At 42.4% G+C, this 235,358-nt stretch overlaps 1 protein-coding gene and 1 long non-coding RNA gene across 3 annotated transcripts; one reads left to right on the top strand and one right to left on the bottom strand.

Annotated features, from left to right (window-relative positions):
- Positions 1 to 4,071: 4,071 nt before the first annotated feature.
- On the bottom strand, positions 4,072 to 16,219 carry LOC139165223 (uncharacterized). The gene is made up of 5 exons (XR_011558763.1): positions 15,815 to 16,219; positions 14,799 to 14,854; positions 12,902 to 13,122; positions 8,721 to 8,869; positions 4,072 to 6,239 (listed from the first exon to the last, which is right to left on the bottom strand). It is a non-coding gene; the product is annotated as an uncharacterized lncRNA (long non-coding RNA).
- On the top strand, positions 16,128 to 228,974 carry KCNQ3 (potassium voltage-gated channel subfamily Q member 3). Of its 2 annotated transcripts, XM_070748310.1 has the most exons (15): positions 16,128 to 16,752; positions 188,742 to 188,832; positions 195,684 to 195,810; positions 198,683 to 198,855; positions 201,749 to 201,901; positions 205,362 to 205,472; positions 206,856 to 206,951; positions 209,193 to 209,287; positions 211,538 to 211,561; positions 212,096 to 212,283; positions 216,258 to 216,360; positions 221,542 to 221,673; positions 222,865 to 222,963; positions 225,665 to 225,749; positions 227,556 to 228,974. In XM_070748310.1, the coding sequence occupies exons 1-15, from the start codon at positions 16,385 to 16,387 to the stop codon at positions 228,273 to 228,275; spliced, it is 2,565 nt and encodes an 854-aa protein (XP_070604411.1). In that variant the 5' UTR covers positions 16,128 to 16,384; the 3' UTR covers positions 228,276 to 228,974. The 2 variants fall into 2 exon arrangements, with proteins under 2 accessions (XP_070604411.1, XP_070604410.1); XM_070748309.1 differs by lacking the exon at positions 211,538 to 211,561 and having other exon boundaries at positions 16,303 to 16,752.
- The last annotated feature ends 6,384 nt before the right edge of the window (positions 228,975 to 235,358 follow it).

Here is a 235,358-nt window from a genome sequence, read left to right as displayed (position 1 = left end):
GGTTAAAAATTCAAATGGTTGCTAAGAGACCAATCATCAGTTGAGAACTATCTGTAACCAGTTACATGGAAAGGGAAAGATAATTACGTACATTACATAAATCTTTTGCAACTAGGTATGTTTTACTTTAGCATCCAATTTAATTCTGCGTTTGCTAGACCGGAGTGGTTTCAATCCTCTTCATAATTGCCTATTGATGCCGATAACTCTCCTTTTTACCAAAAGGGACGAATGGACAGACGTCTTGCACAGGCAATGCTTTGCAAATTCTCTTTGGTGGGTTTTGCAAAGTTCATTACAGGAACCTGAACGTAGTTTAGTTTTGCTTTATAGTTGTTTTAATAATGTTAATTTGTTTATTATTTTTACTTTTTAAAATACTTTGAAGTATGTAATAAATAAAATCTAGATTTTACAATTTGGGGTGTGTGTGTGTGAATATGGCCTGCATGATAAAACATTAAAGTATATATGAAATTAATTTGTTAATGGAAAAAAACATGTACTAACTTATATACTTGAGACAAATTATAGTTTAGTGTGTAATTAATATAATATAAATATAGTGACCTTAATGCTAAATGCAGCATCTTCGGAGAGGGGCGGCATGCAAATCTAAATAATAATAATAATAATAATAATAATAATAATAATAATAATATAATGCTAATATCTGTATATGCTACTATTAGTAAAATTTTCTTTGATTTTCTTCTATACTTACTATTGCATTCTCTTTTTTAAAAGTGGAAGATTAATAAAAAAAATATTTAAAAAGAAAAGGAACCTAAACGGTGGCTGTTTACTGTATTTTTCAGAGTATAAGACACACCTTAGTTAGGGGGAGGAAAAGAAGGGGGGAATCTGCCTCTGCCTCCCAGCAAATAGCAAATAGGACAGATGATATGATGTATTTCTGAACATGTGTGCCGTACCCATAGAAACGCATAGACACAAAGAATTGGAGAAATGTACACTGCTCAAAAAAAAAAAAGGGAACACTGAAACAACACAATATAACTCTAAGTAAATCAAACTACTGTCCACTTAGGAAGCAACACTGATTGACAGTCAATTTCACATGCTGTTGTGCACATTCAACTTTGTACAGAACAAAGTGGTGTTTTTTTTGAGCAGTATACATTATGGCAGTACATTGATGCCAGGAAGTTTGCTTAAATGTAGTCATACTAACTCCTCCCAATTATTTAAATAGATCTACTCCAAACATGACTAAGTTAAAGGTTTAAACTCAGCTGTGGCAGCGTCAAATGAGCTGAGGGTCGGGAAGCTGAAAATGGGTTGCTTGGTTTAACAGGCTCTGTTCTGTTTGCTGCAAGGAGGTAAATTGCTGGGAGGCAGATGCCAAAGGGTGAGGGTGGGCCTGCCTTTGGTGTATAAGATGCACCCAAATTTTCTCCCTCTTTTTGGGGTAAAAAGGTGTGTCTTATAGTCTGAAAAACACGGTATTTTGGCCCTTGGTTAGTTGGGAACTAAAGCCAGGGAACAGACCCAATATTTCCTTAATTTGGTCCAAAACAACATGTACAGCCTTGCTGTCATGGTGGACAAGATCTCAGCAATTAGAGGAGGCCAGTTTTATTCATTTGTTATATATTTATTTGATTTATATGCAGCCAGACTCCCTAAGGCAGTGATGGTAAACCTATGGCACCGGTGCCACAGGTGGCACGCCGAGCCATATCTGCTGGCAAGGAAGCTGTTGCTCTAGCTCAGCTCCAACGTGCATGTGTGTGCTGGCCAGCTGATTTTTGGCTTGCACCGAGGCTCTAGGAGGGTGTTTTTGGCTTCCAGAGAGCCTACGCTGGGAAGAGGGAGGGAATTTTTACCCTCCCCTGGCTCCAAGGAAGCCTCTGGAGACTGGGGAGGGTGAAACACGAGCTTACTGGGCCCATCAGAAGTTGGGAAACAGGCCATTTCTGGCCTCCAGAGGGCCTCTGGGGGATGGGAGAAGCTGTTTTTGACCTCCCCAGGCCAGTGTTCCCTCTAATTTTTTGGGGGGGTGGGCGGAAAAGTATAGTGTCTGAGCGGTAGTGCCTTCGGGACTGGGCGGCACAGAAATATTAATTAAATAAATAAATAAATAAATAAATAAATAAATGAATGAATGAATGAACGAACGAACGAACGAACGAACGAACAAACAAACAAACAAACAAACAAACAAACAAACAAACAAACAAACAAAAAACCCACCCTGTTTTGCCTCAGAGAATTTCAAAATAAAATACTGTACTGTGTGTCTATAACAGTGAGCTCATAATAGGGCAACTCTATCAATATCAAAATGCCACTTAAATAGTTGAGCTAGTTTCAAACTAGATTTTGATTTTCTTTCTCTCTTCCTTACTCCCATTCTTTTTCTTTTTCTTTTCCTTCCTCTCTTTTTTCTATCTGTTTCTCTCTCTTCCTCTCTCTCTCCTTCCCTCTCACTCTTTCCCTCTCGGCTTCTGGGTAGGTTTGAAAAACTCTGAGTTGATGATGATTTTTAAGTGAGCGATTGCTCACTGCTCAGCTTAGAGGGAACTATGCCCCAGGCATTGAATTATGGGCGTGGGCACTCACGCATACGCAATAGTGCATGCACATGCTCTTTCGGCACTCAAGGGAAAAAAGGTTTCCCATCGTTGCCCTAAGGCGGCTTACAACAATAAGAACAATATCTAAACAACAGTTTAAAAGATAATATAAAAGCCATTAAGAAGAAACCATACAAATCTCTTATGGCTGGATTTAGATAATACCTCATTTAATCAAGGGCCACATGTTAGCAGGGTGGGGGCACTATGGGTCTCCGGGGGTAGCTGGTTTTAATTTATGCCCCCTTGGCAGTGAAGGGCTGCAAAAAAATTTGACTACTACACTGTGGATGTGGATCATTTTGTGGGTGTGGCTTGCTGGCCATGTGACCAGGTGGGAGTGGCTTGACAATCATGTGACCGGGCATGGCTTAAAGGTCATGTGACTGGCTTAAAGGTGGCCAACTTGACATCACTCACGTCAAGGGTTTGGGTTAGGGTGCCTGGCCTCTCCTCGCCCCCAAAAGATACAATTTTCCTACATATTTACTATTACTGAACATCCAAAATATACGCTTTAATTCTATGTATATATGCCATATGTGTACATACATATTACATACAAGCACAGAAAAATGTACATTATCTACTATATAAACTATATGTGTATGTACACACACAGCTCTTCTAAAATTATACCCATTCAACCTCATTTACTGCAATAGGAAAAACATACCCAGAGCCCAGAAGGAGGGAAAAAGAAAAAAAATTAAAAAATTTCTACCGGTTCTGACCATACCCATAGGAGCCCATCCCTGTCCCATGGTCTTCTAGAGTGGGCAACCGTGAAATTTTTCCATTTGGCTAAGCTTGAACGTAGAACGAGGGCCCTTTGTTCTGTTGTCACATTCTAATCTAATCATTCTGCTTGTTTAGAAATGTCATAACTTCAGAGTATTCTGATTAATAGCCTTAATGTATTCCACTCACTTCTATTCTCAGTTGTTATTTCCAATCCTTAAACTTTGTGGGAGATATAATCATTGCTATCTTCTTATTAAACAAGACCTTTTTATTTATTTTGTTTTGTCACGTACGTATTGGTGGTATAGAGAGATATAATAATATTTATATACATGATACTAGTAAGAGAGAAACATTAGTACAGGGGACGGAAGGCACTCTGGTGCACTTATGCACAACCCTTACTGACCTCTTAGGAATCACGTGAAGTGGATAGTCTAAGGGTATAGTTCTGGAGGTTAGGTGATGATACTACAGAGTCAGGTAGTGAGTTGCATGCATCAACTACTCGGTTACTAAAGTTGTATTTGCTGCAGTCGAGTTTGGAGTGGTTTACTTTAAGTTTGTATCTGTTGTGTGCTCGTGTACTGTTGTGGTGGAAGCTGAAGTAGTCGTTGACAGGAAGGACATTGTAGCAGATGATTTTAGGTTGTGTTTTTTTGTGTCAGGGTTCTAAGTTTATTCTGCAGAAAAAAAGAGGAAAGAAAGAAAGAAGGAAAGAAAGAGATTTTTTTGAAAAAAAATTATTTTTATTGATTTTTTAGAATTTTACACAAAACAAACAGAAAGCATAAAGTGTACCATCACCATACAGAAAAAAATCCCTTCACCAGGGAAAGAGATTTGAGTGCATCTTATTAATTCATTCAGTCATTTCCTTGTTTGTTTGTTTTATATGCTCCCCCTCTCCAAGGACTTGGAGTGTCTTATAGTCCGAAAATATGGTACATTTTCAAATGGAGATCCTTAAATGATGTTCCTGAAACCAGGGGATAGAGGTATTGCCTCCAGTAATGGGCAGCCAAAATTTTTACTGCCACACTGTGGATGTGGCTTATTTTGTGGGTGTGGCTTAATGGTCATGTGATTGGGAAGGGGTGGCTTACCGGTCATGAGATCAGGTGGGAGTGGCTTGAACGATCGCCATCATTCAAGTGAACTGTTAAGTCCTTGACTTACAACCTTACAAGTGTCGCTCTCTGGGGTGATAATTTGCTTCGCGTTTCCCACGCTCTCCCCCCCACCTCAGGCTCCATAACTAGGCGAACGGGTTCTGCCAGAAGCATAAATGCTGCCAGCGCTGCTTCCACCCACGCCTTCTGCTTGCACCTCAGGCGGGAGGTGGCCGCATGAGGCTGGAGGGGATCCTGGCAGGAGAGAGGGAAGCTCATCCGAGGGCAGGAAGGAGGAAAGAGGAAAAAAGCAAGGAGGGCAGATGCAGCAGCAGGGGAAAAAAAGGAGGGCCAAGCCAAGACCCCTAATCCAGGAAATGATAGTCACCGATCAGCTGGAGCTGTGCACGCATCTTCATTTCGGCCGGTGGAACTGTGTTCCACCCCGTCCTGCCTGCTGCCCACCCCTGGTCCCCCATGTTCTTGAAAAAGAGGTACCAATCAAAAGGAAAGGACTGTCGGAAACACTAAATTGGCCAAAAGAAAGCCAGGCTAAAGGTCCCTTCATAAAAATGCAACAGGGCTTCTCTCATGTTTTTAATAGGCAGAATCTGCCCCCCAGAAATGTATTCCCCATTTATATAAAGCATTTTGCATTCTGATGATTTAGATGGCAGTTCTTCCTGAACAGCTTGGAGAAACACAGCACAGTTCCTGAATTCGGGCGGCTGTTCTAAAAAAAGGCATGGCACAAGAAGTGGGGGGGGGGGGAGAAACCAAGAAATTAAAAATATTGTGCATAATAACACAAAAATTTCAGAGTTGCTGGGCCACCCATTTGCGCCCACTGGATACCCAAAGCTGAGCGAGCAAACTCAACTTTTACTACTGGTGCAGCGTCCTTATATGTACCAGTAGGAACCCACTACTGGTTGAGCTCCCCTGTGGTCGTACGTCCAGGACTACTTGTAGTTTCAAAATCCTTGAAAGCCCAATAATATTTATCTTCCCTCCATTCTTCTTTGTACCAATGTGGAGTCTTGTTAAAATTTCTTTCTGCTGCTCCTGCATTCCTGCTCCAAGGTCACGTCTGGCCTCCTCTGTATCACAGCTGCTATGCTCTACGGTGTGGTTTGTTCTTATTTTGGTAAGATGATACACAGAGTCAGCTAATGCTATTCCCTCCCCGGCACTAAACACGGAGCGTTGATAGAAGCGATACCGCTGGCTGGCGGATGGACGGACGCAAGAGTTTTATTGCGGCCTCAACCCAGTTCATTATTTTCAACGGCTTTATTTTGTTTGCAGCCCAGTGTTCCTCTTGGGCTGACGGACAGCAGTATGCATTTTTTTAATAAATAAATCAATAAAGCTTGTGTTTTGTGAATTTCGCAGCCGCCTATGAAAGCAAGAGCCTTCTGGAACCGGAGATAGAGTGGAAAGCTATCTTTGCCCAGGCCTGAATATAAACATAAATATCCCCCCACCTTTGTTCTACTATCGGGAATTGTTCTTATCTTAGTAACAGCCGTGAAAACAGAAAAAGCACAAATCCATCAAGATAAACGAGGTGGCCATCTTAGGCCTTCTGAGATTACACAAAGAAATGGAACCAATAAATTGGCCGATCCGTGAAACAGCTGCCAAAGATCAATACCCACCGCAGCTGTAAATTGTTGAGAACAGATTCTTAATCAATCGAGGAGAGGGGCCGGGGTCTCACAAATGTAGGATAATAACCTCTTGCACTGCAATCAAACAGGCTTTTCTTCATTTTGAAGGCCTGAGAAAATAAACACAGCTGCTTTTTAAGTATTTCTGATGGTGATATATGTTAATCTAATAACATAGAAATTTAAATAAATAAGTAAGTAAGTAAGTAAATAAATAAATATAGCCAATCAGGCCATAAAATATGGTTGTTTTTTTTTACAAAAAAATAATAATAATGGGCTTCACAGAATGTTACGTCACCCTTGAGCAGAGACCAGGAGAGTGATCTGGCCTAATGTTTGGATCCACCTTTTATTAAATCTTTTATTCAAATGCACAGGTACAAGTGTGGTACATTGCTCAACAGTAGTGTTGGGCGAATCGAACTTGCATAGTTCGGGTCCGCGCTGAACTTTGTGGGGTTCGGCATACCGAACCTGAACCTGGACTTTTCCAGAAGTCTGTGTTCAGGTTCGGCGATCGCTTGAACACCGCGGTGGGCGGGAGGGGGAGGCGGGGAGGGCTCTGAGGCTGAAGCCGCCCAGTCGGCTTGGGGGGCAGGAGGGGCGACTCCAGACCCGGAGCCTGACCTGCCGCCCAGCGCTTCGCCTCCCGCCAGGTCAGAGGTGTTGGGGTTCGGGTTCGGCGAACCTACCCGAACTCCGACATCAAGTTCATCCGAACCCGTCGTACCCGAACTTCAATGGGTTCGCCCAACACTAATCAACAGTAGTAACTCTGACTGGGATCTTGGAGTCCTAGTGGACAATCATTTAAATATGAGCCAGCAATATGCAGCAGCTGCCAAAAAAGCCAACACAGTTCTAGGCTGCATTAACAGAGGGATAGAATCCTCTTGTTTATAGAAGACCAGTCTGGTTGCCAGCTGCCTCAGAGAGTGAAGCTAAATCACAAGCAGAGGAAGGCAGTGAGGAGGAAGAGACAGACAGGGGAATGTGTGCAGCCAGCCCACCAGCTAGTCCCCCAGCTAGAGGGTCCGCGGACTCAGAAGGGGAAGACGTCATGAATAACCCTATCTTGAATCCCCGCTTGCGCAGGATTTTGGGAATGCAGGAACAGCTGCGCAGGCATAAAAATAGATAATGGAGTGCAGCTGTTCTGAGTTTAATTATGCTGCTGAAACCCTGATAAATAAGGGAGGGTTGGAGTGCTGGGTGTGGGTATTTATCGTTAATGTTTTGGAAGAAGAAAGAAAATTGAGCAGCGTGGTTTGCTTTCTGTTTTGGGATTTCTGTGAACTCTGTGACATTCAAGCCAAAAAAGGCTGTGCGGAATTGGAGTGTGGAACTCTGACTTCATTGATAAATAAATCACTCCTCTGCTCTGGCACTAGCCTCAGCATGTCAAGTGAACTTTTGGTGTGAGTAACTGTAACCTTTTGGGACTTGTAAAACAGTAATTGGTTTTGCATTTTAAGCAGGTGTTTTAGCCTCTGTACATAAAAGAGACTTTCTTGATTCAATTGCCGTGTGTTTGATTTAATTCTGGACTTGTGGGTGGCTAACTGCCATTAGCCACGCAGAACAGATGATAGCATCTCTGTCAGTCTATATTCCCTTGTGGTCTTTAATGCAATGGATTGGAAATATAACCAGACCCCAGGGATTTACTATGTGATGGACAGCAAGAAAATCTTGAAAGAAAATATATACAGTGTTCCCTTGATTTTCGCGGGTTCGAACTTCGCGGAAAGTCTATACCACGGTTTTTCAAAAATATTAATTAAAAATACTTTGCGGGTTTTTTTCCTATACCATGATTTTCCCCACCCGATGACGTCATATGTCATCGCCAAACTTTTGTCTGCCTTTAATAAATATTTTTTTTAATAAACTTTAATAAATAAACATGGTGAGTAATAATCTGAATGGTTGCTAAGGGAATGGAAAATTGCAATTTAGGGGTTTAAAGTGCTATGGGAAGGCTTGTGATACTGTTCATAGCCAAAAATAATGCATTTACTTCTGCATCTCTACTTTGTGGAAATTCGACTTTCGCGGGCGGTTTCGGAACGCATTCCCCGCGAAAAGCGAGGGAACACTGTACTGTACTTGGTTGGAAAAGAGGATTAAGCAATGTATACACTTGAAACCAGAAATATGTTTGTTGGGTATTATCCCAAAGGGTTATGATAACGGAACTACATATTTAGTTTTGTATGTACTGACAGCAGCAAGGATTTGAAAAATGAGTCCCTCCATCAGATGAGGATGTAATTCAGAAAATCTTAGATTGTGCTGCGATGGACAGACTGACTTTAAAAATAAAAGGCAAAGATGACACAGAATATTAATTGATATGAAATAGATTTTATGAGTGGTTAGAGTTTAATGAATGTACCTTATCTTTTTATGTACACTGACAGCATATGCACCAAAGACAAATTCCTTGCGTGTGCAATTACACTTGGCCAATAAAGAATTATATTCTATTCTATTTCGATATACCCTGACAATACACTGTATTCAAAATGAATAAAAAGAAGAAAAAAGAAAGAAAGAAGAAAAATTCTATGGATTGACCTACGTACCAATCCGGTCCTGGTTTTGGTAGCTTTGATAGTCATTTCTCTATGCCAGTGTTTTTCAACCAGTGTGCCGTGGCACACTAGTGTGCCGCGAGACATAGTCAGGTGTGCCGCAAAGAAGGAAGCTCAGGTTCCGGTCCCACAACTTTTTGCTAAGAGCAAGAGAGAGAGAGAAGGTGAAAGAGAGAGAGAAAGAGAGTGAGAGAGAAATAAATCAAGAGAGAGAGAAAGAAGGAAAGCAAGAGAGAGAGAAAGCAAGAGAGAAAGAAAAAGAGAGAGAGAAATAAAGCAAGAGAGAGAGAGAGAATGAGAGGAAGGGAGAGAGAGAGAGAGGAGCAAAAAGGGGAGAAAAAAAGAGAAATGAGAAAATGATTGAGACAGAGAATGAGAGGAAAGAGAGAGAAACGAGAGAGAGAGAGAAGTGACTTAATTTAAAGCATATATAAAAATCACCCAAAGAATAAGAGAGAGAAAAACCCACCCCTCACCTGTTTTTGGAAATGGTTCAAGAGTGTGTATACACACACACACACACACCAGGGGGGGGGGAGGAGACAGGGATGGAAAAAGAGAGGAGAGTGTCTTAGAGTGTCATTTTGTGTCATTTCGGTTGGTGATGTGCCCACGGATTTTGTAAATGTAAAAAATGTGCCGCGGCTCAAAAAAGGTTGAAAATCACTGCTCTATGCTGCACAATTCTCAGATTCAGTATTTTTTAAAAAGGGGGGGGGGATGGGGCAAGCAAGGGAATTTCATAGTGGCAAAGTCTTAATAATAATAATCACTTTGAGAGAAATCAACCTTGCGCCCTTCATCTCCCCCAACCAAACCTAAGTTCATCATTTTGGCGTGGGATGGCCATCTGTTATTTCGAAACAGGAAAAACCAAAAAGATGAAAGTCAATTAAGACTTGGCTGAGAGCACGGGGGAAAGCCTACATCATGCTCCAATTTTCTTTGCCATCTGGCAGCCATGAGAAGTTGGCAGGAGACCATCTATTGATCTTGAGGAGAGCAACAGTTCTTGTTCGCTTCTCTTTTCTCATCTCTGCTTCATCCTCTGAGCTATTTGATAGCACCACTTAGACACGAGCATAGAAGCTGCGGTCCAAGGAATTGCGTGATTTCCTGACTGTCCAAGAAATGTATCCAGCTTGCATAATGCATATCTAGCTTACACAGATTTAAGTATTTTAGGGGGAAAGAGCTAGTGGATCATAGATCTTGATTTCAGCCCTGAGTCCTTGTTAGACAGTGCAGTACACAGCTGCGAGAGCAATCATGGGCTTCCCCAAATATGCCCATGTTACACCAACACTCCGCAGTCTGCATTGGTTGCCGATCAGTTTCCGGTCACAATTCAAAGTGTTGGTTATGATCTATAAAGCCCTTCATGGCACCGGACCAGATTATCTCAGGGACCGCCTTCTGCTGCACGAATCCCAGCGACCAGTTAGGTCCCACAGGGTGGATCTTCTCCGGGTCGCGTCAACTAAAGAATGTCGCTTGGCGGGACCCAGGGGAAGAACCTTCTCTGTGGCGGCCCCGGCCCTCTGGAACCAACTCCCCCCAAAGATTAGAATTTCCCCCACCCTCCTTGCCTTTCGTAAGCTGCTTAAAACCCACCTCTGCCGTCAGGCATGGGGGAATTGAGACCCTCTTCCCCCTAGGCCTTTACAATTCTATGCATGGTGTGTATGTTGCTGTTAGCCGCCCCGAGTCTCCGGAGAGGGGCGGCATACAAATCCAATAAATAGATAGATAGATAGATAGATAGATAGATAGATAGATAGATAGACACATCAAATAGAAAAAGTTTGAGATACTTAGGATCCATTGTAGTGCTGCATAGGTGAGCTAATGATCCAGCTCAGTGACCACTTTCACACACTTGGCTAAACCATAATATGGATTATGGTTTAACACAAATCCAGGTTTATCATAGAACTGGAAGAGAACTTTGAGGTCAACAAGTCCAAGCCCCTGCATGCTGCGAGATTCATGATGCTATCCCTAGTAGATTACTATCCAACTTCTGTTTGAAGTCCTCCAGTGAAGATCAAGTAGCCCTTCTATGCACTAACCTCTTCAACTCACTTGACTGCTCTTCAAAATGTTCTTCCTAATCCATGTCCCTTAACCCATTAATTTTAATCTTACTATCTGGAACAAACAAAGGGGGGCTGCTATGGTGGAACTGTGACATTTGCTCGCTCCCATGGCTCTGAGTGCTAGCGGATTCCAGCGCAATTATGCTACTGCACCTGGGCAGGTAGCAAAACTGCACATGGACATGCAAGTGCACCCATGTTTCTGTGCACGTGGAAGCAAAAAACCATGCTGAAACATGGGCGCACCTGCCTGTCCGTGGGCAATCTTGCTACCTGCCCAGGTGCAGTAGCATAATTGCGCTGGAGTCCACCAGCACTCAGAACCACAGGGGTGAACACACATCACCATTCCACCTTAGCAGCCCACCTCTGGGAACAAGTCCAATCCCAATGCAACATGACATGACATGTCTTCAGGTACTTGAGGACAACTATTAGGTCTTCCCTCTACCTTCTTTTCTGGAAGCTTAACCTATCTAGGTTTTTGAATTACTATCCATGTTACCCAGGCTTCATGCTCTGGGGAATCTGCACCAAGACAAATTCCTTGTGTGTCCAATCACACTTGGCCAATAAAATTCTATTCTATTCTATTCTATTCTAATAATAATAATAATAATAATAATAATAATAATAATAATAATTATTATTATTATTTTAAAAAACCCCAATAGGCCTAGTTTGTTCACCAAACACTGAGGAATGATTGTGTGGAATGCCAAATTAAAAACCAACAAAACAGCATTTGCACATGACTATTATTCTCCTCCAGGTGTGTGCCAAGCTAAGATGAAACCATTTTGACTTTGCTTATCAGAAACTCGCTGGGAAGGTTACAAATGGCGATCATGTGACCTCATGCAACTGTCATAAACACATGCCAGTTTCCATCACCTGAATTTTGAACATGTGACCATGGGGGATGTGGTAACGGTCGCAAGATGAGAGAACCATTCATAAGTCACTTTTTTTCTGTGCCGTTGTAACTTTGAACAGTTAAAAAATGAAATGGCTGTAAATCCAGGACTATCAGTGATTCTCAATCTTTTTAATGCCGCGATCCCTTAATACAGTTCCTCATGTTGTGGTGACCCCTAACCATAAGTCTTGTGCCAATTCTCCCAACAGAGCTTCAAGCTGATTGGCAGGAAGGTCAGAGGGACACTCCCACTGTAAATGCCTGATTGGTCAGATTGTAAAAATACGTTCCAAGGAGCCAGAATAGAAGCTTTAGTTCCTAACACCAAGGGAAATTCGTCTTTTCCCATGGTCTTAGATGACCCCTGTGAAACGGCCGTTCGAACTCCAAAGGGTTTCCGACCCCCAGGTTGAGAACTAGACCCATCTGGCTCAGAAAACAGCAGGATGCGTCCATGTGGTCAGCAGGACCTATCTCACTCCAAGGAGACTTAATTTTTTGACTTCCCCTAAAAATCCCACCTTCCAAGAAGGGGGGGAGCCACTTTTGACCCCAGGAAGCCCAAACAGATGCAGTAGGTGGTATACATAGTCCTCAACTTACAACAGTTCATGAGCCGAGGTGGCGCAGTGAGTAGAGTGCAGTACTGCAGGCCACTAAAACTGACTGCTAAATTTGCAGGTCAGTGGTTCAAATCTCATCATCGTCTCAAGGTCGACTCAGCCTTCCATCCTTCCGAGGTGGGTAAAATGAGGACCCGGATTGTGGGGGCGATAGCCTGGCTCTGTTTAAAAGTGCTATTGCTGGCATGCTGTAAGCCGCCCAAGTCTAAGGAGAAGGGTGGCATAATAAAAATTGAATAAATAAAAAAAAATAAAATAAAAAAAATAATGACTATTCAAAATGTTTTATTTATTTATTTATTAGATTTGTATGCTGCCCCTCTCTGTGGACTCGGGGCGGCTAACAACAGTGATAAAAAACAGCATGTAACAATCCAATACCAAAACAACTAAAAAACCTTATTATAAAACCAAACAGGCATAAATTGTAGAAGCCTAGGGGGAAAGAATATCTCAGTTCCCCCATGCCTGACGGCAGAGGTGGGTTTTAAGGAGCTTAGGAAAGGCAAGAAGAGTAAGTTTCATACTTACTACGGCTGCAGCATCTTCGTGGTCAAGCAATCCAAATTTAGACACTTTGGCAAGCAGTTCCTATTTAGGACGGTTGGAGCGCCCTATGGGTGATGGTGGTAGTCATGGCATCATGAGGGCAACATGAGAAAATATTATTTTACTGAAAGAGTAGTAGATCCTTGGAACAAACTTCCAGCAGACGTGGTCGGTAAATCCACAGTAACCGAATTTAAATATGCCTGGGATAAACATATATCCATTGTAAGATAAAATACAGGAAATAGTATAAGGGCAGACTAGATGGACCATGAGGTCTTTTTCTGCCGTCAGTCTTCTATGTTTCTATGTTTCTATGTTTCTATGTTTCTATGGCATCAGTTTTTGAGACCTTCCGACAATCAATGGGGAATTAAACCACCGTGTGACTCACGTAACAACAGCAGCGATTCACCTAACGGGCGAGAAAGTGGCAAGAAAAATCGCCCAGTGGGGCAAACCGGCTTAGCAAATGTTTTGCTCCTTAGCAACATTAATTTCGGGCTGGTTGGTGATTGTAACTCGAGGACTACCTCCTAATGTCGAGGTTCCAAGTAGAGTCTGAGTCAAAGTACAGTGGTACCTCTACCTATGAACTTAATTCGTTCCGTGACCGGGTTCTTAAGTAGAAACATTCTTAAGAAAAAGCAATTTTTCCCACAAGAATCAATGTAAAAGCAAATTATTATTATTATTATTATTATTATTATTATTATTATTATTATTATTATTAATAATAATTAGATTTGTATGCCGCCCCTCTCCGCAGACTTGGGGCGGCTCACAACAGTGATAAAAAACAATCTATAATGACAAATCTAATATCAAAGTCTAAAATAACAATTTTACATTAAAAAACCTAAAAACCCCATTATATAAAAAGCATACATACAAACATACCATACATAAAACTACATAGGCAAGGGGGGATGTTTCAGTTCCCCCATGCCTGACGGCAGAGGTGGGTTTTAAGAAGTTTACGAAAGGCAAGGAGAGTGGGGGCAGTCCTAATCGCTGGGGGGAGCTGGTTCCAGAGGGTCGGGGCCACCACAGAGAAGGCCCTTCCCCTGGGTCCCGCCAACCGGTATTGTTTAGTTGACGGGACCGGAGAAGGCCAACTCTGTGGGACCTAATGCATGCAAACCCATTAGGAAAGAAATAAAAGCTCGGAATTTGGGTGGGAGGAGGAGGAAGAAGAGGAGGAGGAGAGTCGCTGCCGAAGGAAGAAGGTGAGGAGAGGTGAATTAAAAAAATCCAAAATTTAAGGCTTTTTTTTTTAAAAAAAGAGGGACTCTGAGGTGGCGACGAGGAGCATGCGCCTCCCATACACCATACACCCAACACGAGGCTGCCTCTCATACACTGCACCAGAGAGAGAAACCCAGGGGGAATGGCATGAAACTGGCAGGGCCTTTGTGCCTCTCTCAAATTTCCTGGGAAATTTTTCCGGGCTCAGGTTCTTAAGTAGAAAATGGTTCTTAAGAAGAGGCAAAAAAAATCTTGAACACCTGGTTCTTATCTAGAAAAGTTCTTAAGTAGAGGCGTTCTTAGGTAGAGGTACCACTCCAATTTATTTCTGGAGCCATTCTGGCCCCCACAGTGGGAAACCTGAATCTCAGTTTCCCACCCATTTAAAAGTTCACATCCCTTGCCCCCTCCCTCCACCCGCAAACTTGTCACGTTGCCCATTCAGATTATGCCAGCGTGTCACGTCCTTCCTCTGCTTCCGCCCAGGTGGGTGGGCATAGGATGGCCTTGAACCCCTCGAAAGAATGCTTTGTGGGTGCGTCTGTCCCCTCATGAAAAACACCCCTCCCAAGTTCCCATAAACATCAGGCCTTCTTTAGAGAGTATGGCAAGCTATTAATTTATCACCAACCTCTTCACAGGTGTGACACCTTCCATGCTTCCAACTAGGGCCGCCACCTGGAAAACCTGTAATTTGGGAAAGCATTTATCTACAGGTTATCTCCCACCGCCAGCCACCTGAGAAGAGTGAGGGACCAAACGCCCATCCCAGAAGCCCCGAGTGGCGGCAGGGGTGGTGGTCTTCCCTTGCCTAAATGGGGCAAAGGGGGTTTCTCCCCTGCTCCCCGTCTCCTCCCGACAACCTCCATTCACACGACCTGCTCTTCCGCGTCCCCCCTCCCATCGGTTTTCTCCGCCTGTCTGGTGCTTCCCTTCGCCGGCCGGCTCTTTTTTTTTCTTTCCTCACCGCCCCCCCCCGCCTTTCTCGCAACCAGCTGGTCGGCAGACGGCTGACAAGGAATCCCCTCACCGCCAAACCTGCCGGAGGGGGGGGGGGGGCTTTCCTCGGGCCAGCCTTAGACCTGAGGGGACGTTCCCTGAGGGGACGAAAAGGGGGACGGGGGATAACCGTGCGCGTGCCTCTCTCTCTCTCTCTCTCTGTGTATGTGTGTAGGCGGTGGGGAAACCCCACGCCCCCCCCACCCCAGTTCCCTCGCTCGCCCTCCCCCCCCACCTGAGGGAAACGGCGAAGGAGGAAAAGGGATGGAATTTTTTTTTGGCGGCGGGGTGGGGGTGGGCGTCCGCTGCCCGCAAAAAAGACCCTCCGGATGGTGAGGCGGAGCTGAGAGAGGAACCTCTCGCGCCCCCCACCTCAGTTCCCCCTCCCCCACTCCCCCGATAGTGAGGGAAGCGGTGAAGGAGGGAAAGGGATGGGATTTTTTTTTTGGCGGGGGTGGGCGTCCGCTGCCCGCATAAAAGACCCCCCGGGACGGTGAGGCTGAGCTGAGAGGGAAACCCACGACCCCCTTCAGTTGACCCCGACCCTGAGGGAAGCGGCGAAGGGAGGAAAGGGGATGAATTTTTTTTTTGGCGGGAGGGGTTGGGGAGGTCCGTCGCGCGCAAAAAAGACCCTCCCCACACACATACAGATGCGATTCAGCGCGCGGCCACGCCCGACGGCGAGGCGGAGCTGAGGGGGGACGTCGTCGTTGTCATCGTTGTCGATTGTGGTGAGGAAGGTTTTGGGAGGGGGGGGGAGAGACACGGCTGGCGGCCGCGGGCGGGGTGAGGGACGAGACACCGGTTTGGTCCCGGAGCCCGCGATGCTGCCGCCGCCTTCCTCGCCTCCTCCTCCTTCCTCCTCCTCCTCGGTGAGAGCCAGGCCGCTCGTCCAGGTGTGGCTGATGGTGATGCCGCCGCCGCTGTCCCCCTCCTGCTTCTCCTCCTGCCGCCGGAGCTGATGCTCCCCTCAGGCGAGGCGGGAGCCCTGAGGCAGGGGGAGCGCGGCTTCCCTCTCCCCCCCGGGCCCCGCCCTGCCGCCGGGGACCCCCCGCCGCCCCGGCGGAGGAGGCGGGAGGAGGGAAGCTCGGACCATGGCCTGGGGCTCCCCCCCGCGGCCGCTCCTCCTCCTCCTCTTCCTCCTCCTCCTCGCCTTCCCGCTCTCTCTCACCCCGAAGGAGCCGGGCAGAAACGGGCCGAGACGCCGAGGGCCGTAAGATGGGCGTGAAGTCCCGCAAGGCAACTCCGGCCGCGGAAAACCGGCCGGCCGTATCCGGCGGCGTGTTGGTTAGCAAAGCGGCCGGAGGGGAGCTGGCTTCGGCCGGCGACTTGGAGCAAGGCACGTTGGCTCTGGGAGCCGCCGGGGCGGACCGGGACGGAGCCCTGCTGTTGGAAGGGACAGGCAGGGAAGGCGGCGGCGGCGGTGGCGGCGGGAGGCGCTCGACGCCGGCCATCGGCTTGCTGGCTAAGACGCCCCTGAGCCGGCCGGTCAAGAGGAACAACGTCAAGTACCGGCGGATCCAGACTCTGATCTACGACGCGCTGGAGCGGCCGCGGGGCTGGGCGCTGCTCTACCACGCCTTCGTGTGAGTGTGAATCGGGCGGGAGGGGGGTGCCGAGGACCTGACCCGAACCCCGGAAAGTGGGGAGGGAGAGCGGCGTGTGGGACAGCTTTGGCTACGGGGCGCAGGGCTGTTCGCGGGTTGCGGGGAGCGGGGAGGCAAGGAGCACGAGTTAGCCACCGAGGTCCGACAGGGGAGCTGAGAGGTGTAGCCCCGGCTCTTGTGGGGTTGGAATCCTCCTTTAGGAAAAGCCCCGTCGCTGATGGACGTCTGCATTCAGGCGTGTTTCTGATTGACAAGTGCATTCTCTCTCTCTAATTCTCTTATTCTCTCTATCTAATTCTCTCGATCGCTCTCATTCTCGCTCTCATTCTATCATTCTTTCACTCTCTCTCTCTCTCATTTTATCATTCTCATTCTTTCTCTCCATCTCATTTCTCTCTCTCTCTCTCATCCTCTCATTATTATTCTCTAGGTCTCCCATTCTCTCTCTCATTCTCATTCCCCCCTCTCATTTTCTCTCATTCTCTCTCTCATTCTTTCTCTCTATTTCACTCTCTCTATCTCATTCTCATTTTCTCACTTTCTCATTCTCTCTCTCATTCTCATTCCCCCATCTCATTCTCTCTTTCTCTCCCATTCTCTCTCCCCCATTCTCTTTCTCTCATTCTCTCTTCCATTCGCCCTTTTTCTCTCATTTTCTTTTTTTCTCTCTCATTCTCATTCTTTCTCTCATTCGTTCTCTCTATCTCATTCTCTCTCCCTCATCCTCTCTCATTCTCATTCTCTCTCTCTCTCTCATTCTCATTCTCCCTCTCATTCTCTTTCTCTCATTCATTCATTCTCTCTCTCATTCTCTCTCTCTCTCTCATTCTCCCACTCATTCTCTTTCTCTCATTCATTCATTCTCTCTCTCATTCTCTCTCTCTCTCTCATTCTCATTCTCCCTCTCATTCTCTTTCTCTCATTCATTCATTCTCTCTCTCATTCTCTCTCTCTCTCTCTCATTCTCCCTCTCATTCTCTTTCTGTCATTCATTCATTCTCTCTCTCATTCTCATTCTCTCTGTCTCTCACCCTCTCATTCTCACCCTCATTCTCTCTCTCCCCCCCCCTTTCTTGTCTTCTCTGAGTAAGGCTGTGTTTACATCTCTGTAGGCTAAAACGTGGTAGCCAGGGAGTCATTTGGCTTTTGGACTCATCCCACAAGAAAAGCTCCCCATCGTATACCCTGGTGCACATCTGCATTCATATATGCTTCTGATTGACAAGTGCATTCTCCCTCTCACCTTTTCCCTCTCCTCTTCCTCTTCTCTCCCTTTCTCTCTCCCCTCCTTATCTTTCTGAGTTTACACCACTCTGGGTTAAAACATGGTAGCTATAGACTCCATTGCTCTTCTGAAGACTGCAGTCATCCTTCAAGAAAAATGCGATCACAAACCCCATCGGAAACCACCTTTCAAGAAAAGCCCCATCTGCATTCAGACATGCTTCTGATTGACAAGTGAATTTTCTCCCCCCCTCCTCTGAGTAAGGCTGTGTTTACACTGCTCTAGATAAAAACATGGTTGAACACACTATGGACTCTGTTTTCTGAAGACTACAATCATCATTCAAGAAAAGCCCCATCATGTCCTCTGGTGCACATCTGCATTCAGACATACTTCAGACTGATGAGTGCATGCTCCCCCTCCACCTTTCTCCTCTGAGTAAGGCTGTGTTTACACCCCTCTAGATTAAAACGTGGTTGAACAGGTTATGGATTCTGCATGTCTTGTGAAAACTACTATTTTCTTTAATTTATGGTTCAGTGCTTAGATATTGGGTTAGTTCAGGAAACCATGATGTCCATTTCGAGCATTTAGGGTATTTTCAGAACAGGATCTGGGTAGGGGGAAGATTGCATGTTCTCAAATGGATATGCGGAGAGGGGCGGCATACAAATCTAAATAATAAATAAATAAAATAAATAAATATGGCAGAACAACATCACTGAAATTTTTTGGGCAAAGATTGCTGGGATCTAAACTAGGAATAATCATTCTACATACTTGGAACCTTCAAAAAAACCCCACAACCTACCCTTATTACTGCATTCAGATTGCAAATCATTACGCTGTATCCCAATGGATGAAATGCTAATTCAATATGTCTAAGAAATGACTTCACCGCCCCTCCCTTCCTCAAACAACAGAAATCTTTCCTTTGGCCACAGGAGCACATGGTTTTTATTTGCTTCTTAAAAGTGGAATGCTCGAGGAAAGTACCAGGTGTGAAAGGCAAAGGTTATGACAATGCCCTGTTGCTGTGGTCGCATGGCAATGAGCATGTTTTCGTGAAAGTCTGAAGCACACAAGGTGATGGGAGGGATTTGCCATAGAAACCGGGGCGTCCAATAACGGAGCCTGTGTTGCTTTATCACTCCGTTTGAGCCCCTGGGCAACTTGTCAACAACAAAAACGAAAAAGAAACACACTGGGAGTTTCCTAAGGAGCCAACCCATACTGCTATGAATGAAAAATAATAATTACAATAGCTTTCCATCATTTAAATCCAAAACAGTCTGTTCTTTTCATTTTCTCTTAGTCTCTAACTGTGAAGGTACAAATCTGTGCAGATTGTCAGGTTCCAGAGACAAATTTTATCTTGTTCCAGAGTAAAAATATAATTGAAGAAGGTACCTATTAGGTTTATATTGTAGGAATTGGCATCCACGGAAAGCTACACAGTCCACATATAAATGTGCAGGCAAAGCATGAAAATGTTACTTGTGATAGAAACATAGAAACATAGAAGTCTGACGGCAGAAAAAGACCTCATGGTCCATCTAGTCTGCCCTTATACTATTTTCTGTATTTTATCTTAGGATGGATATATGTTTATCCCAGGCATGTTTAAATTCAGTTACTGTGGATTTATCTACCACATCTGCTGGAAGTTTGTTCCAAGGATCTACTACTCTTTCAGTAAAATAATATTTTCTGAAGATAATAATATAATAATCAGAAAATAATATTTTCTGATCTGAAGTCTGCTCAGGGAAGCTGTTCTGTTTGTAATTTTATCTTGTCTAGGTATGTTGCTATTGTATATGGAGGCTGTCTGTAATAGCATGGCTAATTAGAAATGATTTAAACTGGGGTCCAGTTTGGGGAACTCCATAGGAAATATTTCTGTCTCATTTGTGCTTTAGAATGGGGCATAGTGTAGGACAGTGATGGCAAACCTTTTTTCCCTCGGGTGCTGAAAAAGCATGGGCATGTGCTATTGTGCATGCGCGAGTGCCCACACCCATAATTCAGTGCCTTTGGAGGGTGAAAACAGGTTCCCCCACCCCCTGGAGAACCTCTGGAGGCCGGAAACAGACTGTTTTCCAACTTCTGGTGGCCCCAGTAGGCTCGTATTTTGCCCTCCCCAGACTCCAAAGGCTTCACTGCAGCTGGGACAGGGTAAAAACGTCCTCCCCCATCCCCCTGGAGGCTCTCTGGAAGCCAAAAACACCCTCCCAGAGCCTCTGTGCCAGCCAAAAATCAGCTAGCCAGCACACACATGGACACTGGAGCTGTGTTAGGGCAACTAACACATGGCAACTCCAAATCTCAATCAGCAAATACTCTGTCCTTCACATTGCCAAAAAGAATCAGAACTCCAAATACAAACCAAATAAACAAATTATCACAGATAATCCCCACTTGGTCAAGGACCTCGGAGTACTAATAACTAACGACTTAAGTGCTAAAGCCCATTGCCACGACATCGCCAAGAAGGCTTTAAGAGTTGTTAATCTAATCCTATGTAGTTTCCGCTCTGGCAATCTCACACTACTTACCAGAGCTTATAAAACTTTCGCCAGACCCATCCTAGAATATATCTCATCTGTTTGGAACCCATATCGCATTTCTGACATTAATACTCTTGAAAATGTCCAGAGATACTTCACCAGAAGAGTCCTTCACTCCACCACTCGAAACAGAACACCCTACGAAACTAGACTTGCAATCCTGGGTCTTGAAATCTTAGAACTAAGACGCCTCAAACATGATCTAAGTATTGCCCACAAGATCATATGCTGCAATGTCCTGCCTGTCAAAGACTACTTCAGCTTCAACCACAACAACACATGAGCCCACAACAGATTCAAGCTTAATATTAACCACTCCAAACTTGACTGTAAAAAATATGACTTTAGTAATTGAGTTGTCGAAGCGTGGAATTCACTACCGGACTCTGTAGTATCATCCTCTAACCCCCAACACTTTACCCTTAGAATATCCACGGTTGACCTCAACAGGTTCCTAAGAGGTCAGTATGGGGCGTACATAAGTGCACCAGAGTTCCTACCATCCCCTGTCCTATAGTCTCTCCCATATCTCATATATCTTCTCTTCTATAGCTATATCTTTTTCTGCTATTTTCTCATAGTTATATTTTACTCCTTTATTTTCTCCTCTATTCCCCCTTTAATACATTATACCTGATTATATCCTCTATAACCCTCATTGTGTATTATTGTGTATTGGACAAAACAAAACAAATAAAATAAATAAATAAATGGCTTGCGTACCAGCTGATATGGTTCTGCATGGCACCCGTGCCACAGGTTCGCCATCACTGGTGTAGTATTTGGGAGTAAGGAAGACTAAAATTAAGTCTGCTGGTTAGGCCAGTGTTTCTCAATCTTTGACAACACAGATTCTTTAGTTCTATAACATTCTTCATCCCCACAATGTATACAAAGATGGAAACAGTTTTGGTCCAGGGGTGTTTGGAAATCCACGTCTTCAATTATATTGTTCCAGATTTTCTTTTTGTGCATGATAATTTTGTATCAACGAAGTGTTGTTTTACTTCTGCAAGAAATAAGATTAGCAGATTAAAATTTGTTTTTGTCAAACTATTTATCTCGGCCCATTCAGGCGGGTTGCAGTTTTGGAAAATTGTCATTCCAACATTACCAGAGAGCATAGTTTTGGGAGATTGATGAACTCAATCTGTATTTAATGAACTCAATCTGTAGAGTCTGGAGGACAGAAGGGAAAGGGGGAACATGATCGAAACATTTAAATATGTTAAAGGGTTAAATAAGGTCCAGGAGGGAAGTGTTTTTAATAGGAAAGTGAACACAAGAACAAGGGGACACAATCTGAGGTTAGTTGGGGGAAAGATCAAAAGCAACGTGAGAAAATATTATTTCACTGAAAGAATAGTAGATCCTTTGAACAAACTTCCAGCAGACATGGTTGGTAAATCCACAGTAACTGAATTTAAACATGCCTGGGATAAACATATGTCCATCCTAAGATAAAACACAGGAAATAGTATAAGGGCAGACTAGATGGACCATGAGGTCTTTTTCTGCCGTCAGTCTTCTATGTTTCTATGTTTCTATTGGTTGGGGTTTAGACAGTGAAGGGCTATCAACATTTTTACTTCACACTGTGGCCGTGGCTTATACAGGACGCCCTGCATTTTCTTTCAACATCTTTCAGTGCAAATCGGGTGCTCTGGGGTGGAGCTCCATTTTCGCTACCTCACTGCGTTCCCCTGCATCTGGGCAGTAGCCCATCCCTGGGTTTAGACATTGTGCTACAGCAAGAATTGTTTTAATTGAGAAGTGTGCCACTGCAGATTAACCTCTGTAGTAACACTGGCATAGTGTAAAACAGATAGTAATAATAATAATAATAATAATAATAATAATAATAATAATAATAATTTATTGGATTTGTATGCCGCCCTCTCCGCAGACTCGGGGCGGCTAACAACAATAATAAACACAACATGTACAATCCAATAATAAAAACAACTAAAAACCCTTATTATAAAACCAAACATACACACAAACATACCATGCATAACTTGTAATGGCCTAGGGGGAAGAGCTATCTCAACTCCCCCATGCCTGGTGGTATAAATGAGTCTTGAATAGTTTATGAAAGACAGGGAGGGTGGGGGCAATTCTAATCTCCGGGGGGGAGTTGGTTCCAGAGGGCCGGGGCCGCCACAGAGAAGGCTCTTCCCCTGGGGCCAGCCAAACACAGAGAGAAGCAGAGCGATCATGAAGAGGATTGGCTATCTCAAGTTTTTTTAAAAAAATAGTAAAAATAAAGTATAGCTCTGCTGTGTTTGTCATATTGAAAAGAATGATTGTTTGATCACGACTATAAATATTCATGATTTATTATTTGTAAATACCATACTTTGCACAAATTGTAGCAATTTATGTGCGATCCTTTATAGATCCAGTTATCTTTGTTCAAATCAATGCTGCAGACTTCTTCAACCAGTATAGATAGTTCTCAACTTATGACCATAATGGAGCCTAAAATTTTGGTTGTGAAGTGAGAAGTTTTTAAATTGATTTTTGGACCCATTTTAAAACTTTCCTTGCTGCATTTGTTAAGTGAATCACTGTAGTTGTCCAATTAGTAGTATTTAATTAGACTTCCCTGCCGCCGTTCTCATCCAACTCAGTTGTAGTAACCAGGTTGTTGATTGAATCTGGCTTCCCTGTTTGCTTGTCAGAAGGTTGCAAAAGGGGATCACAAGATCACATTATTTGAACAGCCACAAAAAGGACAAATGATAGACAGCATTATTTGTTGAGGAACACAGTAACATTTTAAGATCGCTTCCACGTTTTATGCCAAGGTTACTACATGGTGTCAGAAATAAGTTTATTTCTTGAGGTAATATTACAATGCAAGAAAATGGTCTGTAACCATAGGAAATGCTGATTAAGCCATAATCACTATGTAATCACGGATTTGCTAATCGTGCTGCAACCTGATTGGCTGTAACCTATATATAATGAGTAACACCCTTGCATGGCTGTGGTTTGTGCTGGGTGGTTTGTTATAGTGATTTGGTGGTTTAGTGCTTAGTGGTTTGTGGGTAGTTGTAGTGGTGGATGTAATAGTAGTGTATGATAGTATTGTGATAGTTTATTTAGAGAAACATTTTGCTAAGAAGAAAAGTAAAATACATTTTTACAAGAAAGCCTGCTGCAGTGTTTTTTCATTGAAGACTTCAATTAGGTATACAGTGATCCCCCGATTATCGCGAGGGTTCCGTTCCAAGACCCCTCGCGATAATCGATTTTTCGGGATGTAGTGGTGCGGAAGTAAAAACACCATCTGCGCATGCGCGCCCCTTTTTCCATGGCCGCGCATGCGCAGATGGTGTTTTTACTTCCGCACCTGGGAAGACCCAGCAGCTGAGGAGCCGCCTGCCTGCCCGCTTGTCCGCCGCTTTTCCGCTTGTCCGCCGCTTGTCCGCTTTTCCGGCTGCCGCTTTTCCGGCTGCCGCTTTTCCGCCCGCCGCTTGTCCGCTTGTCCGGCCGCTTGTCCGCCCGCCGCTTGTCCGCCCGCCGCTTTTCCGCCGCTTGTCCGCTTGTCCGTCCGCTTGTCCGCTTGTCCGCCCGCCGCTTGTCCGCCGCTCTGGGAGTTGAAGACCCAGGGAAGGTTCCTTCGGCTGCCCACCAGCTGATCTGCTCGGCAGCGCAGTAGCAGCGAGGAGCCGAAGATGGGGTTTCCCCGTTGCCCACGCAAAGGGAAAACCCCATCTTCGGCTCCTCGCTGCTACTGCGCTGCCGAGCAGATCAGCTGATGGGCGGCCGAAGGAACCTTCCCTGGGTGCCGCCCGCCGCTCGAGAGCAAGAGGGGGAGAGATAGAGAAAGAGAGAGAAGGAAAGAAAGAGATGAGAGAGGGAGGAAGAGAGTGTGAGAGAGGAAGAAGCAAGATAGAGAAAGAGAGAGAGAAAGAAAGATGAGAAAGGAAGGAAGAGAGTGACGTCATCGGGTGGAAAAATCGCGATATAGCGTTTCGCAATGATCGAGATCGCGAAACTCGAGGGATCACTGTAGTGGTGAACTGTGGCTAAAAAACTCTCCCCCAACACATGGATGTGTCCACGAAGCCACCTCAGCTTGGAGAAGACTTTACCTTTTAGGACAGTGGACCATATCCAAGCAGTGATGCTCACAAACAAGGCAAGACTAGATATATTTTCTTCCACTTTCCTTTACACAGCTTTATTCACACTAGCAATTTTAAGTGAGAAGACATCTTTGCAAGAAGGCTTGCATTTCTAATAAGCTAAAGGTAACTAAAGGTTGAGTTGCAAGGGAACTTAACTGTGAAACAGTCTTAATGGATTGTTTTGGAAATCTTTGTTTTATGATTGAGCTTTTAAACCAGAGAATTAGCATCTTTATAGGGGGTGGGGGGGAATATATGCTCTTCCATTTTTTTAACCACCTACTGATTAGCAGCACTTTTTCTATGAAAGTAATTAAGTTTGTTTATTAAATGATTATGTAATTGTATAAATGTGTACTCAAAAATAGAGTAAGTCTGCTTCGTTCTTCTTTCCCCATATGCTGCTGTTTTAATATATGTCTCTGTAATATCCAAAGGAAGGTGGAAGGTTATTAAAGTCTAGAATGAAGGAGACATTTCCAGACAGAACAATTAATCAGTGGAATGCCTTGCCACCAGAAGTTGTGGGTGCTCCATCATGGGTGGTTTTAAAAAAGACATCGAACAATTATTTGCCCAGAATAGAATAGGGTCTCTCCACCCGCTGGAGCAGAAGTTGGGCTAGAATAGCAGTCACCAACTGGTGGTGCAGGAGAGAATTTTAGTGGTATGCAGAAAAAAAAATGTGAATTTTTTATATTGCACTAAATCAGGGGTCCTCAAACTACGGCCCCTGAGTCGGATATGTGCAATGAAAGTTTGTATTGCTGAAGAGAGTGTCTCCCGTCAGGGCAGTAATGGGCTGCTGCCTCCATAAGGGGGATACAGTGGGGTTAGTAAGTTTATGCACTATTTATTGAATATTTAATAGTTTTTTGTTGTCTTTCCTTCTCTAGTACCTTAGTATGATCCTTAATTACTTTAAAATAGGAAATAATTAAATAGTATGTCTTTCCCATAAACGCTTTAATCATTTTAATCATTAACTAGAACTGAAACTTTTATAGCAATTAAAGAAAGTTGGGCTACTTGCCTAATCTGTTCTCATACTGAACCTTGTGGGTTCAGTACAAACCCTTAAAACGTTACTGCGCTCCTCAACAAATAATGCCGTCTATCATTTGTCCTTTTTGTGGCTGTTCAACTGAAAAAGAGTCCAAGCACCTATCTGAAAACTTACCTTTGTCGGTAAGCCACTCCCACCCAGTTCACATGATCTTTAAGCCATCCTGGTCACTTGATTATCAAGCCACTCCCACCTGCTCACATGGCCAGCAAGCCACTCCTACCCGGTCACATGACCATCATGCCACACCCGTATAATAAGCCATGCCCACAGTGTGGTAGTAAAATCTTTTGCAACCCTTCACTGCCTCAGGGTCTTTTTGTTTGGGGCAGAGGGGGGCAGAAATTCCGACTTGGGGTCTACTTCAGCCCCCTGGTGCAGGGCTTTGGGCGAAAGAAAGAGCCGCTGGCGGTGAATATGTTGTTGCAGTGGGAATGCATCATGGCTTGGAATTGGCTGACCATCTTAGCCTGCTGAGCTTCCTGACCCTGCAGGTCTTCCCTCTGCTTGGAAAGCCTATGTTCATAGTCCTCAGTGAGGTGCTTCTGCTGAGCCTCCTTCTCGGTCAGACTCAATTTGAACTGAGCCAGCTGTTTTGTCAATTATTTCTTGTGGTGGCTGCTTAGTTCCAACAAGTGCCTGTTGGGGCCCTAAGAAGTCTGGACGGGCAGGCCAGGAATGGCTGGGGAGGGAGGAACGAGTAGAGGTTTTCCAGACACCCCTCAATATGAGTGACACCAAGTTGGCCACACCCACCCAGTCTTGTGACCAACTAGCCATGTTGGGAGATTTCTGCGCATGCAGAAGGTAACCCACCAAGTAGCCACATTTAACCACTATACCTGATTGAAGTCTTCAATGAAAAACACTGCAGCAGGCTTTCTTGTAAAAATATATTTTATTTTCTTCTTATCAAACTGCTTCTCTAAATTATCACTTTTACATTTACCAACTGTTGTGGTTAGCTCTGTCCCAGCTCCTGCTCCAAGGAATGTGCAGGTGGATGTGTGGGAAACATCCACATGCCGCAGGCCTATTTTGCTCCCAATGGAATCTGCTGACAAAGCCTCCTCTGACCAAGGAAGTGTGAGTGACAGGGAAGAGGGGAGTTTGGCAGACAGCCCAGGAGGAGATCAATCATCTGTATCATCCTTGGATTCTGAACAAGAATTAATGACACATCCATGCATGCGTAGAGTGATGCATAGGAGACAACAACTGAAGGATTATTACAAGAGAAAATGAGGCCACCTGTGGTTGGGTGGGGCTGCTGTAATTAGTGCTACAGATAAAAGTGCAAACTGGTGTTTTAGCTTCATGGCAGTTTATCTGATTCATTGTTTCGTCAAGATCGTGGTTTTTGTGCTGTTCAAGATTGTGTGTGGACTCTCCGGACTTCAGAATTGGACTCAATTTCCCAGTTATTGGGTGAGCAATTGGATTGCATTTAACCTGTGCCTTGTGTCTACCAGACAATCCCTTTGACATTTAAAAAGGGAGCTGTTTCTGTTTTTCTGTTTATAAAAACTTTTGGGTTTTCCCTTTTATCGTGTGGTGTGTGTCTTCCTGGACTAATTACCCTGTAATTACAGGCGGTTGAAACACGCCGGCAGAACACCAACTATAATAAACTATCCACAATACTGCTGTATAACTCTTATTACATCCACCACTGCAACCACTAATCACTAACCACTAACTACAAATCACCCAGCGCAAACCACTCTATAACAAACCACACCCATGCAAGGGTGTTACTCCTATTATACAGGTTACAGCCAATCCGGTTGCAGCACAATTAGTAAACCCATCGTTACATACTGATTATGGCTTACATCAGCCTTTCCTATGGTTACAAACCATTTACTTGCATTGTAATATTACCTCCAGAAATAAACTTATTTCTGACTAGCCGTGCCCACCCAGCTGGTTATTAGGCAGATCATTACAGGTTCACGGGATTTAAAATTATGAATTTTGTGGTCCCTGAGGTTGGAAAGGTTGGTGACCCCGGGCTACAAGGTCCCTTCCAGCTCTGTTATTCTAAACCCGATATAAATGGCCTGTGGGAATGACTTTGAGGGATGGAAGGAAGAGATCTGAGTAGGGAACAATCAGATAAAAGGAGGAGGAGCCCACAAAAGCTTATTGAGCAAAGAAAGAAACTTAAGAAAGATCTGCCCTTATTCACCTGGGATATTTGTAGTCTCAGACTTGCAGAATTCTTTAAATATAGTCTGGCAATAAAGTAGATTTAAGTCATTTGGTTTTGTTTCCCATCTGGTTTATTAGGGAAGGTGGACATCAAATCACCAAACTCAAGGAAATGCAAAAGTTGAGGATCTGGATAAAAAAATTGGGAATGTAGGTTTTAATAAATCAACCCAAAGACAACGTTTTAAGTCAAAATTCTATATTTCTTATTAAACCCATATTTTAGAAACTATATTGCAGTTTTGCCTCTGAAGAGATTTAGTTGCCCTGAAAACAAACAAAAACAAAAAATAACACCATAAATAGTCGTTGATTTACGACCACAATTGAACTCCAAATAGTTGTTGCTAAGTAAAACATTCATTAAGTGAATTTTGCTTCAGTTTACAACCTTTCCTGTCACGGTTGTTAAGTGAATCACTGCTGTTGTTAAATGAGTAGCATGATTGTTAAGTGAATCTGTTGTCTTTGCTTGTCAGAAGGTCGCGAAAGAGGATCACATGACCACAGGATACTGCAACCGTCATAAGGATGAGTCAGTTGCCAAGCATCTGAATTTTGATCATGTGACTACAAAGATACTGTAATGGATCCAAAGTGTGCAAAATTGGCATAAGTCATTTTCTTCAGCACCGTCGTAACTTTGAACAGTAACTGAATGAATAGAATAGAATATAATTTTATTGGCCAAGTGTGATTGGACAAACAAGGAATTTGTCTTGGTGCATATGCTCTCAGTGTACATAAAATAAAATATATATTTGTCAAGAATCATGTGGTATGACACTTAATGATTGTCATAGAGGTCAAATAAGCAATAAAGAAGCAATATTAATAAAAATCTTAGGATATAAGCAACAAGCTACAGTCATACAGTCAACATGGGAGGAAACGGGTGATAGGAATGATGAGAAAAACTAGTAGAATAGAAGTGCAGATTTAGTAGAAAGTCTGACAGTGTTGAGGGAATTACGGTATTTGTTTAGTAGAGTGATGGCGTTCGGAAAAAAACTGCTCTTGTGTCTAGTTGTCTTGGTGTGCAGTGCTCTGTAGCGACGTTTTGAGGGTAGGAGTTGAAACAGTTTGTGTCCAGGATGTGAGGGGTCAGTAAATATTTTCCCCGCCCTCTTTTTGACTCATGCAGTATACAGGTCCTCAATGGAAGGTAGGTTGGCAGCAATTGTTTTTTTTTTGCAGTTCTGATTATCCTCTGAAGTCTGTGTCGGTCCTGTTGGGTTGCAGCACCAAACCAGACAGTTGTAGAGGTGCAGATGACAGACTCAATGATTGCTCTGTAGAACTGTATCAGCAGCTCCTTGGGCAGTTTGAGCTTCCTGAGCTGGCGCAGAAAGAACATTCTTTGTTGTGCTTTTTTGATGATGTTTTTGATGTTAGGTGACCATTTTAGGTCTTGAGATAGGATAGAACCTAGAAATTTGAAGGTCTCTAATGTTGATACTGTGTTGTCTAGTATTGTGAGAGGTGGGAGGGTGGACGGGTTTCTCCTAAAGTCTACCACCATTTCTACGGTTTTGAGTGTGTTCAGTTCTAGATTGTTCTGGTCACACCACAAGGATAGTTGTTCAACTTCCCGTCTGTATGCGGATTCATCATTGTTGTTGTAAGTTGAGGACTATATGTATTACATCACTACTACTATGCTAAAAATTGGAATTTCTGTTGTCGGATTTCAAAAATTCCCAAATGAAACAAAAATCCCATTCTGTCGTTTGACCTTGTGTCTCCTCGCTGCCCTAGTATCAGTAGCGGATTGCAGGCAATACGGTCAAATATGGCGTCTGTTCTGTCTGGGTCCCCCCAGACGCCAACACCAACCAAAAGGAGTATCCAGACACACTGGTAAAAAGCAAAGGCAGTTTATATAATTCAAAGCAAACACAGGTAACAAAAACTGTTCTTACAGACAGGAACACTATGAAGCTTCACAGAGGTTTCACGAAGGCCAGGCAATAAAACAGGATTCTTGCTGGCAAAAACAATGCTGGAGATAATAAAACCCACGCCTCCCCCAAGTCTTCCAGACTTCTAGGCCACAAGCCAAGATCAGAGATGCCGAGAATCGAAGCAAGGTCACAGGACTCCCAATTGATAACTCTCCACAAGACTGTAAGGGCGGGCCTGCTTTTTCAACCCTGCTGAGGAGAACCACACCCAAACCCAGCTGTTGCCAATTCAGGGATGGAAATACCTTTCTAATTGGCCCCGTCTTTGAGCTGCTCGTCACTGCCTCATGTCTATTATAGCCTGTGCGTCTTCATCCAATGAATCCAGGCTACTAGCTGGTGAGAGCCCCCCCCCGGGGGTCTCAGGCTGCTCTCCCTACTCCTCTTCCTGACGTTCCTCTTCCCCATCTGCCTGGTCCTCCCCCTCCTGTTCACTGTCCTCCTCCTCTGGGCATGGATCCGGCAGAGATCCAGCCGGTCCCTGAGGAGCCTCAGGCTGAATCACAACAGCGTCCATGTAGCGAAAATGGAGCTGCGCGCACACCTCCAGCTGACTGGCGAGAGGGGGGGGCACATGCATCAGCATGAAATTTGGCTTCTACACATGTTCCAGAAGCCAAATCTTGCACGAGGATGTGCGCGCACGAGATTTTGGCAATTTTCACTGATTTTTTTGCTTCCTCACATTTTTTGCTTTGGCGAAAACCGCCAAAATCTTGGAACAGACCATTGATTTATTAACATTAAATTTCTTCCGCTACCACCTTATCTTATACCTTTTTGGCCTCTTCCACTTAAAATAAAACAACAGAACAAATTAGGATTCTTCCTCTGCATGATTTATTTGCATCAACATGTTCTTCTTGCTGGCACTATAACTATTTGTCCTCTTGTTTCCTGCATTCCCCTGGTACTATATTGTCACTAGAGGAAGAAAAAAAAGGCTTATGTGTTGAAAACGCTACCCTGGGGATTAAACTCTACAGATCACAGCCAGAGGTGGAGAGAACCTACTCCTGGTGTAAGTTTAATCATCTTAAAGCAAGATGAGGTCATGTCTGTTTTGCAACCCAAGGAAAACAATGAGAGAGTCCTCCAGACAGCAGCCACCAATTACATCACAAGTAGGAGAAGAATACCAGACATCCAAGTTTGTTTGTTTATTGTTCTAAGAAGAATCACAATTAAAATAAAGCCTACATTTAAAATATAGAAACATAGAAGACTGACAGCAGAAAAAGACCTCATGGTCCATCTAGTCTGCCCTTATACTATTTTTTGTATTTTATTTTAGGATGGATCTATGTTTATCCCAGGCATGTTTAACTTCAGTTACTGTAGAGTTGCCAACCACGTCTGCTGGAAGTTTGTTCCAAGCATCTACTACTCTTTCAGTGAAATAATATTTTCTCACGTTGCTTTTGGTCTTTCCCCCAACTAACTTCAGATTGTGTCCCCTTGTTCTTGTCTTCACTTTCCTATGGAAAACACTTCCCTCCTGAACCTTATTTAACCCTTTTACATATTTAAATGTTTCCATCATGTCCCCCCTTTTCCTTCTGTCCTCCAGACTATACAGATTGAGTTCATGAAGTCTTTCCTGATACGTTTTATGCTTAAGACCTTCCACCATTCTTGTAGCCCGTCTTTGGACCCGTTCAATTTTGTCAATATCTTTTTGTAGGTGAGGTCTCCAGAACTGGACACATTATTCCACATGTGGTCTCACCAGCGCTCTATATAGCAGGATCACAATCTCCCTCTTCCTGCTTGTTATACCTCTAGCTATGCAGCCAAGCATCCTACTTGCTTTTCCTACCGCCCGACCACACTGCTCACCCATTTTGAGAGTGTCATATAAAATACAAGATTTAAATAGGTACGGAATAAAAGGATTTCCCCTAGAAACTAGTGTAGAAAGTTAGCACCCACCCATCTCCTTGAAGAATGAAATATTTTAAGAAATATGAAAAAAGGCAGAATATTACATTTCCCTGGATTAAAAATTGAGAAACATTCTCTTGGAGACAGAAAGTCAGCCCCAGCTTCCTGCCCCCAGCAGATACTTTAGTGCCAGCAAGACAAAAGACCTTCAGCTCCAGGAAGATGGAATTATCCTTTGGGACGAACAATAGGAATTGCCCTTCATTGCACAGGTTGGTTATTTCCAGTTCGGACCAGTTTTATAGAACCAGTAGTAACTTGGTGGCCTGGGGCTGCCACATCTCCAAGCGGTTCTTTCAGCGGTGAAGCTGTGGTTTTAGTATTGTGCATCCCTGAGCAAACCATCAGTAAGGAAAACCAGAACCCACTCCTGCTTCATTGCCTCACCCAGCAAGATTCAACCAAGCCTGAGCCACAGACAACTTCAGCTATGACCTCTGCCTAGCCCCCTGGGAGTCTGATAGCCAAGAGAATATCTGCTATTGCCACAGGAACAGGAAGCTCAAGGGCAAGGCCCAAGAGAGGGTATAAATACCTCTCACTCTCCATTCCATGTGTTCAGTTGCCCAGGACCTTCTAAATTAAGCATAGACTAGCATCAATTTTTGTCCATCCTGAGCCTTATATCTTCCTTTTATATCTTCTTTGGGAGATCCTTTTAAAGTCTTGTGACACGGAGAACTATAGATTTTATTGACCTTTCTATTGATGTTTTGCTTGTGACTACTTATAGCAATCAAGGGATTTTAACACTCACTCTGTCTCTCTAAAATAATTTTTTTTATGTTACTTACTTCATTTTAGATTGTTTCAGTTTCCCAAAATAGAGAGGGGGGGGGGAGAGGGAGTAGAGTTCCCAAGCCATAATGTCTCAATGCTACAGGGTCAAGGGTGACATTACAAAATCTTTTTTCCCCCACTTTTAATTTACCAGAAATGGAGAATCTTGTCTCTCACTGGGTCTGGTGGAGAGGACACCAAAATAGGGGCTCCGTTGAAGATGGACAACATAGCAAAAACTCTACAGAGGAATTACTGAATTCTATGGATAGTTATTGAGTTTTACAGATGAATTACTTTTTCCGTCATTTTTACCTCTGTAACTATTTTGTTTAGCATAGCAACCAAATAGAACAGGTACAGAAAATTAGGATTGCAATGGACAGGATTGCAGAAAAACAATTGCAACCACCCTGCCTTCTATTGAGGATCTTTATACTGTGCAAACCAAGAAAGAGGGCTGAGAAAATATCTACAGACTCTTCACATCCTTGGTATAAACTGTTCCAATATCGCCCCTCAAGAAGCCACTATAGGGCATTTTATGCCAAAACAAGTAGACATAAAGATAGTTTCTACCCATCCACCAGTGCCCTCACTCTGCTAAACACCTAACTCCTATAGCAGTCTTCTGCCTAAAGATATTTACCTATGTTTTACTATTATCTTTCTTATCATTCTCACCTCTCATCTTTCCCACTATCTTTTCCTATTGGAATATTATGAATTTTCAATTGTACCTTATGATTTATGAATGTATGTTATGAGCATGATCTGTGATTTAACACTTTGTTGTTTGTATGTACATTGAAAGCTTATGTACCGGAGGCAAATTCTTTGTGTGTCCAATCACACTTGGCCAATAAAGAATTCTGTTCTGTTGTGTCCTGCCATGTCATGTCCTGTCCTGTCCTGCCCTGTCGTGTCCTATCTTATCCTACCCTATCCTAAAAGAGGGCTGTGAAAATATTTACTGACCCCTCACATCCCGGACATAAACTATTTCAACTCCTACCCTCAAAACGTCAATACACAGTGACGTTTTTCCAGTTCTGTGCGAAGATCAGTCGGGCTGCAGTTAATACATCTAGTATCAAATAACAGTTGGCCTTTTCATGTTGTCCTCTGATTATTCCTAATAAAAATATTTCAGATTTAAATTCTAATTCAAACTTTAATATTTCTTTTAGCATATTTTGAACTATATTTTCTCCTATAATCTCTTCTATATCTCATATATCTTCTCTACTATATCCTCTATAACCTTCATTGTTCATTATTGTCTATTGGACAAAATAAATAAATAAATAAAAATAAATAAATTTCCTTGTTTCTGGGCATAACCACCACATATGGTGTAAGTACCATGCATTGATTTACATTTCCAACAATCGCTTTTCAGGTTTGGGTAAATTTTTGCTAACCTTGCTGGGGGCATAGTGCCACCGATAAAACATCTTATATTGATTATCTCTGTACGGAACCGAGATTGTTAATTTATTTATTTTATTTATTTATTTTGTCCAATACACAATGAGGGTTTTAGTGGATATATATCTACATACACGTAGTAAAATACATGATGAAAGTTATAGAGGAGATACTCATAATAAAATATATCTAAGAAATAATAGAAAAGAAGGTATAGTAATAGAACATATCAATGAAAGAATAGAAGAAGAGATATAGGAATAGAAGAAAGGTATAGGAGATATAGGAGAGCAATAGGACAGGGGACAGAAGGCACTCTTGTGCACTTGTACTCGCCCCTTACTGACCTCTTAGGAATCTGGATAGGTCAACCGTAGATAATCTAAGGGTAAAGTGTTGGGGGTTTGGGGATGACACTATTGAGTCTGGTAATGAGTTCCATGCTTTGACAACTCGGTTACTGAAGTCATATTTTTTACAGTCAAGTTTGGAGCAGTTAATATTAAGTTTAAATCAATTTGTAATTGACTTTCCAGATCTTCCCCCATTCTTCTATTTGAATTGTGTAGCCAAAGTAATAGAAACATAGAAACATAGAAGACTGACGGCAGAAAAAGACCTCATGGTCCATCTAGTCTGCCCTTATACTATTTCCTGTATTTTATCTTACAATGGATATATGCTTATCCCGGGCATGTTTAAATTCGGTTACTGTGGATTTACCAACCACGTCTGCTGGAAGTTTGTTCCAAGGATCTACTACTCTTTCAGTAAAATAATATTTTCTCATGTTGCCTTTGATCTTTCCCCCAACTAACTTCAGATTGTGTCCCCTTGTTCTTGTGTTCACTTTCCTGTTAAAAACACTTCCCTCCTGAACCCTATTTAACCCTTTAACATATTTAAATGTTTCGATCATGTCCCCCCTTTTCCTTCTGTCCTCCAGACTATACAGATTGAGTTCATTAAGTCTTTCCTGATACGTTTTATACTTAAGACCTTCCACCATTCTTGTAGCCCGTCTTTGGACCCGTTCAATTTTGTCAATATCTTTTTGTAGGTGAGGTCTCCAGAACTGAACACAGTATTCCAAATGTGGTCTCACCAGCGCTCTATATAAGGGGATCACAATCTCCCTCTTCCTGCTTGTTATACCTCTAGCTATGCAGCCAAGCATCCTACTTGCCTTTCCTACCGCCCGACCACACTGCTCACCCATTTTGAGACTGTCAGAAATCACTACCCCTAAATCCTTCTCTTCTGAAGTTTTTGCTAACACAGAACTGCCAATGCAATACTCAGATTGAGGATTCCTTTTCCCCAAGTGCATTATTTTACATTTGGAAACATTAAACTGCAGTTTCCATTGCTTTGACCATTTATCTAGTAAAGCTAAATCATTTACCATATTACAGACTCCTCCAGGAATATCAACCCTATTGCACACTTTAGAGTCATCGGCAAATAGGCAAACCTTCCCTACCAAGTAGCTCTTTCTTATATCCCTCCAAGAGTTTTCTTTTACCAATTAGACGCTTTTGCAAAATCTTCAATGCTCTAGGAATTGTCTTCCTATTCTGACACATTCTTGGCACAGCCTGCCTCTTGCCTTTGCCTAACAGAGCAGTTGATACATCGGTAGAGACCATCCATCCATCTTCTGTTCGGTTCTCAGAGTGAGCCAAGGTTAGGCTCCATAACCCGTGCCGCTTCTTCTTGCGCTGTCATTCTTGGAGTCATTTCTGCGAATCGTTTATGCTTTCCTGGGTCAGCCTAGCTTTCATGGAAACCGGAGGGTTATTGGCTATTAACTGTCCTTCGCTTCAAGGCACATTGCCTTAAGCCGCCTAAATTGATCTCGCTTCCTGCCGAAATACTTGGGGGTTATGAATTGCAGAGCTCCGCTGCCAAGTCATAATTATGTACCTTCTGATGGAATTGTGATCGTTGCTGTTGGCTGTGTCTATAAATATAATATTTACTGCTTTGCAAAAATGTACATATAGAGAGGTCTGTTGACCGGATAATAAATTAATTCTCTGCTGAAGTATTTTTACCTTTTTTTTAATAAACTGCGGTGGTGGGTTGCAATGGGGAGAAAAGAGGTAAATATTTCCAAAATGACAAGGAAGAGTTGCTTAGCTTTGGCAGATAGTGTCCTCCATCCAAAGGGAGAAAATTGGGGTTCATTTTCTAGTTGTGATATATATGAGATGGAATAGTATGTATGAATATTTTGATATAAAGTTTTTGTGTGTGTGCTTTCTCTAGTCTTCAGCTTTCAGCCACAGTTGACCCTAAAATTTGACAGTCCACTTTATGATCTTTCTTGCTACAATTATTACATGAATCATTGCAGTTCTTCAGTTTATAACCAGGTTCCCCCATTTATTTGTCAGAAGGTCACAAAAACTATTACATGATTCTGGGACCCTACAATCCACATTGATACAATAACAAAGATGATTAGAGAATCGGAGGCTAAAACATATGAAAAACAGTTGCAAGAACAGGGTATGTCTAGTTTAATGAAAAGAAGGATTAGGGGAGACATGATAGCAGTGTCCAAATATCTGAGGGGCTACTACAAAGAACAGGGAGTCAAATTATTCTCTAAAGTGAATCCCAGCGCCCCGTTAGGTCCTACAGAGTCGGCCTTCTCCAGGTTTTTCCCCCCGATATTTGTTTTTCAATTTTTTTGCTTGTTTTTGCTTCTGCACATGCAAACTTTTGGCACTGGTTAGGTCCCACAGAGTCGGCCTTCTCCAGGTCCCGTCAACTAAACAGTGTCATTTGGCAGGTCCTAGGGGAAGAGCCTTCTCTGTGGGGGCCCCGGCCCTCTGGAATCAACTCCCCCCCAGAGATTCGCACTGCCCGCACCCTCCTTGCCTTTCGTAAGAACTTGAAAACTCACCTATGTCGGCAGGCTCGGGGTCACTAGATCCCATCCTCTACCCAGTAAATGTATTGAATGTGACAGTATGGATGTGATTGTTCGTTTTTTAATATGACTAGTTTTAAGATAATTTTTAAAGTAATTATTCGATTAATTGGCTTAGAAAAGTTTTATATTGTATCTTTTTGTTTGTTGTGAGCCTCCCCGAGTCAATGTATAGGGGCGGCATATAATCCAATAAATAAATAATAAATAAATATAATAAAGCACCTGAGGGTAGAACAAGAAGCAATGGGTGGAAACTAAACAAGAAGAGAAGCAAATTTCCTGACAGTTAGAACAATTAATCAGTGGAACAGCTTGCCTCCAGAATGAATGTTGTGAATGCTCCAACACTGGAAGTCTTTAAGAAGATGTTGGATAACCATTTGTCTGAAGTAGTGTAGGGTTTTCTGCCTAGGCAGGGGGTTGGACTAGAAGACCTCCAAGGTCCCTTCCAACTCTGTTACTCTATTATGTTAAAGATGCCAGTTGTCCAAATTTTGATCAGGTGATCATGAGATGTTGCATCAGTTGTGTGAATACCAGTCCAAAGTCAATTTTTTAAAGTGTCGTCGTAACTTTGGTCACCAAATGAATGGTTGCGACTCGAGGATTTCCGGTAGTTTCTGAGTCAAAAGCTTCATCCAGAGGTCTTCAAATTTGGCAACTTTTAAGACTTGCGGACTTCAATTCCCAGAATAGCTGTCTGGAGAATTCTGGGAGTTGAAGATTGCAAGTTGCCAAGTTTGGGAACCTCTGGCTTAAACATTCAGAGTTATCCACCTTCCCTGAGTGTATCAGCCCTGCAAAAATATCTGGATTAATGGATTGATTGACAGTGACAAGTTGATGTCAACTCTTAGCAAATAGATCAATAGATCTTCTCCAGATATCCTGTTTCTAACCTGACCCAGTGGTCTTCCAATGCTGTAATTACAGCTATTCACTTTACTTCGGTTCAACCTTTTCTTTCCCCCCCCCCCCGCCATTTATTTAGTTTGTCAAACATGTACAAGATAGGTATAAGTATAAACGTAAGTATGAACATAGTACATGGGGACAAATAAATGGGGACAGTAGGACAGGTATGATAGGCATAATGGTGCGCTTATGCACTCCCCTTACAGAACTCTTATGATGTCACAATGACATCACAAAACCGGTTCGGTCAGTGCTGGTCCATGGGCGCCGCCATATTTGTTTTCCGATATTTTTTTCCATTTTTTTTGCTTGTTTTTGCTTCTGCACATGCAAGCTTTTGGCACTGGTTAGGTCCCACAGAGTCAGCCTTCTCCAGGTCCCATCAGCTAGACAATGTTCGCTTGGTGGGGCCTAGGGGAAGAGCCTTCTCTGTGGGGGCCCTGGCCCTCTGGAATCAGCTCCCCATGGAGAGTCGTACTGCCCCCACGTCCTCGCCTTCTGCAAGAGTCTTAAGACTCATTTATGCCGCCAGGCTTGGGCCGTTCAGACCTTAGCCCCAGGTCAACGAATGATTGTATGGTTGCTGTATGAATGGGTGTGATTGATTTTAATACAGTGTTTCTCAATCTTGGCTGTTTGAAGATGTGCGGACTTCAACTCCCAGCTGGGGAATTCTGGGAGTTGAAGTCCACACATCTTCAAATGGTCAAGGTTGAGAAACACTGTTAATATAACTAGGGATTTTAGATAGTTAGGTGTTGTGGTTGGCTCTGGCCCAGCTCCTGCCTCAAGGAATGTGGAGGTGGATGCAGGGGAAACATCAACATGTCATAGGCCTGTTTTATTGCCGAAAGAGTCAGGTAGTGCAGTTTCCTCAGACGAAGAAGAAGGTGGGGGTGACTTGGAAGAGGGGGGCTTGGCGCACAGCCCATGAAGCCAATCTCCATTATCTTCGGTTGATTCGGTTGAGGAAGTGTTAGACCCACGCAGGCGCAGACTTATGCATAGAAGAGACCAATTGAGGAAATATTACAGGAGATAAGAGAGGCCACCTGTGTTTGGGTGGGGCTCCAGTAATTAGAGCTGCTGATATAAATAGCAGCATGCTGGCTTGGGCCGTTGTGGATGATGATCTGATCATTGTTCTTCAGGACTGTACCTTACTGTTTGTTGATTTTTCACGACTTTGAAACCAAAGCAGAGCAAAGTGTGTGTGTCTCACTTCGTGGAAGAAGGAGGGCTGTGACGTTTCTTCACAGCTGCTAGCTAAGTACTTAAGGACTGATTAAGGGGATTGTACAGACTACCAGGTTGTTTTGGGACGAGTGCTCTTTGCAATACAAAAAGGGTGCTTTGCTTCTTTTGAATTTTTGTGATAAAGAACATTGTTTTTGAACTTTCAAGTGTGTGTGTGTGTGTCTGAAATTTGTACCCTTGAATTTTCGGGAGACTCATACCATAGAGCCCGGCAGAACAGTTATGTAATTTTTAATTTAATTGGATTTAATTTTATTATAACCTCCTGTTTTTTATATGTTGTAAGCCACCCCGAATCTAATAACAAACAAACAAATGTGTGCCCGCAAAAAACATGCGCAGCCACACAGTGTGGGAAGAAGCGACGACAAGGTAAGTCCGGCCGCCCCTCCACCTGCCACTGCCTAGACCTCCCCTTTCACCCACTGCCATCTCCCTGCCACCTGGAGCTCCCCTTCCACCCCTCCTGTCAGGCTAGCGTCTCCCGAAGCCGCTGGCATCGCAGGGGCTGATCCATGCATTTGTCTTTCCCCATGGTCTATTAAATTTTTTTTTTAAAGAAAGTTTATTAAATTTAAATCATTAAAAAGGGTGGGGAGGGTCATTGGGAAAAAGGGGAAGAGGGAAGAAAGGCATTACATAGTAATAAAGCAGGTCTTAAACTATACGTAAGGTGTTCTGTCGGGCTCTCTGGTAGAATCGTCCCGAAAATTCACAGGTACACATTTCAGACACACACACGTTTGAAAATTCAAAGCAATGTTCTTTATACTGAAAATTCAAATAAACTAAGCCCTCTTTTGGTATAGCAAAGAGCACTCGTCTCCAAACAAACTGGTAATTTGTACAAGTCCCTTATCAGTTCTGTGATACTTAGCTTGCAGCTGTGAGGTAATTCACAGTCCTTCTTCTTTCACAAAGTGAAACACACTTTGCTCTGGTTTAGTTTCAAAGTGGAGAAAAATCAGCACACAAAGGTCAAAGTCAGCAAGGCAGGCACGAAACACAACAATCAGATAATCTTCCACAATGGCCAAACCCACAGGCTGCTATTTATAGCAGCCTCACTAATTACCACAGCCCCACCCAACCACAGGTGGCCTCATTTTCTTTGATAATAATATCTCAGTTGTTGCTGCCTATGCATCGCTCTCCGCATGCGTGGCTGTATCATTAACTCTTGTTCCGAATCCAAGGAGGAGCTAGATAATTGATCTCTTTCTGAACTGTCTGCCACACTCTCCTCCTCCCTGTCACTCATGTCTTCTTGGTCAGAGGAGCCTTCATCAGCAGAGTCCACCGGGAGCAAAACAGGTCTGCGGCATGTGGATGTCTCCCCCACATCCACAGTCCTTTGGACAGGAGCTGAGCCAGAGCTAACCACAACAATAAGGTAATCTATATCACTCTATTATAACCACAATAACACATCATAACAAGAGATATAAAATACATGTACATAATGTAAAATAGAGTAGTGAATCTATAAGGTACGAAAAGACATAGAGCTTTCCCCATGGTCTTAGGCGACCCCTGTGAAATGGTCGTTCGACCTTAAAGGGGTCACACACCCTAGGTTGGGCACCACTGCACTAAATGAACTGTTGTAAGTTGAGGGCTACCTCTCCCAATTGCTGTAGCAAAACCATCAAAGACAGAGTAACCACCTTTTCTGACCCACCAGCTGGCGGAGAAGCCAGATCGAGAAAAAACCTTCCAGAAAGCAAGGAGGATGGAGACAATCAAGACCCAATCCAGAGCAGATTATCTGCTGTTCGAGGCGAAGGGATCTGAGGTTGGCGAGGCCGCTGGTTGAGAAGGAAGAATGAATGCTGCTCAGAAAAGCAAAAGTCAAGTGCACCATAAATAAGTAAAACATTGATTTTCAATGGGAAAGGAGACTCACCTGTGCAGCATTACTGTTAAAGGATATGATTGAGGATAGAACAAGAAGCAATGGGTGGAAACTGAACAAGGAGAGAAGCAACTTAGAACTAAGGAAAAATTTCCTGACAGTTAGAACAATTAACCAGTGGAACAGCTTGCCTCCAACACTGGAAGTTTTTAAGACGATGTTGGATAACCATTTGTCTGAAGTAGTGTAGGGTTCGCTGCCTAAGCAGGAGGTTGGACTAGAAGATCTCCAAGGTCCCTTCCAACTCTGTTTTTGTTGTTGTTGTTGTTGTTGTTGTTGTTGTTGTTGTCGATCAGTTTCTGGTCACAATTCAAAATGTTGGTAATGACCTTTAAAGCCCTTCATGGCATTGGACCAGAATACCTCCGGAACCGCCTTCTACCGCACAAATCCCAGCGGCCGATAAGGTCCCACAGAGTTGGCCTTCTCCGGGTCCCGTTGACCAAACAATGTCGTTTGGTGGGCCCCAGGGGAAGAGCCTTCTCTGTGGCAGCCCCAGCCCTCTGGAATCAACTTCCCCCGGAGATTAGAACAGCCCCCACCCTCCTTGTCTTTCGCAAGTTACTTAAGACCCACCTATATCGCCAGGCATGAGGGAACTAGGACATCTCCCCCAAGCTTATTATATTTCATGTTTGATGTGTATGTGCTGTATGGTTTTTAATTGTTGAGTTTTTTAATATATTTTATTATTAGATTTGTTCCATTGTTATACTGTTTTTATTACTGTTGTGAGCCGCCCCGAGTCTTTTGAGAGGGGCGGCATACAAATCTAATAAATTGAATTGAATAAATTGAATTGTTGTTTATTATTATTATTATTGTTGTTGTTGTTGTTACATGTTGCTGGCAGGACTAATACTTTTGGAAAATGGAATGCTCGGCCCCTTCAAAAATGTTGTAATGTCATTATTATATGCAAAATTCCACGCCAAGTTTGACAATGATGGGAATGACAAAGATGTACTGGCTGGTCTCTAGAACAGGACTAGATGACCTCTGGGCCCTCTAGATATTGATATAAGCCAGTGTTTATGAGCATCATTGATTGGAGAAGATGGAAATGGAATTTTTCCCTGTCTAGAACACCGTCCTGTCTCCTGTTTCCTTTGCTAATTTATTATTGCTTATTATTTATGCATTTATTTATGCATTCATCTAAATTTGTTTCTAAATGTATTTATAAGTATCAAATGTTTGGTGGAACTTAGGGAACTTGAGAATAGACTGAACAGGATTCTAGTGGGTTTATTCTTCTGCCTGGTTCTTGACTTTCTTAACTGGACACAGAGACGTAGATGCTTATAGGGAGAATGTGATGTCATTGCTCAATTTCTATTACTATAACTTTCATTATACATGATATATACTACAGACACACACACACACACACACACACACACAGATCTTATTTCCACACCCCCTTTTTTTATCCTTGTAACCAATCTTTTTATTGAATCCACATTTCTATCTTTTTTTTTGGACTATATCTCTTTATGCTTTTCTTTTCTTCACCCAAGAATAAAAACTGTTCCAACGTTCACAATACTCTGATTCCTCTTTATTTCTCATTTCCATAGTTAGTTTATCCCTTTCTGTACATGTCGTTATTTTTTTCCCATTATGTCTTCTTCCGTGGGTATATTTTCGCTTAAGGTGTCCTTGAACCACTCGAAAGAATGCTTTGTGCCTATATCTGTTCCATCCTGAAATCCTCCCTCCCAGGTTCCCGTAAACATCAGGTCTTCTCTAGATAATGTGGCAAGACGTTAATTTATCAACAACCTCTGCCCTGGCTTGACATCCTGATTGATAAGTTAGCATATGTTGCGACTTTAATGTAACTATAGTTAAACTATGGCATGGTGAATTCAAACTAAGTAACATCATGATCACTAGCACTGATGATGTTTCCAATAGTGGCGGATATATGTCGCTCAGATGTGGGATGAAGGTGAAGATAGGTAGCAATTTAAGGTGTTGTTTATTACCTATAAAGCCCTATATGACTCAGGGCCAGGCTATTTATGCGACCGCATCTTGCCGCATACCTCCCTGAGACCAACAAGAGATCACAGAGTTAGCCTCTATTCTTTATGGATTGGAATGGAGTCAAATGGAATTGAAGAGAATAGAATTCAATGGAATGGAATAGAATTAGAATAGAACAGAACAGAATAGAATTCAATGGATTAGAATAGAATGGAATGGAATGGAACGGAACGGAACGGAATGGAATGGAATTCAATAGAATGGAATGGAATGGAATGGACCAGAACATAACAGAACTGGAACGGAATGGAATAGAAATGGAATGGAATTCAATAGAATGGAATGGAATGGAATAGAATAGAATAGAATAGATTGGAAGGGACCTTGGATCAGTGAAGGTCTGCAAAATTTTTTAACTGCCACCCTGGGCAGGGCTCACTGGGCGTGGCTTACTTTGTGGTCATGGCTTGCTGGCCATGTGACCAAGTGGGAGTGGCTTGCTGGCAATGTGACCAGGTGGGAGTGGCTTGCTGGCCATGTGACCAAGTGGAAGTGGCTTGATAGTCATGTGACTAGGTGGGAGTGGCTTACAAATAGGTGCTTAGACTCTTTTCCCGTTGATTAAGTCACATTTGAATAATCACAAAAAGGACAAATGATAGACATCATTATTTGTTGAGGAGCACAGTAACATTTTCAGGTTTTGTACTGAACCCACACGGTTCAGTATGATAACAGATTAGGCAAGTAGCTCAATTTTCTTTAATTGCCATAAAAGTTCCTTTCTAGATAATGGTTAAAATGATTAAAGCATTTATGGGTAAAAACATACTATTTAATTATTTCCAATTTTAAAAGCTATTAAGGATCATACTAAGATACTAGATAAGGAAGGACAATAAAAAACCTATTAAGTATTCAATAAATAGTGCATAAACTTACTACCCCCACTGTGCCCCCTACCCACCCTCATGGGGGCAGCAGCCCATCATTGCCTTGGAGGTCTTCTACAGTAGTCCAACCCCCTGCTTATTGATCTGGCAAAGTGCAATTATCAATACTGTGCTAGGTTTTTTGAAGGAAAGCTTGTCTGTCATGGATTTGTACGCTTAAAGTATTTTTTCTCAACTTTTCCAGATGTTTTGAAGTTAACATCTGATGAAACTTTGGGAAATCATGAGCCAAACAGTCAAGAACCACACAGCCTTGGGAATCTCTAAGAGTCACGTAAATCCTGCAGGTTGTGACTGGATGCCTCTCTTTTAGATCTGAATACTGAATATACACTGCTCAAAAAAAAAAAAGGGAACACTTAAACAACACAATATAACTCCAAGTAAATCAAACTTCTGTGAAATCCAACTGTCCACTTAGGAAGCAACACTGATTGACAATCAATTTCTCATGCTGTTGTGCACATTCAACTTTGTACAGAGCAAAGTATTCAATGAGAATATTTCATTCATTCAGATCTAGGATGTGTTATCTGAGTGTTCCCTTTATTTATTTTTTTGAGCAGTATATATAAAGAGCGCTGTATAGAGCGTTGGCGAGACCACATTTGGAGTACTGTGTTCAGTTCTGGAAACCTCACCTACAAAAAGATATTGATAAAATTGAACGGGTCCAAAGACGGGCTACAAAAGTGGTGGAAGGTCTTAAGCATAAAACCTATCAGGAAAGATTTAATGAACTCAATATGTACTGTCTGGAGGACAGAAGGTAAAGGGGGGACATGATCAAAACATTTAAATATGTTAAAGCATTAAATAAAGTTCAGGAGGGAAGTGTTTTTAATAGGAAAGTGAACACAAGAACAAGGGGGCACAATCTTATTTATTTATTTATTGATTGATTGATTGAATTTGTATGCCGCCCCTCTCCGCAGACTCGGGGCAGCTAACAACAATGATAAAAAACAACATGTAACAATCCAATTTAATAAGACAACTAAAAACCCTTATTATAAAAACCAAACATACACACAAACATACAATACATAACTTGTAATGGCTTAGGCCAGGGAAGGAATATTATTATATTAGTGATAAGAAGAAGAAAAACTGCGGCATCAGGAAGCTTAGTACTGTACCAGGAATAATACATGCATTAATGGGAATAAGGAGATCGCTGACCATTTCAATAGCTACTTCTGTTCAGTTTTCTCAAAAGACACCTTACAAAATAATACTATAGAGGGATATAGCATTGCTTCCAGCTGTACGGATTCAGCTCCAGTGATCTTAGAAGCCGATGTCTTAGAAGAACTTGAACGATTAAAGATAAATAAGGCAATGGGTCCAGATGGCATCCACCCCAGAGTTCTTAAAGAACTCAGATCTGTCATTGCTACCCCCCTGACTGATTTGTTTAACCAATCCTTGTTAACAGGAGAAGTTCCTGAGGATTGGAGAATGGCCAGTGTTGTGCCTATTCACAAGAAGGGCAGTAGAGAAGAAGCTGGTAACTACAGGCCAGTTAGCTTGACATCAGTTGTAGTTAAAATGATGGAGACTCTACTCAAAAAGAGGATAAATCAGCACCTAAAAAACAATAACTTATTAGACCCAAATCAGCATGGCTTTACTGAAGGCAAATCATGTCAGACTAATCTCATTGATTTCTTTGACTATGTCAAAAAGGTGTTGGATGAAGGTGGTGCCGTGGATATTGCCTACCTGGACTTCAGCAAAGCCTTTGATACGGTTCCACATAAAGAGCTGATAGATAAATTAGTGAAGATTGGACTTAATCCCTGGATAGTTCAATGGATTTGCAGCTGGCTGAAGCGTAGACATCAGAGAGTTATTGTTAACGGCGAGTATTCTGAGCAGAGTCAGGTTGCAAGCGGTGTGCCACAAGGGTCTGTTCTGGGTCCTATTCTTTTTAATATGTTTGTAAGTGACATAGGGGAAGGTTTGGTAGGGAAGGTTTGCCTATTTGCCGATGACTCTAAAGTGTGCAATAGGGTTGATATTCCTGGAGGGGTCTGTAATATGGTAAATGATTTAGCTTTACTAGATAAATGGTCAAAGCAATGGAAACTGCAGTTTAATGTTTCCAAATGTAAAATAATGCACTTGGGGAAAAGGAATCCTCAATCTGAGTATTGTATTGGCAGTTCTGTGTTAGCAAATACTTCAGAAGAAAAGGATTTAGGGGTAGTGATTTCTGACAGTCTCAAAATGGGTGAACAGTACAGTCAGGCGGTAGGGAAAGCAAGTAGGATGCTTGGCTGCATAGCTAGAGGTATAACAAGCAGGAAGAGGGAGATTATGATCCCGCTATATAGAATGCTGGTGAGACCACATCTGGAATACTGTGTTCAGTTCTGGAGACCTCACCTACAAAAAGATATTGACAAAATTGAACAGGTCCAAAGACGGGCTACAAGAATGGTGGAAGGTCTTAAGCATAAAACGTATCAGGAAAGACTTAATGAACTCAATCTGTATAGTCTGGAGGACAGAAGGAAAAGGGGGGACATGATCGAAACATTTAAATATATTAAAGGGTTAAATAAGGTCCAGGAGGGAAGTGTTTTTAAAAGGAAAGTGAACACAAGAACAAGGGGACACAATCTGAAGTTAGTTGGGGGAAAGATCAAAAGCAACATGAGAAAATATTATTTTACTGAAAGAGTAGTAGATCCTTGGAACAAACTTCCAGCAGACGTAGTAGATAAATCCACAGTAACTGAATTTAAACATGCCTGGGATAAACATATATCCATCCTGAGATAAAATACAGAAAATAGTATAAGGGCAGGCTAGATGGACCAGGGGGTCTTTTTCTGCCGTCAGACTTCTATGTTTCTATGTTTCTATATCCTAACTCCCCCATGCCTGGCGACAAAGGTGGGTCTTGAGTAATTTGCGAAAGACAAGGAGGGTGGGGGCCGTTCTAATCTCTGGGGGGAGTTGATCTGAGGTTAGTTGGGGGAAAGGTTAGAATTAATGTGAGAAAATATTATTTTACTGAAAGAGTAGTAGATGCTTGGAACAAACTTCCAGCAGACGTGGTTGGTAAATCCACAGTAACTGAATTTAAACATGCCTTGGTTAAACATATAGCCATCCTAAGATAAAATATGGGAAATAGTATCAGGGCGGACGAGATGACCCATGAGATCTTGTTTTGGCATCAAATCTTCTATGTTTCTGTGTATACAGTATATATATATATAGTATATATAAAAGCGCAATGGGATGATTCTTATGTAATGGTATTTGTCCATGGCAATGGGGGCCTGTGGAAAAGCAGCGAAGGGAGCTTTTTATTAGGGGTGAGCAATGGAATGGCCTGAGCTGCAAACTAATGGGAATTTAGTTAGGCTTCTGGCATTCTGGCAGTGTGGATACATTAGCAAAAAGACCTTTGCGCTGGGTTCCTGTAGCTGTTTTTTAATTATTGATGGTGGTGTACTTCAGGCAGCCTGGATAAATATTCGGCAATAGGCTTTGTAAAAGTAATGAACTCTCAGCAATCGAAGGCCACACCGCAGTCCTTGTGCTGGGAAAACCTTTCTGCAAGGTTGTGTGTGTGTGTGTGCTAGTAGTGGTTTCTAAAACCCTTTACTACCGCATGCGCAGAAGTGTCCTGGTGCTACCGGTTCTTAGAAACTGGGAGCAACCCATCTCTGGTGTGTGTGCGTGTGTGTGTGTGCACATTCATGTTCTGTACAGAGCACAAAATGTTTTGATTGCTGCTGTTTTCCTTGTTTGTTTATTTCTGCCTCCATCCTCACTTCTTCCCCCTCCTCCTCTTCCTTCTTCCCTCCTCTCCTCTTCCTCTTCTCCTCCTTATCATTATTATTATTATTATTATTATTATTATTATTATTATTATTATTATTATCCTCTTCCTCCTCCTCCCCCTCCTCCTCTTCTTCTGCTCCTCCTCCTCCTCCTTGTCATTACTATTACTATGTATTACTATTACTATTACATAGAAACATAGAAGACTGACGGCAGAAAAAGACCTCATGATCCATCTAGTCAATGACTACTTCAGCTTCAACCGCAATAACACAAGAGCACGCAACAGATTCAAGCTTAATACGAATCACACCAAACCTGACTGTAAAAAATATGATTTCAAAAATCGAGTTATCGAAGCTTGGAACTCACTACTGGATTCAATTGTGTCAACCCCTAACCCCCAACACTTCTCCCTTAGACTCTCCACGAATGACCTCTCCAGGTTCCTAAGAGGCCAGTAAGGGGCATACATAAGTGCACTGGTGTGCCTTTCGTCCCCTGTCCAATTGTCTTTCCTTTTTTTCACCTATCTTATATATTCTCTTCCTTTCATATATCCTCTCCTCTTTTTATATTATCACATGTCTATTTTCTTCCTATGTATTTATGTATTGGACAAATGAATAAATAAAATAAAATAAATAAATAGTCTGCCAGTTTAGTGTTGTCTGCAAATTTGATGAATTCCCCTTCTAGTCCCCCATCTAAATCATTTATAAAGATATTGAAGAGTCCTGAGCCTCAAATGGAACATTGGGGTATCCCATTGCATGCTTCTTTCCATGTGGACATAGTTCCATTGAGGAATACATGTTGAATATGGTTTGTCAGCCAGTTACAAATCCATCTGGCGGTGATTTTTGTTGCACAGATTCGATTTTCCCACACCTGGTCTGAACTAATCCCATAATTCCAAATATCTTTTTCCTCTATGTGTCAGGCACTGATAGAGCATACCTTATTCTGCACCTGCCTGTATTTAGCTGATATAATGCTTTTGGCTAAAAGTACTGTTCACTGGTGTGAGAAGGAATGATGTATTTAGCTTCTTACTACTAATAGCATTGCATGAAGCTTTCCCAGCTCTCCAGATAGTTGGCCTTTTATACTAGCTACCGTGAGGATTTGGGAAAGGGAGAGGCTTAAAATCCACGTTGTGCTGGCCTTGGTATTATCTGCAATGTCTAAAGGGACATTTCTATCTTAAACCGGTTGTTATTATCAGTTTAGCGAACTGCCCAGCTTCAATTCCCCTGAAGCAATCTATGCATGGCTGCAAATGCTATCTAAAACTGTGATGGTGAACCTATGGCACTTGTGCACGATGTGGCAGATGGAGCCATGTCACCAGGCACATGTGGCATCGCCTGTTCCTCTTCCAGGTTTCTGGCATGCATATGTGCACAACGATCAGCTCGCCTTCCTTCCTTCCTTCCTTCCTTCCTTCATTCATTCATTCATTCATTTATTAATTAGATTTGTATGCCGCCTCTCTCCGTAGACTCAGGGCGGCTCACAGCATTGAAAAAAACAATATATAATAACAAATCTAATATAAAAGTCTAAAATAGCAACTACTGTATATATTAAAAGCCTAAAAACCCCATTATATAAAAAGCATACATACAACATACCATACATAAAACAGCATAGGCAAGGGGAGATATTGACAAAATTGAACGGGTCCAAAGACGGGCTACAAGAATGGTGGAAGGTCTTAAGCATAAAACGTATCAGGAAAGACTTCATGAACTCAATCTGTATAGTCTGGAGGACAGAAGGAAAAGGGGGGACATGATCGAAACATTTAAATATGTTAAAGGGTTAAATAAGGTCCAGGAGGGAAGTGTTTTTAATAGGAAAGTGAACACAAGAACAAGGGGACACAATCTGAAGTTAGTTGGGGGAAAGATCAAAAGCAACGTGAGAAAATATTATTTCACTGAAAGAGTAGTAGATCCTTGGAACAAACTTCCAGCAGACGTGGTTGGTAAATCCACAGTAACTGAATTTAAACATGCCTGGGATAAACATAAATCCATTGTAAGATGAAATACAGGAAATAGTATAAGGGCAGACTAGATGGACCATGAGGTCTTTTTCTGCCGTCAGTCTTCTATGTTTCTATGTTTCTATGAGATGTCTCAGGTCCCCCATGCCTGACGGCAGAGATGGATTTTAAGAAGTTTACGAAAGGCAAGGAGGGTGGGGGCAGTCCTAATCTCCGGGGGGAGCTGGTTCCAGAGGGTCGGGGCTGCCACAGAGAAGGCTCTTCCCGTGGGTCCCGCCAGCCGACATTGTTTAGTCGACGGGACCCGGAGATGCGTGTGGCAATACTGGAAACCGATGAAGGATCTCGGCAAACTTGAACAATGGGCGCTGTTTAACAAAATGAAATTCAATGGTGATAAAAAGTAAAGGTTCTACATTTAGGCAAGAAAAACAAAATGCACAGGTACAGTATATGTGGTGCATTGCTCAACAGTTGTAACTGTGAGAGGGATCTTGGAGTCCTAGTGGACAACCATTTAAATATGAGCCAGCAGTGTGCAGCAGCTGCCAAAAAAGACCACACTGCATTAACAGAGGGTCAGAATCAAGATCATGCGAAGTGTTAATACCACTTTATAAGGCCTTGGTAAGGCCACACTTGGAATACTGCATTCAGTTTTGGTCGCCACGATGCAAAAAGGATATTGAGACTCTAGAAAAAGAGCAGAGCAGAGCAACAAAGATGATTAGGGGACTGGAGACTAAAATATATGAAGAACAGTTGCAGGAACTGGGCATGGCTAGTTTAATGAAGAGAAGGACCAGGGGAGACATGATAGCAGTGTTCCAATATCTCAGGGGTTGCCACAAAGAAGAAGGAGTCAAACTATTGTGCAAAGCACCTGAGGGTGCAACAAGAAACAATTGGTGGAATAAACAAGGAAAGAATTAACTTAGAGCTAAGGAGAAATTTCCTCACAGAACAATTAACCAGTGGAACAGCTTGCCTCCAGAAGTTGTGAATGCTCCTGCACTGGAAGTTTGTAAGAAGATGTTGGATAACCATCTGTCTGAAGTAGTGTAGGGTTTCTTGCCTAAGCAGGAGATTGGACCAGAAGACTCCCAAGGTCCCTTCCAATTCTGTTGTTGTTGTTGTTGTTGTTGTTGTTGTTGTTGTTGTTGTTGTTATTACAAACTGGAAGAGCTGGTCTTCCATTTTCAGGCATGAGTATACAGGCTGGCCAGCTGATTGGCTCCTGGCTCCATTTCTGATGTGCTGCTACAGAAGTAAAGTGGAAGAATTTATAATGTGTTTAGTTTGAAGCTGATGCTGTTCTTCCCATAACTTACAGTGGTGCAGGGCCAGCTAGCAAGCTTGCAAGAAATTATACGGACTGTTAATGCATTGTTGCTGCCTTTGGTTTATTAAATTCTGAAAACATAAATCCCGTCGGAACTGAACTCTTTGCTACAAGCAAGTCTTTTTCCTTCGTGCATTAGAGCCTCTATTGCTATGGCTGTCTTCCATGTTCGGCAATGGAAAGTGTCATACTCTTCATCATGTAATCCCATTAATAGTACATTAGTAAAATACTACCGTGGTAATCCCAAATGGTTGGAAATGAATAAGGCTGCTCTATTTGCAGATTGTGTTTTGGACGTGTCATGCCCCCAAAAGAATTGGTTTACTGACATTGGAACATCATCTTTCGGCTGTGGCGAGGAGGGCGTTTGCCCAGGTTCGACCTGGTGCACCAGTTGCGGCCCTATTTGGACAGGGAGTCACTGCTCACAGTCACTCATGCTCTCATCACCTCGAGGTTCGATTACTGCAAGGCTCTCTACATGGGGCTTCCTTTGAAAAGTGTTCGGAAACTCCAGATCGTGCAGAACGCGGCTGCGAGAGCCATCGTGGGGCTTCCCAGATTCGCCCACATATCTACAACACTCCGTGGCCTGCATTGGCTGCCGATCAGTTTCCGGTCACAATTCAAAGTGTTGGTCACGACCTTTAAAGCCCTACATGGCATTGGACCAGAGTACCTCCAGAACCGCCTGCTACCGCATGAATCCCAGCGGCCGATAAGGTCCCACAGAGTTGGCCTTCTCTGGGTCCCGTTGACTAAACAATGTCATCTGGTGGGCCCCAGGGGAAGAGCCTTCTCTGTGGGGGCCCCGGCCCTCTGGAATCAACTCCCCCCGGAGATTAGAACTGCTCCCACCCTCCTTGTCTTCCGTAAACTACTTAAGACCCACCTATACCGCCAGGCATTGGGGATTGAGACATCTTTCCCCCAGGCTTATTATAATTTATGATTGGTATGTATGTGCTGTTTGGTTTTTAATTATGATAGGGTTTTTAGTTTTTTTTAATATTAGATTTGTGCCATTATAATATTTTTTTTTAATCATTGTTGTGAGCCGCCCCGAGTCTTCGGAGAGGGGCGGCATACAAATCTAATAAATTATTATTATTATTATTATTTATTATTATTATTATTAAAATTCCCTGGCTAGTCTCTGATCCCGGGATCTCCTAGTGGTCTCCTATCCAAGTTCTCCAGCCTGTATAGTGTTTTAAGTGCCACAATGATTTTGAGATGCTGACATCTGCTTGGATTTTGCATGGCCACCATGCAAATTTCCAACAGATACCACAAGCTGCTTTCTTTTAATCTCTTGAAATCTACCTGCAAACTTACAAATCAAAAGACAACCTGTAGTAATGTAGTTTAAATAATTGGACCACTGGTTGTTGGTTGTCACAATCCACAGAATGGGCCAAAACAGTGAATTATGAACAACATGGATCGCTGGTCTCTTTAATACCCGTTTTGGACATGATCTTGGCAGCTCTATTAGGAGTTGGTTTACTGTTTGTTACCTGATTATGTGTATCTCAGTTTCAATGTAATCTACTGGTTGCAATGTAATCTATTCCAAGCTGTTTAGGGCAAATTTTCAGAAAGTACAACTAGTTCAGAATACAGTGTGAAGAATTCTTTCTTTCTTTCTTTCTTTCTTTCTTTCTTTCTTTCTTTCTTTCTTTCTTTCTTTCTCTCTTTCTCTCTCTCTCTCTCTCTCTCTCTTTCTCTCTTTCTCTCTCTCTCTCTCTTTCTCTCTTTCTCTTTCTTTCTTTCTCTCTCCCTCCCCCTCTCTCCTTTCTGTTTCTCTCTTCCACTTTCTCTCTCTCTCTCACTTCTTCCCTTTCCTTCTTCCCCTTTTTCCTCTTTTCTTTCTTTCCATATTCAAAAACAGACCATGTAAGATTTAAACGATGCAAGTTTGCAGCCTCCCTGATTTATCATTTGTATTAGGCATTTTTATAATTGTTTCATAATCGTATTTATAAGTTCTTTGCAAGTGTTCCGGCACTGTCTTGTGAGCATGGAACATTTTGTACTATTCTGAAATACGGTAAGCTCCTTAGAGTGATGCATGTATTAGAAGAAATCTCTAAATAAATAAATAAAGTACATACATAAGTCACGGTGTTTTATTCCAGCAATCTGAAGTGTCTGAATAAACAGTTTAAACCCAGCTGCATTAAAAATAACATCCAGCATCTTTCTATATAGCAACAATAGCATAGCATTTAGAATTACTGTATATACTGCTTCATAGTGGCTTTACAGCCCTCTCTAAGCAGTTTACAGAATCAGCATATTGCCTCCAACGATCTACAAGATAACAAGATAAAATACAGGAAATAGTATAAAGGCAGACTAGATGGACCATGAGGTCTTTTTCTGCCATCAATCTTCTATGTTTCTATGTTTCTAATCTGGGTCTTCATTTTACCTACCTCAGAAGGGTGGAAGGTTGAGTCAACCTTGAGCTGGTGGTGAGATTTGAACTGCTGAACTACAGCTAGCAGTTAGCTGAAGTACCCTGCAGTGCTGCACTCTAACCGCTGCACCACCTCGGCACTTAGAAAAGTGGTTTATAATGTTAATTTAATTTGCTGTCTCTTTGCCTCCCGTTTATACTTATATTTAATAAATATTTATTAAAATATTTATATGCACGCTAACCACTGCACCACCCCAGCTCTTAAACACTTTGAGTTCAAGAGTTGTCATGGACCCAAAGTGGTTTATGATGTTAATTTAATTTACTGTCTCTTTGCCTCCCATTTATATTTAAGTTAAGCTCTCTTTTAATGTCTTAAACTTCATTGCTTCCTGCTTTGTTTACTTTTTAAAAGCAGGATGTTTAATAAATTTAAAAAAAGTTTAGTAAGTAGAAATAAATTAAGGCAAGGATGACAAAGTGTTTTGGGGGAAGTTTTATGACTGGATGGGACATTAAAAGATAAAATAAATATTAATACTTAGTTATGTTGGGGAAAGATGAAATAGATAGATAGATGATAGATAGATAGATAGATTTTTTTATTGCCCAAGGGTGATTGGACACACAAGGAATTTGTCTTGGTGCATATGCTCTCAGCGTACATAAAATAAAATATACATTTGTCAAGAATCATATGGTACGACACTTAATGATTGTCATAGGGGTCAAATAAGCAATGAAGAAGCAATATTAATAAAAATCTTAGGATATAAGGAACAAGTTACAGTCATACAGTCAACATGGGAGGAAATGGGTGATAGGAATGATGAGAAAAAAAAGTAGAATAGAAGTGCAGATTTAGTAGAAAGTCTGACAGTGCTGAGGGAATTATTTGTTTAGTAGAGTGATGGTGTTCGGAAAAAAAACTGTTCTTGTGTCTAGTTGTCTTGGTGTGCAGTGCTCTGTAGCGACGTTTTTAGGATAGGAGTTGAAACAATTTGTGTCCAGGATGTGAGGGGTCAGTAAATATTTTCCCCACCCTCTTTTTGACTTGTGCAGTATACAGGCCCTCAATGGAAGGCAGGTTGGCAGCAATTGTTTTTTCTGCAGTTCTGATTATCCTCTGAAGTCTGTGTCGGTCTTGTTGGGTTGCAGCACCAAACCAGACGGTTATAGAGGTGCAGATGACAGACTCAATGATTCCTCTGTAGAACTGTATCAGCAGCTCCTTGGGTAGTTTGAGCTTCCTGAGCTGGCACAGAAAGAACATTCTTTGTTGTGCTTTTTTGATGAAAATTGTTAGCCAAATGGTAAGATAAGAATTGGTGGTAGCACTATATAATGATATGACACAGATTTACTTATTAATAAGAATGTAAACATATAAAATTTTCTAATATAGTTTATGTGATATATGATAACAAGTATTTTTTTAAATTTCAGATATACAGTATATAGAACCCCTAGTAATTAAAGGATAAACTGATAGTGGATTAATTAATCTAATGTAGAAATGAAAGTTTGAATTAAGATGGGCATAATAGAGAGTTGATATTGTTTATACTGATGTAATGTAATTTTTTTAGTGTAAGGTGGGAAAAAGATGGGGTTTTTTTGAGGTTTTTTCATTTGATAATATTCTATATTATTCTGTAGAATGTTTTTTAATGGAAGAAAGATAAGCCTCCATTGAATGATTAATAGAAAAAAAAATTTTTTATATATGTTTTATTTTAAGCATGGTTTTAGTGTTTATACTTATGTATTGTTTTTTTAATTTTATGTTGGAGAAAAATAAAAATTGTATTTGGGAAAAAAAAGGAAGTGTTTCATAAGACTGCAAATTCTCTAATGAAGTGGATTAGAAATTCATGAACGTATTAAAAATGAATCATTAGCCTTATATTTGAACTGCAAAATTTCAGATGGTTACTAGATGGGTGACTGTGAGATAGTGAAAGCACTTTGCTGATGTTTAGTGATCATTTAAATTGTTGCAACCCTGTGCACGCAAGATAAAGCCCAAGTCTTTAAGCCGGGGAGGGGGTCAAACTCACAGCCCATGGGCCAGATGTATCATGTGCTGGTCCCACCACAGCCCACCGTCACAATGCTGGTATGATGACGGATGGAGGAAGGAAGGAGGAAGGGAAGGGAGGAAGGAGGGATGGGAATGGAATGGAATGGAATAGAATGGAATGGAATGGAAGGGAGGAAGGAAGGAAGGAAGGAAGGAAGGAAGGAGGGAGGGAGGGAGGAAGGAAAGAACGAAGGAAGGAAGGAAGGAAGGAAGGGAGGAAGGTAAGAAGTAAGGAAGGAAGGGAGGAAGGGAGGAAGGAAGGATGGGAGGAAGGAACGAAGGAACGAAGGAAAGGAAGGAACGAAGGAATGAAGGAACGAATGAAGGAACGAAGGAACGAAGGAATGAAGGAACGAAGGAAGGAGGGAGGGAGGTAGAGGGAGGGAATGGAAGGAAAGGAAGGAAGGAAGGGGTGGGAAGAAAGTTAGGAAGGAAGGAGGGAGAGAAAGGGAAGGAAAAGAACGGGAAAGAAGAAAAGGAAGGAAGGAGAAAGGAAAAAATGAAGATAAGTAAGATATGGTACATCTTTCTCATGATTGCTGTGATAATTCAGGCCCTCACTTGCTTCATAATCTAATTTCAGTTCTTTCCCTGGTTTTTTTAAAAAACCTGTGTATCTTTCTTTTCCCAGATGTTCCCACCTCCTCTTTGTTTCTAGATCACCTACAATCACGACAAGGGGGACATGGATTCACAGTCCTGGCAAGAAGACAGTAAATCAGTCAAAGGGACAGGACCATATGTGTTTATTTTTTTCTCAAAGCTTTCCCCCTCCAAACTGCTCTCAGCCTGGATGGGCCCTCCAATGGAAACATCTGGCCAGAGAGGAGGCAGTGCTACATTCATCCAACTCCTTGGCATGTGACACAACAGTTTGGCTTTAGTGAACCTCTCCTCTTCCCCAACTATATTACGCTGTCACATTGCATTAGGCAGCTGCCTTTGCTTTGTCCTGATGCTTGCTAACTTTCGAGTGGGTTGCTTCTCTGTGGATGTTGTTTCCTGCTGTTGCATTTTTCAAGGTCAAGAACTTCGCTTCGCCCGTGTGTGTGTTTGTGGAGGGGGGGACTCTTTGTGACTGGATCCCAGTGAATTTCCTTATTTAGTGCTGCCACCGTAGCACAGGAGAAAGACAATAAAATCCCCTGTGGTCAAAGCTGCCACAACACATTCGGATAATCGGCACATTTGGACCACATTTGGAATACTGTGTTCAGTTCTGGACACCTCACCTACAAAAAGATATTGACAAAATTGAACGGGTCCAAAGACGGGCTACAAGAATGGTGGAAGGTCTTAACCTTTTTACCGTCCCCTGGCTCCAGGGAAGCCTTTTGAGCCCGGGGAGGGTGAAACACAAACCTACTGGGCCCACCAGAATTTGGGAAACAAGCCACTTCCAGCCTCCAGAGGGCCTCCGGAAGGCGGGGAAAACTGTTTTGAATTATGGGTGTGGACTCTTGTGCATGTGTGATAGCGCCTGCACACCGTTTTTTCGGCACCCAAGGAAAAAAGCTTCACCATCACTGCTATAGGTGATAACCAACACCTTAAACTGCATTCAGATAGAAAGCCAGTGTAGCTCACGGTGTGATGGAGTTATGTGGGTGTACTTGGGCATATGGAAACTGCAGTTTAATGTTTCCAAATGTAAAATAATGCACTTGGGGAAAAGGAATCCTCAATCTGAGTATTGCATTGGCAGTTCTGTGTTAGCAAAAACTTCAGAAGAGAAGGATTTAGGGGTAGTGATTTCTGACAGTCTCAAAATGGGTGAGCAGTGTGGTCGGGCAGTAGGAAAAGCAAGTAGGATGCTTGGCTGCATAGCTAGAGGTATAACAAGCAGGAAGAGGGAGATTATGATCCCGCTGTATAGAGCGCTGGTGAGACCACATTTGGAATACTGTGTTCAGTTCTGGAGACCTCACATATTGACAAAATTGAACGGGTCCAAAGACGGGCTACAAGAATGGTGGAAGATCTTAAGTATAAAACGTATCAGGAAAGACTTCATGAACTCAATCTGTATAGTCTGGAGCAGTGTTTCCCAACCTTGGCAACTTGAAAATATCTGGACTTCAACTCCCAGAATTCCCCAGCCAGCATTCCCTGGCTGAGGAATGCTGGGAGTTGAAGTCCAAATATCTTCAAGATGCCAAGGTTGGGAAACACTGGTCTGGAGGACAGAAGGAAAAGGGGAGGACATGATCGAAACATTTAAATATGTTAAAGGGTTGAATAAGGTCCAGGAGGGAAGTGTTTTTAATAGGAAAGTGAGCACAAGAACAAGGGGACACAATCTGAAGTTAGCTGGGGGAAAGATCAAAAGCAACATGAGAAAATATTATTTTACTGAAAGAGTAGTAGATGCTTGGAACAAACTTCCAGCAGACGTGGTAGATAAATCCTCAGTAACTGAATTTAAACATGCCTGGGATAAACATATATCCATTGTAAGATAAAAATACAGGAAATAGTATAAGGGCAGACTAGATGGACCATGAGGTCTTTTTCTGCCGTCAATCTTCTATGTCTCTATGTTTCTATTTCCCCACTCCCCCAGCTGCTGCAAAAATGTCATTTCAAGTTGGCCCTTCGAAGATGGAGCAGCAGCTTATGAGGTAGCTTTCAACGGGGCAAATAATGGGGACACTCTGGAATGAGCTCCCTCCGGAGATATGTGCTGCCCCCTCCCTCCTGGTCTTTCATAAAGCTTTGAAGACCTACCCCTGCTGGTGGGCATGGGGATCGTGAGTTATGAGATTGTCCCCGGCTGATATGAATGATTGAATTGGATGAAGGTGAATGATTGCATAAGGGCTTTTAGTTTTAGTTTTTTTTCCTAACTTAATAGGAAAGTGAACACAAGAACAAGGGGACACAATCTGAAGTTAGTTGGGGGAAAGATCAAAAGCAACATGAGAAAATATTATTTTACTGAAAGAGTAGTAGATCCTTGGAACAAACTTCCAGCAGACGTGGTTGGTAAATCCACAGTAACTGAATTTAAACGTGCCTGGGATAAACATAGATCCATCCTAAGATAAAATACAAAAAATAGTATAAGGGCAGACTAGATGGACCATGAGGTCTTTTTGTGCTGTCAGTCTTCTATGTTTCTATGTTTGCATATGTCTTTTAAAACAATGAGTTTGTTTTTTCTGCAGTTCTGATTGTCCTCTGAAGTGTGTGTCGGTCTTGTTGGGTTGCAGAAACAAACCAGACAGTTATAGAGGTGCAGATGACAGACTCAATGATTCCTCTTTAGAACTCTATCAGCAGCTCCTTGGGCAGTTTGAGCTCCCTGAGCTGGCGCAGAAAGAACATTCTTTGTTGTGCTTTTTTGATGATGTTTTTGATGTTAGGTGACTATTTTAGGTCTTGAGATACGATAGAACCTAGAAATTTGAAGGTCTCTATTGTTGATACCGTGTTGTGTAGTATTGTGAGAGATGGAAGGATGGAAAGGTTTCTCCTAAAGACTACCATCATTTCTACGATTTTGAGTGTGTTCAGTTCTAGATTGTTCTGGTCACACCACAAGGATAGTTGTTCAACCTCCCATCTGCATGCAGACTCATCATTGTCTCAAATGAGTCCGATCACTGTTGTATTGTCTGCAAACTTCAGCAGTTTAACAAATGGATCATTTGAGATGCAGCCATTGGTGTATAGAGAGAAGAGAAGTGGTGAGAATACCCAGCCTTGGGGGGCCCCTGTGCTAATTATACATGTGCCTGATAATAGTGAAATAATTGCTATATAGCAGGTATGTCCAGGTTCATAAAAATAATTATGTTTATTTACAATGTTGTACACAGCCCTGAGTCGCTTTGAGAAGGGAGGCATAGAAATCAAATAAATAGATAGATAGATAGATAGATAGATAGATAGATAGATAGATAGATTAGATAGATAGATAGATAGATAGATAGATGGATAGATAAGATAGATGGATGGATGGATGGATGGATGGATAGGATAGATAGATAGATAGATTAGATAGATAGATAGATAGAGATAGATAGAAAGAGAAAGAAAGATAGATAGATAGATAGATAGATAGATAAGATAGATAGATAGATAGATAGATAGATAGATAATATTAAGAAGGAAATGATGAGCACTGGTATCTATAATCCCTCCCTCTCTCCCCTGTCCCTCACAGATGAAAGATTGAAGCTACGACACTCCAGCTTCTCATGGAGTGGGAGTGTGACATCATCTTGTGTGATTTAAGCGCCTATAGCTACCAGTTAAGTGGGCTGAGTTGTCCATTGTGTAGATATCAGCAATCGCTTGAGGTCCTGAAGCACATAGCAAAGATCCTGGATATGAAGAAAAGGCCGCGTGCGCTTCAGACAGAAGGCAATCAATTGTGACTTCACGCCTCCGTGCAATAAAGATTCTCATCTAGCCATATCTTGTAAATCTGTCAGAAAGCTTAGTTTACCAACTGAAGCTGGACTGAGTCGGGCATCTGGACATTTCTGCCAGTGAGATGCCTGACGCAGCTCCATTATGGAATTGGCTCCCCTCCCCGGAGATTCGTACTGCCCCCACCCTCCTTGCCTTCCGCAAGAGTCTTAAGACTCATTTATGCCACCAGGCTTGTTGGGGCTATTAGATCCTTATCCCCTGGCCGATGAATGTGTTGGTAAATCCACAGTAACTGAATTTAGAAACATAGAAACATTCAATTCAATTTCAATTCATTAGATTTGTATGCCGCCCCTCTCCAAAGACTCGGGGCGGCTCACAACAACATAGAAACATAGAAACATAGAAACATAGAAACATAGAAACATAGAAACATAGAAACATAGAAACATAGAAACATAGAAACATAGAAACATAGAAGTCTGACGGCAGAAAAAGACCTCATGGTCCATCTAGTCTGCACTTATACTATTTTCTGTATTTTATCTTAGGATGGATATATTCAACATGCCTGATATAGACTGGAATATCCCCAGTGCCCTTACATGCAAAAGTAAGAATATAGTAGAGGCCTTTACAGGAGCAGCTCTGGCACAGCTGGTTAAGACACCAACTAGAGGGGAGAATATTCTAGATTTAGTTTTTACGAATGGGAATTGGGTTTCAGATGTCAAGGTGGGAGAAAATTTAGGTTGCAGTGACCATCTATGTTTGTGGTTTGATGTAAAAACTCATTGTGAGCAATCCTATAATGCAACCAAAGTATTGGATTTCAGAAAAACAAATTTTAATGCAATGGGAGAATATTTAGATAATGAATTAAAGGGGAGGGATAAAATGGCAGGAGCGAGCATCCAGTGGACTGTATTAAAAAAGGCCATCTTAAAAGCCACTGGACTGTATGTAAGACAAATAACTAAAGGTAAAAGGAAGAAGAAACCGCTATGGTTTAGCAATGATGTAAGGGCTATAGTCAATGAAAAAAAGGCTACCTATAGGAGGTATAAAGAGTCTGGAAGTATAGCTGATAAGGAGGTATATAAAATGAGACAGAAGGAGGCGAAACAGATAATATATGCTGCTAAAGCCTCAAAAGAGGAAGAAATTGCCAAATCTGTAAAGAAGGGGGATAAAACCTTCTTCAGGTATATTAATGATAAGAAGAAGAAAAACTGCGGCATCACGAAGCTTAGTACCGGGAATAATACATGCATTAATGGGAATAAGGAGATCGCTGACCATTTCAATAGCTACTTCTGTTCAGTTTTCTCAAAAGACACCTTACAAAATAATACTATAGAGGGATATAGCATTGCTTCCAGCTGTACGGATTCAGCTCCAGTGATCTTAGAAGCCGATGTCTTAGAAGAACTTGAATGATTAAAGATATATAAGGCAATGGGTCCAGATGGCATCCACCCCAGAGTTCTTAAAGAACTCAGATCTGTCATTGCTACCCCCCTGACTTCAAGTTGCCAAGGTTGGGAAACACTGGTCTGGAGGACAGAATGGAAAGGGGGACATGATCGAAACATTTAAATATGTGAAAGGGTTAAATAAGGTTCAGGAGGGAAGTGTTTTTAATAGGAAAGTGAACACAAGAACAAGGGGGGGCAATCTGAGGTGAGTTGGGGGAAACATCAGAAGCAACATGAGAAAATATTATTTTACTGAAAGAGTAATAGATTCTTGGAACAAACTTCCAGCAGACGTGGTTGGTAAATCCCCAGTAACTGAATTTAAACATGCCTGGGATAAACATATATCCATTGTAAGATAAAATACAGGAAATAGTATAAGGGCAGACTAGATGGACCACGAGGTCTTTTTCTGCCGTCAATCTTCTATGTTTCTATGTTTCTATTGGCTGACCTTGTTAACATGGCTCTCCCAGTTTTTTAATATTTAAACATGCCTGGGAGAAACATATATCTACACCATCACTGGTGTAGAATCATGCTGGCCATAGGACGCAGAAGCATCTTTGCACAACACTAGCTTCCTCAGCTAGAATACGGAGATGGGCATCATCGCATAGAGATGGGCACAGCTGTAACAAAGGAAACCTGAACCTCCTTCTAAGCCTTACAATAAAATAGAATTTCGTCAAACTAATCGTGTTTCCTGTCTGGTTTAGTTGGGAGAGGTCATCGGGTTCATGGAAGTAGTATCATGTAAACCGAATATCTGATGAGTCTTTTAGCCATTCTGCTAACATGTGGTAGAATAAATAGATAACATCAAAGTGCTCCCCTGAGACATGATTTATAAGTGTGTGAAAAGCATTTGCTCTCTTTGGATTCTCTGAACGTTGGCATATTATTGCCATTGAAAGTTTTGAGTGCATCATCGTTATTATTATTTGGATTTACATGCCACCCCTCTCCGAGGCCTTGGGGCAGCTCGCAACATATAAAAGCAACAGAATGCAATAGCTGAATGCAATTAATTAAAACTAAACAAACAATCTAAAATCCCCAATTATATTTAAAAATCAGTCCTACCCATTCAAAAAACAGCCATACCAACATTCAGTATTCTGCTGCACGAATCCCAGCGACCGATTAGGTCCCACAGAGTGGGGCCTTCTCTGGGTCCCGTCAACTAAACCATGTCGTTTGGCGGGCCCCAGGGGAAGAGCCTTCTCTGTGGCGGCCCCGACTCTCTGGAACCAGCTCCCCCCAGAGATTAGAACTGCCCCCACCCTCCTTGCCTTTCGCAAACTCCTTAAAACCCACCTTTGTCGTCAGGCATGGGGGAACTGAGATATCTCCCCCGGGCCTATATAATTTATGTATGGTATGTTTGTAGGTATGTCTGCTTAAAAATGGGGTTTTTTAACTATTTTAAATTGTAAATTATTAGATTTGTCAGGAATTGTTTTTATTGTATTGTGAGCCGCCCCGAGTCTACGGAGAGGGGCGGCATACAAATCAATCAATCAATCAATCAATCAAATAAACAAACAAACAAACAAACAAACAAACAAACAAACAAACCAGGCAGTAGGGAAAGCAAGTCAGGCAGTAGGGAAAGCAAGTAGGATGCTTGGCTGCATAGCTAGAGGTATAACAAGCAGGAAGAGGGAGATTATGATCCCGCTATATAGAATGCTGGTGAGACCACATTTGGAATACTGTGTTCAGTTCTGGAGACCTCACCTACAAAAAGATATTGACAAAATTGAACGGGTCCAAAGACGGGCTACAAGAATGGTGGAAGGTCTTAAGTATAAAACGTATCAGGAAAGACTTAATGAACTCAATCTGTATAGTCTGGAGGACAGAAGGAAAAGGGGGGACATGATCGAAACATTTAAATATATTAAAGGGTTAAATAAGGTCCAGGAGGGAAGTGTTTTTAATAGGAAAGTGAACACAAGAACAAGGGGACACAATCTGAGGTTAGTTGGGGGAAAGATCAGAAGCAACATGAGAAAATATTATTTTACTGAAAGAGTAATAGATTCTTGGAACAAACTTCCAGCAGACGTGGTTGGTAAATCCCCAGTAACTGAATTTAAACATGCCTGGGATAAACATATATCCATTGTAAGATAAAATACAGGAAATAGTATAAGGGCAGACTAGATGGACCACGAGGTCTTTTTCTGCCGTCAATCTTCTATGTTTCTATGTTTCTATTGGCTGACCTTGTTAACATGGCTCTCCCAGTTTTTTAATATTTAAACATGCCTGGGAGAAACATATATCTACACCATCACTGGTGTAGAATCATGCTGGCCATAGGACGCAAAGCATCTTTGCACAACACTAGCTTCCTCAGCTAGAATACGGAGATGGGCATCATCGCATAGAGATGGGCACAGCTGTAACAAAGGAAACCTGAACCTCCTTCTAAGCCTTACAATAAAATAGAATTTCGTCAAACTAATCGTGTTTCCTGTCTGGTTTAGTTGGGAGAGGTCATCGGGTTCATGGAAGTAGTATCATGTAAACCGAATATCTGATGAGTCTTTTAGCCATTCTGCTAACATGTGGTAGAATAAATAGATAACATCAAAGTGCTCCCCTGAGACATGATTTATAAGTGTGTGAAAAGCATTTGCTCTCTTTGGATTCTCTGAACGTTGGCATATTATTGCCATTGAAAGTTTTGAGTGCATCATCGTTATTATTATTTGGATTTACATGCCACCCCTCTCCGAGGCCTTGGGGCAGCTCGCAACATATAAAAGCAACAGAATGCAATAGCTGAATGCAATTAATTAAAACTAAACAAACAATCTAAAACCCCCAATTATATTTAAAAATCAGTCCTACCCATTCAAAAAACAGCCATACCAACATTCAGTATTCTGCTGCACGAATCCCAGCGACCGATTAGGTCCCACAGAGTGGGCCTTCTCTGGGTCCCGTCAACTAAACCATGTCGGTTGGTGGGGCCCAGGGGAAGAGCCTTCTCTGTGGCGGCCCCGACTCTCTGGAACCAGCTCCCCCCAGAGATTAGAACTGCCCCCACCCTCCTTGCCTTTTGCAAACTCCTTAAAACCCACCTTTGTCGTCAGGCATGGGGGAACTGAGATATCTCCCCCGGGCCTATATAATTTATGTATGGTATGTTTGTAAGTATGTCTGCTTAAAAATGGGTTTTTTTTAACTATTTTAAATTGTAAATTATTAGATTTGTCAGGAATTGTTTTTATTGTGTTGTGAGCCGCCCCGAGTCTACGGAGAGGGGCGGCATACAAATCAATCAATCAATCAATCAATCAATCAATCAAATAAACAAACAAACAAACAATTCGTCAACCAGGAGGCTGAGATCTAATTGCCCCAAGCCTGGTGGCATAAATGAGTCTTGAGACTCTTGTGGAAGGTGAGGAGGGTGGGGACAGTGTGAATTTCTGGGGCAGTTGATTCCAGAGGGCTGGGGCCCCCACAGAGAAGGCTCTTCCCCTAGGCCCCGCCGAGCGACATTGTCTATCTGACAGGATCTGGAGGAGGCTGACTATGTGGGACCTCACCAGTTGCTGGTACTCATATGGCAGAAGGCGGTCCCGGAGGTAATCTGGCCCGATGCCAGGTAGGTCTTTATAGGTCATAACCAATACTTTGAATTGTGCCCTTATGAGGGTCTTACTAATATAAAAGAGGTCTGGGCAAACAAATAAACCCAATGTTTGTTCCGCCATGTATAGGAGATAAAAAAACAATATTGCAAGCTACATTCTTCACTTTTCAGAAATGTGCCTTGTGGCTTTTGGCTATGTGCTTATTGGTGAAAAAAAAATGATTTTGGTCAGTTCTATCCAGTGATGGGCTACCAAAATTTTCACTACCACACTGTGGGCGTGGCTTATGCATTTTGTTTCAACATCTTTCAGTGCAAATTGGGTGCTCTGGAGTGGAGATCCATTTTCGCTACCCCACTGCGTTGCCCCCTATCTGGGCATTAGCCCACCCCTGAATAACTACTATATAAAGTATATGTAAACACACACACACACACACAACTCTCCTAAAATTATACACATTCAACCTCATTTACTGTGATAGGAAAAATATACCCAGAGTCCAGAAGGGAAAAAAAGAAAAAAAATCAAAGTTTTGCTACCAGTACAGTGTTCCCTCGATTTTCGCGGGTTCGAACTTCGTGAAAAGTCTATACCACGGTTTTTCAAAAATATTAATTAAAAAAATACTTCGCGGGTTTTTTCCCTATACCACGGTTTTTCACACCCGATGACGTCATATGTCATCGCCGAACTTTCGTCTGTCTTTAATAAATATTTTTTAAATAAACTTTAATAAATAAACATGGTGAATAATAATCTGAATGGTTGTTAAGGGAATGGGAAATTGCAAGCCGCCCCGAGTCTTCGGAGAGGGGCGGCATACAAATCTAAATAATAAATAAAATAAATAAATAAATAAATAAATTTAGGGGTTTAAAATGTTAAGGGAAGGCTTGTGATACTGTTCATAGCCAAAAAGAGTGTATTTACTTCTGCATCTATACTTTGCGGAAATTCGACTTTTGCGGGCGGTCTTGGAACACATCCCCCGCGAAAAGCGAGGGAACACTGTACTGTGTACCTGACCATAGCTGTGGGAGCCTACCACTGGTTCTACCATACACAGACATAACTAAGAGGAATAGAGAAGGTCCCTCATCCCAGTTGAATTCACACACCACACTAAACTATAATGATGCGAGCTTGTAAATCTTGGATTATGCTATATAATGTCTCATGTGAACAAAGCCAATCATGACTTCAATAACAAGCAGTGATGAAAAACATCATGAGACAATTTGATAATCCACTTAACCCAGAGTTCATAACTGTTGCTGGCTTCTGGGTCACATCAGATTTTCCAAAGCATGCTTCAAAAGTGTGTACAGCCAGGAGAAGGGATTTAAGGGGATACAAGGCTTAAAGTCTTCCATTCCCTGTTCCAATCCCAAACTAGAAAACTGGAGTGGATAAGGATTCTGGAAACTCGGAAATAATTGCTGATGGACCATATGGTTTGCATTTGTTCCCTAATTTCAGTATTTTTTTTTTAACCAATTTAGCATTTAGACTTATATACCGCTTCACAGTGCTTTACACCTCTGTAAGCGGTTTACAGAGAATAAGCATATTGTCCCCAACAATCAACAAAGGATATGTATGGTTATTGTTCTGATCTCCGGCTAAGGCCAATGGTAATTGGAATAAAGGATTGCTAAATGCATGTATTTGTAAAACACCACATCACCTTTATTTTTCTTTCCTTTGTTCCACACTGAATCATCTCAGCACGCAGCGCTAATCTCTTATCTTAAACTCCGGTATGCAAGGCAACATCAAAATCATTAAAACATTCCACAAGTCATTCTAAGATTTATTGCTAGTCAGAGTTAGCCCAGAGTCATAAAAACTGCAATTAAAAGCACACAAGAGCTGCTTGAAAAAACCTCCATATTTCTTAATGCAGATTGACGACCCAACTCTTCTCTTCCTCTGATACCCGGACGTGACAAATTAATTACTTAATTAATTAAACCGTTCCTCTCCTTAATATTTCTTCCCTGACACATGCTCTCTTCGCCTCTGCAAGCATCTGAAATAAGGATGTATCCATCTAGCATCTGCTTCTCCGTACTGAAGGAGCGGGTCCAGCAGTCACATGGGTTGCTCATGTCCAATCCGGTGGAACTGAGCCTAGTGTTAAAAAAGCTTGCCGGATCCGCCCCTTCCCCAGAATTCGCTCAGTTCGCATATCCTGCGGTTGTATTGTGATAGCTCGTTCAACATTCTAACACCTTCCCTTCGACCTTTCCCTTCAAAAAGTAGTAAGATTTATTGTCTTTATTTAATTACTTGCACTAATTGCGCCAGCCGTTTGCGGCTCGGCTTTTTTCTCTGGGAGAAGTTGCGGTTTCGTTTTCCCCCGGCTGTTTTGCCGTTTACGATCCCCGCTGCCGCTTGTGGATTCTTTTAATCCTTTTGGTCTGGAGGTTTGGGTGCAAGTATTGATTCATTGATTCATTATTCTATTATTGTATTACTGTAAAGGGCTAATAAATACCTCCTGCGGAGTGAGACGCTTGTTTTAGTCTCCTGGACTTAGTCGATCGCTTCCACTTTAACATTTCTTCTACGGAGCGATTTTTTCGGCGCGAAGGCCTTCGCGCCCTTTTTAAATTTAGGCCTCTCGTGTTGGCCTCCTGCCAGCCGCGTAGGCCTCAGTCCACCGCGTGGATCCCGGAGTGGGCTTTGGGACGCTCAGGCTTAATTCTCCACCGGCTAAGCCTCCAACCAGAGTGCCTTGGTTACTTTAATTAAAGTTTAGGGAGGCTGGGCCACGCTGTATTTGGGGGCACGAACTCTGGGTTTGCCCAGATTGTCCTCAAGTCTCAGCAGCTCCGAGGCCTCGGAGCAGGATCCATTCCTCTTGGGAAAGCTTTAAAATCTTCTCCCTAATTATTCTGTGATTTGGCTCAGCCTGGTCTTCTGTAAATTGTTCAGACTATGGCTACTTTTCCCAAGAGAGGCACAACTAAAGGTCCCAGAGAGGCCAGGCCTACAGGCGATGAGATTACCAGTATCCCCCAGGCCTCGTCCTCCTCTTCTCCAGGGGCCCGTCCCTCGACCAAGGTCACCAGGGCTGAGAAGAGAAGGGACCTAGCCCTACAAAGAATCCATGACAAATCAGCAAAACGTTTGAAAGTACAGGCCCAAGTACTTAGTAGTCAAGACCCCCCAGAGGCTTCTAATTTGCCTCCTTCTGGGGTCCCTGTGTTATCTCTGGATGAGCCAAACCTAGACAGACCCCAACCTAACCTATGGGGAATAGGTCCAGAGGAACCAGATATTATTGAAGATTCTCCCCAGCCAGGACCCTCCCAGGCCTTCAGAGATTCTTCTGCCATTCCTGCTGATATTTCCAATTTACCTCCTGAATTCCAATCTATTTTTTCTGTGTTGTCCAAGGCCATTGATGCTAAATTCTCTACCATCAATGAGCTCCCTTTACCTCCTCCCCCTCTTCGTCCCTCTCGCCCCTTGGGTTCTTCCCCAGCGGTTAGAGCTCCTATTCAGGATGATTCAGACTCTTCTCAAGACGAATATGAGGACATGGAGGAGGATGAGGATCCTTTTCAAGGCCTCTCAGATGATGAGGAATCCCAAATAAAGGTTCCTTCTCCAATTACTATTTTTCCCTCTCAATTGTTCAAATCTCTCCTCCTCAAAGCTAGGATTTCTACGGGATTGGCGGCCCAGGAGAAACAGGCCTCCTCATCCACTGATCCCCCGGAGGAGAATTTACCTTACTTCACAGAGGAACAGGAGGATAATGAGGTAATCCCTATGCCTAAATTGTTTAAAGATGCCTTACTTAAGCAGTGGGACTTCCCAGCTTCTGGGCTCAATCCCTCTACTAAGGATAAAAAATTATACAAACTTTCCTCTTCCTATGAGGAGCTCCTATCCTTTCCCAAACCGGATGAACCTGTCAAGATCCTTCACTCGGCGGCTGCTGTGCCAGGCGAAGCAGAGGAAGTCCTCCGCCCAGAGGACAAGCGGATTGAACAAATGCTCAAAAGAGGGTTCACCGCAGATTCCTGGGCCATTAAAAGTTCTGCAGCGGCTTCCTTTTTCTCCAGAGCCATGCTTCTGTGGCTTCGTCAACTTCAACAGCATATTCCTCCTGATGACTTGAGAGGCCAACAGGACTTCAACAAGGTCTTTGCAGCTGCTCAATACGTGGCTGATGCCACTTTACAATCTACTAGATTTTCTGCTAAGTCTATTGCAGCTTCTACCACGGCAAGAAGACTCCTATGGATTCGTCCTTGGCAAGCGGGAGTACGCCAGAAGTGGCAGTTATCCCTGGGGCCTTTAAAACGCGACCTTCTTTTCGGTGATCTTCTGGATCCACTCCTCACGGAAACTACGGACAAGAAGAAAGTTTTAGGTCCAACCATCAAAAAGGCATCCAAAACGCAGTCCTTTCGTCGCCCAGGGCGCCAGCAAGATCAAACGGCTTCCTATCAGAGATCTCCAGGTCAGTATTCCCCCCGTTTTCGTTCCCAAAGTAGGAACTCCAGGGGCAGAGGCTTTCGCTTCCAAAGGGGAGCTTCCTCTAACAGGGCTTCAAAGAAACCTAGATGGTAATTTTTCCTCAATTCCCATAGGAGGTCGCCTAGCCCATTTCGCCTCTAATTGGCGCCTCACCTCCAAGGACCCTTGGGTCATTGACACTGTTCAAACAGGCCTTCTTTTAGAATTTATTTCTCCCCCCCCGAAACGTTTTATTTCCTGTCCTTCTCCCAGGTCATCCTCAGATTGTAACCGTATGGAGGAGGCCATTTCCCACTTATTGTCCATCAGAGCCATTCAACCGGTTCCCTCCAGTCAGAGGGGTCTAGGGTTTTATTCCATTCTATTTATGGTCCCAAAATCCTCTGGAGGTTGGAGAGCTATTTTGGATTTAAAGAGGCTGAACCTGTTCATCAAATATAGGAAGTTTAAGATGCACTCCTTGTCATCTATTTTGGCCGCCATCCACACGGGAGATTTCATGGTCTCTTTAGACCTCACTGAGGCTTACCTCCACATTCCTATAGCCAAATGCCACAGAAAATGTTTACGTTTCTCCTTTCAAGGTAGACATTTCCAGTATAGGGCGATGCCATTTGGCCTTTCCTCGGCCCCTCGAGTCTTTACAAAGCTCTTGGGGTCCCTGGCGGCCTATATCCGGGTGTCTCCCATCCACATTTTATGTTATCTTGATGATATTTTGATTCATGGGAACTCCCTAGAGAAAGTGAAAACAGACCTTTCTATCACCATGTCAGTCCTTCAGGACCATGGATTTTCCATCAACTTTGATAAAAGCCATCTCCAACCTTCCACATCCATATTACACCTGGGATCCATTATTGATTCAGAATCTTCCCAGGTTTTTCTCTCCCCCGAGAGAAAACTCAGTATAGGGGAGTTAGTTTCTTGTATATTATCAAAACCTTCAGTATCCATAGTATCCCTCTCTTCCCTTTTGGGGAAGATGGTGTCATGCATAGGCATCATTCCCTGGGCTCGCCTTCATGCTAGGGAACTTCAGTGGCTTCTATTACCCTTTCAGAGATCGGGGCACAGCAACTCAAATCGTCGCATTGTCATCCCACCAGTTGTTCGCAGATCCTTCAAGTGGTGGAAATCTCCGGCCATGGACAAAGGATCCCCGTTCAGGTGCCCGGATCAATTTGTCATCACCACAGATGCCAGTCTATCGGGATGGGGCGCCCACGCCCAGGGGATGATAGCCCAGGGCACGTGGTCCCCGGAAGAAGCTTCCAAGCCAATCAATTGGCTAGAGTTAAGAGCCGTTTCCCTGGCTCTGAAGCACTTCTCTCCTCGCATTCCCAACCGGCACGTTCTCATTCTGACCGACAACATTGCCACAAAAAGCCACATCTGCAGACAGGGAGGCACGAGGTCCAAGGCCCTCATGAGGGAGGCTCTCAAGTTAGGCCTTTGGGCGGAAAAACATCTTCGGTCGCTCCTAGCCGACCACATCTCGGGGAGCCTAAACGTCCAGGCGGATTGGCTATCTCGAGCAACGATAGACCCGGGAGAGTGGAACCTCCATCACGACCTGTTCCATCAAATCAGTCTCAGATTCGGCCTACCAGTTCTGGACCTCTTCGCGACCAATGCGAACTCCCAACTCCCTCGCTTCTTTTCCAGATTTCCATCCCCGGGAGCGGAAGCAATCAATGCCCTCCGGAGTCCATGGCCTCCAGGCCTACTCTACGCATTCCCGCCAATTCCAATTCTCCCGGACGTGATTCACAAGGTCCTCACCGAGAGGGCCCGAGTAATCTTAATCGCCCCTCATTGGCCCCGCCGGCCCTGGTTCGCGGATCTCCAACAGTTGTCCGTCCAGGACCCCTGGCGACTCCCCGTTTCGGGGGATATGCTGCGGCAGGGGGCCTCATTCCATCCAGACCCGGAGTGGTTCCACCTCACCGCCTGGCTGTTATCAGGAGAGATTTAGAGCTGCGTGGTCTCGAACCCGATACTGTGGAGGTCATTTTAAAGGCCAGAAGGGGCTCGACCAATCGAATATACGACCACACATGGTCCAAGTTTCACCAGTGGTGTCTACAGGAAGGCCTTTCTCCCCTGTGCATTCCCATTCACAGAATCATTTCCTTCCTTATGCAAGGTTTCCATAAAGGACTCTCCACCAGCACTCTCCGGCGCCATCTGGCAGCCATTTCATCTGTCTTGGGGGGCCCCCGCAGACAGCCTCTCAGGTCCTTCCCAGAAGTTCAGGAATTCCTCAAGGGCATAGCCAACCTCAGACCTTCCAGGGTCCACAGGTATCCATCCTGGGATTTGCCACGGGTTCTCCATTCCCTCACGCAGGCACCATACGAACCCCTAAAATCGGCGTCCCTCAGGTATCTATCCTTTAAGGTAGCATTCCTGGTGGCTATTACCTCTGCCCGACGCATTTCGGAGCTGGCTGCCCTTTCTATCAGGCAGGACCTTTGTCAATTTCATCAGGACAAGGTAGTTTTGCGACTGGACCCCACCTTCTTACCCAAGGTCAGTTCCATGTTCCACAGAACTCAGGATATTGTCCTACCTTCCTTCTGCCTCCAACGAGACCATCCCTTGGCAATTAGATGGCACACCCTGGATCTCATTAGAGCGCTGAGAATCTATATCCAACGCACAGGACCCTTTCGGAGGTCAGAAGCACTTTTTATAGCCTATCACCCCAGAGTCATGGGTGCCAAAGTGTCTTCAACAGTTATAGGTCGTTGGATCAGAGGGACTATATCTAAGGCCTATGAGTCGGCCTCCCTCTCAGTTCCAAGGAACATCACAGCGCATTCCACCAGGAGCGCAGCCACTTCGGCCGCTTGGGCGACTCAAGCCCCGTTGGAGGAGGTCTGCAAAGCAGCCACTTGGGCCTCACCAAATTCCTTCATCAGGCACTACAAGATTGATTCTTACGCTTCAGCGGATGCTGCCTTCGGCAGAAGGGTACTCCAATCCGTTATCTCACACGATAGCAATTTAATCCCACCCTAGGGACCATCTATTGGGTATGTCCCATGTGACTGCTGGACCCGCTCCTTCAGTACGGAGAATAGGCGTTGATTGCTTACCTGAACGCCTCTTCTCGTACGGTGAGCGGGTACAGCAGTCACTTCCCGCCCTTGTATGTGTCTTCTTTATTTTTCTATAACCTTTCTTCCTCTAACAATAAGAGTTGAACACTACAGAGCTTCACAGCTGAGCCTAGTCTATGGATTCGCGAATTCTGGGGAAGGGGCGGATCCGGCAAGCTTTTTTAACACTAGGCTCAGTTCCACCGGATTGGACATGAGCAACCCATGTGACTGCTGTACCCGCTCACCGTACGAGAAGAGGCGTTCAGGTAAGCAATCAACGCCTATTCTCCTTCACTTGAATCTGAACCCATAGAAACGTCCTGTGGTTGGTCTCCTCCTCCTTCTGCCTCTAAATCAGGCCCTACCACTAATTCATAACCACTTTCTGAATCAGAATCTGAAAAATCCCCAAACTGAACAGGAGTATACACAACAGTTATTAATAGATAAATGTATGAATATGTAAAGATATCTAAAGACTTATAATAATCTATGTAAATATATACATATTTACCAATAGAGAAATAGAGAAAAGCTCTAAAAGAAGTTCTACAGTTTAAGTTAATAACATATAAATGAAAATCTAACTTTAAGGCAATTCACCATGGAATCGTTAAAGAGGTTGTTGTGTGTATTTGTGTATATGTTGTGTATATGTGTTGTTTTGTATTTATATATTTGCTTTTATTTTTAATGTTTTTAATGTTTATACTCAATACAAATTATTTTTTAAAACAGAAACTGACCTGGAATAAGGTAACCGCAACAACTTTGAAGCTGAGCTGCTTTCAAATGAGAGTTTATCTTTCTTCTTTTATTTGTCAGTCTTATAAACTTGATAGATGCCTTTGGCAGAATCTGCTCTGTTTTTATGCCGGTACTTGTTATTCCCAAATGCAAAAATGCTTTTACAAGCACATCTGTTCTCTCACCTGCTGTCATTTTCCCTTCTCCACCCCAGTACTTTGCTAATCCAGTTAGTCGGTTTCTCTTTCAGTCCTCTTACTGATATCCTTCAACTCATTTATTTCCTGTCCAATTTTTAAATAAATATACTGTACTTTGCTAGATATCCTCTGTTTCTTCTCTTCCACCTCCTTCTCTGATATCAGAAACCCAAGCTCAGCCATAAAGAAGATCTGATTTCTTCTTGAGTTATATACCTTCACTCTAATGATGCAGCTAACTGCATTTGCTGCAAATTAATCCAATTTGTAGAGATGTGTTTTATACGGCACAATATGAAGTTTCATCTTAACCTTGCTGAAATGAAGTCCTTGTTTAAGTGTAGCGGGCTATACTGGCAATAAGCAGGAATGGGGGAAATATGGTGTTAGGAGAAACAGCAAACCCCTTTGAGATGCTGGAGTTGACTGTATTGCTCAGCAAAATTTATTAGAAGGGTTAGACGGGATCTTGAACCCCTTGCTCACGCAGGAAACCCTAAAACATTTCAGATAAATGATTGTCCAATCTCTTTTTTAAAAAGTTTCAGCATCCACAACTTCTGGAGGCAAGTCGTTCCACTGATAATCGTTCTACATGTCAGGATAGTTTTCCTTAATTCTAGGTTGTTTCTCTAGCTCACTGATGGCGAACCTGTGGCATGGTGATGAGATTTGAATTGCTGAAATAGAATAGAATAGAATAGAATTCTTTATTGGCCAAGTGTGATTGCACACACAAGGAATTTGTCTTTGGTGCACATGCTCTCAGTGGACATAAAAATTGTATAGAATAGAATAGAGTAGAGTAAAGTACAGCAGAATAGAATAGAATAGAATAGAATTCTTTATTGGCCAAATGTGATTGCACACACAAGGAATTTGTCTTTGGTGCAGGTGCTCTCAGTGGACATAAAAAATGTAGAATAGAGTAGAGTAGAGTAGAGTAGAGTAGAGTAGAGCAGAGCAGAGCAGAGCAGAGCAGAGCAGAATAGAATAGAATAGAATTCTTTATTGGCCAAGTGTGATTGCACACACAAGGAATTTGTCTTTGGTGCACATGCTCTCCATACATAAAAGAAAAAGATACATTTGTCAAGAATCATGAGGTGCAATCATGAGGAACTACAGCTAGCACTTAGCTGATGTAGCCTGCAGTGCTGCACTCTAACCACTGCACCACCTTGGCTCAATTGAGCGAACTACCGTAGGTGTGTCTAGTTTTAAGAACTAGGCATGACATGACAGCTGTCTTCTAGTGCTGGAGAGGCTATCAGAGACAAGAGAGGTCAAACTACTCTTCAAAGCACATGAGGGTAGGACAAGAAGTTACAGATAACAGGTCATTAAAGAGAGATTCAATCTAGAATTAAGGAGAAATTTCCTGTTAGTTAGGACAATTAATGTGCAGTTGGCCAACAGTTGAGACAGACCAGCAGGTAGAAAGCACATAGCTTTTCTTGCCACGTTTGCCTTTTAGCAGGAAGTGTGATATAGAAGCCTGCTCAGACTATTGTGATATAAAAACCTAGGCCCTGAAGGGCATATCAAATGCTTCACCAGGCCTTCCATGTCATTACGTTTGGAGAATGCACTGATTTCTGCGTAGAAAAGATGACACATGAAGCTTTTTCCCTGCAGTGAACAAAAACTACAGCGCATGATAGTGAGATAGAGGGAGGAGGGGGAAGAGGAAGAATTCACTGAGCATAAGAAGGGAGCACTTAGTTCCAGTGTTTCTCAATTATTTTCTGTTCCGCCCCCCCCCCTCCCTAGGAAGAAATAAACATTTCACACACACCCAACTCAATATTCAGCACATTTTTACTGAAAAAACTCAAGGGCCTTATCAGCGTAATTGGGTTATAATGTGTTTAAGTGATGCCTTAATTTATTGGGCTTCATACTGTCCACTGCCAACATTTTTAGACTCAGTAAACATACTGTTCTTTCCTTGTCTCTCACCATAGTGAATCCAAGCTTTCCTCATCTTAACTTTCAGGGGATTTATTGTTTGTCTCATTATCTCCGTCCCTCTCTTTTCTTTTCATCCCTGTTAAATATTTTTCCATGGTGTCTCTCAAGGGTTTGCGATATGCACTTCATATCTCCTACTCTGTGCTGTGTGGGCATAAGAACATAAGAAGAGCCATGCTGAATCGGGCCAAAGCCCATTGATTCCAGCATTCTGTGTCATACAGTGGCCCACCAATTGTCCATGGGGATCTTGAGCAGAAAGAGAAGGCAAGACCCTCCATTTCCCTTGATCTCCAACCAATGGTACCCAAGAGAACCCTGCCTGCCTCAACCAACATAGAGGTGGTACTTGGACATCCATTTCAATAACCACAGATACACTTGGCATCCATGAATCTGTCTAATCCTGGCTTGTTTTATGCAAAAAACACCTAATCCTTGTGGCAAAAAAGAGAAAGTTCCCCAGGGTCATATCCCCCCCCCCCCGCATCACTCCATGCCCCCGCACTATTTGAGAAACACTGGCTTAGTCCCAGGTGGGGGCCATGGAAGGAAATATTTAAGAGATTCAGCCTTAATTGGCTTGTTAAAAGCTGTCCTGGGAACTTCTACAGTTTTGAAGTTTCTACAGGATTATGTTTTTACCCCTGACTAGGATTAAAGATGAACTTCAAAATCTGTTAAGGCCTCCTTTCTTGAGTTTGCCAGCTAAATGAACCATAATAGGCATAAAGGACATGTGCTTTTAGGATGTTAGAGAAATTAGTTCACTTAAACAAAGCAACTTATCAAAAGAACGTCAGTCAAGATGTCGTGACCTTGCTTCTGAAATCCGTGATGTTTTGTCTCAGTCTGGTTTGAAAGCCTTTTCCCATACAGTTTGTCCTATGAAAGAAGGCTAAGTTGAGTCTTCTCCTGTCGTGTTGGGTAAAACCTCTCCCAGGCTACGTATATCCATGCAAGCCATGGAAAGTCCTTTAGTTCTTTAGACACATCATGAAAAAAAGACATGTTGCTCATTAAGAGCCAAGGAGGTGCAGTGGGTAGAGGACGGTATTGCAGGCCACTAAAGCTGACTGCTAGATCTGCAGGTCAGCGGTTCAAATCTCATTGCTGGCTCAAGGTTGACTTAGCCATCTATCCTTCCGAGGTGGGTAAAATGAGGACCTGGATTGTGGGGGCAATATGCTGGCTCTGTTAAAAAGTGCTATTGCTAACATGTTGTAAGTAGTGATGGGTGAACCGAACCTGCACAATTCGGCTCCATACCGAATTTTGCGGTGTTCGGTACGCCGAACACGAACCCGAAATTTTTCCAAAGTTTGGGCAAAGTTCGGGGTCGTGTTCGGTGTTAGGAGCTTTGACATCACCGGCAGTTTGCTAAGGACGTCAAGGTGATCACTTCCTGGATTCCATGGAATCCAGGAAGTGATCACCTTGGTGTCCTTAGCAACCTGCCAGTGACGTCAAAGCTCCGCTCCCAGAATCTCTTCATGGGAGGGATTCCCCGTTCGGGTTCGAGTTCGGGTTCGGCCGAATTTTGCGTAAAGTTCGGCCGAACATGCCAAACCCGAACACCGTTGGGTTCGCCCATCACTTGTAAGCCACCCTGAGTCTAAGAAGAAGGGCGGCATAAAAAAATCAAATAAATAAATAAATAAAATTAAGATATTCATAAACTGGGAGAGCCATGTTAACAGGGTCAGCCAATAGAAACATACAAACATAGAAGATTGACGGCAGAAAAAGACCTCATGGTCCATCTAGTCTGCCCGTATATCATTTCCTGTATTTTATTTTAGGATGGATATATGTTTATCCCAGGCATGTTTAAATTCAGTTACTGAAGATTAAAACTCATCAGGAAAGACTTAATGAACTCAATCTGTATAGTCTGGAGGACAGATGGGAAAGGGGGGACATGATCGAAACATTTAAATATGTGAAGGGGTTAAATAAGGTTCAGGAGGGAAGTGTTTTTAATAGGAAAGTGAACACAAGAACAAGGGGGCGCAATCTGAGCTGAGTTGTTGGAAGGATCAGAAGCAACGTGAGAAAATATTATTCTACTGAAAGAGGAGTAGATGCTTGGAACAATCTTCCAGCAGACGTGGTCGGTAAATCCACAGGAACTGAATTGAAACAAGCCTGGGATAAACACAGATCCATCCTAAGATAAAATACAGGAAACAGTATAAGGACAGACTAGATGGACCATGAGGTCTTTTTCTGCCGTCAATCTTCTTTGTTTCTATGTTTCTATCTGGCTCTACGGGTTCCAAAATAACACCAGCCTTTTTATTCTGCCCTTTCCGCAAAGAGCGCTAAACATCCATCTTGGGGGAACGCAGGCTATAATTGAGCTGTCATTTCTGTCACTGGCCTAAATCAGGTTCTTGCATGCTTCCTGTTCACAATTCAAGGCCATTTTTAACGGCGGCTGTCAGCTCGTGACCTTTCTGATTACAGCCCCCTTTTTGATGGACTGTCCACTTCTCCACACTTCCCTTTCTATTACAGGAATGGCCCCTCCAGTAGACATCAGTGGTGGGTCTTCCCCCCGTCCCCCTCCCCAAAATCTTATTTTTGCCCCAGTGCAAATGCAAACTGAAAATCACCACCACCTGCGGCTTTTAAAGAATGAGAACAGGGACATTTCCCACTGGAAGCCTGGAGGAACTCAATTAACGCCACGCATGGTTTAGCAACGGTTCAAGTAAACACCGATTTTAAGAGTGATGTGGCAGCTGACCCTTTTCTCCCCGTGGGGCCCATCAAAGAAAATCCATGGCATTTTCTCTACGGGTATCAACCTATACTTTTGAGCCGAGGCATCTAAATATATCTGAATGGATCTAATACTGCTCCGCCTACAGGAACAGAAAACAGGAAAGTTTTGCATCATCTGATTTCAAAGGGGCATAAATGAGACTTTTGTTTGGTCAAATAGGAGATGGGCAGGCCCCAGTGATGGGCTCCTACAGGGTACAGTCAGGTACGCAGGACCGGTAGAAAAAAATTGATTTCCCCCCCCTTTTTTCCCCTTCTGGGCTCTGGGTATGTTTTTCCTATCTCAGTAAATGAGGTTGAATGTGGATAATTTTAGAAGAGCTGTGTGTGCGTGTGTGGGTGTGTACATACACATACAGTTTATATAGGGGATGGCCTTCTGCTGCACGAATCCCAGCGGCCGATTAGGTCCCACAGAGTTGGCCTTCTCCGGGTCCTGTCGATTAAACAATGTCATCTGGTGGGACCTAGGGGAAGAGCCTTCTCTGCGGCAGCCCCGGCCCTCTGGAATCAACTCCCCCTGGAGATTCGAATTACCCCCACCCTCCTTGCCTTCTGCAAGATGTTGAAGACCCATTTATGTCACCAGGCATGTGGGGGGATTGATGCCCCCCCTTCTGACTAATAGGACTTGAGTGTGGTGTGATTGTGTAGCATTGATTGTTTTTAATGATAGTGGGTTTTTTAACTTAGTTTTTTCTTAACATTAGATTTGTACTGCATTGTTATTGCTGTTGTGAGTCGCCCCGAGTCCTTGGAGAGGGGTGGCACACAAATCTAATAAATATTATTATTATTATTATTATTATTATTATTATTATTATTATTATTATTGATAATGTATATTTTTGTGTGCCTGTGTGTACACAAACGGCATATATACATAGAATTGAATAGTATATTTTGGATGTTCAGTAATAGTAAATAGATAGAGAAATTGTATCTCTTTGAGGTGAGGAGAGGCCAGGCACCCAAACCCTAACCCTTGACGTGAGTGATGTCAAGTTGTCACTCTTAAGCCAGTCACATGACCTTTAAGCCACCCCCAATCACATGATCGTCAAGCCACTCCCTCCTGGTCACATGGCCAACAAGCCACACACCCAAAATAAGCCACGCCCCCAGCGTGGTAGTAAAAAATTTTGCAGCGCTTCACTAGGTGGGCCCCAGCTAATTTGTTAGAAATATAGAAACATAGAAGATTGATGGCATAAAAAGACCTTGTGGTCCATCTAGTCTGCCCTTATACAATTTCCTGTATTTTATCTTAGGATGGATATAAGTTTATCCCAGGCATGTTTAAATTCAGTTACTGTCGATTTACCAACCACGTCTGCAGGAAGTTTGTTCCAAGCATCTACTACCCTTTCAGTGAAATAATATTTTCTCACGTTACTTCTAATCTTTCCAACAACTAACCTCAGATTGTGCCCCCTTGTTCTTGGGTTCCCTTTCCTATTAAAAACACTTCTCTCCTGAACCTTATTTAACCCTTTAACATATTTAAATGTTTCGATCATGTCCCCCCTTTCCATTCTGTCCTCCAGACCAGTGTTTCCCAACCTTGGCAACTTGAAAAGATCTGGACTTCAACTCCCAGAATTCCCCAGACAGTGAATGCTGGCTGGGGAGTTCTGGGAGTTGAAGTCCAGATCTCTTCAAGTTGCCAAGGTTGGGAAACACTGCTCCAGACTATACAGGTTGAGTTTTATTTATTCATTTTATTTATTCAGTTGTCCAATGCACAAATACATAGGAAGAAAAATAGACATGTAGTAATATATCTAAGGGTAAAAGTGAACTTAGAGGAGAGGATATATGAAAGAAAGAGTATATATATGATAAATGAGAGAAAGGAAAGACAATTGGACAGGGGACGAAAGGCACACCAGTGCACTTATGTACGCCCCTTACTGGCCTCTTAGCAACCTGGAGAGGTCAATCGTGGAGAGTCTAAGGGAGAAGTGTTGGGGGTTAGGGGTTGACACAATTGAGTCCTGTAATGAGTTCCACGCTTCGATAACTCGATTGTTGAAATCATATTTTTTACAGTCAAGTTTGCAGCGGTTCGTATTAAGTTTGAATCTGTTGCGTGCTCTTGTGTTGTTGCGGTTGAAGCTGAAGTAGTCATTGACTGGTAGGACGTTGCAGCATATGATCTTGTGGGCAATACTCAAATCGTGTTTTAGGCGCCGTAGTTCTAGGCTTTCTAGGCCCAGGATTGTTAGTCTATTTTCGTAGGATATTCGTAGGGTATAAATGAAGAACAAGAGTTCATTAAGTCTTTCCTTGCTGCTTGCAATGAAGGATGAGAGTTGGAAGGGACCTTGGAGGTCTTCTAGTTCAACCTCGAGAGGGGCAGTCTGTACCATTTCAGACAAATGGCTGCCCAGTCTCTTCTTAAAAACCTCCAATGTTGCAGCACCCACAACATCTGTAAGCAAGCTGTTCCACTGGTTGATTGTTCTCATCATTAGGACATTTCTCTTTAATTCTAGGTTGCTTCTCTCCTTGATTAGATCCTATCAGTTTCTACTTGTCCTCCCTTCAGGTACTTTGGGAAATAGATTGGCATGCTCTTTTTTGGTGACAGCCTCTTAGATATTGGAACACTGCTATCATGGCATCACCTTCTCTTTGCTGGATTAGTTACATTCAGTTCCTGCAACTGTTTTTCATATATTTTAGCCTCCAGTCCCTTAATTATCACCAACATCTCCTCCCACTTATGACTGTAACTTGTTACTTGTATCCTTATGATTTATATTAATATTGTTTCTTAAATTGCTTTTTTGACCCCTATGACAATCATTAAGTGTGGTACCTCATGATTTTTGACAAATATGTATTTTCTTTTATGTATACTGAGAGCATCTGCACCAAAGACAAATTCCTTGTCTGTCCAATCACACTTGGCCCATAAATAATTCTATTCTATTCCATTCCATTCCATTCCATTCCATTCCACTCCACTCCACTCCATTCTACTCTATTCTATTTTTTTAATTGTTAGAGTTGAAAGGGACCATGCAGGTCATCAAGTCCAACCCCCTGCCTGAGCAGGAATCCTATAGCATCCCAGCCAATTGGCAGTCAAATCTCCTTTTGAAAGTGTCCAGAGTTGGGGAGTTCACAACCTCCGCAGGCAGATTGTTCCACTGGTTGATCGCTCTGACTGTCAGGAAGTTCTTCCTTATTTTTAGGTTGAATCTCTCCTTGGTCAGTTTCCAGCCGTTGTTCCTCATCCGGCCCTCTGGTGCTCTGGAGAATAGAGTGACCTCCTCCTCTCTGTGGCAACCCCTCATATACCTGTATACAGCTATCATGTCCCCCCTGGCCCTCCTTTTCTCTAGGCTATCCATGCCCAGTTCCCGCAGTCTCTCTTCGTAAGTCTTGGTTTCAAGTCCCCTAATCATTTTGGTTGCTCTTTTCTGCACCTTCTCCAGAGTTTCAATGTCTCTTTTGAAGTGTGGTGACCAGAATTGGATACAGTACTCCAGATGTGGTCTGACCAGGGCGTAATAGAGTGGTATTAATACTTCCCTGATCTTGGAGTGTATCCCCCTATTGATGCAGTTTAGGATTGTGTTGGCTTTTTTGGCCGCTGCTGCACAATTCTATTCTATTCTATTCTATTCTATTCTTCTATTCTATTCTATTCCATCCCATCCCATCCCATCCCATCCCATCCCAGTCCAGTCCAGTCCAGTCCAGTCCAGTCCAGTCAATACATAAGCTAGATGTAGCCTCATTTGAACTAAAGTTGTGCATCAACCTGTCTCTAGGTCCATCTATGCACACACTCACATATCTATCTGTATGTATCTCTATTTCTACCTCTGATTATGATGTTCATCCCTCATGTTCGAAGAGGACCTTGACATCTAAACAGTTGTAGGCTGTTCACGATGTGTCCGCAGGTGGCTGGTAAGACCTATATGGGCATGAAATGTTCTAACACAGGTTGGGCTGACATGTGTGGGCACCATTGTCACAGCATTTGGAATTCTGGCTTTGCGGAGTGGTTATTCTTTTCTGCTATGGTTGTTCTTCTGTCCTCTGATGTCCAGCAACCTTGGCACTATGTTGGTCAATCTTGTGCCAGGGTCTCCCAGGAGACGGTGTCGATATTGAGGGACTTGAAGAAGGATTTAAATGTGTATTTGTATTGCTTCCTTTGTCCCCCATGCAACCACTTTCCTTTAGGCAGCTCACCCTAGAGGAGCTGTTTAGGGATGCAATGGTCTGCCGCACGAATCCAAGCGACCGGTTAGGTCCCACAGAGTTGGCCTTCTCCGGGTCCCGTCGACTAAACAATGTCATTTAGCGGGACCCAGGAGAAGAGCCTTCTCTGTGGCGGCCCCGACCCTCTGGAACCAGCTCCCCCCAGAGATTAGAACTGCCCCCACCCTCCTTGCCTTTCGTAAAGTTCTTAAGACCCATCTCTGCCGTCAGGCATGGGGGAATTGACACATCTTCCCCTGGCCTATACAGTTTATACATGGAATGTTTGTGTGTGTGTTTGCTTTTAATAATGGGGTTTTTAGTGTTTTTTTAATTATTAGATTTCTTTTTTACATTGTTCTTGTTATTGTTGTGAGCCGCCCCGAGTCTACGGAGAGGGGCGGCATACAAACAAACAAACAAACAAACAAACAAACCAATCAATCAATCAATCAATCAATCAATCCATCAATCAATCAATCCTAGCAACCTGGCCTGGCCAGCATGTCTGGCCTTTCACCAGCAGGGTGGCAATTAATGGCAAGCCTGCTAGGGAGAGGACCTCAGTGTCTGGCACCTTATCCTGCCTTATCTCTAACTCTAGTCTGTGCAAGAAGGGTGAGTTTTTGTGGGGCATCTGTACATTATAACTCTCCCCACCCCACAAAACCTTGGTGAAGGAGCCATTGGTGTTCTCTTGAGTTTGGCTGTCTTCTTGCAAACGTTTCATTAGCCAAACTGGGTATCATCATCAGTCGATAATGAGGTTCCTTAGTTTGAGTAATGAAACATCTACAAGTAAACAATCAAGCTCAGAAAGCACCAATGAAAACTCATATAAACTCTGAGCTACAAATATTCTCCTTTATTAAAAACCTAGATTTTGCCATAATAGTATATAGTCTTATTAGACTAGACTAGGCTAGACTAGACTAGACTAGACTAGACTAGACTTGACTTGACTTGATTTGACTAGACTTGACTTGACTTGACTTTGACTAGACTAGACTAGACTAGACTAGACTAGACTAGACTAGACTAGACTAGACTAGACTAGACTAGACTAGAACAGAACAGAACAGAACAGAATAGAAAAGAACAGAACAGAATAGAATTCTTTATTGGCCAAGTGTGATTGGACACACAAGGAATTTGTCTTTGGTGCATATTGGTGTGTGTGTGTGTGTGTTGGGATTAAAATACCTTGTTTATCTTTGCAAACAGCATGATTCATGATCCAGATATTATATTTATGGAATGAAAAGACCTCGGAATAAAGGGGAGTTGCTTGCAAGTGGCCGTGAGAGTGCTTCTACTCACGATGCTCATAGAAAGGGATGAATCAAGAATTTATATAAAGTGCAAAGCCGTTGTGTACTGCCTAGCTTGTCATGTCTCACAAAGGAAACCAAAATGGATTCTTTGATACATGGCTTGCACAACAAACCACAGTTTCCCCCCCCCCCCCAAAAAAAAACATGTAGCTTATTTTTGATTTAGACTTGAGGCTTAACCAGTTGAATACGTAATAATAATAATAATAATAATAATAATAATAATAATAATAATAACAACAACAACAACAACAACAACAACAACAGACTTGGAAGGAACCTTGGAGGTCTTCTAGTCTAATCCCACTGCCCATGGCAAGAGATCCTGTACTATCAATGGCTAATCTTTTTGTAGTCATGTGCCAAAATGCAATGCACATGCAACACCCCCTGCGCACCCTGGTCCCACACATGTGCACATGATTCTTGCCCTATGCATGCATGTGTGGTCCCCATACTTCCCTGCCAACCCCCATGCATACATGACCCCCATGCTCCCCTCACCCACATGCATGCACATATGACCCTGTGTGTGCACCCTGCCCTAATACATGTGCACACAACCTCACGCATGCACACCATCTCCCGCATGTGCCCACCTCCCGTGTATATGCAGCAGAGACCCGAAAACCAGCAGGCCGGAGGGAGCTGCATGCATATGCGCGGTGTAGCTGAGCTGAGCTTGGGTGACAGCTCGTGGGCCCACAGAGAGGGTTCCAGCGATGCAGCATCCACAACTTCTTGAGTCCAACCAAAACAGCACATATAGAATGGGAGGAATAGGTCTGAGCAGCAGCACAGGTGAGAAGGACCAGGGTGTATTGGTAGATCAGAGATTAAACATGAGTCAACAGCGTGAAGCAGCTGCAAAAAAGGCAAACACAATCCTGGGATGCATCAAGAGGAGCATAGAATCTCACTCACATAAAGTAATTATTCCTCTCTACAGTACTTGGGTATGAACACACTTGGAATACTGTGTTCAGTTCTGGGGGGCCCAATTTAAAAAGGACATTGATAAACTAGAGCAAGTTCAAAGGAGAGTTACAAGCATGGTGAATGGTCTGGAAACCATGTCCCATAAGGAACGGATAAAGGATCTAGGGATGTTTAGTCTGCAAAGGAGAAGACTGAGAGGAGACTTGATAGCTGTCTACAAAAACCTGAAGGGCTGTCACAGAGCAGAGGGATCAGCATTGTTCTCATTAACACATGGCAGGACTAGAAACAATGGAATGAAACCGCAAGGGAGTAGATTTAGATTAGATATCAGAAAAAAAAGGTTCTAATGGTAAGGAACCGGTGGAACAGTTTGCCACAGGAAACGATGGGCTCGCCTTCACTGGAGGTCTTCAAACAGAGACTGGACAGTCATCTTTCTGGGATGGTTTAATGTATCCTGCATTGAGCAGGGGGATGGACCTGATGACTCTGGAGGTCCCTTCCAACTCTGTGATTCTATGATTCCACTGGTTGTTTGTTCTCAGTGTCAGGAAATTCTCCCTAATTTTAGGTTGGATTCTTCCTCCTCCCTCCTCAATGAGGAGTAGCTTATTTTTGGCAGGGGAAATACTCCATAAAATAGCTAAAGGATGCCACATCTCAATCTAGCTTGGCAGTTGCTCACCCTGACGCGAATCTTATTTTTCGGAATGATGGCTCACTGCTACCGAAATACAACTTTCCGCCTACGTCCCTATCACTGGCTTCCTTTTGTGCGGTTTAAGCGTGTTTGTTTTCCTCCGTTTGTGTGCAGTTTTTTGTTTGCTATTGACTCATGCCCAGGTTCCACCTCTGACTCATCCATGGTCCTCTTGCACTTGTCTCCCGAACAAATTTTAGAACAAAACGAAGCTTGTTAACATCTGCAAAACTCAAAACACAACCCCAATCTCAGTTGCGTAATGGTGCTGTGAGCTGTTGTAGCAGTGGAATAATGTTTTCACAACTGCCTCTCTAGAACCAAATGAAAAGAGAGCAGAAAGATATGAAAGGAAAAAATAGCCAGCCACACAACTCAGCTTGAGAAATGATGGCCTTGCTGCTGCGTGGCATAACCTGCATAATACAGTGATACCTCGTCTCACAAACCCCTCGTCATACAAACCTTTCGAGATACAAACCCGGGGTTTAAGATTTTTTTGCCTCTTCTTCCAAACTATTTTCACCTTACAAACCCAAGCTGCCACCACTGGGGATGCCCCGCCTCCGGACTTCTGTTGCCAGCGAAGCACCCGTTTTTGCGCTGCTGGGATTCCCCTGAGGCTCCTCGCCACAGGAAACACCACCTCAGACTTCCGTGTTTTTGCGATGCTGCAGGGGAATCCCAGCAGTGCAAAAATGGGTGCTTCGCTGGCAACGGAAGTCCGGAGGTGGGGTTACCCAGCGAGGGGAGCCTCAGCAAAATCGCAGCATCACAAAAACACGGAAATCTGGAGCTGGGTTTCGAGGACTTCTGTGTTTTTGCAATGCTGCAATTTCGCTGAGGCTCCCCTCGATGGGAAACCCCACCTCTGGACTTCCGTTGCCAGCTAAGCACCCGTTTTTGCACTGCTGGGATTCCCCTGCTGGGATTCCCTGCAGCATCACAAAAACACAGAAGTCCGGAGGTGGGGTTTCCCATGGTGGGGAGCCTCAGGAGAATCCCAGCAGGGCAAAAACGGGCGCTTCAGCTGGCAAAAGGGGTGAGTTTTGGGCTTGCACACATTAATCGCTTTTCCATTAATTCCTATGAGAAACATTGTTTCATCTTACAAACTTTTCACCTTACAAACCTCGTCCCAGAACCAATTAAGTTCGTAAGACGAGGTATCACTGTATTATGAATTGTTTCTAAAGTTGGCAAAACTAGATGAAGAGTTAGAATTATTCTAACCCCTTCCCTTTGATGGGTGGGGGGAATAATAATGAATCCTGCATGACAGTTTTTGTACATTTGAATTCAACCTGGCTAGGTTGTTTTTTTTAAAAAAAAAATTCTACTTGTGTATCACAATGTTGAGGGAAAAAAGTGGGCATTCTATTGAATGGAATCAGAAGAGAACAGAATAGCTTAATTGGCCATGGTATGATTAAACATTGTCTGATGGAGAAGTTCTCAGAATAAGAAGTTCTCCGGAAGAGATAAGAAATATAGAAATAAATAAATATGGAAATATACTTCTATATTATGTGTTAATAAATATATAAACATTGATATAAAATAAGGAAATATACTTGAGAAATGGCATGTTCCTATAAACAGTTCAAATTAATACACATAATAGTCAGAATAACAATTCAAATATTATCCAAATTGTATCCAAATACAATCTTTCTTACTAGTTGTCGTTGTCATAATCAGCAAACAAAGTTATCAAGTTATAAACACATTTCAGCTATAATACATAACAACAAATACAGAGAGATTGCAGAGCTAATCTAACAGTGAGTAGCCATTAACAGTGAGTAGCCAGACAAAAAGAATCAAAGAGAGACTCCAGAGAAATAAGCTGTGAACTCTAGCTCCCTCTTGGGGCAGTCTGCAACAACTCAGCTAAATAGGCATAGCTCAGTTATATCACATATTGTTGGTTTATACATATTGCCAACCCAACCGTTATGGACAGAGTCCTAACAGTAACCATGGGTTACATGTTGGGATGATCACAAGTAAAAGAACCAATCATATGGCATATCTTCCAAGGCTATTGTTAACTTTGAACAGTCAGTAAATGAATGGTTAAGGACTATCTGTACTCATTACATTTCATTAACTCAGATATTAAATATGCTAATATCACAGAAGGAGCTACAGAAGATGTCCGTCCTTTACCCTGGGGGGGGGGAATTACTGACCCCCTCAGAGAGGGTCCGCAACTTGGGCGTCCTCCTCGATCCACAGCTCACATTAGAGAAACATCTTTCAACTGTGGCGAGGGAGGCGTTTGCCCAGGTTCGCCTGGTGCACCAGTTGCGGCCCTATCTGGACCGGGACTCACTGCTCACAGTCACTCATGCCCTCATCACCTCGAGGCTCGACTACTGTAACACTCTCTACATGGGGCTAACTCTGAAAAGTGTTCGGAAACTTCAGATTGTGCAGAATGCAGCTGCGAGAGCAATCATGGGCTTTCCCAAGTATGCCCATGTTTCACCAACACTCCGCAGTCTGCATTGGTTGCTGATCAGTTTCCGGTCACAATTCAAAGTGTTGGTTATGACCTATAAAGCCCTTCATGGCATCGGACCAGAATATCTCCGGCACCACCTTCTGCTGCACGAATCCCAGCGACCGGTTAGGTCCCACAGAGTTGGCCTTCTCCAGATCCCGTTGATTAAACAATGTCATTTGGCGGGACCCAGGGGAAGAGCCTTCTCTGTGGCGGCCCCGGCCCTCTGGAACCAACTCCCCCCAGAGATCAGAATTGCCCCCACCCTCCTTGCCTTTCGTAAACTTCTCAAAACCCACCTCTGTTCTCAGGCATGGGGGAATTGAAATATGTTCCCCAGGCCTATATAATTTATGTATGGTGTGTTGTGTGCATGTTTTTTAAATTATGGGTTTTTAACTTATTATTAGATTTGTATTCTACATTGTTTCTATCACTGCTGTGAGCCACCCCGAGTCTATGGAGAGGGGCGGCATACAAATTTAATAAGTAAGTAAGTAAGTAAGTAAGTAAGTAAGTAAGTAAGTAAGTAAGTAAGTAAGTTGTTGAATTAATTATTCTGCTCAGGGCTGGCATCTAAATGAAGGCATCTCTAATAGTTATCTCTCCAGGGTCATTTGAACACTTCCCGAGTCTCCTTTGGGAATTGACTACTATGTTGAAGTAGTCTCTTATTGTCCCAGTGGAACATTCTGAGCAGAACTGCTCCGTCGCTACATTGGGAATAAGGAAATAAGGAATCACCTCTCCTCAGAACCTATAATCACTGACTTGTTTTCAACATACGGAACTCAGGAGTCGCTTTCGTGGTAACCTAGTTACTTAAATTAGCCAATTTCCTAGGCCAGTGATTGTTAACCTATGGCATTTAGTGTGATAGGAAAAACATACCCAGAACCCAGAAGGGAAAAAAAAGAAAAAAAATCATTTTTTTCCTACCGGTTCTGCATACCTGACTGTACCCATAGGACCCATCACTGAGGGAGAGGATAGTGGTGGTGGTGGTGGCAGCTCTTTATATTCTAATTTTAATATCCCAAGTCTATGCGATCCCCTTACATAGAGCGCTGGTGAGACCACATTTGGAAGACTGTGTCCAGTTCTGGAGACCTCACCTACAAAAAGATATTGACAAAATTGAACAGGTCCAAAGACGGGCTACAAGAATGGTGGAAGGTCTTAAGCACAAAACGTATCAGGAAAGACTTCATGAACTCAATCTGTATAGTCTGGAGGACAGAAGGAAAAGGGGGGACATGATCGAAACATTTAAATATGTTAAAGGGTTAAATAAGGTCCAGGAGGGAAGTGTTTTTAATAGGAAAGTGAACACAAGAACAAGGGGGCACAATCTGAAGTTAGTTGGGGGAAAGATCAAAAGCAACGTGAGAAAATATTATTTTACTGAAAGAGTAGTAGATCCTTGGAACAAACTTCCAGCAGACGTGGTTGGTAAATCCACAGTAACTGAATTTAAACAGGCCTGAGATAAACATAGATCCATTGTAAGATAAAATACAGGAAATAGTATATGGGCAGACTAGATGGACCATGAGGTCTTTTTCTGCTGTCGGTCTTCTATGTTTCTATGCCAAAACCTTTTGTGGTGACCGTAACTGAATCGAAAGAAATATGTGAAACTTTTTCTGAAATTTCATAATGTTCCTGATCTATGCAGAAACATGCCAGTTCCGATTGCATTTAACAGGAGCGTGGTTTTATGATAATTTGCCTAGACCTTAGTGTTGACTTGAGTCCTGTTGGCGTGTAAATGTAACCCAGTGAGAATATTGATTTAAAGATATGGAAAGTTTCTTTTCCCTCATTGCTTCCCAAGCATTATAGCGTGGCCTCGGTGGCACAGTGGTTAGAGTGCAGTACTACAAGCTACTTCTCTTGATCACGGGCTGCCAGCCGTTTGGCAGTTCGAATCTCAGTAGGCTCAGGGCTGACTTAGCCTTCCACCCTCCCAAGGTTGGTAAAATGAGGACCCAGATTGTTGGGGTGGGGGGAGGCACGAGCTGCCTCTGTAAACTGCTCAGAAAGGGTTGTAAAGCACTGTGAAGCAGTATATGAATGAAAATGCTATTGCTATTGATATAGCAATGATGTAGCATAAATTAAGCAAGTCACATAATTTTAGAAAGGGAGGGAGGGGGAAGAGAAAGAGAGTGAGAGGAGGGGAAAGGAGAGAGAGAAAGAGGGAGAAGGAGAGAGGGAAGGAGGGGAGAGGAGAGGAGAGAAGGAGGGAGGGGAGAGGAGATGGAGAGAGGGGGAAGAGCATGGGAGGGAGGGGAGAGGAGTGAGAGGGAGGGGAGGAGAGAGAGAGTGGGAGTGGAGAGGAAAGGAAAGAGGGAGAGGGAGAGGGAGGGGAGAGGAGAGAGGGGGGCAGGGGGAGGGGAGGGGGCGAGAGAGGGGGAGGGGAGAGGAGAGGAGAGAGAGGGGGAGGGAGAAGAGAGAGGGTGGAGGTAGGGGAAGAGAGTGGGATGGAGGGGAAAGGAGAGAGAGGGGACAGGGGGAGGAGAGAGTCAGGGGGAGGGAGGGGAGAGGAGAGAGAGGAGGAAGGGAGGGGAGAGGAGAGAGGGGGCAGAGGAAGGAGAGCGAGAGAGGGAGGAGAGAGGAGAGGAAAGAAAAAGGGGAGAGGGAGAAGAGAGAGGGAGGGTAGAGGAGAGAGAGATTGGGAGCAGGGGGAGTAGAGAGATAGGCAGGGGAGAGGAGAGGAGAGAGGGAGGAAGGGGAGAGGAGAGGAAAGGGGGGGCAGAGGAAGGGTGAGAAGGGGGGTTGGGGGAGGAAAAAGAGAGAGAGAGGGAGGGGAGGGGAGAGAGAGATTGGGAGCAGGGGGAGTAGAGAGATAGGCAGGGGAGAGGAGAGGAGAGAGGGAGGAAGGGGAGAGGACAGAGGGGCAGGGGGAGGACAGCGAGAGGAAGGGAGGGGAGAGGAGAGGAAAGAGGGGGCAGAGGAAGGGTGAGAAGGGGGGTTGGGGGAGGAAAAAGAGAGAGAGAGGGAGGGGAGGGGAGAGGAGATAAAGGGGGTGAGGGAGAGATGGTATTTTTCACGTAGACAAAATCTGTCCATGCTGTATTCTTCTATGCAGGCGTAAAATCTCGTGTGCTATTTTAGGCCTGCATGTTATGTTTATTTTACACATGCATAAAATATATAAAATGCAAACCTTTTCGAGATTATCCAAAAGATGTGCCCCCCCTTTCCAATTCCTCTACATTTGACCACTATATTCTCATTCAAATATACACACAGTGACTGTGCATAAGCAAGGTTTAATTTTAAAAAAGCATTATACTAAAGAGAGAATAGAACTTTTTTTCCCCTCCTCCTCCTCCAAACAGAGATGATATGGATTCCGTGGAAAGAAACCAAGGTGGTTAAGAAAACACAATTGAATTCACATTGTACCCAAATCATATGATCGTTTAGCATTGTCAGCCTGCTAATGGGTGGATTCCCACAACACAACTACAACCAATATCATTTTATCCCTAAGAAAAGACACTATATACATACATACATACATCATCATTTAACAACCCATAATAACTTGCGGGGTGAAGTCTGGGCAACTGAATGGAGGTAGTAGAGTGTTTTAATGGACAGATGGCCTTCCTGTTCGCTAATGCAGAGAGCTCGTTGTGTCCAGAGAGAAATATCTGCCTCTACCTAGGATTGAACTCACAAAAAAGACTCTACATACATGCTTTCAATATTTTATCATGGTTTGGAATTCTGGATTTTGAATTGAATATTTGATACTGTCAAGGATTAGCTCAATCTTAGGTGATATTTCATTTGTGTTACCATATAAGGTAAAAAAAAAAAGGATATAAGCATATTAAATGCTGAGTCATAGGGTGTAACCTGCAACCTGATTGGGCCAGAGCACTATAAAATGCAAAGCACCTTTACAATGGGTGCGGTATGGTTTGTTGCTGGTGATTTGGTTGGTGGTTGTTAGTTGGCTGGCTGGAGCAGTTTGAGCGTGAATTAAGTATTGAGTTAGAGCTGTAGTGTTGATATAGAGAAACCTGGATTGTTTTACTATCTAGGTGTAAGTAAGCTTTACTGCTTATAGTTAAAGTAAGGTTTGTTCCTGTAAATAGAAGACCAAGACAGAAGATATTTTGTTTGCACTGAAAAGTAAAACTGTTTGCTACTATTTTCCTACAAAAGTGTCTTCGTCATTTATCTGCACTGGTTCCTTAATTGCCACAATATAAATTCTGGTATCTTGACAAGTCCTGCTGCGTATCTCAGTATCTCGACATAGGGCTACCTTTGAAAAGTGTTTGGAAACTTCAGATCGTGCAGAATGCAGCTGCGAGAGCAATCATGGGCTTTCCCAAATATTCCCATGTTACACCAAAACTCCGCAGTCTGCATTAGTTGCTGATCAGTTTCCGGTCACAATTCAAAGTGTTGGTCATCACCTATAAAGCCCTTCATGGCACCGGACCAGATTATCTCAGGGACCGCCTTCTGCTGCACGAATCCCAGCGACCAGTTAGGTTCCACAGAGTGGGTCTTCTCCGGGTCCCGTCAACTAAACAATGTCACTTGGCGGGACCCAGGGGAAGAGCCTTCTCTGTGGCGGCCCCGGCCCTCTGGAACCAACTCCCCACAGAGATTAGAATTGCCCCCACCCTCCTTGCCTTTCGTAAGCTGCTTAAAACCCACCTCTGCCGCCAGGCATGGGGGAATTGAGATACTCTTTCCCCCTAGGCCTTTACAATTTCATGCATGGTATGTCTGTATGTATGTGTGGTTTTTTATAATAATGGGTTTTTAACTGTTTTTAGTATTGGATTATTATTATATGCTGTTTTATTATTGCTGTTAGCCGCCCTGAGTCTCTGGAGAGGGGCGGCATACAAATCCAATAAATAAATAAAAATAAATAAATATCCGGAAACACACACACACACACACACACACACACACAATAAAGATTGATGTAATACAGGCAGTCTTCAACTTACGACCACAATGGATCCCAATGTTGCTAAGCAAGACAGTGAAGTGTATTTCACCTCATTTTACAACCTTTCTTGCCACACTGCAGTTGTTAAGTTAGCAACACAGTTGCTAAGCGAATCTGACTTTGCCATTGACTTTGCTTGTCAGAAGGTCGGAAAAGAAAAATCACATGATCCTGGGACATTGCAACAGCCATAAGTACAAGTCAGTTGCCGAGATTCTGAACTTAGATCAAATGACCATGGCCATATACGTGTGAAAAATGTTCATAACTTAGCAACTCTGAACTGTCACCAAATGAACAGTTGAGGATTACCCGTACTGCAGATTTAGAACTTTAGGATAGCATTAATTATTTCTAAATTATGTTTTTCTAAAACAATCAATTTCCCTATACATAAAAAAATACCTCCATCCCCTGTTTTCCATAATAGGAGCAGCTGCTGTTTTATTGCAGGTGTCATCTTTTCTTGTGAGCTTTCTTTTCCCCACTGGATAAATTTTTGTGCCTCCTGAAAAAATCAGGATTAGATATGTCAACATCCATCTAGAAGTATTTCCCAGGCTGATAACAGGAAATGAGCCTGTAGCCCAGAGAGGCAGAGCCCCAGGTTCAAATCCCAGTAAGGGTGTGGCTACCTGATGAAAGCAAATAAGCCTAAAATCTATAGTAGTTTCCCTTCCTTTTCATTATCAGCAAAAATATGTTACACTTATAGATTATAGTTGTCGGCTATAAAAAGCTTATCTGCCTTGGAATATGGCCCCTAGTGGGGCCGAGAGGCAAAAAGGAAGCTGTGATGCTCCTTCAATATACCAGGGCGACTCGACAAAAAAATCACACTCACACACACACGTGTGTGTGTGTGTGTGTGTGTATGTAATATATTTTTGCTGAATTTGAAAATGAAGGGAGACTAGTATAGATCTATTTTGGCCTTGCTGTGACCTCATCAGCTACACACACACACACACACACACACACACACACACACACACATGTTCTGTTGGGGTCTCTGGTAGAATCCTCCCAAAAATTCACAGGTACAAATTTCAGACACCCACATGTTTGAAAATTCAAAACAATGTTCTTTATAATGAAAATTCACTTAAACCAAGCCCTCTTTTGGTATAGCAAAGAGCACTCGTCTCCAAACAAACTGGTAATTTGTACAAGTCCCTTATCAGTTCTGTGATACTTAGCTTGCAGCTGTGAGGCAATTCACAGTCCTTCTTCTTTCACAAAGTGAAACACACTTTGCTCTGGTTTAGTTTCAAAGCGGGGAAAATCAGCACACAAAAAGTCAAAGTCAGTAAAGCAGTCACGAAACACAAAGATCAGTTAATCCTCCACAATGGCCAAACCCACAGGCTGCTATTTATAGCAGCCTCACTAATTACCACAGCCCCACCCAACCCCAGGTGGCCTCATTTTCTTTGATAATAATCTCTCAGTTATTGTTGCCTATGCATCGCTCTCCGCATGCGTGGCTGTATCATTAACTCTTGTTCTGAATCCAAGGAGGAGCTAGATAATTGATCTCCTTCTGAGCTGTCTGCCACACTCTCCTCCTCCCTGTCACTCATGTCTTCTTGGTCAGAGGAGCCTTCATCAGCAGATTCCACTGGGGGCAAAACAGGCTTGCAGCATGTGGATGTCTCCCCCACATCCTCACTCCTTGGGGCAGGAGCTGGGCCAGAGCTAACCACAACATCTATACATATATAGAAGGGAAAAATCTCCCTTTCTTATAAAGGAGTGGATTCATGTTTCTTCTGAAATAATCCATACGGAAGGCGAGAACGTTGCAGAAATCGCTCCATGTGCTGATTCTCCCTGCTGATGAGTCATGTTTAATTACATAACCATACTGTAAGTGAATCAAATTAGGGGAGGAAAAAAAAATCTTCAGCACAAAAACAACCAATTTTCTGAACTGAAATTTCACGGGTGGTTTTAATAATGTAGCTTGGACCGTCTTTAAGCATTAATAGCAATAGCACTTAGACTTATATACCACTTTACAGTGCTTTCTAACCCCTTTCTAAGTGGTTTGCAGAGTCAGCATATGGCCCCTCCAACAATCTGGGTCCTCATTTTACCCTCCATGGAAGGATGGAAGGCTGAATCAATCTTGAGCCTGGTGAAATTCAAACTGCCCAATTACAGTCAATCAGCAGAAGTAGCCTGCAGTACTGCACTGTAACCACTGTGCCACTGGGGCTCATTAATCCACATATGTCGCACGTAAAGTGGCAAGCAGGTTTGGGGACAGTGTTGCTTTATCCTGTAAATCAGGGGTCCCCAACTTCTGATCTGTGGACTGGCCCTGGGATGTGGCATTTCAGAAACCATGTTGCTCAAAGAAGTGAAGTCCCATTTGCGGGATGCAGGGTTCCGAGCCTCGAGTCAGTTTTCAAAAGAAATTCAGTTATTCATTAGGAGCAACATGTCGGCATCTGCCCAATTGAAGTCTACTCTGCCGCACTTAATTTACGGCTCAACTCTGACTCTGTTTTCCCTCTCCTCTCAGGCTCTGTCATAAATCACATTCTCCAATGAGGTACTTTTGTGGGTTGTAGAAAACAGGCCTTACGCGGCGGCTCTGGTAATCTGAGATACAACCTCTACAGGGGGCTACCCTTAAAGAGTATTCAGAGACTACAATTAATCCAGAATGCAGCTGCATGAGCTATTATGGATATGCCCAAGTACACCCACTTAACTCCATCACGCCGTGAGCTACACTGGCTTTCTATCTGAATTTATTTATTTATTTATTTATTTATTTATTTGTTTGTTTATTTGTTTATTTATTGGATTCGTATACCGCCCCTCTCCGTAGACTCGGGGCGGCTAACAACAGTAATAAAAAACAACATGTAAATCCAATACTAAAACAACTAAAAAAACCTTATTGTAAAACCAAACATACATACAAACAAACATACCATGCATAAATTGCAAAGGCCTAGGGGAAAAGAATATCTCAGTTCCCCCATGCTTGACGGCAGAGGTGGGTTTTAAGGAGCTCACGAAAGGTGAGGAGGGTGGGGGCAATTCTAATCTCTGGTGGGAGTTGGTTCCAGAAGGCTGGGGCCGCCACAGAGAAGGCTCTTCCCCTGGGCCCCGCCAAATGCAATTTAAGGTGTTGGTTATCACCTATAACAGTGATGGTGAAGCTTTTTTCCTTGGGTGCCAAAAAAACGTGCACACATGCACAAGAGCCCACACCCATAACTCAAAACAGTTTCCCTCGCCTTCCGGAGGCCCTCTGGAGGCTGGAAGTGGCTTGTTTCCCAAATTCTGGTGGGCCCAGTAGGTTTGTGTTTCACCCTCCCCAGGCTCAAAAGGCTTCCCTGGAGCCAGAGGATGGTAAAAACGTTCTCTCCCATCCCCCCCGATGCTCTTTGGAAGCCAAAAATGCCCTTCCAGAGCCATTGTGTGAGCCAAAAATCAGCTGGCCAGCACACACATGCACGTTGGAGCTGAGCTACGGCAACAGCTCATGTACAAGCAGATATGGCTCTGCGTGCCACTTGTGGCACCCATGCCATAGGTTCGCCATCACTGACATATAAAGCCCTACATGGCTTAGGACCAGATTACTTATGGAACCGTCTTCTGCCTCACACTCCCCAGAGGCTGGTTAGAGCCCACAAGTTTGGTCAGGTCCCATCGGCCGAACAGTGTCAACTGATGGGACCACGAGGGAGGGACTTCTCTGTGGCGGCACCGGCTCTCTGGAATCAGCTATCCCCACTGAGATCTGCACTGCCCCCACCCTCCTGGCCTTCTGGAAGGCCTTAAAAACATGGTTTGGCCAGGAGGTCTGGGGCCGTTGAGCTATAACATTCTCCTCTGGTCTTGAAATGATGGATGTTTTTGAATTGGCTTTTTAAAAACAAATTGTCATATATGGCTTTATTGTTTAAGCTGCCCTGAGTCCGTCAGGAATTGGCAGCCTATAAATCCAATAAAATAAATAAAAATAAATCTTGAAGAAGAGTGCGTGTGTGTGTGCCTCCGTCAGTTCCTCCCCACACCTTCCTAACCATGACAACTCGAGAGTCGCCCACAAATGCTTTGCGAGTTGAGAGCAGGCAGAGCCACACCCCTCTCTGGTCCGTGGAAAAACCTCTCTCTGTGAAACCGGTCCCTTGTGTTCAAAGGTTTAGGGGCCACTTCTGTAGATCATATGCTTGCCTTGTCTCTTCACAGCTCAGAAGGGAAGTAAAGGACATAAACAGACCTTGGAAGGGAATACAGTGATCCCTCGATTATCGCAAGGGTTCCGTTCCAAGACCCCTCACGATAATCGATTTTTCGCGATGTAGGGTTGCGGAAGTAAAAACACCATCTGCGCTTGCGTGCCCTTTTTTTCATGGCCGCGCATGCGCAGATGGTGGAGTTTGCGTGGGCGGTGGGGAAGACCCAGGGAAGGTTCCTTCGGCCGCCCAGCAGCTGATTTGCTCGGCAGCGCAGCAGCAGCGAGCAGACGAAGATCGGGGTTTCCCGGCCGCCCACGCAAAGGGGAAACCCCGATTCGGCTCCTCGCTGCGCTGCCGAGCAGATCAGCTGCTGGGCGGCCGAAGGAACCTTCCCTGGGTCTTCCTCGCTGATGCCCCCGCTCGCCCGCCCGCCGCCCGCCAGCAAGAGGGGGAGAGATAGAGAAAGAGAGAGAAGGAAAGAAAGAGATGAGAGAGGGAGGAAGAGAGTGTGAGAGAGGAAGAAGCAAGATAGAGAAAGAGAGAGAGAAAGAAAGATGAGAAAGGAAGGAAGAGAGTGATGTCATCGGGTGGGAAAAATCGCGATATAGCGTTTCGCGAAGAACGAGATCGCGAAAATCGAGGGATCACTGTAATCATATTAAGGCTGAAAGTTTCAGGACCTTGGACAGTGCATGTTGTAGGGAGAAACTGCATACTTCCTTTAATGACTTGATTTGAGCAAATTCCTTTTCTTTTTTAAACTTTTATATATACTTTTTTTTCTTTAATACACGTAAGTGCTTCGTCAACAGTGTATTGTCTGAGTCCATTTACATATACAAATATAGGAGCAAATTTCTGATTAAGGCTGGGTTTCTGAACCTGGTTTTCATGTCAAATGACCAAATTAAATCAAGATAGTAGCAATTTGGTTCCCTTCAGAAAAATTGTCTTTGTTTTCTGTATGTCAATATTAGTTTAGTTAGTTTAGGTTTTTTGGATTTATATGCCACCCCTCTCCGAAAACTCGGGGCGGCTAACAGCAATCATAAACAATATACAGTAATAATCCAATACTAAAAGCGAATTAAAAAACCCCTTAATTTAAAAAACCAAACATACATACAATTGTAAAGGCCTAGGGGGAGAAGGAATCTTAATTCCCCCATGCCTGGCGGCAGAGGTGGGTTTTAAGTAGCTTGCGAAAGGCAAGGAGGGTGGGGGCAATTCTAATCTCTGGGGGGAGTTGGTTCCAGAGGGCCGGGGCCGCCACAGAGAAGGCTCTTCTCCTGGGTCCTGCCAAGTGGCACTGTTTAGTTGACGGGACCTGGAGAAGACCCACTCTGTGGGACCTAACTGGTTGCTGGGATTTGTGCGGCAGAAGACGGTCCCTGAGATAATCTGATCCGGTGCCATGAAGGGCTTTGTAGGTCATAACCAACACTTTGAATATTCCTGAATGAAATCACTTATTGACCCAAAGTTTTCTGGACTATATATATTTGTCATTCCTTTTCATTCCCTTCCTTTTCATTTTCTGCAAAATATGTTATATTTATACATACATACATATGTCGCATGTTTTTGCTGAATTTGAAAATTAAGGGAGAATGGGATAGATCTATTTCGGCCTTGTTCTGGCCTCATCAGCTAGCCATACCCTCACTGGGATTTGAACTTGCAGCCTTTGCCTTGTAAGGCAGCGAATTAACCTCTAGGCTACAGGATCTTATCCCTACAGCTTTGTACTAGGGAAGGGTTATATGTTTTTCTTTCGAATCCCTCTGGTATACCCATATATGGGAGGATCACAATGCTTCCTTTTGCCTTTTGGCTGGGCTGAGAAGCACTGAATTCCTCCCATATTTGGGTATACCAGAGGGATTCGACAGAAACACACACAGAAACACACACACACACACAATGTTTATAAAGAAGTTATCGAATCCAGCTGAATCAGTCATCTGTGTGTGCTTCTGGAAATTTATTTTTTTAATAAGCTTTAATAAGAAAAGGGTCCATGCATAAAACATTTGTAAACTTTACAAGCCAGGCCATAGTGGCTAAGTTCAAAGTTCTCCTTTTCCACAAGATCCCAGCATTGGGAATCAAGAGTTACCAAGTCCGCTAAGTAAATTCCAGGGCGAAGTTGCTAGAGAAACAAGGACAGCCGAACGAAGCTCTTCAAAAGTGGAGAAGAAGTCATTTCTTGCAGTAATTACATCTCTCTGGGCCTGCTCTAAATCAGGACTGGGTTAGGAGGCTCTTGGGAATAATTCCCAGACAGGCTTTCTCTAAATAATTGGAGCCATGATAGCTGGAAGCCTTGCACACAAATGAAATGCGCAACTAGGCTTCTGACTTGCCTGCTCTTGACGAGAGGTGGCAAGCCATGAAGGAGAACAGACAGCAAAATCAAATTAGTCCCCTGTGCCCTGGATAAGGAAAATGTATTATCACTGAAATACGATTGTTTTACAGAAAATTTATCTTACCCGGGAAAAGCCAATTACGCCCAATGCTTCATTGGCTGAGATTAGAATGGCTGATGGAGATGACCTGATTTGGTGAGTCTGATCATTGCCAGGAGAATTTGTAAAAAGGGTGTTCAGGGAATTTTTCTGAAGAATCTTTTGATGAGAAGACGGATCGTCCTTAGGGTATCTATTCTGTCCCTTGGTGAATAGAAGTAGGTCCCATTTTCCAATTTTAATTTTTTTTAAATAAACTTTATTGATTTTCTTAAAATTGACAAACATATAAACACACATTTAACATAAAATTGGGGTTGCAAAAATCCCGCTTGTTCGAGAAATCAAATTGCAATACAGAAAAGAGAATACGTTATTAATATGTAAAGTCAACCTATTACTTTAAGTGAAAAGAAGAGATTTTATGTTACCTTATTATAAAAGAAACCATAAACTTCATATCTAAGCAAAATACAAACACAAAAATTAAATCCTAACCATACTACTATTGTGCATTTTTAATTCTTCTTTTTGTCTATCCATGTATACACTTTATTCCAAATCACATAAAATTCAGATTCTTCTTGGTTATTTAACCGTCTTGTCATCATATCCATTTCAGCGCAGTCTAATATTTTCTTAATAACCTCCTCCTCTTTGGGAATATCTTCCCCCTTCCAATTTTGCGCATATACTATCCTGGCCACTGTCGTTATGTGAATAACTAGATATAAAATATCTTATATTTCTGTTTGGTTATACCTAATAAGTAAAATTCCGGAGTTTTTTCCATCTCTTGCTTTATTATTTCTTTTATTATTCTTTCTATCATTTTCCAATATGTCTTAACTTTGCTACAACTCCACCATTGATGATAATATGAACCTATTTCTTTTTTACACTTCCAGGAAAATGGAGACATATTAGGGAACATTTTTGCAATTCTACTTGGTGGAAGATGCCACCTTCCATTTTCCAATTTTAAAAAGGAACATTTGCTGTGTTCTCTTTGTGATTAAGAAGTATTGTTTTCAATTGGCCTTCTGGGCTATTCTGCTCCTTGGGCTCTCCTCGTGCGAGCCTGTTGGGCTATTCTACTCTCCTCATTTTGTTGAGATGCTGACAAATGCATCTCAACAAAACCTGCAAATTGCCTACTATAAATAAATCGATAATCAGTAAAGTAAAACAAAGGGTGGGATACTACTGAGTGGAGGCAGCATCCTGCTGCTGGGCTGGGACGAGCAACAGAATTAAATTCTGCTGAGAGAAATATTTCAAGTCTTAGATGACTGGCCACCCATAGGCCTTTGTGAAGCTAAATAAATATTTGCAGTTCAGGGTGGAAATAATAGAATAGAATAGAATAGAATTTTGTTGGCCAAGTGTGATTGGACACACAAGGAATATGTCTTGGTGCATATGCTCTCAGCGTACATAAAATAAAATATACATTTGTCAAGAATCATGTGGTATGACACTTAATGATTGTCATAGGGGTCAAGTAAGCAATGAAGAAGCAATATTAATAAAAATCTTAGGATATAAGTAACAAGTTACAGTCATACAGTCAACATGGGAGGAAACGAGTGATAGGAATGATGAGAAAAACTAGTAGAATAGAAGTGCAGATTTAGTAGAAAGTCTGACAGTGTTGAGGGAATTATTTGTTTAGTAGAGTGATGGCGTTTGGAAAAAAACTGTTCTTGTGTCTAGTTGTCTTGGTGTGCAGTGCTCTGTAGTGACGTTTTGAGGGTAGGAGTTGAAACAGTTTGTGTCCAGGATGTGAGGGGTCAGCAAATATTTTCCCCGCCCTCTTTTGACTCGTGCAGTATACAGGTCCTCAATGGAAGGCAGGTTGGCAGCAATTGCTTTTTATGTAGTTCTGATTATCCTCTGAAGTCTGTGTTGGTCCTGTTGGGTTGCAGCACCAAACCAGACAGTTATAGAGGTGCAGATGACAGACTCAATGATTCCTCTGTAGCACTGTATCAGCAGCTCCTTGGGCAGTTTGAGCTTCCTGAGCTGGCGCAGAAAGAACATTCTTTGTTGTGCTTTTTTTGATGATGTTTTTGATGTTAGGTGACCATTTTAGGTCTTGAGATATGATAGAACCTAGAAATTTGAAGGTCTCTACCATTGATAATGAGACATCCTTGGTGCACTGTGAGCTTGGTTACTTTCTTGCAGACGTTTCATTGCCCAAATTAGGTAACATTATCAGGGCAGCTTGGCCATCATTTGAGGGAGATTGCTCACAGTCAACTCATGCCCTCACCACCTCAAGGTTCGACTACTGCAACACTCTCTACATGGGTTTACCTTTGAAAAGTGTTCGGAAACTTCAGATCGTGCAGAATGCAGCTGCGAGAGCAATCATGGGCTTTCCCAGATATGCCCATGTCTCGTCAACACTTTGTGGCCTGCACTGGCTGCCGATCAGTTTCCGGTCACAATTTAAAGTGTTGGTTATGATCTATAAAGCCCTACATGGCATCCAACCAGAATACCTCTGGGACCGCCTTCTGCCGCACGAATCCCAGCGACCGATTAGGTCCCACAGAGTTGGCCTTCTTTGGGTCCCATCAACTAAACAATGCCGTCTGGCAGGCCCCAGGAGAAGAGCCTTCTCTGTGGCAGCCCCGACCCTCTGGAACCAGCTCCCCCCAGAGATTAGGATTGCCCCTACCCTCCTTGCCTTTGGTAAACTTCTTAAGACCTACCTCTGCCGTCAGGCATGGGGGAATTGAGACATATTCCCCAGGCCTATATAATTTGTGTATGGTATGTTGTGGGTATGTTTTTTAATTATGGGTTTTTTAGTTTTTAAATATTAGATTTATATTTTACATTGTGTTCACTATTGCTGTGAGCCGCCCCGAGCCTTCGGAGAGGGGCGGCATACAAATTTAATAAATACGTTTCTTTAATTCACATGTTCTTGGATTGGAAGTTCAATGATGTTTAGATATTGTTATGTAATTTTGTTTCTGGAGGGATATTTTTATACTGTGGAGTTGCCGTTTCAGGCATGAGCGCTTGGCTCGGGGCTTGGAGTCACTGATGTGAGATGAGTGACTATATTAATTATTCTAATTAATTAATTGAGAGGAAGTCTGGTGTAATGGTGAAGGCACCAGGCTAGAACTGGGTGAGTTGTACTCCCACACCCTAAGCGTGAAAGCAGCTGGGAGCCCTTGGGCCAAAAAAATCTCTCTCAAAATTGTTCTCCTTTTTTTAATGGTTTTTTTCCTTATTTTTAAAGGGCATTTATTATAGAAGAAGGTTAAAAATATATGTATGAAAATTGATATGGAGGAGATTTGGAGAAAATGGAAGCACTATGGTTTAATTAATTAGATGAGATTAAGATTAGGAACAGCCTAAAATGTGTATTGGCTAACAGCTTTTAAAAAAAATATTATATAAGAAATTTAGGTAATTATTTTTGTTCAGATGTCAAATGTAAAGGAGGTAGGATTGGTTAAATCAGTGTTTCCCAACCTTGGCAACTTGAAGATCTCTGGACTTCAACTCCCAGAATTCCCCAGCCAGAATTCGCTGGCTGGGGAATTCTGTATCTTCAAGTTGGGAAACACTGGGTTAAATTATGTAGACCGAAATTGTAAAAATGATTCATTGTAATATAATTTAATATCAATGGTATTTTTGTGTGTGTGCACGTGATTGGGGAGAAAAATACCTGAAATTGCCTGAACGGTGCACCATTCTCTGACATACAGGTAGCAACCCACTCCTGGAACCCACCCCTGTCAAGCTGTGGACCTGGGTGCGTATCCACAGCCCCATTTGTGAGTGTCACAGAGGCTTTGTGGCCCCACTCGCACAGGCAACAGGTGTTCACACATGTGCGAGTACATGTACCTGTCACTAAACCATCACCTCTTTCCCCCTTCCCCTCACTCCAGACCGTCAAATGAGAAAGTTTTGGAAACTTTGTCCTAGCCCAGTGATGGCAAACCTATGGCACGGGTGCCACAAGTGGCACGCGGAACCATATCTGGTGGCACGTGAGCTGTTACCCTAGCTCAGCTCCAGTGCGCATGGGTGTGCCAGCCAGCTCATGTTTGGCTCACACAACGGATCTCAGAGGGCGTTTTTGGCTTCCAGAGAGCCTCCAGAAGGATGGGGAGAGGAAATAATAATAATAATAATAATAATAATAATAATAATAATAATAATTAGATTTGTATGCTGCCCCTCTCCGAAGACTCGGGGCGGCTCACAACAACAACAATACAATATAATACAAATCTAATATTAAAAAGAACAAGTTAAAACCCATTATTACTAAAAACAATCAATGCTACACAACCATACCACACTCAAATGCTACAAGTCAGAAGGGGGGGATTAGCCCCCCATGCTTGGTGACATAAATGGGTCTTCAACATCTTGCAGAAGGCAAGGAAGGTGGGGGCAGTTCGAATCTCCAGGGGGGAGTTGATTCCAGAGGGCTGGGGCCACCGCAGAGAAGGCTCTTCCCCTGGGTCCCGCCAGATGATATTGTTTAGTCGACGGGACCTGGAGAAGGCCAACCCTGTGGGACTTAATCGGCCACTGGGATGCCTTTGGAGCCTGGGGAAGGCAAAACATGAGCCTATTGGGCCCACCAGAAGTTGGGAAACAGGTCATTTCCAGCCTCCAGAGGGCTTCTGGGGGCTGGGGGAAACTGTTTTTGCCCTCCCCAGGCATTGAATTTATTTGTTTGTTTGTTTGTTTGTTTGTTTATTTATTTATTTATCAGATTTGTATGCCGCCCCTCTCCGTAGACTCGGGGTGGCTCACAGCAATAATAATACAATGTAAACAAATTAATATTTAAGTTAATTTAAAAACCCCAATTTAGAAACCAATCATACATACTAGCATACCATGCATAAATTTTATAAGCCTAGGGGGAGAGAAAGTATCAATTCCCCCATGCCTGACGACAGAGGTGGGTTTTAAGGAGCTTGCGAAAGGCTAGGAGGGTGGGGGTAACTCTGATATCCGGGGGCAGTTGGTTTCAAAGGGTCGGGGCCGCCACAGAGAAGGCTCTTCCCCTGGGTCCCGCCAAACGACATTGTTTAGTTGACGGGACCTGGAGAAGGCCAACTCTGTGGGACCTAACCGGTCGCTGGGATTCGTGCGGCAGAAGGCGGTCCCGGATATATTCTGGTCCGGTGCCATGAAGGGCTTTATAGGTCATAACCAACACTTTGAATTGTGACCGGAAACTGATCGGCAACCAATGCAGACTGCGGAGTGTTGGTGTAACATGGGCATACCTTGGAAAGCCCATGATAGCTCTCGCAGCTGCATTCTGCACAATCTGAAGTTTCCGAACACTTTTCAAAGGTAGCCCCATGTAGAGAGCATTACAGTAGTCGAGCCTCGAGGTGATGAGGGCATGAGTGACTGTGAGCAGTGAGTCCCGGTCCAGATAGGGCCGCAACTTGTGCACCAGTTTATGGGTGTGGGCACTCGTGCATGCGCGATAGGGCATACACATGCTCTTTTGGCACCTGGGGAGGAAAAGGTTCGCCATCACTGTTCTTCTAGCCCATTAGACTGACTGACTGATGAATGGGATCCAAAAAATGTTCCCCACAGCTAATCGCCCCAATGGCATCCTCAAGAACCACACAAACCCTTCGCGCTACAAGCTGCATCTCATTCAACTGGTTTCTCGAAGAAGAAGGTGGGTTCTGAATTACGGCATACCTGCGCTCTGCTTTTTAGAATAAGCTCACTTTTGGCCTTACTGGAAAATACTCCAATTATGTCTAAGCTTCGTGACATTACTGATTCATTTCCATTTGTCTCCTACTCAAAACATCGAAATTGGTTTTTACATTCAATTAAATCAAAGATGATAATCAGTTGCAAAATAACAGCCAGGCTAATTGGATTAGGTTGTGCCTTCTCCATGCCCTCCCATCTGCTGTTACAATTTAATTTTGAGTTTAGTTTTCTTCACAATTTGTAAAGGCCAAAAAAAAAAACCCCTTCCAAGATCTCCTGGAAATGAACAGAAACAAAGTACGTACTGAAAAGATTTCAGCTGTAGAAAGATGACTACATTGTTATCTAAAGTTAAAGGTTTCCCTTGTCCAGCCATGTCTGATTCTCGGGGTGATGCTAATCTCTGTGTCTTAGCCAAGGGAGGCTGTGCTGTCTGAAGACATTTTCCATGTCTCCAGCTTCTTCACCCAGAGGTCCTTGGTTTACGGAATTCACTTCCAGAAGAGGTCGTGACAGCTGTCAGCCTTGATAGTTTCAAAGTAGGATAGAAACATAGAAGACTGACGGCAGAAAAAGACCTCATGGTCCATCTAGTCTGCCCTTATACTATTTCCTGTATTTTATCTTACAATGGATATATGTTTATCCCAGGCATGTTTAAATTCAGTTACTGTGGATTTACCAACCACGTCTGCTGGAAGTTCATTCCAAGCATCTACCACTCTTTTTAAACTCTATTTTTACTACCCTTTTTACTACTATATTTAAACGCCCTCCCAGAGCCTCTGTGTGAGCCAAAAATCAGCTGGCTGGTGCGCAGAGGCATGGTGGAGCTGAGCTAGGGCAACGGCTTGCATGCCAGCAGATATGGTTCTGCGTGTCACCTGTGGCACCCGTGCCATAGGTTTGCCATCACTGTTCTATAGGATAGCGCTGTGTTGGTGGACCTATGGCACGCATACCTGAAGTGGGACACAGAGACAGGTTAAATGTGTATGATTGTATAGTTAGGGATTTTACTATGTATTAATGTTTTTAAAATTGATTTAACTTTACCAACCAACTGCTGGAAGTTTGTTCCAAGGATCTACTACTCTTTCAGTAAAATAATATTTTCTCACGTTGCTTTTGATCTTTCCCCCAACTAACTTCAGATTGTGTCCCCTTGTTCTTGTGTTCACTTTCCTATTAAAAACACTTCCCTCCTGAACCTTATTTAACCCTTTAACATATTTAAATGTTTCGATCATGTCCCCCCTTTTCCTTCTGTCCTCCAGACTATACAGATTGAGTTCATGAAGTCTTTCCTGATACGTTTTATGCTTAAGACCTTCCACCATTCTTGTAGCCCGTCTTTGGACCCGTTCAATTTTGTCAATATCTTTTTGTAGGTGAGGTCTCCAGAACTGAACACAGTATTCCAAATGTGGTCTCACCAGCACTCTGTATAGCGGGATCACAATCTCCATTAGATTAGACAGAATCATGGGTGCCAAGTGTATGGGTGGTTATTGAAATGGATGTCCATGTGCCACCTCTATGTTGGTTGAGGCAGGCAGGATTCCCTTGAGTACCATTTGTTGGGGGTCAAGGGAAAGGGAGGGTCTTGCCTTCTCTTTCTGCTCAAGATCCCCATGTACAATTGGTGGGCCGCCGTGTGACACAGAATGCTGGACTCGATGGGCTTTGGCCTGATTCAGCATGTTCTTATGTTCCATGTTCATGGGGCCAACATGACTAAGGCTCTTCCCATGGGTCCTGCCAGCCGACATTGTTTAGTCGACAGGACCTGGAGAAGGCCAACTCTGTGGGACCTATCCGGTTGCTGGGATTCATGCGGCAGAAGGTGGTCCCGGTGGTATACTGGTCCGATGCCATGAAGGTACCACTGTACTTTTCCTTCTATTTTCTCCACAACTTTCAAAACTCTGAGGTGAATTTGGCTGAGAGAGTGTTACTTGCCCAAAGTCACCCAGCTGGCTTTCATACCTAAGGCGAGACCAGAACTCTCAGTCTCCTGGAGATTGGGCCAAAGTTACCCAGCTGCCTTTCATGCATAAGGCGGGACTAGAACTCTAAATCTCCTGGTGATTGGCCCAAAGACACCCAGTTGGCTTTCATGCCTAAGGCGGGACTAAAATTCCCAGTCTCTTGGGGATTGGGCCAAAGTTACCTAGCTGCCTTTCATGCGTAAGGCGGAAATAGAACTCTAAATCCCCTGGTGATTGGCCCAGAGCTACTCAGATGGCTTTCATGCATAAGGCGGGACAAGAACTCTAAATCTCCTGGTGATTGGCCCAGAGCTACTCAGATGGCTTTCATGCATAAGGCTGGACAAGAACTCTAAATCCCCTGGTGATTGGCCAAGAGCTATTCAGATGGCTTTCATGCATAAGGCGGGACAAGAACTCTAAATCCCCTGGTGATTGGCCCAGAGCTACGCAGATGGCTTTCATGCATAAGGCGGGACAAGAACTCTAAATCCCCTGGTGATTGGCTTTCATGCATAAGGCGGGACAAGAACTCTAAATCCCCTGGTGATTGGCCCAGAGCTACACAGATGGCTTTCATGCATAAGGCTGGACAAGAACTCTAAATCCCCTGGTGATTGGCTTTCATGCATAAGGTGGGACAAGAACTCTAAATCCCCTGGTGATTGGCCAAGAGCTATTCAGATGGCTTTCATGCATAAGGCGAAACTAGAACTCTAAATCTCCTGGTGATTGGCTTTTATGCCTAAGGCGGGATTGGCTTTTATGCCTGGCGGGACTAAAATTCCCAGCCTCCTTGGGGACTGCCCCAAAGTCACCTAGCTGCCTTTCATGCATAAGGAGGGACTGGAAATCTCAAACTCCTGTTGATTGGCCCAAAGCCACTTAGCTGCCTTTCATGCATAAGGCAGGACTAAAACTCACAATCTCCTGGTTCTTAGCCTTAACCACTAAACCAAACTGGTCTAACTGCTTTTACTCTTAACTGGGAATGTACAGTAATGTGTGTTGTTGTAAACATGGTATGAATATTTACCGCAAGATATACTGTGATTTATATCTCATTGGTAAAATGCACCTCTTGAATAAGGATTTTAAATGAATAATTTCAGGCTGAGAAAAGATGAAAATATCTCCAAATATCACCTTGTCCTTCTGCTTAATTGCTGTGACATTAGAGACGGTCCAACAACCTGCTCCTCCAGTTCATTTGCATGCCAGGAGCATTCCCGTTTGATGAGCTACCATTAGGCAAATTGGAGAACTGCTGTCAATTAATTATCTGTAGATTCAACACTGTGGCTTGCTTTATGATTAGGTGATTGTATGCTTAGCATTTTTTATTAAAGAAATCCAGGCTTCCTTTAATCTCTGCTAGGCTTACTAGAAATTATTATTATTATTATTATTATTATTATTATTATTATTTATTAGATTTGTATGCCACCCCTCTCCATAGACTCCATAGAAATGTTAGTTACGAAAAATATTTAAACACCCCACTGCACCCCCGAACTTTTAAAAGGTAAGATACCTCTAACCAGTGTTCCCTCTAATTTTTTTTTTGGGGGGGCGGAAAAGTATAGTGTCTGAGCGGCAGTCCCTTTGGGACTGGGCGGCACAAGAATAATAAATAAATAAATAAATAAATAAACAAACAAACAAACAAACAAACAAACAAACAAACAAAAAACCCACCCTATTTTGCCTCAGAGAATTTCAAAATAAAATACTGTACTGTGTGTCTATAACAGTGAGCTCATAATAGGGCAACTCTATCAATATCAAAATGCCACTTAAATAGTTGAGCTAGTTTCAAACTAGATTTTGATTTTCTTTCTCTCTTCCTTACTCCCATTCTTTTTCTTTTTCTTTTCCTTCCTCTCTTTTTTCTATCTGTTTCTCTCTCTTCCTCTCTTCCTCTCTCTCTCCTTCCCTCTCACTCTTTCCCTCTCGGCTTCTGGGCAGGTTTGGAAAACTCTGAGTTGATGATGATTTTTAAGTGAGCGATTGCTCACTGCTCAGCTTAGAGGGAACTATGCCTCTAACCCGTAAAACAGAAGAACTGAAAATAAGTTTTCCATTATTCTTTTCTGAAATACAGTGGTACCTCTAACTAAGAACGCCTCTACTTACGAATCTTTCTAGATAAGAACCAGGTGTTCACGATTTTTTTGCCTCTTCTCAAGAACCATTTTCCACTTACAAACCTGACCCTCCAAAACTGTAACCAGAAAAGGCAGGGAGAAGCCTCCGTGGGGCCTCTCTAGGAATCTCCTGGGAGGAAACAGGGTCGGAAAAGGCAGGGAGAAGCCTCTGTGGGGCCTCTCTAGGAATCTCCTGGGAGGAAACAGGGACGGAAAAGACAGGGAGAAGCCTCCGCGGGGCCTCTCTAGGAATCTCCTGAGAGGAAACAGGGCTGGAAAAGGCAGGGAGAAGCCTCCATGGGGCCTCTATAGGAATCTCCTGGGAGGAAACAGGGTCTCCACCCTCCCTGTGGTTTCCCCAATCGCACACATTATTTGCTTTTACATTGATTCCTATGGGGAAAATTGCTTCTTCTTACAAAATTTTCTAGTTAAGAACATTGTCACGGAATGAATTAAGTTCGTACAGAGGTACCACTGTATAGGTGTTCCTGATTTTAATGCAGATTGAGTCTTCTTTTTTAAAAGGATGCATTGGATATGCCCTGCTGTTCTGTTCGAAAAAAGTTACAAATCTTCTGTTCGGGTCACATACGACCCAGACCGAAAACTCTTCATTTGAAGTGCTTATTTTGGTCAATTTGAAAACTTTTTTCACTTGGAAAGTAGTCTGAACATTTCTGCACACAATGATATGAAAATTGAAATGAAAAAAGTAAATCTTATTGGTTTATTTTGCGGATATAATGCACCCCCCCCCCGTTTTTGTGAATTTTTTTCAATGTATGGATAGTTTTGCTTGCAAAATCCATTCTATTTTACTAAAGTTGGTGTGGGATTGGTAGCTTGAACATTTCTGAACATAATGATATGAAAATTGAACTGGAAAAATTGATGCATATTGGTTTATTTTGCACATAAATGGGCCCCCATGCTTATACTCAAATAGGCTTATACTCGAGTAGGCTTATACTCGAGTACAAGACAATATGGTTTTATATTCAAAAATAAACCAATAAGAATCATTTTTTTCAGTTCATTTCTATTTTTCTTATGTTCAGGATTGTTTCAAAAGGATATTCCAAATATTTCTAGCCAAATATGTATAAAAAGTGACAATAATGGCACACAGCAAGGCCGAGGGGGGGGGGGGTGGCCCTTTTGTGGCAAAAATAAACCAATAAGAACCATTTTTTTCAGTTCATTTATATTTTTCTTATGTTCAGGACTGTTCAATTTAGTATATCAAACCTTTTGGGGGAAAATTCCTTAGGGATTTGTAGCCTTAAAAAATAGAAATTGACACGAAATTCAGAAAGGATGGGGGGAGGGGCTTTTTGATCAAAATAAAAATATAAGTCTCAATTTTTCCAGTTCAATTTTCATATCATTATGTTAATAAATGTTCAAACTAGTTTTCCAGTTGAAAAAGTTTTGAAAAAGATCAAATTCAAGTACCTAAAAAAAATCATTTTTGTCCGGGTCTATATGACCCGAACAGAGTAAACGTGACTTTTTTTTTGCCCAGAAAAAACATTTTCCCCCCACCCCCACAAATATTTTTTTGATGATCAGCATTGTTAAATTGAGTAAATGAATGCCTAAGATTTTAAAGAATATTTCGGATTTGGAGCATAAAAAAATAAAAAGTGAAAATGGATGCAAGCAGCCGAGGGGGGGGGGGCTTATTTCTGATGTTAAAAAACCAATAAGAATCATTTTTTTCAGTTCCTTTATATTTTTCTTATATTCAGAAATGTTCAAGCAACCAATCCCACACCAACTTTAGTAAAATAGAATGGATTTTGCAAGCAAAACTATCCATAAATTGAAAAAAATTCACAAAAACGGGGGGGTCATGCATTATATCCGCAAAATAAACCAATAAGATTTACTTTTTTCATTTCAATTTTCATATCATTGTGTGCAGAAATGTTCAGACTACTTTCCAAGTGAAAAAAGTTTTCAAATTGACCAAACATAAGCACTTCAAATGAAGAGTTTTCGGTCCGGGTCGTATGTGACCCGAACAGAAGATTTGTAACTTTTTCTGCCCAGCAAAAACTAAGCCCCCCCCCCCCCCCAAAAAAAAAAAAGAGAACCCCTGAAATGATGAAAAGTCATGAAATTTCAAGTTTCAGATATGCAGGGAAAATGTTTTACAGGGGACTCAAACTTGGTTTCGGGTCACATACGACCCGAACAGAACAGCAGTGGAGCTCAGGAAGCTCAAACTGCCCAAGGAGCTGCTGATACAGTTCTACAGAGGAATCATTGAGTCTGTCATCTGCACCTCTATAACTGTCTGGTTTGGTGCTGCAACCCTACAGGACCGACACAGACTTCAGAGGATAATCAGAACTGCAGAAAAAACAATTGCTGCCAACCTGCCTTCCATTGAGGACCTGTGTACTGCACGAGTCAAAAAGAGGGCGGGGAAAATATTTACTGACCCCTCACATCCTGGATACTAATTGTTTCAACTCTTACCCTCAAAACGTCGCTACAGAGCACTGCACACCAAGACAACTAGACACAAGAACAGTTTTTTTCCAAACACCATCACTCTACTAAACAAATAATTCCCTCAACACTGTCAGACTTTCTACTAAATCTGCACTTCTATTCTACTAGTTTTTCTCATCATTCCTATCACCAATTTCCTCCCATGTTGACTGTATGACTGTAACTTGTTGCTTATATCCTAAGATTTTTATTAATATTGCTTCTCCATTGCTTATTTGACCCCTATGACAATCATTAAGTGTTGTACCACATGATTCTTGACAAATGTATATTTTATTTTATGTACGCTGAGAGCATATGCACCAAGACAAATTCCTTGTGTGTCCAATCACACTTGGCCAATAAAAATTCTATTCTATTCTATTCTAATAAGACTCGGGGCGGCTCACAACATTTAAAGGTTGTAAACATCCCTAATACTACTCCTATTTTCTCCATAATGCCAACCCTGTGCATTGAGTTGGGCTGAGAGAAAGTTATTGGGCCAATGAACTGGCGTTCATGCCTAAGGCAAGACTAGAACTCAGGGTCTCTTGGTGATTGGACCAAAGTCATCCAGCCAGCTTTCATGCCTAAGGTAGGATTAGAACTCAGTCTCCATGGGAATCTGTGTGGAGAGAATGTCAGGAGCACCATAAACACCACAATATCATCACACAAATATGCACATTACACAATTGGTATCAGGTGTATGTCACGATGGGTAAGCTATCTTCATGGCTCATGTTAGGACTCTATCCATAACTGTTGGGTTGGCAGTATATTAGCTGCAGGTGTTGCAGACTGCCACAAGAGAGAGCTAGAGTTTATAGCTGAGTCATTCTCTCTGTTTCTCTTTGTCTGGCTACTCACTGCAAGTAGCTACTCACTGTTAGGTTTACTTTGCAATTTTCTGCATGCTCTGTATTGTAGCTATGTATTACAAATCTAATTAATAATAATAATAATAATAATAATAATAATAATAAAAATGTGTTTAGGCTTGATATCTTTTTATACTGATTATGACAAAGATAACCGGTAAGAAAGACTATGTACTTAATAATATTTGAATTGCTATTCTGACTATTATGCCTATGATTTTGGACCATTTGTAGCAGTGATGGCGAACCTTTTTTTCCTCAGGTGCCGAAAGCCTGTGTGTGTGTGTGCTATCGTGGATTTGCGAGTGCCCACATGCATAATTCAATGTGGGGACGGCGCAAATGGCCTTCCCTGCCCCTCCTGGAGGCCCTCTGGAGAAACAGCCCTTTTTCAAACTTCTGATGGGCCCGGTAGGCCCGTTTTTTGCCCTCCCCAGGGTCCAGAGGCTTCTCTGGAGCCTGGGTGGCCAAAAATGTCCCCCCTCATCCCCCCAAGACACTCTGGAAGCTGAAAACGCCCTCCCAGAGCCTTTGGGTGAGCCAAAAATCAGCTGGCTGGCCCACACATGCACATTTTTTAAAAAATTTTAAATAATTTTTTAAATTAATTTTTAACAAATTTATATTACATAGAACATAAAACAGTGCATAGTGAAATGTGCCCACCACCCAGACACACACACATACAACCACCAACAAATCGGGGGTGTTTCTTGTATAGTCCACTTGACCCAAGAGCAATATATCTATTTACATATTATAGAGTGATTCCAATTTATTTCTTGTAGCTTGGTCTTGGATTCTGCTCGTCATATATCATCTTACCTTGTCCCACCGTCCCATCAGTTGTCCCAACTCAGTTTCATTTTCCGAATTTATCCTTTTATCCATAATTTCAAATTGAATATGGTCCACCATGTACCTATACCAATTTTGCTCCCACACATGCACATTGGAGCTGAGCTAGGGCATCGGCTTGTGTGCCAGCAGATAAGGCTCCACATGCCACCTGTGGCACCCGTGCCATAGGTTCGCCATCACTGGTTTATAGGAACATGCTATTTCTAAAAGTAAACTTTAATTCAACTTACTATATCTGTGTGTGGCTGAGTAGTTATTCACAACTAGTAAGTAAGTAAAACCTTTATTACAGTCAAAGACCATCAATATAATAAAGACAGAACACCTAAGAACTGTTTCAGATTCTTAGAATCTAAGCATTTTAAAATCTCTTTGATCCTAGTAGCAGATTCTTGGGTGATAAACGAAGTCCTTGTCTTACAGCAGTTCGTTGACCATCCAAAGTTATAACCATCACCAAATTGGTCGTCACCCAAGTCAATGAAGACGTGCTAGGTGTTGAGGTTCTTGGACCTCTGGAGACAAATGACTTATAGGATTCATGACTTTTGGCTGACCAACCAAAATTGACCCATTGCAACTATACAAAAGATATACATATCTCGCTATGATGACGGCACATATTTACGATCAATCCCCACTGCTGCTGTGCAGAATCTGGCCACCTGTGCTGTAATTATGGCCTGTTCATTTTTAAGCAGCCACTGTAGATAGGTGGTGTCTGACTGGCCTTTGAAAAGTGTTTGGAAACTTCAGATCGTGCAGAATGCAGCTGCGAGAGCAGTCATGGGCTTCCCAAGGTATGCCCATGTTACTCCAACACGCTGCAGTCTGCATTGGTTTCCGATCAATTTCCGGTCACAATTCAAAGTGTTGGTTATGACCTTTAAAGCCCTTCTTGGCATTGGACCAGAATATCTCCGAGACCGCCTCCTGCCGCACGAATCCCAGCGACCGATTCGGTCCCACAGAGTGGGCCTTCTCCGGGTCCCGTCAACTAAACAATGTCAGTTGGCGGGCCCCAGGGGAAGACCCTTCTCTGTGGCGGCCCTGACTCTCTGGAACCAGCTCCCCCCAGAGATTAGAACTGCCCCTACCCTCCTTGCCTTTCGTAAACTCCTTAAAACCCACCTTTGTCGTCAGGCATGGGGGAACTGAAATATCTCCCCTGGGCCTATACAGTTTATGTATGGTATGCTTGTATGTATGTCTGCTTAATAATGGGGGTTTTTAAATATCTTAAATTGTAAATTATTAGATTTGTTATGAACTGTTTTTATTGTGTTGTGAGCCCCCCTCCCCGAGTCTACGGAAAGGGGCGGCATACAAATCTAATAATAAACATAAACATAAACAAACATAAACTAACTAATGTCAATATAAATGTTTCTGTGTGTGTACAACCTTGGTAAACAAGGATTACTCTGCTCATACATTAAAAGCTCATAATACACTTTCTCTGGATAGATTTTGAACTTGTGTTGGAAAAAGTCTGTGCTATAATTTCTTCACCAGCTTCCTCCACTTTCTGATGGATGGTTAAGCTACGGTGGCCACACCGTTGGGGATAATGAAAGATGTCCATCACATCAGGAGGATATTCGGTTGGAAAAATCTACACTGCAGAGAACCATAGTTTTCTCAGCTTGTTTTTAATGTTGGTGAAACAATTATTGCATCCTGAGGAAGCTCCAGTGTTTCAAATTAGATCATTAATCCATTTAATGACAGTAGCCTGCAAATCTGGTTCCAGTTTTTGTGGATATTCAAGAAGGGCTTTCCGCAATTGACTTGAAGGTGCTAGGAACTGAAACAAAAGAAAATATGGGCTGTAGCACGAAAAAGTAAGCTTTTGCAAATAAATACAGTGCTACCTCTACTTACAAACTTAGTTCGTTCCGTGACCGGGTTTTTAAGTAGAAAGGTTTGTAAGAAGAAGCAATTTTTTCCCATAGAAATCAATATAAAAGCAAATAATGCGTGCAACTGGGGAAACAACAGGGAGGGTAGAGGCCCTATTTCCTCCCAGGAGATTCCTAGAGAGGCCCCACGGAGGCTTCTACCCTTTTGGCCCTGTTTCCTCCCTGGAGATTCCTAGAGAGGCTTCTCTTTGCCTCTTCCGGTTATAGTTTGGGAGGCTCGGGTTTGTAAGTGGAAACAGTTTGTGAGAAGAGGTAATGATAATGATCATCATCATCATCATCATCATCATTATTATTATTTATTAGATTTGTTTGCCACCCCTCTCCCAGAACTCAGGGCAGATCTTGAACACCCGCTTTGTATCTAGAAAAGTTCGTAAGTATAGACATTCGTACATAGAGGTACCACTGTATAGGGATTTAGAAATATTTTTTGTCCATTATTGTATCTTGGTTTGATTCTAGTAGTTGGTTCTCCATATTTGCTACTTGCAGTGTCTATCACTCCAAGCTAATGGGTTGCAATCAGAGGTGGATTCTTCCAGGTTTGGACCGGTTCACTTGAACCAGTATCAACTCACTGGTGACATCATGATGACATCACAGAACTGAATCAGTCGATGCTGGTCTGAGGAGGCCGCCATCTTTTTTGAATTTTTTTTTGGGGGGGAGATTTTTTTTGTATCTTTCTTCTGCGCATGCCCAGAAGCTGAGTTTCAGGCACTCTTCATGTGTCCCTATCTTGTTTTCAGCTTTTAAAAGAAAAAAAAATGAATTTTTTGCTACTGCACATGTGTGCACCCACATGATGTACCAACGCGGAATGGGACGAAGTGAACTCGCAGTGAGGTACATTAGTGTTGTGGCCCATCCGTGTCCTGCACAGCAGGTCATGGATCCCGAGGATCAAGAAATGTTGTGGCCTTGTACCCTAGGCCCATATACCTGGCACCCGAACCTGAGAGCGAGGAGGTCGGAGAGGATGTGGTGTCAGAGGCTGAAAGCTAACTAAGGCCTTCTGTATCTCCCGAGGTGCACACAAGTGACGGAGAGGGGTGGCATACAAATCCAATCAATCAATCAATCAATCAATCAATAAACAAACAAACAAACAAACAAACAAACAAACAAACTCAGGAAAAGAGGAGGAGACTCTTCTTGATGCTAGGGTATGCAGAGTTGCCAGAAAGCATGAATGGCCAAACAAGAGGAAGTTTCTGCGTGAATAGATCTGTAGAACAATTGGCCATTCCCTTAGGCTATTTAAGGTTGAGCCATATGATGCCTTAGTGCAGAAATCAACTTTCATTATGTTCCAAATGTCCGCTCAAATTTCTCTCTTGGAATATTATTATTTCAATGATGAATTACGAACTGCGGAGTTGGGCTCATTATCTCCGGGTTTCCTGCCAACTCAGTCAGTCACTTAATGAGAGCTGTGTGATCCAAGAAAATATCTGTGAGTTTTGGTTTCTGTTTTGGACTCTAATTAGTAGCGGGAACCAAACAGATTTATTTCATGCTTAAATCTTGTAAAATTGGCGTGTGTGAGCCTATTTCTTGGGGAACTTGTCACTGGGACAGAACAGGTAGAACCCACCCCTGGTTGCAATTCACGAAAATTTGGAGATGTTCACTTGTCATCAAGAGATAAAATTTTCTCAAAGTTTTCAGACAGAAATCTTTTTCAGTTTCCATCTTGAGTGTTCCTGGGAATTGTTCTCACTAGAAGCGAGGAATCTTTTCCAAAAGGGAACTGGGCTTTCTTGCTTGAATATGTTTTGGAAACTGCAGTTTAATGTTTCCAAATGTAAAATAATGCACTTGGGGAAAAGGAATCTTCAGTCTGAGTATTGTATTGGCAGTTCTGTGTTAGCAAAAACTTCAGAAGAGAAGGATTTAGGGGTAGTGATTTCTGACAGTCTCAAAATGGGTGAGTAGTGTGGTCGGGCGGTAGGAAAAGCAAGTAGGATGCTTGGCTGCATACCTAGAGGTATAACAAGCAGGAAGAGGGAGATTGTGATCCCGCTGTATAGAGCGCTGGTGAGACCACATTTGGAATACTGTGTTCAGTTCTGGAGACCTCACCTACAAAAAGATATTGACAAAATTGAAGGGGTCCAAAGACGGGCTACAAGAACGGTGGAAGGTCTTAAGCATAAAATGTATCAGGAAAACTTAATGAACTCAATCTGTATAGTCTGGAGGACAGAAGGAAAAGGGGGGACATGATCGAAACATTTAAATATGTTAAAGGGTTAAATAAGGTTCAGGAGGGAAGTGTTTTTAATAGGAAAGTGAACACAAGAACAAGGGGACACAATCTGAAGTTAGTTGGGGGAAAGATCAAAAGCAACATGAGAAAATATTATTTTACTGAAAGAGTAGTAGATCCTTGGAACAAACTTCCAGCAGACGTGGTTGGTAAATCCACAGTAACTGAATTTAAACATGCCTGGGATAAACATATCCATTGTAAGATAAAATACAGAAAATAGTATAAGGGAAGACTAGATGGACCATGAGGTCTTTTTCTGCCGTCAGTCTTCTATGTTTCTATGTTTCTCATCTAAGAAGCTTCCTCAGTTCTGAATGAGGTAAAATGTTTTCAAAGGAAAAAATAAACCCAAGGAAGTCCAGTTGCCTGTTAGAAAAACATCTTTGGGACCACCACGACCTGGAGGATTGAGAATCTCCATAGACAGATCTATTGAACTATAGTCCTTCCTCACACTCTTGATGCGGCGTGAAGGCTGCTTTTGGAAGGTCTACAAATAATTTTGTTTGTACTCCTCCATCTGCTACTCGGAATTATACTTTCCCTAGAACTTGAAGTTTCCAGTTAGCTATTTTTGGGCTAAATAGCTGTTGGCAGAGCTCTTTTCCATGAGTCAGTCTAAGTCTTTATTTAAAAGATAACTCTAATCCGGTGGTCCTCATTGATGGAGCGGGATTTTTCTAAAAGAATTACACTTTGTGCCGTGAAGAGATTCCCAACTGTTCTTGAAGCTGTCAGTCAAAGAAACCTAATGCAATCCTAAACTTGGATTAACAAAGGGAGAGGATACAGATCATCTGAAGTGCTAATATCACTTGGTAAGACCAAATTTGGAATATTGCATTCAGTTTTGGTCGCCACAATACAGAAAGGATGTGGAGACTCTAGAAAGAGTGCAGAGAAGAGCAACAAAAATGATTAGGGGACTGGAGGTTAAACCACATGAATAGTTGCAGGAATTGGGCATGGCTAGTTTAATGAAAAGAAGGACCAGGGGAGACATGATGGAATAAACTCCTTCTGGAGATATGTACTGCCCCCTGCCTCCTGATCTTTCATAAAGCCTTAAAAACCTACCTCTGTTTGTAGGTCTGGACTGGATGAATGTATGTGAATGTACACGGGGGTTTTAAAAAATGTTTTTAAGTAAATTTGCATAATTCTTATAGTTATTTAGATTTCGTATACTGTATATTGTTATATTTAATGTTGTACGCTGCCCTGAATCGCCCCAAGAAGGGCGGCATAGAAATAAATAATAAATAAAATAATAATAAATAAATAAATAATAAATGCTATAGCACTTTTCCAATATTTCAGGGGATGCAACAAAGAAGGATTATTTTATTAAATGTATAGGGCGCCCTTCTCGAGGACTCAGGGTGGCTTACAAGAATAAAATGGAAACAATAACAATAAATAGAATTTGAAACATTATAGAAACATAGAATATTGACGGCAGAAAAAGACCTCATGGTCCATGTAGTCTGTCCTTATACTATTTCCTGTATTCTTAGGATGGACATATGTTTATCCCAGGCATGTTTAAATTCAGTTACTGAGGATTTACCAACCACATCTGCTGGAAGTTTGTTTCAAGCATCTACTACTCTTTCAGTCAAATAATATTTTCTCATATTGCTTCTGATCTTTTCCCCAACTAACCTCAAATTGTGCCCCCTTGTTCTTGTGTTCACTTTCCTATTAAAAACACTTCTCTCCTGAACCTTATTTAACCCTTTAAATTTAAATGTTTCGATCATGTCCCCCCTTTCCCTTCTGTCCTCCAGACTATACAGATGGAGTTCATGAAGTCTTTCCTGATAAGTTTTATGCTTAAGACCTTCCACCATTTTTGTAGCCCATTCAATTTTATCAACATCCTTTTGTAGGTGAGATCTCCAAAGCTGGACACAGTATTTCCAGCTGCATTGCATCAAAAGGCTAATGACCTTTTACTCGTCATAACTTGTGGTAACTACTTTCTTTTGGCTGGATTTGTTTAACTTCCCAAGGAATGTAATAATCCCACAGCAGCAACTCTGGGTGGGGCAAGTGAGGGAAGACACATAACCAAATCTGATAAAGAGCCGTACACTCACTGTGACTTCTCTTGTACATTAATGGATTATTGATTGAAATAAATCAGCTTTGGATGCAATGATACATTTTGCTGTGCTTGTGAAAACAGAACTGCTTGTGTGACTGTCAGTCTCCATAATGAATGGTTTTCCAAAAGGCATTCAAAGTCAGTTTTTTGCCCAGCTTGGCTGTCTTTTCGTGTAAATTTAATTTAAAAACAAAAACAAAGGCCATGTAGGCTAAGCCAGGGAGAGGTGTCAAACAGAGACTTAGTCTAACATCCTAGAAGAGGCAGCAGGTAGCAGCAGCCAGTATATGGGAGGCAGCCTCGCACCGAGTGTATTGGAGGCGCGTGCTCCTCCTCGCCATCTCAGAATCCCTCTTTTTTTTTAAGACGTAAAGTTTTGGGTTTTTTTCTGATTCACCTCACCTCACCTTCTTCCTTTAACAGCAACTCTCCTCCTCCTTTTCTTCCTTCTCCTCCTCCCACCCAAATTCCGAGCTTTTATTTCTTTCCTAATGGGTTTGCACGCATTATTTGCTTTTACATTGATTCCTATGGGAAAAATTGCTTCTACTTAAGAACGTTTTTACTTAAGAACCTGGTCATGGAACAAATTAAGTTCTTAAGTAGAGGTACCACTCTATTTGTTTGAGCTAATCTTGTCAACTCTTGCTTTGCCTAATTGTGTTGCTTATCTGGAGTCTCTGTTTGCTTTTGCTTAGGAATGGAGTGGCCCAATCTTTCTGAATGGATACAAAATTTGCAAAAGAATGGCTTCTTCACGTTTTTTGCTTGAGGCTGGGGCTGCTTTCCACCTTTGTTAAGATTTTTTTTTCCATTTCTCATTTAGGGGAAATATTTATCTTGCCATTTAATATCCCCCAAAATGGGAGGAGAGTGGTGCTGACTTTATTTATTTATTTATTTATTTATTTATTTATTTATTCATTCATTCATTCATTCATTCATTCATTCATTCATTCATTTATTTATTTTGTCCAATACACAATGAGGGTTTTAGTGGGTATATATCAATATACACATAGTAAAATACATGATGAAGGTTATAGAGGAGATACTCATAGTAAAATATATCTAAGAAATAATAGAAAAGAAGATAAAGTAATAGAATATATCAATGAAAGAATAGAAGAAGAGATATAGGAATAGAAGAAAGGTATAGGAGATATAGGAGAGCAATAGGACAGGGGACGGAAGGCACTCTAGTGCACTTGTACTCGCCCCTTACTGACCTCTTAGGAATCTGGATAGGTCAACCGTAGATAATCTAAGGGTAAAGTGTTGGGGGTTTGGGGATGACACTATGGAGTCCGGTAATGAGTTCCACGCTTCGACAGCTCGGTTACTGAAGTCATATTTTTTACAGTCAAGTTTGGAGCAGTTAATATTAAGTTTAAATCTGTTGTGTGCTCTTGTGTTGTTGTGGTTGAAGCTGAAGTAGTCTTTGACAGGCAGGACGTTGCAGCATATGATCTTGTGGGCAATACTTAGATCTTGTTTAAGGCGTCTTAGTTCTAAACTTTCTAGGCCCAGGATTGAAAGTCTAGTCTCGTAGGGTATTCTGTTTCGAGTGGAGGAGTGAAGGGCTCTTCTGGTGAAGTATCTTTGGACATTTTCAAGGGTGTTAATGTCTGAGATGCGATATGGGTTCCAAACAGATGAGCTGTATTCGAGGATGGGTCTGGCAAAGGGAGAAGTGTGATGCCCCTTAAATACTGTTGAGCCCTACCTAGTTTCACTCAATTGTGAATAGGCTTGAGCAAAAAAATAGCTAATTGAACTTTCCAAGTGTGCGTCTGATTGTTTGGGACTGACTAATCAACAGACATAGGGATGCTGGAGGCTCAGTGGCTAAGCTGCTGAGATTGTAGATCGGAAAGGCAGCACTTCAGCAGTTCAAATCCCGGGTGAACTCCCATTACTTGTTGCAGCTTCTGCAAACCTAGCAGTTTGAAAGCACATGAAAAAATGCAACTAGAAAAATAGGGACCTTAAAGTTATCAAGGTTCAATGTTTTACTGATCCACCCATCTGTAATATACTATTAGGTAACATGACTAGGTGAGCTAATTCTACTTCGTTACTACTTTAATAGAATCTTACAAGTTTAAAGGTACAAACTTCCCACCATCATTTTAACCACCTGATCTTCAGATTCTATTTTTTGCTTCCATAGGGTGCCCGTTGCCCACACAATCCCAGTTTTTTTGTAGGTGTAGGCACATTGTGGCATCTTTCCAAAGACATCACTGCTGTCCTGCCAAGTGCTAATCTCTGCCGTATCTCCTGATGGTTCCTTAATTGTTGACAGCCAGTCTTAAAAGGGCAGAAGCTATTTCCCATTTCAGCTCTAAAGATGATTGCTGTACCAGATAACCTTAGACCTGCTTTTCATAGAATAGAATAGAATTCTTTATTGGCCAAGTGTGATTGGACACACAAGGAATTGGTCTTGGTGCATATGCTCTCAGTGTACATAAAATAAAATATAGATTTGTCAAGAATCATGTGGTACAACACTTAATGATTGTCATAGGGGTCAAATAAGCAATGAAGAAACAATCAATATTAATAAAAATCTTAAGGATACAAGCAACAAGTTACAGTCGTACAGTCAACATGGGAGGAAAAGAATGAAAGAAATGATGAGAAAAAACTAGTAGAAATAGAAGTGCAGACTTAGTAAAAAGTTTGACAGTGTTAAGGGAACTGTTTTTTAGTAGAGTGATGGCGTTTGGGGAAAAAATGTTCTTGTGTCTAGTTGTCTTGGTGTGCAGTGCTCTGTAGCGACATTTTGAGGGTAGGAGTTGAAACAGTTTATGTCCAGGATGCATAGAAACATAGAAGACTGACGGCAAAAAAAGACCTCACGGTCCATCTAGTCTGCCCTTATACTATTTCCTGTATTTTATCTTACAATGAATATATGTTTATCCCAGCCATGTTTAAATTCAGTTACTGTGGATTTACCAACCACATCTGCTGGAAGCTTGTTCCAAGGATCTACTACTCTTTCAGTAAAATAATATTTTCTCACGTTGCTCTTGATCTTTCCCCCAACTAACCTCAGATTGTGTCCCCTTGTTCTTGTGTTCACTTTCCTATTAAAAACACTTCCCTCCTGGACCTTATTTAACCCTTTAACATAACATGCGAGGGGTCAGTAAATATTTTCACAGCCCTCTTTTTGACTCATGCAGTATACAGGTCCTCAAAGGAAGGCAAATTGGCAGCAATTGTTTTTTCTGCAGTTCAGTGCCGAAATTGTTTTTACTACCGGTTCTGTGGGTGTGACTCGGTGGGTGTGGCTTGGTGGGTGTGGCAGGGGAAGGATACTGGAAAATATCCAATCCCACTCCACACCTGGGAGAAGGATATTGTAAAATTCCCATGCCCACCCCACTCTCGGGCCAGCCAGAGGTGGTATTTGCTGGTTCTCCGAACTACTCAAAATTTCCACTACTGGCTCTCCAGAACCTATCCGAACCTGCTAGTTTTCACCCCTGCTGCAAGTAGGGATAAAGATAGTTGAGGGGTTCTTGGTGCCCTCTGGCCTATGAGGCTGAAACAACCAAGGACTGGCCCACAGTGCTTCTGCCAGCAAAAATGGGCTTTCAAGCTCCGTTTCCAGCCGCCACAGCCTCCTGCAACCCTCTACCAGTGAAGACAGAGCTGGGGAGGGCTGTGTGCGGCCCTTCCGAGCTCCATTTTCCCTGGCCTAGGTTTGCAGGAGGTCGTAGCAATCAGAAACGGAGCTCGGGAGCTCGTTTTCATTGGCAGAGCCCTTGGGCCACCATAGGTGCCCTTGACATGAGTGACTTTGAGCTGACACGCTCACTCCTGATATAAATCAGCCCTCAATGAAATCAAGTTTGACACCCCTGATCTATGCTGATCAGGGTCCTGATTACTGATGGAAAGGTGTTAGGGTTCTTTTTCTCTTTTGGGTTGGTTGATTGCCTCTTTTGCATTGTCTGTAGACAATGCAAAAGATCATACGTAGGTCGTAAGTCAAGGACTTTGCATTTCTGGTGGGGTTGTAAGTCGAGGACCGCCATAAATATCAGTCAGTTGTCATGTGTCCGAATGCAAACCACATCGACCATGAGGATGCTGCCAGTAATGGGCAGCCAATTTTTTTTACTGCGACACTGTGTGTGTGGCTTGTTTTGTGGGTGTGGCTTAATGGTCATGTGACTGGGTAGGAGTGGCTTGCTGGCCATGTAATCAGCAGTGGCTTGAACGGTCATCATCGTTCAAGTGAACTGTTAAGTCCTCGACTTACAACCTTACCAGTGTTGCTGGGGTCACAATTTGTTTCGCTTTGTGCTCAATTTGTGCTCTCCTTCCTGGGTCACACACCCCACAACCTAAGGCTGCGTAGCTATGCGAATGAGTGCTGCCAGAAGCATAAATGCTGCCAGTGCTGCTTCCACCCACGCCTTCTGCTTGCACCTCAGGTGGGAGGTGACCGCATGAGGCTGGAGGGGAGCCGGGCAGGAGAGAGGGAAGCTTGTCCGAGACCAGGAAGGAGGAAAGAGGAAAAAAGCAAGGAGCACCGACGCAGCAGCAGCAGCAGGGGAAAAAAGGAGAGCCGAGCTGAGACCAGTAATTTGATTTAATTGATTTGATTTATTGGATTTGTATGCCGCCCCTCTCTGGAGACTCAGGGTGGCTAACCACAATAATAAAACACTATACAAAATAATCCAATAGTAAAAATGATTAAAAACCCATTAATATAAAAACCAAACATACATACAGACATACCATGCATAAAATTGTAAAGGCCTAGGGGGAAAGAGTATCTCAGTTCCCCCATGCCTGACGGCAGAGGTGGGTTCTAAGTAGCTTACGAAAGGCAAGGAGGGTGGGGGCAACTCTAATCTCTGGGGGGAGTTGGTTCCAGAGGGCCGGGGCCGCCACAGAGAAGGCTCTTCCCCTGGGTCCCACCAAGCGGCATTGTTTAGTTGACGGGACCCGGAGAAGACCCACTCTGTGGGACCTAACTGGTCGCTGGGATTCGTGCAGCAGAAGGCGGTCCCTGAGATCCAGGAAGTGACAGCTGCCGATCAGCTGCAGCTGCGCACACATCTCCATTTCCGCCGGTGGAACTGTGTTCCACCTCGTCCTGCCTGCTGCCCACCCCTGGATGCTGCAATGGCCATAAGTGTGAAAAATGGTCATAAGTCACTTTTTCCAGTGTCGTCGTAACTTCGAACAATCATTCAATGAACTGTCATAAGTGTGAAGACTACCTGTCATGGACAAGCGAGGTCATTTATGTTCCAAAAAAGGTTCTAAGACGCTTTCTGGTAAGACTCAAAACTTTACACCTTTGTGAAAATTCAAATGAATTTTACTTTAGGAATAATAGCAACCACGCCGAATTTGTGCTTCTCCGCAGGTTTCATTACAGGCAAGAGGGAACACTAGAAATGCTCCGATAATGAAATATTAATGAGACCCGTTACCTAATCTCCTCCTGGGGATTTGACAGATGAATTTACTGCAGGCTGGTGTTGTGCTGTCAGCTTGGAGTTTTATAGCTCCCGGATGAACAGCTGGATTCATTTATTGGGCTCAGCTGAAATGTGGTCAGTTTGCTTTGGGCTTCAGCAAATGCAGGATGAGCCCAGGCCAAGGGGATAAATGGAAAGAAGTACCTGGGGTCAATGTAACAATTTCATATTGGTTAGAGTGCTGGGCTTGAATTGAAGGTTGAAGCGGGGTGGCGCAGTGGTTAGAGTGCAGCACTGCAGGCTACTTCAGCTAACTGTAGATCTGAAGGTCCGCGGTTCAAATCTCATCACCGGTTCAAGGTTGACTCAGCCTTCCATCCTTCCGAGGAGGGTAAAATGAGGACCCAGATTGTGGGGGCAATAGGCTGGCTCTGTTAAAAAGTGCTATTTGCTAACACGTTGTAAGCCGCCCTGAGTCTAAGGAGAAGGGCGGCATAAAAATTGAATGAATGAATGAATGAATGAATAAATAAATAAATAAACTGCTAGATGTAGTTCAGCAGTTCAAATCTCACCACTGGCTCAAGGTTGATTCAGCCTTCCGAGGTGGGTAAAATGAAGACCCAGATTGTTGGGGACAAGAGGCTGATTCTGTAAACCACTAAGAGAGGGCTGTAAAAGCACTATGAAGCAGTATATAAGTCTAAATGCTATTGCTAACAATTTCATATTAGTTAGAGTGCTGGGCTTGATCTGTATAGTCTGAAGGACAGAAGGGAAAGCGGGGACATGATCGAAACATTTAAATATGTTAAAGGGTTAAATAAGGTCCAGGAGGGAAGTATTTTTAATAGGAAAGTGAACACAAGAACAAGGGGGCACAATCTGAGGTTAGTTGGCGGAAAGATCAAAAGCAACGTGAGAAAATATTATGTTACTGAAAGAGTAGTAGATCCTTGGAACAAACTTCCAGCAGACGTGGTTGGTAAATCCACAGTAACTGAATTTAAACATGCCTGGGATAAACATATATCCATCCTAAGATAAAATACAGGAAATAGTATAAGGGCAGACTAGATGGACCATGAGGTCTTTTTCTGCCGTCAGTCTTCTATGTTTCTATGTTTCTATGAATAGTCTCATTAGCTGGATATAGCAGGGGTGTTAAACTCAAATCCCCAGGGCCAGATCTGATCCACAAAGTACTTAGATCTGGCCCACGGGGCTGCCCTGGAAACAGCGAAGGACCAGAACATTGTGTCTCTGCCAGTGAAAACAGAGCTCAGAAGAAATTGAGCTGACCACCCCCAGCCCCAGCACTTCCAAGGTCAAGCACAACCCTGATGCAGCCCTCAATGAAATCGACTTTGTAGTGGTGAAGTCCAATTTTTTTTTACTACCGGTGGGTGTGGCTTGTTGGGCGTGGCTTGTTGGGCATGGCAGGGGAAGGCTACTGCAAAATCTCCATTCCCTCCCCACTCTGGGGCCCGACCAGGTGTAGGCAAAGTGGGCTCTTCTATGACCTGTGGACTTCAACTCCCAGAACTCCTGAGCCAATCATGCTAGCTCAGGAAATCTGGGAGTTGAAGTCCACAGGTCATAGAAGAGCCAACTTTGCCTACCCCTTGTTCTGTCGGGCTCTTTGGTAAACTCCTCCCAAAAATTCACAGGTACAAATTTCAGACACACACACGTTTGAAAATTCAAAACAATGTTCTTTATAATGAAAAGTCACTTAAACCAAGCCCTCTTTTGGTATAGCAAAGAGCACTCGTCTCCAGACAAACTGGTAATTTGTACAAGTCCCTTATCAGTTCTGTGATACTTAGCTTGCAGCTGTGAGGCAATTCACAGTCCTTCTTTCACAAAGTGAAACACACTTTGCTCTGGTTTAGTTTCAAAGCGGGAAAAAATCAGCACACAAAGGTCAAAGTCAGTACAGCTGTCATGAAACACAACGATCAGATAATCCTCCACAATGGCCAAACCCACAGGCTGCTCTTTATAGCAGCCTCACTAATTACCACAGCCCCACCCAACCACAGGTGGCCTCATTTTCTTGATAATAATCTCTCAGTTGTTGTTGCCTATGCATCGCTCTCCGCATGCGTGGCTGTATCAACTCTTGTTCTGAATCCAAGGAGGAGCTAGATAATTGATCTCCTTCTGAGCTGTCTGCCCCACTCTCCTCCTCCCTGTCACTCATGTCTTCTTGGTCAGAGGAGCCTTCATCAGCAGATTCCACTGGGGGCAAAACAGGCCTGCAGCATGTGGATGTCTCCCCCACATCCACAGTCCTTGGGGCAGGAGCTGGGCCAGAGCTAACCACAACACCCCTGGGCCAGACAGATGTGGTATTCGCCAGTTCTCTGAACTACTCAAAATTTCTGCTACCGCTTATCCAGAACCAGTGGTGGGCCGCACTCGGTGTGGGGCCACATGGTAGTGTGGTAGTAAAAATCAAGATGCGCATGTAGCTTCACGTCTCCGATGAGTGCACAGGCACCCCCACATGAGATTCGGCTTCTGAGCTTGCACCACACGCAAAATCTCATGTGAGGACATTCACGTGTGCAAGGTTTTCCTTATTTGGGTGTTTTGTTGCTTCTATGCTTGCGCGGAACAAAGAGCGCAAGCACCCTCAGGCAATATTTCACTTGTGGCGCATGCATGGAAGCAGAATCTTGTGCCAATGCGTGCACGCATGCCAGACACACACACCTGTGCCAGTCTTGGAGAGCACACCAGTAGCGCCGAAGAGGAGCAGCCCTTCACTGTCCAGAACCTGTCACAACCGCCTGGATTTCACCCCTGGTATACAGTACCTCACTGGTTGACTCTGTGTAATATATATTTATTATTTATTGATTTATTAGATTTCTATGCCACCCTTCTCAAGGCGACTCAGGGAAGCGATATACTGTTGAAGACCGTTTTTAGTAAGAAGAGCAACAAAAGAACTGGGGACACTTATCCTAAAGAAGAGAAGGCTAGAGAGGAGACTTGCTAGAAGCTGCATGAACAGGGGGATACACTCCAAGACCAGAGAGGTAATAATACCACTCTATAAGGCCCTGGTCAGACCACACCTGGAGTATTGCATCCAGTTCTGGTCACCACACTTCAAAAAAGATATAGAGACTCTAGAGAGGGTGCAGAAAAGAGCAACTAAAATGATAAGGGGACTAGAGACCAGGCCATACAAGGAAAGGTTGCTGGAACTGGGCATGGATAATCTAGTAAAAAGAAGGGCTAGGGGGGGCATGATAGCTGTATACAGATACTTAAGGGGTTGCCACGGAGAGGAGGGAGCACACTATTTTCCAGGGCCCTAGAGAGTCGAACAAGAAACAATGGTTGGAAGTTGACCAAGGAAAGATTCAACCTGGAGATAAGGAAGAATTTCCTGACAGTGAGAGCAATCAACCAGTGGAACGGCCTGCAGCGGAGGTTGTGAACTCCCCAACTTTGGACATTTTCAAGAGGAGATTGGACTGCCATTTGGCTGGAGTGATGTAGGATTTCCTGCTGAAGCAGGGGGTTGAACTTGATGACCTGTAAGGTCCCTTTCAACTCTAATAATAAATAAATAAGTCTTCCAGTATCTGAAGGGATGCTACTATTGGGTAACTGACAGCTAGGCTGGAAGTGGCGTGGGTTGGAGGGTGTCAAGTGAGGACCTAGCCTGGAGTCCTTCTGCAGTTGAAAGCAGCATAAGCTAAGAGTGTTTTTGCATAGGCATAAATTCAGAATAGTTCTGTAGTCACAAGCAGCAAAAGGCAGGAATGGCTACTCAGGAGGAGGTTTCCTTGGGAGTAGACTCGAAGGTAATTGGCCATTGCCCAAGCCCACTTAAGGGATGAGGAAGGGGGGGGAACTGTGCAGGAGTTCCTCTTGTTTGGAAAACCTTTGCTGGGCTTATCTGTTTTGACTCCTGTTTTGTGGACTGATTCCAGGCATCTTGCCAACCTCCATAAGCTTCCTGCAATATCCAGGACTAATTACTTATCTTTGCTTTCTGACTTTGTGGACCTATGCCAACAGTTAATGCTATATAATTAACAGCTGCTTTTTTCAAGAAAAGAGTGATTTAATATTTATTTGGGTGCGAACACTATTAAGCCATTTTATTAGCAGTGGTTAATGAATTAAAAATAGGTTTAAACAAATTGTGTGTGTGCTATATTTTCTCTGGTCCACAGCTGGGGCAGAACACCTGTAGTGACTATTTGGATATCTGCAGTCCAGATCTTGTAGCTTTAGTTATGACTGCTAAGAAAGCTTGCAAAGATGTAGCCCCAGGAGTTGAGCTTTATTTCCAGACTTCTCTTCTCTTCTCTTTTCTCTCTTCTCTTCTCTCTTTTCTTCTCTTCCCCCACTTCCCTCTCCACTGCCACTCCTCTTCTGCTCCCTATCTCCCTTTCCTTTCCTCTTTCCCCTTTCCTCTCCTCTCTTCCTTTCCTTTCCTCTTCCTTTCCTTTCTCCTCTCTCCTCTCTCCTTTCCTTTCCTTTTTTCCTCTCTCCTTCCTTCCTTTTTCCTTTTCCTTCCCCCTTTTCTCTCTCCCCTCTCTTCTCTCTCCTTTCATTTCCTCTTTCCTTCCTTCCTTTTCTTTTTCCTTTCCCTTTTCCCTTTCCTTTCCTCTCCTCTCTCCTCTCTCCTTTCCTTTCCTTTTTTCCTCTCTCTCTCCTTCCTTCCTTTTTCCTTTTCCTTCCCCCCTTTTCTCTCTCCTCTCTCTTCTCTCTCCTTTCATTTCCTCTTTCCTCTCTCCTTCCTTCCTTCCTTCCCCTTTTCCTTTTCCCCTTTCCTTTCCTCTTTCCTTTCTTCTTTCCCCTTTCCTCTCCTCTCTTCCTTTCCTTTCCTATTTCTTTCCTTTCTCCTCTCCTCTTTCCTTTCATTTCCTCTTTCCTCTCTCCTTCCTTCCTTTTCTTTTTCCTTTCCCTTTTCCCTTTCCTTTCCTTTCCTCTCTCCTCTCTTCTCTCTTCTCTCTCCTTTCTTTTCCTTTTTTCCTCTCTCCTTTCTTCTTTCCTTTTCCTTTTCCTTCCCCCCTTTTCTTTCCCTTTCTCTCTCCTCTCTCTTCTCTCTCCTTTAATTTCCTCTTTCCTCTCTCCTTCCTTCCTTCCTTCCTTCCTTCCTTCCTTCCTTCCTTCCTTCCTTCCTTTTCCTTTCCTTTCCCTTCCCTTTTTCCTTTCCTTTCCTATCCTATCCAATCTCTTTTGTCTGGGAGTCACTCATTCTTGTGGCACTGCTTTCATGCTGCAGAAAACAATATGAAGTCATACAAGGGCGATGTCTCGTCCTTCCATCTGCTAGTAGCTTGTAGGACACGCCAGGTTCACAGCTTCATGGAAGAACATAAAAACAGGAATGACATCATTCGTGAACAGCTTCGGTATTTTAGTAATGAATGGCCCTTAATCACCACCTGCCTGTAGTACTTGATGTGTTCTGCTTATCCTTCCTTATGGAAGACAGACTTACTTATTATTATTTTTTTACCAAATCTAATGTCAGAGGTATGACCTCTCCAGCTCACAAAGCCTGCAATTTCCAGCTGTCAATCTTGCTTCAAGGTTCTTGTGTGCGAGCCACTTACTTGCAAGAAGCATGACAAGTTTACATCTGGAATGTCTGAGATGTTTTATTTGCATCCCAGATCAAAAATTATATCCGATTACCTAGTTTATCTCAAGTAGCACGCTCTCTAGGTCTTTGTGTACAAGTGGGGCAGGACGGGGTCAGACTACACTTGTTTTTTGCTTTGTCAATAAATGTAGGGCACCCTGAAACAAGGAAAATTAGCCTTGTTATGACTGTCACACTTAAAACCGCTTTCTATCTATAGTTTGGTTCTTGCATGTAGAGTAGAGTAGGATATCTCCAATGTAAATAATTAGATATCTATGTAAGCAAAAAAATATGTTGAAAACAAAATAGATGACTCAATCTATCGAAAATAGAATGATGTAATGTATTAGTGATGGTTAGTAACAAAGACAGCAGTATTGTAATTTGTAAATATTTAGGAAAATAACATGGAAAACCTGTAAAAGAGATTTGTCATTTTTATGTTTGTTTTTTGTTTTAGATGTAAGTTTTGTATGTCTATACAAAATGTAAGTTTTGTCTAGCTCTGGCCCAGCTCCTGCCCCAAGGACTGGGGATGTGGGGGAGACATCCACATGCTGCAGGCCTGTTTTGCCCCCGGTGGAATCTGCTGATGAAGGCTCCTCTGACCAAGAAGACATGAGTGACAGGGAGGAGGAGAGTGGGGCAGACAGCTCAGAAGGAGATCAATTATCTAGCTCCTCCTTGAATTCAGAACAAGAGTTAATGATACAGCCACGCATGTGGAGAGCGATGCATTGGCAACAACAACTGAGAGATTATTATCAAAGAAAATGAGGCCACCTGTAGTTGGGTGGGGCTGTGGTAATTAGTGAGGCTGCTATAAATAGCAGCCTGTGGGTTTGGCCATTGTGGAGGATTATCTGATCGTTGTGTTTCGTGACTGCTTTACTGACTTTGACCTTTTGTGTGGTGATTTCCCCCCGCTTTGAAACTAAACCAGGGCAAAGTGTGTTTCACTTTGTGAAAGAAGAAGGGCTGTGAATTGCCTCACAGCTGCAAGCTAAGTATCACAGAACTGATAAGGGACTTGTACAAATTACCAGTTTGTTTGGAGACAAGTGCTCTTTGCTATACCAAAAGAGGGCTTGGTTTAAGTGAATTTTCATTATAAAGAACATTGTTTTGAATTTTCAAATGTGTGTGTGTCTGAAATTTGAACCTGTGAATTTTTGGGAGGACTCTACCAGAGAGCCTGACAGAACAGCAGGATAGAATAGAGTGTCAGGGATTAACTGTCTCTACTCTTGATGATTCTATGGGTCTCCACATCTTCCAATCTCACGCAACTTCTTTGAGTTGATCTCTGCTCTGGCTGGGGTCAGCTTTGATGGTGTTCAACTGCCGTATTGTTTGGTGGCCTGGTTTCCTTTTTCTGCTAACTCTTCCAAGCCTACAGGTAGTCCTCAACTTACAACAGTTCGTTTAGTGAACATTCAAAGTTAAAACGGCACTGAAAAAAGGGACTTATGACCACTTTTCACATTGATGACCATTGTATCATCCCGATAGTCATGTGATTTATATTCCAACATTTGACTGACTCCTATTTATCATGGTGGTAGTGTCCCAGTCTCCTGTGATCACCTTTTGCATCCTTCTGACAAGCAAAATTAATGGGAAAGCCAGATATAGCAATAGCATAGCATTTAGACTTATATGCCGCTTCATAGTGCTTTTACAGCCCTCTCTAAGTGGTTTACAGAATGAGCGTATTACCTCTAGGAATCTAAGTCCTCATTTTACCCAGGATGGAACGCTGAATCAACCTTGAGCCGGTGGTGAGATTTGAACTGCTAAACTACAGCTAGTAGTTAGTTGAAGTAGCCTGCAGTATTGCACTCTAACCACTGTGCCACACTGGCTCAAATATTTATTTATTTATTTATTTATTGGATTTGTATGCCGCCCCTCTCCACAGACTCGGGGTGGCTAACAACAATGATAAAAACAGCATGTAGAAATCCAATTAATAAAACAACTAAAAACCCTTATGATAAAATCAAACCTACACACAAACATACCATGCATAACTTGTAATGGCCTAGGGGGGAGGAATATCTTAACTCCCCCATGCCTGGCAGCATAAATGAGTCTTGAGTAGTTTACGAAAGACAGGAAGGGTGGGGGCAGTTCTGATCTCCAGGGGGAGTTGGTTCCAGAGGGCTGGGGCCGCCACAGAGAAGGCTCTTCCCCTGGGGCCCACCAAACGACATTGTTTAGTCGACGGGACCTGGAGAAGGCCAACTCTGTGGGACCTTATCGGTCGCTGGGATTCGTGCGGTAGCGGGCGGTTCCGGGGGTAATCTGGTCCCATGCCATGTTATTGAGAAGACATTTTAGCAAATCAAGGACCCCTTTTGGACCTGTAGAGCATGAGAGGGGGGGAGGAAACTAGGTAAACTGATCATGTACAATGTGATCACATTTTGGCTCTGATCCATTTTCTCCCAGGGCTCAAGTTCCATTATTTCAGCATAATTTGTTTTAATTTCATTTAAATTTTCTCCATCCTTCTCAATACGTCAAAGCAGAAGAAAACAGATTAATACAGGTCAGGCACTACAAAATTAAGAATAATGCAACTGTTTTAAATGAGTTTAAATTCTTTAAAACCTATTTGCACAAACTGGCTGGGCTCACATACTCTTTTGCAGTGGAGTGTAATAGTTATTCCTGGACTGATAACGGTTCAGGGGATATTATGGCTCATTGCACAGCCAGCCAGATGTTCAGATTGGATTTTGCATTTTTATCCATCTCCCAAGTCCTTCCCAAAGATCTGGCATAGGCAGATGTTGCTCTTTGATGGCGTTAAAGGCATTGTCATGAAATGTAAGCTGTTCCAAGTAAACCAGACCTTTGCAGTTGTGATTTAGTCATTGCCGATGGTGCTGAAGTGGTGCTCCAGATGTTCTGGGATTGCACGCAAGGCACAAGTCAAATATCCTGAGTAATATTTACTGGTACTGGTTTACTGGTTCTGTGTAAATGCCACTGCTTCAAAAACAAGAAAAAACATGTTTTAAGATGATTCAACATCAGGATATTTAAATTGTACTGTTTGTAATTATTCACTTGTTTATTAGAAATTGGGAAGCTTTGAATTGTAGAATATTCACAGATTTGCATAATATTTTACGTTGCCAACTCCTTTATTTGCAAGGAGCTGTTTCAAGAAATTTCTAATACAGTAGTTTGTAGTTGTACAGTTGTACCTCTAGCTAAGAACGCCTCTACTTACAAACTTTTCTAGATAAGAACTGGGTGTTCCAGATTATTTTGCCTCTTCTCAAGAACCATTTTCCACTTACAAACCTGAGCCTCTGAAACTGTAACTGGAAAAGGCAGGGAGAAGCCTCGGTGGGGCCTCTCTAGTAATCTCCTGGGAGGAAAAAGTGCTGGAAAAGGTGGATAGTGTTGTGTATATTCCCATTCAGCATTTCAGAAATGCTGCAGGGGATTGTGCAATGGTGGTAGGTTAATCCTATTCAGGGGGTGGGCAGCAGGTAGGACCAGGTGGAACGCAGTTCCACCGGTGGAAATGAAGATGCTTGGCAGCTCCAGCTGATCGGCGGCTGTCACTTCCTGGCTTAGTGGTCTCAGCTCAGCTCTCCTTTTTTCCCCTGCTGCTGCTGCATCTGTGCTCCTTGCTTTTTTCCTCTTTCCTCCTTCCTGGCCTCGGACGAGCTTCCCTCTCTCCTGCCCAGCTCCCCTCCAGCCTCATGCGGCCACCTCCCGCCTGAGGTGCAGGCAGAAGGCATGGATGGAACTGGTGCTGGCAGCATTTATGCTTCTGGCAGCACCCATCTGCCTAGCTACCCAGCCTGAAGTGGGGGGAGTGACCCAGAAAGGAGAGTACGGGAAACGTGAAGCAAATTGTCACCCCAGCGAGTTACACTGGTAAGGTTGTAAGTTGAGGACTTAACAGTTCACTTGAACAATGATGATCATCCAAGCCACTCCCACCTGGTCACATGGTGGCAAGCCGCTCCTACCCAGTCACATGACCATTAAGCCGCAACCACAAAATAAGCCATACCTACAGTGTGGGGAAAATTTTGGCTGCCCATTACTGATCCTACTATATTAGGAGCATCAAATTCAAGGCTCGTGGGCCAGATCTAGCCCACGGGGTGCTTATATCTGGCCCGCAGGGCAGGCATGGAGATGGCAATTGACTGGCCTGTGGGGCCTCTGCCAGCAAAAATGGAGCTTGAGAGGGTCATGATCAGCCCTCCCTGAAGACTTCAAGCATCTGCTGAAGGCTATTAAGAAAGACTGGGGCTGCTTTCTGCCTTTAAGAACATATTTCTCCTTTGGGGAAATGTATTGTAATATTTTGTCTCTTTTAATATCCCCCCAAATATTTGTTTCTTTAGGACGAGGGTGGGGAAGGTGCGTGATTATTTATTGCAGAAGCATGAACTGAACCTGTTTCAATTGTACTGCCAATAAAAACAAGGGGTTTGGGTCTGGGGTGGGTTCTACTTACCTTCCCTACTGGTTCTGATCACAACGTAAGTGGCATTTTGCATCATGTTGCACAAAATCCCTGGAAATGGCACTCTGTGCATGCGCAGAGGGTACTTTTGCAAGCTGCAGCAACTGGAGGACCAGTTTGGGAACATGGATCGCCGGTCATCATTGCCGGTTCAGCGAGCAGTGGTAAATTTCCACTACTGGTTCTATGGTCCGAACCGGTAGCAACCCAGCACAAGTTTGGGTCCAGAAAACCTATCAGGATATGGAAAGTTCCAAGTCTAGAATTTAAATTGCTTCCTTGTCCTCCACAGCTTTGCAGAAATAAGTGATGGAGATCAATATTATTTTATCATGTCGACTAGCAAAGTTTGTAATTAGAAACATAGAAACATAGAAGACTGACAGCAGAAAAAGACCTCATGGTCCATCTAGTCTGCCCTTATACTATTTTTTCTACTTTATCTTAGGATGGATCTATGTTTATCCCAGGCATGTTTAAATTCAGTTACTGTGGATTTACCAACCACGTCTGCTGGAAGTTTGTTCCAAGGATCTACTACTCTTTCAGTAAAATAATATTTTCTCATGTTGCTTTTGATCTTTCCCCCAACTAACTTCAGATTCAATTCAATTCAATTCAATTTATTAGATTTGTATGCCGCCCCTCTCCGAAGACTCGTGTCCTCTTGTTCTTGTGTTCACTTTCCTATTAAAAACACTTCCCTCCTGGACCTTATTTAACCCTTTAACATATTTAAATGTTTCGATCATGTCCCCCCTTTTCCTTCTGTCCTCCAGACTATACAGATTGAGTTCATGAAGTCTTTCCTGATACGTTTTATGCTTAAGACCTTCCACCATTCTTGTGGCCCGTCTTTGGAATTAGCTTCAGTTTTCCAAAATTATGATTTGCTTCCTGAAAGACATTACAGTAGTGATTCAAGTACAGCCTTTCTTTCCCTTTCTGAATTTTGCAGGTATTTTTAGTCATTTCTTCAGTGTTTTCACAGTCACCAAAAACTTGTACTGATTTCAAAGTGTAAAAAGGGATAAATGTGAATAGCTTTTTAGACGATTCTTTGGGGAATCAGCAAATAAGGCAGTCCTTTGAACTAGCTCTTCATAGCCTGAAGCAACCTGTTCTTCTCTAAGCCAACAGAGGCCCGAGTCACCATTGAAATAAGCCAGGGATGGGATGCTGGTGGTTCGCATCGGTTTGGGAGAACTTTTAGCTAAGATTCTAACAAGATCATATGCTGCAACGTCCTGCCTGTCAGCGACTACTTCAGCTTCAACCACAACAACACAAGAGCACACAACAGATTTAAACTTAATATTAACCGCTCCAAACTTGACTGTAAAAAACATGACTTCAGTAACCGAGTTGTCGAAGCGTGGAACTCATTATCGGACTCCATAGTGTCATCCCCAAACCCCAAACACTTTACCCTTAGATTATCTACGGTTGACCTATCCAGATTCCTAAGAGATCAGTAAGGGGCGAGTACAAGTGCACTAGAGTGCCTTCTGTCCCCTGTCCTATTGCTCTCCTATATCTCCTATACCTTTCTTCTATTCCTATATCTCTTCTTCTATTCTTTCATTGATATATTCTATTCATATATCTTCTTTTCTATTATTTCTTAGATATATTTTACTATGAGTATCTCCTCTATAACCTTCATCATGTATTTTACTATGTGTATATAGATATATACCCACTAAAACCCTCATTGTGTATTGGACAAAATAAATAAATAAAATAAAATAATAAAGATTTTGTGCAGTGTGAAGAACCCCCAAATCCCACTCTTGGCTGGCCCCGTCCACCCCACTCATCCCAGAAGTCCCCTCACAGCCCATTTTGCATGCAGGTAAGTGTAGGGTGCCCATGGAGGCTTGGGTGGGGTGAAAAATGGGCCTATCAGAAGTACAGGAAGGCCAGAAATGGGACCATTTCCAGCCTCCAGAGGGCTTCCAGAGCCTTGTGAGGCCGTTTTAGCCTTCCCAGAGGCTCAAGGAAAGCCTCCAGAGCCCGGGGAGGGTAAAAATACCTCTCCCACCATGATGAACAGGTTGCATAGGCCTCGGCCACCATGGCCACGCCCACCCAGCAAGCCTTGCTAAAATTTGTTTATTTATTTGTTTATTTGTTTGTTTGTTTGTTTGTTTGTTTAATTTATTTAATTTATTTAATTTATTTAATTTATTTAATTTATTTAATTTATTTAATTTATTTAATTTATTTAATTTATTTAATTTATTTAATTTATTTAATTTATTTAATTTATTTAATTTATTTAATTTATTTAATTTATTTAATTTAATTAATTTAATTAATTTAATTAATTTATTCATTTGATTGATTGATTGATTGATTGATTGTTATAGTTGAAAGGGACCATGAAGGCCATCGAGTTCAACCCCCTCCCCAACCAGGAACCCTATAGTACACCAGTCAAGTGGCAGTTCAATCTTCTCTTAAAAATGTCCAGAGTGTTGGAGTTCACAATGTCCACTGGTAGGTTGTTCCATTGGTTGATCGCTCTGACCGTCAGGAAGTTCCTCCTTATCTCCATGTTGAATCTCTCCTTGGTCAGCTTCCAGCCGTTGTTCCTCGTCCGGCCCTCTGGTGCCCTGAATTTTTGAAGCCCACCCTTGAACTAAGCCATAATTTACTTAATCATGATCTAATGTATAAACCAGTGATGGTGAACATTTTTCCCCACGAGTGCTGAAAGAGCATGCATGCATGCTATTGCACGTGCACGAGCACCCACACCATAATCCAATTCCTGGGGAGGGCGAAAACAGCTTCCCCCACCCCTTGAAGGCCCTCTGGAGGAACAGCCTGTGTCCAAACCTCTGGTGGGCCCAGCAGGCTTGTGCTTCACCCTCCCCACGCTCCAAAGTCTTCCCTGGAGCTGGGGAGGGTAAAAATACATCCCCCCATCCCCCCAGAGGCTCTCTGGAAGCCAGAAAAACACCTCTCAGAACCTCGGTGTGAGCCAAAAATCAGCTGGGCGGCACACACATGCAGGTTGGAGCTGAGCTAGGGCAACAGCTCGTGTGCCAGCAAATATGACACCCGTGTCATAGGTTCGCCATCACTGGTATAAACCACACAGCTGGTTGCATTCATACCAGACGATGTCTATCACATCTTGCTAACCCAGATAATGTTTTGTTTGATTTTGGCTTCACAGTTTCTGTGAAGCCAGCCATTTCAATGTGAGGAAATCCTGATTTCTGACTAAGCAATTAGATTTAGATTAGATTAGATTTATTGGATTTATATGTCGCCCCTCTCCGCAAACTCGGGGCGGCTCACAACAAAGTAAAAACAATACATAATAGCAAATCCAATACCCACCAATCCAATTACAATTTTAAGCTAAAAAATACATAAAAAAACAACCCCAGAATATTCAAAAAACAAGCACACAATCAATCTAACACCAAAACAACATGGGCAAGGGGGAGATGTTTCAGTTCCCCCAAGCCTGACGGCAGAGGTGGGTTTTAATGAGTTTACGAAAGGCAAGGAGGGTGGGGGCAATCCTAATCTCATGGGGGAGCTGGTTCCAGAGGGTCGGAGCCGCCACAGAGAAGGCTCTTCCCCTGGGTCCCGCCAGACGACATTGTTTAGTCGACGGGACCCGGAGAAGGCCAACTCTGGATTGCAAACATCTGAAGAACCACAAATTGGCAACAAAGGGATAATGACAGTGCTAATTCTTAGCTGCCACCTACAGTTTATCTGGAGTTCTGCAGCCGAGATAGAGCCCTAACTATTTCTACTTTCTATAAAGGGGGCGAAGATTCAATTTTTTTGGGTGACATGGGACACCAGTAGTAGCAAAGCTGTAAATTAAGTGGCAACTAACAGAACAGGGTTGAATCTGCTGGGATTTGCAATAGGAGACATTAACTGAGCATTAAGAGACTGCTGACTTTCTAGAAATTTGGCTTGCTCAGCTTCAATTGAATGAAATAGTCTGTCTTGCAGGAGCACGGATACAGTTCTGCAGAAACTTCCAATGTAGGTTTAGTGAAGCTTCTCAGGGTTCACTTTTTTCTCGCCCTCAGCTTGATTAAGAAGTTAATATTTCCCTCTGTCTTTCCATTTTCATATCTGCATTTATTTATTTATTTTTATTTATTTTATTTAATAGATTTGTATTTATCATACTTGTATTAGATTTAGATACGAATTATCACTGAATTATCTTACATTCAGTGGTGGTATTCAAATTATTTTTACTACCGTGTTTCCCCGATAGTAAGGCAGTGTCTTACTTTATTTTTACCCCCAAAAGCCCCCCTATGTCTTACTTTCGGGGTATGTCTTATATTGGAAAAAATAAGACACACCCCGCCAACCCACCTACCCGAACCCGCAACACCCGTGTCCGGTAAAAAGTAGTAGCACCCTCCCCCCCCACACACACACACAAACACACGGAGACACATCCGCATCCCCGCCTGCCCGCCCCGTCCGGAGCTGCCGGAAAGGAGGCGGGCGAAGGAGGGCGCAGCTCCGGCTGCTCGCCTCGCCCGCCCACCCGGCGTCTCTGAAGTTTACCGGTCTCTGGCGGGCGCCTTTCGGCAGGAGAAGCCTTCGCCGGGCTGCTTCGCTGCTTGTTGCTGTTCCTGATGCTCCCGCCGTGTTGCCCGTCCCGGCCGGTAAGCTTCGGAGACGCCGGGTGGGCGGGCGAGGTGAGCAGCCGGAGCTGCGCCCTCCTTCGCCCGCCTCCTTTCCGGCAGCTCCCCGCGCGCCCTTCGCCTCGCCGCGGCGAAGGGGATGGGCGCGTGGGGAGCTGAGAGAAAGGAGGCGGCCGAAGCGGCGGCCCTGGCCGAAGCGGCGGACCAGTTCGCGGCGCTGGCGAGGGAGCTGCGCGCCCAGGAGAATCTCCCCTACGCAGCCTGGTGCCAGCTGGCGGTGGCGTGCTGCGTAAGGGAGACTCTCCTGGGCGCGCAGCTCCCTCGCCAGCGCCGCGAACTGCTCCGCCACTTCGGCCAGGGCCGCTGCTTCGCCCGCCTCCTTTCTGGCAGCTCCCCACGCACCCATCCCCTTTGCCTCGCCGCGGCGAGGCGAAGGGCGCGCGGGGAGCTGCCGGAAAGGAGGCGGGCAAAGGAGGGCGCAGCTCCAGCCGAACAAAGTGCAGCCGAGCAAAGTGCAGCAGGTCAAGCAGGCCACCAGGACAGGCCACTGCCGGCCGCTCGGAGCTCTCCACAAGGCTCGGCGTACGCGCGGCTGCTCCTCCGAAGCCGGCTCGGGGATTTCCATGAAGAGGCGGTGCCTGCGAACTCTTTGCAAATCGAAGGACGGCGCTGGGGCCGAGGGAACCGCCGCCAGGGCTGCTGCCGCGCTGCCTGGGTCTTCCCGAAGTCATCGGGCTCCCCCCCGCAATACCCCCGTGTTTCCCCGAAAGTAAGACATATGTCTTACTTTCGGGGTATGGCTTATATTAGCCAACCCCCCTGAAAACCCCCATATGTCTTACAATCGGGGGGGTCTTACTATCGGGGAAACACGGTACCAGTTCTGTGGGTGTGGCTGGTGGGCATGGCATGGGAAGGATACTGCAAAATCTCCATTCCCTCCCCACTTCAGGGGAAGGATATTGCAAAAATCTCCATTTCCTTCCCACTCTGGGGTAAGGATACTGCAGAAATCTCCATTCCCTTCCCACTCTGGGGTAAGGATACTGCAGAAATCTCCCTTCCCTTCCCACTCAGGGATAAGGATACTGCAAAATCTCCATTCCCTCCCCACTTCAGGGGAAGGATACTGCAAAATCTCCATTCCCTCCCCACTCCAAGGGAAGGATATTGCAAAAATCTCCATTTCCTTCCCACTCAGGGATAAGGATATTGCAAAAATCTCAATTTCCTTCCCACTCCAAGGGAAGGATACTGCAGAAATCTCCATTCCCTCCCCACTCCGGGGTAAGGATACTGCAAAATCTCCATTTCCTCCCTACGCTAGGGTAAGGATACTGCAAAATCTCCATTCCCTCCCCACTCCGGGGTAAGGATACTGAAAAATCTCCATTCCCTCCCCATTCTAGGGTAAGGATAGTACAAAATCTCCATTCCCTCCCCACTCTGGGGTAAGGATAGTACAAAATCTCCATTCCCTCCCCACTCCGGGGTAAGGATACTGCAGAAATCTTCATTCCCTCCCCGCTCCGGGGTAAGGATACTGAAAAATCCCTATTGCCTCTCAATCAGCTTGGACTCGGGAGATAGATAATAGATGGGAGTGAGGCCAGTCATAGGTGGTATTTACCAGTTTAGATCAGCCCATTGCTGATCAAAATCATGTTTTCATCTTTTGGGACGTGTTTTTTAAAAAAATTGCAATGCACATGCATGCAAAGCATGCACACAACCAACCATGTATCATGGCCCCTTGGCGCAGGAGGAAGTAAACTGGTAGTGAGATAAGTTAGAACCCACCCCTGCCACTGAGCAATGGAATCCTTGGAACATCGCCCTGAAGTTCAGACTTATCAGCACGTCACACTAGTTATAAGTTACACTTATGAATGGGCTTTCATGGATATAATGTCCTGGAAAGAACCACAACATTATTCTGCACACCGCTTTCCTGCAGACTTGATTCATTTCACACTTGGGGTGCCAGTCATCAAGCAAATTAAGTAGTGTGGCATGTAAATTTGTGACTCAGCCCTTAGCAATAAAGAACAGTAATAAATTATTAGTTTTGCAAAGCTTACCTTCATTAGAGACCTTGTACTCAGAGCAATCTGAAAATGACTCCCTTAGTTTAGCCTTAATTAGTTCCTTGGTCTTGTTTTTCTGGTCTTGTCTTTTATCTATTTATTTTCAAAAAATCATGGGATTTATTTGTTTATTTATTTATTTATTTATTGATTGATTGATTGATTGGATTTGTATGCCGCCCCTCTCCGTAGACTCGGGGCGGCTAACAACAGTAATAAAAACAGCATGTAACAATCCAATACTAAAACAACTTAAAAAAACGTTATTGTAAAACCAAACATACATACAAACATACCATGCATAAATTCTAAGGGCCCAGGGGGAAAGAATATCTCAGTTCCCCCATGCCTGACAGCAGAGGTGGGTTTTAAGGAGCTTACGAAAGGCGGGGAGAGTGGGGGCAATTCTAATCTCCGGGGGGAGTTGGTTCCAGAGGGCCAGGGACGCCACAGAGAAGGCTCTTCCCCTGGGCACTGCCAAACGACATTGTTTAGTTGACAGGACCTGGAGAAGGTCCACTCTGTGGGACCTAACTGGTCGCTGGGATTCATGCAGCAGGGTTCCTCTTCCACAAAACAACAACAACAAAAAAACCCCTACTGTCTTACCTGTTTGTTTGCTTAGGCAGGTTACTTCATGCTGCTGTCCATACAGGTACAAATTAAAGTGATTGTTAATGAAAAGCAATAGCAGTAGCATTTAAACACACACACACACACACACACACACACACACACACTGTATATGTGTTTGTGTGAATTTGAAAATTAAGGCTGAATTTGAAAATTAAGGGAGACTAGGATAGATCTATTTCAGCCTTATTTTGGCCTCATCAGCTAGCCATACCCTCACTGGCTTGAACCTGCAACCTTTGCCTTGTAAGGCAGAGAATTAACCTCTAGGCTACAGTATCCAATCCCTTCAGCTCTGTGCCCGGGAAGGGTTACATATTTCTGTGTCGAATCACCCTGGTATATGGAAGGAACATCACAGCTCCGTTTTTGCCTCTTGTCAACAGAAGTAGCCTGCAGTACTGCATTCTAACCACCTCAGCTCTGTCTTGAAATACCATCATAAAGATTATATAAAACAATTATAAAGACAATATACATACATCCAACTGGCCTGCCCTTGTTTTTCTAGAGAAAGGAAAGGAGACTATAACTCAAAAGAGAAACATTCACAACCATAGTGGAAAAGCCTTAAAAGTGACAATTGTAGGGGTTTTCCATCCAGTAGTGCTTGAGCTACAACCATAACGGAGCCTGATTGTCATGCTCCAAAGTCAAGATGGCTTAGTAAAATGAGTAAAAGGGCTTGATCACATGATTTTATGTTGCTTTTTTTGCTCTTTGACGTGTGAGTTTTGGAGGATCCACAAATTGCACACCCAAATACTCAGGGGAGATGCAATCTCATTAAATGAGGTACATTCTCAAATCCTCACACTTTGGAATAATTCATGCACAATATCTCTGTTATGCCAGGAACCTCTTTGCGTATTTCAAAGCAGAACCCCAAATCCAAATCTAGAGACAATAAACTTAATTAATATCAACAAATATTAACAAATTATAGCACCATTATACCATTGAAGAAAAAAAAAGATATATGATTGATATAATAACAAGGAAATTATAAGATTGTATTTATGTATTAAATATATAACAATTGTTAAAAGGAAGATTTTCCTTTGTAAACTAGACGTAAGCTGCATGTAAATTACACTACTCTTTGGGTAGCGCAAATCGTAAATAATGATACCAAATATGTTATGTATAAATCAGGATGCTTTATTTCTTTTCCCCCCTATCTTCTTCTTCTTTCTTTTTCTTTTCCCTTTTTTCATTTCTTTCTTATGTGTACATATTGTCATCATGTTGTTTCTTGTTGTGTATTTTTAATGTAGATATTTAATAAAATTTAAAAAAAAAAAGCAGAACACACTTTCTTTTTGAGCTTGTCATCCCCTAAAATAACACGTGATATTTCATAGCATGTGTATTCCATAGCATGTATGTATTGTCGGGTCTTTTAAAAATTGCAAGCCATGGTGCAACATTCTGAGGTTTTGATGTTTAAACGAGTTCCAGTTTGTGGACAACTAATTTGATGCTCAAGTGATTTTTTGATGCTCAAGTGAGGCAATATTTTTTTTTTAATGCTCCAGTGATGAATTTCAGTTATGCTTTTGATGCTCAGATGATTTCCAGTTTGGGGACAGGCATAAAAAGTACAAATTAATGGAGAGGCAGTGTTGTCATTGAGATGATAGACTAGGACTAAGCAAACTCAGAACAAACTCACAACTTTTTTTTCTTTTGTTTTACCTTTTCTTGAATAAGGAATCATGGAAGAAGAGCAATATGTCTTTCTAAGCCAGGGGTGTCAACCTCAATTTCATCGAGGGTCACATTACGATTCTGTTTGACCTCGGGGGCCCAGGGTGGGCATGGTCAGTTCAATGCCACTTCTGTGGTGGTCCAAGTGCTTTGCCAGCAAAAACAGGCTCCCCAGCTCTGTTTTTGGCTGCCATGGCCTCTTGCAACCCTCTGCCAGTGAAAACAGACCTTGGGAGGCCTCCTGAGCTGGTAGAGGCTTGTAGAAGGCTGTGGCAGTTGAAAACTGAGCTTGGGAAACTATTAAAGTTTGTTGCAAAATCAAAACCAGAAGCACACACGGATGACTGAATCAGTTGGATTCAATAACGTCTTTACAAACATTATTACTGTATTTGTGTTTGTGTGTGTGTGTGTATGTGTGTATGTGTTTATATGTATATTACCACAAGTAGAATTCTTCTTCAATCGGTTACAGGTAAACAAAAGCAGGAGAGTTTATTATTTATTTGATTTATTTGATTTTTATGCTGCCCTTCTTCTTAGACTCAGGGTGGCTTACAACATGTTTAGCAATAGCACTTTTTAACAGAGCCAGCATATTGCCCCCACAATCCCGGTCCTCATTTTACCCACCTGGGAAGGATGGAAGGCTGAGCCAACCTTGTTAGTTTCATTTCAGCAAAGCAGACAAGCACAGAGTGGAGAGTGCAGAGTGGAGACCTGGAGCCATGCCCAGCCTTAAGCTTAAGTATTCAGTTTTGATTCTCTGCACAGACTCAGAAGTAGTTAGCTCCTATTGGCTGACTTAGTTGCTATGCATATTCATTGGCTGACCTTGTTACCATTGGCTCATGAATGTCTTAACAGAAGCACCATGGGCCAATCTCTTGGATGAGAGCCAGAATATAAATCTAAGTAGTGAATATATAAGGTAATAGGAAAAAATGGGCCATTAAAATGTGTCTTCTATTCCTACTAAATGTAATGTGTTGAGCCCTTGCATCCTGGACATAAATTGTTTCAACTCCAGTTCCATAGAGAACTGCACACCAAGACAACTAGAGACACTCTGCTAAACAAATAATTCCCTCACCGTTGTCAAACTATTCACTAAGACTGCATTACTATTACTATTAGTCTTCTCATCATTCCTATTACTCATCTCCTCCCATTTATGACCATGTGACTGTAGCTCATTGCTTGCATCATTACGATCTATATTAATATTGATTGTTTCCTGATTGCTTATTTGTACTCTATGACAATCATTAAGTGTTGTACCTCATGATTCTTGACAAATGTATCTTTTATTTTATATACACTGAGAGCATATGCATCAAAGACAAATTTCTTGGGTGTCCAATCACACTTGGCCAATAAAGAATAATATTATTATTATTATTATTAATAATAATAATAATAATAATAATAATAATAATTATTATTATTATTATTATTATTATTTATTAGATTTGTATGCCGCCCCTCTCCGGAGACTCGGAGTGGCTCACAACAATAATAAACAGTGTACAAATCCAATACTTAAAAAACAATTTGTCATTAAAATAGTCACATTTTATCTATTCTATTCTATTCTATTCTATTCTATTCTATTCTATTCTATTCTACTCTACTCTACTCTACTCTACTCTACTTTATTCTACTCATGACTAATTTGTCAGATTGCCAGACTTCTGGAAATTCTCTAGCTTTTTGGACTTGGGTCTAGGATGGTCCTAGTTTCCCAATTGAAACTATGGTTAAGTCTGTCCAAATGTTTTGAAATTAAAGTTATCATTACTTCTCACTGCTAATTGGTTTTCCTGGGTGCGTTTTTTCTGCCTGTCAGTCTTACATAGTGGCTATGCAATCATTCTACTGTATGCTATGTAGACCACTCCTGTTCTTCTTTTTCTAGTGCTGCAGGATATTTTGGTTTAGTTAGGATGCTTTGGAGGGTTTTAATTGGCTTGTGTGCTACACTGATGCCATGAGAAGTAAAAGAATTAAATCTTTCTGGGTGGTTTAAAAAAAAAATGATTCAAATGAGCTTAGTTCCCCTACTGAACTTTTAAGATTTTGTCAAACAATTCCAGTTGCTGAACTTCCCTACGAAAAGAAATAATTTGGGAAAATGTCCTGCGGCTTTGAACATACAATGATGGCCACCTTCCCCTCACCTCACCTGCCAGCAGTGAATTGTTCCTTGCAACGCAGGAAGGAATCAAGGCAGCAATTAAGGTGTCTGAACAAGTCACAAAATTGCTGGGACTGAAGATTTCAATTTTTTGGAGGCAAATTCTTTTCTCTGCTATTGCTCCAAGCAGGGGACCGTCTGTGTTCTATTTTCACAAGCTTTTTTCGATTAGCCATGGTACATTTCCCCACTAAATGTCCATTGCTTCTTCCTTCTGGGAAGGATTAGAATCAGGGGGGAAAAAAGAAAGAAAGAAGAAGCAAAAATGACAACCCTTTCCTCCTTCTGTTTCCTCCATTTTGGTCAATTAACACTGATTTATTGATTTATTGCAGACGTCCTCAAACGTGGCAACTTTAAGACTTGTGGACATCAACTCCTAGAATTTTACAGTCCACAAGTCTTAAAGTTGCCAAGTTTGAAGACCTCTGATTTACTGAATGGATATGCTGTGCACAAGTATTTTTATTTATTTATTTTGTCCAATATACAATAAGGGTTTTAGTGGGTATATATCTATATACACATAGTAAAATACATGATGAAGGTTATAGAGGAGATACTCGTAGTAAAATATATCTAAGAAATAATAGAAAAGAAGGTATAGTAATAGAACATATCAATGAAAGAATAGAAGAAGAGATATAGGAATAGAAGAAAGGTATAGGTGATATAGGAGAGTAATAGGACAGGGGACGGAAGGCACTCTAGTGCACTTGTACTCGCCCCTTACTGACCTCTTAGGAATCTGGATAGGTCAACCGTAGATAATCTAAGGGTAAAGTGTTTGGGGTTTGGGGATGACACTATGGAGTCCGGTAATGAGTTCCACGCTTCGACAACTCGGTTACTGAAGTCATATTTTTTACAGTCAGGTTTGGAGCAGTTAATATTAAGTTTAAATCTGTTGTGTGCTCTTGTGTTGTTGTGGTTGAAGCTGAAGTTGTCGCCGACAGGCAGGACGTTGCAGCATATCTTGTGGGCAATACTTAGATCTTGTTTAAGGCATCTTAGTTCTAAACTTTCTAGGCCCAGGATTGAAAGTCTAGTCTCATAGGGGAATTCTGTTTCGAGTGGAGGAGTGAAGGGCTCTTCTGGTGAAGCATCTTTGGACTTTGGACTTTGCTTGTCAAAAGGTCAAAAAATGGGGAATGACATGAGCTTGGGACACAGTCATAGCAATAGCAATAATTTTTGCAATAGATAAAGTCACTGAGATCTGGACAGAACTTGACTCCGACTGGAAGAGACTGTTGCCTGACAACTGTCAACAGTGTCCCGAGGATGTTTACATGCGGGAGAGTTTGGCAAAATTTTAAACAATTTCTTTGCACAGGGGTGTGCGGGGGCATGCATGTGTGTGGCAGGGAGGCGCAGATGTTCACGCATTGCCATTTCAGCTATTGGATCGGTGATCCCAGGCATACCGTGGAGGGGGGGGGGCAGCCCAGTACTGGAACAGAAGTTGCAAAATCCAAAATTGTGGGAAACATAGAAACATAGAAGTCTGACGGCAGAAAAAGACCTCATGGTCCATCTAGTCTGCCCTTATACTATTTCCTGTATTTTATCTTACAATGGATATATGTTTATCCCAGGCATGTTTAAATTCAATTACTGTGGATTTATCAACCACGTCTGCTGGAAGTTTGTTTCAAGGATCTACTACTCTTTCAGTAAAATAATATTTTCTCACGTTGCTTTTGATCTTTCCCCCAATTAACTTCAGATTGTGTCCCCTTGTTCTTGTGTTCACTTTCCTATTAAAAACACTTCCCTCCTGAACCTTATTTAACCCTTTAATATATTTAAATGTTTCGATCATGTCCCCCCTTTTCCTTCTGTCCTCCAGACTATACAGATTGAGTTCATGAAGTCTTTCCTGATACGTTTTATGCTTAAGACCTTCCAGCATTCTTGTAGCCCGTCTTTGGACCCGTTCAATTTTGTCAATATCTTTTTGTAGGTGAGGTCTCCAGAACTGAACACAGTATTCCAAATGTGGTCTCACCAGCGCTCTATATAAGGGGATCACAATCTCCCCCTTCCTGCTTGTTATACCTCTAGCTATGCAGCCAAGCATCCTACTTGCTTTTCCTACCGCCCGACCACACTGCTCACTACCCCTAAATCCTTCTCTTCTGAAGTTTTTGCTAACACAGAACTGCCAATGCAATACTGAGATTGAGGATTCCTTTTCCCCAAGTGCATTATTTTACATTTGGAAACATTAAACTGCAGTTTCCATTGCTTTGACCATTTATCTAGTAAAGCAAAATCATTTACCATATTACAGACCCCTCCAGGAATATCGACCCTATTGCACACTTTAGAGTCATCGGCAAATAGGCAAACCTTCCCTACCAAACCTTCCCCTATGTCACTCACAAACATATTAAAAAGAATAGGACCCAGAACAGACCCTTGTGGCACACCGCTTGTAACCTGTCTCTGCTCAGAATACTCGCCATTAACAATAACTCTCTGATGTCTATGCTTCAGCCAGCTTGAAATCCACTGAACTATCCAGGGATTAAGTCCAATCTTCACTAATTTATCTATCAGCTCTTTATGTGGAACAGTATCAAAGGCTTTGGGAGCTTCATTACTGGAAGATTTCAAGAAGAGATTGGACTGCCCTTTGTTAGAAATGGTGTAAGGTCTCCTGCTTGAGTTGGGGAGGGTTGGACTAGATGACCTATAAGTCCCCTTCTAACCCGGTCCAAGCAGTTGCATTTTGTGCCAGCTGTTACTTCCAAATAGCATCTTTTCTTTTATGTACACTTTTATAAGGGAAGTATTTTTAATAGGAAAGTGAACACAAGAACAAGGGGACACAATCTGAGCGTAGTTGGGGGAAAGATCAGAAGCAACGTGAGAAAATATTATTTTACTGAAAGAGTAGTAGATGCTTGGAACAAACTTCCAGCAGACGTGGTAGATAAATCCACAGTAACTGAATTTAAACATGCCTGGGATAAACATATATCCATCCTAAGATAAAATACAGGAAGTAGTATCAGGGCCGACTAGATGGACCATGAGGTCTTTTTCTGCCATCAGTCTTCTATGTTTCTATGTACACTGAGAGCATGAGCCGCCCCGAGTCTACAGAAAGGGGCAGCATACAAATCTAATAAATAAAATAAATAAATCTAATAAATAAAAATCTGCACCAAGATGAATTCCTTGTGTGTCCAATCACACTTGGCCAATAAAAAATTCTATCCTATCCTATCCTATCCTATCCAAGAGAATTCAGTAGAAGAAGAAACCAGTGTTTTTCAGAGGTTGATTTCACACAACCGGCAAAGTTATTTGGTCATTGGGTTTGTTTTATTTTGGATTAGCCCGTCCGGTGTACCCAGCCACCATGGTTTGTAAATGACGGTTTACACTTGACATATCATGCATACCTAATCTGTTGCATATTTAGGAAATTGCTATTAGCAGTGTGGTTTTGCAGCTCCTTTCCTGGAACAATAGCTTGTTTGCTCATGTATATGTTACTGCTTTTCACCAAATTATTCTGAAATGATTCACAGCAGTTCTAAGCTAAAAACAGGTTAATGGCTCTGGAAAATCAAGAGAAGAAATGGATTGTTAAAACTGTCTGAAACATAGCAGACCAGACATGATTATATAGGAGAGGTGCCATAATTGATTTCCTGCTTGGCTATTCTATAAAACCACTTAAGAATACTGTACTTATTTTTAAATTCCTATCTGCTTTCAAAACTCAGTGCCGGTCTAGAATTGTATACTTTATTCTTCCTGCTGATAAAAATTGAGATACTTTTTTCCCCTTCAAGTGGCTTGGTTTCCTGCATTTTACTTAATTTTATGAGGTTGGTGCGTTCGTTTGTTCTAAAGTGTATTGATATGGCCTTGTGGTAGATTAATTAACTGACTAATTAATCAATAGCTTAATGCATGCCCAGGTTACTTTTCGGCCCAAATAATAAAGCTAGTCCTTGAGTTATAACCATAATAGTCATAAAGTGGGCCAGCCAAATGATGAAGTCAATTTTACCTTTTTTTGTTGTGAATAAGTGAACTCAAGGTCCACTATGGGACTGTTGTCAGGGGGGGGGGGGAAATAGAAGTAAATGGCTATCGGGGGAATTCTGGACATTGAAGTCTTTGGGTCTTAAAGTTGGCAAGGTTGGATACTCCTGTTTTAAGTGGACACTTCTGTTTTTAATGGGTTTTATCCAGTGAAGGGCTTCAAAAAGATTTACTACCACACTATGGCCATGGTTTATTTTATGGGTGTGGCTTGCTGGCCATGTGACCAGGTGGGAGTAGCTTGACAATAATGTGACTGGAAGGGGTTGACTTAAAGGTCATGTGACTGGCTTAAAGGTGGCCAACTTGGCGCCATTCACATCAAGAGTTTGGGTTAAGGTTAGGGTGCCTGGTCTCTCCTTGCCTCAAAGAGATACAATTTCCCTATCTAGTTACTATTACTGAACATCCAAAATATACTATTTAATTCTATGTATATATGCCATATCTGTACATACATATAACACACGGGCACACAAAAATATACATTATTTACTATATCAAGTGTATGTATACACACACGAACGCATGCACGGCTCTTCTAAAATCAGGGGTGGGCAATTAATTTTGCCATGGGGCTGTATGAGAAATTGGGGTGGTTTTAGAGGGCCGGACCCTGGCCTGACCTAAACACGCAGATCCACTCTACAGATTGATTGATTGATTTTTTTTATTTTTTTTAAAAAAAAATTTATTTATTTATTTATTTATTTATTTATTTATTCATCCATCCATCCATCCATCCATCCATCCATCCATCCATCCATCCATCCATCTATCTATCTATCTATCTATCTATCTATCTATTTATTGGCATGCTGCCCCTTTCCGAAGACTCGGGCCGGCTAACAGCAATAATAAGACAGCATATAATAATAATCCAATACTAAAAACAATTAAAAACCCATTATAATAAAACCCAAACAGACATACAGACATACCATGCATAAAATTGTAACGGCCTAGGGGGAAAGAGTATCTCAGTTCCCCCATGCCTGGCGGCAGAGATGGGTTTTAAGTAGCTTACGAAAGGCAAGGAGGGTGGGGCAATTCTAATCTCTGGGGGGAGTTGGTTCCAGAGGGCCGGGGCCGCCACAGCGAAGGCTCTTCCCCTGGGTCCCTCCAAGCAGCATTGTTTAGTTGACGGGACCCGGAGAAGACCCACTCTGTGGGACCTAACTGGTCGCTGGGATTCGTGCGGCAGAAGGCGGTCCCTGAGATATTCTGGTCCGGTGCCATGAAGGGATTTATAGGTCATAACCAACACTTTGAATTGTGACTGGAAACTGATCGGCAACCAATGCCGACTGCGGAGTGTTGGTGTAACATGGGCATATTTGGAAAAGCCCATGATTGCTCTCGCAGCTGCATTGTTTGCTTTACGGCAACACTGTGCACCACAGTCACTGCACTGGAGTGTTTGCAGGGTTTCTGTGCTCGACCGCTCTCAGTAGGAGGTCGGGGTCCGCTCCAGTGCGAGGATGAAAGAGCTCACTGCGTCTGCCGGGACTCCTCCGGTTCCTGCTTTCCTCATGATTCATCAGGAAAGCAGGAACTGGAGAAGTCCCGGCAGACACGGTGAGCTCTTTCATCTTCGCAGTGGAGCGAACCCTGACCTCCGCAGACAGGTCACAGATAGCGGGCAGGCCGGATGTGGCCTGCGAGCTGCCCCTTGCCCAGGTCTGTCTAAAATTATACACATTCAACCTCATTTACTGAGATAGGAAAAACATACCTAGTGCACAGAAGGGGGGGGAAAGGAAAAAAATCAAAACTTTCTACAGGTTCTACGTACCTGACCATACCCGTAGGAACCCATCACTGGTTTTACCTCTATGTGCCTTTTGACGGCCAGCCTTCCAGAAACAAACAAGCATTTTTTTAAAAAAATAGACTTAATTCAAAATGTCAGTAGTTTGCTAATTGAAATTAGGGTTGAATTTGTCTTGCCTGTTTTTAATAATAATAATAATAATAATAATAATAATAATAATAATAATAATTGTTTCAAATTGTTTCAACTCCTATCCTCAAAACGTCGCTACAGAGCACTGCACACCAAGACAACTAGACACAAGAACAGTTTTTTCCCGAACGCCATCACTCTACTAAACAAATAATTCCCTCAACACTGTCAGACTTTCTACTAAATCTGCACTTCTATTCTACTAGTTTTTCTCATCATTCCTATCACCCGTTTCCTCCCATGTTGACTGTATGACTATAACTTGTTGCGTATATCCTAAGATTTTTATTAATATTGCTTCTTCATTGCTTATTTGACCCCTATGACAATCATTAAGTGTTGTACCACATGATTCTTGACAAATGTATATTTTATGTTATGTACGTTGAGAGCATATGCACCAAGACAAATTCCTTGTGTGTCCAATCACACTTGGCCAATAAAATTCTATTCTATTCTATTCTATTATTATTATTATTATTATTATTATTATTATTATTATTATTATTATTTATTTATTAGATTTGTATGCCGTCTCCCTCCGAAGACTCTCTTTTAACTCTCTATTCCAGTGATGGCGAACTTTTTCGGCATTGAGTGCCTAAAAGGCAACATGCATACGCACTCAATTTACAGCTACAGCGCCTCCGAACTGATTTAACTGTTGTTCATAAAATCATACATTACAATGTACTCCCTGTTAGCGACTACTTCACCTTTAACAACAACAACACAAGAGCATGCAATAGATACAAACTAAATGTAAATCGCTCCAAACTAGACTGCAGAAAATACGATTTCAGCAATAGAGTGGTCAACGCCTGGAATTCACTACCGAACTCTGTTGTTTCCTCCCCCAGTCCCAAAATCTTCAACCTTACATTATCTACAATAGACCTCTCCCCTTTTGTAAGAGCTCTGTAAGGGGGGCGCATAAGTGCACCTTTGTGCCTACCTTCCTGTCCAAATATCTTTTTTTAATCTTTTCTATCTCTGCTTTATACTTATATTATCTTAAACATACTACAGTACAATACAGTACTACATTTGTATGACAAATAAATAAAAATGAGGAAAGCTGTTCCATCAAATGAACAAAATGAAACAGCTTCCCCCCCCCTTCATCCTGTGACACATTTTGAAACAAACGGAACAGCCCCTGAAGGACCTGCTTACTGGGGAGACCAAATGGCCACGTTGAGAGACAGCTGGCCTCTATTTAAACAGTTGTCAGAGGGCATCATCTTTGAAAGGAAAATGTCATTTAAAAGCAACGTGATCTAAGGAAGAGCAGGGAAGTCTGTTGCCCATCAAGGCAGGAAAACAGATGAAGTAGAGGAGACTTAAAAATCACCACTATAATGATATGTGTCACATTAAATGAGGACTCAGATTGTTTGAGGGGGCGATATGCTGCTTAGAGAGGCCTGTAAAACTCTGTGGAGCGGTATATCTGGAAATATTTAAACTGCAAACCAGAGCATACAAAACATTTGCCAGACCAATCCTCAAATAGAGCTCATCCGTCAGGAACCCGCACTGCATACCGGACATTAATACAATTGAGAGAGCCCAGAAATATTTCACAAGAAGAGTCCTCCACGCCTCTGCTTGCAACAGAGTGAGGTTGACTGTAGACAGTCTAAGGTTAAAGATTTTTGGGGTTTGGGGAAGAAACCACCGAGTCAGGTAGTGCATTCCAGGCATTGATCACTCTGTTGCTGAAGTCATATTTTCTCCAGTCGAGTTTTGAGCTGTTTACATTGTGTTTGAATCTATTTTGTGCCCATGTGTTGTTGCAATTGAAGTTGAAGTATTCATTGACCAGTAGGACATTGTGGTAGATGATTCTATGAACTACATTTAGATTAGATCGAAGGCGACGTAGCTCTAGGTTTTCTAAGCCCAAAATTGTGTCTAGTTGTCTTGGTGTGCAGTGCTCTGTAGCGACGTTTTGAGGGTAGGAGTTGAAAGAATTTATATAAAGCAGAGGTGAAAAAACAGACCTCCAGATGTATTGAACTCCCATCTTATTTGCCCATTAGCCATGGTGGAGAATAGCCCGCTAGAAGTGATAATCATCCCATTCAATTAGAGTTTAGCCTTTTAGACTTACTGTATATACCGCTTCATAGAGCTTTTACAGCCCTCTCTAAGTGGTTTACAGAATCAGCCCATTGCCCCCAACAATCTGGGGCCCCATTTTACCCACCTAGGAAGGATGGAAGGCTGAGTCAACCTTGAGCCAGTGGTGAGATTTGAACTGCTGAACTACAGCTAGCAGTTAGCTGAAGTAGCCTGCAGTGCTGCACTCTTAACCACTGTGCCACCCTGGCTCAGTAGGGCTATTGCTTCCAATCCCTGCATAACTCCTTCTAAAATAAACGCAATTTCAGTTCTTGATGGCCTGGCTGATGGCGCACATCATCCGTGTATCAATGCTGGGATTTTTGGGTTTTTTTGCACACAAGGGAAGAAACAGATGTCCTTTGACGCAATGAGAAAATTAAAAAGGGTTTTCTCGGGTTCTCAGTGTTGCAAGTGAAGCTACAGCGGATCTGTTTATATCTCTGGGAAACACTGCATTTCATAAAATGCAAAAATAATTGGCAATTTATAAACGAGGACTCAATAATATAATAATAACAACTATGTCCTGCTCTCACATTACCATAACTGGAGAGAACAGGTCTGGTAGCATAATACCAATGCTTTGGTTCCTGAGTTGACTATCAGTTTGCTTTCAAGTCAGTTTTAAAAAAACGCCTTTTGGATACCTGCAGGATTATTTTGCTTGGCCCATCTTGATCTATCCGGGGAGAGGATATCCAGGCTCTTATTCTATGGAAGTTGTAGGAAATGGAGACCCAACCACAAGCCTTCTTTTACTTCTCCCATGCTTTAGAGCAGTGTTTCCCAACCTTGGCAATTTGAAGACATCGGGACTTCAACTCCCAGAATTCCCCAGCCAGCATTCGCTGGCTGGGGAATTCTGGGAGTTAAAGTCCAGATATCTTCAAGTTACCAAGGTTTGAAATTGCTGGCATGGTTGCCAAATAAAAGGAGTTTTTATGCATATGCTCTGGGAATGTGTTGAAGTTCAAACATTTTGGAAGGAAGTACAGAATGAAATAAATAATATGCTAAACATTAATTGGATAATTACAAAAGAATTAGCAATACTAGTTAAATATGGGGAAATACAAGAATGTAAAGAAATCAAAACAGCAGCTTTGGAAAGCGCTCAAGCAGTAGTGGTATTAGGGTGGAAAGATAGCAATAAATGGACAATCCAGAATTGGTACTGGTACATGGTGGACCACATCCACTTTGAAATTATGGAAATAAGCTTAAATAACTTTGATGAAAATAAATTGGAGAAGCTGATGGCACGATGGAATAAGGTGAAAAATTATATCTTAAGTAGAATTTATGACGACAATGTGAAAAATAAATTCCAATCACTTTTTGTATGTAAAGAAATGTAAACTGGAGCTAAGGAAGAAATGGAAACTTATTGTAAATAATATAACCCCCTAAATGGTGGTGGGGTTTTTATTGGTGTTGGGCATGTTTTCTTTTATGTATTTTTTGTTTGTTGTTAATTTAGTAAATAAACCAATATATATATTTTAAAGTTACCAAGGTTTGGAAACACTGCTTTAGAGCACAGGTCACCAATCTGTGGTGCATAGGCCATTGGTGGTCTATGAGAAAATTTTGGTGGTCCGTGGAGAAATAGTCTATATAATAGCCTCTTTAAGGGGCATGCATCAGCACACTACTATCTCTCTCATCCCTGTCCTACTGTCCAATTGTCTAAATTTACCCCCTATTTTAGTATGTTTTTAATTGTAATTTCTATTTGTTGTGTATTCACTTTTGTTGTGAGCCGCCCTATGTCTGAGGAATACAGCGGCAAAAAAAATCTAATAAATAAATAAGTAAGTAAATATATTTATTTACCTATTTACCTATTTACCTATTTACTTATTTACTGACTGACTGATTGACAGACAGACTGACTTCTTTATTTAAATTAAGGAATGGGTAAACATGACGCATCTCCGGAGAGGGGTGGCATACAAATCTAATAAGAAATAATAATAATCTTTTTAAATATGCAAAACACAATGCACAATTGTGAGATTGAATTTAAAAATGAGATCACATCATTGAGACTAAAAACCTATATTAAACTAGAGAGCCATCCAAACCAGCTCCCTATACCCTTAAACACATGTGCCTATCAAATCTAGATTTTTTTTAAAGCAACCTAAGATTTCAGAGAAATCAGAACAATTATCCCAGACCACCATTTCAGTGATCTGATATATGTAAATTCTGTGGTTAAGTCTTAACGATTGATTGCTTAACATGAGTCAGCAAAATGCCTTTCTTTTAAAGCTGCCTGATAAATTCATATTTTCAAAATTTTGGAACCAGATTTATTTTTCCCTTTAAACTAGGTAGTTTCAGATGCGGGCAAAATGTTGTTTCCCACTCAAGTGGCATTTCCCTTGGGAAGAATGGTTATGAAAAAAAAAAAGCAGGAAATCTTTGGTGAATATCCATTTTGTAATTGATTCAAGAATAGAATAGAATAGAATAGAATAGAATAACAGTTGGAAGAGACCCTGTTGTTGTTTTATTTTTTTTAATTAATTTATTTATTTTGTCCAATACACAATACACATTGAAGAGGATAGACAAGTAGTAATACAGTAATACCTCATGATACGAACTTAATTGGTGCAAGGAGGAGGTTCGTAAGACGAAAGGTTCGTAAGACGAAACATTGTTTCCCATAGGAAACAATGTAAAGTCAATTAATCCGTGCAACCAAAAAACCCCCCGCAAAAAAAATGGCTTTCGGCGACTGCTGGGAAGCCGCATGGCTGTTTTAAAAGGTGACAGCCGGCCTGGGGGGCTTCCCAGCACCTCCGAACCCTGAACCCGGGTTCGGGGGGGTGCTGGGAAGCCCCCCAGGCCGGCTGTGACCTTTTAAAATAGCCGCGCGGCTTCCCAGCTGTCTCCCGAAGCCAAACGCGGAAGTTTGCCTTTGGCGTTCGGCTTCGGGAGACAGCTGGGAAGCCGCGCAGCTGTTTTAAAAGGTCGCAGCCGGCCTGGGGGGCTTCCCAGCAACCTCCCAAACCGAACCCGGGGTTCAGCAAAATTTTGCCTCTTCTTACGAACTTTGTTCGAGTTACGAACCGGCGTTCGGGAGGCTTCTGGGAAGCCCCGCCACCCGGCTGTCACCTTTTAAAACAGCCGCGCGGCTTCCCAGCAGTCTCCGAACGCCGGTTCGTAACTCGAAAAAAGTTCGTAAGAAGAGGCAAAATTTTGCTGAACCCCGGGTTCGTATCACGAGTTGTTCGTAAGACGAGGGGTTCGTATCTTGAGGTACCACTGTATATATAAAGAAAAGGATAGAAGAAAAGATATAAAAATAGAGGAGAATATATATGAAAAGAAGAAAAGATAAGTGAGATCAAGGAGAGACAATTGGACAGGGGACGGAAGGCACACTAGTGCACTTATGCACGCCCCTTACTGACCTCTTAAGAACCTGGAGAGGTCAATCATGGATAGTCTAAGGGGAAAATGTTGGGGTTTAGGGGTTGACACTACGTGGCTGTTGTTTTATTCACAAAAAACAGTAACACACAGCAAAAAAGATTTATATGCTGCATTTTGTATCACAAGTCGAACACTTCCCAAGCATTTAGGACTGTGTGATGTATTTTGGTATGATGCATGCAGATCCTAGTATGGTAGCCTTTTGCAAATCATCATCATCGTCATAGAAACATAGAAACATAGAAGACTGACGGCAGAAAAAGGCCTCATGGTCCATCTAGTCTGCCCTTATACTATTTCCTGTATTTTATCTTACAATGGATATATGTTTATCCCAGGCATGTTTCAATTCAGTTACTGTGGATTTACTAACCACGTCTGCTGGAAGTTTGTTCCAAGGATCTACTACTCTTTCAGTGAAATAATATTTTCTCATGTTGCTTTTGATCTTTCCCCCAACTAACTTCAGATTGTGTCCCCTTGTTCTTGTGTTCACTTTCCTATTAAAAACACTTCCCTCCTGAAACTTATTTAACCCTTTAACATGTTTAAATGTTTCGATCATGTCCCCCCTTTTCCTTCTGTCCTCCAGACTATACAGATTGAGTTCATGAAGTCTTTCCTGTTAAGTTTTATGCTTAAGACCTTCCACCATTCTTGTAGCCCGTCTTTGGACCCGTTCAATTTTGTCAATATCTTTTTGTAGGTGAGGTCTCCAGAACTGAACACAGTATTCCAAATGTGGTCTCACCAGCGCTCTAAATAAGGGGATCACAATCTCCCTCTTCCTGCTTGTTATACCTCTAGGTATGCAGCCAAGCATCCTACTTGCTTTTCCTACCGCCCGACCACACTGCTCACCCATTTTGAGACTGTCAGAAATCACTACCCCTAAATCCTTCTCTTCTGAAGTTTTTGCTAACACAGAACTGTCAATGCAATACTCAGATTGAGGATTCCTTTTCCCCAAGTGCATTATTTTACATTTGGAAACATTAAACTGCAGTTTCCATTGCTTCGACCATTTATCTAGTAAAGCTAAATCATTTACCATATTACAGACCCCTCCAGGAATATCAACCCTATTGCACACTTTAGAGTCATCGGCAAATAGGCAAACCTTCCCTACCAAACCTTCTCCTATGTCACTCACTATGCCTTCCCCTATGTCATCATCTTAATCATCTTCAGGAATAAGATACAACAAAAGTCTCAATCTTTGGCAGCTCAGTGACTCAGTGATGGGCATCTATGGGGGCTGTGGCTCAGGAAGGTTGTCCTCTACATCATGTTATGGTGCAATAATGGGAATCAGAAATTTATGTGTTAGTTATTATTTGCATATAAGTAGGATGTCACCTATGGCTTCTACTGAATGCCAATCCATGGATCTTTGCATGAAACTAAACAGAAGCTTAGTTTTGGGCAATGCGAGTATGCTCACACAGCATGGGAGGAAGCGAACCAGTGGCGAAATAAGTTATGATCTGACCCTTATACAGTAATTCCTTATAGCCTTCCTTTGGTGGGATAGCTCATTTAGTAAATTAATATTGCTAACAACTTTCTTTAACAGAGAATATAGGGGAAATTCTCAGCAGAGCTGGGTTCTGGTTTTGTGTTCTTATCCTAATTTAACCCCTAAAGCAAAGGACACCAACCAGCATCTTCTGTATTTAAATAATGGAGAATGTGTTTAGCCTCAATTGGCCTATTGCAATGACCCTTCAGATTCACTGCTCACTGGATCTTTTGGGCTGTAGCCACAACTGTTTCCATTCTCGGCTGTTCCAGGCCCGGAGGACAAGATGTTTGTGCTCCTGGCTCTTGACAACAAGAGCTCTTCAGTTGTGTCAGACCACAACTTGCTTCTCTCGTTGATTGCAGGAGCTGCAATCTAAAACCTTGGTAAGGTACCAGGTTACAGAAAATAGGGAAATCTGAAAAGGAAGCTATTTCACACACACTGTGATGTTCTTGGTACAGTGGTACCTCTACCTACAAATGCCTCTACTTACGAACTTTTCTAGATAAGAACCAGGTGTTCAAGATTTTTTTTTGCCTCTTCTCAAGAACCATTTTCCACTTATAAACCCGATGCTCCCAAACTGTAACCGGAAAAGACAGGGAGAAGCCTCGGTGGGGCCTCTCTAGGAATCTCCTAGGAGGAAACAGGGCCAGAAAAGGTGGGGAGAAGCCTCCATGGGGCCTCTTTAGAAATCTTCTGGGAGGAAACAGGGCCAGAAAAGGCGGGGAGAAGCCTCTATGGGGCCTCTCTAGGCATCTGCTAGGAGGAAACAAGGCCCGAAAAAGGTGGGGAGAAGCCTCCATTTGGCCTCTCTAGGAATCTCCTGGGAGGAAACAGGGCTTGAAAAAGTGGGGAGACGCCTCCGTGGGGTCTCTCTAGGAATCTCCTGGGAGGAAACAGGGCTGAAAAAAGTGGGGAGACGCCTCCGTGGGGCCTCTCTAGGAATCTCCTGGGAGGAAACAGGGCCGGAAAAAGTGGGGAGACGCCTCCGTGGGGTCTCTCTAGGAATCTCCTGGGAGGAAACAGGGCTGAAAAAAGTGGGGAGATGCCTCCGTGGGGCCTCTCTAGGAATCTCCTGGGAGGAAACAGGGCCTCCACCCTCCCTGTAGTTTCCCCAATCGCATGCATTATTTGCTTTTACATTGATTCCTATGGGAAAAATTGCTTCTTCTTAAAATAATTTCTACTTAAGGACCTTAATCTTTGACCAAGCGAAGGACCGAAGTGTCAATATATCTTCTGTGGTTTCTGCTAGGCTGCGTGATGAAATCAAAACAGACATCGTTGCCCCCAGTGAATCCTCTGGAGAAGCTCAGCAGTTGGCCAAAACAAATAACCTCTAGAACTGTTGTCCTTAAATCTTTTCCATAGCTGTAGGGAAAGATCATGAGTTCGCATAGTTCTTTGCAGTTCATGAGAATTAATTGGTATGGATAGAACAATTGGCAACCGAATGCTGAGAAAATGTCTTAAGGTCAGTGGTCCCCTGGCAAGGCTGGGCAGCCGTGGACTACTCAGCACCGAGGGAAGGTTTTGCAAGACGAAGGGACCTAAGGTCCCAATTAAAGCTCAACATTGTGGCCTCCCAATAAGGCGGCTTGATTTGACACTAATAGGGCAAATAAGAAGGCTAAATGGACATTGGGGGAGACAATCTGCCTCTAATGAAAAGAGGGAATTACTGCAGGCGAAAGGCTGTTGGTTCAGGGCATAGGATGCTCTGCAGACAAGTCTCCTGCATGTGTGAAATTGATCCATTAATCACTCTTGGCTGAAGGGCATCTTTGAGCAATTGCACCCATTTGCTAGCAGAACTTCTCCAGATCCTGGTCAGCTTTTGTTCCATTTCCTCCGTAATGGGAGGGTCAAACTTAGGGCTGGGAAATGTTTCTATCATCAACTTGGAAAAAGGAAAGAAGGGAAGGAAGGAAAGATTGGCAAGTGATGGAAATGAGAAGGAAGGAAGGAAGGAAGGAGGGAAATATTGGTTAAGTGATGGGAATGAGAAGGAAGGAAGGAAGGAAGGAAGGAAGGAAGGAAGGAAGGAAGGAAGGAAGGAAGGAAAGGCGGTGGTGGTGGTGGGAATAAGAAGAAAGGAAGGTGAATAGGAAGGAAGGGAAAGAAGCAGGGGTGGGCTGCTGCCCGGACCGGAGGGGGGAATGCAGTGGGGTAGTGAAAATGGAGCTCCACCCCAGAGCACCCAACTTGCACTGAAAAATGTTGAAAGAAAATGCAGGGCATCCTGCATAAGCCACACCCACAGTGTGGTAGTAAAAAGTATGGTAGCTCTTCACTGGAAAGAAGAGGGGTAATGGATTGAGAAGGAAAGAAGGAAGGAGGGAAATATTGGTTAAGTGATGGGAATGAGAAGGAAGGGAGGAAGGGAGGAAGGAAGGAAGGAAGGAAATATTGGTTAAGTGATGGGAATGAGAAGGAAGGAAGGAAGGAAGGAAGGAAATATTGGTTAAGTGATAGGAATGAGAAGGAAGGAAGGAAGGAAATATTGGTTAAGTGATGGGAATGAGAAGGAAGGAAATCAAACTAACTTAGGAAGCAACACTGATTGACAGTCAATTTCACATGCTGTTGTACACATTCAACTTTGAACGGAAGAAAGTATTCAATGAGCATATTTCATTCATTCAGATCTAGGATGTATTGTTTGAATGTTCCCTTTATTTTTTGGAGCAGTATATATAAAGATCTGAAGAATTTTATCTCTTAGTAAGCCTATGATATGGAGATGCCAAACAATAAACCTAATCTGCACGATTTACCAATTTGCGTGGAGTTTTATCTGACTGAGAAAAGCATTTCTATGCGTGGATCAGAACAATCATTCTTTTTGCAAACAGCTTTGGAGGCACAATCTCTGCTTTCATGAATTTATATAACGTTAGTATTGCATTTTCTTCATAAGAGCGTCCTCTTCCAAATTTCCATGCAAAGTACTGTACATTTCTCAAAGCTGCTTCACAGTTTCCTCAATGGGACAGGGATGAATGTTTAAGCTTTTAAAGAGGAACGCACAGGAACAGTGATCAATCAGAAAACATTTGCAAAATGGAAACAAGAACTGACTTCCTGTATTTCATTACAGTGGTACCTCTACCTACAAACTTCTAGATAAGAACCGGGTGTTCAAGACTTTTTTGCCTCTTCTCAAGAACTATTTTCCACTTACAAACCCGAGCCTCTGAAACTGTAACCGGAAAAAGCGGGGAGAAGTCTCCCTGGAGCCTCTCTAGGATTAACCTGGGAGGAAACAGGGCCGGAAAAGACAGGGAGAAGCCTCTGTGGGGCATCTCTAGGAATCTCTTGGCAGGAAACAGGGCCAGAAAAAGCAAGGAGAAGCCTCTATGGAGCCTCTCTAGGAATCTCCTGGGAGGAAACAGGGCCTCCGCCCTCCCTGTGGTTTCCCCCAATCGCACACATTATTTGCTTTTACATTGCTTCCTATGGGAAAAATTGCTTCTTCTTACAAAGTTTTCTACTTAAGAACCTGGTCACTGAACGAAATAAGTTTGTAAGTAGAGGTACCATTATACTTTAAAAACAAAACTCTCCACCCTGGATCTACATTTTGCATGAAATAAATTTCCCGATCTTTCTCAAAAGTATGAAAGTACATTTCAGCTTGGCTGAGAAACAGCTACATCTGACCCATTTAAGACTGCTAAATGAGGGAGAAGTGAACTCCTCTTTGTATATGTTAACTTTGCTTCAATGGATGCAGATTTTAAGAAGCTGAAATGCAATTATTATTATTATTATTATTATTATTATTATTATTATTATTATTATTATTATTATTATTATTATGTCAGTGCAACACAGCAAACGAGATCACTATGCTGAATTTCATATTTCATCACCAGTCGGGCGCTTTCCAAGCACCTAGGACTGCGTGATGTAGCAGCGAATTATGTTTGGCGATCCCAGTAAAGCGGCCTTTTGCAATTGGTAGATGGAGATTTTGTCAATTCTGATGGTTTTCAAATGTCCGCTGAGATCCTTTGGTACTGCGCCCAGCATGCCAAGTACCACTGGGACCACTTTCACTGGCTTATGCTAGAGTTGTTGCAGCTCGATTTTTAGATCTTGGTATTTCACCAATTTCTCTAGCTGCTTCTCCTCAATTCTGCTGTCTCCTGGGATTGCGATGTCGATGATCCATACTTTCTTTTTCTCCACAATCAGGATGTCTGGTGTGTTATGCTTCAGAATTCGGTCAGTCGGAAGTCGGAAGTGCCACAGTAGTTTTGCTTGCTCATTTTTGACCACTTTTCCAGGCTTATGATCCCACCAGTTCTTTGCCACTGGTAAATGGTAGTTCCGGCACAAGTTCCAGTGGATCATGTCTATGCTTGTAGTCAGTCTGTGCAATCTTTTTGCAGCAGCTGTGTATGTGATTGATTGTTTCATCTGTTTCTTTACAGAGTTGTTGTTGTTGTTGTTGTTGTTATTATTATTATTATTATTATTATTATTATTATTTGGTTCATGAATCTGGAAATCTCTTCAGTCTTCCACCTGCTGTGGAAAGGAAGCAGTACCATCTCCAAAAAAAAATCTTCCATGAAAATAGCCCCCAATGCCAAACAACTGCGAGATCTTTAATTTGCTCATCCATCTTATTTTTATTTGGCATTGAATCACAAAGATATCATGCTGAACTAAAATAGTCACAGGAAACTAGAAAAAGTTGGCTTCTCTCTCTCTCTTTTTCAGACTTGCTTTCATAGAAAATAGAACAGTGGAGTTGTCCATCCCTCCTGCTTGAACAGGAGACCCTATATTATTTCAGACAAATGGTCCGTTCTCTTTTTCAAAACCTCTCTCCATTGCAGGGTACGCTTTTTTTTTTGAGGGGAGGCTGCCTGTCAAGTCGGTGCAGAAGTTGGTGATAAATCAATGGCGTGCCACACGATCTGTAGAAAGCCTGGTGTTTATGGGAACTTGGGAGGGGTGATTTCACGAGGGAGCAGATGCAGCCACAAAGCATTCTTTCGAGAAGTTCAAGGCCATCATATGTCCACCACCTGGGTGGAAGCGGAAGGAGGAGTTGCCAGGCTGGCACAACCTAAGTGGGCAATGTGACAACTTTTTGGGTGAGGGGCAAGACATGTGAACTTTCAACTGGGTGGGAAGCTCAGATTCAGCTTGTAAAGAGTAGCTGCTAGGACTTAGCTTTAGGATGGATCTCTCCTTGATCAGTTTCCAACCGAGTCTTTGGAGAGGGGCAGCATACAAATAGTGATGGGCGAACCCAACGGTGTTCGGGTTCGGCAAGTTCGAACAAACTTTAGGCAAAATTTGGCTGAACCCGAACCGAACCCGAACGGGGCATCCCACCAAGAGATTCTGGGGGTGGAGCTTTGACATCACGTATACTGGCAGGTTGCTAAGGATGCCAAGGTGATCACTTCCTGGATTCCATGGAATCCAGGAAGTGATCACCTTGGCGCCCTTAGCAACCTGCTGGTGACGTCAAAGCTCCGAACGCCGAACACGACCCCGAACTTTGCCCAAAGTTTCAAATAATTTCGGGTTCGTATTCAGCATACTGAACACCGCAAAATTCGGTATGGACCCGAATTTTGTGAGTTCGGTTCGCCCATCACTACATACAAATCCAATAAATAATAATAATAATAATAATAATAATAATAATTATTATTATTATTATTATTATTATTATTATTATTATTGTCCTGCCTTCAGGTGCCTTGGAGAATATGTTGACTCCTTCTTCTTCGTTGCAATCCCTGAGATATTGGAACACTGCTCTCATGTCCCCCATTTTCATTAAACTATTCTGGTTAACTGTCCTTTACACATTTTAGCCTCTAGTCCCCAAATGATCTTTGTTCCTCTTCTCTGCCCACTTTCCAGAGTCTCAAACATCTTTTAAAAATTGTGGTGACCAGAACTGGATGCAGCATTCCAAGTGCGGTCTTACTAAAGCTTTGCAAAGTGGTACTAGAACTTCATGTAATTTTGATTTTATCCAGGAGTGGGCTTCAAAAATTTTAGCAATGGTTCTCTGTCCTTTTGCTGGATGGGCATGGCCATGGTGGGTGTCTATGGTCTAGTCAGCCTCCTGCAATACTATTACTACTAATTTTTTCTCATCATTCCTATCACCCATCTCCTCTGACATATACTATAACTTGTTGCTTGTATCCTTACGATTTATATTAATATTGATTGTTTCCAGATTGCTTATTTGTACCCTATGACAATCATTAAGTGTTGCACCTCATGACTCTTGACAAATTTATCTTTTCTTTTATGTACACTGAGAACATAGGCACCAAAGATAAATTCCTTGTGTGTCCAATCACACTTGGCCAATAAAGAATTCTATTCTATTCTATTCTATTCTATTCTATTCTATACCCCTCAGCTATTATAATTTATGTATGGTTTATGTGGGTTGTATGATTGTTTTTTACTATAAGGGTTTTAAATACTGTTTTTAATATTGGATTTGTACTCTGTATATTGCAGGTTGTGAGCCGCTCCGAGTCTTTGGAGAGGGGTGGCATACAAATCTAATTAATAATAATAATAATAATAATAATAATAATAATAATAATAATAATAAATCCAAATATATATATTCCCTGGTACACAGCTGAAGGGATTGGATACTGTAGCTTAGAGGTTAATTCTCTACCTTACAAGGCCAAGGTTGCAAGTTCAAGTCCCAGTGAGGGTATGGCTAGCTGATGAGGCCAGCTAGCCATGCGTACTCTACTACTGTACTCTACTCTACTTCTACTCTAGTCTAGTCTACTTTGTTTCTCTCTTCTCTTCTCTTCTCTTCTCTTCTATTCTATTCTATTCTATTGTGAGATAAGCACACTTTGGCAAATCGAGCAAAACCTTATGAAATACGGAGGAGATTGTCTTGCCTCAGTGGATGCATAGGAGATGATTGACATGTCATGCCAGCATGGGACATATGCAGGCTGGCTGAGTAACTGGCATGAATCATGTGCCTGGTGTTGTTGTTTTGCTCTGGTGCATTTAAAAAAAGAAGAGCAATTGTTTTTGGAATCAAGCTATCCCAGGAAAAAAAACAACCCAAAATTTATGGCCTTGTTTATTCATCCACTAAAAATTTCAGGGTGAGTTTAATTGGACAAGTTCTGCAGGCCAATTTCTTAATGATGTACCAGGAGTGCTTTGCCTTCCTTATGAGTTATCTATTGCAGTCTGAAATAATGAGGTGAGTGAAGCACTCAAATGGCAAAACATACAGGTAATTGAGGGGTGGGGAGAGAGAAGCCGCAAATCCCTTTTTTAAGGTCCTAAATAGCAACTGGAAAAAGATCGGTTTTTCCCAGCAGTCTCCAAGCAGTGGAATTTCACAGGTAAAGCTGAGATCTCTAGCTTAAGTCACTCCATTATTGAAGTTCTCAAGGAATTCTCCTTTGGCTCTCTGTCCAGAAATGGTTCAGCAAAGGACTGGAGGTATTGAGTATGTCTCATGTTGACCTTGGAGGTCTTCTAGTCTAACCCAGTAATGGGCTGCTGGCCCCACGAGGCGGGGGGGGGGGGGGGGACACGCAGTGGTGATAGTAGGTTTTATGCACTATTTATTGAATATGTAATGGTTTTTTTATTGTCCTTCTCTAGTATTTTAGTATGATCCTTAATTACTGTTAAAATAGTAAATAATTAAATACAGTGGTACCTCATCTTACGAACGCCTCTTCTAACGAACTTTTCAAGATACGAACCCGGTGTTTAAGATTTTTTTTGCCTCTTCTTCCAAACTATGTTCACCTTACGAACCCAAGCAGCTGCTGCTGGGATGAAGGGGTTTCTTTTCCCCCCCCTTTTTTGAAGAAAAAAAAGGGAGGGGCAGCTTGGAGGAGTAAAGATTTTGCATGCTTGCAAAAGCACTGAAACGGTGTCTTTTTAAGAAAGAAAAGGGAGGGGCAGCTTGGAGGAGTAAGGATTTTGCATGCTTGCAAAAGCACTGAAACGGTGTCTTTTTAAGAAAGAAAAGGGAGGGGCAGCTTGGAGGAGTAAAGATTTTGCATGCTTGCAAAAGCACTGAAACGGTGTCTTTTTAAGAAAGAAAAGGGAGGGGCAGCTTGGAGGAGTAAGGATTTTGCATGCTTGCAAAAGCACTGAAACGGTGTCTTTTTAAGAAAGAAAAGGGAGGGGCAGCTTGGAGGAGTAAAGATTTTGCATGCTTGCAAAAGCACTGAAACGGTGTCTTTTTAAGAAAGAAAAGGGAGGGGCGCCCCCTTGCCTTTCTTCCTTCCCGCTCACCCTTTAGCCTAGCCTTGCTTCTTCCACCCGCCCCCTTTAGCTGCCCCTCCCTGCCCTCTGTTCGCCTCCCTTCTAAAGTTTGGGATTTTCCTGAAGGATTTGCACGCATTATTTGCTTTTACATTGATTCCTATGGGAAACATTGTTTCATCTTACGAACTTTTCACCTTATGAACTTCCTCCTGGAACCAATTAAGTTCGTATGATGAGGTACCACTGTAGTATGTTTTTACCCATAAATGCTTTAATCATTTTAATCATTATCTAGAACTTAACTTTTATAGCAATTAAAGAAAATTAAGCTACTCACCTAATCAATTATCATATTGAATCTTGTGGGTTCAGTACAAAACCTTAAAATGTTACTGTGCTCCTCAACAAATAATGCTGTCTATCACTTGTCCCTTTGGTGCCTACTCAAATAATGTGACTTAATCCACTGAAAAAGAGTCCACGCCCCTATTTGAAAACTTACCTTGGTCAATAAGCCACTCCCATCCAGTCACATGACCTTTAAGCCCTACCCCATGGTCACATGATTGTCAAGCCACTCCCACCTGGTCACATGGCTGGCAAACCACTCCTACCCAGTTACATGACCATCAAGCCACATCCAAACAATAAGCCACACCCACAGCGTGGGAGTAAAAATTTTGGCAGCCCATCACTGGACTGTAACCCCCTGTTCAAGCAGGAGACCCCACAGCATTGGTTAATTGTTCTCACCATTACCCCAATCCTCTTCTTGTCTGTCTGATTGCAACTGATGAGCCAAGGTGGCACAGTGGGTAGAGTGCAGTAGTGCAGGCCACTAAAGCTGACTGTGGATCTGTAGGTCACTGGTTCAAATTTCATTACCGGCTCAAAGTTGACTCAATCTTCCATCCTTCCGAGGTGGGTAAAATGAGGACCCGGATTGTGGGGGCTCTGTTCAAAAGTGCTATTGCTAACATGTTGGAAGCCGTCCTGAGTCTAAGGAGAAGGGCAGCATAGCATTGATTGTTTTTAGTAATAATGAGTTTTAACTTGTTCTTTTTAATATTATATTTGTATTATATTGTATTGTTATTGTTGTTGTGAGCCGCCTTGAGTCTTCGGAGAGGGGCGGCATACAAATCTAAATAATAATAATAATAATAATAATAATAGATGAAACAATCGATCACAAGATGAAACAATCGATCACATACTCAGCTGCTGCAAAAAGATCGCACAGACTGACTACAAGCATAGACATGATGCTGTGGCACAGATGATCCACTGGAACTTGTGCTGGAACTACCATTTACCAGTGGTAAAGAACTGGTGGGATCATAATCCCGAAAAAGTGGTCGAAAATGAGCAAGCAAAACTACTGTGGGACTTCTGACTTCAGACTGACTGAATTCTGAAGCATAACACACCAGACATTGTGATTGTGGAGGAAAAAAAAGTATGGATCATTGACATCGCAATCCCAGGAGACATAGTGATCTCGTTTGCTGTCTTGTACTGACATAACAACAACAACAACAACAACAACAACAACAACAACAACAATAATTATTATTATAAAAAATCAAATAAATAAACGGGTGCAGGATTGAAAGGTAAACCATTTTTATTCGGTATTTTTAAACTTGGAACTTGACTTGTTCCAAGGAGCTAGGATGCTAGGTGGAACGCATTCCCGAAAACAAACAAACAATACAATATTTAAACTTTTAAAATGTCCCTGACATGTTTGGATGCTCGGCGTGACGTCTTCCGCTTTGGTACACTCTGTTCTGGAAGAGCTGTCATCCATTTCCTAAGAGTTCATAGTCTGTGACTGATTTCCAGCAAGAAGAGGCTGCTGAATGGCCTGTCTTCGGCATAAATAAGTCAGAGCAGAGATTGGATGCTTTTGAAATAACAACACGGGCAAGTCCTTGATTTGCGGACATAATTGAGCCTGGCGATTATAATCGTAAGTGAAGATTTATTTTATTTATTTATTTATTCGACGTCTATGCCGCCCAACCCCGAAGGACTCAGGAAGGCTTACAAAATGATATAATAAAACTACAAAAAGATACATAGCAATAAGAAGTCGAATATAATATCGAAACTAAAACCTTGTAATAAAACGCCATTTGTTATAAAAAAAAACCCAATCATAATCATATGCACACACACCATTCATACAGTTGGGCCATGAAAAATGTACAATTCATGGCCCCCAGGCCTGCCGGCAAAGCCAGGTCTTTGTGGTATTACAGAGAGCCGGGGCAACCACAGAGAAGGCCCTCCTAAATGGTCCCGCCAACATGCATTGCTTAGTTGACAGGACCTGGAAGAAGCCGACTCTGTGTGCTCTTATTGGTCTCTGGGAGGTATGTGGCAAGAGGCTGTGGCTGTAAATAGATCATCACGTGACATTTATTGAGGCAGTCATTAGCCTCCCTCATAAAGCAAATACAATGGTGCTTCTACTTACGAACTTAATTCGTTCCGTGACCAGGTTCTTAAGTAGAAAGGTTTGTAAGAAGAAGCAATTTTTCCCATAGGAATCAATGTAAAAGCAAATAATGTGTGTGATTGGGGAAACCACAGGAAGGGTGGAGGCCCTGTTTCCTCCCAGGAGATTCCTAGAAAGGCCCCACGGAGGCTTCTCCCCACCTTTTCCGGCCCTGTTTCCTCCCAGGAGATTCTTAGAGAGGCCCCATGGAGACTTCTCCCCGCCTTTCTAGGAATTTCCTGGGTGGAAACAGGGTTGGAAAAGGTGGGGAGAAGCTTCTGTGGGGCCTCTCTAGGAATCTCCTGGGAGGAAACAGGACTGGAAAAGACAGGGAGGAACCTCTCTAGGAATCTCCTGGGAGGAAACAGGAGATTCCATCCTCCCTGTGGTTTCCCGAATCGCACGCATCATTTGCTTTTACATTGATTCCTATGGGAAAAATTGCTTCTTCTTACAAACTTTTCTACTTAAGAACCTGGTCACGGAACGAATTAAGTTCGTAAGTAGAGGTATCACTGTATAAATCTAGCTGATATTGCTACATAGGATTCAAGGAGAAATGTTTTCTTTCTAGATGATTCTCTCCACCAATTAAATAATTTTTGGAGCTTTATTTTTAAAGTCCCTGTGAAATCTTTGATTTCATTTCCCAAGGACTTGTCTCCAACCTGTGTATGACTTAGAAGCAGAATGTAGGTATCATTTGTACCCATCAGTGTTTAGCAGACAATTAGGAGGAAGATGTGAGATATCTAAGGCCGATGCGGAGTCTACAGCCAATATATCACAGATTTAGAGCGTTGCTTTGTTTTTATCTCTGAAATATTGTGTGAGCTTACTTTTGACTCATATGGATGACAAATGCGTCCCATAGCATTCCTTGACTGATGGAGCAAAATGAAGCTTTGCTTGGACCACGTATCTAGCTGAGTCATCCCTCCCTAGACAACCAACTCTGTCTCCCTCAATGATCTAACCAGTCATTCATTTTTACGTCCTTCCATCCATTCTAAATGAGGCTGCAAGCAGTCACTTCCTGTTCTTTTCCTGTTGCTGCTCTTCTGGTTATGAATGGGAATAAGAATCTATGATGCCACATGGGTGTGACATCATGCCTGACAAGTTATTAAGGTAGTTGAGCTATTCGATCACTTTCCAAATTTTCCCCACATATTTGTGGAGATTGATTGTGTGCAATCAAGTCATGGTTATCTTTTTTATGACATTGTATATAAAGTTTTATTGATAGATTGCAGCATATTTCCATATTTGTTACAGAGCTAAATTGTTTTAACATTAACACAGTTAGAATAGAATAGAATAGAATAGAATGGAGCAGAGTGGAGTCGAATGGAATGGAATGGAATAGAATAGAATAGAATAGAATTCTTTATTGGCCAAGTGTGATTGGACACACAAGGGATTTGTCTTTGGTGCATATGCTCTCAGTGTACATAAAATAAAATATACATTTGTGAAGAATCATTAATCATGATTAATGATTGCTATAGGGGTCAATGAGCAAACAATCAATATTAATAAAAAGGATAAAAGCAACAAGTTATAGTCATAAGTCGGAGGAGATGGGTGATAGGAATGATGAGAAGAAACTAGTAGTAATAGTAGTGCAGACTTAGTAAATAGTTTAATAGTGTTGAGGGGATTATTTGTTTAGCAAAGTGATGGCATTTGGAAAAAAACTGTTCTTGTGTCTAGTTGTCGTGGTGTGCAGTGCTCTGTGGTGACGTTTAAAACAGTTTAACACAGTTCGAGACAAATGGCTTGTTTCCTCATATTATAAAATGTTATTTATTTATTTTATTTGTCATACAAATATAGTATTGTATTGTAGAAAAGGGGAGAGGTCTATTGTAGACAACCTAAGGTTGAAGATTTTGGGACTGGGGGAAGAAACAACAGAGTCCGGTAGTGAATTCCAGGCGCTGACCACTCTATTGCTGAAATCGTATTTTCTGCAGTCTAGTTTGGAGCGATTTACATTTAGTTTGTATCTATTGCGTGCTCTTGTGTTGTTGTTGTTAAAGGTGAAGTAGTCGCTAACAGGGAGTACATTGCGATGTATGATTTTATGAACAACAGTTAAATCAGTTCGGAGGCGGCGTAGCTGTAAATTTTCTAAACATAGTATTTGTAAATCTATACTTTTTTCAAAAGGAATATTTAATACAGTATTTGCTTAGTCTTAAACTTTGTATAATTTTTGAAGAGTGGCTAACTAATAAATTAATAAAACAAGCCCACAACTAGTGACAGGGTTGAGACTGATGTAGATTGGTATAGTTCATACTGATAAACAAGCTGCCTTGCAAACATAAGGGACAAAACTGATTTCCAAACTGGGTCTAGGGACAAAATAATGATTTGTGTAAATCGGGTGCCTTGGGTGATAACTGATTTGTTCAGCGTTCCACTTGTTTGATTCCTTGGCTGTCCAGTGGCATTCGCAGGCATCTTCTCCAACAACATATTTTAAAAGTGTAAAGACGTGGAGAGAGAAAACACAGAGACGTGAATGCAGCTAGTGGCCTGTCTTAAGAATATGAAAAACCATTGGCAAGTACTTTGGCATCTACCTAAAGCTGAAAGCGATTATTTCCAAAGCACAGTTCTCTTTAGCAAGATTTATTGAGAAGAAATGGCTGGGGTTACAAGAATACTGGCAACTCAACTATTTTCTTTTCCTTGAGGACCAATATATCTGAAAGTATGCTGAAATAGTCATTTCCTTCCTTCCTTCCTTCCTTCCCCTACCCTTCCTTTCCTTCCTTTCTTCCCTTACTTCATCCATCTGTCTCTCTTCTCTTATCCCTCCCTCCCATCTATCTTTTTCCTTCCTTCCTTCCTTCTCCTACCCTTCCTTTCCTTCCTTTCTTCCCTTACTTCATCCATCTGTCTCTCTTCTCTTATCCCTCCCTCCCATCTATCTTTTTCCTTCCTTCCTTCCTTCCTTCCTTCCTTCTCCTACCCTTCCTTTCCTTCCTTTCTTCCCTTACTTCATCCATCTGTCTCTCTTCTCTTATCCCTCCCTCCCATCTATCTTTTTCCTTCCTTCCTTTCTTCCCTTACTTCATCCATCTGTCTCTCTTCTCTTATCCCTCCCTCTCATCTATCTTTTTCCTTCCTTCCTTCCTTCCTTCCTTCCCCTACCCTTCCTTTCTTTCCTTTCTTCCCTTACTTCATCCATCTGTCTCTCTTCTCTTATCCCTCCCTCCCATCTATCTTTTTCCTTCCTTCCTTCCTTCTCCTACCCTTTCTTTCCTTCCTTTCTTCCCTTACTTCATCCATCTGTCTCTCTTCTCTTATCCCTCCCTCCCATCTATCTTTTTCCTTCCTTCCTTCCTTCCTTCCTTCCTTCCCCTACCCTTCCTTTCTTTCCTTTCTTCCCTTACTTCATCCATCTGTCTCTCTTCTCTTATCCCTCCCTCCCATCTATCTTTTTCCTTCCTTCCTTCTCCTACCCTTTCTTTCCTTCCTTTCTTCCCTTACTTCATCCATCTGTCTCTCTTCTCTTATCCCTCCCTCCCATCTATCTTTTTCCTTCCTTCCTTCTCCTACCCTTCCTTTCCTTCCTTTCTTCCCTTACTTCATCCATCTGTCTCTCTTCTCTTATCCCTCCCTCCCATCTATCTTTTTCCTTCCTTCCTTCCTTCCTTCCTTCCTTCCTTCCTTTTATTGCCTTTCTGTGAACTAGCAAATCCTTTCAAGGATTATATAATTATTCCTTGAATCCTTATCAGTCTAGGAATAATCTATTATAAGTACACCAATTTCTCTGTGCAAGTCTGTAGCATACTTTGATTTTAAAATACTGTATATGGTTGGGGAGAATAGATTTGTTCTGCACTAGGTTAAATTTCCCTTCACAGGTTTCTTCTCATTCTTGGTAAAATCACCTTTGCTGCTTAGCAAAACCCTTTTGTGGCCATCATAATTTTGAAAACGGTTGATGTAATTACCATATTTTTCACAGTATAAGATGCACCAGAATATAAGATGCATCTTAGTTTTGAAAACAGGGGGGGGGGGATCTACCTACCAGGTATTCATCTGGCTAAAATCTTTAGTCTGGTCAGCTTCAGCACATTATTTGATCCGCTGGTTAGGGATGAAAAGAAATCTTCTTTGGAGGGAGTAGCAGTGAAAACAATCCTGCAAAGACTTAGGGTTGGAAAAAACCTTCTTCAGAGGAGTAATGAAATAATCTTGTAAGTTAGGAAGATCATTAGGAAGCCTGCAAGCTGGGAAGAGCTGCCTCGATAGAGCTGGAAAAAAACCCTGCAGAAAAGCTATATTCGGGGTATAAGACGCACCCAAATTTTTGGCCTCTATTATTATTATTATTATTATTATTATTATTATTATTATTATTATTATGTCAATACAACACAGCAAACGAGATCATAATGCTGGATTTCGTATTTCATCACCAGTCGGGCGCTTCCCAAGCACCTAGGACTGTGTGATGTAGCGGCAAATTATGTTTGCCGATCCCAGTAAAGCGGCCTTTTGCAATTGACAGATGGAGATTTTGTCAATTCCGATGGTTTTCAAATGTCTGCTGAGATCCTTTGGCACTGCACCCAGCGTGCCAAGTACCACTGGGACCACTTTCACTGGCTTATGCCAGAGTCGTTGCAGCTCGATTTTTAGATCTTTTATTTCATTAATTTCTCTAGCTGCTTCTCCTCAATTCTGCTGTCCCCTGGGATTGCGATGTCGATGATCCATACTTTCTTTTTCTCCACAATCACAATGTCTGGTATGTTATGCTTCAGAATTTGGTCAGTCTGAAGTGGGAAGTCCCACAGTAGTTTTGCTTGCTCATTTTCGACCACTTTTTCAGGCTTATGATCCCACCAATTATCTGCCACTGGTAAATGGTAGTTCTGGCACAAGTTCCAGTGGATCATCTGTGCCACAGCACCATGTTTATGCTTGTAGTCAGTCTGTGCGATCCTTTTGCAGCAGCTGAGTATGTGATCGATTGTTTCATCTGTTTCTTTACAGAGTCTGCACTTTGGATCGTCTGTTGATTTTTCAATTCTGGCTTTGACAGCATTTGTTCTAATGGCCTGTTCTTGTGCTGCCAGTATTAGTCCTTCTGTCTCCTTTTTGAGTGTTCCACTTGTAAGCCATGGCCAGGTCTTTTCTTTATCCACTTTGCCTTCAATCTTCTCCAAGAACTGGCCATGCAATGCTTTGTTCTGCCAACTGTCCATGTGACATTGAGTTACAGTTTTTCTGTACTGGTCCTTAGTTTGCTTCACCTTGAGAAGCTTCCTATTGTTGACCTCCATCAACACTGACTCTTTGCTCTCCTTCACATAGTCAGCTAATGCATGCTTCTCTTCTTCCACTGTCTGCTTCACTTGCAAAAGTCTTCTGCCGCCTATTTTCCTTGGTAAATAAAGCCTGTCAATGTCACTGTGGGGGTGTATTATTATTATTGTTATTGTTGTTGTTATTATTATTATTGTTTCTCTGATTTTACTTTTTTCCCCCTTTTCTCCATGCAGTGATAAAACCTACTCCGACAGTTAATGTACTCTTACTCATCTATATTTTTAATGTCTTTGGTTAACCTATCCATTTCTGCACACAATGTGATTTTTTTTCAATTATGTCTTCCTCAATAGGCAACTTTTCACCAAATTTTGCCCTTTTTTTTTTTTGCTTCTGAGCATTCATGGAACCAAAGAAATTGCCAAAAATTGGTGAAATCTCTCTCGCGCATGCATCCTCGCGTGAGATTTCACTTCCGGGACATGCAAAGAAGTCGAATCTTGTGCCAATGCCCCCGTATTAGTATTAGTATTTATTGGATTTGTATGCCGCCCCTCTTGGCAGACAAGGGGCGGCTAACAACAGTAACAAAACAGTATAATCCAATATTAAAAAACAGTTAAAACCCATTACAGTATATAAAAAACCAATCATACATACAGACATACCATGCATAAAATTTTAAAGGCCTAGGGGGAAAGTGTATCTCAATTCCCCCATGCCTGGCGGCAGAGGTGCGCAGCACCCACTCCAGTTTCCAGTAGCACACCAATAGTGCCAGAGATGAGGAACCCTTGCCTGGGCTCCAAAGGAAAACACTTTTTAGGAGAAGGAACGGGAGGGGGGAAGTGTGGTGTTCGTGGGAAGGAAACCCCAGTCATACTTTTAGCAGATTTTATGAACCAGGCAACCCTGCAGAAATGTCATATAACTTTACTTGCTTGGACATCTGTCTGGAACCCATACCACATCTCAGACATTAACACCCTTGAAAATGTCCAAAGATATTTCACCAGAAGAGACCTTCACTCCTCCACTCGAAACAGAATACCCTACGAAAATAGACTAACAATCCTGGGTCTAGAAAGCCTAGAACTACGACGCCTAAAACACGATTTAAGTATTGCCCACAAGATCATATGCTGCAACGTCCTACCGGTCAATGAATACTTCAGCTTCAACCCCAACAACACAAGTGCACGCAACAGATTCAAACTTAATACGCTCCAAACTTGACTGTAAAAAATATGACTTTAACAATCGAGTTATCGAAGCGTGGAACTCATTACCGGACTCAATAGTGTCAACCCCTAACCCCAACATTTCTCCCTTAGACTATCCACGATTGACCTCTCCAGGTTCCTAAGAGGCCAGTAAGGGGCTTACATAAGTGCACTAGTGTGCCTTTCGTCCCCTGTCCAATTGTCTTTCCTTTATCTCATATATCATATATATTTTCTTCCTTTCATATATCTTCTCTTCTATTTTCACTTTTATCCTTAAATATATTACTTCATGTTTATTTTCTTCCTATGTATTTGTGTATTGGACAAATGAATAAATAAATAAAATAAATAAAAATAGCACAATAATCACATACTGTATATGCACACAAGAACTCAATTGTGTTAACCTTGATTTCAGTAGTTTGGATAAGCTCTACAATTAAGTGAAATATAGTACACTTTTGCAAACACTATTTATTTACAAATACATTATTTACAGTGTATTTATAGTCTGGAGGACAGAAGGGAAACGGGGGGACATGATTGAAACATTTAAATAACATGTTTAATATGTTATTTAATATTAAATAAGGTTCAGGAGGGAAAGTGTTTTTAATAGGAAAGTGAACACAAGAACAAAGGGGCACAATCTGAGATCAGTTGGGGGAAAGATCAGAAGCAACATGAGTAAATATTATTCTACTGAAAGAGTAGTAGATGCTTGGAACAAACTTCCAGCAGACATGGTTGGTAAATCCACAGTAACTGAATTGAAACATGCCTGGGATAAACATATATCCATCCTAAGATAAAATACAGGAAATAGTATAAGGGCAGACTAGAGGGATCATGAGGTCTTTTTCTGCTGTCAATAGAAACATAGAAGAAACATAGAAGACTGACGGCAGAAAAAGACCTCATGATCCATCTAGTCTGCCCTTATACTATTTTCTGTATTTTATCTTAGGATGGATATATGTTTATCCCAGGCATGTTTAAATTCAGTTACTGTGGATTTATCTACCACGTCTGCTGGAAGTTTGTTCCAAGGATCTACTACTCTTTCAGTAAAATAATATTTTCTCATGTTGCTTTTGATCTTTCCCCCAATCTTCTATGTTTTTATTTATGAGCCAATACAGAGGTTCCCCCCCCCCCATTTCTTTGTTTGCATATGATCTGCTGAATAAGCCATCACAGTCCAAGCAGAAACCTTAAGTAGGTAGATTCTTTTATTTATGATAATTGCAGTGATATTGTTAAGACACTCATAGATGGAGATATATTGAAATACCCACAACCAGGGAGTGGATTGTCAAGATTGCTGAGTTAGCAGAGGTGGCAGAACTGACCTATTTGCTCAAGGACAAAATAACAAGTGCCTTGAGTAAAAGACTGGAAAGCTTGTATATAGATTTTTGCTGGAAATGGAAAGGAGTGAAATGGTGATTTCTTGGATTTGATGACTGAAAAAGCATTAAATAAAGGAATGTGTCGTGGTTAGCTCTGACCCAGCTCCTGCCCCAAGGACTGTGGATGTTGGGGAGACATCCACATGCTGCAGGCCTGTTTTGCCCTCGGTGGAATCTGCTGATGAAGGCTCCTCTGACCAAGACGACATGAGTGACAGGGAGGAGGAGAGTGTGGCAGACAGCTTAGAAGGAGATTAATTATCTAGCTCCTCCTTGAATTCAGAACAAGAGTTATTGATACAGCCACGCATGTGGAGAGCGATGCCTAGGCAACAACAACTGAGAGATTATTATCAAAGAAAATGAGGCCACCTGTGGTTGGGTGGGGCTGTGGTCATTAGTGAGGCTGCTATAAATAGCAGCCTGTGGGTTTGGCCATTGTGGAGGATTATCTGATCATTGTGTTTTGTGACTGCTTTACTGACTTTGACTTTTTGTGTGCTGATTTTTCCCCGCTTTGAAACTAAACCAGAGCAAAGTGTGTTTCACTTTGTGAAAGAAGAAGGACTGTGAATTGCCTCACAGCTGCAAGCTAAGTATCACAGAACTGATAAGGGACTTGTACAAATTACCAGTTTGTTTGGAGACGAGTGCTCTGTGCTATACCAAAAGAGGGCTTGGTTTAAGTGAATTTTCATTATAAAGAACATTGTTTTGAATTTTCAAACGTGTGTGTGTCTGAAATTTGTACATGTGAATTTTTGGGAGGATTCTACCAGAGAGCCCGACAGAACAGGATGAAGGGATTATCGTACAGTTAAAGATCTTTTTGGAGACAGATGATTTGTGCCAAGATGTATAAGAGCATCAACATCACGATCGTAACTGGCATTCTTGACTGTTTTAAGACTATGCCTCTTGTCTCTGCTGGCAGTAGCACCTGGCAAATATCTGACCTCTTTCAAAACCTCTTTATCTTTTCGTTAATTTACATCCCTTATAATTGAATCACCAACCAGAAGGTGGCTTCTCTTTTTGGATACCTTGCTGCTCCTGTGTAAACCGAAGACACAGAATTGTAAAATGTAAATACAGTGATACCTTGTCTTACGAACTTAATTGGTTCCAGGACGAGGTTCGTAAAATGAAAAGTTCGTAAGACAAAACAATGTTTCCCATAGAAATCAATGGAAAAGGGATTGATGTGTGCAAGACCAAAATTCACCCCTTTTGCCAGCCGAAGGGTCCATTTTTGTGCTGGTGCGATTCCCCTGAGGCTCCCCTCCATGGGAAACCCCACCGCCGGATTTCTGTGTTTTTGCGATGCTGCGATTTCGCTGAGGCTTCCCTCGCTGGGTAAGCCCACCTCCAGACTTCCGTTGGCAGCCGAAGCACGCATTTTCACGCTGGTGGGATTCCCCTGCAGCATCACAAAATCCAGAGGTGGGGTTTCCCATGGAGGGGAGCCTCAGGGGAATCCCACCAGCCTGAAAATGGGCACTTTGGCTGGCAACAGAAGTCTGGAGGCGGGGCATCCCAGCAGCAGCGGCAGGTTCGTAAGGTGAAAATAGTTCGGAAGAAGAAGCAAAAAAATCTTAAACCCCGGGTTCGTATCTCGAAAAGTTTGTATGACAAGGGGTTCGTAAGACGAGGTGTCATTGTATGCTTATGTGTGATATCTTTGTTTTTTGTATTTTATTTTTAAAATTGAATAAATCCTTTTTTAAAAAAAAGTAATGATAAAAGAGGACAATAGGACAGGGACGGTAGGCACAGTGGTGCGCTTATGCCCGTCCCCTTACAAACCTCTTAGAAATGGGGAGAGGTCAACTGTAGACAATCTAAGGTTAAAGCTTTTGGGGTTTGGGGAAGGAACCGCAGGGTTTATTTGCTGATTTATGGTATGCAAGCTACCCAGAACTCCATCCGCCAGCTGAAAAGTTCTAGTGTTTGCACAAATGAAGACATTTCTGGAAATGACACATGAATCAAACATGACCCTTGTCTTGGTCATTAGTTAGCGAAGGAATCTCAATAAGACATTAAGCATAAATTTGTGATGGCTGCTATGATGTTTGGGAGACAAGGTGTCACCTTGATCTTTGGAAAGTAGGAGTATTATTCAGAATGTCTCCTCTGTCATATATATTTCAAAGGACAGCTGACAAAAATCTCCCTCCCTCTCCCTCTCTCTTTTTCTTTCTTCCTTCCTTCCTTCCCTACCTTCCTTCCTTTCTTTTTTCTTTCTTTCTCTCTCCTTCCTTCCTTTTCTTCCTTCCTTCCTTTCCTACCTTCCTTCCTTCCCTTTTTTCTTTTTTTCTTTCTTTCTCTCTTTCTCTTTCCTTCCTTCCTTTCTTTTTTCTTTCTTTCTCTTTCTCTCTCCTTCCTTCCTTTTCTTCCTACCTACCTTCCTTTCTTCCTTCCTTCCTTTCTTTCTTTCCTTACTTCCTTTTTCTTTATTTTTTCTTTGTTTCTCTCTTTCTCTCTCCTTCCTTCCTTTCTTTTTTCTTTCTTTTTTCTTTCCTTCTCTCTTTCTCTCTCCTCCCTCCCTCCCTTCTTTATTTCTGTCTCTGTCTCTGTCTATCTCTGTCTCTCCATCTCTCTCTCTGTCTGTTTCTGTCTCCCCTGTGTGTGTGTGTGTGTGTGTGAAAGAGAGAGAGGGAGGGGAGAGAGAGGAAGTTATTTGTGATAAAATGGTTCTGGATTTCACCAGTGAAAGCGACTGCCTTTTAAGTTTACAAGCAGCAATTGGGAATATGTTGTACCACAGAACTTACTGACAAACAGATGAAAGCTTTGGAGCAGGATAAACAGATTGACAGTGTCAATCCAGTCTCCAAACAACAGCTAGGCATGCAGAACCACCAACACAAGCGCCAGACACAAAATTAATCTATACAATTCCCTCTCTCTCCCTTTCTCTCTCTCTCTCTCCCTCTGCAGTTAGCATGTATAAAAACAAGATCCCATCACTTTTTTGCAACTTTGTTGTGTCCATCGTTCTTGTACGAAGGGAGAGTTCAATCTATGCTTATCTTTTGTAAAGTGTGGAATGGTTTAGGGATGCTCACCTATCCTCAAGAGCTAATTTGATTTCCCCTTTGCATAGCTCTCTCATTCCCTCCTCTCCCTCCTCTCTCCCTCTCTCTTATCTCTCTCTTTTCATCCCTTCCTTACTTCCCTCCTCTTCCTCTCTCCCTCTCTCTCTCCCTCTTCCTTCCCCCTTTCCTTCCCTCTCCCTACCTCTCTCTCCCTCTCCCCCTCCCTCCATCTCACCTTTCCTCCCTCTCTCCCCCATCCTTCTCCCCCTCTCATCTCTCTCTCCCTCCCTCTCTCCCACCTTCCTTCGTCCCTCTCTCTCCTTCTTTCTCATCTCTTTCCCTCTCCCTCCTTCCCTTTCTCTCTCCCTCTCTTCTCAGAGAGAACAATTAGAATCCTTTGTGAAACCCACCTTTGTTCTCTCTAAGAGATGGAAGTTTATATAACAGTCATTGACTATTATATATTATCTTTTGCCAAGGACCAGTTTGTTTTCTGTGTTATGTCATTTTGGGTCCCATGACAGATGGAAGGCATTATATAGATACGCTGAAAGAAAGAAATGGAAAATAAATAATCCTGACCCATAAGCAAAAGTTTAATAGCCATTAGATTTCCCATAACAGCATGACATTTTAGCTTATCAAACTAATTTTCCCCACTGGCCAAAAACAAAATTATTAGGTTCATTATTATATATTTACCGCTATGTCTTAAAAGAGATTTCACAATGTCTTTTGTAACTATTCCTAGAGGGAGGGAAAGTATGAAACACCTTCCTCATCCTTTTTGGAAGCAAGACCTCATATATAAACTGAATAAACTAAATCTCACAGCCAACCCCCACTCGGTAAAAGACCTTGGAATACTAATATCAAATGACCTAAGTGCCAAAGCCCACTGCAACAATATCGCCAAAAAGGCTTCTAGAGTTGTTAGCCTGATCCTACGTAGCTTCTGCTCCAGCAATCTCACGCTACTCACCAGAGCCTACAAAACTTTTGCCAGACCCATCCTTGAATATAGCTCATCTGTCTGGAACCCATACCACATCTCAGACAACAACACCCTCAAAAACGTCCAAAAATAGTTCACCAGAAGAGCCCTTCACTCCTCCTCTCGAAACAGAATACCCTACGAAAATAGACTAACAATTCTGGATCTAGAAAGCCTAGAACTACGGGGCCTAAAATATGATTTAAGTATTACCCACAAGATCATATGCTGCAACGTCCTGCCTGTCAATGACTACTTCAGCTTCAACCGCAACAACACAAGAGCATGCAACAGATTCAAACTTAATATTAATCGCTCCAAACTTGACTGTAAAAAATATGACTTTAGCAATCGAGTTGTCAAAGCGTGGAACTCATTACCGGACTCAGTAGTGTCTACCCCTAACCCCCAACATTTCTCCCTTAGACTATCCATGATTGACCTCTCCAGGTTCCTAAGAGGTCAGTAAGGGGCTTACATAAGTGCACTAGCCTGCCTTTCGTCCCCTGTCCAGTTGTCTCTCCTTTATCTCATATATCATATATATTTTCTTCCTTTCATATATCTTATCCTCTGTTTTTATATCTTTTCTTCTGGCCTTTTCTTTACATGTCTATTCTCTTCAATATGTATTGTGTATTGGAATAAATAAATAAATAAATAAACAAATAAAATAAAATAAAATAAAACAAAATAAATAATTAAATAAATAAATAAATAAAATAAATAATTAAATAATTAAATAAATATAAATAAATAAAATAAATAAATAAATAAATAAATAAAAAAAATAAAATAAAATAAAATAAAATAAAATAAAATATAATATAATATAAAAATTTTCCTCTGCTGTTCCTTAAAAAGCAATTTCAGAAGATTATTTGAAACATTATCCAGTGTAGTGGTGACTTTTAGAAAACTTTCTTTGGCTGAGACCAGACTTAATTTCCTTTCATTGAAACACGAAATCAAATATGATAAATAAGGCTACCCTTATCACATTAAATTAAATTAAATATGATAAATAGGGGTACTTTTTATCACATTAAAAATAAATACCGTAACTTTCCAAGTTCTTGGACCAAACTCAACAGCTAATGAATCTGTTCTGGACGTGGAAGTTTGCTGCCCCCATGTGGCTCAAGTGAATTATTACATTCTCTTGAAATGAATCCATATCAAATGAGAATAAAGGATTAAAAAAAATGCTTCGGGCTTTTGGTTTTGCACTGTGTTGCTCTCTTCCATGCCTGAAAAACTTAATAGTTATTTTTAATAAACTAAATCCTGTCTGCCCTTGCCTGAATTGGTATGGGGTCTCCTGCTTTAAAGGGGGGCTGGACTAGATGACCTCCAATGCCCCTTCCAGCTATTCTATTCTCTAAATACAAGCAGGCCTCAACTTACAACTGCAACTGGGATTGGAAAATTCATCATTACCTTGGCATGATCATTAAGTGAGGCCTCATAACACTTAACTTGATTTTATGACCTTATTTTGATGTGGTTGTTAAGCAAGAACATCACATGATTATGATTTGCATATTGGTGGGGTTCACCTTTTTTGACTAGTGGCTCTGTGGGCGTGATGTTGCTTGGGGGGCGTGGCTTGGTGGGCATGGCAGGGGAAGGATATTATAAAATCTCCATTCTCTCCCCACTCCAGGGAAAGGATACTGCAAAATTTCCATTCTCTCCCCACTCCAGGGGAAGGATACTGCAAAATCTCCATTCCCTCCCCACTCCAGGGGAAGGATACTGTAAAATCTCCATTCCCTCCCCACTCCCAGGGAAGGATACTGCAAAATCTCCATTCCCTCCCCACTCCAGGGGAAGGATACTGTAAAATCTCCATTCCCTCCCCACTCCCAGGGAAGGATACTGCAAAATCTCCATTCCCTCCCCACTCCAGGGGAAGGATACTGTAAAATCTCCATTCCCTCCCCACTCCCAGGGAAGGATACTGCAAAATCTCCATTCCCTCCCCACTCCAGGGGAAGGATACTGTAAAATCTCCATTCCCTCCCCACTCCAGGGGAAGGATACTGTAAAATCTCCATTCCCTCCCCACTCCCAGGGAAGGATACTGCAAAATCTCCATTCCCTCCCCACTCCAGGGGAAGGATACTGTAAAATCTCCATTCCCTCCCCACTCCAGGGGAAGGATACTGCAAAATCTCCATTCCCTCCCCACTCCAGGGGAAGGTTACTACAAAATCTCCATTCCCTCCCCACTCCAGGGGAAGGATACTGCAAAATCTCCATTCCCTCCCCACTCCAGGGGAAGGATACTGTAAAATCTCCATTCCCTCCCCACTCCAGGGGAAGGATACTGTAAAATCTCCATTCCCTCCCCACTCCCAGGGAAGGATACTGCAAAATCTCCATTCCCTCCCCACTCCAGGGGAAGGATACTGTAAAATCTCCATTCCCTCCCCACTCCCAGGGAAGGATACTGTAAAATCTCCATTCCCTCCCCACTCCAGGGGAAGGATACTGTAAAATCTCCATTCCCTCCCCACTCCAGGGGAAGGATACTGTAAAATCTCCATTCCCTCCCCACTCCCAGGGAAGGATACTGTAAAATCTCCATTCCCTCCCCACTCCAGGGGAAGGATACTGTAAAATCTCCATTCCCTCCCCACTCCAGGGGAAGGATACTGTAAAATCTCCATTCCCTCCCCACTCCCAGGGAAGGATACTGTAAAATCTCCATTCCCTCCCCACTCCAGGGGAAGGATACTGTAAAATCTCCATTCCCTCCCCACTCCAGGGGAAGGATACTGTAAAATCTCCATTCCCTCCCCACTCCCAGGGGAAGGATACTGTAAAATCTCCATTCCCTCCCCACTCCATGGGAAGGATACTGCAAAATCTCCATTCCCTCCCCACTCCAGGGGAAGGATACTGTAAAATCTCCATTCCCTCCCCACTCCAGGGGAAGGATACTGCAAAATCTCCATTCCCTCCCCACTCCAGGGGAAGGATACTGCAAAATCTATATTCCCTCCCCACTCCAGGGGAAGGATACTGCAAAATTTCCATTCCCTCACCACTACAGGGGAAGGATACTGTAAAATCTCCATTCCCTCCCCACTCCAGGGGAAGGATACTGCAAAATCTCCATTCTCTCACCACTTCAGGGGAGGGATACTGCAAAATCTCCATTCCCACTCCACTCCAGGGGAAGGATACATTTTAGTACCATATTTCCCCAAAAATAAGACCTAACCAGAAAATAAGTCCTAATGTATCTTTTGGAAGAAAAAATAATATAAGACCCAGTCTTTTTTTTGGGGGGAAACACAGTTGCAACTTCAAACTGTCATTAAACAAATGATTGTAAATTGAGGATTCTGCTTACAGCTAGTCCTTACAACAGTTCATTTAGTGACAGTTTGAAGTTACAACAGCACGGGGAAAAAGTGACTTAAGACCATTGTTCACACAACTACTACAGCAACCCGCATGGTCACGTGATCAACATTCATATGCTTGGTGTTGTAGTGGTTAGAGTGCAGTACTGCAACTTACTTCTGTTGATCACCGACTGCCAGCAATTTGGTAGATTGAATCTCAGTAGGCTCAAGGTTGACTCAGCCTTCCATCCTTCCAGGGTGGGTAAAATGAGGACCCAGATTGTTGGGGGCAATAGGCTCACTCTCTGTAAACTGCTTAGAGAGGTCTGTAAAGCACTGTGAAGTGGTTTAGAATACCCTATGAGACTAGACTTTCAATCCTGGGGCTAGAAAGTTTAGAACTAAGACGCCTTAAACAAGATCTAAGTATTGCCCACAAGATCATATGCTGCAACGTCCTGCCTGTCGGCAACTACCTCAGCTTCAACCACAACAACACAAGAGCACACAACAGATTTAAACTTAATATTAACCGCTCCAAACTTGACTGTAAAAAATATGACTTCAGTAACCGAGTTGTCGAAGCGTGGAACTCATTACCAGACTCCATAGTGTCATCCCCAAACCCCCAACACTTTACCCTTAGATTATCTACGGTTGACCTATCCAGATTCCTAAGAGGTCAGTAAGGGGCGAGTACAAGTGCACTAGAGTGCCTTCCGTCCCCTGTCCTATTGCTCTCCTATACCTCCTATACCTTTCTTCTATTCCTATATCTCTTCTTCTATTCTTTCATTGATATGTTCTATTACTATATCTTCTTTTCTATTCTTTCTTAGATATATTGTACTATGAGTATCTCCTCTATAACCTTCATCATGTATTTTACTATGTGAATATAGATATACAGTATACCCACTAAAACCCTCATTGTGTATTGGACAAAATAAATAAATAATAATAAATAAATAATAGTGGTATATAACCAAAGCATTGGTATTACACTACCAGACCTGTTCTCTCCAGTTATGGTAACGTGAGAGCAGGACATAGTTGTTATTATTATATTATTGAGACCTTTTAAATAATCGCCAATTATTTTTGCATTTTATGAAATGCAGTGTTTTCCAGAGATATAAACAGATCCGCTGTAGCTTCACTTGCAACACTGAGAACCCGAGAAAACCCTTTTTAATTTTCTCATTGCGTCAAAGGACATCTGTTTCTTCTCTTGGATGCAAAAAAAGAAAACTCCCAGCATTGAAAGACAGATGATGTGCGCCATCAGCCAGGCCACCACGAACTGAAATTGTGTTTATTCTAGAAGAGGATTGGAAGCGATGGCCCTACTGAGCCGGGGTGGCACAGTGGTTAGAGTGCAGCACTGCAGGCTACTTCAGCTAACTGTAGTTCAGCAGTTCAAACCTCACTCAAGGTTGACGCACCCTTCCATCCTTCCGAGGTGGGTAAAATGTGGACCCACATTGTCGGGGGCGATATGCTGATCCAGTAAACAGCTTAGAGAGGACTATAAAAGCACTATGAAGTAGTATATAAGTCTAAATTATATTGCTATTGCTATCAGGTTGCAACGCCTTGGTCTCTTCAGCCTTGAAAGGCGGCGTTTAAGGGGTGACTTGATTGAAGTGTATAAAATCATGCATGGGATAGAGAAAAATTATTTTCTCTATCACACAATACTAGGACAAGGGGGCACTCCCTAAAGCTCATAGGTAAGAAAGTGAGGACAAATCAAGGGAAATATTTCTTCACCCAGAGGGTCGTTGGTTTATAGAATTCAGTTCCAGAAGAGGTTGTAACAGCTGTCAGCCTTGATAGCTTCAAGGCAGGATTAGACAGATTCATGCATGCCAAGTGTATTGGTGGTTATTGAAACAGATGTCCATGTGCCGCGTCTATGTTGGTTGAGGCAGGCAGGATTCACTTGGGTACCATTTGTTGGGGGTCAAGGGAAAGGGAGGGTTTTGCCTTCTCTTTGTGCCCAAGATCCCCATGGACAATTGGTGGGCCACTGTGTGACACAGAATGCTGGACTCGATGGGTTTTGGCCTGAATCAGCATGGCTCTTCTTATGTTCTTATGTTCTATCCTTGGCTTAACAACAACTTTGCAGTCAGGAGAAAAGCTCTCCTGTTCTCTCTTCCTTCTGCCCCAACCCTTTCAGAGAAACTGTTGATAGAAAGAATCGGTGACAATATTTTTTTGTTCCCTCTCTTTTCGCTTCCTCCAGATTTCTGATCGTGCTGGGATGCTTGATTTTAGCAGTGCTGACCACTTTCGGAGAATACGAAAAAGCTTCTGGATACTGGCTGTTACTTTTGGTAAGCAAAAGTGGGCTTCTTGAAAATTTATTGTTTGCAATAAAGGAAAAGCAAGTAGGATGCTTGGCTGCATAGCTAGAGGTATAACAAGCAGGAAGAGGGAGATTGTGATCCCCTTATATAGAGCGCTGGTGAGACCACATTTGGAATACTGTGTCCAGTTCTGGAGACCTCATCTACAAAAAGATATTGACAAAATTGAACGGGTCCAAAGACGGGCTACACTTCAGCTACCTGCTAGCGGTAGTTCAGCAGTTCAAATCTCACCACCAGCTCAAGGTTGACTCAGCCTTCCATCCTGCCACGATGGATAAAATGAGGACCCAGATTGTTGGGGAAAATATGCTGATTCCGTAAATCACTTAGAGAGGGCTGTAAAAGCACTATGAAGCGGTCTATAAGTCCAAATGCTCTAATGCTATAAGAAGAGGGCGTGCATAAGTGCACCAGTATGCCTACCATCCCTGTCCTACTGTCCCCATTTATTCATACTCATTCCCTGTGTTCATGTCCACGTTTATATTTATACCTGTTATCTCATATGGGTTTGACAAACTAAATAGAATAGAATAGAATAGAATTTTATTGGCCAAGTGTGATAGGACACACAAGGAATTTGTCTTGGTGCATAAGCTCTCAGCGTACATAAAATAAAATATACATTTGTCAAGAATCATGTGGTACGACACTTAATGATTGTCATAGGGGTCAAATAAGCAATGAAGAAGCAATATTAATAAAAATCTTAGGATCTAAGCAACAAGTTACAGTCATACAGTCAACATGGGAGGAAATGGGTGATAGGAATGATGAGAAAAACTAGTAGAATAGAAGTTCAGATTTAGTAGAAAGTCTGACAGTGTTGAGGGAATTATTTGTTTAGTAGAGTGATGGCGTTCAGAAAAAAACTGTTCTTGTGTCTAGTTGTCATGGTGTGCAGTGCTCTGTAGTGACGTTTTGAGGGCAGGAGTTGAAACAGTTTGTGTCCAGGATGTGAGGGGTCAGTAAATATTTTCCCCACCCTCTTTTTGACACATGCAGTATACAGGTCTTCAACGGAAGGCAGGTTGGCAGCAATTGCTTTTTCTGCAGTTCTGATTCTCCTCTGAAGTCTGTGTCGGTCCTGTTGGGTTGCAGCACCAAACCAGACAGTTATAGAGGTGCAGATGGCAGACTCAATGATTCCTCTGTAGAACTGTATCAGCAGCTCCTTGGGCAGTTTGAGCTTCCTGAGCTGGCACAGAAAGAACATTCTTTGTTGTGCTTTTTTGATGATAAATAAATAAAAATAGAATAATCTATTCTCCAAAGCACATGAAGGCCAGACAAGGAACAATGGATGGAAACTAACCAAGGAGGGAAGCAACTTAGAACTAAGGGGAAATTTCCAGACAATTAGAACAATTAATCAGTGGAACAGCTTGCCATCAGAAGTTGTGAATGATCCAACACTGGTGGTTTTTAAGAAGATATTAGATAATCATTTGTCTGAAATGTTATAGTGTTTCCAGCCTAAACGAGAGGTTGGACTAGAAGACCTCCAAGGTCCCTTCCAACTCTGTAATTCTGTTAAAACTCAAAGCCACTCAGTCTTGCCAGGGTTTATTTAAATATTTTATAATCTAGTGTAGGTGGTAAGGAGCAACTCTAAATGGCTGGTGAGATGATGAAACAATACCAGTGTTTCTGCTTCAGGAATGCATTGATTAAGTGCTCTTTTAAATAGATCATTCTTATCCAAGACTTTCCAAGCCATTGATTGTATGGAGTGCTCTAGATCAGGGGTCCCCAACCACCGGGCCGCGGACCAGTACCGGGCCGCGGGGCATGTTGCACCGGTCCGTGGAGTCAGCAGCTGCCGGCCCTCATGCCGCCACCCCCTCCCTCCAGCGCTTCGCCTCCCGCCGGGCAAGAGGCCTCAGGAGGCAGGTTCTGCCGGCCACAGGACGATGGACAGAGGGGCGGGAAGGACCGAGAGGCTCAAGCCTCTTTTGGCTTCTGCCGCGGGGCGCTTTTGCGTTTTTGGCTGGGGGGAGGCAGGAGGGCCAGCCTGACCCCCTGTCTCCAGCGCTTAGCCCCCGCTGGGCAAGAGGGCTTGGGAGGCAGGTTCTGCCGGCCACAGGGCGATGGCGGGAAAGAGGGGCGGGGAGGACCAGCACCCCCATGCTTAATCCCGCCCCCAACCACACCCCATTCCGCCCCCACCGGGCCATAGAAAAATTGTCTTGCTGAAACTGGTCCCTGGTGGAAAAAACGTTGGGGACCACTGCTCTAGATCAGTGTTTCCCAACCTTGGCAACTTGAAGATATTTGGACTTCAACTCCCAGAATTCCCCAGCCAGCGAATGCTGACTGGGGAATTCTGGGAGTTGAAGTCCAGATATCTTCAAGTTGCCATGATTGGGAAACACTGCTGTAGATGATATTTTTTTAAAAGCAAACCCATGAGTTAAAATCTTTGCAGGAATGGGCAAATTAGCATGAGCGAGCAGCCTCTAAAATTGGCTATATAGCTTTGCCCAAAGAAGCATCTCCATTTAAAAAGAAGTTGGCTGTGTCACTACGATCCCATAGACAGCCTCCTCTATTAATGAAATTGGGGGTTAATTGGACATTTTAAGAAGAAAAAGAGATGGCAGGGGCATGCTGTAATTGCCAAAGGTCCACTCTTCAATCCTTAGCCTCTCCAGTTAATAAGATCAGAGAGTTACCTCTGTTCCTGCCCTTGGAGAGCTATTGCATTAGAATAGACCGGTGATGGTGAACCTATGGCATGGGTGTCACAGGTGGCACGTGGAGCCATATCTGCTGGCACATGAGCCGTTGCCCTAGCTCAGCTCCAACATGTATAGGTGTGGTGGCCAACTGATTTTTGGCTCACACAGAGGCTCTGGGAGGGAGTTTTGGGCTTCCAGAGAGCCTCCAGGAGGATGGAGGAAGGCATTTTTACCCTCACTCAGATCCAGGGAAACCTTTGGAGCCTGGGGTGGGCGAAACATGAGCCTACTGGGCCCACCAGAAGGTGGGAAACAGGCCGTTTCTGGCCTCCAGGGGGACTCTGAGTGGCGGGGGAAGCTGTTTTCGCCCAACCCAGGCATTGAATTGGTGGAAGGTCTTAAGCATAAAACGTATCAGGAAAGACTTCAGGAACTCAATCTGTATAGTCTGGAGGACAGAAGGAAAAGGGGGGACATGATTGAAACATTTAAATATGTTAAAGGGTTAAATAAGGTCCAGGAGGCAAGTGTTTTTAATAGGAAAGTGAACACAAGAACAAGGGGACACAATCTGAAGTTAGTTGGGGGAAAGATCAAAAGCAACATGAGAAAATATTATTTTACTGAAACAGTAGTAGATCCTTGTAACAAACCTCCAGCAGACGTGGTAGATAAATCCACAGTAACTGAATTGAAACATGCCTGGGATAAACATATATCCATCCTAAGATAAAATACAGAAAATAGTATAAGGGCAGACTAGATGGACCATGAGGTCTTTTTCTGCCGTCAGTCTTCTATGTTTCTATGAATTATGGGTGTGGGCACTCTGTCATGTGCGATAGCGTGCACACATGCTTTTTTGGCACCCGAGGGAAAAAAGGTTTGCCATCACTGGAATAGACAGTCCCGGGCTTAGAGGTCTTCCTTGATACAAGACAGGGATGGACTGCAAGGGGTTTGCAGGGGTTCAGGAGAACCTCTAGCTAAGATTCTGTGCAGTTTGGAGAACTCTGAAATCCCACTCCTGGTTGGCTCCGCCCACCCCTGCGCTCAAGGGGCGGATTCCTATTACCGCCACTATCGGTGTGCTGCATGCACAGCTTCAGTTATCCTGCACGTGCGCGCCCCAGCATGTTTTTGCTTCTGCGCACGTGCAGGAAGCAAAATCTCACAAGGGGATGCACACATGTGGGAGATTTTGGCTTTTAAAAAAATGCATGCATGGAAGCAAAAAATGGCCAAAATCTCTCCCTCGTGTGTGTGTGTCCCCTCTTAAGATTTTGCTTCCAGCACATTTTGCTTCCTTAGGCATGAAAGCCAGCGGTTCCAGGTTCACAGCCAGTTAATGTGGCTTTGAGTCGATCACCAGGAGATGGTGAGTTCTAGTCTCACCCTAGGCATGAAAGCCGGCTATGTGGCTTTGAATCAGTTACCAGGAGATGGTGAGTTCTAGTATCACCTTAGGCATGAAAGCCAGTTAATGTGGTTTTGAGTCAATCACCAGGAGATGGTGAGTTCTAGTCCTGCCTTAGGCATGAAAGCCGGTGGTTTCAAGTTCACAGCCAGTTATTGTGGCTTTGAATCAATCACCAGGGGACTATGAGTTCTAGTCTCACCTTAGGCATGAAAGCCAGTTAATGTGGCTTTGAGTCGATCACCAGGAGATGTGAGTTCTAGTCTCACCCTAGGCATGAAAGCTAGCTATGTGGCTTTGAATTAGTTACCAGGAGATGGTGAGTTCTAGTATCATCTTAGGCATGAAAGTGAGCTATGTGGCTTTGAGTCGATCACCAGGAGATGGTGAGTTCTAGTCTCACCCTAGGCATGAAAGCCAGCTATGTAGCTTTGAATCAGTTACCAGGAGATGGTGAATTCTAGTCCTGCCTTAGGCGTGAAAGCCAGTTAATGTGGTTTTGAGTCAATCACCAGGGGACTGTGAATTCTAGTTCCACCTTTGGCATGAAAGTGACCTATGTGGCTTTGAGTCAATCACCAGGAGATGGTGAGTTCTAGTCCTGCCTTAGGCATGAAAGCCAGTGGTTCAAAGTTCACAGCCAGATATTGTGGCTTTGAGTCAATCACCAGGAGATGGTAAATTCTAGTCTCACCCTAGGCATGAAAGCCAGCTATGTAGCTTAGAATCAGTTACCAGGAGATGGTGAATTCTAGTCTCACCTTAGGCATGAAAGCCGGTTAATGTGGTTTTGAGTCAATCACCAGGGGACTGTGAATTCTACTTCCACCTTAGGCATGAAAATGAACTATGTGGCTTTGAGTCAATTACCAGGGGACTGTGAGTTCTAGTCTTGCATTAGGCATGAATTGCAGCTGGATGACTTTGGACCAGTCACTCTTTCTGAGCCCATCTCACGTCACAGTTGTGAGGACAGTAAGAGAAGGAAGGAATAGTAGATATGTCTCTTGCCTTCTCGTAATGTTTCCCAGAAAATAAGACCCTGTCTTTTATTTTATTTTTTGAACCCTGAAATAAAGTCTTGGCCTTATTGCCATGCACTCAATGGGCTTATTATCAGGGTATGTCTTATTTGGGGGGGAATGGGGTATGTACATGCAAGCAATAATAAAGGCAGGATGAAAACCAAATAAATAAATACTTCTATTGGGCTACTGCCCCCACCAACCCTTGCCAATGAGTTGGATGCCAAAATGTTTACTGCCACACTGTGGGTGTGGCTTATTTTGTGCACGTGGCCTGCTGGCCATGTGACCAGGTAGGAGTGGCTTGCCGGCCATGTGACCAGGTGGGAGTGGCTTGACAATCATGTGACCGGGAGGTGGCTTAAAGGTCATGTTACTGGGTGGGAGTGGCTTACTGACCAAGATAAGTTTTCAAATAGGTGCTTGGTCTCTTTTTCGGTTGATTAAGTCACATGATTTGAATAGCCACAAAAAGGACCAATGATAGACAGCATCATTTGCTGAGGAGCACAGTAAAATTTTAAGGTTTTGTACTGAAACCCACAAGGTTCAGTATGAGAACAGATTAGGCAAGTGGCTCAATTTTCTTTAACCGCTATAAAGGTTCAGTTCTAGATAATGATTAAAATGATTAAAACATACTATTTAATCATTTCCTATTTTAGAGGAATTAAGGATCATGCTAAGGTACTAGAGAAGGAAGAACAATTTAAAAATTGTTAAGTATTCAATAAATAGTGCATAAACTTAGTTACTATCCCCCACTGAGGCTCCCACCCTCCCCGTGGGGTCAACAGCCCCTTACTGGTTGGATTGACCCATTTGTTAAACATGCTGCTTCCAGCAAGATTCTCCTTCTCCAAATAATTTATTTGGGGCACCTAAGAATTATTTTATCGAGCGATATTGTTCTGTCGGGCTCTCTGGTAGAATCCTCCCAAAAATTCACAGGTACAAATTTCCAACACACACACGTTTGAAAATTCAAAACAGTGTTCTTTATAATGAAAAGTCACTTAAACTAAGCCCTCTTTTGGTATAGCAAAGAGCACTGGTCTCCAAACAAACTGGTAATTTGTACAAGTCCCTTATCAGTTCTGTGATACTTAGCTTGCAGCTGTGAGGCAATTCACAGTCCTTCTTCTTTCACAAAGTGAAACACACTTTGCCCTGGTTTAGTTTCAAAGCGGGGGAAAATCAGCACACAAAAGGTCAAAGTCAGTAAAGCAGTCATGAAACACAACGATCAGATAATCCTCCACAATGGCCAAACCCACAGGCTGCTTTTTATAGCAGCCTCACTAATTACCACAGCCCCACCCAACCACAGGTGGCCTCATTTTCTTTGATAATAATCTCTCAGTTGTTGTTGCCTATGCATCGCTCTCCACATGCGTGGCTGTATCATTAACTCTTGTTCCGAATCCAAGGAGGAGCTAGATAATTGATCTCCTTCTGAGCTGTCTGCCCCACTCTCCTCCTCCCTGTCACTCATGTCTTCTTGGTCAGAGGAGCCTTCATCAGCAGATTCCACCGGGGGAGGGGGGCAAAACAGGCCTGCAGCATGTGGATGTCTCCCCCACATCCACAGTCCTTGGGGCATGAGGTGGGCCAGAGCTAACCACAACAGATATACTCTTCTCAAAATTTTGTTGCTGCACCTTTTTCTCTCCCCATGTTTTTTTCCAATAGGAAACTTTTGCCATTTTCATCTTCGGAGCAGAATTTGCTTTAAGGATCTGGGCCGCTGGCTGCTGCTGTCGATACAAGGGATGGCGTGGGAGGCTGAAATTTGCCAGAAAGCCGCTCTGTATGTTGGGTAAGCACGTGACGCTTTTACATCACGGCTTCTTTTTCGGAGCAGGAGTGGAAAAATAAATCAGTCACAGGTTTCTTTCTTTCTTTCTTTTTTTTGCTCAGACTCTGCTGCGGGAATGAACTCCCACCACCCATCACTCTGACCCCTAAAAGTTAATGTAAAACAATGTACAGTGGTACCTCTACTTACAAAGGCCTCTACTTATGAACTTTTCTAGATAAGAACCAGGTGTTCAAGATTTTTTTTGCCTTTTCTCAAGAACCATTTTCCACTTACAAACCCGAGCCTCCGAAACTGTAACCAGAAAAGGCGGGGAGAAGTCTCTGTGGGGCCCCTCTAGGAAGCTCCTGGGGGAAAACAGGGCCGGAAAAGGCAGGGAGAAGCCTCCATGGGGCCCCTCTAGGAATCTCCGGGGAGGAAATAGGGTAGGAAAAGGCAGGGAGAAGCCTCCGTGGGGCCCCCCAGGAATCTCCGGGGAGGAAACAGGGCCGGAAAAGGCAGGGAGAAGCCTATGTGGGGCCTTTCTAGGAATCTCCGGGGAGGAAACAGGGCCAGAAAAGGCGGGGAGAAGCTTCTGTGGGGCCTCTCTAGGAATCTCCTGGGAGGAAACAGGGCCGGAAAAGGCAGGGAGAAGCCTCTTTGGAGCCTCTCTAGGAATCTCCTGGGAGGAAACAGGGCCTCCACCCTCCTTGTGGTTTCCCCAACTGCACACATTATTTGCTTTTACATTGATTCCTATGAGAAAAAAATTGCTTCTTCTTACAAACTTTTCTACTTAAGAACCTGGTCATGGGATGAATTATGTTCGTAAGTAGAGGTACCACTGTATTTTAAAGACAGTTATGTAATTATAAGAGCATTAACTTGTGGCTGGGATGCTTGATGGCCATGTAGCCACCAGATGGCACTCAAGGGCCACCGAAAATAAATGAATTATATTTTTCTTTAAAAAAAAAAAAAAGATAGCCCAGGTCTTATTAGACAAGTGTTTATTTCTTCACTTTGATTTTATTATAACTTTTCTCCAACTGAAGATGACCTGTACTTAGCATTGTAACCAGTGAAGGTCTGCTCCTCTTCGGCGCTATTGGTGCGCCTCCAGAGACCGTCGCGGGTGTGCGGGAACCGGTAAGCCTGAGATTTGGCAAGTGAAATCTCGTGCGAGGATGAGCAAGATTTTGATGATATTTGCATGCACAGATGCAAAACAAAAGTGAAAATCGTCAAAATCTCACAAGCAACCTGGTGCAAGATTTCACTTGCAGCATATATGCAGAAGCCAAATCTCATGTGGGGGCACGTCGGGGATGCACAGATGTTTGTGCACCCTGGAATTTCATACCGGGATGGTGCACCACACTGGCTGCTGCTCAGCACTGATTCTACCCATCAGGACCTCTCTAGCACAGTCACAACAACCTTGTTTGGTAGTGTGGAAGGACAGATTACAGATCACCAAACTGATGATAAACACCTGTGCTTGTTTCTGCCCCTCCCTTCTCGGCCCTCCCCTCCTCATCAGGACAAACCCATCTGCCAATCCAACTGGAGCTGTCAATCAAGCATCCACATTTCCTGCTCAGGCAGGGGGTTGGACCAGATGACCTGCATGGTCCCTTTCAACTCTAACAATAAGTAAATAAATTTAAGTGAACTGTCAAAAATTGAGGACTTTACCTGTACAGTGGTACCTCCACTTGCGAACTTAATTCGTTCCGTGACCAGGTTCTTAAGTAGAAAAGTTTGTAAGAAGAAGCAATTTTTCCCATAGGAATCAATGTAAAAGCAAATAATATGTGTGATTGGGGAAACCACAGGGAGGGTGGAGGCCCTGTTTCCTCCCAGGGGATTCCTAGAGAGGCCCTACAGAGGCTTCTCCCTGCCTTTACCGGCCCTGTTTCCTCCCAGGGGATTCCTAGAGAGGCCCTACAGAGGCTTCTCCCTGCCTTTACCGGCCCTGTTTTCTCCCAGGGGATTCCTAGAGAGGCCCTACAAAGGCTTCTCCCTGCCTTTTCTGGCCCTGTTTCCTCCCACGAGATTGCTATAGAGGTCACATGGAGGCTTCTCCCTGCCTTTTCCAGTTACAGTTTTGGAGGTTCGGGTTTGTAACTGGAAAATGGTTCTTGAGAAGAGGCAAAAAAATCTTGAACACCCGGTTCTTATCTAGAAAGGTTCGTAGGTAGAGGCGTTTGTAGATAGAGGTTCCACTGTATTGATAAAGTCTTGGAGATATGTAGGTCAAGGGTTCCCAGCTCCTGGTCCATGTACCACCACTGTTCCATGGTATGCCAGTAAGCAGTCTGTGCAAACCAGTGAATCCCCATCCATGGGATGCAGGCATGCCCACTCTCGGACATGTAAAAAAACCTTTTTTCTGGTCTTTCATGTCCAAAAGGTTGGGGATCCCTAGTGTAGGTGATCTTATCAACCTTCTAAAATAGTGATGGTGAATATATGCACGCGAGCTTTTGCTCTAGCTCAGTTCCAACATGCATGTGTGTGCCAGCCAGCTGATTTTTGCACAGAGGCTCTGGGAGGACATTTTTGGCTTCCAGAGATCCCAAGAGGGGATGGGGGAGGGCGTTTTTACCCTCCCCTGGCTCCAGGGAAGCTAGGAAGAACGAAACATGAGCCCATTGGGCCCAACGGAAGTTTGGAAACAGGCCATTTCCAGCCTCCAGAGGGCCTCCAAGGGACAGGGGAAGCTGTTTTTGCCCTTCCCAAGCATTGAATTATGGGTGTGGGCACTCGTGTGTGTGCAGGCTCTTTCGGCACCTGAGGAAAAAAAAAGTTTCGCCATCACCGATCTAGATTTTCCAATGAATCCCGGATTCTTTTTTGGGCAAGATTTGTTCTCTATCTCTCTCCGCAGATATCTTCGTTCTGATCGCCTCTGTCCCAGTGGTAGCTGTTGGCAACCAAGGCAATGTCCTGGCTACATCTCTGAGAAGTCTCCGTTTCCTCCAGATCTTAAGGATGTTGCGCATGGACCGGAGAGGTGGCACCTGGAAGCTTCTGGGATCAGCTATTTGTGCACACAGCAAAGTAAGAAGGGAAGTTAGGAGGGAATGCTGGTCACTCAGGGGTTGAACTACTACGGTAGGGTCTTCGGTGCTCTCTGACTTTGCTCGGGGTTGGGTGTTTTTTTTTTTTTGAGATGTTTCATTACCCAGCTAGGCAACCTCCTCAGTGCTAGAAGGAAATGGGGAAGTTGAGGGAAGAAGAATAGAATGAAAGCAATACAGCCATCAAGCATGAATTTTACTAATTTATTTATTATATTTATGTGCCACTCACTCCAAAATGGACTCAGAGTGGCTAAACTATCCATAAAAGCACTTCTGCTGGTCCAGATTTTCATATTAGTTTGAAGATCTTTTTTTTTTTTTTGTAATTTTATTTGTGGTGTTTTTTCTTCCTTCAGCATATTTAGTGAATATTGTCTGGGTCAATTTGCTCTATACAAAATACTGGCAACAATAATGGTATTATTTAAATATACATAATAATAGTCTTTTTCTTTTCTTTTTTCTTTTTTGCTTCCAAGATTTACATATACCTTGTAATTATAATGCATTATGTTTTGTAGCAGTATATGTGCTGGTATTTTCCCAATTTCTGCTATCTGTCTGTTTTTTCTAACATCTAATATAACAATTCCCATATTAAAAAGTATTATATATCTATCCATCATCTCTTATATATATATACTGCTCAAAAAAAATAAAGGGAACTCTCAAAGAACACATCCTAGATCTGAATGAATGAAATATTCTCATTGAATACTTTGTTCTGTACAAAGTTGAATGTGCACAACAGCATGTGAAATTGATTGTCAATCAGTGTTGCTTCCTAAGTGGACAGTTTGATTTCACAGAAGTTTGATTTACTTGGAGTTATATTGTGTTGTTTAAGTGTTCCCTTTATTTTTTTGATACACACACATATATAATTGTTTAAGCATACATAATACTAGCCTTCTAACATTTACTTGTACATAGTAACTATAGTGACTTCTATCATAGTTGGAGATTATTTCTAAGGACCCATTCCACACCTCAGGAGAAGGTCCACTGACAATAAACCTTTGGATCTACACCATGTTGATCTTTGCAGCAGCCAAAAAAGCCAATGCAATCCTAAATTGCATTAATAGAGGGATGGAATCAAGATCAAGTGAGGTATTAATATCACACTATAAAGTCTTAGTAAGAGCACACTTAAATACTTCATCCAGTTTTGGTCACTACACTATAAAAAAGATGTTTAGACTCTAGAAAGAGTATAGAGAAGAGCAACCAGGAGGATCAGGGGATTTGAGGCTAAAACATATGATAAAAGGATGCAGGAACTGGGCAAGGTTAGTCTAGTGAAGAGAAGGACCAGGGGAGACATGATAGCAGTGTTCCAATATTTGAGGAGATGCTACAGAGAGGAAGAGGTCAGGCTATTTTCCAAAACATCCGAAGGCCAGATAAGGAATATCGAATGGACAATAAACAAGGAAAGATTCAACCTAGAAAGAAGGATAATTTTTCTGACAGTGAGAACAATCACCTGATGGAACAGAAGTTGCCTTTGGAAGTTATGGAAACTTAATCGCTGGAGGCTTTCAAGAAGAGATTGGACTGCCGTTTGTCAGAAATGGTGTGGGGCCCCCCCTCTTGGATGGAGGGGTTGGACTAGATGACCTATAAGGTCCCTTCCAACTCTGTGAATCTGTAAGACTTTACACGGCAGCCCGCTTATTTGCTAAACTTTCATGCCAGTTTAGACAGCAGGGATAGATGTCAGCAGGAGATTTCCTATTGACTGTAATCACCGAAGATAATCTCCTGTCATGCCTGTCATCTCCTGTCTCAGAAGAGAAGGATTTAGGGGTAGTGATTTCTGACAGTCTCAAAATGGGTGAGCAGTGTGGTTGGGCAGTAGGAAAAGCAAGTAGGACGCTTGGCTGCATACCTAGAGGTATAACAAGCAGGAAGAGGGAGATTGTGATCCCCTTATATAGAGTGCTGGTGAGACCACATTTGGAGTACTGTGTTCAGTTCTGGAGACCTCACCTACAAAAAGATATTGACAAAATTGAACAGGTCCAAAGACGGGCTACAAGAATGGTGGAAGGTCTTAAGCATAAAACGTATCAGGAAAGACTTCATGAACTCAATCTTTATAGTCTGGAGGACAGAAGGAAAAGGGGGGACATGATCGAAACGTTTAAATATGTTAAAGGGTTAAATAAGGTTCAAGAGGGAAGTGTTTTTAATAGGAAAGTGAACACAAGAACAAGGGGACACAATCTGAAGTTAGCTGGGGGAAAGATCAAAAGCAACATGAGAAAATATTATTTTACTGAAAGAGTAGCAGATGCTTGGAACAAACTTCCAGCAGACGTGGTTGGTAAATCCACAGTAACTGAATTTAAACATGCCTGGGATATACATATATCCATCCTAAGATAAAATACAGGAAACAGTATAAGAGCAGACTAGATGGGCCATGAGGTCTTTTTCTGCCGTCAACCTCCTATGTTTCTATGTTTCTACCAACTTCTCCAGTCCATTTTTTGGACTTCCTCCTCATTAAACAATCATTACAAAGATTTATTTTTTTTCTTACATTGCCCAAAACAATTGAAACAACTCTTGGGACAATCTTGAGGCTTACCGGTCAGGATAAATTAATTTAATTAGGTTGAATGCTTCCTTGCTTATCCCAGTAGCTTCTTTGGACTGACTGAAGATGCTACTTGGATAAGTAGCATACTTAAAAAAGAAAAAAAATGGTGAAAGAAGTCCAGTTGCCCTGACTCTACTTCCAGACAACTCTACCTGGATGGCTGAGAATCTTCTTCAACTTAATTTTATTTGCTTAAATTAGGACTCTCATGTTCGCTTGAGTGTTTTCCATTTGCTGATGGCCATCTGCTCTCTCTTAGGAGCTCATCACTGCCTGGTACATTGGATTCTTAACCCTTATTCTCTCCTCATTCCTGGTTTATTTGGTGGAGAAGGATGTGCTCCAAAAAGATGAGGACGGAAAAGAGACCAAAGAGTTTGGGACCTACGCTGATGCTCTCTGGTGGGGACTGGTCAGTATCAATGGTGATTAAGCTCATTTGTTTTAGACCTTTGGTCTAGACCAGGGGTTTCCAAACTTGACAAACTAATGGACTTCAATTCCCAGAATTCATCAGCTAACTATTCTGGCTGGGGGATTCTGGGAGTTGAAGTCCACAAGTCTTATGTTTGCCAAGTTTGGAGACCCCTGGTCTAGACATTGAGGAATTTTGTTACATTATGGGGTGTGTTCATACTGATGAATCAGGTCATTAAGTCTTTTTCTGGAATTTTTTATTTTTTCTCCACTCCAATCACATATTTATTTAATTTATTTATTCATTGTCCAATACACAAATACATAGGAAGAAAAATAGACATGTAGTAATATATATAAGGGTAAGAGTGGACTTAGAGGAGAGGATATATGAAAGGAAGAGAATATATATGATAAGTGAGAGAAAGGAAAGACAATTGGACAGGGGACGAAAGGCACACCAGTGCACTTATGTATGCCCCTTACTGCAATATAATGCAATATAATATATACCATCAATCTTAAAATACAATACAATAATAATTTTTTTTAAATTGGGTATTCATAATCCATCCAGTGCTACCTCCTGTACTTTTAACATCTGGCAAAAGATAATTATTCAAATTTCTTATATGCATTTAAAAAGCTATTAACTAATACAGTTTCTTTTAGATGCTTCATTTCTTATTACATCTGATCATTTAGGCTGTCATGCTTCAATCTCCTCGATATATCCTTAATCTCAATTTCATATATATTTATTACCATTCTTTAATTGTAATCACCCTTTAAAAAAGAAAAAAAGAAACCTGAATTCCCAATCATAACAACTAAATCTTAAATTTTATCTAACTGTTACAGGGATCTAACATACATCAATTCAAAAGGGGAGAAAAATCCAAATAATTTATCCTAAATGTCCCAATTAGCCCAATTAATAACAATTTCTTTTAGTAAGTAAATTTAAAAAAAAGTCTTAATTGTGCAGTCTTCTGCTAGGCTTGGGTAGTGTTAGGGCTGATGAGTGTGGGTTTGTGCGTTCTATAATTTGACTTAGAGTGGATACCCAGGTAATGGTTGAATTTTGAAACCAAAATTCCTGACTCCTGTAAACTCGGCTGCTGGATGGTATTGATTATGGTGTCAAGCCGGTGCAGAAATTGATGATTGATAGATTGTTTAGGAAAAAATATATCCACAAAACAACTCCCCCCGGAGATTAGAACTGCCCCGACCCTCCTTTCTTTCGTAAACTACTCAAGACCCACCTATACCGCCAGGCATGGGGGAGTTGAGACACCTTTCCCCCAGGCTCTTTATATTTTATGTTTGGTATGTATGTGTTGTTTCGTTTTTAAATATGATAGGGTTTTATATGCCTTCTTTTTTAATATTAGATTTGTTTCTCTATAATATTGTTTTTTTATTATTGTTGTGAGCCGCCCCGAGTCTTCAGAGAGGGGCGGCATACAAATCTAATAAATTATTATTATTAATTATTATTATTAATACAGTGTATGGTGTAAGTGGTAATAGTAATGGACTCTTCAGACACAGATACCAGTACAAAATATATATACTGCTCTAAAAAATAAAGGGAACACTCAAATAACACATCCTAGATCTGAATGAATGAAATATTCTCATTGGATACTCTGTTCTGTACAAAGTTGAATGTGCACAACAGCCTGTGAAATTGATTGTCAATCAGTGTTGCTTCCTACGTGGACAGTTTGATTTCACAGAAGTTTGATTTACTTGGAGTTATATTCTGTTGTTTATGTGTTCCCTTTATTTTTTTGAGCAGTGTATTATAAACATTACCAAGGTAGAATAATCTCTTTACACTTCTAATCACAAATACAATCTCAATATCCAATACAAGCCAGTTAACTTCTGCACACAGCTCTAGACATAAAATAACTAACAGGGAAAAAAACTCCTATGGCCAACTGTGACCCATCTCTTAGAGGTATATCATATAAACATACATTCATAGCTTATATGTATTGTAATCCAATATAATTACATACAGGGTACTGACAGTGATAAATCAATGCCTTGCCACACTAGTTATATTTGAGAGGTTCAAGGCCATCCTATGCCCACCCACCTGGGCGGAAGTGGAAGGAGGACTTGCCACGCTGGCACAATCTGAGTGGGCAACATAACAAGTTTGTGGGTGGGGGACAAGGGATGTTGGCTTTCAACTGAGTGGGAAACTCAAATGTAGGTTTCCCAGTGTGGTTGCCAGGATGGCTCCAGAAATAAATTGGAACTTTGAGGAGTGCTTTGACTTGGATTCTGATTTAGTTTGGATGCTATCTAGAACCTTGACATATAGGTTGAGCGAGGGAGGGAAGGAAGGAGATGGATGAGGGAGGGACGGAGGGAGAGAGGGATAAGAGAAGGAAGAGAGATGGGTGGGGAAGGAAGAAGGAAGAAAGGAGAGGGATGGTAGAGAGGGATGAGTAAGAGAAGGAAGGGAAATTGGTATAGGGAGGGAGGGAAGGGAAGAAAGAAGGGGAAGGATGAATAGGGAGGAGGGAGGGAGGGAAGAGTAGGAGAAGGAAGGAAGGAAGGAAAAAGATGGATGGGAGGGAGGGATAAGAGAAGAGAGACAGATGGGCAAAGGAAGGGAAGAAAGGAAGGAAGGAAAGAAGGAAAGAGTAGGGGATGGATGGATGGAGAGGAGGGAGGAAAGGATGAAAGGATGAAAGGAAGGGTAGGAGAATGAATGAATGAAGGAAGGAAGGAAGGAAGGAAGGAAAGAAGGAAGGATTAGGGGATGGATGAATGGGGAGGAGGGAAGAAGGGATGGAAGGAAGAGTAGGATAAGGAAGGAAGGAAGGAAGGAAGGAAGGAAGGAAGGAAGCTTGTATGTATGAGTGTTTCTTTAAATTGGGGTTTTTTAGATTGTCTTTTAATATTAGATTTGTTTACATTGTCTTTTTATATTGTTGTTAGCCGCCCCGAGTCTTCGGAGAGGGGCGGCATACAAATCTAACAAACAAACAAACAAACAGGAAGGAAGGAAGGAAGGAGTAGGGACGGATGAATGGGGAGGAGGGAAGAAGGGATGGAAGGAAGGAAGGAAGGAGAGAAAAAACATTTTACAGTCTTGTGTGAAAACAAAAGTTGCAGAACGACCGTTCTTCACCGTATTCCAACAGACTGTAGTCCTTACAGACAGTAGTAAATCTCCAGGGCCTTCCAGGGCATAGCAACTCAGGCTTACCAGTTTGTTTACTATTTATTTATTAATTGGATCTGTATGCCACTCCTCTCTGAGGACTCGGGGCGGCTCACAACATGTCAAAAAACAATATACAGTTCAGGTGAGATATAGAGATCTGGGTGTGGAACAGGGCACCTAGAAATGCCGAGGAATGATTCTTCTTGCCCGTTTGCTTTGTCTTTCTTACAGACTGTCCCAAACCTTCTTCTCCCCACAGATTACGCTGGCAACCATCGGCTACGGAGATAAGACGCCCAAAACGTGGGAAGGGCGCTTGATCGCAGCAGCTTTTTCCTTAATCGGAGTTTCATTTTTTGCCCTTCCGGCTGTAAGTTTCATCAATCACCTTACAAGAAGACATGAGGGTGGTGCCCCCGAATTTTTTTTTTTGCCGTTCCACAGAGTTTCTCCCTCAGGAATTAAAAAAGGCATTGGATTCTCCAACATTGCTTGAAAATTTCTTCCTAATTTCTTCCTTTAATTTTAGAGGTGCAGTGGTACCTCTACTTATGATATTAATTCATTCCATGACTAGCTCCTTAAGTGGAAAAGTTCGTAAGAAGAAGCAATTTTTCCCATAGGAATCAATGTAAAAGCAAATAATGTGTGCGATTGGGGAAACCACAGGGAGGGTGGGGGCCCTGTTTCCTCCCAGGAGATTCCTAGAGAGGCCCCACGGAGGCTTGTCTCCATCTTTTCTGGCCCTGTTTTCTCCCAGGAGATTTCTAGAGAGGCCCCACGGAGGCTTCTCCCTGCCTTTTCCGGCGCTGTTTCCTCCCAGGAGATTCCTAGAGAGGCCCTAAGGAGGCTTCTCCCTGCCTTTTCCAGTCCTGTTTCCTCCTAGGAGATTCCCAGAGATGCCCCACGGAGGCTTCTCCCTGACTTTTCCAACCCTGTTTCCTCCCAGGAGATTCCTAGAGAGGCCCCACGGAGGCTTCTCCCTGCCTTTTCCAGCTCTGTTTCCTCCCAGGAGATTCCTAGAGAGGCCCCACGGAGGCTTCTCCCTGCCTTTTTTGGCCCTGTTTCCTCCCAGGAGATTCCTAGAGAGGCCCCACAGAGGCTTCTCGCCACCTTTTCCGGTTACAGTTTCGGAGGCTCGGGTTTGTAAGTGGAAAATGGTTCTTGAGAAGGGGCAAAAAAATCTTAAACACCCGGTTCTTATCTAGAAAGGTTTGTAAGTTGGTAAATCCACAGTAACCGAATTTAAACATGCCTGGGATAAACATATATCCATTGTAAGATAAAATACAGGAAATAGTAAAAGGGCAGACTAGATGGACCATGGGGTCTTTTTCTGCCATCAGTCTTCTATGTTTCTATGTTTCTATGTTTCTATGTAAGTAGAGGCATTCTTAGGTAGAGGTACCACTGTAGTTGAAGAGGGCTATGAAGGGGTTTCGACCAATATTGGGTTGGTATCAGAACCGGGGGGGGGGGGGAACACTGCAACGGTAGTGGAAATATAGCTGTGGAAGCTCCAACCACAACAGAAAGGGATAAAAGTGTCCCACATGGCTTATATTCTTCTCGCTATAATTTTTACGAGCATTCCTAGTCTCATATTTCACGTCCTTCATTAGACCACATCCAGCTTCTGCTGTCCTAAAAGAAATCAGGAGAAAGAACAGATCCCGACTCCTTGCTATGTGGCCATCCTATGCTTTTCACAAAGAAATATTTCAAGCATAGATTTGTTCCTCTTGCCTTACAGGGCATTTTGGGTTCAGGACTGGCCCTAAAAGTCCAGGAACAACATCGCCAAAAGCACTTTGAAAAAAGAAGGAAACCGGCAGCTGAACTCATACAGGTGTGTGAGTCGTCTTTTCTATAACATGTGGTTGGAAGCGTACAGCTCAGCTGGTCATGGGTTTCGAGAAAATATTTCTTTAAAAAAATATATTTGTATTATTTTTCAAAAAGACAAGCAAAGACAAACCACATTAAACATTTAAGGAGCTACCATTGCTCTGCTTGTCATAGAAGTCTAACTAATACAAAAATATAAAACCCTAACTTGTTCTGTCTGGGTCCCCCCAGATGCCAACACCAACCAAAAAGAGTAGTCAGACACACTGGTAAAAAGCAAAGGCAGTTTATATACTGGAAAGCAAACACAGGTAACAAAAACTGTTCTTACAGACAGGAACACGATGAAGCTTCACAGAGGTTTCACGAAGGCCAGGCAATAAAACAGGATTCTTGCTGGCAAAAACAACAATGGAGATAATAAAACCCACGCCTCCCCCAAGTCTTTCAGCCTTCTAGGCCACAAGCCAAGATCAGAGACGCCAAGAATCGAAGCAAGGTCACAGGACTCCCAGTTTATAACTCTCCACAAGACTGTAAGGGCGGGCCTGCCTTTTCAACCCTGCCGAGGAGAACCACACCCAAACCCAGCTGTTGCCAATTCAGGGATGGAAATACCTTTCTAATTGGCCCCTTCTTTGAGCTGCCCGTCTCTGCCTCATGTCTATTATAGCCTGTGCGTCTTCATCCAATGAATCCAGGCTACTAGCTGGGGAGAGCCCCCCCCCGGGGGTCTCAGGCTGCTCTCCCTCCTCCTCTTCCTGACGTTCCTCTCCCCCGTCTGCCTGGTCCTCCCCCTCCTGGTCACTGTCCTCCTCCTCTGGGCATGGATCTGGCAGAGCTCCAGCCAGTCCCTGAGGAGCCTCAGGCTGAATCACAACACTAACTGTTGTCAGATCAATACAGAGATATCACACGTGTATATTACATTTTTATTAAATTTAACTCTATATTTTTTATATTAATCACGTTAATTTAATTTCTTTATCTATAAAATATTGTATACTTATTTAAAAATACAAAATATTAATAATGCAGAAAAAAATAACACTTCTAACTTTATCGTACTATGAACTATTTCACTCTATCTCATAAATCTTCAAACAGTTATACATTCTTACTTATTTAATTTTTAATACTATTTTTAAGATTCCACCAATCATATACTTTATCCCATATTTTATAAAATTCTGTTTCAGTTTGATTATTCAAACGTTTTGACATCATATCTAATTCTGCACATTCTATAATTTTTTTAAATACTTCAACATCTTTTGGTATTGTCTTTTCTTTCCATTTCTGCGCAAATGTAATTCGCGCCGCAACCAATATATGTATTATTAAATAATAAATTTCTATTTTGTACTTTGTATTTGAAATATTTCTATGGCACATTTGGCCACACCTTGGCAGTATATAAGACAGGCTGATGGGGAAAGGGTGTGTGGAAAAACAATGTTCGCAATAGAGAGTAGAGCCTGGGGGCTGGTATGAGCAATAAATCATCTCCACTGGAACACTACATGGGGTCCTGATTCTTTGTACCTACATTAATCTCCCTAAATTGGCACTAGATAAGAGTCAACAGAATTCCAGAGACTTAGACTGTCAGTGGGAACATAAGGATTCTAATCTGATGACTTGCTTGACTCAACCCCTCCAGGTTCTGTTGGCTTTTCTCCTACGCATAGGGGCTGACTGGTCTTAGTTCTATTGGCTGGGATATCACAATTTATTTTTATTTATTTATTTATTTTGTCAAACAATTATAGGGTGATAATTTGTACAAATAAAACATTAGATAAGTAATGATAAAAAGTAGCAATAGAAGACAATAGGACAGGGATGGTAGGCACAGTGGTGCGCTTATGCACGCTCCTTACAGACCTCTTAGAAAGGGGGAGAGGTCAATTGTAGATAGTCTAAGGTTAAAGGTTTTGGGGTTAGGAGTAGAAACCACAGAATCAGGTAGTGCATTCCAGGCGTTGATTACTCTGTTGCTGAAGTCGTATTTTTTTCAGTCAAGTTTGGAGTAGTATGCATTTCAGATCCTCCGTTTTCATGCTGCTGTCTGCAAAAATGTCATGTACTCCTAGACCAGTTATATCGAACCTTTTTATGCTTGAGTGGCAAAAAGGTGTGCGCGTGTGCGATAGCACAGGTGCAAGTGCCCATACCTATAATGCAATGCTCTCCCCTCACCCATACAAGGATTCTCATATTTTTTTGTTGTGTTCTCTAGGCTGCCTGGAGGTACTACGCTACCAATCCGAACAGGATAGATCTTGTTGCCACATGGAGGTTTTACGAGACTGTGGTATCATTCCCATATTTCAGGTAAGTTCTGGACATTGGGACATTTTTGGTTTAGTGTCTCAATTTAAGTTTATTTGAAGGATTGTCTAAGCCAGTGCTTCTCAATTATTTTCTGTTATGCCCCCCCCCCCCCCCAAGAAGAAGTAAAATTGTAATCCTGTAATTGGGTTAAATAGGATATAGAAATGTAGCCATCAAATCAGACCTTGACGCTGTTTCTGAGTGGTCTAACACATGGCAACTCCAAATCTCAACTAGCAAATTCTCTGTCCTACATATTGGGAAGAAGAATCTGAACTCCAAATACGAACTGAATAATCAAATTATCACAGATAATCCCCACTCGGTTAAAGACATTGGCATACTAATAACAAAAGATTTAAGTGCCAAAGCCCACTGCAACAATATAGCCAAGAAGGCTTCAAGAGTTGTAAACCTAATCCTAAATAGCTTCTGCTCTGGCAATCTCACACTACTTACCAGAGCTTACAAAACTTTTGCCAGACCCATCCACGAATACAGCTCATTTGTTTGGAACCCGTATCACATCTCAGACATTAACACCCTTGAAAATGTCCAAAGATACTTCACCAGAAGAGCCCTTCACTCCTCCACTCGAAATAGAATACCCTACGAGACTAGACTTTCAATCCTGGGCCTAGAAAGTTTAGAACTAAGACGCCTTAAGATCTAAGTATTGCCCACAAGATCATATGCTGCAATGTCCTGCCTGTTGGCGACTACTTCAGCTTCAACCACAACAACACAAGAGCACGCAACAGATTTAAACTTAAACTTGACTGTAAAAAATATGACTTCAGTAACCGAGTTGTCGAAGTGTGGAACTCATTACCGGACTCCATAGTGTCATCCCCAAACCCCCAACACTTTACCCTTAGATTATCTATGGTTGACCTATCCAGATTCCTAAGAGGTCAGTAAGGGGCAAGTACAAGTGCACTAGAGTGCCTTCCGTCCCTTGTCCTATTGCTCTCCTATACCTTTCTTCTATTCCTATATCTCTTCTTCTATTCTTTCATTGATATGTTCTATTACTATATCTTCTTTTCTATTATTTCTTAAATATATTTTACTATGAGTATCTCCTCTATAACCTTCATCATGCATTTCACTATGTGTATATAGATATATACCCACTAAAACCCTCATTGTGTATTGGACAAAATAAATAAATAAATAAAATGTAGCTGTCAAAACCAGTAATGGGTTGCTGCCCCCATGGGGGAGAACGCAGGTTTATGCACTTAATAGTTTTTTTATTGTCCTTCCTTCTCTAGTACCTTAGCATGGTCCTTAATTACTTTTAAAACAGGAAATAATTAAATAGTAGGTTTTTACCCATAAACGCTTTAATCATTTTAATCATTATCTAGAACTGAACTTTTATAACAATTAAAGAATATTGAGCTACTTGCCTAATATGTTATCATACTGAACCTTGCGGGTTCAGTACTAAACCTTAAAATGTTACTGCGCTCCTCAACAAATAATGCTGTTTATCATTTGTCCTTTTTGTGGCTATTCAAATAATCTGACTTAATCAACTGAAAAAGAGTCCAAGCACCTATTTGAAAACCTATCCTTGTCGGTAAGCCACTCCCACCCAGTCACATGACCTTTAAGCCACCCCCGGTCATATGATGGTCAAGCCACCCTCATCTGGTCACATGACATGCAAGCCACTCCTACCCAGTCACATGACCATCAAGCCACACCCACACAATAACCCACGCCCACAGTGTGGTAGTATAATTTTTTGCAGCCCTTCGCTGGTCAAAACCAATAACACTAATTTCTTTTGAAGCTTAATATCCTGTTTATTTATTATTTTATTATTTTATTTATTTATTTTGTCCAATACACAATGAGGGTTTTAGTGGGTATATATATATATACACGCATAGTAAAATACATGATGAAGGTTATAGAGGAGATACTCATAATAAAATATATCTAAGAAATATTAGAAAAGAAGGTTCAGTAATAGAATATATCAATGAAAGAATAGAAGAAGAGATATAGGAATAGAAGAAAGGAATAGGAGATATAGGAGAGCAATAGGACAGGGGACGGAAGGCACTCTAGTACACTTGTACTCACCCCTTACTGACCTCTTAGGAATCTGGATAGGTCAACCATGGATAATCTAAGGGTAAAGTGTTGGGGGTTTGGGAGTTTAACTTCTCTTTTTGCTCCCGTTGCTTTGTTCTCAAAACATTTCTCTCTCTCTTTTGTTCAAACTTCCCAAAGGAAAGAACAAGTGGATGGAACCAGGTATGTACATCGGATTTCCAATGTGGATGGTGTTCCTTTTAATAGAGCATGCTTTTCTAAGGTGGCTCCCTTCAGATGAGTTATGGAAGTTGGAGGAAGCAATGCTTGAAAAAGAGCACAAAATTTAAGGCCAACGTATCAGTGGAACACAATGCAGCCAGTCCTTGACTTACAACCATTCGCTTAGTGACCATTCGAGGTTATAGCGACACTGAAAAAAACTGACTTGTGACTGGTTTTTCTGATTTACAACCATTGCTGCAGCTCTTTGGTCATGCGATCAAAATTCGGACCAGTAGTGGTTTTCACTTACCTTTGCTACCGGTTCAGAAATGGGAGCATACAGGGTTTGGGTGCACAAACACACACAAAGTGCCATCTTCCCCCCTCCCCCCCCCATCAGATTTCATTTTAAGGCCATTTTGAGGGACCAAAGAAGAAGGCTGTGTATCTCACTGACTGTTACCCACTGGATGTATATGTCATGAAGGACAAACTAGATTTTAAAACCCTCCTTTTCCTTATCTTTTTTAGCCAAAAGCTGGGTCTCTTGGATCGGGTTCGTGGTAGCAATCCTAAAGGGAAGCTGTTTACTCCTATGAATGTAGAAGCAATTGAGGAAAGTCCTTCCAAAGAATCTAAGAACGTTGTCCTGATTAACCGAGATCGATTGCGTACGGCCTTCCGAATGAAAGCTTATGCATTCTGGCAAAGCTCAGAAGGTAAACTAAGTTAATTTAGTTCCTTCCCTTCCTTCCTTCCTTCCTTCCTTCCTTCCTTCCTTCCTTCCTTCCTTCTTTCCTTCCTCTCTCTTTCTTTCTCTCTTTCTCTGTTTCTTTCTTTATCTTTCTCTCTCTCCCTTCTCCCTCCCCCCTTTCCTTTCCATTCCTTTCCATTCCTTTCCTTTCCATTCCTTTTGTTCCTTTCCTTTCCATCCCTTCCCTTTCCTTTCCTTTCTTTCCTTTCTTTCCATTCCTTCCCTTCCCTTCCCTTTCCCTTTCCCTTCCCTTCCCTTCCCTTCTCCTAGGCATTGATTTATGGGTGTAGGCACTCGTGCATGCATGATAATGCACGCCCATGCTCATTCGTCACCCAAGGAAAAAAAGATTTGCCATCACTGTCCTATCCTACCCTACTACAAAGTGCTTGAGGAGCATGTAAGGTGTGGATCTCTTTTTGAGGCCCGCAAGTCTCTTTCATTTCTCAAAGATAAGTGCTTAGAAGTGGAAGATTCGTTAAGAACGAGACCCTTGAATCTCAGGAGTGGAAAGCTGTTACATGCAAATGCACAAAGTGAAGAAGGCACTTATCTTTCAATCTCTTTACACCACGAGCTCCAATTTCTAGGTTCACGTAGTAGAACTGTAAATCTGTTCCTGGCTCTTTTTCTGCAATGACAGAGAAGGAAAAGAATCAGCAGAGGGCACTTTATAAAGCAGCTACACGATTCTGCAAAACTGCAGGCAGTTTCTTTAATTATCCAGAGAAGGTTTTAGGGGGGTGGGGTGTTGTAATGTGTTCCTGCCTATTGCCAATCATCTTGGTTGAAGAGCGTATACAAAAATATTAGAAAAGCATACAGGGCCCAGAACGATACCTTCAACAATAAAAATAGTTTCCATGCACCAGAAAAAGAAATTGTCTATTTCTGGAAATTAGATGGGGGACCAAAAATATATCTCAGGATGAATTTTCTTCTTCCGGGAAATTAGAGGGCAGAGTTGGGCATAATATTAGCTTCTTTTCTATGTAAATCAGAGGTGGGATTCAGCAGGTTCCGACCACTTCTGGAGAACTGGCAGCAGAAATTTTGAGTAGTTCAGAGAACAGAGAAATACCACCTCTGATTGGCCCCACGCCCATCTATTCTCTACCTCCCGAGTCCCAGCTGATTGGGAGGAAATGGGGATTTTGCAGTAACCTTCACCTGGAGTGGAATGATAATTTTGCAGTATCCTTCCCCTAGAGTGGGGAGGGAATAGAGATTTTGCAGTATCCTTCCCCTAGAGTGGGGAGGGAATAGAGATTTTGCAGTATCCTTCCCCTAGAGTGGGGAGGGAATAGAGATTTTGCAGTATCCTTCCCCTGGAATGGAGTGGGAATGAGGATATACAGTATCCTTCTCTGGAGTGGGGAGGAAGTGAGGATTTTAAGTAACCTTCCCTTAGAGCCAGGAGGGGGTGAGGATTTTGCAGTATCCTTCCCCTGGAGTGGAGTGAGAATGGAGATTTTACAGTATCCTTTCCCTAAAGTGGAGTGGGAATGAGAAGATACAGTATCCTTCTCTGGAGTGGGGAGGAAATAGGGATTTTAAGTAACCTTCCCTTAGAGCCAGGAGGAGATGAAGATTTTGCAATATCCTTCCCCTGGAATGGAAATGGGGATTTTACAGTAATCTTCCCTTGGAGCCAGGAATGAGTGAAGATTTTGCAGTATCCTTCCCCTGGAGTGGGGAGAAAATGGGGCTTTTGCAGTATCCTTCCCCTGCCACACCACACCACATCCACCAAGCCATGCCCACAGAAACGGTATTTAAAAAGTTTTGAATCCCACCACGGATGTAAATGAAATGGTGGTACCCAGAATAGTTTGGCACACTGAATCTAGCAAATTATTATTATTTCCCTACAGGAGGCCCTTGACTTATGACCATAACTGGCCCCGAAATTTATGTTGCTTAGTAAGTTTTGCCCCCTTTTCTTGCCCCATCTATGAAGTGACACGCTCCAGTTGGTAAATTAGTAACACCATTGTTAAGTGGACCTGCTTGTCAAAAGCGGAATCCCATGACCCTGGCACATGGCGACGCTCATAAATGTGAGCCAGTTATAGAGCATGTGAACATAAATCAGGTGACTCAGTGGATGCTGCAATGGTCGTGTGTGAAAAATGGTCGTAAGCCACTTTCTTCGGTGCTACTGTAACTTCAAATGGTCACTAAATTATCAGTTATTTTGAATTTGTGTTGGAAACGTGGTGGATACCAGATGCTAGATCAGTGGTGGCGAACCTTTTTTTCCTCGGTTGTCAAAAGAGCATGCGTGCGCACTATCACGCATGCGCAAGTGCCCACACCCATAATCCAATGCCTGGGGAGGACCAAAACACCCTCACCCCTTAGAAGCTCTCTGGAGGCCAGAAATGGCCTGTTTCCCAACCTCTGGTTGGCCCAGTAGACTCGTCTTTCACTCTCCCCAGGCTCCAAAGGCTTCCCTGGAGCTGGGGGAGGGTAAAAACGCCCTCCCCCATCTCCCTGGAGGCTCTCTGGAAGCTCAAAATGCCCTCCCAGAGCCTCTGTGTGAGCCAAAAATCAGCTGGCTGGCACACATATGCACGTTGGAGCTGAGCTAGGACAATGGCTTGTGTGCCAGCAGATATGGCTCTGTGTGCCACCTGTGTCACCTGTGCCTTATTCATCCATCCATTCATTCATTCATCCATCCATCCATCCATCCATCCATTCATTCATTTATTCATTCATTCATTCATTAGATTTGTATGCCACTTCTCTCAGTAGACTCGGGGCGGCTCACAGCAGTGATAAAACAATATACCATAACAAATCTAATATTGAAGTCTAAAATAATAATTTACATTAAAAAGCTAAAAAGACCCATTATATAAAAAGCATACAGACAAACATACCATACATAGGTTACCTTAGGTTCGCCATCACTGCACTAGATAGTTTTCTCAATAAAGACACGAGCAGGTGTTCTTTCTACAGAAGGCTCTTTTACTTCTTTTAGTAGTATCAAAAAGTAACTATTTACTCTACACTATATTACAGAACAAACCACCATTACCAGACCACACTATACTAAACCACTAAACCAAACCATCCAACCAGACCACACCCACACAAAAGGTGTATTACATTATATACATGTACTGACCAATCAGATCATAGAACAGATTGCATCATTCTGCTGAAGCACCATGACTCAGCATTCGCTTACTGTACCTGCAATATTACTTCAGGTTTATCTCCAACCTTACGTTATCTACAATAGACCTCTCCCCTTTTCTAAGAGGTCTGTAAGGGGCGTGCATAAGTGCACCTTTGTGTCTATCATTCCTGTCCTAATGTCTTTTTATCTTTTCTATCTCTACTTTATCCTTACATTATGTTAAACATACTACAAGACAATACTGTAATTTGTATGACAAATAAATAAAATAAATAAATGAGTAAAATAAATAAACATATCCTGGCATAAATGACCTAATTGGTGTAAGTTGAGGACTACCTGTGCTGGGTCTTTGAACTGGAAAATGTTTAGAATCCATGGTTTTATTTTTTTTTAAAGTTTATTTAAGCTTTTATTATTTAAAACAGAAAGTCAAATCGTTGTTCTTACAGTTCCAGTACCGTTTCTGTTGTCACATCATTATTACAATTTCTTTCATTGTGTCATGAGCAAACCAAATACTGTACAGTACAAATAAAATCCTTATATCAATATATAACGGAATGTTGATATTTCTTAGTCTTTTGCATTTACACCTATACTCTTTATTGTCAATTTTGTTTTGTTTTTTATTGCGGTATAGATGGATCCGCAATAGAATCCATAATTTTAAATGATTCCAGCCTGAATAAGTTATTTGGATGTTGTATGAGCTAATTCACATTGTTCTAACCTCTTTTGCATCTGGGTTATCGTTATCTGTATCCATCTGCTCCTTATTTTAGATGCTGGAACAGGGGATCCCCTGGCAGATGACAGGGGATACAGCAATGAGCTCCTCATGGAAGACCTTATCCCTACATTGAAGATGGTCATCCGAGCTGTTAGGTAAACGTTGAGCTGCTTACCAATTCTGCATGTTTACTTATCTGATTTATTTTATTTCATTGAGCTTGTATTAGATAACTGATGTCAGTATAAATAAAGCAGTGGTTCTCAAACTTTCTGATGCCGTGCCCCTTAATGCAGTTCCTCATGTTGTGGTGAGCCCCAACCATAAGTCTATTGCCAATCCTCCCAACAGAGCTTTAAGATGATTGGCGGGAAGGTCAGAGGGACACCTCAACTGTAAATGCCTGATTGGTCGGATTGTAAAAATACGTTCCAAGGAGCCAGAATAGAAGCTTTAGTTCCTAACACTATGGGAAATTTGTCTTTTCCCAGGGTCTTAGGTGACTCCTGTGAAATGGTCATTTGACCCCCAAAGGTGTCCCGACCCCCAGATTGAGAACCACTGGACTAAAGGTATATTTAGCTCAGATTAGGAGCTGGTTTTTTTTTTTAGAGATTGCATTAGGGGAATGTAGTGACAGATTGCCTATGGGTAATGTAGTCCATGACATGTGACCTCATTGGTGTGTTCTTATTGGCCACTGAACTCTACCTAGGCAGCTGAGTAATTGTGCCATGCTCCCCAACAGCCATTTTTAAGACTTAACAAAGGACTGTGCAACAGCCTGCAGATAGAAGAAATCAATCTCTTTTCACCTATGTGTAATGGGACATTCTCTCTCTCATCTGTCTGTCTGTCTGTCTGTCTGTCTGTCTATCTATCTACCTTTCTTTCTGTCTGTCTGTCTATCTGCCTGCCTGTCTGCCTGCCTGTCTGTCTGTCTGTCTGTCTGTCTCTCTTTCTGTCTGTCTGTCTGTCTGTCTATCTACCTGTCTGTCTGTCTGTCTGTCTGTCTGTCTGTCTACCTACCTACCTACCTATCTAATCTATCTGTCTGTCTGTCTGTCTGTCTGTCTATCTGTCTATCTATCTATCTATCTATCTATCTATCTATCTATCTATCTATCTACCTACCTACCTACCTACCTAATCTATCTATCTATCTATCTATCTATCTATCTATCTATCTATCTATCATCTATCTATCTATCTATCTATCTATCTATCTATCTATCTATCTATCTATCTAATCTACCTAATCTACCTATCTAATCTATCTATCTAATCTACCTACCTACCTACCTACCCTATCTATCTATCTATCTATCTATCTATCTATCTAATCTACCTACCTACCTACCTACCTACCCATCCATCCTTCCATCCATCCATCCATCCATCCATCCATCCATCTATCTATCTATTTTGATTTGCATGCCACCACTCCCGAGAGACTCAGGGCAGTTTACAACAATAAAATAGTAAAACAATATAAATAAGTTAACTTACACATTAGTAATAATATAAAAACTTTTACATGTTATCAATAAACTCATACCATATCACACATCCAATCAAATCTTATTATGGACATAAGATCTGGGGAATTTCATTCTTAGTAAGTGATATGAACAATAAATGTAATCTGTATGATTTACCCATTTGCATGGAGTTTTATCTGATGGAGAAAAGTATTTCTAAGCTTGGACCAGAACAACAAACACATGAAATGGATACGAATAAATGGGGACAGTAGGACAGGGATGGTAGGCACACTGCTGCATTAATGCACGCCTCTTACTTTTGCCAAACCTCTGGGTTTGGCGTTCAGTAGAATGTCGAGAAGCCCTCTGGCTGTTTCGGGAGGTGACAGATGGGCAGCGCCGCTTCTCGGCGGCCTCCCGAACCAGAACTTTTGCCAAACTTCTGGGTTCGGGTTTGGGAAAACGCTGAGAAGCGCCGGGCTGTTTCAAAAGATGACAGCCGGGCAGCGGCGCCCAGCGGAGCACCGTTTTTCTTATATTTTTTTTGCTTGCACGTGTTAATTGGTTTTGCATTGTTTCCTATGGAAACATTGTTTTGTCTTACGAATCTTTCGCCTTACGAACCTCCTCCCGGAACCAATTAAGTTCGTAAGATGAGGTATCACTGTATGTATTAAATTAGCAACATCTGTTTGGGGGACATTTCAAGTTGGAACCAATTTAAGTTCAAAATGCCATTCACCACTTTTGTGACATTAACTGCTAATTTAATTGCTTTAAATAATTAGATTTCACTTTAAATGGCTAAAGTGACTGAATTTGCTGATGTCCTTCTTACCTACTTCCTGTTAAGAGCAGCTAATTTGCGAAGTGTAAAGGGAAGAATTTTTAACCGTAATCCATTATAAATGGAACTAATCAAGACCTGGGCTAGACTTGATGTCTTTCCATTAAATTAAATCCCATTTATTCTCGGTGGCTTGCAACAAACTACTTAAGAAGGCTACATTAAGCTTGTTTTGAAAATTTGACTTGAAGATAATTTAATCAAATCCACCTCTTTGAATCACATCTATTTCATACATTAAATCAGATGTTTTTAGATTGATTTGACAATTGATGAACATTTCCGATCAGTTGGATTTTCCCAGTCAAAACAGAAATGTGAATTAATTATAATAGAATTTTAGCTAGATTCCCATAGCTTGATAGAATTGTTTGTTACTAACCTGATAACTATTAATTGAAAATCTTTGGGGGGTTTTATTATCTTTCATATTGGTCATTAATTACACATTCATTTAATATTAGTAAGGTTGCTGTTCTTAGTATTATTAGTTCTCCTGGGAGAAATCTTAATACTTGCTAAGTATTTCTCATCACTGGTTACTGTTACAAGTGGCTGATCTTTTTATTTCACATGGTTTTTATAATTATGAGGTATGCTTTGGATGTTTTAAAATAAATTAACAGTAAATACTTTAACAGTTGACTATTTATTCATGTCAAAAGCACCATGGTTAAAATAAGGCAAACTACATGACATAATATTTAAAATATAAAATACAAGATTAAAAGATGTGGGAGTTAAATAGATCTTGCTCAGTTGATTATATTATATATATGATATATAATAATAGTTGCTGGGGAAAAAATTGTTTCAACACTATACAGTAGTCCACAAGTTACATCTATAATTGGGACCTAAATTTCCATTTTTAAGCAATATCATATTTTTAAGCAATATCATATCTAGTATCCGGCTGATACTAGATATGATAGGATTGGATGAATGTATGTGATTGTATATGGGGTATTTTAAAAACTTATTACTAAATTCCATAATATTTTATAGTTATTTAGATTTCTTATACAGTATATTGTATTCAATGTTGTCACCTCGAGAAGGGCGACATAGAAATATTTTTAAAATAGATAGAAACATAGAAGACTTTTACAGCCCTCTCTAAGTGATTTACGGAATCAGCATATTTTCCCCAACAATCTGGGTCCTCATTTTATCCACCTTGGCAGGATGGAAGGCTGAGTCAACCTTGAGCTGGTGGTGAGATTTGAACTGCTGAACTACAGCTAGCAGGTAGCTGAAGTGGTCTGCAGTGCCGCACTCTAACAATTGTGCCACCCCGGCTCTGGATGCGCCACCATGATCGTGAGAATCTCCACAGACTTGGTTCTATTGTATGCCATGCAGGCCCACTTTGGCTGGTGACAAGTGGCCATATAAATTGGACAAAGAATAAATTGGACAAAATAAACACTTTCAAGGGAAGGAACCCTGTCCAAGTCGCCTTGGCACAACGAGAAGATCATAGAAAAATAGAAACCTAGAAGACTGACGGCAGAAAAAGACCTCATGGTCCATCTAGTCTGCCCTTATACTATTTCCTGTATTTTATCTTACAATGGATATATGTTTATCCCAGGCATGTTTAAATTCAGTTCCTGTGGATTTACAAACCATGTCTGCTGGAAGTTTGTTCCAAGGATCTACTACTCTTTCAGTGAAATAATATTTTCTCATGTTGCCTTTGATCTTTCCCCCAACTAACTTCAGATTGTGTCCCCTTGTTCTTGTGTTCACTTTCCTACTAAAAACACTTCCCTCCTGAACCTTATTTAACCCTTTAACATATTTAAATGTTTCGATCATGTCCCCCCTTTTCCTTCTGTCCTCCAGACTATACAGATTGAGTTCATTAAGTCTTTCCTGATACGTTTTATGCTTAAGACCTTCCACCATTCTTGTAGCCTGTCTCTGGACCCGTTCAATTTTGTCAATATCTTTTTGTAGGTGAGGTCTCCAGAACTGAACACAGTATTCCAAATGTGGTCTCACCAGCACTCTATATAAGGGGATCACAATCTCCCTCTTCCTGATTGTTATACTTCTAGCTATGCAGCCAAGCATCCTACTTGCTTTTCCTACCGCCCGACCACACTGCTCACCCATTTTGAGACTGTCAGAAATCACTACCCCTAAATCCCCTATAGATAGGTAGGTAGGTAGGTAGGTAGGTAGATAGATAGATAGATAGATAGATAGATAGATAGATAGATAGATAGATATTTTTGCCATAGTTGGGTCAGCGAACGTTTCAGTGCTTAAGCACATCAGCCAATTGTTAAGCAAATTTGGCTTCTCACAAGTGACTTTGCTTTTCAGAAGCTTGCAAAGATGGTTGAAAAAAGCCATAGCACAGAAACTTATATACCGCTTCACCGTGCTTTACAGCCCATTCTAAGCAGTTTACAAAGTCAACCTTTTGCCCCCCAAAAATCTGGGTCATCATTTTGCCTATGGAGGGCTGAGTCAACCTTGAGCTGGTCAGGATCTAACTCCTAGCAGTGATTTCAGGTAGTAATAGCAATAACACGTAGACTTATATACCATTTCACAGTGCTTTACAGTCCTCGCTAAGTGGTTTACAGAGGCAGCACATTGCCTCCAACAGTCTGGGTCATCATTTTATTGACACCAATTGAGGCAACTGTGCAAAATCTAGTCCTGCCTTGGGCGTGAAAGCCAGTTGGGTGATTTTGAGCCAATCACCAGGAGACTGAGTTCTAGTCCTGCCTTAGTCATGAAAGCCAGCTTGGACCTGGTGACTTTGAGCCAATCACAAGGCAACTGTGAATTCTAGTCCTGCTGTAGGTATGAAAGCTAGTGCTTCCAAGTCCACATCTAAACATACTTGGAGTTCTAGCTTGCATGGATTTTTGAGCTTCGTTTCCATCCTGTGCTCAGCTGAGGTCAAGATGGAACATCAGGGATTGTTAGTATCTGAGTCACTCACACAGAACCCCATTTTCTGTTGTTTCTTCCTGGATCAGAATTCTACAGTTCCGCCTTTATAAGAAGAGATTCAAGGAGACTTTGAGGCCTTATGACGTAAAGGATGTGATAGAGCAATATTCAGCTGGACATCTCGACATGCTTTCCAGAATCAAATACCTTCAAGCAAGGTAAGAAGGAATGGTCCATTCATGGATGTGACTCATTGCCGGACTCCGTAGTGTCAACCCCTTACCCCCAACATTTTCCCCTTAGACCAGTGTTTCCCAACCTTGGCAACTTGAAGAGATCTGGACTTCAACTCCCATAATTCCCCAGCCAGCAAATGCTGGCTGGGGAATTCTGGGAGTTGAAGTCCAGATCTCTTCAAGTTGCCAAGGTTGGGAAACACTGCCTTAGATTATCCATGATTGACCTCTCCAGGTTCCTAAGAGGTCATTAAGGGTCGTGCATAAGTGCACTAGTGTGCCTTCCGTCCCATGTCCAATTGTCTCTCCTATATCTCATATATCTTTTCTTCCATTCATATATCTTTTCCTCTATTCTTCATTGATGTATTTTATTATTTACTTTTTTCTTTTATCCTTTCTCTGATATATATTACTACATGTTTATTCTCTTTAACCTTAATTGTGTATTGAACAAATAAAAACAAATTTAAAAATGAAATATTGGGAAGGAAAGATTGAGAGTTTGCTCTAGATCAGGTGATGGCATTGTCACTACTACTCAAAGAGTGTCACTCTTATAAGAAATTGATGGCTGCGCAACAGACCATCATCAAGGTTCTGAATTTTTATCTCAGACAAGGTTATAATTTGTTTTCACATAACAGTTTCTATTATGCAAATTAGAAATCTCAGTTTTAATCTATGTGGCTTTTTTGCATTTATGTGCCTAGTTTAGTATTTTATGTAGATCTAAGTAGGTTGCTTAGTTTACCATTTAGTGTGCTATGCAGACCCAGAGATGGGGTAATGCAGGAAGCAATAAGGGTTCCATGGAGATGGGCCTTGTAAAATCCAATGATTCAGTTACATAATAGATGAATAGGTGTTGCATTATTATCTTTAAATTCACTTGCCAAGATGACCCAGGGAAATCAAGGCACAGTAGGTAGGTAGGTAGATATATTGATAGATAGATAGATAGATAGATAGATAGATAGATAGATAGATAGATAGATAGATAGATTTGATAGATTGATTGATAGGTTGATTTGTAGGTTGATTGGTTGATTGACAGATGATGGATGTAAATAGAGAGATGGATGGATGGATCCCTGAAGATCCCTGAGTGATTACAGCATGTATCACAACCACATCTAGGAGTGCTAATGTTCTGTTTTTATCTCTTTTCAGAATAGATATGGTTTTTGCACCTGGTCCTCCATCTACTCCCAGACACAGGAAATCTCAGAAAGGAGGCACGTTCACCTACCCTTCGCAGCAGTCTCCAAGGTGAATTTTTTTTAGGGAGGGGGGTTCCCCTGAGTGAAAACCACATTGCCATCGTTTTCTCCCTGGTGCCATCATCCCCCCCCCATTTTCCATTAAGTGCCAACCTAGTGTGGACTACATATATGTTTAGTGCAGTCAAAAGTGAACAATGTACATTCTTCTACCTAAAAGTCAAAAATACCTCATCATACAGTAAGATACATTTATTTATAGTAATCTCTCTCTCTCTCTCTCTCTCTCTCTCTCTCTCTCTCTCTCTCTCTCTCTCTCTCTATCTATCTATCTCTCTATCTCTCTATAAATATATGAAGAGGTGACATATGTTGTCATGTGATCTTCTGGCTATTAATATGATATTCATTAGTTTCTATATATATCTTATTTGAGATAAAGTTTATTTCTATCGGCTGGTGGCATAGTCTATTTATTTTATATATCTTGTAGGCTGGGTTGCTGTTTATTTTGTATCTTTTATGCTTTGTAAATATTATAAATATTTATAATAATTATGCATTTACAAACCAAGAATTTACTAATTGCATAAATGTGCTTAGGAACAGTTCACTTAAATGTGTGAGTCAACTGAAACAGTTGACCAATAGCATTCTTTTGTTTTTCCTTCCTTTTTCTTTCTTTACTCTCCTTTCCTTTTTTTTCTTCCCCCCCCCCCTTTCTCTCTCCTTTCTTTTTTCCCCCTTTCTACCATGTATACATTTAGTTTAGGCTTATGTGATAAGACAACTATGTAACTGAATAAGTGCAAACCATAGTAAATATACTTAATTGATATGAAATATATAAAGAAGAAAGAATGGTAAACTGCTGAAATATAAGTCTAAAAACCCCAACCAATCTCAAACATGTCTGTTAATTTTGTTTATTTTAATTGTTTAATAAAGTTTATTTTTTAATATCTAAACCCCCGCCAAAAGAACTCATCTATTGTTCAATTCAAGGTTGCTGCAGGCTGTGTCAGGTTCCAGAAGAGCAATAGGAAAGGAAAGCTTCGAACACTTGCATGATAAAAGGAGCATTTTGAAGCCATCAGAGTCTGCAAAGGGAAGTAGAACAGCCAGGGGGGGAATCAGCTGTGCCATGCGATTTAGATTAGCTCCAAAGCAGGAAATCTTGCTTTCTAGCTAATCTAGATTACGCAGCACAGCTGATCATCACACAGCTGATTGTCAGCTGTGCCACGCGATTTAGATTAGCTCCAAAGCAGGAAATCTTGCTTTCGAGCTAATCTAGATTACGCAGCACAGCTGATCATCACACAGCTGATCGTCAGCTGTGCAACGCGATTTAGATTAGCTCCAAAGAAGGAAATCTTGCTTTCTAGCTAATCTAGATTACGCAGCACAGCTGATCATCACACAGCTGATTGTCAGCTGTGCCACGCAATTTAGATTAGCTCCAAAGCAGGAAATCTTGCTTTCGAGCTAATCTAGATTACGCAGCACAGCTGATCATCACACAGCTGATTGTCAGCTGTGCCACGCAATTTAGATTAGCTCCAAAGCAGGAAATCTTGCTTTCTAGCTAATCTAGATTACGCAGCACAGCTGATCATCACACAGCTGATTGTCAGCTGTGCCACGCAATTTAGATTAGCTCCAAAGCAGGAAATCTTGCTTTCGAGCTAATCTAGATTACGCAGCACAGCTGATCATCACACAGCTGATTGTCAGCTGTGCCACGCAATTTAGATTAGCTCCAAAGCAGGAAATCTTGCTTTCGAGCTAATCTAGATTACGCAGCACAGCTGATCATCACACAGCTGATTGTCAGCTGTGCCACGCAATTTAGATTAGCTCCAAAGCAGGAAATCTTGCTTTCGAGCTAATCTAGATTACGCAGCACAGCTGATCATCACACAGCTGATTGTCAGCTGTGCCACGCAATTTAGATTAGCTCCAAAGCAGGAAATCTTGCTTTCGAGCTAATCTAGATTACGCAGCACAGCTGATCATCACACAGCTGATTGTCAGCTGTGCCATGCGATTGAGATTAGCTACAAATCAGGAAATCTTGCTTTCTAGCTAATTTACATTACACAGCACAGCTGATCATCACACAGTTGATCATCAGATATACTGGTTTGCCTGAACCAGTAGGAAACCAGTCCAAACCTTGGGTCATTGTCTTCGGTGCTACCGTTGCGCTCTCCAATATCGGCATGCTTCTTCTTACAAATAGTGATGGGCGAACCTAAACCACACAATTCGGGTCCATACCAAATGTTGTGGTGTTCAGTATGCTGAACACGAACCCAAAATTTTTTCAAACTTCGGGCAAATTTCGGGGTCATGTTCGGTGTTCAGGGCTTTGACGTCACCAGCAGGTTCCTAAGGATGCCAAGGTGATCACTTCCTGGATTCCATGGAATCCAGGAAGTGATCCCCTTGGCATCCTTAGCAACCTGCCGGTGTCGTCAAAGCTCCGGCCCCGGAATCTCTTTGTGGGAGGGATTCCCCGTTCGAGTTTGGGTTCGGCCGAATTTTGCGTAAAGTTCATTTGAACTTGCCGAACCTGAACACCGTTGGGTTCGCCCATCAGTACTTACAAACTTTTTTATTTAAGAACCTGTTCATGGAACAAATTAAGTTCGTAACTAGAGGTACCACTGTATTGTATTTGTAGGAAGAATTTGGATGGGTTTTATTTTCCTGCCTGTGTAAAATGGAACCTTATTTCCTTTTAGGAACGAGCCATTCATAAGGAAAGCATCTGCAGATGATCCTGAAGACCAAAGCATGATGGGCAAATTTGTCAAAGTTGAAAGACAGGTGTGAAACGCTCAGCAGTTTGTGTCCATGTTTTTCTCAAAATCAAATTCAGAACATGAATTTGAACTGCTCCTTGTGGCAGCCCCTCAAATATTGAAACCCTGCTATCATATCACCACCACCAGCCCTTTTAGATCAGCCATATCCAATTTCTGGCACTGTTTTTCATATGTTTTCATCTCCAGGCCGTTAATCGTCCTAGTTGCTCTGTACTTTTTCCAAAATCTAAAACATCTAAAAGTTCATCTCATTTTCAAAAAATCCCAAACGTCTCATTTTCAAAGTCTTAGCATCTTCTCTGCCCTTTTCCCAAAATCTCAGCATTTTCTTCATAACAGCAACGCTATGTACATGGGGCTACATTTGAAGAATGTTTGGAGACTTCTGATGGTGCAAAATGAAGCCACGTTAGCAGTCATGGGCGTTCCGAGATACGCCCATGTTTCCCCAGCACTCTGTGAGCTGCATTGGCTGCTGATTGGTCTCCCGATGCAATTCAAAGTGTTGCTTATGACCTATAAAGCCCTACATGGCATTGGACCAGATTACCTACGTGACTGTCTCCTGCCTCACAGATCCCAGTGTCCGGTCAGGTCCCACAGAGTTGGCCTTCTCCAGTTCCCGTCAGCTAGACAATGTTGCCTGGTGGGGCCTAGGGGAAGAGCCTTCTCTATGGCGGCCCCATCCCTATGGAATCAACTCCCTCCAGAGATTCATACTGCCCACCCCCTCCCCGCCTTCCACAAGGTCTTAAAGACCCATCTCTGCCGAAAGGGTTTGGGGCCACTAATTTTAACATCTAGCTCTGGCCGACGAAGGAATGTATGATTGTATGTATGATTGGGTGAATGTGAGCAACTGGTTTTTAAGATATTGGGGTTTTATGATGTTTTTAGATTAAATTTCTAAATGTTGTATTTTTTCTCCTGAACCGCCCTAAGTCTAAGGAGAAGGGCAGCATAGAAGTCTAATAAATAAGTAATAATAATAATAATAATAATAATAATAATAATAATAATAATATCTGCCCCCGACTAATAATTGTGATACATGGTGTGATTGTACCATTTGATTGAGAAATATATAGGGTTTTTTAGCTATATGTTTTTTTAATGTATTAGATTTGTACTGTATGCTGTGTTTTTATATTTACTCTGTGAGCCATCCTGAATTTTCGGAGAAGGGCGGCATACAAATCTAAATAATAATAATAATAATAATAATAATAATAATAATAATAATGACGATGATTACAACAACAACAAAACAACAGTAACAGTAACAATAACAATAACAATAGCAACAACAATTATTATTATTGTTGTTGTTATTGTTATTATTGTCCACGACTCTGACATAAGCCAGTGAAAGTTGTCCCATGCGTCTTTGGCACACTGGGCACAGTGCCAATGGATCTCAGCAGACATTTGAAAACCATCGGAATTGACAAAATCTCCATCTGTCAATTGCAAAAGACCGCTTTACTGGGATCAGCAAACATAATTCACCACTACATCACGCAGTCTTAAGTGCTTGGGAAGCATCCAACTGGTGATGAAATACAAAATCCAGCATGGTGATATTGTTTGCTGTGTTGTATTAATAATAATACTAATAATAATAATACTGATAATACTACTACTACTACTACTACTGATGATGATGATGATGATGATGTTGATGCATTTGTTTGTAATGACCTTTAATCTTCGTGATGATCTCGACGGAGGTCAATTTTCAGTTTGCTCTTATTTCAGATAGCCAATAGTTTATTCCAGATGATTTCTGATGGCTGTTGTCTTTTAGGTCCACGACATGGGGAAGAAGCTGGATTTTTTAGTAGACATGCACAAGCAGCATCTGGGGCAGCTGCAGGTCCAGGTCACCGATGTGTGTCCTTTGAAAGAAGCCACGTCCCCAACTGAGGACAACCGCTTCTCTGAACTGAAGTCCATCATTTACAAGTACTCCAAGCCTTCCCTCCACGAGCTGTCTCCAAGCTTCCACCACGTTCCCGTGAACAAAGTCCCTCCTTTTGGGTACTCCAGCCAGGAGTATGGTCACAACCCACTTCCACTGCCCTTCAGTGACCAGAACTCAGGCCGATGGCAAGCCACGCCCTTCTCCACTGCCTACTCAGAAAGGCCCACGGTCCTGCCAATAGTGACTTTCATGGACCCTCAGGTTTCCTTCCAGTCTCCGCCGAGAGAGCTCTGGAGCTCCCATTCGGACAGATTCTCCTCAAGACAGAGGCAAAGAGACAGCGACACCCCTTTGTCCCTCCTCTCGGTCAACCACGAGGAACTGGAACGCTCCCCGAGTGGGTTCAGCATCTCTCAAGACAGAGACGATTTCCTCTTCGGCCCAAATGGCGGGAGTAGTTGGATGAAGGAGAAACGCTATTTGGCTGAGGGGGAAACAGACACGGACACCGACCCTTTCACTCCCAGCGGGTCTATGCCTCTCTCCTCCACAGGGGACGGGATTTCCGACTCAATATGGACTCCTTCAAGCAAGCCAATTTAATCTTCTCTACACGGGGTTGGGGCGGGATGTGGGAGGGTGGAGATTTGGGCTGCCTTTTTCTCGTCCTGTAAACTTCAACTTTGTATATCTTTAACGATACTTGCCCAAAGCTTCCTCCCCCAGAAACGAAAAAGCAAGCCACCACGCCCATCCCTTCACCCACCAATGGCTATTCTGCATGCTGGTGTTTGTGGGCTTCTTTCTCCACCATTTCACACAGTTGAGCGATGCAGTTCTCCTCGTTGCTACCGAAACGAAGCGGCTGAGTTTTGCGCAGGGTGGGGTGTTTCCTGGATTTTTTGGTTTAAATTTTATTTTTAGTTTGCATGACTTGATGCTCTAAAGGGTACAGGGAATTTCTTCCACGATTAAATCCACGAAGAAAAAATAATAATAACACTATCGCTCGGTGAGTCAAGGGGACAGATCGATGTCAGAGCTAAAAAAAATAACACCGCAAAGGTGGAGAGATTTAGGCTGTGTCGTTGTGAGCAAAAAACAACAACCTTCATTTCTAGAATGATGCCCTTGGTGAGGTGTGCATGCTTTTTGCATCATTCCTCTTTGCCATTTTAGCTGCTTCCCTCTGGGCTGTTCATTTTGTTCTCTCCCGTGTGGCCATAGTAGGCTGAATTAATTCCATTCGTTTGACCTCTCTGCACCTGTATAAGAGACCCGAGAATATAACACATTCCAGTATCTAGAGAACTGAAGTGGGTTTTTTTTCTTCTTCACAACTTTGCATGTTGTTGACTTACGTGAAGCTCAGGCAGGCTTAATCTGCTCTGAATATTGTTCCCACTCAGCGTCTCCATGGTGTTCACAAGTCAAAATGCCAAGGTTCCAGGTAACATCTGAACTCAATGAAGAACCCGAGTCAAAGTACTCCTCAAAGTTCCAATTTATTTCTAGAGCTGTCCTGGCACCTACCTTGAGTTTCCCAACCCGTCAAAATTCAATTCAATTTCAATTCAATTTGGTCAAAGCAATGGAAACTGCAGTTTAATGTTTCCAAACGTAAAATAATGCACTTGGGGAAAAGGAATCCTCAATCTGAGTATTGCATTGGCAGTTCTGTGTTAGCAAAAACTTCAGAAGAGAAGGATTTAGGGGTAGTGATTTCTGACAGTCTCAAAATGGGTGAGCAGTGTGGTCGGGCAGTAGGAAAAGCAAGTAGGATGCTTGGCTGCATAGCTAGAGGTATAACAAGCAGGAAGAGGGAGATTGTGATCCCCTTATATAGAGTGCTGGTGAGACCACATTTGGAATACTTTGTTCAGTTCTGGAGACCTCACCTACAAAAAGATATTGACAAAATTGAACGGGTCCAAAGATGGGCTACAAGAATGGTAGAGGGTCTTAAGCATAAAACATATCAGGAAAAACTGAATGACCTCAATCTGTATAGTCTGGAGGACAGAAGGAAAAGGGGGGACATGATCGAAACATTTAAATATGTTAAAGGGTTAAATAAGGTTCAGGAGGGAAGTGTTTTTAATAGGAAAGTGAACACAAGAACAAGGGGACACAATCTGAAGTTAGTTGGGGAAAAGATCAAAAGCAACATGAGAAAGTATTATTTTACTGAAAGAGTAGTAGATCCTTGGAACAAACTTCCAGCAGACGTGGTTGGTAAATCCACAGTAATTGAATTTAAACATGCCTGGGATAAACATATATCCATCCTAAGATAAAATACAGGAAATAGTATAAAGGCAGACTAGATGGACCATGAGGTCTTTTTCTGCCGTCAGTCTTCTATGTTTGTGTGTTTGTATGTTTCTATGTATGCCGCCCCTCTCCGAAGACTCGGGGCGGCTCACAACAACAATAAAAACAGTATAACAATGGAAGAAATCTAATAATAAAATTACATTAAAAAAAACCCAACAATTTAAAAAATTAAACAATTTAAAAAGTTCACATCCCTTGTCCTCCACCCACAAACTTGTCACGTTGCCCACTCAGATTGTGCCAGTGTGGCAAGTCCTTCCTTCGCTTCTGCCCTTTGTGAGATTTTGCTTCTCACGCATTAGAGATGTTGGCAATTTTTTTGCTTCTGCGCATGCACAGAAGCCAAAAACCCACCAAAATCTCTCTCTGTCTCATGTCCCCTCATGAGATTTTGCTTCTGGAGCATGCACAGAAGCAAAATCTCGCCGGGTTGTACATGCATGCCGGAGACCTGAATCTGCTCACGCAGCGCAGCGGAAGCGGCAACCCCCAGAGACCAGGGAAGGCACTGGTCTCAGAAAATGAGGAGAAAGCATGAGCTTGCTTGACCCGAAAATCAGCTGGCTGGCGAGACTCGCACATGTGCAGTGGAGCTAAGCTGGTCAATGCCTCATGTGCCAGCAGAGAAGGCTCCTCACGCCACTTGTGTCATGTGTGCCATAGGTTTTTCATCACGGCTATATGGTAATCCTGGACTAAACAATCATTTGTTAGTGAGCGTTTGAAGTTACAACGGCACTGAAAAAAAGCAACATGACCGTTTTTCACACAACCGTCACAGCATTATTATTATTATTATTTATTAGATTTGTATGCCGCCCCTCTCCGTAGACTCGGGGCGGCTCACAACAATAACAAAGACAATGTAAGAACAAATCTAATCATTTAAAAAACACTAAAAAACCCATTATTGAAAGCAAGCATACACACAAACATACCATGTATAAACTGTATAGGCCCCGGGGAGATGTCTCAGTTCCCCCATGCCTGATGGCAGAGATGGGTCTTAAGAACTTTACGAAAGGCAGGGGGGGCAGTTCTGATCTCAGGGGGGAGCTGGTTCCAGAGGGTCGGGGCCGCCACAGAGAAGGCTCTTCTCCTGGGTCCTGCCAAATGACATTGTTTAGTCGACGGGACCCGGAGAAGGCCAACTCTGTGGGACCTAACCGGTCGCTGGGATTCGTGCAGCAGAAGGCAGTCCCGGAGATATTCTGGTCCGATGCCATGAAGGGCTTTATAGGTCATAACCAACACTTTGAATTGTGACCGGAAATTGATCGGCAACCAATGCAGACTGCGGAGTGTTGGTGTAACATGGGCATACCTTGGGAAGCCCATGATTGCTCTCACAGCTGCATTCTGCACGATCTGAAGTTTCCGAACATTTTTCAAAGGTAGCCCCATGTAGAGAGCATTACAGTAGTCAAACCTCGAGATGATGAGGGCATGAGTGACTGTGAGCAGTGCGTCCCGGTCCAGGTAGGGCCGCAACTGGTGCACCAGGTAAACTTGGGCAAACGCCCCCCTCGCCACAGCTGAAAGATGTTTCTCTAATGTGAGCTGTGGATCAAGGAGGACGCCCAAGTTGCAGACCCTCTCTGAGGGGTCAATAATTCCCCCCCCCAGGTTATGGATGGACAGATGGAATTGTCCCTGGGAGGCAGAACCCACAGCCACTCCGTCTTATCCGGGTTGAGATTGAGTCTGTTGATACCCATCCAGACCCCAACAGCCTCCAGGCACCGGCACATCACTTCCACTGCTTTGTTGACTGGACATGGGGTGGAGATGTATAACTGGGTATCATCCGCATACTGATGATACCTCACCCCATGCCCCTGCATCCCATGGTCATGAGGTCAAAATTCAGACCCTTGGCAACTGGCATGTATTTATGATTTTTTTTTTTTTGCATTATATTTTCCAGTTTCAGTTCTATACGGTCCATAACTTGAAATGTTTCTTTCATTCTCAGACATTACTTGTTTACAGTAGTCCAGAGGTTGGCTGCTGCAGAAATGGCTAATCTGTTCCAGCAGCAGCCCACCTCTGCAGTAGTCTTAGTAAACTGGGGTATGTTTTCCATATCTTTTTTTTTTGCACTTGGTATCATTTTTGCAACAAAATTTAATCCGCGTTATTTGTCCAACAAAAAGAAATATTCCGAGAGTCACACCCATTCCTCCCCCCAAAAATGGCGCTTCTGCTTCGAATCAGAAATTGCTCTTCATTTTTCCTCTGTTGTTCTGCACTTTCAAATTCATTAAATCCAATATGCAAGTAAGTATTTAATAATTAATTCAGTTTTAATAAGGTAAAGGCAACTTCCAGTTCAAATGTCAATATTTTTGTGTTAAAACAAAGTGTCTTTTCATAACCACATCTTCTTTAAAACTGCCAACAAAACTTTTCCCCCCTCTTAGTTCTCAAAACATTTTCTTAACAATTTTATTATACTTGTCCCTCCACTAACATTTGGCTTCCTTATTTTGCCCCCTCATCGTTTTTGGGTCTCTTTCTTTTCTTTTAAAAGGCAACTGTCAGCATTTCAAATAGCATCTGAGAAATAAATCAGAGTCCAAGGCTTGGCCTTCTTCAAAATTCCAATTTATTAACAGGGACATGTTAGCACAACTGGAGAAACCTGAATCTAAAATTATGAGGGTATCTCCACCCAGATTAGAGTTCTTTTCCTTGCATCTCCTCCCATAAGACCATCACATGAACCATACATCTTCTGCCAGCATATTCTGTAACTCCCAGCAGCTTCTGGCCAGATGCTGAACAAAGGCTGACTTTGAGAGCAACAATCCCAGCTCACAAATCCCTCTTACTTAGTCTTGCTGTTCTGGTCTTCCTTTGGCTTTGTGGCAGCCATGTTTGCTGCCTCTGCACCATGTCGTCAGTGAGGGGCTTTCCTGTTCAGGAGGGGGAGATGTAGCTCCCCTTTTTCTCCCTGGTGTCCCCCTTTGCTTCGTCCCCTCTCCAGGAAGGCTTAGGTCCCAATCCAGGACCTTTGGGCGAGAGAGTATTCGGAACCAGAACCAGAGTTTGTGGTCTGACTTTCGATGCCGCCGAAGGAGAAACCGGAAGTCCCGTGATCCGCTCTTGTGGCCTTCTGACAAGCAAAGCCAATGTGGAAGCCAGGTTCACTTAGCAACTGTGTTACTATCTTAACAGCTGCAGTGATTCAGTTAAACAATTGTGGCAAGAAAGGTAGTAAAATGGGGCAAACCACATTTATTTATTTTTGATTTGATTTGATTTGATTTGATTATTTGTATGCCGCCCCTCTCTGTAGACTTGGGGCGGCTAACAACAGCATATAACAAATCTAATATTTAAAATAACTAAAAAACCCTTATTAAAAATCAAACATACACACAAACATACCATGCATAAATTGTGTAGGCCTGGGGGGAAGGAATATCTCAATTCCTCCATGCCTGACGACAGAGGTGGGTTTTAAGGAGTTTACGAAAGGTGGGGGCAATTCTGATCTCTGGAGGGAGCTGGTTCCAGAGGGTCGGGGCCGCCACAGAGAAGGCTCTTCCCCTGGGTCTCGCCAGATGACATTGTTTAGTTGACGGGACCCGGAGAAGGCCAACTCTGTGGGACCTAACTGGTCACTGGGATTCGTGCAGCAGAAGGTGGTCACGCAGGTATTCTGGTCCGATGCCATGAAGGGCTTTATAGGTCATAACCAACACTTTGAATTGTGACCGGAAACTGATCGGCAACCAATGCAGACTGCGGAGTGTTGGTGTAACATGGGCATACCTTGGGAAGCCCATGATTGCTCTCGTAGCTGCATTCTGCATGATCTGAAGTTTCCGAACACTTTTCAAAGGTAGCCCCATGTAGAGAGCGTTACAGTAGTCGAACTTCGAGGGAGGCAGAGGCCAAAAGGTGGGGGTGGCTGGGTGGGGCTACACTTGATGTATAAGATGCACCTAAGTTGTCACCCTCTTTTTTTGGGTGTGTGTGTGTAAAAAGATGTAAACTTATACTCTGAAAAATATGGTAATACCACTTCACTGTGGTATACAGCCCTCTCTAAATGGTTTACAGAGTCGGCATATCACTCCCCAATATTCTTGGTCCTCATTTTGTAACCCTTGGAAGGATGGAAGGATGACTCAACCTTGAGCCGATCAAGATCGAACTCCTGGCTGTGAGCAGAGTTGCCTGCAACACTGTATTCTAACCACTGCATCATCAAGGCTGTTGATACACAATACTCCTTCCATGTATTTGATGGGATTGTCTGACACAAAAAGTTATTTTCCCCCCTCAAAGTTCCTACAAGTCAAGACAAAATCATGAACATTTAGTGCATCCTTAATCTAGTCAGCTTCAGCACATCATTTTATCCCCTGGTTAGGGCTTTCAAAAAACTTTATTCAGAGAGAGTAACAATGAAAGAGCTTGCAAGCCAGTTTAGAGCTGGAAACCTGGTTAGGGCTGGAAAGAAATATTCAGAGCAAGTAAAGCAATGAAAAAACCCCTTACAAAGACAAGGTTTGGAAAACATTCTTTGCAGAGAGTAACAATGAAAGAGTTGTTACTGAATGTTTGGAAAACATTCTTTGCAGAGAATAACAATGAAAAAGCTTGCAAGTTAGTAGGAGCTGATAACATCGTTAGCATCTGATTAGGGCTGGAAAGAAATATTCAGAGCAAGTAAAGCAATGAAAAAAAACCCCTACAAAGACAGGGTTTGGAAAACATTCTTTGTAGAGAGTAACAATGTAAGAGCTTGCAAGCCAGTAAGAGCTGGTAACATCATTAGTACCTGGTTAGGGCTGGAAATAAACCTATTCAGAGCAAGTTAGAGCAATGAAAATAACCCTGCAAAAACGTAGTGCTTGGAAAACATTCTTCACAGAAATAAACAACGAAAGAGCCTGCAAGGTAAGAGCAGGGAAGATAGTGGCCTGTTAGGGCTGGGGGGGAAAAAGCTACGTTTAGAGTATAAGACACACCCAAATTATCAGCCTCTTTTAGGGAGGAAAATGATGCATCTTATACTCCGGAAAAATATGGTAACTGAATGAAGTGATTGATAGAGTGAATTGTCCTGCAGCAAATTGTCCATAGCAAGATTGTCACAGTGAGTTGTCTATGGGGAGTTGTCCTAAACCCCACACACGTAATATCCCTCCCTTTGCAGTAGCTTTTCCAGCTGAACGTTTCCCAGGCTGGGAGCTGACCTCCCCGAGTGTCCAGCCAATCTGGTCTTTGGTGGTTCCTTATTCAGGGACTGAGATTATAGAAGTCTCCTTCGGAGACAGGCTGAATATGCAAAAAGATTGCAGAGCGCAAAACTACAACCATTCAATTTTTTTT

This window comes from Erythrolamprus reginae, chromosome 3 (assembly GCF_031021105.1).
Source record: "Erythrolamprus reginae isolate rEryReg1 chromosome 3, rEryReg1.hap1, whole genome shotgun sequence".
Taxonomy (NCBI): Eukaryota; Metazoa; Chordata; class Lepidosauria; order Squamata; family Dipsadidae; genus Erythrolamprus; species Erythrolamprus reginae.
This window is presented reverse-complemented; position numbering and strand designations above follow the sequence as displayed.

Coding starts and splice junctions, on each gene's coding strand:
- KCNQ3 (XM_070748310.1), top strand. CDS start 16,385: ATGGGCGTGAAGTCCCGCAAGGCAACTCCGGCCGCGGAAAACCGGCCG. Junction 195,811..198,682: donor AAAGCCGCTCTGTATGTTGG/GTAAGCACGTGA, acceptor CTCTCTCCGCAG/ATATCTTCGTTCTGATCGCC. Junction 216,361..221,541: donor ATGGTCATCCGAGCTGTTAG/GTAAACGTTGAG, acceptor TTCCTGGATCAG/AATTCTACAGTTCCGCCTTT.